The 288,358-nt window shown below is 45.5% G+C and overlaps 2 protein-coding genes and 2 non-coding genes across 19 annotated transcripts in view; 2 read left to right on the forward strand and 2 right to left on the reverse strand.

Annotated features, from left to right (window-relative positions):
• Positions 1–5,052: 5,052 nt before the first annotated feature.
• Positions 5,053–135,804, forward strand: DCTD (dCMP deaminase). 4 transcript variants are annotated; one of them, XM_058669954.1, is made up of 8 exons: positions 5,053–5,119; positions 6,576–6,629; positions 102,379–102,493; positions 102,845–102,980; positions 124,048–124,164; positions 125,467–125,563; positions 127,137–127,211; positions 135,687–135,804. In XM_058669954.1, exons 3-8 carry the CDS (start codon positions 102,386–102,388, stop codon positions 135,766–135,768), a joined length of 615 nt encoding a protein of 204 aa, XP_058525937.1. In that variant the 5' UTR covers positions 5,053–5,119; positions 6,576–6,629; positions 102,379–102,385; the 3' UTR covers positions 135,769–135,804. The 4 variants fall into 4 exon arrangements, with proteins under 4 accessions (XP_058525937.1, XP_058525940.1, XP_058525939.1 ...); XM_058669957.1 differs by lacking the exon at positions 135,687–135,804 and having other exon boundaries at positions 127,137–127,947; XM_058669956.1 differs by lacking the exons at positions 5,053–5,119; positions 6,576–6,629 and adding an exon at positions 100,759–100,853.
• Positions 135,805–149,931: 14,127 nt separating this feature from the next.
• Positions 149,932–150,041, reverse strand: LOC118760049 (U6 spliceosomal RNA). Its single transcript, XR_004996545.1, has one exon. It is a non-coding gene; the product is annotated as a U6 spliceosomal RNA (small nuclear RNA).
• Positions 150,042–159,535: 9,494 nt separating this feature from the next.
• LOC131481501 (U5 spliceosomal RNA) lies at positions 159,536–159,648 on the forward strand. The gene has a single exon (XR_009246360.1). It is a non-coding gene; the product is annotated as a U5 spliceosomal RNA (small nuclear RNA).
• Positions 159,649–212,390: 52,742 nt separating this feature from the next.
• TENM3 (teneurin transmembrane protein 3) overlaps positions 212,391–288,358 on the reverse strand; it is a 614,727-nt gene continuing 538,759 nt past the window's right edge. For all 13 annotated transcript variants that reach the window (XM_058669959.1, XM_058669958.1, XM_058669964.1 and 10 more), the window contains 16 exons: positions 286,249–286,395; positions 273,780–273,996; positions 272,617–272,736; positions 271,821–272,082; positions 268,256–268,523; positions 266,366–266,509; positions 262,118–262,367; positions 253,298–253,530; positions 252,060–252,214; positions 250,473–251,347; positions 231,793–231,968; positions 230,402–230,637; positions 222,523–222,819; positions 218,090–219,701; positions 215,382–215,512; positions 212,391–213,469 (listed from right to left, as the gene is read on the reverse strand). In XM_058669959.1, the coding sequence (XP_058525942.1) occupies positions 212,714–213,469; positions 215,382–215,512; positions 218,090–219,701; positions 222,523–222,819; positions 230,402–230,637; positions 231,793–231,968; positions 250,473–251,347; positions 252,060–252,214; positions 253,298–253,530; positions 262,118–262,367; positions 266,366–266,509; positions 268,256–268,523; positions 271,821–272,082; positions 272,617–272,736; positions 273,780–273,996; positions 286,249–286,395 (5,879 nt within the window). In that variant the 3' untranslated portion in view covers positions 212,391–212,713. The remainder of the gene's footprint in view (positions 213,470–215,381; positions 215,513–218,089; positions 219,702–222,522; positions 222,820–230,401; positions 230,638–231,792; positions 231,969–250,472; positions 251,348–252,059; positions 252,215–253,297; positions 253,531–262,117; positions 262,368–266,365; positions 266,510–268,255; positions 268,524–271,820; positions 272,083–272,616; positions 272,737–273,779; positions 273,997–286,248; positions 286,396–288,358) is intronic.

Raw genomic sequence — 288,358 nt, forward strand, 5'->3', positions numbered from 1 at the left:
GAGCATTTTTTGTGTGTGTCTGTTGGTTGTTTAAATCTCATCTTTTAGAAAATGCTTGTTCATGTTCAATGCCTTCTCTTAACTGGATTGTTTGTTTTGTTGGGAGGAACATTTTTAAATCATGTTTCTCTCAAGGGACTAATACCTATAGTTCATGAACAACTCCTAACATACAACAACAGAAACAAGCAATATGACTAAACATGGCCAAAAAAATAGACATTCCTCTAAAGAAGACACACAAATTGACGGTAAATACGTTGAAAGATGCTAGGCATCAATTATCTTTAGGGAAAACTCATTGAGATGCATCTCACACTCTTAAGATGGATGTTATTAAAATCTCAGGTAATAACAATGTTAGCAACGACACAGAGAAATTGGAATGCTTGCTGTTGTTAATGAATGTAAAATGTGCAACTACTATGGAGCACATGAAAGTTCCTAACAAATAAAAAATAGAACTGCAGTATGATCCATCAATTCTACTATTGGGTATATGCTCAAAAGAAGTGAAAGCAGAGACTGGAAGAGGTATTTCTATAACCATGTTCATAGCTGCACTGTTCATAGCAGCCAGAAGGCAGAAGCAACCTGGGTAACCATCAAGAAATAAATGAATGAGACAATGTGACACACGCAGATGCACAATTAAATATTATTCAACTTCCAAAAGGAAGGAGATTTTGACACATGCTACAAAATGGAAGAACTCAAAGGATATTATGCTAAGTGAAATAAGCCAGTCACAAAAGCACAAATACAGTAAGAGGCCAAGTTCAGAGACAGGAGGTAGAATGATGGCTGCCTGCCTGGGGCTGGAGGGAGGCAGGATGCGGAATCATTGCTTCATTGGGTGTAGAATTTCGGTTTTGCCAAAGGAAGAGTTCTATAGATGGATGGTGGTGATGACAGCTTAATAATGTGGTTATACTTAATGTTACTGCACCTTACATTTCGAAGCAATTAAGATACTCATTTTTTATATGTATTTTACCACAGTTTTAAAAAGGAAGCAGGTCACAGAATAATACATATAATAAAATTGTGCTTATATAGAACTTAAAACCAGGCAAACCAGGCAATGATAGATAATAAAGCTGCAAGGAAGTAATTCTTCACAAAGCCAAGATAAGTGGTTGTGATCTCTGGTGGAGAGTGGGAAGAGCACAGGGGCCCCGTTGGGGGGACCTGCCTAGGTTCCACCTCTTAAAGCAGTTTCTAAAGTGAATGTTTGCTTTCTGATCCTTTTTACCTGTGCATGCATTTTAGGAATTGTTCTCTATGTTTTATATATTTCACAGTTAAACACAATTAAAAAGTTCAAAGCATGTTACTGCCAGCTGATGATTAAATCAGATAATAAATACCATTCCCACCTAGTGGTTGGATGGGAATCCCACAGGTCCCCACCTCAACACTCCAGGAGGTCCCCACCTCTACCCCATGGGTTTGGAGTTGGCTGCCCACAAGCATCACACAGGAGTGGCCTGGACCTGTGGTGGAAGTAGAGGCACAGATGGGTGGACCACCAAAAGACATGTATCAAATTTCATCTGAGGCTTGCACTTTGTACCATGTGGCTGATGATACATCATCCATAGTTCTTTTTATTGAGAGAGAGAGAGAGAGAGAGAGAGAGAGAGAGAGAGAGAGAGAGAGAGAGGGCTTTCTTCTGCTGGCTCATTCCTCAGATACTCACAACAGCTGGGCTGGGCCAGGCTGAAGGCAGGAGCTGGGAATGCATTTGTGTCTCTCCTGAGTGGCAGGGATCCAACTACTTGAGCCATCACCTGCTGTCTTCCACAATGTGAATCAACAGGAAACTGGAATCAGGAGCCAAGTTCAAACTCAAATGCAGGGATTCCAGTTTGGGATACAGGTGTACCAGGTAACATCTTAACCTGCAGGTCAGATGCTCACCTCCATAACCCATTAGTGTTTAAAAAGCATTGGATGGAGATGTACACCAGGCACTAGTGGCAAATATTGTATGATTCCACATACACGAGGTATCTAGAATTGTAAACTACAGACACTGAAAGTAGAGCAGTGGCTGCCAAGAGCTGTGGGGAGGGAGAGTGGGAAGTCTAAAGAGGACAATTTCTATCTGAGAACATGAAAAATTTCTAGAAATGGATAACGGGAATGGTAGGAGGGAGAACTGGATGCGCTAAGGACCACTGGATTGTATGCTTAAGATTGTTTAAATGACAACTGTTCTGCAATGCATGTTTTGCCACACTAAAAAATCAAGTGAATTTTTCTCACCCCCATTATTCAATTCAGTGTGGGAAAGAAAGATGTGCTTGATGTGTCTCTAACTTAGAAGTCTGCTGTGAAGTATTTCTGGTGAGCAATTGGTCGTCTTCCGCATTAACGCCCACAAGAATTTGCTGAGTACTTACCAGATGCCTTATCTGAGATTAGTGCTGTGATTGCAGGTGGAAAAATGACCTTTTAAATATTTTTTGGTAGTCACTAAGCAACTCTGCATTCCAAGAATTTCAAATGAAGTGTAAACAACTTCAAATTCTCTTGAATGTCAAAAAAATTACATACATGTACAAGGTATTTTTTTTAAGGATTTATTTATTTATTTGAAAGCCAGAGTTGCAAAGAGAGATTGAGAGGCTGAGAGACAGATAATTTTCTATCTGCTGGTTAATTTCTTTGGGGATCCCTCCTGAACTGACGAACTCAGAACTCCAACCATGGGGAGAATTCCAGGTTCCATGGTCTGACTGTGGAGTGTATGTTCAGAGCTAGGCTTCCTCAGTGGCTTTAGATGGAGCAGTGGACAGCATACCCATATGCACATGGAGAATATGGCAGTCCATTGGAACTTGCAGAGGACATCTGGAACCATAACAGATGATGGAGGGCAGAACAAATTGGACAACTACTCCAGCCAAGCGTTGGCAGCAAGTATCTGGACAAATGGAGACTCTAAGGTGGATTATGTCAGCCAATGGACCTTGAAAGAATTTCCTCATCCTTGGATTGGCAAGATTGACAGCATTTCAGAACTATTGAAACTACTTGAGCAGAACTCTCGTAGCATACTTCACATTGGGGATTCTGGGATGATACCAGGTGGCCGTCCCCACTCCCCAAATACTAAGGTTGTTAGGTGGCTGGGTGCAGCTTCACCCCTTATCTCCTCCCTTCCCCAAGACACAGGAAGAAGAAAAAAGAACATGTGCAAACAATGCTTCCAACCACTTCTCCTAACCCTCCACCTTTCCCAATCAACTATATAAACACCATAAAAAATAGTGAGTTTAAAATAAAAGGAAAAGGCAGTAAACATGCTTCATCTATTAGATATGTGAAAAGAGAAATGAGAAGCAAAGACAAACATGAACTACAGCACAAAGAGAAGATGGTAGAGGGGTGTGCATTATTCAATGCAACAGGTTAGGGATCCCATGTGAGCTTTGATTTGAGTCTTGGCTGCTCCACTTCTCAGTTCTGCATTAATGCACCCAGGAAAGCAGCAGAAGATAACCCAAGTGTTTGGGCCTTGGCACCTTGGCTCCAGGCTCCTGGATTCAATCTGGTTCATCTCTAGCTGTTGTGGCCTTTGGGAGAATTAACTGGAAGATGGAAGATTGAGTCGTTCTACTGTCCAAAGCAATAATAATAATAAGGTACTAAAAACAAATCCAATGTGAGTTCTAAAAATAGAAAGAACTTTCTGTCAGTTAAAACTTGCAAGAAATTCTTGCTATATGCTGCTAAGAGACATATTTACTGAAAGCAGATATGTATAAAGGGTCGGTAAAATGTTCAAGGGAAATGTATATTATGAAAATTATGAGACAGTTTTTTGAACTATTTGAAATTTTAAGGTAAAAATTCTTATGTGTCAGTATTTTTATGATTTGATGTATACATCAAATCATAGCAAGACAACAGACATAAACAAGAATGCAGACCCTCTGTTGTCAGGGACAGTGCAATGAATTACAGTAAACCAAGTTATGTTCCACCATCAAGGGCAGTTCGCTTTGTGATGGATCATTGAGAACACCTTCAAATCCAATCGTCTCATCATTACCTCTCAAAATATCCAACGAGAGTTTGAGCTTATAAGAAACGGAAGACACCGAACTTGCTGCACTGCTTTGAATTCCATTTGTAGCTTTAAAAGAGCAAGTAGACCTTGGATGTGTCTCAGTGTAGAAACGTTTATTTTAGCTTGGTTGAGCTGGACATGTTTTTCTGATAGTTCAAGAGGGTGACTGGGCAAAAGTTCATCTATCATTACAAGAAAAATCTTTCCGTTGAAGATCACGACTTTGAAGAGGCCCACTGGCTGAAAGCGCAGCCACTGCACTGCTTTGCCTCAGCTCAGGACTGAGCCCCGCGCAGCATTCATTCTCCAGGCTTGTAGCGGCTCTGCTCACTTCCGTTGCCCGGCCCGCCCCCCGCCCCGCCCTGCCCGCCGGAAGTGAGTCTTCCCCGCAGAGGAAGGAAGCCGGAAGCGGAGCAGCCGAGAGGGAGAAGGCGCGGGGGCAGGGACTGACTCCCACCGCGCCTCTCCTGTGGCAGCGAAGGGTGAGGGTGCGTCAGAGTGTCCTAAGTGTTTTCATATTATCTTAAGCCAGAACAAATCATGTTGGTTGTACCATTCCCAGGCAACTATAATTTGAAAGCAAAGATGTTATTGGATTATGAAAATAGTTTCTTAAAGAAAAGCAATTTGGGGCCCAGCGGCGTGGCCTAGCGGCTAAAGCCCTCGCCTTGAAAGCCCCGGGATCCCATATGGGCGCCGTTTCTAATCCCAGCAGCTCCACTTCCCATCCAGCTCCCTGCTTGTGGCCTGGGAAAGCAGTCGAGGGCGGCCCAAAGCTTTGGGACCGTGCACCCGCGTGGGAGACCCGGAAGAGGTTCCTGGTTCCCGGCTTCGGATCTGTGCGCACCGGCCGGTTGCGGCTCACTTGGGGAGTGAAACATCGGATGGAAGATCTTCCTCTCTGTCTCTCCTCCTCTCTGTATATCCGGCTTTCCAATAACAATAAAATCTTAAAAAAAAAAAAGAAAAGAAAAGAAAAGCAATTTGCCTAAAACCGCAATTGTAAAATCATATACGCCTAGTAACATAGCATTTAATGTAAGTGCAAACATTGACCTGTGTGAGAAATAAAGTAACCACCACAAAAATGATTTTTTAAAAGATTTATTTATTTTTACTGAAAAGTCAGATATACAGAGAGGAAGATCTGTCTGTGTTCCAGAAAAGCCCAGTGGGTTCTTTCCTCAGCTTAGTATAGAAATAAAAAGCCGGGAATCTGTTGCAGACAGAAAAAATTATTTGCGAAGAGAGCAGGTGAGCAGGGAAGGGAGAGGGAAGGGGAAAGCACCTCTGGAGAGAAAGCGAGGAGGTGGGGTGCCTCCCAAAAGGGGAGGAAGGGAGAGTCACCAAAGGTTTGAGGGAGGGTCTTGGGATTTTAAGCATTCCTTGACCCCTCCTTGTTGGGTGGGAACCTACAGGTAAGATGTTCCCCATTGGTGGCCTCTTAATCAGTTAGGAAATGGGTGGGCAATGCTGGTACCACCCATCTGAAGGGGTGGCCAAGACCTCAGCTGATTCACTCCCTAAGCGGCTGCAAAGGCTGGAACTGCGCCAACCTGAAGCCAGGAGGCAGGAGCTTCTTCCAGGTCTCTCATGCAGGTGCAGGGTGCCAAGGCATTGGGCCGTCCTCGACTACTTTCCCAGGCCACAAGCAGGGAGCTGGATGGGAATTGGAACAGCCGAGACATGAACCAGGACCCATACAGGATCCTGGTGCATCCAAAGCTAGGACTTTCGCCATTAGGCTACCATGCCAGGTCCAATGCTGTTGTAGTTTAAAAATAATAAGATAAGGCCTGGCAGGATGGATCAGAGGATAAATCCTTGTGTTGCTTGATCTGGGGTCCCGTAAGAGCACAGGTTTGTGTCCCAGTAGCTCCACTTCCCATCCAGCTCCCTGCTTGTGGCCTGGGAAACCAGTCGAGGATGGCCCAAAGCATTGGAACTCTGCACGTGCTGGGAGGCCCGGAAGAAGCTCCTGGCTTTGGATCAACTCAGCCTCTGGCTTGGAGAGTGAAGCAACGGATGGAAGATCTTTCTCACTGCCTGTCCTCTCTGCATATCTGCCTTTCCAATTTAAAAAATGTAAAAGACTAAACAAGCATAATAATATTCAGTAATTATGGTTTTTTTTTTTTAATTTTATTGTTTTTGGAAAGCCAGATATACAGAGAGGAGGAGAGACAGAGAGGAAGATCTTCCATCCATGTTTCACTCCCCAAGTGAGCCGCAACGGGCCGGTGTGCGCCGATCAGTAATTATGTTTTAATGAATGTATATAATGTGGACTTCTTGAATTAATATGATCAACACCCATCACTTTGCATTTTGGGGACAGGGATGCATTTGATATTTACTCTTTTATTTTGAAATCTGTAATGTATTATTATCAACTGCTGTCACCCAGCTGTGCAATGACCTTAGAATTTGCTGCTCCTGTCTGCCTGAAACATTGTGGACTCTAACATGTCTCTGTTCCCTCTGCCCCTCCCAGCTTCCCTGGCCTCTGGTGACCACCACTTACTCCAACTTAAGAAAGCTGCTACCTGTAAGTACTGTTGTAACCTTTGTGTCAGTTTGTGCCTGGCTTGCTTCACTTATCCTAAAGTCTTCTAGATCCATTCATTTTGTACCGTGTTTCAGAATTCCGTTGTTTCAAAGGCTGGATAACATTCCACTTGGCATATACTCCATATTTTCTTTATCTCTGCATCCATTGATGAACGCTTAGTGTGATTTCATTTCTTCTTTACTGTCAAAAATGTTACAAAGAACGTGGGAGTGATACCCCTTCTGCTAGTGGATCAGAGCGTGTTATGTTTAGGTTTAGAGAAACCTACATGTTATTTTCCATAATAACATGTCCATAATAGCTGTACTAATTCACGTTCTCGTCAATAGCATACATTTCTCCATATGCCAGCCAACTCTGGCTTTCATCTTTGTGAAGTCATCGTATCAAGTATAACGTGATTTTCCGTTGTGATTTTAATTTGCATTTACATAACGATTCGTGATGCTGAACGTTTTTCATGTTGGCTATTTATGTGAGAATTGTCTTTTTGGGTTCTTTAGTCTGACTTTTAAGTTGGGTTATTCCTTTTGCTGTTTTGTTCCTTATTTATTTTGGATGATAACCTTGTATCAGCTATATTATTTGCAAATAGTTTTATCTCACTCTATGAATTGGTTCTTTGCTTTTTAGATTGGTTCTTTTACTGTATGAGATTTTTAATTTGTTGCGCGTCCATTTGTCTGTTTTGCTTTTGTTGCTTGAGTTTAAGGAGTTATATCCAAAAACTTTCTCCAGACTGACCAACATCATAGAACTTTTCTACTGTGTTGTCTTTTAGCATTTTTAATTTATTATTATTATTTAAGGGTCAGAGAGATAGAGACATAGAAGTGTAGAAACAGCTTCCATCCGTTGGTTCACTCCCCAGATGCCCACAATCGTTGAGACCAAAATCTGGAGTTGGGAACTGAAGTCATGTCTCCCACAAGGGTGGCAAAGTGCTAACTACTTTAGCCCTCATAGCTGTCTTCTAGAGTTATTAACTTTTTAAATGAAAATCAAGCATCTTTTTTGTTTTGTTTTGGTTAAGATTTATTTGTTTGAAAGGCATAGTTATAGAGAAAGGGAGAAATCTCCCAACAACTGAGTTACTCCACAGGTGGCCACAGTGGCCACAATGGCCAGGCTGGGACAAGCCCAGGCAGGACCAGGACTTAGGTGTTCCTACTGTGCCTCCCACATGGGTGCCAGGGGTCCAAGCACTTGAACCACCTTTTGCTGCTTTTTCTAAGCTAACAGCAGGGAGCTGGGTCAGAAGTGAAGCAGCCCAGCCAAATATGGAAAATGGCTTAACCTGATACTCTACCAATGCTGATCCCTAAAGCAAATTCTAAAATCTAAAGGATATAACCTATGAATAATGCAACAATAATTGCTGACAGTAATTGGACATTTACTATCTGTCAGGTAGTCTCCTGTGCAGTTTACATGATTAGCTAATTCAGTCCTCACAAGGATCCCAGCCAGTAAGGGCTATCATTATCTCTACTTTACAAGAAATAAATCTGAGGCGTGTAATGATTCCATAATTTGTCTTCAAGGCAGAATACATCATTTGTTGTCCAACCCAGAACTACTCATTCACTTAGAAAACAAGTGAATGATTGTGAAAATAATACACATAAAAGTATACAGAATACATCAAGAATAGAGTAAATAGAAATGTGTACTCTTAAATGCTTCTATCTTAGCAAACAAAAATAGAGATTGAAAACTAATGGTATAAACGCTCAACAGAATAAACCTCCAAAACATAGAGGCCAGGAATTAATATGAAACAGAAAACAAAGAAGCAGTAGGGAAGATGACTTACCATAAATACTAGTAAATTGAAAAGCACTGCAAGCAAAATTGAACCCGAAAAAAAAGTGATAAATTACATACATAAATATTCCAAGACTAAAATGAGATTTGATGCCAAAGAGAGAATACAGGTTTTAAAATCCACAGGAAAATACTGTTCACAATTTAATGACAATACACGGCAAAAAAAAAAAAAAAAAAAAAAGGATGCAAAGATGAGACAGGCACTTTCCTAAAATGATGAAACCTACCAAAAGGAGCTTGAAAAGGCACAGAAAGCCCACTCTTATAGATAATCAGAGACTTTTATCACTAGCAAAATATCAGCCCTCTGAAAATTCAATCCTACTACTGAACTGTATAACAAATGGTTTTCAGAGTGGTATGAAATTCTTTCTAAATAGAAGAAAAGTTCATTTTTCTCAACTCATTTACTGAATTAATGCAGTCTCGCACAGGATTGGAAATTTTCAAGAACAGCAAAAGAAAGGAAGATTACAAACCAATCTCACTTGTGAATACAATAAAAAAAATTCTTAGATAAGTTTTGGCAATTGGAGTTTCAGCACTATGTAAATAAAAGACTACATCATGAGCAAGTTGGATTTACTCCAGAGAGTGAAAGAGTTTAAAATTAGAACACTCTGCTTGTTATTTGTCATTATCAGATTTTAAAAAATGAGAGCATCTCAGAAATAGCTTTTCATGAAACTCAGCATCAATTTACATCTTGTATGAAAATAAAAATCTGAAGTGCATTTGCCAAGATGTCAAGTAAAGCTGAATAGTGTGCCTCCAAATATTTACAGTGCAATTGCCTGAACTTTCTGTTTGAATAGCTGGACATTGAGTGAAAAAATAATAGAAATAATAGAGGAATAATAAAATATGACATTCAGTAAATGAGTCTGAAAAAAATAAAAGTTGATCTCCAGAAAAGTTTTAAGTTGGAATAAGACAATTTATTTTTGAGATCACATTTGAGATGTTATACAGTACATATGTTACAGTAATATTCAGAGTATTGAGAAATTGAAAATAATGGGTGAAACTTATAAGAAAAAGGAGAATAATGACAACAAAAGAAGGTAAATGAAAAGCAAAATGAAACAAAATGATGATTTGAATCTAATAGATTTACAAAAACATGGAAATTAAGTACACTTGAAACCAAATTATGCTCTAGTTTTCAATATTCATGCTATGAAAGTACATTAAATGCTAACACAATGCTTTTGATTACATGATTATTAAAAGTAAAAAAATAGCATGAAGAGGCTTTAGCTTGTTATTTCTTGTTTTCCTCATACAAGGTCTTATTCACTAGGTAGCTGTGTGTTTGTGAAAAAATATGAATTCTATTCTTGAGATTCAATGACAATTAATGAACTCTGCTAATTTCAAAATTTTAATATTCATAGATATCTGTCACTTAACATTTGAGGTAGTCTTAGCATATGTGCTTGCTATTAATTCTGGTGATTAAATTTAGGAACATATACTGTGAAAAACCCAGGCATAAGATCATCAGATTTTTTTTTTTTTAAGATTTATATATTCTTATTACAATCTCAGATATACAGAGAGGAGGAGAGACAGAGAGGAAGATCTTCCATCTGATGATTCACTCCCCAAGTGAGCTGCAACGGGCGGTGCGCGCCAATCCGATGCCGGGAACCAGGAACCTCTTCCAGGTCCCCCACACGGGTGCAGGGTCCCAAAGCTTTGGGCCGTCCTCGACTGCTTTCCCAGGCCACAAGCAGGGAGCTGGATGGGAAGTGGAGCTGCTGGGATTAGAACCGGCGCCCATATGGGATCCCGGGGCTTTCAAGGCGAGGACCTTAGCCGCTAGGCCACGCCGCCGGGCCCTAGATCATCAGATTTTTTATCAGAAGTTTTCTTGCTGATAAGTTTTTCATTTTTTGAAGACTTAACTATTTGAAAGGCTGGGAGAGAGAAAATCAGAGATCTTGCATCTGCTGGCTCACCACCCAAATGCCCACAATAGTAGGAACTGGAGCAAGCCAAAGCCCGGAACCAGAAACTATCCTGGTCTCCCACATATCTGCAGGAATCCAGTGCCAGAATCTGCTGCCTCGCAGGTGCATAAGCAGAAAGCTGGGCCAGAATTGGAGCCAGGACTCAAACTGACTTTCATGTTGATGCAGGCATCCCTAACATGCCCACCCCACCTTTTTATTTTTTGAAAGGGAATCATTATAAAGATGAAACTTACTCTAGCATCTCATCCACTTTTGTTAAAAACTTTTTTTTTAAAGATTTATTCATTTTATTACAGCCAGATATACAGAGAGGAGGAGAGACAGAGAGGAAGATCTTCCATCGATGATTCACTCCCCAAGTGAGCTGCAACGGGCCGGTGTGCGCCGATCCGAAGCAGGGAACCTGGAACCTCTTCCGGGTCTCCCACATGGGTGCAGGGTCCCAAAGCTTTGGGCCGTCCTCGACTGCTTTCCCAGGCCACAAGCAGGGAGCTGGATGGGAAGTGGAGCTGCTGGGATTAGAACCGGCACCCATATGGGATCCCGGGGCATTCAAGGTGAGGACTTTAGCCTCTAGGCCACGCCGCCGGGCCCTAAAAACTTTAAAAAAAAAACAACTTCTGCTGTGTATTTTTCAACTTTCTTAACTTCAGTCTAAAAATATCCCCTTCTCCCATTTCTCAGCAGTCCTAGACAGATGGCTATACTTAGTTAACATTTATACTTGATATCGTTCTTTAATATGTGAAGCTTATCTGTAATTTGCTAGAACTTCTGGCTAATGGAGGAGACTTTCTGTTCATTACCTTCCCTAGCTTTTGAGTTTCATCTAAAACAACTTCATAGCCTCACCACACAGGCTAAGAAATGCCTTTCTAGTTTCTTTTCACACTAGGTGCAGAGTCCACACCAGTTACTGTGGAGCTGATCTGGACAGAGTTGTCTTTCTCTGTTTGAGCCTGTCTTAAACATCATGCGAGATGGGCTTTCTATCAGCCCTGAAAGCAGTGTGAATACTGGACCCTTAACAAGATTTAGCAACAACGATAATTATTTCCCAACTATTGTTACAAAGTCTCTTACTTGGTATAAGTTGGAGAAAGGAGACTGCCCAGTCCACAGAATGAATATACAAACAGGTAACAGTCAGATCAGGTGCAGGAAAGAACTGCACCCCCTGCTGCAGCACCCAACATCCAGCACAATAAGCCAGCTTGCTCCAAGCTGACTCAGCAAGTCAGACTTTCTGTGCAGTAACAATGCAACAAGCCCGAAAGTCATCTCTGAACCAGTGGCACAATGTGACCAGGAACTTAATTAATAATGAACGACTTCCCTGAATTTCTATCTGCGTCCCTCTAATGACAAACCAGGGAAAGTCAAATATGTATCCCTAAGCAGTCTTACAGGATGTCCTGTTTTTAGTTAGCCTGCCTGCACTTTCCCCAGACCCACAGTCTCCAAACAAGGCACACCTGATGCTTTCCCTTTTTTCCATTACAGAATGTTGACTTCCCCTTTGCCTCCCTCCAAGATCCCTGCCACAACCTGGGTCATGGTGGTTGACTTCTTTGTTACAGAAAGTTCTGAATAAAGAGCCTTTGTTTGTTCTTGTTTGATCTTTAGTGAATGTCCACACAATTAATATATAAGCACACATTAGATGTCTTTTTAAAAAATTATTATTGGAGGGCCCAGCGGTGTGGCCTAGAGGCTAAAGACCTCGCCTTGAACATGCTAGGATCCCATGTGGGCGCCAGTTCTAATCCCGGCAGCTCCACTTCCTATCCAGCTCCCTGCTTGTGGCCTGGGAAAGCAGTCAAGGACAGCCCAGAACCTTGGGACCCTGCACCCACGTGGGAGATCTGCAAGAAGTTCCTGGTCCCTGGCTTTGGATCGGCGCAGCACTGGCTGTTGCAGTCACTTGGGGAGTGAATCATTGGACGGAAGATCTTTCTCTCTGTCTCTCCTCCTCACTGTATATCTGACTTTGTAATAAAAATAAATACGTCTTTTAAAAAAATTATTATTGGAAAGGCAGATCAGATTTACAGAGAGAAGGGAAGACAGATCTTCCAGCCACTGGTTCTTTCCCTAAAGGCTGCAATGGCTGAAGCTGAGTCAATCTTAAGTCAGGAGCTGGAGCTTCTTCTGGGTCTCCCATGTGGGGGCAGGGTCCCAAGGCTTTGGGCCATCCTCTACTGCTTTCCCAGGCCCCAAGCAGGGAGCTGGATGGGACGAGGAGCAGCTGGGATGAACTGGTGCCCATATGGGATCCTGGCACATGCAAGGTGAGGATTTAGTTATTGAGCCATTGCTCTGAACCCTAGGTGTCCTTTGTAAGTGTCTATTCTTGAGGAGGAGATGTAAGTCTAGGCCCAATAGGGCAGGTATTCCAGCTGAAAGTTAATAATAAAGTGGAACAATAATATGTACAATTAAGCAGTTTTTGAGATAATCATATGAAACAGTGAGGCTGGGCCTAGCATGAAGTTATTTTTTTAAAGATTTATTTATTTATTTATTTATTTATTTATATTGGAAAGTTAGATATACAGAAGAGGAGGAGAGACAGAGAGGAAGAACTTCTGTCTGTTAGTTTACTCCCCAGGTGTCTGCAATGGCTAGAACTGAGCCGATCTTCAGCCAGGAGCAGGAACTTCTTCCAGGTCTTCCTTGTGGGTTCAGGGTTCTAAGGCTTTGGTCTGTCCTTGACTGCTTTTCCAGGCTACAAGCAGGGAGCGGGTTAGGAAGTAGGGCTGCTGGAATTAGAACTGGTGCCCATATGTGATCTGGGTGCCTGCAAGGCAAGAACCTTAGCCACTAGGCTACTGTGTCAGGCCCTAGACAGAAGATCTTTGTCTCTCATCTGTGTAAATCTGCTTTTGCAGTAAAAGCAAACAAATCTCTTTTTTTTTTTAAAGATTTTTTTATTATTATTGGAAAGCCGGATATACAGAGAGGAGGAGAGACAGAGAGGAAGATCTTCCATCCGATGTTTCACTCCCCAAATGAGCTGCAATGGGCCGATACGCGCCAATCCGATGCCGGGACCTGGAACCTCTTCTGGGTCTCCCACGCGGGTGCAGGGTCCCAAAGCTTTGGGCCCTCCTCGACTGCCTTCCCAGGCCACAAGCAGGGAGCTGGATGGGAAGTGGAGTCACCGGGATTAGAACCGGCGCCCATATGGGATCCCGGGGCTTTCAAGGTGAGGACTTTTAGCTGCTAGGCCACGCCGCCGGGCCCCAAATCTCTTTTTTAAAAAGATTTATTTATTTTTATTACAAAGTCAGATATACAGTGAGGAGGAGAGTCAGAGAGAAAGATCTTCCGTCCAATGATTCACTCCCCAAGTGACTGCAACAGCCAGTGCTGCGCCGATCCAAAGCCAGGGACCAGGAACTTCTTCCAGATCTCCCACGTGGATGCAGGGTCCCAAGGTTCTGGGCTGTCCTTGACTGCTTTCCCAGGCCACAAGCAGGGAGCTGGATAGGAAGTGGAGCTGCCGGGATTAGAACTGGCGCCCACATGGGATCCTAGCATGTTCAAGGCGGGGACTTTAGCCTCTAGGCCACAGTGCTGGGCCCAAAGCAAACAAATCTTTAAAAACAACAGCAACAACAATAAAGCTGCTTGTCACGAACCGTGACTCATGTTTTTATGTAATGAACTTCTTTATAATGGACATGATGACAAAACTCTCAGACCAATGTAAACAGTGAGTACTGTGGCGTCCATGTGGGTGCTGAGCGCTGGAATGAAGGAAGCACTAGGATCTTACATCCAGGTCTTTCAGATGCAGTGTCATCCAGGAAGTGAAATGGCATAGTGACTTTCCTGTCCTAAGCAGGGAAAAGTATCAGAAAATAAATGAAATCCTGAATAAAGTCTGACTCACACTGGGTTCATGAATATTGCCAACCCCTGAACTAGCATTCTCCTAGGATCCTGCCCATCCCTCAACCCCAGACACCATTTCCTGGATTCCAGAATACATAATTGGGGTGACCACACTTGGCAGCTGGCAGAATCTTCATGTTCATTCCTTGACTGTAGAGTAAAAGTTACCACAATGGGGAGAAGGCCACAAGGAAGCTCCCAAAATGATCCACTTGGATCACAATAGAAAATATGTCATTTGGAGAATAGCAGAGCTTGTTGCTCCCTCAGAGACTTAAATAATGAAAGAGAGTGGTCCTCCTTATAATACTATGTAATTTACCAATGTGATCCCTGCAAAACAAAAACAAAAACAAAAATAATTCCCCCCCCCCAAAAAAAACCCCCACACAATAAAACCTGGATACATCAAGTCAGATGGCAGGGGATGATCACAGTAGTCCTGTTTCTGCTGTGGTTCTGGTTGTGGCAACCCTACCAGATCAGACTTACCCTAATCAGGAAGGGGAATCAGTTCCCATTCATGTGGTAAAAAGTAGAGTTTGCTCTCAGCCTGGCATCTTGTAGCTTTCCCATTCTAGGTACTTCTGTTGAGTTTCAGGTTTCCCAGAGTGACAGCAAGTGTTTGATGACTTGTCAGTCTATTCTGTGAAATAAGTTACAGCACAAACTTTGAAATTGTGATGAGCATTTTAACTGAAATACACACTTGCTGTTCTATTGGATACTAAGCCAATAAGCCTGTCCCTGTCAAGTTGGAAGGCTGAGTTTCAGTCTGGGAGATGGTAGCAAATATGTTCCCATTAAGTTACTGGCAGCAAGTTGTTGGAAATCCTAGAACTCTTATTATAGGTGCTAATGATGCATGAAAATTGTATAAAAACTTTGAAAAACTCATGTGATCCTCTTTATTTAAATAACCCACAAACCTCAGTGCACTAAAGCCTATTACAGTCCTTGGCCCTTTTTTTATATATCAAGTCTGTGGTGGTAACAATCTGATCCATTTACATACTCCACTATTTCCTGCAACATTTAATTGACACCAAAAGGCATCTTTTTCATCTCTACCTGTTCTCTACAACCAAGCAGCAGACGAGTTGGCATCTAGGCATAACTTCTTCATTCATGTTCTCTCCCTTCCCTGGTTCATGCACAGCTAATATTCTGCCAGTTCTGACCTGAGCCCAAAGCTCTGGAGGTGACAGGGTCCTACAGCGCACAGAATAATCATAATGAAACCAGCAAATAACCTGTTTATCTCATGTGGATGTTCACAGACAAGCAGGATCAAAAGCCATAGGCCACCTCCCGCAAGGATGGAGCATGCATATGCTAGGCATACATTAGTGCCCAGATCTTCTGTTCAGTAGGGAAGAGAGATTGTCAACAGCAGGAGGATGTGGTAGCAGTTACTCTTTCACTTTGTCTGCCATTGGTCTGATATGGCATCCACCATTGGCATATCTAGGCATTTTGCCATGAACTCTTTTGCCTGCTCTAATTATGAACAATAGTGACCATGAACTTCAGGGTTGGTTTTCTGGTTCTTAATGATTATGTCACCAATCCCTGTTACCGCTGTTATCTTCTCTTTAGTGACACAGTTAATATGTATCATACTTGGAAAGCAGCAGTATGTATTTATTCCTTGTAGGGATGCTAAAAAACTCACTGATGTTTGAAAATGTTGCAAAAGTTTGGATGGCTATGTGCCAGTGTGTGGTCAAATGTCAATACAGACCATGCATGAGGACAAAAAGTGAGCAGTTCATTTGTGAAGCAAAATCCAATTTTCAGACATTCATCAGCCTACCTACAGTTCACACTTTTTTTCCAGGGTTTGTGTGAAATCATCACCGTTACAGATGCATTTGCCCCAGCATGTACAAACTCACATATTCTGCATTTGCGCTGGAGTCTCAATCATTGTGTGAGTATATATATAAGGCTGTGCTGAGCTGTAGCACGTATGCTGATGTTTCATGATTGTTTTTATGCCTCAGTAAACCATTTTGAGCCATGAATCTACTTTTGTGAAATGGAGCTAAAATGCAGCATGAGAGTAAAAATAAAAAGGCACATTTAATAAAGAAAGCAGTATCATGCAAATGATTTGGAAACACATAAACCAGAAGGTAGCATATCCTATTTACTGGGTGGTAGCTCTCCCCAAAATGATCAATATGGCTTGTAGCTTGTCTGCAACCTCGAAATCCATAATTGCTTTTAGTGCTTTACTGGCATTTCTGTGAAAATTGTTATGTATCTTGCATTTCAAATTTATGACATGTGTAGGAACAACATAGACTTATAGCTTTCTTCTGATGCTTTGTAGCTTGATAGACTTCTGGGGACAGCTTGTGGTCCGTGAACCACAATGCTGTGTGATTTTGGCCTTTTCTATCTCAGAGACTGCAGAAATATCTACTTATATTTTTAAAAAATGTTTTCATAGTTTCATTTTTGCACTTATTTCTTTTCCTGAACTTTCTTTTGGCATATCATGTGAAATTCTTTCTCACTCTTGTAAGTTAACAGATTATCATTCATTGCTTGAATTAAAAAGGGATGATCTGGGAGAAGAAACAGAGAGTGCTTCTGTACTGGATTATGTTCCACATGCATGCAGTAACTGAGGCAGGGCTGGCCTGGGCTCAAGTTTGGAGTCAGGTCTCCCATGTGGGTAGCTAGAACTCGGTTATTCAGGCCATCCTCACTACCTCTCAGGGTTAGCATTAGGAGGAAACAAGGAGTCAGGAATCAAACCCAGGCACGTTGAAAGAGAACTCAGACACCTTATTCAGGGTCTTAACTGCTAGGTCAAATGCCTACCCTGATATTTCCTAGTATTATTTATTGAATAACTTAGGTTTTTTTTACACTTGTTTCACCTGCCATGCTTATCATATATACTGTCTTAAATGCTTTGAGCACGATCTTAGGAGCTCCAACTTTACTAGCTCTGAAGATGGGTCTTTACTGCTTTTCTGTTCATTGAGCCCTTCTATTCCTGTATCTGTACTGTGCTATTGTACTTGATAGGTTTTAATATTTTGTAGTGCAAGATTCACCTGAATTCTCTTTTCTTTTCAGAATTTGATGAGTCATTCTTTTTCAAAGGATGTGTATATTACTGAGTGGTTTTTGGTTTTATTTTTATGTGCAAGGCTTTGGGATGAGTGTAAGTATGGATATTTTTCTTCTTGTAGCCTTATTATTAACTGCCAGCAGGAAGCTTTTTATTTGTTTTTAAAAAAATATGTACTTGTTGATCTGAATGAGTGACAGAGACGGGGAGAGACGGAGAGAGCTATCCCATCTGCTGATTGACTTCCCAAATAGCTCTTACAGCCAGAGCTGGGCTAGGCAGAAACCAGAATCTAGAATCAAAATCTCCATCTGGAGCTCCAAAATGGGTGACAGGAGATCAGATACATGGCCATCTTCCACTGCTTTTCTAGGCACATTAGCAGGAAACTGGACAAAAAGCAGAGCAGCCTGAACTCAAGTAGTGCTCTCATGTGGGAACAATTGCTCCATAAACACCATCTAAGTGGGCAGTTTTTACATAATAGAAAAACTCTTTAAGTTTTGTATCCAGGTTTTGATAGTGCTTCCTGTATGAAATGTTGTAAGAACCCGTTCCATGCTGTGACTCAGTTTTTCAGTGTGGGAGGCTGAGGAGAAATGAACTAAAATGGGTTAACAATGGATGAAACCAGAGGCTTGTGGAGCCATTGTCACCATATGTGGATGGAACCGAGAAGGAACCAGACCACACTTCTAGGATACTAAAATTGCTAATTGAAAAATAAGAAATGCAGTCAGCCGTTCTGTTTCTATAGTTTTTAAGCAAACCATTTCTCACATTCCACCCCTGAACTGAATTCACTAAATCAAAGTTCTGTGTGAGTGTCAGAGAGGTAGAACTTCAAAGTGCATCTTATTAAAACACACAGCACACACCCTATGGGTCATGTGAAGAGTTGGCATACTTGGTGCATAGCTTGTCAGAGTGCCTATCTCATCCATCCAGATGGTTTATGAAGCATCCTGTGATTAAGTGATCTGAAGCGAAGGACCCATCAGTGGCCTTGCATTGTTGGTAGTTAAATATGATGTGGCTTCTGTAATCAGAACTCACTAAATGAAAACAGAGCTGCTACTACTCTTGTACTTCTGGTGCCACGTTAGGCTTCTCTGCAGACCTGGAGAATTGTTTTGACTGTTGTTTTATTATATTTGTAATTAGCCCTTGTGACGAAAGAAAGGCTCTTTTTAGTTTCTGCAATGATGCATTGCAGCCTTCATTATAACAAATACCCTGACCCCTGGTGCCTAACTGTAAACAATGATAGTTACTAGCCTCATTAGGAGAATAGCAGATGGCTTATAAAGTCCTCATTGGTGTTTCAACCCATTGGTGGCTTGCAGTGCACAAATGTTTATCTTTTAACAGTATCAGATATGTCAGAAGGGGTCTACATTCTGCCTTCGTTAGTATTAATGCATTCTGATCCTAACAAGGACAATTTCTTTGATTACATTTTTTTTGTTTGTTTATGTACTCCACGTGAACTGATTTTCAGAATTATGTCTGGATTTTTACTGTTAAAAAGGACAGAAAGTTTTGCAACCTTTATCTTGTGTCTTTTGCTCATTTTACCAAGATTTATTTGATCTTTCAGGTAAGGTACTGTTTTCTCATTTTGATAGGGACTCTGGGGACTCCCTGCAAAGGAAGAAAAATATCTGGATACCCTTCCAGGAGCTCTGAGAGAAGGGAGGAAGGGAGAAACAAATACAATGTAATCTTTAGATGTTCCATCTGCAAAACATCTTGTTCATCTCTGACCTGGCTGAGCACTCTGGGAACTTCTATGCAAAACAGATTGCTCTGATGTCAAGCCCCTGATGGAATCACATAAAATCCCTTATTAGCCTAAACCTTGACCAATCAGGTGAACATCCTCCTTTAGAAACCCATACAAATCTCAAGCGAGGCAGCCCTTGTTGCTGGGAGCTTTTCTGCTTCTTTCAATAAGTTTCATTTGCTCTGCTTGCTCTTCTGTATTCTGTGTGCCCATTCTTTGTGACAACGAGACAGTGAACCTGGCGGAGAAGAGGAGCTACAACACTCTGAAAGAACCCCGTGGAGATGAGAGAGGAGACGCTGTGATCCAATGGTTAAGGAGAGGAGTTGTTTCTAAGGAGAGGTGATGTTTCTAAAGAATCTGGGAAGATTAGAATTTGCTACATTTCTTGGGGATGAGGCACAGACTCTAGCAATTAGCACTGCAGAGTTCTGCTGCCACCATCTTACAGGTAAGACCAAAGCTTAACGTTTTTAATCAGGTTGGTCAAGTTCTCCCATGGGAAATGCACAGATCCCTGATTCAAATGGTGATCCCATATTACTTTTGACTATGAGGGATTCATTCCAATAAATTTCACATCTATTTTTAAACAGTTTTTATTTTATTTATTTATTTATATTTTATTATTATTATTATCATCTTATGATACAATTCCATAGGCTCCTGGCATTTCCCTTATCCCCTCCCCAATTCCCTCCCCCCTACCTAGTTCCTCTATATCATTACCAAAGTATAGTTCTTCATACACAGTCATATGTCCTTCTTTGCGGGCATGGACAATGCCAGAGAGTCCAGCATCCTATTGTCAAGATAGAGTAAGCAGTTTCATTGTAAGTCCATCTTTGTCTGGAAGTAGAAATGCATACTACATTGTGTCCTCACATCTGAATGTTAGTCTCCATCTCACAGCTACTGTACATCTAAATTTCACATCTAAATACTTTCATCCCTAAGGCAGTTTGTTCCTACCCAGGTTCATTTGTGAGACTGGCTACCTTTGTGAGTACTTTACTATATGGATTGCTTGGCACAAATCTAGACTGCCAGTTAAAGCCATGCTTGACTTTGGGCAAGTCACTTGATCTCACGGTGCCCTGCTTTCCTCATGTATAGAGATGAAACATAATCACTGTACCCATGTTGTAGGAGTGATGTGCAGGTACAATGATGAAATACATGCTGAGGGCCCAGCACAGTCCCCATATGGGATCCCATATAGGTGCCTTTTCTTGTCCTGGCGATTCTACTTCCCTTCCAGCTCCCTGCTTGTGGCCTGGGAAAGCAGTCCAGGACAGCCCAAAGCCTTAGGACCCTGCACCCTGTGGGATACCAGGAAGAAGCTCCTGGCTCCTGGCTTCAAATCAGCTCAGCTCCAGCTGTTGCAGCCACTGGGGATTGAATCAGTGGACAGATCTTTCTCTTTGTCTCTCCTTTCTGTAAACTTGACTTTCCAATAAAGATAAATAAATCTTTAAAAAAAAAAGAAAGAAAACAAATATATGCAAAGCATTTAAGAGTACATGAAGGACACAGCATGTACTATTTTATGCAAGTAGCCGTGACTGCTACAATCATTATGTTTATTAGAGAGTCAGTTTTACTCCTCTTTGAGCTCATTATATATCTGTGTTATTACCTCTTCTGAGTTTTAGGGAGAAAGGAAGAATCAAGAATTGCTGAAATGTAAGGTCTTCCAATATAAAAACGTCAGCACCTACTGGAAAATTTCAAAATTGCTGAGTGAGCCAGAGAAGGTATGTCTGGGTGCCAAGTACATCCCACTGCGGGCAGCCTGGTGGAGAAACTGTGGTGAAGAGTTACAGAATAGGAAACAAGGCATGCATTCACCCATGGCATGGGTCTGTGCCACTTGCAATAGCCCAGTGACTCACAAGCCTCTATAGATGTAGCCACTCAGCTCATCATTTCACAATACTGGCACCACTGTGCTGCTAACTGGTAAGAATTCTATTGGGTACTACAGCCCTCACGTAGTCTTCTCTAAAAGATGAGTCATCGAGTTGATGATTTTTTAAAATACTTATTTATTTTCATTGGAAAGGCAGATCTCACAGAAACGGAGACACAGAGAAGAACCTCCCATGCACTGTTCACTCTCCAAACGGCCAGAGCTGAGGTGATCAGGAGCCAGGAGCCTCCTCTGTGTCTCCCACACAGGTCAGGGTCCCAAGAACTTGGACCATCCTCCAGGCCATAAGTAGGGAGCTGGATAGGAAACAGAGCAGTGCTTGGAGGTGGAGGATCAGCCAGTTGAGCCATTGTACCTGCCCCCATTAATTGAAGACTTACAATAGACAGAAGACCTTGGATGATAAGGGAAAGTTGCAAAATTTCCATTTCCAGAAACCCAAATCCTCAAATTATCCACAGTGTTGTCGCTCAAAATGTGTAAACCAGTGTAGAAGTTTCCTTAGAAATGTAAATGATCTGAGGCTGATGTTGTGTCACAGAGGATCATCCATACAAGGGCTGGTTCAAGTCCTAGCTGCTCCACTTCTGATCCAGCTCCCTGCTCACATGCCTGGGAAAGATGTGGAAGTTGGTGCTAAAGTACTTGGGTCCCTGCCACCCACATGGGAGATCTAGATGAAACTCTTGGCTTCTGACCTGACCCAGTCTTGAGCTTTGCAGTCTTTGGGGGAGTAACTGTGAGAATGGAAGATCTCTCTCTCTGTATGTTTTTCCCTTTCCCTGTCACTCTGCCTTTCCAGTAAAAATAATTTTTTTTTAAGATTTAGATTTTTAGATTTACAGAAATAAGGAGAGACAGAGAGAAATATCTGTCCGCTGGTTTAATCCCGAAGTGGTTGCGATGGTCAGAGTGAGCTGATCCCAAGCCAAGAGCCAGGAGCCTCTTCCAGGTTTCCCACAGGGGTGCAGAATCCCAAGGCTTTGGGCCTTCCTTGTCTGCTTTTCCAGGCCATAACCAGGGAGCTGGATGGAAATTACAGCAGGTGGGATATGAACTGGTGCCCATATGGCATCCCAGCACTTGCAAAGCAAGGATTTAACCACTGAACTATCACACCAAGCCCTAAATAACTAAATCTTAAGAAAAAGAGAAGTGTGAGTGATCCAGTTCCATGATAGTTCTGACAGTGATATCGTGTAGCCTATGACACAATACTGAAGTTGAAGGTACTGTCAAAAGTAGAAGTTCATTAACCTGCCAGGTATACCATGTCACCTGAATCCTTTAGGACCTGGCTGCTGGCCCTCACAATATGTTCACTTTGGCCTGAGCACCTGCTCCCAGCCCTGAGCACACCTTCCCTCCATACTTCATTCCAGATGCTCTGACAGCTGGTCAGGGGTGCTCTGTAGCTAGGAAAAAATGTGCTTACCCCTACACACAGTTTGAAAAACTCAGGAATGGTTAATGAGGATGTTTGGTATCCTAAAATATTTAATACATGAATTAACTTTAAAACTGGATTCATGTGAGAAATCAAGAATGCTGAGTGGTCAGAGATGCTGTGGAAGTGGAGGAGTGGCCTGAGTGTGTGTTGACTGTGCTTTTTCCTATGGTGTCCAGGAAGGCTTAGTGCTTAATTGAAGAAACTACAGCCAATGGGCTCCAGTGTCTCTCTTCCCGACTTTAGAATGCTACGTGGCACTGCATCTTAATAAGCAATAGCTTGCTCCCCTCATTTGTTTATTATTTGTCAGACGTGGATTCGTTGCCTATCATGCCTGACACGTCTTATTGGGGGCACAGAGGAGACACCAGTGAACTCCATACAACTCTTGCCTCTAGGCAGCTGGGCTGGGGAGGTGGTAGTGGGGGACACCAGCCATTAAGGCTACAGTGCCTGGAAATGAATGCTGGGCAGGGTGATCAGAGGAGATGACATCACTGTACCTGCATCTTCACATGTTACCAGGCCTGTCACTGTGGGGAGAAGGGAGCTTGCATCGGTCAGAAGGCTTTCCCAGGCAGGAACAGAGCAAAGAAGCTTGTGGTGGGATTCCATATTTGCTTGGGACAATTCTGTCACCGCTGCTTCACGGCCCACAAGCCATTGTGCTTGACAATCCCCACTCCCTCTTCTCTGCCATCTGCTATCTCTGGCCCCTGAATCTCCTCTCTCCATTCTTTGGATGGGCAGGGAGAGAAGCTGTTGGGACTTAACCATCTTCAGGGGAGGGCCAGCTTTGCAAGCAGCCTTAGTCAAGTATCTGGCCTGCAAGGTGAGGATATCAAGTGCAGGAGAGCAGTGAAAGCTGCCCCTGGCCGCCATCCTGGCCATGGTGGTGGCACTGCAGAGAGAACCTGAACTGCGTCCAGGCAACCAACATGCCAGGCCATCACACTGCATCCCAGGGGGTAAGGTTCATTGTGTCTGTCACGCTCAAAACAGCCCTGAGAGAAACAAGTGGCTATTGTAGATCAAGCCCACCATGGCCTGGAACCGGACACGGCCTGTGGCCTCACTGCCAGGTACCACGTGGAGGCCTTGGCAGCGAATTTCTGGGAACCAGCAGGAGGGAGGAGGTGGGGGATGGCTGGCAGCAGGGCAGGAGGAGAACACTTTATATTCAATCTTCATTCCCTTGAAGTACACCACCCTGTGGGCACCTTGCATAATTGATGACATTACCGGGCGGCTGCCGGACAGCAGGGGTACACTAATGTTGATGAATACTTGTGCTTCTTCATTGCACTTTTCAAGGATGCCAACAAACATTAAAAGTTCATAAAAAGAGGTAACTGGGCCCAGGCCCGACTGATCTCCCATCCGAAACTGTGTGTGTGGACCCCACAGGCTGATGAGCCATCTGCACTTACAGGCCCAGTTCCGTTTTGCACTGTCTGTTGTCCAGATGTCTGGACATTCCTGATAAACCCATTGGGCTTTGCTGTTGGCTTTTACCAGAAGCAGCACATTTCCCAGGAGACTAAATCCCATTTGATTCCAGAAATACTTTGCAGGAGGAAGTAGACAGTTGGTAAATAAGATACTGATGAGTGTGTATTAAGCAATATTGATTGGCTTCTTAGACTTAACAGTTAGTCCTCAAATTGCCAACATCAAGTGGACTACACAATATCCAAGCCTTTTCCAAGCTTGTAGCTCCTGCTATAGCCAGCTTTTGCTGATTTTTTTTTTTCTGTTTGAAAGCAAACAGGCACAAACCTTTGTGTGCTTGCACATTTGGGAAGGAAATAGGTTTCTAGCCCTCTAATACGTTCCTCTCTTTCTCCAAAATTCACAGGAGGCAAGTAAAGAGGGCCCTTTCTTTTGGCAATGTTGGAAGGCAGGTTGGCTATAGTCTGCTGTGGTGGGGTTCTGCAGGCACCACCACAAATGCTTGGTTCCTGCAGGTGGGCAGTGACCAGGGTTACAGAAAAGTGCGGTGGGTGAATGTTGGTTCTGGGTAGAACAGTGGCTCAGCCTTGTAGAGACCATAGCACTGGAGACTCACCAGCCCACAGTGAAGCTAACAAGGAGGGCTGGGGAGAAGCATCCATGGCATAAAACCACTACGACTTCAGAACTCTTCTTACCCTAGCATATTATCGTACATATATTCTTGGACACTGTGTATCTTTTTCTACAGCAATCAGTAAACCACAGATCCGTAGGTGATTCTTCTGTCCCCTAACACATGCCAGGGGGCACAGGATTGGCCTCCTTTCCAGGGGAACACTTTTTTTCTGTGGGAGATTCTGAATCAGCAGTCCCTGGGACCTGATACACCCTACTCACAGAAGCTCGTGACAATGTAGGTCAAGCTGTCACCCACCACCTGTACTTGTGGAGGAAGCCTGGACTCCTGTGCCAGACACTCAGATTAACTTTTGATATTCAACATCCTCTGATTGACTTTGTTAGTTTTTTTTAAAGATTTATTATTATTGGAAAGCCGAATATACAGAGAGGAGGAGAGACAGAGAGGAAGATCTTCCATCCGATGTTTCACTCCCCAAGTGAGCCGCAACGGCCGGTGCTGCGCTGATCCGATGCCGGGAACCAGGAACCTCTTCCGGGTCTCCCACGCGTGTGCAGGGTCCCAAAGCTTTGGGCCGTCCTCGACTGCTTTCTCAGGCCCCAAGCAGGGAGCTGGATGGAAGTGGAGCTGCCGGGATTAGAACCGGCGCCCATATGGGATCCCGGGGCGTTCAAGGCGAGGACTTTAGCCGCTAGGCCACACCGCTGGGCCCGACTTTGTTAGTTTTAAGGACATGTGAAAGTACCTTTTGTACCTCCTGAAAGATTATCTCTTGAAACATCATATGAGATAATTTTAAATTTATTCTCTTCCCAAATGAGGCCACCATCCAGCCCTGCTGCTTCCGTCGCCACACTACCCAAGCATCTCTCCTACTCCATCCTTCATCCCGAAGAAGCCAAGCCTGCATGGTGGCTGATTCTCCACCGCTGGGCACTGTGGGTGCCAGTTCATGTTGTGGCTACTCCACTTCCAATCCAGCTCCCTGCTTGTGGTCTGGGAAAGCTGTCGAGGATGGCCCAAACCCTTGGGATTCTGCAGCTGTGTAGGAGACCCGGAAGAAACTCCTAACTCCTGGCTTCAGATTGGCTCAGCTCCAGTGCTTATCGCCATTTAGTAAGTGAACCAGCAGATGGAACGTCTTTCCTTCTCTCTGTGGATCCTGCCTTTCCAATGAAGATAGATGAATCCTTTAAAAAACAAAAACAAACCCAACTAGCCTTGACTTTTGGCTGTTGCAGAACAGAGAATGCTGATCACTGTAGGAGTGTTCCTGAGAAGCTTAATGTTGTCTGATGCATTTGGGCAGTTTGTCTGGGATAGCCCCCTTTAGAAAGAAAGAACAGCTTTTCTTCTTTTTAAAAAAATAATATTTATTTATTTTTATTGGAAAGGAACCTCCTATTTATGGAAAGAAGGAGAGACAGAGAGACAGATCTGCAGGTGAACAACCCAAATGGCTGTAGCTGAGCTGATCTGAAGCCTGGAGCCAGGAGCTTCTTTTGGGTCTCTCACATGTGTGCAGAGTCTCAAGGCTTTGGGCCATTGTCTGCTGCTTTCACAGTCCATAAATAGGGAGCTGGATGGGAAATGGAGCAGCTGGGGCATGAACTGGAGCCCATATGGTACCTCAGCGCTTGCAAGGTGAGGATTTAACCATAGAGCCATTGCACTGGGCCCATAGCTTTCTGTCATTGGTATCTACCCATGTTACCTTAGATAAAGAACAGTGAAGTTTGGCTGGTGAAGGGAGTAGAGAAGAGAGTGATTGATATGTTCAGCTTCTCAAGAGCAAAGACATTTTAGTGAGCTATAAAGTTTGAGTGTGTGTGTAACTTTTTATTTTCCCTTGATGTACGATTAGGTTTCCTGGCTCTTCATATTGAACGTTTGCACAGCAGCGGTTGGAGCACATTTTACATTCATTTACAAATTAGCTTTCAATCTAGCTGATCTCTACAAGAGGGAACAACATCCTGTGAAGGAATACAAACTAGCTCCTAGAAACCAGAACCTTTTCTTTTTTTCCTAAAGATTTATTTATTGGTTTTCAGAAGGGGTAAATACCTGAGTGTTGTTTAAAAACATCAGTGAAGTATAGAAACAGAGGTATCCAGTATACCCAAGCTACTGAAAAGTCAACACAGTGGATGAAGGGTGGGGGAGGGCAGGAAATAAACAAACCTGAAAGGGCCTCTTTATAGAGCATGATGATGAGAAAAGCTTGCAAAACACTGGGCCAGGGAAAGCAGAGGGGCCCCAGGTGGCTTTTGGGTAATGGCTGAACTTGTAGGTCTGGGACCATTGTGGGAGGATGTCTGGGAGCCTCCTGCTCTTTGGTTTGGTTGGTAAGAGAAGGCAGAGACCACAGTCAGGAGGCCAGTCTGTGGCTAAACTTACACTAGGACCTTCTGCTCTTAAGCAAGCGGCACCTTGGGGCCTTTGGCGGTGGTTTTGCATTACAAGGAGCAAAGACAAAAAGGCTTCATGGACGTGCTCAGTAGCACCTTCCCAAAACTGTTGGATGACAGCTGAAGTGTGACCTAAGGCAGACATTTAGAGCCCCTCCAAGTCTCCAGTCAAGAGCTGGCAGCCCACGGGGGCAGGCTGTGTGCGCTGGTTGCCAGCTGCTCTGCTGCCCCTGACACCAAGGATGGGTTGTTTGAAGACTTTCCAGAAAACAAAACTAATCTTTTTTTTTTTAAAGATTTATTTCTTTTTATTGGAAAGTCAGATATACACGGAGGAGGAGAGACAGAGGAAGATCTTCCATGAGATGATTCACTCCCCAAGTGAGCTGCAACGGCTGGTAGGCAGCAATCCGAAGCCGGGAACCAGGAACCTCTTTCCGGGTTTCCCACGCGGGTGCAGGATCCCAATGCATTGGGCCGTGCTCGACTGCTTTCCCAGGCCCCAAGCAGGGAGCTGGATGGGAAGTGGAGCTGCTGGGATTAGAACCGGCGCCCATATGGGATCCTGGCACGTTCAAGGCGAGGACTTTAGCTGCTAGGCCACAGTGCCGGGCCCAACAAAACTAATCTTTAGATTGAGCTAAAGAGTCCCCCACCAGAGGGGGATTTGAAGCTCTACCTGTCGTTCATCCTGGCGATTGTACAAGTGGCTGTACCCAGTGAATCCTTGGCATTGTTTTTCTATCCTTGACAGAGCAGAGCTTAAAGCAGGTGTCCTCTGGAATATGGATGTGATTACTTATTATTTAAAAAGATCATGTTAGTTGAGGAAGGTTTTTGGCTTCGTGGTTAAGATGCCTCTGTCTCTTGTGGGAGCTCAGGGCCCAACTCTGGCTGCCGATTCCAGTTCCCTGCTGCTAATGCAGACCCTCGAAGGCAACAGATGTTGGGCAGCTGCTGCCCAAAATGGGAGACTGGACTGAATTCCTGGCTTGGGCAGCCTAGTCATTATGGGTAAGCAGAAAATAAACCAGCAAATGGAAGGTCTCTCCCTCTATTTTTCTACTTTTCAAAAAAGTACATAAGCTATGGTCCTAAGAGTAAAAGAAAATGATTTTTTTTTTTTTGGGCAAAGACCAGGAAATGAAAGAAAGAGCCTCAGTATTCTGTGTGTTACACTTAGCGCAACTGTGTGTTTACTAACTTTTGTCTTTGCCTTGAAGGCGGGGAAGAACTGTTTAAGATTTTAAGGTTAAAGGAAGAGCCATGATTGTGGTAGAAGGAAAACTGTACATTTAGGTCTTTCACTAGCACACTTAACAACACAGGATGTCTCCAGTGACCGTCAATAATTGGATTTCTTACGGGGGCACACAATGCTTCAGATAACTCTTTTCTCCTTCATCTGGGTTTTTGATACCTGGGAGGAGGGACCAAGGAAGAGGCACTTTGCAGGGGACGGCTGGAGATAAAAGGGAGAGATCTGACAGTTGCCTTGATGGTTGCATCGTATCATTTACCTCAGCCAGGAGTCCCAAACACGCCAGGTCACCCAGGGGTCAAGGGCTAGAGAAGTTTACACAGGATGGCTTTCTGGCTTGGGACATACATCAAAGTGTGACCACAAACATGAGAGGGGGATTTGTTCAGGGACACAGAGAGATCAAGGCCACAAGGCCTTCCTTGCCACATCCATCACATTGTGGACGGGGTGCTTTGGATTTCCACGCCAGTTCTTACTGGTCTTTGAGAATCACTAGTAGGTACAATTAGGAGTTTGCTGAAATGCCCTCGTTCTTTAAAAGAGAGCTCCTCCTAATGACGTCCTCTGCAGTGACTCTGCCTTGGAAAGGAACCCTGTTTTGCAGTGTGCTAAGATGTGCATTATCTGAAACGTGTCATTTCAGTGGTGCTCCCATGGACTGCTCAGTGGTAGCAAGGTCACTCACAGCGTTGGATACCCCTCACTAGCACCCTTTTTAAGAATTTCTTTACTCTCCCCAGCTGAATCCCTGCACCCATGAGGTGCCAGCTCGCTTGCAGTTTCCATTTCTGTAAATTTGATTGCTTCTAAGTAGTAGCTCACAGTGTTTGCATTTTTGTGATGGACTCACTTCACTTAGCATAATGTTGTCAAGGTTCACCCATGCTATAGCGTATGTCAGAATTTCCTTCCTTTAAAGGGCCGCATAATATTCCCATTGTATGTCTAAACCATATTTTTCTTATCTGTTTATCTATTCACAGACACAAGCTGCTTCCAGATTTTTACCTACTAGGACTAATATTGCATAAAATGAGTGTGCACACATCTCTCTAAGGCTCGCTTTCAATCTTTGCATGCATAGAAGAGGAATTTCTGGATTCTACAGTAGCGACCCATATAATTTTTTAAGGAATTAATAATGACTGCACCATTTTTTTCAGTCAATCAACAGTGTTCATCCTTGTCAAGCTTGCTGGTTTCTGGTTTGCTTGTTTTTTGATAGCATCCATGCTGGTATAGGTGTATAATATTATAGTTTTGATTTGCATTTCTCTAATGTTTATTGATGTTGAGCATATTTTCATGTACTTAATGGTCACTTGTAAAGCCTGTTTTCTGCCTGGCACAATAGCCTAGTGGCTAAATCCTTGCCTTGCATGTCCAGGATTCCATATGGTTGCTGATTTGTGTCCTACCTGTTCCACTTCCCATCCAGCTCCCTGTTTGTAGCCTAAGAAAGCAGTTGAGGATGGCCCAAAGCCTTGGGATCCTGCACCTGTGTGGGAGACCAGGAAGAAGCTCCTGGCTTCTGGCTTCAGATTGGCTCAGTTCTGGCCATTGCAGCCGATTGGGGAGTCAATCAGTGGACAGAAGATCTTCCTTTCTGTCTCTCTTCCTCTCTGTTTATCTGACTTTCCAATTAAAAAACAATGTAAATCTTTTTTTTAAAGTAAAGCCAGTTTACTTTGGAGAAATGCCTACTTATGTTGGTCCATTTTTTAATTGAGTTGTTTCGTTGTTGGGTTTAAAGAATTCTTATATATCTATGTATTAATGCGTTATCAGTTTTGATTTACAAAACTCCCATTCTGTGGGTCTTTACAGACTGCTAATATTTTTTTATTTTTATTTTACTTAAAAGGCAAAAAACCAGATAGAGCTTTCCATGCACTGATTCATTCCCAAATTCATGCAACAGCTAGGGTGAGGCCAGGCTGCTACCAGGAGCCAGAAAATCGAGGTCTCCCAAGTGGGTGGCAGGAAACTAAGTTGTAGAGGTTTCCCAGGGTGTTCCTTCCCCCTGCTGCCTTCTCATGGTGTACATTAGTAAATAACCAAGTCAGAAACAGATCCAGGACTTCCACTAGCACTCCAAAATGGGATTTATCTGAGGTAGCATCTCAGTTGTGCCCACAACTCCCTATGCTGCTATAGTTTTTAGCTGTACATTTTTGGGGGAGGGGAGTGGGAGATTTTCATGAAGTCTAATTTCCTGGTTTTTTTGGGGGGTTGTTTGTTTGCTCATGGTTTTGGCATCATATTGAAGGTATCATTGCCCAACCCAGTGTCATGAAGCTTTTGTTCTATGTATTCACCGAGTGTTTTAAGTTTTAAGCCTTACAGTTAGGGCTTTGACCCATTTGGGGTTAATTTTTGCATATGGCATTAGGCGAGAGATCCGGTTTTTATTCTTTTGAATATAGACACTCTGTTTTTCTGACAGTGTACTAAAAAGACTATCCTCTCCCCATTGAGTGGTCTTGACATTCTTGTCAAAAAATCATCTGATCTTAAATGTAAGAGTTTATCTTTGGATTTTCTATTATCTTCCTTGCTTTCAGTGCTATATAGTTTTGTAATAAGTTTTGAAATCAATCAATGTGAATCCTTCAGCTTTTTTCTTCTTTACCAATTTTTATTTTTTGGTGATTTGGAATCCTTTGAGATTCCATATTGGATTTTGGATTTTGATGAGGATTTCATTTAACCTATAGATCATTTTTACTTTGGGTGAGATTGACATCCCAATATTATTAAATCTTCTAATCCCTAAACATTAGGGGCTTTTCCATTTTTCCTTGTCTTTTAAATTTCATTCAGTAACATTTGCAGTTCTCATTGTAAAAGTCTTGCCACCTTGTTTAGTTCCCAAGTAGTTTCTTCTTCTTGATACTACTGTAAACAGAATGATTTTCATAATTTCCTTTTCGGCTTGTTTGATATTAGGGTGCAGAAATGCAACTGGTTTTTGCCTGTTAACTTTGTGTCCTGATACTTTGATGAATTTGTTTGCTAGTATTATTTTCCTGTGTGAAATATTTAGGACTTTCTACATATAAGATCATATTATCGGGCTCGGTAGCGTGGCCTAGTGGCTAAGGTCCTCGCCTTGATCCCATATGGCCGCTGGTTCTAATCCCGGCAGCTCCACTTCCTCTCTATCTCTCCTCCTCTCAATATATCTGCGTTGTAATAAAAAATAAAATAAATCTTTAAAAAAAAAAAAGATCATATTATCTGTAAACAGCTGTAAACAGGTATAATTTGATGTTGTTCCTCTCCAGTTGCTTTTTATTCATTTTCCTTGAAGAGTTGCTCTAACTAGAAATTCCACTATTGTATTAAATGCAAGTGGCCAGAGGGGGCATCTTCACCTTACCCCGTATGTAGAGGGAAAGCTTGCGGTCTTTCATCCTTGAGTATGAAGTTTTCTCACATGACTTTTTTAGTGCTGAGGTACTGCTGTGTTTTGAATATAGTCTGTCCCTCCCGTTACAACTCATGTTGAAATCTGATTGCCGTATGGTAGCATTGGGAAGTTGGACATCTGGGGGAATTCATGCCCTTCTCTGGACTCAGTTAATTCCCTCCATAGTGAGTTCTTTTTCTTGCAGGACTGAGTTAATTTCCATGAGGGACGATTGTCATGAAGTGAGGCATTAAGGCCTCCTCCATATGTACCTACTTGCTTTTTTCATTTCCCACCATGAGTTGAGGCAACACCAGGCCCTCACCAGGTGTGGTTGCCTGATTTTAGACTTCACTTATTAGGAGCTGAATAAAGCTTTTCTTTATAAATTTCCCAGCGTCAAGTATTCTGACATAGCAAAAGAAAATAGATAAAGACAAATATTTTCCTTTCATTTCTAGCTTGTTGAGTACTTTCTTTTTTTATCATGAAAATATAGTGAATCATTTTCAAGGACATTTTTTTCTACACCAATTGAGATGATGGTCTTTCTTTTAAAAAAATTCAGAAACAGAGATCATAGTGAGAGATAGGCTAAGAGATGAAACTCCATCAGTTGCTCATTCTTCAAATTCTTTTAATTCTAGGACCAGGATGGGATGAAAGCAGGAGCCAGTAGCTCAATCAGGAGCTCAATCAGTTCAGCCAGTGTGGCAGGAACCCAGTACTCAGGTATCACCTGTTACCTCCTTGGGTCAGCACTGTTAAGAAAATGAAATCAGGAACCAGAGCTGAGGATTGAACCTGCAATACTCCAGTGTTGGGTGTGGCATGTTAACCAGTGTCTGAACTGTTGTGTTGTAAAGGTAGGCAGCTAGTTAAGTCTAGATAAGTTGGAAGCCTTGAAGCTCTTGTAGTATAGTGTTACATGTGTCAGTCAGAGATGTGGACCTTCCCAAGATGCCCCTGGATCTCATCCAGGACCAAGAAGGGGGAGATGCCATTCTGGGTGAAAGTGCCATAAAATTTCCAGATGGCTCCACTCATGATAAAATACCACTCCCTACCTCATAAAAGAGGCTGAAAATGGAAAACTCTCTCAGAGACCATGGTTAGAAGTGTTATCTAGGCTTTCACTTCTCTTATTATTTGGGAGATCCTGTGCCTTCCCTCCCCCGCATGATGGGTGTTTCCCCACGTTGTATGCCCCCAGTCAACATGAAACTGTGATTTTATTCTATCACATAAATCCTGTTCTTACTTAGAATTCCTACCTCTGGGCCCAGCACAATGGTTCAATGGCTAAATCTTCACCTTGCATGCGTCAGAAGCCCATATGAGTTGGGTGCCTACTTGTGTCCCAGCTGTTCCGTTTCCCATCCAGCTTCTTGTTTGTGGCCCGAGAATACAGTAGGGGATGGTCTAAAGCCTTGGGACCCTGCATGGGAGATCCAGAAGAAGCTCCTGCTTCCTTGCTTCTAATTGGCTCAACTCTGATTGTTGTAGCCATTTGGGGAATGAACCAGTGGATGGAAGATCTTTCTGTCTCTTGTTTTTCCTTCTCTCCATAAAGCTGATCTACCTTTTCAAGAAAAATAATTAAATAAATAATTATTAAATTATATTAAATAATTAAAAAAATTATCTCTGTGTGAGACAAGAACCTATATTGGAAATTATATACCCACACACCCATATCATTATTCAGTACACCTAAACTTACTTGTATGTAATTAAAAAAAAAAAACTTTAATCTGTCAGTGTGATAGGTTACATTTGATCAGTTTTCATTTGTTGAGTCGTCCTGGTATTCTATAGTTAATACAACTTGGTCAGAAGATAATCCTTTTAAAACTCTACTAAGTTCAGTTTGCTGAGTTTTGTTGAGGACTTTTACAACAGTGTGTATGAGGGATATAGGTCTGTAGAGATTGAGTTTTTTCTTTGACCTTGATGTTAAGTTAGTGTGCAGGAATTGTTTCTTCCTTCTTCTGTTTTAGGAAAAGTTTGGGGAGCGCTGGTGTTAGTTCTTGAAATGTGAAATTCATTGGGAGACCATTAGGTTCAGCACTTTCTTTTGTTGGGATATTTTTAATTACTAAGTCAATAAATTTAGGTCAGGTATGCACCATTTTCTGAGTCTCTGGAATAGTGGTACGCCCAGGAGACTTGGGAAACCGAGGTCCTAATCCTGATGCCATCATAAACTTTCTGCATGGCATGTGAGACTCCTGTCACTTCTCTGAGCCTTGGCTTTCCAAAGGACATTGAAGTTAAATTTTTCTCTGAATTGCCTTAGAAATGGAAAAACTCAGTGATTTGACAGTTACTTTAGCAGTGTGCTATTGTTCAACATGATTGGCTTCTAAATCTGATTCCTTTAAAGAATCTAATAATTTTCAAGAGGCTTGTAATAATTCTTCATTTTTTCCCCTCTCCTGGTTCCTATACACTTCCCACTCAATTATGAGAGGGCTGTAATGGTGACAGCGTTTGGAGAGCTGTGCCAGGTGCTTGGAGCTCTGTCTTCTGCCACAGGAGTTGTGATTTCGCCGTTGGTGTGACTATTCTCAAACTTGGGAGGTCTGAAAAACACCTTTGACACTGTAGACCTCATAAAGGTGGGGCTAATTCAATGTGCACCTATTATAAACTGTGAAGATGCCAGTATCCCTGCAGTTAAAAACAAAATTGCGTACAGAAAATAACATTTCTCTGTATATTTGCATAAAATCAAAGGCTGCTTTCCCTTCATAGCTTTCCGTGGTATAAATATGATTCCCTGAGCTGCCATGAAAAATGTAATTTGAATATTGGGCCTGCAGTTCCAAGTTCAAATGAGTTGTTAACTGTGGCTCTTGTTGTAATAGTACTTGAAAGTGGGCCAAAGTTTCTAAGGACCAGTGGGAAACCCTTGTTAGTAAGTGTTTGATTTTTAAGGGAAAAAAAAAAAGGCAACCTTAAGGTCACAGAGAACTTTTTAATTAGATGGAATCTTGGCCAGGCTCATGGTGGAACAAATTGGTTTTGTGAAAACTCAACTCTGCCCTTCAGTTCTGTAATGGATTGATTGACTTGTTCAGAACTGGGGACAGATTTGTCTTCTGTTTCTGATGTTGCTTTACTTTATTTATTTATTTTTTTTTTTTTATATATATTTATTATTTAACTTCAGTAATTACATTGTATTATGTGACACAATTACATAGATACTTGGGTTCTCCCCACCCCTCCCCAAACCCTCCCACCATGGTGGATTCCTCCACCTTGTTGCATAACCACAGCTCAAGTTCAGTTGAGATTCCCCCATTGCAAGCGTATACCAAACATAGAGTCCAGCATCTTATTGTCCAGTCAAGTCCAACGGCTTCTTAGGTATACCCTCTCTGGTCTGAAGACAGAGCCAGCAGAGCATCATCCCAGTCAATTGAAAGCTCCATCAGCACAAATTTACATCATTATGGAATTAATTGACATAGTAATGAGTAACCAATATGGTAAAAGTAAATGCGAGTTCTTAACCACCTTCTGTGACCACCTCATTGACATTTCAATTTTAGTTTATACACAACATATAACATACATAACATAACATGTTATACATAACATCATATCATCTTAAATTAAGGCAAACATGTGGTATTTAACCTTTTGGGATTGGCTCATTTCCCTTAGCATTATGGTTTCCAGTTTGGCCCATTTGGCCACAAAGAACTGCATTTTGTTTTTTTTAACAGCTGAGTAGTATTCCATGGAGTAGATGAACCATAGCTTTCTTATCCAATCCTCTGTTGATGTGCATTTTGGCTGTTTCCATGTTTTTGCAATTACTGATTGTGCTGCTATGAGCATAGGAGTGCATGTTGGTTTCTCATAAAACAAGTGTTCTGGATATATTCCTAGGAGTGCTATTGCTGGATCATACGGTATGTTGAATTTGAGTTGTTTGAATATTCTCCATACTGATTTCCATAGAGGCTGTACCAGCCTGCAGCCCCACCAGCAGTGGAGTAGGGTTCCCTTTTCCCCGCAACCTCGCCAACAAGTGTTGTTGGTGCTTTTATTCATGTGGGCCAGTCTTACTGGTGTTAGGTGGTACCTCATTGATGTTTTAATTTGGATTTCCCTTATTGTCAGGGAACTTGAGCATTTTTTCATATGTTTATTTGCCATTTGGGTTTGTTCCTTTGTGAAGTGTTTGCCCATTTCCCGTGCCCATTTCTTGAGTGGCTTGTTTGTTTTGACATTTTGGTTGTTTTGTAGCTCTTTGTATATTCTGGAGATCAGCCCTCTATCACCTATGTCGTGTGCGAAGATCTTCTCCCATTCTGTGGGTTGCCTTTTTACTTTGTTGATTGTTTCTCTAGCTGTACAGAAGCTTCTTAGTTTGATGAGGTCCCAATTGTTTATTTTGGTCTCGATTTCTACTGCATTTGGAGTCTTTTTTAGGAAGTGAGGGCCTACCCCTAAGTGTTCCAGTGTGTTTCCAACATTTTCTTCCAAAAGTTTGAAGGTTTCTGGATGTAGGTTTAGATCTGTTATCCATTTAGATCTGATCTTAGTGTATGGTGAGAGATGTGGATCTATTTTTTTGTTTCTGCAGGCTATCAACCAGTTGTCCCAACAGCATTTATTGAACAGACCTTCCCATTTGCCTGGATTGTCGTTTGTCTTTTTGTCAAAGATTATTTGGCTGTATCTGTGTGGGTTTCCTTCTGGTGTTTCTATTCTGCTCCATTGATCTTCCTCTCTATCTTTGTGCCAGTACCACGCTGTTTTGATAACCACTGCCCTATAGTATGTCCAGAGGTCCGGAACTGTGATTCCCCCTGCTAACTTTCTGTTCTTCAGGATGGTTCTAGCTATCCGTGGTTTTTTGTGCTTCCAGATGAACCTTTGGATCATTGTTTCCAGTTCCATGAAGAATGTTTTGGGCAATTTGATTGGGATTGCGTTGAATGTATATATTGCTTTTGGCAGTATAGACATTTTAATGATATTGATTTTACCTATCCAGGAGCATGGGATGTTACTCCATCTTTTGAGGTCTTGTTCAATTTCTTTTTTAAGTAGTTTGTAGTTTTCTTCAAATAAGTCTCCTACAGTTTTGGTTAGATTTATTCCCAGATATTTCATACTTTTCTCTGTTATTTTGAATGGTATCTTGCTGGTTAAGTCTTTTTCCATCTTGGGGCTGTTCGCATACACTATGGCTGTTGATTTTTGTTCATTAATTTTGTACCCTGCCACTCTACCAAACTCTCGTACAAGTTCTAGCAGTCTCTGTATTGAGTCTCTTGGCTCTTCTACATAAAGAATCATATCATCTGCATATAGTGAGAGTTTAACTTCTTCGTTTCCCATTTGGATTCCTCTGATTTCTTTTTCTTGTCTTATGGCCTCAGCGAGTACCTCTAGGACTATGTTGAATAGTAGTGGAGAAAGTGGACATCCCTGTCTTGTTCCAGATCTCAGTGGGAAGGGTTCCAGTTTTTCTCCATTCAGTATGATGCTGGCGTTGGGTTTTTCATATATGGCTTTAATTATGTTGTGGATTTTTCCATCTATGCCTACCTTGGTTAGGGTTTTTAGTAGGAAGTGGTGTTGGATTTTGTCGAAAGCTTTTTCTGCATCTATTGATACTATCATGTGATTCTTGTTTTTCAGTTTTTGGATGTGGTGTATCACATTTATGGATTTGCGAATGTTGAACCATCCCTGCATTCCAGGGATGAATCCTACTTGATCTGGATGAACGATCTGTCTGATGTGTTTTTGAATTCTGTTGGCTAGGATTTTGTTGAGAATCTTAGCATCAATGTTCATCAAAGAGATAGGTCTGTAGTTTTCCTTCTCTGTTAGTTCTCTGTCTGGTTTTGGGATTAAGGTAATGTTGGCTTCATAGAATGAGTTTGGAAGGGTTGCCTCTTCTTCTATTGTTTTGAAGAGTTTGTAGAGGATTGGGGTCAATTCTGTTCGGAATGTTTTGTAGAATTCTGGAGTGAAGCCGTCTGGGCCTGGGCTTTTCTTTGTTGGGAGGTCTTTAATCACTGATTCAATCTCTACTTCAGTTATGGGTTTGTTCAGGTCGTTTGTTGCCTCTGGGCTAAGTTTTGGCAGGTGGTAGAAGTCTAAGAACTTTTCCATTTTTTGGTGATCTTCTGATTTGTTGGAGTACAGTGCTTTGTAGTAATTTCTAATTATGGCCTTAATGGATGCGGTGTCTGTTGTTATGTTGCCTTTTTCATCTTTGATGCTGTTAATTCTTGCCTTCTCTTGTTTTTTCCTTGTCAGTCGGGCCAGTGGGGTGTCTATCTTGTTTATCTTCTCAAAAAACCAGCTTTTTGATTCATTGATTTTGTGTATGGTTTTTTTTATTTCTATCTGGTTGATTTCCTCCCTTGTTTTGATGATTTCTTGTTTCCTATTGTGTGTGGGGCTCTTCTGCTGTTGTTTTTCCAATTCCTGGAGGTGTGTGTTTAGTTCCTGTATTTGGCGCCTCTCTTGGGCCTTGACATGAGCTCCAATTGCGATGAGTTTACCCCGTAGCACTGCTTTGGCAGTGTCCCACAAATTTTGGAATGTTGTGTCAGAGTTTTCATTGGTTTCCATAAATTTTTTGATCTCATCTTTAATTTCTTCTCTGATCCATTGTTCGTTTAATAGCATATTGTTCAGCCTCCAAGAGTTTCTGTATTTCCTGGGACATTTTGAATTGCTGATTTCCAGCTTCATTCCGTGGTGGTCTGAGAGGGTACATGGTATGATTCCTATCTTTTGGAAGTTATTTAGGTTTGCTTTGTGTCCTATCATGTGGTCGATCCTGGAGAAGGTGCCATGCACTGCTGAAAAAAATGTATAATCTGTGGCCTTAGGGTAAAAAATTCTATAGATGTCAACCAAGTCCAGTTGTTCTATTGTTTGTATGAGCTCTGTTGTTTCTTTGTTGAGTTTTTGTTTTGTTGATCTGTCTATAGTTGTTAGTGGGGTGTTAAGATCACCCACTATTATTGTGTGCATATCTATGTCTCCCCTTAAGTCCGTGAGTAATTGCTTCACGTAGCTAGGTGCGTTTGAATTTGGTGCATATATGTTCACAATGGTAATTACTTCCTGATGGATCAGTCCCTTCACCAATATATAATGTCCTTCCCTGTCCTTTTTGATGTGTGTCAGATTGAAGTCCACATCATCTGAAATTAAGACAGCTACCCCAGCCTTTTTTTCTCGTCCATTGGCATGAAATATTTGTTTCCAACCTTTCACTTTCAGCTTCTTCGAATCTCTTCTGGTTAGATGTGTCTCTTGTAGGCAACAGATAGTTGGGTGCTGTTTGATAATCCATTCTGTTAATCTATGCCTTTTGATTGGTGAGTTCAGGCCATTTGTGTTAAGAGTTAAAATTGAGAGGTTGTGATTTTGCCCTGCCATACTTGTTTTTGTGGGTGTTGATTTCTGTGTAATTGCCCTTCCTTGTGTGGACTTTAGTGGGAAGATCTTCCTGTTTGCCATCTTTGCTTATGATTCACCTCCTTTTTTTCTGGATTTAGTGCATTTCTAAGGAGATTTTGTAGAGCTGGTTTTGTGCTGGCATATTCTTCTAATTTCTCTTTGCTGTGGAAGTATTTGATTTCGTTCTCAAATACGAATGAGATCTTTGCTGGGTACAATATTCTTGGTTGACAGTTGTTCTGATTCAGGATTTGGAAGATCTTTGTCCATTCTCTTCTTGCTTGTAAAGTCTCTTCAGAGAAGTCAGCAGTGATCCTGATTGGTTTTCCCCGGTATGTGATCTTTTCTCTGCTTCGTACTTGTCTTAGGATTCTTTCTTTGTCTTCGTTGGAGTGGAACTTGAGCACCATATGTCTGGGTGAAGATCGCTTTGGGTCATATCTGCTGGGAGTCCTCTGACCGTCCTGGATTTGGGCTGGGTTCATGTTCCAAGTGTTTTGAAAGTTTTCCTGTATAATTTCGTCGAGCACCATTTGCATTCCTGACTCTTTTTCCGCTCCTTCAGGAAGGCCAATAATCCTAATATTTGATTTTCTGAGGTTGTCTTTCATTTCTTGTATGGTCTTATTGGCTTTGTTCAGACTTGTCTCCAGCTGTTTCATGAACTGGGTATGTTCGTTTTGTGTGTCTTCTGTTTCAGAGATCCTCTCTTCTGCTGTATTTGTTCTGTTGGTTAGGCTCTCAATTTTGTGCTCTAAGTCAAGGATTTTACTTTTCATTTGTTGTATTTCTGAGGCTATGTGGTTCTTGAATTCCTTGAAGTCCTCCCAATTCTTCTCATTGTCTCTGACATATTTTAACATTATTTTTTTGAATTCCTTGTCTGGTAGATCTTCTATGTCTTCATCTCGCATCTCCGAAATAGACATTGGCTTTCGATCCTGTATTGGTAGGGTGTTGGCACTCTCATCTGGATCATTACCTTTTCTGGTATTTCTTCCCATTGTGTTAGTGTTTCTTTTTTGAGAGACGTAGGCACCAGTGTGCTGAGGGGTCTCCAAGCACTATCCTCTAGAGATCGGAGTCTGCAGGCGTGGAGTAGCAGGGTGTGGGGATTTTCAAGGCACTTTTGGTGCGTCTCCAGAACACTGGACCTCAGGGCGCCACTTCCAGGGCCCAGTGGATTCAAAGCGCACTCTCAGCTCGTCCCCTACAGGTATGCTACCACAGGGCGTGGGGGAGTGAAGGCACTCTCTGTGCGCACCCCCTGTGCGCGGGATCACAGGGCTCGGAGCACTGGACTATAGGGCGTGGGGTGTTCCAGGTGTTCTCTGGAAGCGCCTCCTGTGCAGGCCCGCCCACCCCAGCGCTTGCAGGGGACCGACTGCCCCAGCGCTAGCACAGGACTGCCCAGCCCAGATGGCGTGCTTGGGTTCCTGTGGTATAGCACCGCCCAGCTGAGTGCCAGACCGCAAAGGCACGGGGGAATATCCAATGTGCCTTTTGCCTTTCTCCCAGACACAGTTTTGGCAATTTCAAGGCACTCGCCCTGTGTCTCTAGACGCAGGAGTCTGGGGGTGGGGGAGGGGCGGGGAGAGGAGCACCAATTGTGTTCAGGCTTTGTGCATGCCCCTGGGGGGCCAACTCCCGAAGCCTCCAACCCACCACTGTCCCCACCCAACTCTCTCAAACCTCAGGTTCTTGCAGTCTGCCTCTTCCTCTGGTCGGAATTCTCGCCGCAGGTGTGTCTCCCAGCGACTGCTGTGTCTGTTGCTGGTCTCGGCGGGTGCAGGCGGCTGGAACCTGAAGGCTGCGGCTGGGGCAGGTCCCGGCGGGGCTTGGCGACCAGGGTGGGCGGATGCCGGCGGGTCCCGGTGATTCAGGGTCCTGGTGACCAGGGTGAGCAGATGCCAGCGGGTCCCAATCACCGCTGGTCCTCACGGCCACTGCGTCTGTGGGTCGGTCTCCGGATCGGTGGGCGGCTTTCAGTGTCTGCACTCAGAGGTGACTCAGCAGGTCAGGAGCGGAAAGTCGTCTTCCCTGCTCTTTCTTTTGTTTTTTCCCTGGTTGCTCTTCCGAGTTGTGTGGATTTTTTTGGTTCCACACTGTCCAGGGAACTTCACGTTCTTGTCCCTGTAGTTCTATGCTGCTCCACTTACTCTTTTGTCGCGTTCTAGCCCTCTCTGTCTGTGAGCTCTCTCACAGTCTTCCTCCTATGTCGGCCATCTTGCGAGTCTCCGTTGCTTTACTTTATATGATGAGTAGTTTGAACAGTCTCAAATTTGGGGGATGTTGAAGAAAACCAGTAAATTTAGTGGATCCCCAGCTTTAGGGAGGTAAATAACAAAAATGCACTGTCCCTGCTGGGGGACATATAATTGTGTCACAGCATGATAAAGTATACCTAGCATATGTATGTGTTAAAGACTGATGTAATATCTATTGCCCAAATGAAGGAATAGAACGCTACTACATACCTTGAAAGTCTTGTGATCTCCTTCAAATACATCCTATTTTCACCCCTTCAGAAGTGGTTTATAAATCCAGCTGCTCATTACATTACGTGGGTGAAGGATTATGAACCATAGTAATGCCAGTACTGGTGACACATTGCACTGAGGGAGAGTCCACAAGTATGTATGTGTGTATTCATATGTGTACATATGCACACACACACATATATATATATATGTACACACACACGTATATAGTACAGTCTCTTTTTTTTTTTTTTTTTTTTTTTTATAATCCATTTTATTGTATTGTTGTTGACAATCTTTACATAGTTAACTATAGTTGAAGGAAAATCAAGAAAGAGAAGAAAAAAAAAAAAAAAGGTTCAGGGGGATAGGGAGGTGGGCAATGCTATTATGTCCATATTGTTTCCATCATGTGTCTGAGGTAAAAGGGGATATTGAGGGAGAAGCCCCACCCGGTTTCCCGCCCACCCCAAGTCCCGGATGTGGGGCATGCTCTGAGATATGTGCTCAAGTGGAGTTAATAGTTCTCCAGTTATGAGTCACTGCCAGTTTCGCTCGATGAGGTGGTCCACTGATTGATATGGTCCATCATGAAGTCTCCATTTGTCCCATATTTCGCTGCCAACATGTAGCTGAAATGAATGATTGTCCTATTCTGTCTTCTGTCTTTTCTTGGTTAGAATTCTGAGTCCAGCAGTTCAAGTGGGGAGATCTCCAAAGATACTTTGAGGTATTCCCAGACCAGATTCTTGTATGTTCTAGCAAGCACAGGGCCCGGCACAGTCCATCACCCTGATCAGCTGGTGGTTGCAATTGCTGTGTTGGTTCTGTTTTCAGTCCCGAGTTGCACTGGAACCAATGGGTGTTGCAGTCCAGTCTGGTTCGGCCCTTACATCATCCAGTGGGAGCTGCAGCCTAGTCGGGGCGACCCACAATAACCCCCACCAAGCCTGCCCCCTACCCTGGTTTGCCAATTTGTGTAGCAGAAGACCAGTCTGTCCCCCATCCCATTTGGCTCTGGTACTTGTCAATGGGTATTAAAGCTTAGTTCTATCTAATCGACTCAACCATCCAGCCCTCACGGATGTTGTTGAGTGCCTCTGTCTAGCCATCCCAGCCCCCGTCCTAGTTTTCATGCCCTCCCACGGGAATAGTGACCCAAGAAGGGGGAACCCACTTTTTCCCTCCCAGGTCTCTCTGTCCCGGTTTATGCAGTCTTTAGGTGGTCCTGTGATTTGACTCGACAGAATTAGTCCCCAGTGCCAGCTTCTGCCAGCTGATGCTGTGGCCCTGATCTTGTCCACATGCAGCGCACAGGTGTTGTAGCCTTGCTTAGTCGTGTCTGTCTCTATCCCAGCCAACACTCTCCAGTGGGAGTGGTTGTCCAGCGAGGGGACCAGCCCCTTAACCCCCCCGCCAGCTCTGCCCTTCCCTTCCTGGATCTCACGTGTGCTGGATGGGTGCTGCATTCATATCCAGTACAGGCAACCACGCCCTGGCGTTCCATAATGTGTACTGGTTTTGTCGCAACCAAACCCGGCCCATTCCACACTCTGTTCTGGTGATCGGATTTGCCAGAGGATGACATGAACTGATTCAGCCTGGTCTGCTCCTGACCCATGCCGAATGCATGCCAGTGGGAAACTTTCCATGGCCTATTCTGGGCTGTTTCCAATCATGCTTCTCGCGCTTACCTGCAGGGACTGTGTCCTGCCAGAGGAGGTGCCCAGGCTCCTCCATCAGAACCCCTCCCAATGCCAGATTTTGCGCTTGCCAGGGGGTTCTTGAGCCAACCCTACTCAGTTCACCTCCTGTCCTAGCAGGAACAGTGGCTTTTCCTGGCTGGCTTTCACCCCATTCTGACTCTTGTTGTTGGATGTTTCAGCCTAGCCATGGCTCGTCCATACCCACATACAGCTCACACATGGCTCAGAAGGGGATTGAGACCCAGCCTAGTCAGTCCCACATCTACCCTGTTTCTCCATAACACCAGATGGTGCTGGGATCTGAACCGGCCTGGTGCATCCAATCCCAGCCCACACTAGTGCCTCGGGTGACTGCAACTGTTTCCTAGATAGAACGCAGCCCCCATTCCAGCACATACACCCCTTGGTGGGAACCTCATCCCAGCTGTGGCATCCCAGATTGGGACCGTTCCTAGCTGTAAATCACGCACCTGCACGTGGTTGCTCCGAGGACCATTAGGTGCCAGCCTGCTACACAAGCCGGAGCTTATCTTTTACTTGATAGGTGTTCAAAGCTCAGCATTATTAAGGGATTGGAAGTTCTTCAAAGGAAGAGTTACTGGCATTGGGAATCTTTAGGATTGACTCAGATCCCAGAAACAGTGGGGTCACTCTAGAGCTATCTCAGCAGCGATTCAGATGTCCAATACCCCAGAGCTCCCCGGCCGGGCGGCCAGCAGGCTCAGCCTGGCGCCAAATGGGGCACTGGCCGCCCGGGCCCAGCCCGCTATGAGCCATGGGCACATGGCGGACTGGGTTCGGGATCCGAGCTAGACGTCCTCTCCCGCAGCCCTCGGCTCGCCTCTGGCAGCCAGAGGTTAAATCCTGCAGGACCGAGGTTGCGCCCCTCCCCAATCCCGTTCACCCACCACCCAATGAGGGTGTTGGGTGGGTCCCGGACATGCCCAGTCACGGAGGCCTCCCCCCTCGGCGTACTCACCCCAGAAGGAAGCAGGCCGCACTCAGGCATGTCCGGGCCCAGCCCGCCATGAGCCATGGGCACATGGCGGACTGGGTTCGGGATCCGAGCTAGACGTCCTCTCCCGCAGCCCTCGGCTCGCCTCTGGCAGCCAGAGGTTAAATCCTGCAGGCCCGAGGTTGCGCCCCTCCCCAATCCCGTTCACCCACCACCCAATGAGGGTGTTGGGTGGGTCCCGGACATGCCCAGTCACGGAGGCCTCCCCCCTCGGCGTACTCACCCCAGAAGGAAGCAGGCCGCACTCAGGCATGTCCGGGCCCAGCCCGCCATGAGCCATGGGCACATGGCGGACTGGGTTCGGGATCCGAGCTAGACGTCCTCTCCCGCAGCCCCGTACAGTCTCTTTTTGAAAGGTAGACAGACAGGGATAGCGAGAGAAGCAGATCAGACTTCCCATTGACTGGACCACCTCTCAAATACTTGTAATGGCTGTTGGGACCAAAGCTAGAAGCCAGGAATGCAATTCAGGTCTCCTACAAGAGTGGCAGGAACCAACCACTGGCTCCATCTCTGCTGTCTGCCTGTGGGAAGCAAGGATTTGGATCTGTAACAGGGTACTGAGCCCAGGCACGTCCACACATGATGCAGGCATCCCAACCAGTGTCCCTACTGCCAGGCCAAATGTCTGCCCCTAGTATCAGTTTTGACTCCAATATGCAGCTAAGGATAAAAACATACCACAGCATTCATTGCAAACTTTAAAGTGCGTGCAAGCCACCTAAAATCTTGTTAAAACGTCACACATGAAATCAACTCTTAGCAAAATTCCAGGATGCAAGATAGCACCACTAGCTATAGTCCTTGTGTTGTGTATGTTAGATCTCTGGACTGAAACCTACCTAATTGTGACTTTGAAACCTTTGACCTACATCTTCCCATCCCTCCCCTTCCTGGTAAACACAATTCTGTCCTACATTTCTATGTTTTAAATTTAAAATTTGCAATGAAATAAGATAATACAGTGTATATTTTTTATGGATGGGTTGTTTCAGTCAGCATCATGTCCTCCAGGTTCTTCCATGCTGTCAAACATGGCAGGATTAGGGGCCAACACTGTAACTGGGTGGGTTAAGCTATCAGTTGTGGTGCCAGCCTCTTATATGGGCACATGTTCCAGTCCCGGCTGTTCCACTTCCAGTCCCATTTCCTGATAATGCTCCTGGGAAACAGCAGAATATGATCCAAGTGCTTGGGCCCCTGTGTCCGTGTGGGAACCCCAAAGAAGCTCTTCGCTCCTGGCTTGCATTGTGGTCAAGTGGGGGGAATGAACCAGCAGATGGGACACCTCTCTCTGTCTCCCTACAATTCTGCCTTTAAATCTTTAAAAAGGTAAAATTCTGATTTTGTTACTTTGAATATGGATTTTTGCAATATGATATGCAATTTTCCCAGCATCCCTTCTCAAATGTATATTCTTACACATTTGTCAAAGATCAATTGCCTGTAGACACATGCATTTATTTTTAGGCTGTCTATTTGGTCAGTTTTGTGCATTATGATATTTTTCTTTTTGCTTTTTAACAAGCTTTTCCTCTATCTTGAACTCCCTTGGGCATAACTTGAAGGACAGATCTGGTTGTGACAAATTCCTTCAGTTGTTGTTTGGGATGTCTGTTTCTCCTTCACATGTAAAGGGCACATTTTTGATTAACAGTTTTTATCCTTCAGTGCTGCAATAACTTAATCTCTATAGGTCTCTAAGATTTCTGCTGAAAAGTCTGCAGAGGCGAATTGGGACATCCTTATTTGTTAATCATTTCTTTTCTCTTGTGAATTTGAGAATGCTCTTATATTTAAACTTGGAGAGCTTGATTGTATCTTGGAGTAGACTTGGTTGACTTGAATCTGGTGTCCTCTGAGCTTTATTGTATACCTGAGTAGCTGTATCTTCCTTTAGATTTGAGAATTTTTCTGTTATTATATCTTCTACTATGCTTTCTATTCTTTTGGACATCTCAAGACCCTCCTGAATTGCTCATAACTCAGATATTTGTTTTTTTTTCACTGCTGTCTCAAATTCCCATTTGTTTTCTTTATTCCTATTCCTCTTCAGTTTTCTTTCTTTTGTCTGGATGTGTTTACAAATAATTTGTCTTTGATCTCACAAATTCTTCTGTTTGATCTGGTGTGCTACTGATACCTTCAATAGTGTTTTTTTTTCTCTTTTTTTTAAGATTTATTTATTTTTATTGGAAAGGTGGATATACATAGAGGAGGAGAGACAGAGAGGAAGATCTTCCATCCGATGATTCACTCCCCAAGTGAGCCGCAACGGCCGGTGCTGCGCCGATCCAAAGCCAGGAAGCTGGAACCTCTTTCAGATCTCCCACACGGGTGCAGGAACCCAAGGCATTGGGCCGTCCTCAACTGCTTTCCCAGGCCCCAAACAGGGAGCTGGATGGGAAGTGGAGCTGCTGGGATTAGAACCGGCGCCCATATGGGATCCCAGCGCGTTCAGGGCGAGGACTTTATCCGCTAGGCCACGCTGCCGGGCCCCATACCTTCAATAGTGTTTTAAATTTTGCTTAATAAACTTGTTAGTTCAATACCTTGATTCTTAAAAGTTTCTCTGTTAAAATAGTGATTTCGCTGTGCTTTTATGAATCTTGCTGAGTTTTCTTAAGACAGCTATTTAAAATTCTACATATGAAAATTTGCATGTATCACTTGTCTGCTCAGTTTCTTGCACCTAATTTTGTCCATTAGGCGAGTTGACGCTTCCCTGAAAATGCTTTATGCCTGCTGGCATACAGTATCATCCAAGCCTTGAAAGGTTAGGGATGTTTTCCCATGTGTGTAATCTGATTTTGCACCTGCCTTCCAAAAATTCTAAGCAGGCTGCTTGTTTTCTCTGAGCCTTTATTTGCAAACACCTATTTCAGCACTCCCAACTTGAGGTCAGTTGGCTGCATCTGCTGTTGATGTGTTACTTCTATTTTAGCACTAGAGGGAGCCACTGTTCAAGATTTTTGTAAATCTGGGGTTGGTGTGTTCAGAAGGAACTGATGGAGGTTCCAACCGGATGTAGAGGTATTGCTGCTTGAATCTCACCAGAGCAGGATCAGATCTACCTGAGATCCAAGGTCAAGTCTTTGGCTTTGTCACCCTACACCCCAGTGACTGGAATCTGGCCCCACTATCACCAGGGATTGGGGAAAGGTGGCTGCATGGCCAAAGGTTCAGGCTGCAAGTACTGGGCTTGTGTGTAGGGGCCAGAGTGACCTATGTGGCACTGGGTTTTGCTTGGGTGGGCCTGGTGCTGGTTTCAGGTCTGAGGTCTGTGCTCAATCCCCTTCCCTTCCTGCAAGTGGCAGGCATGGAGAAACCCATGGGTTTGGCGCTGGAGAGGATTACAACCCAGCTACTCTGTTCTTCCTGCCTTCTCCAAGGCAGGTAATATGATCCTTTTTAAAAAATTTATTGTTTAAAGATTTATTTATTTTTATTGCAAAGTCAGATGTACAGAGAGGAGGGGAGAACAGAGAGAAGGATCTTCTGTCCGATGATTCACTCCCCAGTGACCACAACGGCTGGTGCTGCTCTTATCCAAAGCCAGAAAACAGAGACTTCTTCCAGGTCTCCCATGTGAGTGCAGGCTCCCAAAGCTTTGGGCCGTTCTCAACTGATTTCCCAGGCCTTAAGCAGGGAGCTGGATGGGAAGTGGAGCTGCTGGGATTAGAACCGGCACCCATATGGGATCCCAGGGCGTTCAAGGGGAGGACTTTAGCCGTTAGGCCGGGCACCAGGTCCAGCTAATATGGTCCTAAAGACCAGGCACTGTGGGCCTGTCACCTCATTTCCTTAATTCTGGCAAAGGTGGCTTGGTGGATGGATAGCTGTTCAAATTGGTGTTTTTGTGAGGAGAAAAGCCGTATTGCTCATATCCTAAAATGATAGGATGCAACCTATAATGGACTGTAACTCTGTGTTAGATTTCTTCCTAAGTATTTTATTACTGTTGTGAACAATGTCTTTTTTAAAAAACTTTCTTTAAAGATTTATTGATTTATTATCTGAAAGGCAGAGTTACACGAACAGAAGGGGCGAAAAAAGATATTTTCCATGTATCGGTTCATTCCCCAAATGGCTACAACAGCCAGAGCCTGCTGGATTGAAACTGGGAGCCTGAAGTTTCTTCCATGTCTCCCACGAGGGTGCAAGGGCCCAAGCACTTGGCCCATCTTCTGCTGCTTTCCCAGACCATTAGCAAAGAGCTGCATCAGAAGTGGAACACCTGCAGCTTGAATCAGCACGTGTATGATATGCTGGTGCTGCAAGCAGAGGCTTAGCCTGATACACCCAGCACCAGCTCCAAATGATATCTTAACCAGTGTTGCCAGTGCCTTAAAATACTGCCTTTTGTAGACTGATATTACCTAGCAAATGTGCTAAACACTCTTGTTATGAAGTTACAGATTATGGAATGTTCTTTGTAAACAGGTTTATTGTCTTGCAGTAAACAATTTTGATTTCTTCTATCCAATTCTTCTACATTTTCCTTTTCTTTTTCTTGAGTTACTGCATGGCTACGTCCTCTAAACAACCTTTTTTTGCTCTCTTTTTTCTTACCTCCCCAAAATTATTTATTTATTGGAAAAGCAGTTGGAGAGGGGCAGAGAGAGAGAAACAGAGATCTTCTACTCACTGGTTAACTCTCCAATTGGCTGCACCAGCCAGGGCTGGGTCAGGCTGATGTCAGGAGCCTGGAACTCTATCTGGGCCGCCCACGTGGGTGCAGTGGCTCCAGCGCTTGGACCATCTCCCTCTGTCTTCCTGAGTGTATAAGCAGGAAGCTGGATGAGCAGTGGGACAGCTGGACTAAAACCAGCACTCCTCCATGGGATGCTGGCCTCACAAGCAATGTTTTGACACACCTGCCCTCCCCCTATGTTAGCCTCCAAATAATCTCAAAAATTAAGGTTGATGGCAAGTTTCATGACTTTTTCTTGATCTTTATTTTTTTTAAAGATTTTTTTTTATTGTTATTGGAAAGCCGGATATACATAGAGGAGGAGAGACAGAGAGGAAGATCTTCCATCCGTTGTTTCACTCCCCAAGTGAGCCGCAACGGGCCGGTACGCGCCGATCCAATGCCGGGAACCAGGAACCTCTTCCGGGTCTCCCACACGGGTGCAGTGTCCCAAAGCCTTGGGCTGTCCTCAACTGCTTTCCCAGGCCACAGCAGGGAGCTGGATGAGAAGTGGAGCTGCCGGGATTAGAACCGGCGCCCATATGGGATCCCAGGGTGTTCAAGGCGAGGACTTTAGCCGCTAGACCACGCCACCAGGCCCACTTTTTCTTGATCTTAAAGAGAGTGTTTTCAATGTCTCACAATTATTTGCCATGTTTTTCTGTGTTGTAGTTTTTTCTAGGATCCTTTGTAGAAATTAAAGAAGTTGCTATTCTCTGCTTGCTGAATTCTTAGGATGAAAGGCACATTGCCATCAAGCTATTTTCCTGTGTTGTTTGCATTTTCTCCTTTAGAGATATATTAGGGTGAATTGTATTTATTGTTCGTGAATTCCTAGGATGAATCCAATAAGGTAATCAGGCATTATCTTAGTAATGCATTGCTGCCTTTGGCTTGCCATTTATCCTGTTTGAGGTTGCTATATTCTCTGTTGAACTGGCTCATAGTCTCTTTCCATTCTCTAGGGAAAAAAGAAAAACAAAACCCTGAAGTACGTATTCTTTGACATATTTGGTAGAACTAGAATTAGCTAGTTGAGCCTGCTGTTTTCTTGGTGATAAGACTTTTAAACTACATATTTAGTTTTGTTAATGGTTGAGATGGTTTACAGGCTTCTGTGTTCATAAACTAGGGTTGCTATTAAAAAGTAGCACAGATGAAGTGGTTTAAAAACCAGCAGTTTTTTTTTTTTCTCGATGTTTTAGAGGCCAGAAATGTGAGGTCAAGGTGCCAGCAAGTTAGGCTTCTTTGAAGGTCACTCTCCTTGGCTTGTGGGTGGCCGTCCTCTGGCTGTATCCTTACCTGGTGCTCCCTCTGCGTGAGTCTGTGTCCCAGTTTCTTCCTTTGAAAACAGTCCTTTTAAATGATGGCCCACTCTTATTTAAATTGAATTACTCCTCTAAAGGCATTGTCTCCCAATACAGCCACATGCTGAGGTATTGTGGGTTAAGACTTCAACAGGAGGGCCTGGTGCCTTGGCACAGTAAGCTAAGCTTTTACCTGTGGTGCCAGCATCCCATCTGAGCTCTACTTTTTAAAAAAAAAATTATTTTTTATGATAATTACATGGTTGATCAGGATGGAAAGGATTGCGGTTTAGGGATAAATGGGTAAAAATATTATATCCAAATTTGCTATTTCTTCTTGTTTCTGGGGGAAGGGGAAAAGATAAAGGAGGAAGCCAAATCCAGCTTCCCAAATGTTCCAGTGCCCAGAGATGGGGAACTGTCACCAGATATCCACCCGGAGTCCCGGTGTGTGCATGCTCCAAGGGTTCTGCCCAAGTGGTTTGGATAGTTCTGAAATGCTGTCTATTTAACTGATCCGAGGATGATTCAGCCCTCCCAAAGTCTGTTGGCTGACATGGTCAACCTGAAGTCTTCCTTCATCCAGATCCTTGCTGTCATAGTTTGGCTGGGGTACTCATCCAGTTTACAATCTCTCTGGTAGGCCCCAGCCTTAACTTTAGTGTGTGCCAATGAGTGGTGCTTGGTGATAGTCGATGCGAACTACCCTAGTTCAGGTCTCCCATGTGTGCTTGCATTTGGGCCTGACAATTAAAGGCCCTCCTGTTCCCTCTTCCAAACAGTTTGGTCTCAGCCCCTCTCTTACATGCAGGGATAGTAGCCTTATGCATGGAAGTCCCTCAGCAGTAATTCTTCACCTGGGTATGAACCCACAGGTCATCAATAACCACTACCTCTGCGATCACCCTTTCCCACTACAAATCTTTTTTTTTTTAAAGATTTATTTATTTTATTACAAAGTCAGATATACCAGAGAGAAGAGACAGAGAGGAAGATCTTCCGTCCGATGATTCACTCCCCAAGTGAGCCGCAACCAGGCCGGTGCGCATCGATCCGAAGCCGGGAACCAGGAACCTCTTCCGGGTCTCCCACACGGGTGCAGTGTCCCAAAGCCTTGGGCCGTCCTCAACTGCTTTCCCAGGCCACAGCAGGGAGCTGGATGGGAAGTGGAGCTGCCGGGATTAGAACTGGCGCCCATATGGGATCCCAGGGCTTTCAAGGCGAGGACTTTAGCCACTAGGCCACGCCACCGGGACCCCCACTACAAATCTGTACTTGTAAGTTTCAAGAATGTGCTGCCAGGTGGTTTTGGTGCCTGGGCCGGCACCAGGGAGCTGCATGGCCCAGCTGTACACACCTGTGGCAGTCAAAACACCTCCAGGCTGGGGTAAACCCAAAGGCTCACTGAGTCTCTCTTTTCCCAGGGAGGCATCCCACTTGGCTATCTGCACCTGTGCCAGTTAGAAAGCTTCCAGGTCAGGGGAACCTGGAAGCCTTGAGCTCCACTTCTGACCCAGCTGCCTGGCAAGGCAGCGGAGGATGGTCCAAGACCGTGGGCCCCTATACTCATGTGAGAGACCCGGAAGAAGCTCCTGGCTCCCAGCTTTGGATCAGTTCAGCCCCAGCGGCTGTGGCCATTTTGGGAGTGAACTAGAGAATGAAAGATCTCTAGCCTTCTCTCTGTTGACTCTGCTTTTATCATAATAATAATAATAATACTGATAATAATAATGTCAACATGAATTTTTGGGGAAATGGAGTTCAATCCATGATGGAATGTATCCATTTCCAAAAGATTTTCAAATTATTCGGCCCAGATTTGTTCAAATCTTAGATTCTTGGCAATACTGCACTTTTGTCAGAGGTTAGTTGGCCATATCCACTTGTGGGCCTTTGGTTTTGAACTCCATTTCTGTAATACCGATATGCATATCTGTGATGGTGCTAAAACTACACTGTCTTACTGTTGCTTTATAGTAAACATTGAGCAGCTAGGGTGAATCTTTTAACTTTGTTCAACTTTCCCCAGGCAGTTTTGGTTCCATACACATTTTGGAACCAGTTTATCAATTTCTACAAAAGAAGAGTCTTCTGGGACTTTGGTTGTGATTGTACTTCTTGTATAGATCCATTTGGGGAGAATAAATAACTAAGCCTTATCCAGTACATGAGCCAGCCTTACATCTCCATTTATTGCTACCTACCGTTTTTCTTATTGTAGCTTTTATATGTATGTGTATATGTATATGTATATGACAGTTTTATTTTTCCCATTCCAGTTCATGTGTTTCTTTCTTGTCCTTGCTTTATTTTTTATCTTCCAATACACCTGGGGAAATGTTGAATAACTGGTAAGAGAGATTGTTTGTGGTGTGATTGACTACGGTAAGGAAAAATAGACCTGTCCTTCACACATATGTCAGACCAGATGCAAATTAAAAAAAATATTTAGTAATGTTTATTTGAAAGGCAGATTTATGGAGAGAGAAGGAGAGACAGAGAGAAAGATCTTTCATACTGTGGTTCACTCCCTAAATGGCTAGAACAGTCAGAGCTGGGTCAGTCCCAAGCCACAAGTTTCTTCTGTGTATCCCACATGGGTGCAGGATCCGAAGGACTAGGCCATCTTTTGCTGCTTTCCCAGGAACATTAGCAGGAAGCTGGATTAGAAGTGGAACATTTGGGATTAGAACTGGCACCTATATGGGATGCAGGCACAACAGGCAGAGGCTTGATTACTATAACACAGTGCCAGCCTCAAGATGCAAATTTTCACAGAAAGGTTAAACCTTGATAGATCTTATCAAAATTATCTTTGATACAAATTTTCTTTTGGTTTTTATAATAAAAATCAGATACTGGTGCTGGCAGATTAAGTCTCCACATGCAGCTCTGGTATCTCATATGGGCACTGATTCTAGTCTCAGCTGCTCCACTTCTGATCCAGTTCCCTGCTAATAGCCTGGGAAAGCAGCAAAGGATGACCCGGGGTCCTTGGGCCCCAGCACCCACATGGGAAACCCAGATGAAGTTCCTAGCTCTTGGCTTTGGGATGGCCCAACTCCAGCCATTGTGGCCTTTTGGGAAGAGAATCAGCAGATGGAAGATCTCTCTGTCTTTCTCCTCTCATGCTCTTCTTTCTCTCATGTCTTTCATTTTTTCTCTAACTCTGACTTTCAAATTTAAAAAATTAAAGTGAAAATCAATGAAATATTAAGATACATGATACAGCTGATTGTATTTTAACTTGTTGAAATTCAACTGCATTGGTTTTGGCCAGAGTATATGAGAAATATATGCAGTTGATATAGTATCATTTACATTTATTTTACTCATAGGTCTTGGTGAGGGAAAAAAACTGGATTTATTTATTTATTGAGCTTTACACAGAAGACAAAATTATTAAATTATTACTTGCCAGGTCTCTTATTTCATACCTGTTCTGCAGGAAAATTGTCTATTCTGAATTTCTGTTTTAGGTTTCAGGAATTAGCATCTTATTGAATCCAGAAAATGTATTGTTCTAACTTAAATGCAGGTGAAAAAAAATCTCTTAAAAAAACCTCTGGTGTGATATAATGTACATCTTGTGCAGTGTCTACGGGTACATATAACTATGTGTAGAGACACAGATGTGTTCTTAAGCTTTCCCAAATGTTTTCAGGAATTATCCTGCATAAGGCCTATGCCCAGGACTTCTTGTTTAAACTAAAGCAAAGACGACTACTTGGCTTTCACTGGTACTCTTTATTATTCATGCGTTTTAGTCTCAAAATCTAGTCTAAAAAAGCAAAATGTGCCTTTTTCTCACCTGAGCATCAGAAAAAAAGCCCCCAGGCAGTGAATATTTATAAGGTTTAGAGATGGAGACACTGAATTTGTGGATTATTGCTTGAAAGAGATAGATTGAGGATTTGGCTTTACCTTCACTAGGTTGACAGAGTTGGTGCTACAGACATTTGATAGAATTCTGCTGTCTGTGATAATGAAATCATGACTCAAAGTTACTGTTTGTTTAGGGCATTCAGGAAGGCGAGAGGAATCTGTGCTGTGGTTTGATTTGCAACCACCAGGCTCTGCTGTGAATCTACAGGATCAAGATTCATTTGTGTAAAAATGTGTATCTAGCAGAAACTAATCTCTCTCTAATGTCACCTTATTTCACAGAATATTAATATTAAGAAATGAAGTTGCATGTGGCTTTATATTGGATTCTAGCTATCTAAACCTTCTTTTTTCTTTGTCCATAAACAAATAAAAAGGATTTTAAGGTTGTAATGTGATTACAGCAATACTGGAAACTTTCTAGAAACAAGAATACACAGTTAAAAACATTCACCCTTTCTCTCTGCACTGAGATATATTTTTTAAAAATAATCCTCTATGGGAATACTAGGTTGTTTCAAAAAGCGCCTCTGGGCATTTGCGAGATGCTAGTGGGAATACATTTTCCTCCACGTTTTTTGTGATACTAAAAGGAACATGGGGATGTTTTACCAGTGAAAGTTGCGAAGTGTCACCGTGCAGTGGGCATGTGCTCAGTCAGCCCTGTACACCTGGGCCAGATCTGTCCGTGCACACAGACTTGAATACAAGAGGGAGAGGTATGTTTAGTAACATGTTATTTAATTTCATGGCATTGTAAATTCTTATTTTTCTTCCTGTTGTTGATTTTGTATTGTGGTTTTTCACTTAAGGGGATGTATAGTAACTGTGTAATGGAGACTATCATATCCAGATGTGAGGAAACAATGCAGTATGCATCTCTACTTCCAGACCAAAAATGGACTCCCAATGAAACTGTTTACTATGTCTTGACAATAGGATGCTGGACTCTACCATTGTCCATGCCTGCAACGAAGTACATATGACTGTTTAGGAAGAACTATACTGTAGTAATAATATAGGGGAACTCAGTGATGGGGGAGGGAATTGGGGAGAGGATAAGGGAAATCCCAGGGGCCTATGGAACTGTATTATAAGATGATAATAATAATAGCAAAAATAAGTAAAATTTAAAAATTAAAAAAAAATGAGAGGGAAAGGTGAGCATCAGGCTTGGTACAGGTGGGTTAGCCTCTCTCCAGGTGACTTGGGACCACAAGTGTCTTGATTTTCAGGTTTAGGAATATCTGCATACATATAATGAGATATCTTGGGGACGGCCCAAGTCTAACCATAAGATTTATTGACATTTCATGCACACCTTATAGCATAATCTGGAGGTAATTTCATATAATCTTAATAAGATTATAATTACTAATAGTAATTTCATGCATGAAACAAAGTTTGTGCACATTGAATCATCAGAAAACAAGATGTCACCAGCTCAGTCACCCATCTGACATCCCTATTATGTTATGCGGAATGTACAGTGAGTAATACATGGAGGTGTGGCCTTGTGTGTGACACCGTCTAGCCTACGCCCATGCCAGGGTGTGCTTATGTGAGGAATCTGGGCATGCATGGAAATGATGTTTCACAACAGAAAAGACTGGGAGGGTCTTTTTTGCCTTGCAGATGCCGAATTAACTGTGCTGTGCACCTATGCTTTCCCCTGTTGCATGCGTTCAGTAGTGGACGTTTTCAGTTATAGCATCATGATGATGCCCAGAAAGTGTTGCATTTCGGAGCCTTTTGAGTTTCACATTTTCAGATTAGATATGCATAACCTGTGCTCACCTACTGTAGATTTGCTTAGAAAAATGAACTCTGGCCTCCATTGAGAGAATGCTTTCTCGCTCTTTTCCTATGAGATTACAGATCATTGTGTTGCACTGTTCCTTGATGGGAACATATGATGCTGGAAGAGAACGTCTGAGGCGTACAGCTGGGTGATGTGCTCATAGGCTCTCTGCCGTGTCACATAACTGGTTTCTGAGGGGCATTTCCCTGCTAACTGACCAACATTGGAAGCCATGCCTTTGAAAGAGGGATTTTATCTGCTTGAGCTATACATTAGGATGAGACAATGTAAGAACTAGTACTCCTTCATGATTATACAGATTACTGTTTTAGTTACTGTAGTATCTATTTAGTTATTTAGCTTCATTATTTAGTATTTAATTATTACAGTATTTGATTCTATAGCAAAAGACGCAAAAATGTGGTAATTGCAACAAGATACAGCAGGTTTAGGGGCCAGCATTGTGGCATGGTGAATTAAGCCCCCGCCTGCAACATAGGCATCCCATACATGCACCAGTGTGAGTCGTTTCTGCTCTGCTTCTAATCCAGCTCCCTGTGAATGGACGTGATAAAACAGCGGAGGATGGCCTAAGTCCTTGTGCCCCTGCCACCTGTGTGGGAGATGCAAATAGAGTGCCAAGCTCCTGGCTTTTGCCTGTCCCAGTGCCAGTTATGGCACCTAACAGGTGGAAGATTTCTCTTACTCTGTCTCTCCCTACTGTGTCTCTGTAACTATGCCTTTTAAACAAACAAGTACATTTTTAAAAATAGCTTTTTTTTTCAAGTTTAATTTATTTTAATTGGAAAGGCAGATTTACACAGCAGAAGAGTGACAGAAGATGTTCAAGCCACCGGCTCACTCCCCAAACAGCCACAATGGCCAAAGCTGAGCTGATCTGAAGCCAGGAGCTAGGAGCCTCCTCTGGATCTCCAATGTGGGTGCAGGGTCTCAAGGTTTTGGGATATCCTCTGCTACTTTCTCAGACCATAAACAGAGAGCTGGATAGGAAGTGGAGCATCTGGAGCATGAACTGGCATTCATATGGGATACCGGCTCTTGCAGGCAGAGGATTAGCCTGTGACACCATCACACTGGCCCTAAACAAGTCAATCTTTTATAAAAACCCAGCAGTTAATTTTCCACTCAAGTATGTTCAGAGCCTGTGTTCTTGGAGGGCCTGGCGATAGTCCTTCTACATGTCATTCATGAACTTGGACTGACAGTGGAAACATCGTTCATTTCCAATTCATGCCTTCTAAGGTCAGTATAGATCATGCCACTTCAGCTGACAAGAATGGTGGAAAGACAAGTTCGGGGTCCTAGATTTTCCCTCAGGTGAGTGAGGAGAGCATTTTACTCACACGTTTTACCTCATTCTTTTCTCCAAAGCCTTGGCACTGAGGCATGCCAAGTTATCGAGGGAGGCTGGAAAAGGCAGTTGTCTTTGGAGACAGTATCTATACTCTGTGTTGGGTTTAAGTATAGGCAGGGGACTCTGCTATGAAGGGCCTGAGATGTTAATACCAAGAAAAATAGAATGTTTATTAATAGAGCTTCCTAGCACCAGATCTTAGGAAATGCATCCCACAGGAATTAGTTGCAAACAGGGGGAGGGGTACATGTAATACAGGATGTGGGCATTTTAAGCAGCAGCTTAACAGCTTGGCCAAATGCCTGCCCCACTGTAAGATATTTTGATGAACAGGAATTCTTTTTATGAATGCCCTGTATAATCAAATATTTGTATTTTTTATTTTGTTTTAAACTTTTATTTATTTGAGAGGCAGAGCACTCTCATTCCCTGGTTCAGTCATCAGATGTCCACACTGGCTGGATCTGGAGTTAGACTAAAGCCAGGAATTCAATGAAGGTCTCCTTCTTGGTCGCAAAGACTGAATTACTTGAGCCATCACTGTTGCTTCACAGGGTCTGTATTAGCAGGAGGCCGGAGTTAGAAATCAGAGCCAGTTATCAAATTGAGGTACTCGAATATGGGAGGCAGGCATCCCATTTGGTGGCTTAAGCTACTACACCAAACACCTGCCCCAATATTTTGACATTTTTATTGCCTATTCAATAAATATTTGCTTTGCCACAAGTTATGAGGAAATGATCACTCTGCCTTTCAAACGAATTAATCTTTTAAAAATATTTATTTTCTATCATTGTTTTGAATTTGAAAGACAAATTTACAGAAAGGAGAGACAGAAAGAGGTCTTCCATCCACTGATTCACTTCTCACATAGCAGCAACAACTGGAGCTGAGCTAGTCTGAAGCCAGGAGCCAGGAGCTTCCTCCACATCTTCTGAATGCAAGCACCCCAGGACCTGAGCCATCCTCTGCTGCTTTCCTAGGCCACAAGCCTGGGAAGTGGAGCAGCCAGGAAATGGCCTGGCACCCATATGGGTTATCAGTGCTCCATGCAGAGGATCAGCTTGCTAAGTCACCGTGCCAGCTCTCACATAAATAAATCTCTAAAGAAAGAAAGAAAAATGCATATCTGCATGTATTAAGATGTATTAACTGTTTTTTTAAAGATTTATTTATTTTTATTGGAAAGTCAGATGTACAGAGAGGAGGAGAGGCAGAGAGGAAGATCTTCCGTCTGATGATTCACTCCCCAAGTGACCGCAATGGCTGGAGCTGTGCCCATCTGAAGCCGGGAGCCAGGAACCTTCTCCAGGTCTCCCACACAGGTGCACGGTCCCAATGCCTTGGGCTGTTCTCGACTGCTTTCCCAGACCAGATGGATAAAATCCCATTGCAGGGAGCTGGATGGGAAGTGGAGCTGCCAGGATTAGAACTGGCACCCATATGGGATCCTGGCACATTCACGGGGAGGACTTTAGCCGCTAGACCACCACGTAACTGTTAACACATTTTTGCCATTAACCCTAGACGCCAGACACCATGAGCTACACAGGAGGTCTTTATTCCAGCAGAAGAGCTGGCCACAGGAATGGGAAGATGAATGAGAGAGAAAGCAAAGCAGAGGAAGATGGCCACAGGAAGGGGAAGAAGGCAGAGAGAGAGGAAGAGCGAGGTCTCCTGAGATAGTGACAGGAGGAGGCTCCAGGGGAGGAAGAGAGAGAGAAAAGGGGGCAGCACACACACAAGGGGGCAGGTATCACTGGGCCGTACCACTGGGCAGTGGTAGGGAGGTACTTGGGGGAGGGGCTCCTTGGGATCGGTGTATAAGGTCATCAGGTATGGTGCCATGAGGGTACAGCGGATTGGAGGGAATAATTACAAAGTTACAGAAGATTGGTGGAAAATAGAGTTGTGAGGTTACAGCAGATTTGCAGACAACAAAATTTGAACCTGAAGGGCGCCAAACTCAAGACCTAGGGGAAGCATATATTTAAAATAACAGAGTCCAAAATAGCGGGGGTCATATCAATCGTTTGGGCCAATGTTTAAGTCACTCCTCGTATGCCTTTTTTTTTTAATGTAAGCATGTTAAATTATTTATTTGAAAGGCACAGAGAGAAAGAGAAAGTCAGAAAAATATCTTTCATGTGCTGGTTTATACACAGTTGCCTACAACAGCATGGGAAGAAACTGGAACCCAATCAGGGTCTTCCCTGTGGGTCGTAGGCTGCCACCCAGCTGCGTCCTCACTGCTGCCTCCGTTAGGAAGCTGGAATCAGGAGCAGAGCTGGGTCTCCATCCTGACAGGCACTTTGGTGTGGAATATGGATGTGCCGATTAGGGGCAAGCTAAGCACTACGTCAAATCCCACCAGTAATGTTCTTGCATTAGTTAGCAAGAATGAGAAGCAACCAAAAAGCCCATCAGTAGTGGAATGGTTGGGCAAGTTGTGGATATGTTCATTTGGCTGTAATTTATGAGGGTGACCTTCACTTTTCTGAACAGTGCATATTCTTTTTTTTTTAGAGTTTTTATTTTTATTGAAAACATCAGATATACTGAGAGGAGGAGACAGAGAGGAAAATCTTCCGTCCAGTGATTCACTCCCCAAGTAGCCGCAATGGCCAGAGGTGCGCCAATCCAAAGCCAGGAGCCTCTTCCGTGTCTCCCATGCGGGTGCAGGGTCCCAAGGCTTTGACCTGTCCTTGACTGCTTTCCTAGGCCAAAAGCAGGAAGCTGGATGGGAAGTGGAGTTGCTGCCCATATGAGATCCCAGTGCATGCAAGGCAAGGACTTTTTACTGCTAGGCTACCATGTCATACCCCCTCTTTTTTTAAAGTTGAAACTAAAAGTGAGCAGCGTCTCTGCTGAAAGGCACAAATTGCTAATACCTTATTAAGTGATCGAATATCTATGGATTTTACTTTACAAACTAACACTTTGAAAGGTGAATCTACATACCTTGAACAGTGAAACACGGACGAGCATCCTGTCTGTGACTTTCCTCTGACGTTCAGACACAGGGATGATTGAGAACATCTCAGAGGAAGTTTCCTAGCTTTCTAACTCGGTGTTTGAACTCTGGGTTACTTTTCCAATTTGCACATTACTGCTGAGCACATAACAGCATTAAGTACATTAGCATTCCTCAGAACAAATGTCAGAGTGAATACAAAACCTGTCCTCTTACCTAGAACATATGGTTTTAACAACAACAGTGATAATTTTTCATGTACCAGAGATGAACAGTTTGGCTTGTGTCTTTTTTATGAATTCAATCTGTTCCCGGTCCTAAGCTTCTAGTACGCCTCTTTCTCTCCGAATGGCTCTCACAAACGCAATGACAAGCTGTAACTGTTTCCCTTTATCACTAAGGGTACTAATTTTTTGGAAGACATGGGAGCAGATGAAAGTATTTGGTTCTGGAATTGGAAAATACAGATGGATGGAATCCCATTGCAGAGAGCACACTGATATTTTCTGTTGAGCAGTTGGCCTTTGGCTGAATGAAAAAGCTTCTCTCCCCATCCTGAAGGGAACCAGGCAAGGTGGGGCCCGATTGCTTATTTCCCAAAGACAAATGGTTTGTGTTCTAGCCTCTTCACATTTCAGGTAGGGACATTCTTCTGCCAGAAGGGATGATTTTCTTCATCTGAGACTGAAGCTCTGTGTGTGTTTGCATGTCTGTCTGTGTCTGTGTCCACACAATATTTAGCCTTAATCCTGGGACTGTGGTACAAATGTGAAATATATATATACACACATATAAATAGTACTTGGGATGTTTATTTCATTAATCTGTTTTTACCAGATATTACGAGTCCAGCTAATTTAATTTAATTTTAATATGACAGAAGCTGCATGACAGAATGCTATAGCTGAGGTAACCCATTTGCAGCATTACTGTGTAAATATGTCATGCACATGTACTTTGCGAATCACCAGGTGTCTCTTATTTGGGTAGACACTGTCATTTGTCAAAAGTAAGCAGACACGCAAGTAAAATAAAAAATAGTAAAAATTTTTAAAAAGGCTTCTTTGCTTTATGAAGGGAAGCAAAATATTGACAACACAGATCCTTTTTTTGGATGCTCTCAGACCTTTCAGAATCGAGCATATTGAACTGCCACCAACTTTTCCGTGTCCCTCTATTGGCAAAGATTCCTGGCTTGGCTAAACCTTGCAAAGATTCCAGAATCTTCCTGTAGGGCCACCTGCACACTCTTATAGGATCTGGTTTCTACCATTGGACCCTGGTGTATCAGGTGAACCGCAGCCCCACACTTTGGATACCTGCTTATTGTTGTTATCTGTGCAGGCTCCTCATTCCTACCATCTTCTAGAAGATTGCTTGCCAACCTCTTCAGCAAGCATCCCCCCCGACCACTCATGTGTCCTCTTAGTAATTTCCCACTCACCACTCCCCAGGCTGCTTCTTGGCTGGGAATTCCCACTTACCCAGCTGTGTAATTGCTGTTCATCTCTTGCTCAGCTAATTCACAGATTAAACTTTATCATGGATATGTGTGTTTCAGGTGAAAACTAGGATATATGTAGGTCACTATTGCCTGTTTCCTCAGTCACCCATGGGAGTCCTGGCATTTGTACCCTCATATAAGACTTCCAGTGGCATCTTTAAAAAATATATTTATTTATTTTCAATGGAAATTCAGATTTACAGAGAAAAGGAGAGATAGAAAGTTCTTCCAACCGCTGATTCACTCCCCAAGTGCCTGCAACACCTAGAACTGAGCCAATCCAAAAGCCAGAAGCAAGGAGTCTCTTCCAGGTCTCCTACAAGGGTGCAAAGTCCCAAGGCTTTAGGCCATCCTTGACTGCCCCTAAAGCATCTCTATCTACCACAGATAGTTCCAGAACCAAGGGAACTTGCAGGATACATGGCCCAAGCAATAACCCTGTTTATACCACGAACTGCATCGGCTACAGAGCCCTCTCTTATTCTCTTAAAAAAGATTTAATTTTCTTTGGAGAGGCAGATTTCACAGAGAGAAGAGGAAACAGGGAGAAATCTTCCATCGTCTGGTTCACTTCCCAAGAGGTCACAATGGCTAGGATTGAGCCAATCCAAAGCCAGCAGCCAGGAGCCTCCTCCCAGTCTTCACATAGGTGCAGGAGCCTAAGACTTTGGGCATTCCTCCTCTACTTTCTCAGGTCACAGGCAGAGAGCTGCTTGGGAAGTTGAGCAGATATACACAAACCAGCAGCTGTGTGAGATGCTGACCCCGAAAGGGGAGTGTCTGGCTACACCATCATGAACAGAAACTGGCAACACTCAAAGTCAGCCTGTGAATCTGTCGCAGTGGTAATCCCTAGCATGGAGCATGCTGTCTCTGAGTCTGAAAGACACTTAGGACAGTGTGGTTTCAAATTTTTAAAAGATTTTTTTTTATTGGAAAGGCAGATTTACAAGGAGGAGATACAGAGAGAAAGGTCTTCTGTCCACTGATTCACTCCCCAAGTGGCCACAACAGCTGGAGCTGAGCCAATCCAAAGCCATGAGTCTAGAGCTTCTTCTAGGTCTGCTACACAGGGGCAGGGTCCCAAGGCTTGGGTCATCCTTGATTGCTTTCCCAGACCGCAGGCAGGGAGCTGGATGGGAAGTAGACCAGCTGGGATTAGAACCGGCACCCATATGGGATTCCAGCACTTGCAAAGTGAGGACTTTAGCTGCTAGGCTATAGCACCAGGCCTAGAAAACTAACTTTTTAAGAAAGATAGCTTTTGAAAGAGAGAGAGAGAGAGAGAGAGAGAGAGAGAGAGAGAGTCAACAGCCAGAGCTGAGCCGATCTAAAACCAGAAGCATAGAAATTCTGGATGTCCCATGTGGACCAAGGACTTGAGCCACCCTCTGCTGGTTTCTCAGGCTACAAGCAGGGAGCTGGATCAGAAGTGGAGCAAGCAGGATATGAGCTGATACCACATATAGGAAACCATTGTTGCAGGCAGAGGCCCCAGTCAACATACTCATTACTTCCATTTTCCCACAAACTATTGAAAGTACCATGTATATGTCATGGGAGCAGGCAGAATATTTATACCTGTTGGGTCTGATTGACATGAGACCATCAATACAGTGAGCCCATGGGGGGGTAGTCTTTGTGCTATCTAGACAGATTGTACCATGATGGCAGGAGCACTAACGTAGCTGTCAATGGTCATGAGCCAGCTGAGACTTCTTTTTTTTTTTTAAGATTTATTTGTTTTTACTAGAAGGGCAGATTTACCAAGAGAAGGAGAGACAAAAATCTCCCATCTGGAAAGTGTGGCAGCCAGAACACAAACTGGCACCCATATGGGGCACCGGTGCTTGCAAGGTGAGGATTTAGCCGCTGAGCCATCACGCCGGGCCCTCTGGTGTTTCATAGGTGCTAGGCTGGTAATAAAATAAGGATATGATGGAGACCATCTTTTTTTGTTTCTTATAAGTCTCTGAAAATTGAGTCCTGATCTTGGCCATTCTATCTGTTGTTCAGTGTGACATTTTAATTTAGCTTGTCTTGCTACAGGATTTCTTCACAATCCACAGAACCTTTGTAGATGCTATTCACTGATAAATATGACCCTCTTAACTGGAGCTGCTGTGATGATGGATTCTGCCATCAGGACAATGACTGTACCAGGTGAGTCTGGATGAACCTGGCTGTAAGACGGACTTAAGCCAGAACTCCCTTTTTCCCTCTTACCCATATATGGCCCCACCTTTAATAAGGGAGTCTGATAACGCTTGCATCCTTCCTCAGCTGACCTCTTTCTGCTGCTCATCCATCCTTGATGCCTTTTGATTGCGTATGTCAAGCAGCACCTTCTTGACACAAGTGTTTCTGACTTTTGGGAGCACCAGCATCCGTCAGTTATCTCCTTCGACCCCGCTGGGTCCCACCTTCCTCCTCATTATAGTAATTACATCCGCTTTGCTGCTTGCCATTAAATGCTATTACCTGACCACTACTCATCATAAGTGTACTTTTTTTTTTTTTTTTTACCACCAGCCTGGGAACTGTAATTAACGGCAACCATAGTCAAGCTTCTTACCAGAGCATTCCTTATCACTTTAGGGGACTATGTGGCTTCCATAGTTTCCCTAAGAGCAGCATCAGCTGGTAACTTTGATGTTCTAGTAGGGCTGTTGCTTCTGGACTTGTTGATGCCTTCCTGGACACTCTGCTGATGCTGTTGAGGCACCTCAGACCACATAGTGAGGGCTGTACCTTTCTTTTTAGCTTCAACATGTGAGAAAAGGTCCTACAAGCTCTTACGAAGACATGAAATCCTGAGCCACCAGAAAGTGCTCCCTTCTCAAGAAATTCTTCTTTAAATAGCCTTATATTCTGCTTTATCCTTGGTTCTGGAAAAATCGAGACATGATGGTACATCCAAATGTTTGTGGAAAATGGAGTTAACAGACACATTTGTTGCAAGAAATTTTCTGAAATTCATATATAGTTTTTCTTTTCTTTTTTGTTATTATTGAAAAGTCAGATATACAGAGAGAAGGATAGACAGAGAGGAAGATCTTCCATCCATTGATTCACTCCCCAAATTGCTGCAAAGGACAGATCAGAGTCAATTCAAAGCCAGGAGCCAGGAGCTCCTTCTGGGTCTATCGTGTGGGTGTAGGGTCCAAGGCTTTGGGCTGTCCTCGATTGCTTTCCCAGGCCACAGGCAGGGAGCTAGATGGGAAGCGGAACTGCCGGGATTAGAACCAGTGCCTGTATGGGATACCAGCATGTGCAAGGTGAGGACTTTAGCCACTAGGCCATTGTGCTGGGCCCAATATAGTTTTTCATAATATTCATTTTCCATGAAATCAAATGTGGAAAATTGGTATTCAAGGAGAGAGATCATTATTATATATCTCAAGATGTGGAGAATCTCTGGAGTTGGCTCCCCAGAAAAGGCTGGAAGAATTTGGAGGTGCAGGATAGAAGAAGCCTAGAATGCTGTATGTTGGACATTAAGTGCAATTCAAGGGAGGGCTTAGAAGACCAGGGTGCTGATAACAATGTGGATAATCAATGCCATGCTGAAAGATTTTAGATGGAAACAAGGATTCCGCTGGGCATCAGACTGAGGCCACTCTTGTTACCCTTTGTTATACCAATGTCCTGATACTCTGTGGGAGGCTGAGCTTCAAAATGTTAGGTGTGTTTGTTAGAAGAGGCTTCAGGGCATCCCTACTCAGACTGTATTATGAGGTCTTTGACAATCATTAGCATATTTTGCAAAAAGAATCAGGAGTGAAAACAAGTAAGTCTAACAAAGATCTGGGAAACTCAATCTGGCAAGAGAAGAAAGAAAAATTGTGTTTGGACAGCACGTGGTAGAAAACTACTTGCTGAAGAAGTGAGCACAGCTAAAAGCAAGTCTGATGTTAAAAGGCAAATCAATGGAGGAAAATCCTGCAGGGATTATGGAGGGTCTCCAGGCTTTGTTTCCCATGGCAGGCTCAAAGGCCTGGAAAAGCAAAATTGTATTCTGTATCTCTAGGACACATTGCAAGAGCTCACTCACAACCACCTTGGGATTTGCTTCTCTGTCTTCAGCCAGAGAAGGATTCCTGAGTTAGAGCTTGTAGTTTGGGTGAGCCTGGGTGTGGCTTGTGCTGTGGCAGACCTTAATGCTTGGCATTCACATGATGCTGGTTTGCAGGTGCACAAAATGCATGAGTCATGGGATCCTGGAGCTTCCACAGAAATTCCAGGCAGAGTTGTGCCACTGAGTTAGTGCCGGGATGATGACTTATGAAGCCATCAAAGAGACCCAGAAACTTGAAACATCCACTGAGGAAAGCTGCAACCCTGTTGGAGCCTTGGACATTAGCGTGCAGTCTTAGATGGATAGCAGGCAGCTATGTGAGCAGACACAAGCTTGAAAACCTCCACTATGATTTCAAACAATGCCTTGGAAAACCTTGGAGTTGAAACAGACACTTGTAGCAGAGGCAGAGCCTCTTCAGAGAGCATCTACTCAGGCAATGCCAAGCTGAAATGTGGGATTGGCGTTGCTTCAAAGTCTCTATCAGGGAAATAGCTAGAGTTGCTGTTGAGACTCCATCTCAAGGGAACTGAAGCAGGGGTCATGGCCAGCAGACATAGGAGTAAGGCCACCCAAGGTCATGGTGATTCATCCTTCACTACAGTGTGACTTGCATGCTTTATTTTGTATTTTGTATTTAGGTTTATAATCAACTTTGAGTTGATTATTGTGAAGTCTGTAAAGTCTACTCTGAATTTGCTTTTGGCATGCATATGTCCAGCTGTTTGGCACATTTTTTGAAAGTACTGTCTTTTGTACATTATACTGCCTTTGCTCCTTTGTCTAGGATTAGGTAGCTATATTTATATGGATCTATTTCTGGACTCTTTAGTCTGTTCCATTAATCTACTTGACTGTTCTTTTGCCAATACCACACTGCATTGATTTGTGTAGCTTCATAGTTAGACATGGATTTGGGTAGCATCAGTCTTCCAACTTTGTTTTTTACCTTCAATAATGTGTGGAATTTGGGGGGTTCTTTACCTCTACATATAAACCTTAGAATTCATTCACTGATCAACACCAAATAATTTGCTGAACTTTGAACTTGGATTGTATCAATCTATAGATCAAGTTGGGAAGAACCAACATCTTGACAATACTGATTTTTCTATCTGTGGTGGGTTTTGTCAGATACCTTTTCTGAATTTATTTATATGATCCTAAGGTTTTTCTTCCTACAGCTGAAACAGGTGTTGACATCTTCAATTATAACGAAGGTTTCAACATTTTTTTCCTGGCAGTTTTATCCATTAGTGGGCCACTGAGTTGTTCTCATGGAATCTTTAGCAGTTTGTTAGTCACAGTTCAGGTTTTCCTATTAGGAACTGTTTTCTGTGGAGTTTCCTCCTCTAAATTATGATTCTGGTATCCACTTATCTGTCTGAAATTTGCGAGCATTGTTTTTTGTTTATATTATAGTGCTAAGTACAGTTATTGAAATATGAGTTTGCTCTTACATGCTTCTTATGTGCCTGAATAGACACTGTTTGTCTGACTGCTTGTCTTACCTAATGCTAGTTCCTTTTTTTGTGAATATAAAGCTACTTATAACTGTTTTAGCATTTTTTGTTTTAACATAACATACATAAGATTTATAAGTAAGAAACATAAGAGTGAGAAGAATATTCACAAACTTGGGTGCAGCTTTTGTTCTATAACCTTGTTTTGTGCTATAAAGTTTTAAAGTATTTAACTATGTATGTCCTTCTATGGATGTTGTCAGGATCCTGTTTAAGAAAACATTGTATATTCCACGACATTTGAAAGAGTCTTTATGCCAGTAGCAATGACTATGATTTTGATTGCAATAATCGACATTTTATTTCACTCAAGCCAACTGAACCCCAAATTTCCATACGTGCTTTGATTTTTTTTCCCTTCTGACATTTAAGATTCTTCTTTTACATCATATCTTACCGCCATAGCTTTCTATTTCTCTGTCACTAGCCTGCTTGACATTTAGGCTCTGGCAGGAACCTACTAACTGGTCTTCCTAACTTCAACACCTACTCTTCCTGATTAACCTCTCTATTCCTCTTACATGGTTTTCTGTAAAATTCCCTTTTCCAGATGTCATTATCTTGGGGCCAATATGGTGGTTTATCAGGCTAATCCTCCACTTGCAACAACAGCATCCCATATAGGCACTGATTTGTGTCCCAGCTGCCCCACTTCCCACCCAGCTCCCTGCTTATGCCCAGGAGAGCTGTGGAAGATGGTCTAAGTCTTTGGGCCCCTATATACATGTGGAAGACCCAGAAGAAATTCCTGGATCCCAGCTTTAGACCAACCTAATTCTTGCTGTTGCCACCACCATTTGGGGAGTGATCAAGTAGATGGAAGATCTCTGTTTCTTTCTCTATCTCTGTAACTCTGACTTTCAAGTAAAATAAATAATTATTTTAAAAAGATATTATCATCTTGGCTAAATTTGTGGTGCCTTCTTATCTCTAAAAGAAATCACAAAATTTATTTGTGTATATACCAATAGGAGTCTTCAAAGCAGCCATCTCTGATTCTGTTTATTTATAAATTATATGCATGTACTTGTAAGTTCATACATTTAATATTGGCCGGGCATAACTTTCATTTTCTTTACAAGTAATTATACATGTAATTATGTAAGTACAAGTAATTATAAATGAAAGTTCTGATAATATGGGGTTTACTGTCCATGGTGCTGAACCATTACTGCCCACTATCTCATATCTGTGTCTCTTGGCTTCAAATACTGGACAATCTTGCCTAACTTCTCCCCATATTTGAGAGATAAGGGGGAATGTTACAACCTGTCATCTCTTTAAGACAATGGTTTCTGAAAGGGAATTCCTGAGAAGTGAAATGAAGATTTTCTGTGTACCATGATGAAGATGCAAGTATATTTCCCTTGGAAAGAAGGAGATTGATAATGAAAAGAAATGAAGAATTTAAGAAAGTCATAATGTTATACATACAATTTTGTTTTCCTGTTGATAAAACATAAACAAGAAAATTTTAAGAGATAAAAAAACTGCTCATGTTTTCGTAATGTTATAGCTTCATAACCAAAAATGATTGAAAACAGGAGAAGCAATTGCTGTCAGACTGTACAGTACAATGAAGGTATATAGTGAAGTTCAGAAATATAAATGTTAGCAGGTACATGAATACTTCTACGACTGTTGGCTATTGGATACAAGTCTGTAAATTTCTGCCTTGAGGAAGATTATGATGAACTATAAAATATCAGCTGATGTTGTCAGAAAGCAGTGGTTCATATGAATCTCATAAAGATTACAGAACCTGCAGCACTTGTTATGTATGTGATGAAAATGTATTTCCTCCTTAAATCTCCAGCTAGCTACATTTCAACTGAATGCAAATTAGGAAACATAAGTGGAACCCTATAGTGTCGAAAAGTAGATTTCACTTCTCCATGAAAATATACTGAGAACTTAGAGAAACCAAGTATTTGTTACTGGTGGTCTATGATAGAGATACTAGAGCATTTACAATCAATAGAGCAGCATTCTGTGATCATTTTATCTTTTTAATTTCTAAAAATTATTTTAAGTGAGAATTAAAACTAAATTTATGGTGTGTAATAGGATGTTTTCATGTGTATATGCATCATGGAATTGCTAAATGAAACCATTGAACATATTAATTTCCTTGCAAACTTACCATTTTTGTGTTGTGAGAGCATCTAAAACATACTCTTGCAGTTTTCAAGTGTGCCATATTTAACTTTAATCACCATGATGTGCATTCAATCTTTTGAACTTATCCCTCATAATTGAGATTTTATGTCCTTTTTGAGTAACAGCTGTACAATCCCTCATCCCAGCTTCTGGTAACCACCATTGTTGACAATTTTGATATTTCACTTTCCTTTTCTTTTTAAAAAAGACTTATTTGATTGATTGGTTGGTTGATTGAAAGCCAGTTGCACAAGAGAGAGGTAGAGGGAGAGACGAAGAGATCTTCCATCCACTGGTTCACTCCAAAGATGGTCACAACAGCTGTGACTATACCAGGCTGAAATCAGGAACCAAGAACTTCTTCTGAGTCTCCAACATGGATTACAGGGATCCAAAGACTTGAGTTATCTTCTGCTGCTTTTCCCAGGCTGTTAAAATGGAACTGGATTGAAAGTGGGGCAACTGATATATGAACCGGCTCCATATGGGAAACTGGCATTATAGGCTACTGCTTTACCATTGTGCCACAATGCTGGTACCTTATTTTGCTTTATTTGGGAACTAATATCTCAACCATTGGTTCTGAGAAAGATCAGTACTTAGTTATATCACTACTAATGTTAAAATTTGATACTCATAATTATATTTGAATGTCCCAATAGACTGAAAATTGTCTTCAATATAAATTTTCATATAGAATTATATTTAATAATAAATGTATATGTCAGAGCACATGGATATAAAATACTGAATACTGACACAAAGAAGTTTCACAATCCAGTGGTAGACAGATAAAAAAGCAAGTTGCTATCATTATATTCCGTTAACTCATAGATCCTTAAACAAAGTAGTTCTGTGCATTGAGAGACAACCTAACCAGACCAGTATTCCCAGATAAGATGATTGGTGAACTGCCTGTTTCAAGTACAGTAGGCATCAGCTAGGTAAGCATATGGAAGGAAGGCAATTCAGAGAATGAAAGCAATATGTAAAAAGGCAAAGAAATTTGGGGATTAAATGTGGTCCATCATGGTGCACAATGGATGTGAATGGGCAAAGGACAAGATGCGTAAAGGATTTGTAGATCATTGTGAGAAATCTGGATTTTTCCTTGATAGTAAAAGGAGCATTACCAAAGGAATCTGAACCATGAGTGGACATAATATTAATTGCATATTAAGAAAATCATTTTGACAGTAATATAAAGAGTAGAATTGCAAATGGCATTCAAAGGAAGGAGACAATTTTGGAATATTACTGGAAATATTGAGTCATTATCCAAGTCATTGACTGTAAAGATGGAGAAAGATGAAGGATTTACAATACATTTAGGATGGGCATTTGGCAGTATGGTTAAAGCATGACTTGGGAAGCTCACATGCCACACCCACGTGCCTGGGTTAGAGTCCTGGAATGCACTCTGGAACATAGCAGGTGGCAGTGGATTAGGTGGTTGGGTTTCTGCTACCCTTCTGAGAGACCTGGATAAAGTTCCTGAGTCCCATCTTTGGCCTGACCCTGCCCTGACCATGATAAGAGCTCTGTCTGTCTCTCTCTATTTTTCAAATGAATACAAGTAAGATGTAAATATTGATGTTAGATAGAATCAATAAGACATTTAGACATATATTTTGTGTAATATACATTGACATATTTAATAGACATTGTTGCTAACAATTATTGCCACGGAGCACACAGAGCAAACATCTTTCCTTTTTTTTTTTAGAAATTTATTTTATTTTTGATGATGTTTACATAGTTGAGAAGGGTGCCTGCCCACATGGACTGTGGATCAGGGAGGGGAAGGGTCAAGGAATGGGGAAAAGGGAATAAGACAATTGCTTCTAATTTTTTCCTCTTGTATTTTGGGGGAAGTGTGGATAGAAGGGGAAAGGGCTGCTCCCAGCAGCCCAACTGCATCAGTAACCAAGGATGGGGGACAGCCACTCATTGTCATCTCAGGTCCCTGATGTAGAGCATTTCTGAAGTTACTGCTTAAGTGGTTTCAATAGTTCTGAGATGCTGTTGATTTTGTTGCTCCAAGATCAAGGAAATTCTTCCAAGGTCCATCAGCTGACATAGTCCACTTTATAGTCTGCATTTGCCCAGCTACTTGCTGTCAAAGCTTGGCTGGGAGAATTGTCCAATTCTACGTTCAATCCTCTGTCATGATACTAGACATCCTCTACAGCCTCAATGATCTGTGAAGTCCTGCATGTGCATCTGGGCATGCCATCCACTGTATCTGCATTCTGACACATGCACTCCATGGTTAGACACAGATACTGTGGTTTTTTTTCCCATGGTTGGAGTTTTCAGTCCTTCTATTCAGTTCATGGGGTCTCCAAAGAAACCTCACCAGAGGTGACTCCAGAACTGACTCATGAATGCCAGCCAGTCTGGGGTCTGGCTCAGTCCATCACCCACGTCAACCTACACATTACACTGGTGGTTGTAGTCACCTGGTCAGTTCTGTACCCAACCCCATCTCATATGGTAACCAACAGATGCTGTGGCCCAGCATAACCCTGCCCACCACACACAGGGCTCTTATGCACACTAGCAGGAACTACAGCCTAGTTGAGGCAACCCCCGAAAACCCCACCAGGCCCACCTCCAACCCTGGTTCCTGCACATGCCAGTATGTACAACAGACTGGTCCTTACTGTTCCAGCCGCATCCCATTTGGCTTACATACACAGTGAGTGCTACATCGTAGCTCAGCCAACCAACCCCACTATCTAACACACACTTATGCTGGTGGGTGCCACTGCTTGTCAAGCCAATCTCGCCCCAAACCCTGGTTCTCATATTCACCAGTGAGGGTTGCAGCCCATAAGAGGAGAGACCACAGTTTCCCTTCTAGGTCCACTCCCAGCCCTGGATCTTGCACTTGCCAGGTAGTACTGCAGTCTAGCCTGACAGGAATTGCCCCCAGGCCTGGCACTTGCCAGCTGATGCTGTGGCAGGGCCCAACCAGCCAGTGCTTACTCTGGCTCATGCTTGCATTAGTGAATATGGTTTCTTAGCCCAGCCTGGCTCTCCTCCTAACCAAATTCACATGCAGGCCAATGGATTTTTTAGCTCTGCCCAGCCTAGTACACTCCAAGTCCCAGTTTTCATACTCACCACCAAGAGAGGTGGCCCCACAGGGGAGCCCCTGCAGCTCCTGTACTGGGCTGTTCCCTGCCCCAGGGTCTTATGTGTGCTGGTGGGTGCTGCAGCCCAGTCTGGCATGGCCTGTCGCATCTCAGCATTCACTGGCAGGTGTTGCAGCCTTCTCAGCCCAACCTGACCCCAGTTCCAGCTCATGCTGGTGGGTGCTGCAACCCAGTACAATCTGGTCAGCAGTGGGACATCTTTGCTCCTGTGGTCTTCCTTTGTTCTTAGAGACATTCTTTCCAGTTGTTCTCTAAGCAAAGTCTAGAACCAATAGAAAAACACTATTTTGTTTAGTTCCCCAATTATAAAAATTAAATTTTATGTTGTAGATGTGCACTCTAATATATAGCTAAATATATGATGGAATCCTTTTAAGAGCTACGTTATATTGCTATAATATTACCACTTTGTACTCACAAGTCCCACTTTTAGGTTTTCATATTTATTCTAGAGGTCAAAATTATCCTGAGGTATCCAGAGAGTAACAATACTTTGATGGAAATATATTCATGCTTCTCAGCACCATCACCTGAGCATTGAAACTAAATAAATAGGGCCCGGCGGTGTGGCCTAGCGGCTAAAGTCCTTGCCTTGAATGCACCGGGATCCCATATGGGTGCCGGTTCTAATCCCGGCAGCTCCACTTCCCATCCAGCTCCCTGCCTGTGGCCTGGGAAAGCAGTTGAGGACGGCCCAATGCATTGGGACCCTGCACCCGCGTGGGAGACCCAGAAGAGGTTCCTGGTTCCCTGCTTCGGATCAGCGCGCATCGCCCCGTTGCGGCTCACTTGGGGAGTGAATCATCGGACGAAAGATCTTCTTCTCTGTCTCTCCTCCTCTGTGTATATCTGGCTGTAATAAAATGAATAAATCTTTAAAAAAAACAAACTAAAAAAAAAAAGAAATAAAAAAAAAGAAACTAAATAAATAAATGAGAAAAGTGCATTTCAAAAGGCTTATCCCATGAGTTAAAACTTCACAATGGGGATGCTCCAATATAGGATGAGGGTGTTCCAAAAGTTGATTCTATGGAAACATAGTCCTGTTATTAATTCTAACTCTAGATCTTGCCCAGAATATGTTACCATGTTTAGGGATGGAAGGTCCTGTGTAATTAAGACCACAGAAGTAAGTTAAGGGAAGATTGATATTGTATCTGTAAGAAGGGAAAATCAAGCAACAAATTTCTTGAGAAGGGATGGGACCAAGAAAACACACAGAGATTGGTCTTCATTAGAAAAGGAAGTTAGATTTTTCCATTGGGAAAAAAAAATTGATGATGGACTAGGTGTAGGGCGATTTGTAAATCTGCTGGCAAAAAAGTGAGGGAGTAATTGCCTAATGGAGTAATTATGGATGGAGGATGCTGGGGACTTTGAGAAGGGGTGGGAGGAAAAGAAATGTTTTTATTAGAGGTGAGAACAGTCACCTTGACAACAGCAACAACAGCCAACAAAAGCCCTGGATTGCTGCATTACGATAAAAACATGGGATCATGAATTTGAAAGTGAAAACATTTTATGTAATTCAAGTTCTGGGTTGGTGTGGACATGAAACTGATGGTCTCCTAGATTGAGAGAGAGAAATGTCATGGAATTCAATCTAGAGAAGAATGAAGAACACGAAGGGCCAGTGGAGTTGGAGAAACCAAGGTGATGCTGGGTGGAAGGACTTCTTGCGTGACACAGTAGATCAGAGCGTCTAGTTATTGTAGGTCATGTTTTAGAGGTGATGGTTTAATGGGGTGCTGCCATTGATGGCACACACCGTTTGTCAGGTTATTTGACAGAGGACAGGGCACGGAAATGGAGTTTCCATACCCCTCCCTTCCTGCCTCCTCTTGCACCATTCAAGTTAATTGAAGGTGAAAGTGCACCCTGCCCCTCCTACCTTCCGCATCATTCACAACTGACAGCACGGAAACTACTCCAGAGACTCCCTGCACCTGGCCCCTCCTGCCTCCTGTTGTATTCGTTAGGTTAGTTAACTATAAGAAAACCTTGGGCTCTGGTAACTCCCTGCCTGCCTGAAGCTTTGTTTGTACTGCATGGCTCTCAATCTGATTGGAGGATGAGAGCTTAAAACCCCTGACTTTCACTGCTCTGTGCAGTGGCTCCTGGAATGTAGCAGGAGCTGCTGTCACCAAGCTTGGGAAATAAAGACTTTTAACATCCTACAGTTGGATCCGCCGTGATCTCTCTTGCAATCTGCAACAATGCACGTTTTGTTGATGTGTGCGCAATCATGGAAGAAGATGGCAATAATAGAATGGATAAAGAATTCATGGTTGGCCATAGGAAGTCATAGAACTGACAGCCAGGGTTTTAGGAAAGTCAGCCATGTAGATTTTGAAGGTGTCAGGAAAGATATGATGGGAATGAGGTACATGCAAGAGACAGAAAAGATTGGGAGCAAGAAATAGTAGGAGAAAGTGGTATCCACAGGTATTGTGAGCCTTGAGGGGTGGGATGGGAAGGAGTGGCAATTGTTGCTTCTACAGATAAACTCCACATCAGCTGGGCCAATTCAAAGCCAGAATCCAGGAGCCCTCCGGGTGTCCCACATGAATGCAGGATTCCAAGCACTTGAGCTGTCTTCTGCTGCTTTCCCAAGCCATAAGCAGAGAGCTGGATTGGGAGAGTAGCAGCCAGGACACAAACTAGTTGTTATATGGGATGCTGGTGGCACAGGGTGAAGGACTAGCATGTTGCCATGTGATGGGCTCTCAATTGTATATATGATTTATTTGTTTTTATTGAAAAGGCAGATATACAGAGAGAAGGCAAGGCAGCGAGAATGATTTTTCCATCCACTGGTTCACTCCTCAAGTGGCCACAATGGCTGAAACTGAGCCAATTTGAAACCAGGAGCCAGGAGCTTCTTTTGAATCTCCCACAGAGGTACAGGGTCCCAAGACTTTCAGCCATCCTCTGCTGCTTTCTCAGGCCACAGGTAGGGAGCTGGATGGGAAGTGGAGCAGCCAGGGAATGAACTGGTGCCCATATGGGATCCCAGGCTCTTGGGAGGCAAGGCTTCAGCCACTGAGCATAGTAGGCCTTCCCAGAGTGGAACTGCAGAATGTTCAAGACTGAGTTATTTATTTGAAGAGCAGGGAGAGTGAGAGAGATCTACCATCCACTGGTTCACTTCCCACAGAAGCCAGGAGCATGGAACTTTGTGGCTTTCACTGGTGGCAGGAACCCAGGCTGGAAGAAAAGGACATTTCCTGACAGAGTCTCTGGGCTGAGGTTACGGTAGCCTGCACAAGGCATGCAGGGAACACCCCAGGTAGTGGAGCACACATGGAGAATGGAGGAAATCCCCAGAGAAAGCAGTCTAGGTGTGGTGGGCCCAGCACAGGTGCTGAGACCCCAGCAAACTGAGAAGGGCAGCCACGTAGTAGGGGAACCTGTTGCGGGGTATGGAATCCACGGAAGGGTGAGCAAGGTTCATGTGTAGGGGGGCACGGGGAGGAGGAGGTATGGTCCAATGCAAGATGAGAAAGCCTGGCAAGGAATGTCAGCCACAAGGGTGAGGGGGACAGTGGGGCGGGGCTGGGGATAAGTCACAGCACAGCCCACTTGCTGAAACCCAAGCAGGCTAAGGAACACTCCCGTCGGGAGGGCGTTACTGTGCTTTGGATGTGGTTTGTCCCCAGAGGTGCATGTGCTGGAAGCTTTGAGTACAGGGTAACAATAATGAGAAGGTGGAGCCTGGTGGATGGTGATTGTGTCAGGAGAGTCCTCTTTTGCCAGGGTTTACTCCTGTCTCCCAGGGGTGAGTCTGATGCTTGTTGGGACTCGGTTGGTTCCTGCAGGAATGGCTTACTTCAAAGCAAGTTCATTTCCTTTGCTTCTGTTCCTTCTGCACACACCTGCTTGGCCACCATGTTGTGACACAGCCTGGGGGCCCACACCTCACACTAAATCCCTAGTATTTAGGCTTTCCAGCCAGCGGAATTGTGAGTTAAACAAATCTCTTTTCTTTCTGTCCTGCAGTTCAGCCTCTGGTGTTTTGTTATAGCAATACAAAACAGAGTAAGACAGGGGCTGGCAGTGACAATGGGAGATTTATTATTTACTGGATAATTAATCTTCTCTAACCTAATATAATTAATTAATTGCTTAAGAATAATGAGAGCCAGTTTTCTCACTGTCAGAGAAGTGAGTTATAAATGTGTAGACAGGAAACTGGAATGAACCCTGTGGTATTGAATTGCAATTAAAGATATCAGTGTGAACTCATTATTTTCAATATACATAATTACCTGCCATAGCAATTAGGAAAGCTAGAGTCTAGAATTTGGTGCTTACTTGCTGCTGAGATGTCCCTGTTTCCAAAGTCTTCCGGATGACAGAGCTTGAGAATACCTGTACACAAAGTCACACAACATGTGTAATTGCTTATATATAAACATACACACTCATGTATATAATATACACATATGTATTCAGTCAAATCTGGTGCAGTTTGAGCATCAGAAGAAATTATTAGAACAAACCACAGCACACTACCTATGTGGGAGAGCTGGATAATTTTTGTCTCTCCTTGCCTTCCTTTTAAATAAATAAAAAAATTAGTAAAAGACACTTTAAGAGCATATTGTGCTTACTGGCCCAAGTGTAGAGAACTGAACTAAAGGAACTGAACAGGGAAGCTATAAACAGACCCACCTGTAAATGGAGACATCACAAATCACTAAGTCAGACTGATTGGGAAAAGATTTTAAAGTACTGGATTAGTTGAAGGTCCATATGGAACAAATCACCACTGATCACTACCAAACACATGCACACAAATCAACTTGAGGTGGATTGCAGATCTAAATGTGAGAAGAAATCAATGGAACTTCTAGATTAGGGATGTCCAACGGAACTTTCTGTGATGGTGTAACTGTTCTACAATTCTATATTGTCTAAGCCATAGGGTACTAACCACATAAGGCTACAGAGCACTCACAATATAGCTCATACAGTTGAGAAACCAAATTTTATATTATACTTAAATAGTTCTGTATGGTCAATGTGTGCTGTATTGAATGGGGCAGATCAAGAAGACAATTTAAGAAAACAATGATCTGCCTTTGGAAAAGATTTCTGTACAACACAAAGAATATTCACTTAAGATAGTAGTTAAGGAGAAAATGATGAGGAGTGTGTCATTGAAATTAAGAGCAAAGTACATTAAATAACTAATAGGACATAGTCATTGTATAAATAGAATCGGTAAGAAATCAATAAGAAGGCTAATAGAAAAGTGTGTGAAAGTCAAGCAAACACTTAAGAAGCAATGGTATGAGAAGAACCACTAATGCTGTGAACCTGAGAGTCTAATGTATTACACAACAAATTCCTTTTAAAAAGTTAACAACACAAAATAAAGAGAAGCCAGGATTTCTTACTACAGATGAAAAAGAAAAATAATATACATAGACAATAAAATGTATTCAACATCATTAGCAATTGTACTCAACCAATCACCAGGAATTGATTGGCTAAAATCTGGGAGATTGATAGCATCAAGAATTGACTAGAATGAGCAGGAACTGGGAACTGTCACATGCTGCTTGAAGGGAGCATATATTGTCGGAATCACTTTGGACACTGAACCGAATGGACGCCCCCACCCCTGTAACCAAGCAGTTCTGTTTCTAGGTATGTGCGCCAAGAGTCATGTTTCAGAACACTCATTCTTTTCATTATTTGTAATAGTCCAGAAAGACAAATCACTCAAATGCCTATCAACAATAAACTGGTACTAATCTTGCAGACATCATATTGGGCTAAGGAAACTGCCAGTTATTTAGTTAGCTTTCAGCTTTCGTTTCTTTTCTTCTCTGCTATGCAATGAATGCATGCTCTCAGAGGGATTCAAACATGCTCTGCTTAGCTACCTGCTGCTTGCTAGGCACTGTCAATGGCGGCAGTAGAGGAAGACGGCAAGGCTGGAACAGCAGGAAGGGACCTGACTTTGCTGTGGCATCAGTTTCCAGGTTTCCCTCCAGCCCAGGAAAAGCCTCCTGCGATTCCCTTGAAGGCCTGAGCTGCAGCTTTGCAGCAGCTGTCTCCACCATCTCCTCCACTTGAAACAAACCAACGTCCTCCCCCAGTTTCCCCAGTCTTGGATGTGGTGATAGCATCCTGAGGTTTTGACCTCAGTGATATCTTTTTGTTGTTGTTGCTGTTCTACTTTCTTTTTTTTGTTTTAATTTTGATGATCTTTACATACTTGATTAGGGCGCAAAGGGTCAAGGGCTACAGGAAAGTAGGTAAGACCATTGTGTCCACATTCTCTTTTTCCTTCCTGTATCTGGGGGAAGAGGAAAGACAAAGGGAGAAGCCACACCCACCCTCCCAACCATCCCAGGTCCCCAATGTGGGGTATGCTCTGAGAACACTGCTCAAGTGGTTTCAGTAGTTCAACTGTTCTGAATTGCTGTCAGTGTCGCCGTTCCAAGCACAATGAAATCTCTTCAGAATCAACTGGCTGAAATATCCACCCTAGAGACTCCGTTTGCCCAGGTATTCACTGCCAACTCTTGGCTGGGCCAGTTGATCAACTTGTTCTGTCCTCTGTTGTGGTATCAGGAGTCCTCAGAGGTTCCAATGTACTACCATATCCTCCATGTGCACCTGGATATGCTGTCCACTGCTCTGTCTGGGCCACTGAGGAGGCTCAGTTTGACACATGCACTCCACAGTCAGACCATGGAATCTGCACTTCTCTTCATGGTTGGGGTTCTGACTCCGGCAGTTCAATTGGGGGGATCCCCAAAGAAACTTTGTCTAAAATAATCCCAGACCAGATTCTCTGGTGTGCTCGCCAGTACAATGTCCAGCACAGTCCGTCGCCCCTATCAGCTTATGCATATGCTGGTGGTTGCAATTGCTGGGTCAGTTCTGCCTCCAGCCCCATCTTCTACACAAACCAATGGGTGTTTGTGCCTATACCAATCCTGCCCACACAAACTTGGCCATGTAAACCAGGCCTGCCCCTGCCCTGTTTTCCATGCTTTCCAGTCTGTCCCACATCCCATTCAGTTCATAATTGTCGATGGGCACTGAAGCCTAGTTCAATCCAACCAGTCCCACTATCCATCCCATACACCTGCCGACGGGTACCACTATGTCTAGCCATGCCTGCCCAAGTCCTGGTTCTCATGCTCCCCAGACAGAATGGCATCCCAGGAGGGAGGTGTCCATTGTTCCCTCCTGGGCCCACTCTCATTTCTGGATGATGCACTCTCCAGATAGTTCTGCAGTTTGGCTTGACAGAATTAGCCCCCTGTGCCAGCATCTGCTAGCTGATGCTGCAGCAGAGCCCACCAAGCCATACCCACTCTGGCCTATACTTGCACCAGTATGAACAGTCAGCCCAGCCTGGCTCTTTTCCCTGGTCCAGTCCAATGATATCTTTATAACTCTCCTTCTCAGTTATCTAATACCCAGTTAGCAATTCATTATCTTACATGATATTCTGTTAAAATAACTGCTGTGGCTTAAATAACTCGATGTTACCCAACATGAAATGATTCCATGAGGAATGCACAAACAGATTGGAGTTCTGTTTGCCTCATAAATAAACAAAAGTTTAAAAATTTAAATGTAAAATCTTAATATATATAAAAATAAAGGGGCTGACACTGTGGCTCAAAGGCTAGTGTTCTGCCTGAAGTACCTGTGTCTCTATGAGCACCAGTTCTAGTCCTGACTACTCTACCTCTAATCCAATTCCTAGCTTATGGTCTGGGAAAGCAGCAGAGAATGACTCAAGCCCTTGGGGCCCCTGAACCTACCTGGGAGACCTGGAGGAAGCTCCTGGCTCCTGGAGTTGCAAAAGTTTGGGGGTGGGGTGAACCAGCAGATGGACGATCTATCTCTGTTCTCTTCTTTCTACAAATCTGCCTTTCAAATGATTTTTTTTGGGCCCGGCAGCGTGGCCTAGTGGCTAAAGTCCTTGCCCTGAACACGCCCCGGGATCCCATATGGGCGCCGGTTCTAATCCCAGCAGCTGCACTTCCCATCCAGCTCCCTGTTTGGAGCCTGGGAAAACAATCAAGAACGGCCCAAAGCCTTAGGTTCCTGCACCCGCGTGGGAGACCTGAAAGAGGTTCCAGGTTCCTGGCTTTGGATCGGCGCAGCACCGGCCGTTGCGGCTTGGGGAGTGAAACATCGGATGGAAGATCTTCCTCTCTGTCTCTCCTCCTCTATGTATATCCACCTTTCCAATAAAAATAAATAAATCTTTTAAAAAATGATTTTTTTCTTTTTAGATATGTTTATTTTTATTGGGAAGGTAGATCTATAGAGAGAAGGAGAGGCAAAGAGCAAAATCTTCCACCTACTAGTTCACTCCCCATTACAAATAGCCCATGTTTCTTACTAGAGTGAAAAGTAGATATCCAAACCCCCCCTCCCACCAAAAAGTTGAGATGTAGGGTTGACCTAGGTGAGAGTGCTGTCCCAGCAATATAATTTTGGCTGGATCCGTGCACGGTCTTTAATGTTTTGAGGGTCAGATTCGTTAGAGAAGAAACGTCCACGAGCCGTTCCAGTACATATAAACTTAAATGTATATTAAACATCAAGCACAAAAGAATGGCGAAAAGTAAATGTAGAGAAGCGAGAGCAAGATTCTCAAGCATACCATACATCACCGGAGTGAAGGGGAGAACTCTGCACAGCATCCCCCTTAACTCACGGGAAAGTTATAGAGAAGCAAGAGCAAAGATTCCCAGGCATTCTGTACATCACCCGAGTGAAGGGGAGAACTCAGCACATCATCCCCTTCGACATCACGGGGTCGTTTCAGTCATTCTCTGCAACCGCAGCACCCTCCCGGGAGAGAGGAGAGGGCTCTCTCACTGAGGGGTTTTTAGGCCAATTCGGACAAAGGTGGCTTAATGCCCAAAGTTTACATACCTCAGCTGGTGGCGTGACCTCGCCTGGGTCCGGGCCAACGAGCCGGGCAGTGATGTGCGCCAGTGTGTTATCTTTTCTCAAAACATACAGACTTTGTTCTCCTCCCGGCACTGGCCAGGTGCCTGAAGAAGAGGCCTGCCAGCGCATACAGGGTGAATTTGGGGTCATGGCCGAAGCCTACCCCAAGCCTTATAAGAAAAATTCTCCCTTTTACTTTTTTTTTTAAAGATTTATTTGTTTTTCATTACAAAGTCAGATATACAGAGAGGAGGAGAGACAGAGAGGAAGATCTTCCATCCGATGATTCACTCCCCAAGTGAGTGCAATGGCTGGTGCTACACGGATCCGTAGCCAGGAACCTGGAACCTCTTCCAGGTCTCCCACGTGGGTGCAGGGTCCCAAAGCTTTGGGCTATCCTCGACTGCTTTCCCAGGCCCCAAGCAGGGAGCATGATGGGAAGTGGAGCTGCCTGGATTAGAACTGGCACCCATATGGGATCCCGGTGCGTTCAAGGTGAGGACTTTAGCCACTACGCCACGCCATCAGGCCCAAACTCTCCCTTTTACAAGTGCCTGGGGGACCCCTGGAGAATCTGCTGGTGGCTCTGAAGATTCCCTGGAGCTAGGCAAGAATGCATGGTGTGCATGGCAACTTCTCGGTCGCGGTCGCTGTCCACCACCCTCCTCAAGGCTCACAGGCTTGTGCTTAGGAGCCTGCACTGTGGAGTCTCACAGCCCAGGCTGGGTATGCACTTCATTTCAGATGCAGTGAAGGTCTTAAAGGTTCCTGGGAGAAGGTGATGTACCCCCAGAGCCTTACTGATTTGTTCTTGAGCCTAAATGAGGAGCAGTTGATCAGATTCTGCTGGAGCAGATTCTAGTTCTGCTCCTGACAACCTCAGGAACATGGCCCAGCTTGGCATTTTTGTACCCTGTTTTCTCATAAAACCTGGAAAGAACACTTGCCCTGCCATCCTCACAGTACCATTGTAGGGCCCAGATACAGTGAGAAGGTACTGGTGTCAGACTAGCTCAAGGGCCCACTGCCTGGTGCTCTTCACAAACCAAATTACATACCCTGATGTTTGCAAGAGGAGAGAGTTTGCATGACCAAGCAGAAAAGGAGGTGGTGTTTCTTCTCTAAACTACCTCTCCTTTTAGGTCAATGAAGGGTTTTATATAGGCATAATAGCAGACACTGGGGAAATTCTGGAGAGGACGTGGGCTCTAGTCCTCCTGCCCTGGCTTCTGCCTGTGGACATGTGGACCTTGAAGTATATTGTGCTCATGAGGTATAAGATGGTATCACACACATTTCCAACAGGAACTTTACTCAGGGGGAAGAAACACCAACTTACAAGTGGCCAGTGATCGAAAGAGGGCTGAGAAACTAGTTTTCCTGTGGCGTTTCTAACCTGGTAGGATCCTCTTATAGTTCTATGTGTTAAAAAGCCTAACAATGCTATAAAAGGTGGTTGGACATTCACAGTATAACCAGTTTTAGACTTCACATGAGCTACAGGTGCAAACATTTGTCAAATATTTATATAAACGGAGGGCATTGTCCATAGTCCCTGTACAGGGATTTGTCATAAATCCTACCTCACGTTGGCGATTGAAAAAAAGTGATATGCAAATATGCAAATATGGAACAAATGAGATTTTTTAAAAAGAAAGCAAAGGAATGAAATTCACAGATAGAAAACAGACTGGAGAGTCAACAGCACGTTTTTATGTGGTTGATCACTGTTGTAAAGTCTTGTAGATTCTCCAGAGGGCTCTGTAGAGAAGAGTTCTGCATGCACGCAGCCAGGATGTGGCCCTGGGGCTCAGGGCTTGGGCTCCAGGCTCTGCAGGTCTAGTTCCTCTGGCTAACAGCTGTTCATCCATAACCACGCTTGTCTCTCTGCTTTCTCTTCCCTGCGAACATACTCTCATTTGGGCTGATGTAACTGATCTTGCTGTAGCTGCTATAGAATCATGTTGTAATCTATCATTGAAAATGGTGTCTTTTACTTGTCTGAAATTAGTATACACCACAGTCTACAGAGTGTGAATAATATAACCAAATTCCTTCCCTCACCTAGACACAGCCTTCATCATTAGACATCATTAGACACAAATCCTTTCCACCGATATTTCTGTCAAACGACCTATCAAAAAGAAGGGTGAGAAAGGGCTGTAATCTATTCCCCTAACCTTCTAATTTAGCACCAACTCTAGACAGGCAGGAAGAATTTTAACTATCTTTGTTGCAGTGCTCTTGGCCAGGTTTTACCTCTTAATCATTTTTGTACTCCCAGGTGTATGATTTTAATATATAATCAATTTTGTTTGAAAAAAACTTGGAATACTTTCAGCACAGGGAAAGTATTATATTAACATAACCAATGCTAATGATTTCATACATAGGGCAGGAGATGAAGCCAATAGATCTCACACAGCTTCAAAAGAACTTGGATTGCCTATTTGAATTCAGAGCTGAATTATCAACAGAGATAATAACTAAAACTGCACCAGAGTTTTTCTCTGTCAATGAAAGATATTGTGTTGAATTCATTAGAACTTGAGTTATCAAACAGCAGCTTGTATCTGGGGAAAAGAATGAGTTTACTGATCACATGAAAACCGGTGTGACACAAGCTAGGTCACATTTTCAGCATCACAGCCTGAAGCCATCAAGAGTATTAATAAATGTATGTGTACTTGGTAAAATCATAAGCTTACATCTAGTGACATAATCATTAGGCTCATCAAAGCTTCCTCTTTTCAGCAGAGTAAATGTTCTCGGTGTGACAACTGGGCCCAGCTCCCTGCTTGTGGCCTGGGAAAGCAATAGAGGATGGCCCAAAGCTTTGGGACCCTGTACCTGCATATGAGACCTGAAGGAGTCTCCTGGCTCCTGGCATTGGATCAGCTTAGCTCTGGCCATTGCAACCATTTGGGGAGTGAACCAGTGGACAAAGGATCTTTCTGTCTCTCCTCTCTGTAAATCTGCCTTTCCAATAAAAAGAAATGCAATCTTTATTTAAGAAAAACTGAAGGGGGGAAGGTTAAGAGGAAAGAGAAAAAAGAGCAATCAGTCTGTCCATGTTCATGGCAATACTGTTAGGATTTTGATGGGGATTGAGTTGGCTCTAAATTTCAACTGGGAGTGAACTGACATTTTTATGTTATTGAATCTTCCAGCCCATAAACATGCTGTAAATTCTTCCGTTTATTTAGGTCACCTTTAATATCTCTCAGGGAGGTTTTTTTCAGTTCTATGTCCATGGGTCTCTTATGCCTTGTACTAGATTTACTCTTAAAGCATCTCGTGGATTTCTTGTCCAGTTTGTATAATATCTTTATGGACTGGTTTTGCTGTTTATTGTAGCACTACAGAAACTCAAATGGTATTTTGTTGTCTCCAGTAACATCTAGTGCAATTTTTACTTATAGAAAAACATATTTGTTTTATTGTAATGATTTCATTTTGGAAAGTTTTTAACACTAGAATTTCCTAATGAAATTTTAAATATGGGATAATAGTCTTACAGAACATCAGACCTAGAAGAGTCTTTGGAGGAGAAATTGGATTACAAAAAAATAAAGATATATGCACAAATACACAGAATCATTTTTGCCAATGATTTAGAGGGAGGTAAACCTGGTTTCCTGAAGTTTATCCAGCAGCCATTGACTCGTCTAGAAGGATCCATGACATGACATCTTTGCACGATGGCGCTGTGGTGTAGCGCGTTAATCAGGCTGCCTGCAACTCCAGCAACCCATATGAGTGCCAGTTTGTGTCTTGGTTGTTCTGCTTCTCATCTAGCTCCATAATAGCACACTTAAGAAAGCAGCAGAAGATGACACAAGTGTTTAGGTCCCAGACACCCATCTGGGAGACCTGGACTGAGTTCCCAGCTCTTGTCTTTGCTGGGACCTACTTCAGTTATTTTGGGCATCGGAGGAGTGAACTAGCAAATGGGTACATGCTATCTCTCTAACTTCCTCTGCTTTTCAAATAAATTTTTCTTTTAAATAGTAAATAAATTGACAGCTGAGCATACTGTCTCATGTTTAATTTTCTCTGTGCATCCCTATCACATTTAGCATAAACCAGGCTCATTGCAGTGGTCCGACTGTTGCCCCTGCATTTCTCTCCTTTCTCATTCATGCTTACACCATGCAGGGTACCATGGGTTTTATTCCTCATCCAAACCAGGTTCTCTCTAGCCTCTAGCCTCATGTGACATATTCTTTCAGGTGGAACTCTTCCCTCTCCTTCAGAGCTCTTCTCAAAAATTGTAATAGCATAAGAGTTTGTTTTCTTGTCAACAGTATCCCTTGACTACTCCCCCTGTGACTAGTCTTGAGAGAAGGCACTCTCTGTTTTCCATACCAATGTGTACCGAGTACTGGGCATGTGATAGGGGCTGAATAAGGTTCTTTGAAAAGCTGGTGGAACGTGGAATTAGATTACGGCACAAGCAGTTTTGAAATGCATGCATAATTTTTTAACAACATTTGTTTTCCATAAGCTTTGTCAAGACCCTCCCCCCACATTCATGGAATTCGAAGTTTTTCCACCAAGACAAACTTAGCATTGAATTCCATTTTCACAGACTTTCTGAAATACTCATGTATTTTCAGAATGTATGATACAATGCATACTATCATATGCAACACTAATTTTTTTTCTTGCCAATCAGCTTCCCTCACTCACACACAAACAACCACATACCTTTGAAAAAAATTCACAGTACCTTCTTCCAGCTCAACTTAGATGTGCACACTCCAATCATGAGAAAAAGGCTGCTGAGGATGCGCACAAAGGGAAAATAGCTCTTTTGCTCTAAGAATTCGGAAGATGGCCGCAATTGTGGGTAGGGAAGAATGCTCAGGAGTGATGTGGGACCACCATCTCCTCAGTGGAGGTTAGGGAGAGTTTACAGCCAGGACTTTAGGCAGCTGGGGAAGTGAGCAACTCAAGCGCCATCAGTGAGTGTCCTGCACCTTCCACCTTCCTGTGTTTATTCTCCAGAGAGGCCAGTGGCTCTGTGTGTGTGTGTGTGTGTGTGTGTGTGTGTGTAGGGTGTGGAAATAGATGGAGTCTGTACCTGCTTCCTGATGAGGAGCGGAAAGGAGGCAAGGCCAGAGTGGCCAGCGCTGGGGCTAAATGGTGGGACCAGGCAGCTGCAGTGCACCTGGGGCCCTGGCAGGGACAGTGAGGAGGCCTGAGCCAGCGGCCAGCAGGATGTAGAGGGGCTGCTCCAGGAGCTAGTGAGGACCACACAGAGTTCCTGGCGGCAAGGAGAGTGTTTCATCTCTGCAGAAGCCGCTGAGGATTGATGCCCTCTACTAAAGCTGAGAGGAGCCCATGCGCAGAAGCCCTGCTCTGAGGCAGCGTGGTTGTTTGTCCTTATTTTTAATTTATTTATAAATAAAAAGCAAACAGGGAGACAGAGAGAGAGGGAAAGAGACTCTTCCCTCCTCTCATTCACTTCACACATTCCCACAGGAGCCAGGGACTCCCACCTGGGTGTCAGGGACCCTGCTACTTGAACCATCACTGTTGCATGTAAGGGTGCACATGAGCAGAAGCTGGAATCTGATCTAGGGTACAGGTACCCCAATCTCTGTACCAAGGTATAATGGTGTGAACCAACATAGAGGTATAATGATTCTTTTTCTGAAAACCTTAAAATTTAGAGGGGGATTTCCTTTCCTAGAAGAAGGAGGGAGGAGATAAGTACTGGACTGACTAATCAGATCTGAAATGAATAAGTTGTCCTTTCTTTGGCTAGAGAGCATAAGAACTCAAAGAAGCTCATCAAAATCCTATGAAAATGAGAACATTTCTATTTTCATTTGGCTTGCTTGTGCTCATGGCTTGAAATGGTCATTCAGACTATAGCTAAATGAATGCCTAATGCCTTAGGAAGCAGGTCCTGGGATTCCTGGAAGCCCACCTCCCACAAACAACTCTTGTGACATGGATTTCCTGACCGCTAAGGTGATTGGAGAGACACCTGTGAGTTGTTTTTATTTGTTTTGTTGAATTTCTAATACGTTCGCTGTATTGTATCAAGCATTTTGAATTTGAGAAGTGTGCCATGCATCCGAGTCAAACGTCTCCAAAAAGCCTTATGTAGTGGTCTTGTGGGAACCTCACATATTTCTTCATACCTGATAGCCTTCTTCCAGGGTTTTTATCTTCCTTGATCAGTTCGGGCTCTTCCTGGAGAGCCCTTTGAATTTTCTCTTTAAAATTTTCATTTTTTTAAAAAAAATGATGTTGGTGTTGGGAGAAATGTTGATGTCTTAGAAGTGGGGACAGTGCCGAAGACACGCCGTTCAGCCTGGCTCCTAGCCTGGCTGGTCTGACCACAGAGGCACCATGTATCCATACACAAGGGGTGGGGGAGGAAGGGGGGTACATGGGACTCAGCCCTCAACAGTCCCTGGTCCAGGTGGGCCACTGTCTTCACATGGCCTCTCTACCTGTTTCTCTATGGCCCTTAAGGTAAGAGTGATTTTTGCATCTGTAAATGACTAAAGTGAAACAAAAAGAATACCATGTTGAGGTATGTGAAAATTCTACGAACTTCACATTTCAGAATCCATAAGCAAAATTTTCATGGGGAGAACCACTTCCATTCATGTCCCTGCTGCCTTGAACTATTTGGGCACAGTGGCAGCAGATTTGAGCTGGTAACAAATATTACAATGGACTACATGGCTTTTTTTTTAAAAGATATATTTATTGGAAAGACAAATTTACAAAGAGAAGAATAAATAGAGAGAAAAATCTTCCATCTACTAGTTCACACTCAAGTGGCTGCAACAGCCAGAACTGATCTGAAGACATGAGTCAGGAACTTCTGTGACTCCCATCGGGTGCAGGGAGCCTTAGGCCATCCTCAACTGCCTTATCAGGCCATAAGCAGGGAGCTGGGTGGGAAGTAGAACAGCCAGGACATGAACTGGCACCCATATGGGATCCTGGCACTTGCTAGGTGAGGATTTAGCCCTGGAGCCATCATGCTGTGTGCCCAATGCACAGCTTTCAAAGCCTTAAATAGGAGAGTATTTCAAACAATTCATGGAAGATGCTTATTATGAAAATACCATGCATGGATTTCAAACATTGAGCCAGAATAACATTATCCTTTTTCTTGGTTAATCTTGTTAGACTATGCTGATTTTAGTATTTTTATTTTACTTATTTAAGAGGGATTATATACAGAAAGCTTCTATGTGCTGGTTCACTCCTCAAGTGTACTCAACTGCCAGGCCTGTACTAGATGGATGCTGGGAGATGGGAACTCCACCTGGATCCCCCATGCAATGTCAGAAACACATGCTGACTCCCAGGGTATGCATTAGCGAGACACTAGATCCAGGAGCGAAGCTAGGATTCAAATCCAGGCAATACCTTATGAATGCTGTCATATCAATTGGTGTCTTAGGTCAAAATCCCTCCCCTAAATTTACCTTTCATTTTGTTTTCCACACTTTTTAAAGTATCCTTCTATGTATTCTTTGGTCCTTTTCAAGTAAAATTTATTAGCCCTATTTTACCTGGGGAAGGAAAGAAAAGAGTGGCTCCTACATTATTCCTACATTAGAAGATTTTGGTGAAGATTATAGTTGGTCTTAGCCAAAAGGCTGAGAAGTAATTTTGGTGATGATTAAGTGAGCAATAAAGACTGTACCCAAAATCTACAGGTGCTTAAAAGGTGATTTTTTTTTTAGGGGGGTGCCCAGCATGGTAGTCTAGCAGATAAAGTTCTCTCTTTGAACATGCCGGGATCCCATATGGGCACCAGTTCTAATCCTGGCAGCCTTGCTTCCCATCCAGCTCCCTGCTTGTGGCCTGGGAAAGCAGTCGAGGACGGCCCAAAGCCTTGGGACCCTGCACCTGCATGGGAGATCTGGAAGAGGCTCCGGGCTGCTGACTTAGGATCAGCTCAGCTCCAGCTATTGTATCTACTTGGGGAGTTAATCAACAGACAGAAAATCTTCCTCTCTGTATATTTGACTTTCCAATAAAAAAATGTTTAAAAAGTGATTTTCTTCACCCAATTTTGATAGTTGAACTTTTTCACTTTCCCTTCAATGGTTATTTTCTCTCCTAGTATCACCTGAGAGCGTAGTACAGACAATTTGCATAGTTAGATGCAGCAGCTTAAATGTACTCCATGTTCTTAGAAATCTTTTGTCAGGGGGCTGGTGTGGTGGTGTCGTAGACTAATCCTGTTCATGTGACTCCAGTATTTCATATGGGTGCCAGCTTGAGTCCCTGCTGCTCTACTCCTATCTGGCTCTCTGCTTATGGCTAGGAAAGCAGCAGAGGAGTGTCAAGTCCTTGGACCCCTGCATCCATGTGAGAGACCCAGAAGAATTTCCTGGCTTCTTGCGCCATGTTAGCTCAGCTCTGACCGTTGTGGCTACCTGGAAAGTGAACCAGCAGATGGGAGATCTGTCACTTTCTCGTCTCTATAAAATCTGCCATTCAAATAAAAAAGAAACAGAAAAAAAAAAGGAAGGAAGAGAAAAATCTTTCACCCAAGAACGTCCTAAGAATGCACAAAGACTCGTTTCCACCTGCATGCCTGCCAGTTCATTTGACAAACCTCTAATATACAGCCTAGAAATGGCACAGCTGGGTCTAACAGTTCACATGTTTGTTGAGCAGAGCACAGCAGGGCTGGGTGGGGAGTGGGGAAGTTGAGAATGCCCACAGACTACCACAGACCCAGGGGATGGGGCTTACAGAGAATCCCACCTTTCTTTTCCCAGAGACCCAAAATTCTGAGTCCTCGTGGCTGTGACTGCCCTGTGTCAGCTACATCTGTGTTCATTTGGCCACTAGAGAGCACTTTGAGACTAACAGAGCCGGGTCTGTGCTCCTATACCCTCCTGCAGCTCTGTGTGTGTGCGTGTGTGTGTGTGTGTGTGTGCGTGTGCGTGTGTGTGAGAGAGAGAGAGAATGTGTGTGTGTGTGTGTGTGTGTGTGTGTGTGTGTAGTCACTATGCCATATAGCTACTAGCGGCCGCTTGCAAAGGGCCAGCTGGGCTGATGGATGTGTTTTGCGAAGCTTAGTGACCTGTGCTCGTGATAATGAAGTATTCTGAAACCCAGATCACATGTTATTCTGTCACTGTGGTTTTCTGCCTCTGGTGACATCACCTAATTTGTACTGCTTTGCTGCGTATTTCCAAGGCGAGCATTTTAGCCAGGGTCCAGGTTTTCCTTATTGCTCCTACTCTTTGCTGTCAGATTGAATTTCTCTCAAAGAGAAAATATTGCTGGATATTGATTCCAGTACACGAGATAATTTCAGGTTCTCACTCTGCCGTTCATCCAGAGCCCTGTTTAAAATCTTGAAGAGGTTTTTTCCAAGGCTAAGAGGCTCAGTTCAAAAGAATAGTTCTTAAATGTGTTTAAAAGACCCTTGGCTACATTTTCTGAGGTTTCATCAGCAGTTTGCACTGATACACTTTCCATTGTTATTACAACTGAACCATATCATGGGGAGTTGTACCAGCAAGACCATCAAGCTTTCTAAAAAGCTGTAAAGCTTTGATGTTTTCTGGCCTGTTTCTTATTGTGCTCTTAAAAATGTTCAGCGTCAGCTGAGCCAAAATGTGTACCTCTGAAGGCATATGCAGTGAAAAACCTCTTTAAGCAACTCGGTTACCGCTGCAATATTGGTACTTGCAGCAGGAAGACACGCAGAGGGTGGTGTGCATTGGGAATGAGCAATACTGACCTTCAGCTGGGCTCTGGCCCATCAGCACCGGGGTCAGCCTGTGGACATAGAAGACAGATCTGCTTCCCTGACCACCACTGATGAGCGCTTCCCCACGCCATTCCATCCTCTTGTTATTGTTTGTATCAAAGAGAAATCGAAGACATCCTTTCTAGTCCTGATTCCTAAACTGATGGAGGCATTTACAAGGAAAGGTTTTCAGATTTCTTTGATGTTTTTTTTTAAACCCTAAATAATTTCTCCTTCTTTTGAATGACACTTGACTTTCAAGTAAAGAATATTTTTGCATGTGAAATGTCAGTCTGCCTAATAACAACCTGCTTCACGTGCCACCAAGAGCACTAACAGAGTTTGCCACCATTTTGTATAAAATGAAGTTGTTTCCTCAGTATGGGCGCCTGAACCTTCGAAGCCAGCTAGACCAGTGGCAGACTGTACAAACAAAATGGATTGCTTCCTAATGAACCTGCACTCCACATTGTAAACTTGCTACACCTTCCGCCAACACTTGCCATTTGTGCTGTGACATGAGAATCGCAAGAGAGCAAATAGGCTATTAACAAAGACTTGCAAGAAAAGTACTTGTCTGGGCTTCACAGGGAGCCGTGAATATGAAAACATAAAGGAGTGGAAGGCAAGATAAGGAGTTTACATGGGGTGGGGTGAGTGCATTGCGGTGGAGGTACTGTGAGTTTCCAGCAGCCAGACTTCGCTATCAGTCTCAAAGCCAGATTCAGCCTCCTTCTCCGTTCCTGGAGGGCACCCTGCATGCTCTTGTTGCTTTATTTCATGTGATGCTTTGTGCGTGAGTGACATGATAGTAGGATTTTATATCAAAGGTAGTGTTAGCCCTGGAATTTCAACAAGGATTGCATTAAATAATACAATGCAGAAAGATAACACACATGTTTATGTATATGTATTTATTTGACTGAAACACTCTGATTCTTGGGGGCTATGATTGTGCTAAGGAGGGGAAAAGGGTCTTTTCAAAATTTGTGTTAGGACCTGGTACAGTAGTGTAGTGGCTAAAGTCCTCACCTTGTATCCACGTGGATCCCATATGGGCACTGGTTTGTGTCCCAGCTGCTCCACTTCCCATCCAGCTCCCTGCTTGTGGCCTGGGAAGGCAGTCGAGGATGGCCCAGAGCCTTGGGACCCTGTAAGAAGCTCCTGGCTTCTGGCTTCAGCTCAACTCAGATGTGGCCATTGCAGGTACTTGGGGAATGAACCAGCAGATAGAAAATCCTTCTCTCTGTCTCTCCTCTCTGTAATCCTGATTTTTAAAATAATAATAAAAAAAAGAAATAAAAAATTTGCGTTAAAAGTGTCTTGGGGAAAAAAAACAGTGCACTTTGTACCTGAGTAAACTTATCATTTAATTTTGTTTTCCACGAACTTTTTGAAATTCCCCTACTTTAACATTTAATACTTACCAAATGCAAAGAAATAGCACTCTTCCTTTCTGGGCTTTATTTCAGAAAATCATGCAGATTTGTTCAGTTGGAATTGTTTCCATGAGTTATGCAGGGCCACCAGGAAAGCGGCTTCTTCCGTTCCAGGTGGAGATGCAAAGGATGCAATCTGTCCACGTCTTTGGATCCATACTTACTGGAGCTCGTCTATCTTGAGATACAATCTCACCTATTGCATTATTCTCTAAAAAGAAACAGGGTAGAGATACACTGCATCTAAGACCAACACCTTTGGAAGGGCAGAAATGACTTCTGAGGTAGAAGGTAGATACACCAAAAAAGGGCCCTGACACAGGGGGCGACGATGGGCCCCCTGTCCTGCTCCCTGGTAGTGGTGGCTGACTGTGATCAGCCACCGCTTGGGTCATGGACACCGAGAGAGGGCATGAGTGGCGCGGCATGCAGGAAATCTAAGTAGCCTGGCTATGTGAACTGGAACAAGCTGCGTAATCTTTCTGAACTGCTATTTCCTCATCTATAAAGAGAGGGGGCTGGACTCAGTGATTGCCAAGGTCACTTACAGCTCTGTAAATCCTGTGTTTTTAACCACTGCTCAGTTGCTAAAAGAAGAGCTTCTTTCTGGTTTCTGGACTAAAGTGCGCAGGGTGTATTTGTCACATTCTGACTTTCTACTCTAATGAATCTGGGTTTATTCCTTCCCAAAACGGCTGGGCTCTGGGAGCCCTTGGTGTGATTCTAACACTGTGTAGATATTGATTTTTTTTCTTACAAGATAGCTTTTTTATAGTAGCCACCAAACTATTACATTTCTCTCTGGTTCTCTTAGGGGCGATTTCACCAGTGTTCATGCACTCCCTTTGTTTGATATCTGACTCAGTCCAGGGCTAACTTGAAGAGGCATTCCTAAAACCAAAGCATCATTAAATCCTTGCATCATCCTTGGAGTGTCTGCCAAACTCGACAGCAGACAGAAGTTGGCCAAACATGTGGCCTTTGGAAGTCTCTGGCCTTGTTGAGTCATGTTGCACTCCAGGAGTTGGCACGGTGGTATAGTGCGCTAATATTCCACCTGAAGCTCCAACATCCCTGTAGGTACCAGTTCATGTCTCAGTTGCTCCAGTTCCTGATCCTGTTTCCTGCTTGTGACCTGGGAAGGCAACGGAGGATGATCCAAGACCTTGAGTCCCTGCAGCCACATGGAAGACCTGGAAGAAGCTCCTGCTTCCCAGCTTTAGATCAGCCCAGTTCTGGCCATTGCAGCCATCTGGGGAGTGAAACAGAGGATAGAAAATCTCTCTCTCTCTCACCTACTCTCTGGAATACTGACTTTCAAGTTAAGCGAATAGATCTTAAAAAAAAAAAAAAGCCAAAAACCAACAGATTTCTCATTATGAACAGGTATTCAGATGGGATAAGCTTCCTTCCTTACTGTGTTTATTCGTATCTCTACTGCTTGGCATTAAGGACAAATGGGCACTGTGAGTACAGGAACACAGGAATTAGTTTCAACACATGCACACACACACACAGTGAGCCGTAAGATGAAAATATTAATTTGATGCTTGCCTTCTTATGGAGAAATATACACCCAGTGAGCTTGCCAGTTAGCTCCGGAAGGGTACAACATGTCAAGCAGGTTGTGATAGCCATCAACTTCCAAACACAGGTGAACAGTGGCTTTGGTGGACACTGACTGCCAAGCATTCCCCCTCTGCCCCACCAGTTAAAATACCCAGACAACCCAAGTGGGTATTCTGAAGTCAATAAAGAATTCCTGAGTCTGGCTGTAATCCCTTGCTGATTACCCCACTGTGGTGACCCTTGAGCAGAGGATATAATTAATGATGTTGTTACTATTTCTATAAACCTAGCAATCGGATCAGTCCTATTCAGGCAGGCTCTTTCACAGAACCAGACTAAGTGACTGTTCCACACGAGGCATTATCTTTCCTTGTACAACGTTGAAAGCTTACATGCTGCTTCACAAATCTGAATTTTTAAAAGTCAGAATGATTGGCACATGGTAACTTACACAGAAATATAAAGTGCTACAAGAAAATTGCTCATTTCTCTCAGATTTACATTTTATGTATTTTTTTTCTCTTTTAAGAAGTGATAAGGCATGTAATTTCCATCAACTTCAACAAGCTACATATGAAAGAGGCTGCAAGTTCAGCTCTGTGGAGGGAGAAGTGAGTTGTGCAGAGAGCCTGCCCTGCTGCCTTTGTCCAAGTCCCTGTCGGGGCTCATTTTGGAAGCCAAGACTGAGATTCTAAGCATGGGATCCTCACAGTTAAAAACAAGTCTGTCTGCCCTTGTTTTCCAGACCTGCTAGCGTCAACGTCCCAGTAAAGTTCTCTTCTCTGGGTTTCAGAAGCCTCAGGGAGAAAGGAGGCGATGAGACAGCTGTGGCCAGAGTTCATGCGCACAGACTTCTCTTTCCAGGACTGGAGGATCCAAGCAATTTCCATAAAGTAATTATTTTCTATTAATCCATTCATTTAGTCAATACATGCTTACCATTGTTTAATAGCAAAGTACTCTTACATATGCTGACGTGACATTTCCTTACTAGCTTTCATTATAATTTTCTAACATGTCTAATGATAAGGATAATTGGCAGCCTCAACTTGACAGAAAACAAAAAACAAAACAAAAAAAACTATTTAGGAATCCTGATTTTGTTTGTTAAGAGTATTCATTGTATATAGAAAAATATTTGAGAAGTAGAGATGCACACACAGCTAGAGATGGGGAGACATGAGTAACAGAGACAAAGCTCTCGTCCATTGGTCTACCTTCAGAGGGTCCTGGGGCAGAGGCCAGGGTCAGAGCCAGAAACGGGACACAATTCAGGTCTCCAAGAAAGGCGGCAGGAACACACTTACTAGAGCCATGCCATCTGCTTCCTAAAGTTTGTGTTAGTGGAAACATGGAGTCAGGAGCCAGGACTCAGGAAGCTAACTGTGATGTGGGATACAGGCCCTGCGGTGGAGGATGCGGGCAGCTTGTATGAGCACTCCTGTACTTGTCTGCAGCTTGCATGCCTTTCGCTGAACACAAAAATACTAACCTCATGCTCTAATATACCTGTAAAAACACATGTATATGCGTACTTGACATTATTTTTTTCCTGGAATTTTATTGACTTGTCTGTGGTTTAATAGACACCCCCGTTATCCACTTACTTAAGGTTTAAATAGGGGGTTCGTGTTAGAGTGGGTTAAGCTGCAACACCAGCTTCCCATATTGGCGTGCCAGTTCAAGTCCCTACTAACGCTGCTAGGAAAGCAGCAGAAGATAATCCAAGTGCTTGGGCCCTTGGTAACCAACTAGGATACCCAGATGAAGTTCCTGGCTCCTGGCTCTGGCATTGCTGTTAATGGTCTTTGGGGAATAAACTGGGACTTGGCTGTGGCTCTGAAGGTTGAGCTACTGCCTGCAGTGCCTGCATTCCATATAGGCACCTGTTTGAATCCTGGTTGCTCCATTTCTGCTCTAGCTCTCTGCTAACATGATTGGGAAACTGTTGGACTCCTGCACCCAAGTAAGCTCTTGGCTCCTTACTTCAGCGTGGCCTAACTCCAGACATTTGCAAGCATCTGAGAAGTGAATCAGCAGATGGAAGATCTTTGTCTCTCGCCTCACCCTCACATTTCACTTTTCAAATTAGTAAAAATAAATCTTAAAGAAAAATTCAGTCACCCTTCTAGTTTGAACTAAAGGATGGAAACATAAAAACTATTCCTTTGAAAAACATTAAAGATACTTTCCCTCTAAATTGCATCTGTTATGCTATGAAAATAAATTTTTGTCCTTGATAACTAAAACAAAGAGCAGAGAAGAAAGATGTTCCAATAGGCAACTTAGAATAACATTTATTGGGCCCGGCGGCGTGGCCTAGCGGCTAAAGTCCTCGCCTTGAATGCACCGGGATCCCATATGGGCGCCGGTTCTAATCCTGGCAGCCCTGCTTCCCATCAAACTCCCTGTTTATGGCCTGAGAAAGCATTTGAGGAGAGCCAAAGCCTTAGAACTCTGCACCTGTGTGGGGTCCTGTAAGAAATTCCTGGATCCTGGCTTCGGATCGGCATAGCATCAGCTTTACACTTGGGGAGTAAATCATCAGACGGAAGATCTCCCTCTCTATCTCTCCTCCTCTCTGTATATCTGACTTTCCAATAAAAATAAATAAATCTTTTAAAAAAATACTAACATTTATTATTTTAACTGGGCAGGTAACCAAGCTCCTTTATTCTGCATGTCTTCTGTTGGGGCAAGAACTGGTTTATCTTGTTCATTGTGACATTTTGTAGCCTTGCACACACTGGGGAATTTTGAAGTGGTTCAGTGAATGAAAGTTGTTGATTTCATTGAGACCTCAAGAATGTAAAGTGCCTTCTGCCGGTCAGTTTAGTTGCAAGTAGACTTAGGATTGGTTCCAAGTCAGGTCTGACTCCAAGGCTTGTGTGTGTGTGTGTGCATGTCCCCGAGTTGGCCTTGATGTACCCAGTGGCCACTCTTGATTCCCAGTATTGGTTCCTCCAGTCAGTACTCCCATCCTCTCTCCACTCTGAGAAGGTGGGGAAAAATTGTAGGTGGTACGCTGATAGGGCAGAAAACCACAAATGTCCCAGAAGGATCTTACCAGACCCCTGTCTTTTAAATTTGGATCTCCGCTGTCTTAACACTCTGAATATTTTCCATGTTATGCTAGAACAGCGAGAAGAAACACACAGGCTAGGAGACATAGGTGCCAAGGCCAAGCCTGTGAAAATAATCCTTGCAAACACATTTACAGGGCATCCCACCCACATCCCCATGAAGGAAACATGATACAGTAATGGCTGAAGCCACAGTAAGCCACTGTAGCTGTGGCAGGTAAAGATCCTCAATTATAAATAAAAAATACAAGGTATTAATGAGACATTTAATACCCGCAGTCACACTTACAGAGCTACAAAGTGTTAATGAGCAAGATACACCCCAATTTTTCTTTTCTTTTTTTTTTTTTTTTTGTCCGTTAGCCAGCTGGTTTTGCTGTTAGTATAGAATATTCGAAACCTGGGCCCGGCGGCGTGGCCTAGCGGCTAAAGTCCTCGCCTTGAAAGCCCCGGGATCCCATATGGGCGCCGGTTCTAATCCCGGCAGCTCCACTTCCCATCCAGCTCCCTGCTTGTGGCCTGGGAAAGCAGTTGAGGACGGCCCAATGCATTGGGACACTGCACCCGCATGGGAGACCCGGAAGAGGTTCCAGGTTCCTGGCTTCGGATCGGCGCGCATTGTCCCGTTGTGGCTCACTTGGGGAGTGAATCATCGGACGGAACATCTTCCTCTCTGTCTCTCCTCCTCTGTGTATATCTGGCTGTAATAAAATGAATAAATCTTTAAAAAAAAAAAAAAGAATATTCGAAACCTTAAGTTGTGAAACCACGAACCCGAAGGATTCCTGGGTTGTGAATGATGCCGTCTTTAAGATGAAGGACTTCCAGTGAAATGCAAGCACGTTCAGGTAATGTGTTGCAGCAAACAGGCTCTTGAATTTATTGTAGAGGAGAGTGTGTGCACTGACCAAAATGGAGAACGATGAGAAGTAACTAAATTATGTATGACAGTCTTCACAGAGTGGAGGAAGGAAGCAAGCTTAATGAGGTTGTGGTTGGAGGACCAGCAGCAATAGGTGATGTATTGGTGGGAGGCTGGCCATAAGAGAAATGGATCTAAGAAGACTCAAAGACTACAGATGAGTGTGACAAGGACAAGCAGTGGATTTGGGAGGGGAAGAGAAACCAGGGGCTTAGGATTTAATGCATTTTAGTGGCAACAAGACAGCCATGTCAAGTCAACTTGACATTAAAAACCATCATCATAATCTATGTAGCTCTTTCAAGTTTGACTCTGATCAAGGCAAAAAAAATTATGGTTAACGATGAAATATTTTCTCCCTTTGCTTTCCCGGCATCTACCAAGGCAGTACATAATTTAATTATTGAATCTACAGGCTGGACCACGGAGATGAAGAACGATATGTCTGCTGCAGTGAGAAATTAGATAGAACTGCCTGCTTATTCTCATCATTCTTCCCCCGTTAGGCTAAATTAATACAGTTAGCAAGCTTTTGTTTGGATTAGCAGTTCAGACCTGGGATGTGCAGAATTCATGGTTATTACAGTAGCTGTTATTTATGGAGCGCTGACAGCATGCTCAAGTTCCACACGCAGAACAGAAGCAGCATTCCAGCAGGACCTAGACGTCTAGACTAAGATCTACAAAGTCAGATTCCGTGCCTCAGGGCACCTGACCTCATCCAGCAGGCTTTCCTATCGAATTGTTTTTCTATTCTTTTCAGTAATGGGACCAACAAGTGCAGTTTCAGTGGGCAGACATCACCAGGGGACTTGAATATGAAGAGGGCTGTGTGAGTAGTCCAGGGAGGGGGCTGAGCAGCAGGGGCAGCTTTCAGCAAACACCTGGGACTCTTTCACGTAGTTGGAGTAGAAACTGTAAGCTGGTCAAGCAGAACACAAATGCAAATACAGCTTTTCAGGCACGTGTGCCGGCAGGAATGCCCTTATCCCCTTCCCCTCATCTCACCCTGTCTTCAGTAGCAAACTATGAAGCTATTCCTGGTCAAGGGTCCCCACAGGACTCATTCCAGAGAACAAAACCAGCTTAGTTGGGAGTACTGGGGGAAGCACCATATTAAGACTACTTGGGGATACAGGCATCTCCCATCAGAACATCTGGGGTCTAGGTGTCAGTCTTCTGGCTTAGGAACCAGCTTCCTTCTAACACACACACTGAGAGGCAGCAGATGAGAAGTCAAGTACTGGGGCTCCACTACCCACATAAGGAGACACTGATGCAGTTCCCGTCCCCTGGTCTCGGCCTGGCCCAGCCCTCGCTGGGCTGGGCATCTGCCTGATGGACCAACACATGGAAAATCTACTGTTTTTCTGCTCTTCCACCCTACCTTTCAGAGAAATAAAAAATAGTAAGGGCTCAGTGCGGTAGCCTAGCGGTTGAAGTCCTGGCCTTGCACATGCCAGGATCCCACTTGGGCACCATTTCTAATCCCGGCAGCCCCACTTCCCATCCAGCTCCCTGCTTGTGGCCTGCGAAAACAGTCGAGGACGGCCCAAAGCTTTGGGACCCTGCACCCGTGTGGGAGACCCCGAGAGGGTCTGGAATCCTGGCTTTGGATTGTCACAGCTCTGGCTGTTGCGGCGGCTTGCGGAGTGGATCAACGACAGAAGATCTTTCTATCTGACTTTCTAATAAAAATAAAATAAATGCTTAAAAAAGTTAGTAAATTCAAAAACAGACTCCATTAAGTTCCTCGGCACCAGATTTGTTTGTTTTGAAATCACATAAGACAGTAGCCTTCCATAGTTGAGGTTAGCTCTGGACTGAGATCAGCAACACCGGACCTCCCCAGAAGGGGTCAAAAAGTGGCAATTTCCCCAAACCCAACTCTTCCCCCCACCCCCCGCTTCCTATGTGGCGCTGCACACTTTCCTCCCCCACCTGCTCCCAAGAAAAGGAGATGGCCACCCGTCAGAGAGAGGAAAGTCGTTTGTACCAAGCGGGACAGTGGCCTGCGCGCGCCAAGGTCCCAGCGAATCCCGGGCCACCGGAGGCGCCAACCTAGCCCGGCAGAGTGGCCGGCCGACCCGCCTCCTTCCGGCCGGCCGGCGGCCCCGCCTCCTGCCCCGACTTCCTTTCTCCGGTCGCGGGCGCTGGGCTGCGGGCAGACGAGCAGCGGCCTGGAGGCTGGCGGACGAGGAGCAGAGTGCGGGCCGGGGGCCGGCTGTGTGGGTACGCGGCCCCACGCGCCACATGGCGCCACCGGGGTGCGGTGCGGCTGTGGAGCTGGCGGCCGCGGAGTCCCGAGGATCCCCCCGCCCGGGGTGCACGCTTCCCAATGCTTAAACGAGGGCGGGCAGGGAGCGCACGTGTCCCCCGCGTTCGCTCAAGGTTCTTTACCCCGAGTGCGCGTGGCATCGGCGGGACTCGCTCTGTTCTTGTGGTCCAGGGGACGGGGTCGTGGGGGAGGGAGGAGGAATTCGTTTCGCTTCTTGGCACCCACGTGTGTGGAGGGGAATGCAGGTTGATCCCTGAGTCGGAGTTGGTGGGGCGGCGAGCAGCGTGGGTGACTTAAGATGGAGCTTTCCTGAACTGAGCTCCGAGTTCCCTGCTTCCCGGGCTACCACGTCTAGTTTACAACCTGTGTTGGCTTACAGCCTCACCTGGAGAAGGCTCCTAGGGGAGGAGCTCACTCTCCTGCATACGACAGGCGCTTACCTAGCATTCTGCAGCAGTTAGCATTCTGCAGTTAGGCATGCGGGGTAGGAGAGCCGTGAATCTGACTGCAACTCCCGCGTTTTGAAGGGCGTTCCGCCTCCCAGGATTTGCACCTACTGCTGACCTGTTGGCTTTCTGTTCAGGATTTGGGCCCAGTACTGATCCTCATGCTAGGCACTTTCTCATGACACAGCCTAAGTTAAAAGTCTGGACCCTGTAGCTTAACTTGGAAACTCCTCCCCTTCCTTTGGAGTGGAGGTCTGGCACTTGTGTTGCCTTCTCCCTTGCTTTTTTTTTTTTTTTTTTTTTTCGAAATGGGCATCCTAACCTGAAGGTCAGGGCCATCCTTGGTAGGCTTGTGGGGTTGGAGAGGCAGCCTGCACCTGCCGGTAGTAACACCCGTGTTAGCAGAAGGGGGCTTAACTAGTAGTAGCACTTATGGCACCTGGCGTTTACAATGGCTTTTCCTTGTCCTCAGAGCTGGTAACTTTTGTCTGGGGCAACCGAGAAGAAAGGGAAGGGGCAAATTATTTGATCGTTACCTGATTTGGGAATATAACCCAGCAAACACAGGTAGTAATCCTGGGTGATTTAGGGCAGGGTCCTTAGGTTCTTCTCGTCTCCTCAAGGTGGAATTCTGCTGTCTGCTCTAGCTCTGAGTGGGTCTTGACCTGTGGGTGTCTGTCAACGCTAGCAGTCTGTTAGATGGTCTGGAATTTCGCTAACTTCATTTGCTAAAAGAGGGAAGACAGAATAACTTGTTAGACAGGCATGAGTAAGTAATCAGTGTGCTATGAGAAACCTGCACGTAGATGAAGGGGTTAGAAAGGAGAAGTGAAATAGTACCAAATCTGAACTTCTGAAATAGTGAATTCTTACTTTTCTAAAAGCTAAGGCTGTTTATAGCCTGTGTTTTGTGATTTCTGATTGATACATGTAGCTGATGTCTGCATGTGAGATCCCCAGTTGGGTTGAATTAGGTTTATCAAAATACTTTTCTTAATGATGATTTTACCATTTTTTTTTTCCTTCTAGAGCCAACATGAGTGAGGTTTCCTGCAGAAAACGGGATGACTACTTGGAGTGGCCCGAGTATTTCATGGCAGTTGCCTTCTTGTCAGCACAGAGAAGCAAAGATCCGAATTCCCAGGTACGTGAGTTTCACAGGAGAGTGAACAAAGATGGGCCCGGAGAAACAAGTTTCGAAGGAAGGATGCAGGGTGAATCCGCCACCTTTTGTGCAGCGTAACTATAGGTGCAGGTCTTAGTGTGAGAATCGCTTGTCACATGCCCTTGTTACCTGCCACTTGCGCCCTCTGTGGCCCTGCTGGTGGAAACGGGCCAGGACACAGCTCTCAGCACCTCAGGCTGCTGCCTGTCCATTTTGAGCTTGCATTCCCTGTGATGTGGTTGTGTTCAATGCCTCCTGCTTGGGGCAGGGGGCGTTGAGAGAGCTGAGAAGAGCCCTTTGGAGTCAGCGTGTTCCTGTGCCTCCCTCTAGGTCGGAGCCTGCATCGTGAACGCAGAGAACAAGATCGTTGGGATTGGGTACAATGGCATGCCTAATGGGTGCAGCGACGACCTGTTGCCTTGGAGGAGGACCGCAGAGAACAGGCTGGACACCAAGTACCCTTACGGTAGGCTGGGCGTGCTACCCCTGTGCTTAGCTGTGTGGCCTGGTGCTGGTGCCCCAGAGGTGTCAATTCCAGGGTTCTGCAGCATGGCCAGGAGGTTGTATTTACTGATCATTTACTTTGTGATTTAGAAGACCCAGAAGAGAGGATTCTTAGTGTAGGCAGCACAGATCAATGGGATATTCTGATCTGATTGTCATATGTGTATCAAAATACTACTATGTACGCCACAAATATGTGTAGTTATTACCCACCTGGGTTTTTTTTAAAAGATTTATTTATTTTTATTGGAAAGTCAGATATACAAAGAAGAGGAGAGACAGAGAGGAAGATCTTCCGTCCGATGATTCACTCCCCAAGTGAGCCACAACGGGCCGATGCGCGCCGATCCGATGCCGGGAACCAGGAACCTCTTCCAGGTCTCCCACACGGGTGCAGGGTCCCAATGCATTGGGCTGTCCTCGACTGCTTTCCCAGGCCACAAGCAGGGAGCTGGATGGGAAGTGGAGCTGCCGGGATTAGAACCAGTGCCCATATGGGATCCTGGGGCGTTCAAGGGGAGGACTTCAGCCGCTAGGCCACGCCGCCGGGCCCTACCCACCTGTTTTTTAAAAGGGAAAGCTGATCAGAGATGTTGTATCCTTGTTCCATTCATCAAAAGGTTGAAAGAAAGAACTCTTACTGAGCTACCCCAGTTTCCTGTGTTCATGCTTGCAGTCCCATGGAGACCTACAAGAAAAAGCTTGCAGTCATCCTGTAGGCTGACTCTGCTGTCCCAGACCCCACTTCCTGTGGTGGGCCTAGCATGCTTCACTGGTAGCCTCTCTGCCTTGAAGGTGGGTGTCTGTCGCCCCTTGCAGAAGAGCAGGTGCAGTGCTGTGTGGACTGTTGTCTTACCCCTTGGAACCAGGGTCTGCAAGCCCAGGGCTTGGGTCGACACTGCTGCCTGACCAGCACATCTGCTGCAGCTCATCTCTGGGAAGCAGGAATCACACGGAGTTGACCAGCAGGGCATGGGTGATTATGCAGTTACTCTCTCTGGGCCAGGGGACATTGCAACTCACAGTGGGCTGTGTGGTCAGACCCAAGGCCAGAAACCTCTGGCTTGGGTGTGTTCAGATTTTTGCCTTGAAATTAGGGAAAGGTGCTTATTAAAAAAGGAGTTGCCTAAGGGTGGCCCAGGTAGAGTTCCTGTAGTCACAGACCAGCAGGTCTGGGGTACAGTATCACTTTCCCTTTCATTCTCTGGCAGCTGCTCAACTAAATACAGTAAGAGGCCTGTAGGGTTGCATATGATGACTGCTACTAATTTCTCCTAATGTTCCGCCCTGTACTTACATCTGAACAAATAGACTGGGCTTTTGGCAGTAGGGTAGATTAAGGCCGTCCAAATGGAAGTGATTGTGCCTTCAGGAGAACCGAGTTCAAGACCTGATTTAAGGCCTTTCTTCTTTGTTGACTCTTCCCTGGTGTGGCTCCTCAGGGTTTTTCTTGCAGAGAATCTTAGTCTGTGCTTAGTCTAATTTATACATACTTTTACTAATGTTCCTGGCCTTAATCATGTTAAACTGCTTAAGGGAAACCAACTCCTCCGGAAAAAAAAAAACAGAAAAAGGGTTTCCGGAGGAAGAAAAGAAATGGAGGAAAAGAAATGCAGGGTGCCCTGGGTTTCCAGGGTGCGAGAAGCGTTTTTGTGATTGAGGGGATCTAATAGGTCGTCAGATTCACGCATCCCTTGCGGGAGTAGCATCAGGGTTAGGAGAGGTTAAAGCTATCTTCCCAGCAAGTGGAGTGGATGGTAGTTAAGTGGTAAGAAGAACGTGCTGACATATTTTACAAGTTTTTTTCTCATCTTGACTTCAATTCTGTGAGATGTGCTTGTTAGGAATGGAAATGATCAGTTGTCTTTACGCAGTTTTAAAATCTTCCCAGTACAGTTCAGTATCCCATATGAAAATGGAGGGTGTGAGAGAGTTGATCCGGGAAAGCTCTGCATTGAACTGAATGACAGCCACCGTCAGGGTTTCCCTGGTTGACACAGTGACATATTCAGACGAGTTCTTGGGAAATGTCAGAGATGTCAGACCCAGGCTGGTGGCAATAAGGCCCTGTGCGGTGGGTGTGCGACACAGCTGTGAAGTCGCTGCTTGGGAGGACGCTGGCATCGCATCATGGAGGGCTTGTTGGAGTCCCCCTTGTCATGTGTTCTTTCTAATATATCCTGGGAAACAACCGATGACAACTCAAGGACTGGGACTGTGGCATCCCTTTGGGAGACACGGAAGGAATTCCAGGCTTCTGGGTTCACAGCCTGGCATACCTGTGGCTATTGCAGGCACTGGGGGAGTGAAGCAAACAGAAAATGTCTCCTTACCTCTCTCACTCCATCTTTCAAATTAAAAAGAAGGTGCCTGGCAGTAGAAGGGTCCTTAGTGGTCACTGGAGCAGCCCTGCTAGAGGGACCTGAACCCTTTTTTTTTTTTTTAAGATTTATTTTACTTGAATGGCAGAGAGAGTGAGAAAGACCTGTTTTTTGGATCACTCCCTAAGTGGTCAGGGCAACCAGGAATCAGGAACTTCATCCAGGTCCTCCATGTGGGTGATAGGGGTCCAAGTATTTGGGCCATCACCTGCTGCCTTTCAGGGTGCATTAGCAGGGAGCTAGATTGGAAGTGGAACAACAAGAACTGGACTAGTGTTCGTAGGGTTCCTGGCATCACATGAGGCTGCTTAACCTGCCACGCCACAACACAGCCTGGATCTGGTACCTTTATAGTCCAGGTGAATCCCAGAGAAATTTGTGGTGATGACTTAGAAAGCAAAGGGTTTGTTGTACATTTGCAGTGTCCACCCCTCTCACTCCCATGTACTCGGAATCTTCACAAGGAACTTGTTTTGAGACATTGTCCTCATCCAAGCTGGGGCAGGTCCCTCCTGGGTCCTGTTCTGAAGGAGTTACACCCACCCACCCACACACACATACACACACACACACACGTGTTCTACCAAGTTCTGTGGCACTGATGGTCTGTCTTGCATAGTGTTTTTTTAATTGGAAAGTCAGATATACAGAGGAGGAGAAACAGAGAGAAAGATCTTCTGTCCGATCATTCATTCCCCAAGTGGCCGCAAAGGCTGGAGCTGAGCTGCTGCAAAGCCAACATCCTCATGCAGGTCTCCCACCTGGGTGCATGGTCCCAAGGCTCTGGGCTGTCCTCGACTGCTTTCCCAAGCCACAGGCAGGGGAGCTGAATGGGAAGTGGGGCTGCCGGGATTAGAACCGGTGCCCATATGGGATCCTGGCTCATGCTGCATTGTTTTTTTCATCCCTGTGTGTCTGGGTTTCCAAGACTTTGCCATTGGTTATCAGTTATTCATTTTCTTTGTCGCTCTGAAAGAATACAAGCCATTTTCCTTCATCAGAGTAAGCTTGTAATTTGACCTACTCTAAAAGTTGTAGAAAGTATTAAATGGTTTATAAAAGGCATTTTGACTGACTGACTGCAGATATTCAACGAATAAAGTTTGGCTTTAAGTATAAGTTTGACCATTGATTGATAAGGTATGCCCTCCTTCTTGCCTTTTCAAGGCTTTCAGGCTCTAGAAATACAAGGGTACTTCAAAAGGTTCATAGAAGAATGAAATTAAAGAGTATAGATTTATTTTGGTACCAAAAATTTTCAAAAATCCATGTGTAGCTCTTTTCATAATACCCCATTTTCCATGAATCTTATAATGACCCCACGTATGCATGGATTTCAGAGAAGTTGCACCAAGGTGAACATAATTCTAGTTTCTCCAACTTTTTGATGGGCTCTTACAAACATTTGGATTGCCTGTGGTGCAATAGAAATGTTGGGTGATAATTATCTAAAATGTAAATTCTTCTCTGTTTTATAACAGTTAGCTTAAGCAATAAGGTGATGATGTCTGGAGTGGCGTATCTGCACTGCTTCTCGCCTCTGCCCCACCCGTGGCAGCTGCACTGTCAGGAGGACTGCACCTAGTCCCAGGACAGGAGCTTGGAGGTGATACAGAGTTACCGAGCAGTGAGTCTCAGCTCTTGGTTTGCTTGCTTGAAGATTTTTGGCTTTTTTATTTGGAAGGCAGAGTGACAGGTTGAGAGAGCTCTCCCACATCCACTAGGTCACTCCTCCAAGTAAATACTAATCCTGTTTACAAAGGTTGCTCCCTCAAGGCTTGCACCTTCTACTTACCTCCCAAATGCATCACACTGAAGGGGTCAACATATGGACATGGTGGAGAGGGGAGGGCATTCATTTAAACCAGCATGCTCTCCTTTGAAGAAAGGTTGCATTCAGTCAAGTGCAGGTAGCTTCTGACCTCGTGCAGGCCACCATCCCCGCTGGAGTCTGACAGGTGACTTCATTTGGGCCTCGGCCCTCAGTTGTACCATAAGAAGATGGTCAGCATCTCGGAGAAGTTCGAGTCCCTGGCCCCACAGGAGATACAGAGTAGGGTAGCAGAACAGTACTGAAATTGGAATTAAATTTCACCCTGTGTGCCACAGAAAGAAGTCCCCTTTTTTTTTTTTTTAAAGATTTATTCATTTTATTACAGCCAGATATACACAGAGGAGGAGAGACAGGGAGGAAGATCTTCCGTCCGATGATTCACTCCCCAAGTGAGCCACAACGGACGGTGCTGTGCCTATCCGAAGCCGGGAACCAGGAACCTCTTCCAGGTCTCCCACGCGGGTGCAGGGTCCCAAGGCATTGGGCCGTCCTCGACTGCTTTCCCAGGCCACAAGCAGGGAGCTGGATGGGAAGTGGAGCTGCCGGGATTAGAACCAGCGCCCATATGGGATCCTGGGGCTTTCAAGGCAAGGACTTTAGCCTCTAGGCCACACCGCCGGGCCCAGTAAGAAGTCCCTTAAATAAAAGGGTAGATGGGCAGGTGTTTCCTGGCATCCTTTGTTTTAGTAACAGATCAGTTTCTGACCCCAGCTTTCTACTAATGCAAACCCTGGGAGGCAGTGGTGACTGGTAGGGCCAAACAGGGAGTAGGGCCTTTACTTGCCACCCATTGTGGAGATCCAGATTGAGTTCCCAGCTCCCAGCTTTGGCCTGGCCTAGCACCAGCCTCTGTAAGCATTTAGAAGTCTTCCTGTCCCTCTGATTTGTTTTTTTAATTCCTGTTTATTTTTGGCTCCTGGGGCAATGTCATCTTTTCAATTAAAAAACAAAACAAACACAAGTTCAACATAAAATAGAAATCTGAAGTGTGGGACAAAACCAAAGGGCTAGGGCAAAGAACAGAAGAGATGAGACGCTGCAGAGAGGGCACCCTGTCTCCTCTGGGTGGCAGGCAAACCTTCCCAAACCATGTCAGGGGGATGGATATGGGTGGGGGGAGCTAATGGGGGCTTAGGGACCAACGCTGTTCCTTCTCCTTCAGTCTGGAGGAAATGAAACACAGAACCAAGTTGAGCTCAGGACAAACCTAGAGGGTGACCAGGGATGGAGGTAATACTGTTAACACTCCCTGAAGCTGAGCTGCATCGCAAGACACCTGCACGTGATGGGCTTCTTCCCACCTCTCTTGGCTGCTACTTGGACTTATCTGGATTCCCTGCCCATGGCTTGTTCTGAATGGCAGATGACCCAGATTCTTGAAAGAATTATTTTGGAAAACAGGAAGAAAATATGAACTGGACAGATATGGGAGGAGTGGGTACCAGAGGAAATACATGGCAGAATTTAGGTTTCCCAGAGTGGAAAGAGAGGAGACATAGAACAAACAAAAATTTGTAAGTCTTCCTGTCCCTCTGATTTTTAAAAAAAACTTAAATAAAAGACGGTAAGTGTAAACTTGGATTCTGTGGGCATGGCACCCTGTTGCAGTGCTAAGATGCTGCAAGTAGCCTAAGGATGATCTACAACCGGATAGATGCCGTGTTGAGCATATGTATATTTTCTAAATACACATAAAAGCGACATGATTAAGAACAGTTCAGGTTCATGTAAAGTGTTACTGATATGAAGTGGTTTGGGTAGCATATTTTTTTTTTTAGACTTTTTTATTATTATTATCACTTTATGGTACAGTTCCATATTCCATTATCCCCTCCCCAATTACCTCCCCCAACCTAGTTCCTCTATATCATTACTAACATCTAGTTCTTCATACACAGTAATATGTCCATCATTGTGGGCATGGACAATGGCAGAAAGTCCAGAATCCTATTGTCAAGATATAGTAAGCAGTTTCATTATAAGTCCATTTTTGTCTGGAAGCAGAAATGCATACTACACTGCATCCTCACATCTGGACGTTAGTCTCCATGTCACAGCTACTGTACATCCCCTTAAATGAAAAGTCATGATACAAAATCAACAATAGAAAGAAAAATCGAAATTTATTATGCCATGAAGTTAAATAACATGTTACTAGATATAACAGTCTCCATTACACAGCTACTGTACATCCCCTTAAATGAAGAGCCACAAAACAAAATCAACATCGGGGAGAACAGCTCTCTTGCCTTTGCACATGTGGGTCCTCGGAGCCTGGCTGTACTGGCCGCTCATCCCCAGCCTGCAGGAGCACGGGGAGTAAATTTCTGTTGCGCTCAAAGCCGGTGCCTGTGGTACTGTAGTGCAGTCCAGCTGACATGGCAGGGAGCTTGCAAACCGGGTCAGCTCGAGCTGACCAGTACGACACAGCCTCACTTTCCTGGATGAATGAATGGCCGTCGTCTGTCTTGATGGATTGTGTGGAGGAGAAGGATGTGAAGACAGGCTCCTCGGAGATCCGGAGCTGTTATAAGAAAGGGTGTTTTTGTTCTTTCAGCCTTAGGATCAAAACTTCATGAGACTGTTTGATTAGGGCTGTGATATTAATGTAGAGGATGCTCAGGAAGCTGCTTTCTGTTTCCTCCTTTTCCTGAAGGATCCAAGACCGTGTGATATCAGTGATGGTAAACGGCAGGAGGAAGGCAGCGTCAGTGCGAGAAGCTTTGTGGCTGAAGGACAGTTAAAACACTGTAGGCACCGAAGGCAGCAGACTTGCTCTCAACTGATGGGATAAAAAGACCTGGGAAGGCCTGTATTTTTACAAAGCGGTGGATTACTAAAAACCCTAAATGGAATGTAGAGTTGACATTTTAGTTTCTGAAGCACATTGAATCAAAGTACCCATTTTGTCAACTGGAGGGAAAAATACTTGTGGAGGTGTCACTCTTGGCTTGGGGTTTGGTAGCTAGTCTTGGTGGCACAGCTCCCTCTTACCGAGAGGGTTCAGGTTCAGGGATTCCGATGAGACTTGCCACCCCTGCTCCTCCCATGGCCGCCGCCTCTGGTCCTCGCGCAGCCGGAAGCCAGGCTTGCTGTGCCTGCTGCACCGCTCTTCAGTCCGGGAAGTGGCTGTGGTCTTGTAGTCCTCAGGAGTGGCTGTCACTTTAATGTGAGCATTTGCAGGCTGACATGGAGGCGAGTGGCCCTTAGCGGAGGCAGTGCTTGCATCTCTAGAAATTCTGGAAGAAGCATCCGCCGTTGGGAAGGTGAGTGCTGGAGCCCTGGCATTAACGAGGGTGAGAGGTCAGCCCTGCAGCTCCAGCTGGCAGTGCCTCTTCCCATCCTGTATTTAAATGTAATCTTTATTTTTCAGACTTAGCATATTGTTAGCCCACCTCGGTGTCATTCTAGTGATTACTGAGCCATTTACCACCTCCCCCCCTCGAAGGCTGACATTTTCCTCACTGCCATGCATGTGATATATTTCTGTGGCATCCAAAAGGTTAGTCTTGAGAAACTAATTTATCAAGAAGTTGGGAGGCTGATCCTTCTTAAGCTGTGACTCGCTCACAGCTTGAAAGAGGCTCAGTGATGAAGATCAAGTTTGTTTTTTTGGCTAGGGACTCAGAATACCCCACCCCTGGGTTTGTTAGGCAGATATGTGGATTTCAGATTTAGGGACTTAACTCCTGCAGGATTTAGTTTCACTCAGGGCTTCCTGCCATTCCTCACCTGCCTGGCCATCTACTAGTTGTAACCTGATAGAGTCTGATTAGGAGCTTTTCTTTCTTTTTTTTTTTTAAAGATTAATTTATTTTTATTGCAAAGTTAGATATACAGAGGAGGAGGAGAGACAGAGCGAAAAATCTTCCGTCTGATGATTTACTCCCCAAGTGACTGCCACGGCCAGTGCGGTACCGATCCAAAGCCAGCAGCCAGGAACCTCCTCCAGGACTCTCATGAGGGTTCTGGGTCCCAAAGCTTTGGGCCGTCCTCGCCTGCCTTCCCAGGCCACAAGCAGGGAGCTGGATGGGAAGTGGAGCAGCAAGACAGGAACTGGCATCCACATGGGATGATGGCACCCCAGAGTGGAGAATTAGCTTGCTCAGCAACATATACCTCCTGCATATATATTTTTAAGTATGTGTGCATATTTGGAAGGTGGAGTTTCTGCGGGAGACAGGGAGACATAATGAGGGAGAGAAAGCTCTTGCATCTGCTGTTTCACCCTCCAAATTGCTCATCGGCCAGCGCTGGTCCAAGTTAAAGCTGGGAGCCAGGAATGCCACCCTTTGCTCTACATGGGTGACAGGGGCTTAAGCACTTGAGCCATATCCCAGTGCCTTCCTAGGCACGTCAGCAGGGAGCTGGACCAGAAGCAGAGCAGCCAGGACTTGAAACAGCACCCTAATATGGAATACTGACATTAGCAGCTACTGGCTTAACCCACTGTGCCAGCCCCTTTCGTGTGTGTGTGTGTGTGTATGTATGTATGTATATATATACATACACACATACATATATATACACACACAAATAATAATAGTTGGTGGCTTTGCTTGCCTTGGATCAACATCACTTGTGATGCTCAGGGAGTTGTGAAAGCAGCTCCTGTGGCAGAGCTGCAGGGCTGGGGGGAGCCGTCAGAGCAGTGGCACAGAGGTGGTGTGCATGTGCGTACCTATGGGTAAAGTAACAGAGACAGGCTTCGTTCCTTCCTGCTCAGGGTTTAAACCTACTGCAGTTCTACGATGAGTGTGAACCAGAAAGGGACAGCTTGCACCAATGGGAGTGGGTTGTGGAAGAGTACAGGTTACTCCACAAGCGTGGAGCTGAGAAGATACTGAATGTGGTGGGCAACAGCCATAAAGAAGGGACCCTGTGAGCAAGTGAAATATCATAAATGTGTCAGGTGCACTCACAACTCTTCAAAGACACAAGGCTAAATAGAAAAGATTTTTGTGTATTCCTCACACTGGAGTCGCAGAAGCCAGGGCGTCGGAATTCGAGGGGAGGCCGCTGTGCTGCTCAGGCTCACTAAGGAGCTGGTGCGAGTCGCTTAGTGCAGGAGTGCATTTTATCTCTGCGCTTCTCATATGATAGATGCCAGGGTAAATTTAAAATATTGAGTATGATAACTGAACATGAATTTTTTAATTCTGCAATTAACAGACTTTGTTCAAAATGCCATTAATTTTGAGTTTAGGTGAATAAAGGGAAGCAGAATTCCTCTTTGTCATTTTTCCTTCAGCAAGTGAGTTAACACTTTTGGGAATTAAAATACATACCTTGGAGTCATCTGTTCTTCCACCACCTTCAGTTTTCCCCCGGTGATGAAGACATTCTCTTGAGTCATCTTGTTTTGTTTTTTAAATTTGCAACTATATTTTAGTTGCATTCGATTTAGAAAAATATTTATTTTAAAGGCAGAGTAATGGGGAGAAATGGAGAGATCTTCCATTCACTGGGTTGCTCCCCAAATGGACACAACAGCCAAAGCTGAGCCAAAGCTGAGCCAGGTCAAGGCCAAGAGACAGAAAGACTGTTCTTGGGCCTGTTGTGGTGGCCTAGAGGCTAAAGTCTTCGCCTTGAATGTGCCAGGATCCCATATAGGCGCCGGTTCTAATCCCGGCGGCCCACTTTCCATCCAGTTCCCTGCTTGGGCCTGGGAAAGCAGTCGAGGACGGCCCAAAGCCTTGGGATCTTGCATCTGTGTGGGAGACCTGAAAGAAGTTCCTGGCTCCTGGCTTCGGATCAGCGCAGTACCGGCTGTTGTGGCTCACTTGGGGAGTGAATCATTGGACAGAAGATCTTTCTCTCTGTCTCTCCTCCTCTCTGTATATTTGACTTTACAATAAAAATAAAATAGAAATATTTCTTTCTTTTCTTTTTTATTACATTTTTGACAGTCTTTACATAGTTAATTAGGGTAAAAAGGTTCAAGGGCTATAGGAAAGTGGGTAGGACTATTATTTCCATATTGTTTCCTTCATGTTTAAAGGGAGATATTAAGGGAGAAGGCCCACCCAGTTTCCCACCCTCCCTTGGTCCCAGATGTAGGGCATGCTCCGAGGTTCTTGCTCAAGTGGTTTTGATAGTTCACCAGTTATGAATCGCTGCCAGTGTTGCCACTCCAAGCACAATGAGGTCTTTGAAGAATCTACTGATTGACATAGTCCATCCTGGAGTCTGTTTGCCCAGTATTTCGCTGCCAAAATATAACTGAGATGGTTGATTGACCATGTTCTGTCTTCTTTTTTTGGTTAGGGTTCTGAGTCCAGCATTTCAATTGGGGAGATCTCCAAAGAAACTTTGTCTGAGGTGTTCTCAGACCAGATTCTTGTATGTACTAGCAAGTGCAGGGCCCGGCACAGTCCAGCGCCCCGATCAGAAAGTCTGTTCTTGGCTGTTTCCTAGGTGCAGAAGCAGACAGTTAGATCAGAAGCGGAACAGCTGGGACTGGAACTGGCCCTCCAATACAGGATGCTGTGTCATTGTACACAGCAACTTAATGTGCTGGGCCACGATGTCCATGACCCCTGTGCACCAGATGCTTTTCAGAGGACTTTCACTCAGGAGATACTTAAGGGGCATCTACTAGACACATTTCTGTACTGGAAGTTTTCTTCATTTGAAAGGCAGAGAAGAGAGGGAAAGACAGAGATCTTCTGTCCTCTGGGTCACTCTCCATACTTGTTCAACACCCAGGGCTGGTCCAGGCCCAAGCCAGGGGCCAGGAACTCCATCCCAGTCTCACATGTGGGTAGTGGAAGCTTCAGTACTGGGGCCATCTTCTGCCTCTTCCCAGGCACGTTTGCAGGAAGCTGGGTGAGAATTGGAGGCAGGATTCCAGTATAGGGTGCAGGTGTAAGATGGGGGAATTGTTTCGATTTTTGCGTATCTTGCCAAATGATGCATTATCTCTCTACATTGTGCTGCGTTATCCTGCTTCTTTGTAGCAGTGTGTGGTCTCTTATGCCTTTGTGTATGACTGGCAATTCTAAGAGTTAGAGAACAAACTGTTGATTTTTGGAAGTAATTTAGTTTTCCTGCTGGGGGTTCAGTGAAGTCTCATGTCTTCCATAGAGAACATGTTGGGCATGTATTATAAATCTGGCTTTAGGGCTCAACCATGTAAGATCCTTTACAGGCATTCGTAACTAAAACTGAAAATAGTAAGTTTATTTCTGAGAAATGTCTCGAGTCTCTAAATATTCTACAAAGTCACACTCGTTAAGAAGACCATTAATTTTAATTGGGAAAAAATAGTCCATGATACTTATGCAGAAAATATAAATACTATACAAAGCAACTAACTGAAAACATGGATGTGTTAGAAATTTGTATTTCCATTTTTGGTATCATAGATGCAACAGGATGATTATATTACAAAAAGTAAAGACTAAATCGCAGAAAAACAATGTTATCAAAGATTCTAGGTATGTGACAAAGGATAGCATCCTAAGATATTTTGAATGTTAGGGCAGTTGGTTTCAATAGATAGGAAGATACTTATGTTTTGACACGATATGATGTGGGAGGGGGATTTTAATACCAGTGTTTGTGAGTGAAATGCATCATATGTTTACATTTCAGGTAATTGCTTTGTCTGCAGGTTAAAATTTTGAAGTATCTCACTAATTGGACTTTTGCATTTAAGAGGTCTTACAGTGGAAGCTAAGACCCGTGTTTTAACCCTCCTGTTACATTACATTCCCCTTTTTGGTCCGTAATTCAGTTTTAACTTTGACAGATTTATTCTAGTTAAGCCATAAGTGTCAATGTGTAAACTTGTTTTGATTAAAGAATTTTTCTATAAAAATAAAAAAACAAAACAAAATAAAAAACAAATGATGCTTTATCTTGTTAAATGATGGAATAATTAGAGAGAGAACAAGCAGTCAAGGAAGAGAAAAGAGAGGCAAAGTATTCGAGGATGGGGAGGGGAGGGACCTTGTCAAACTGACTGCTAATCAGAGGGTACAGAGTACAGCAGAGACTGGAGATGGGGTAGGGTAAGATGCTGCGTTTTTCTCTGCAGAATAGCCGCGGATTCTGGGGAGAGGTGACTATTGTACTCAGCTAATGTCCTTGGAATGTAGGGCATTGCCAAGAACATGCATTTTATCCGAGTTTCTCCCGTTAATCCCCATTTTCTCCACACCCAAACAGGATGAGTAGGTTGCCTGAGGCAGGCCCCCTGTGGAGCTGGAATTAATTCGAATATGCATATCCTGACTCTTACTCCAATGCTCCATGCTTCATCTTGGGCCACCCTTTAAAAGTGATTAACTTTGGAGGCAGGTGCCCAAGCTTTGTGTTGTGTGCTTGTGTTATGGAGGTGTCAAGGCCTAGTGTGTGTTCTTTTTCCCTAGATGCCCTTTGAGTGCCTATAGTCATGGTCTGTGGTTCTCCCACGTCTGGGAAGGGACTTGGCCATGACTGAGAGGCAGCTGTCTGCACAGGCTCCTCCTCCTGCTCTTCGCATATTCGGGAAGCTGCAAAATTGGAGTTAGGGGATTTATGAGTGATAGTGGGAACACCACAGTTAGAAATCTTGTTGGCCCCAAGTACTAGCTTTTGGGGCCAAATGGCTCCCCTGGGTGCAGTGAGATGCTGCCAATAGCTTTAACAAAAGGTGGTAAGGTAAGGGATAGGACGGGGGCCAGAGGTAGGGCCGGGGCTGGGGGCAGGTGAGAAGCCATTGAGTGTGTAGGCTGTGTGGGCTGGGAGGTGGGTGAGGAGTAGGGAGCAGGTGACTGAGCCTGGATACAGCGACTTGCCCTAGACAGGTGATGGAACTGTTGGAGTCCGAGTTGGTTCTTCTTTCCCTAAGCCCACCTTTACTTCAGGTCATTTGAAAAGCCCTGATAATTCACCAACCTGTGATGTAATAGTCACAGAAATTTCCTGAAAGGGGATGCAAGTTGTGACAGCATTTGGGACCACTGCTTTGGAGTGGGAGGCAGCCCTAAGGGTGGACTGTTTATGCCCCTGGGGTGAGGGTGGGGCACCTGGTGAGGTCACAGAGGAGCTTCACTTCACCGCTGTTCTATGGTTGAATTATTGACTTGGAGGGTAGGCTCTCCAGGAGTTGGCAGTGACAGATGAGGGCCTGACAGGGTATCTTTCAATAATTAAGGAAGAAATAGTTGAAATTCCATTTCAGTTCTAGAAGTATTGAAGCAGTTCCTCAAATGACTCTGTTAGGGAAGTGAGCACGCCCTGGCCTAGGTAGAAGTTTCCATTAGGCTTGTACTGGGCAGCAAGGACAGGGTGAAGGTGCCCATGCCCCAAGAGATATGCCCATTATCCTGGAGCCATTATCCAGGAAATCATGAAATCATTATTTCATGATTCTGATACCAGTGGGACCCCCAAAATCTTTAAGACCCTTATCTCAAGTCAAGACAAACAGCTTTGTCATCAGAGAAGTGGAGTATCTTGTAAATTCTCATTGGTTATTTAAAAAAAAAAATGCAGGTCAGCCAGCTCATGTCAATTGTTAACTGTGAGAGTCCAGCGGAAAGAGTGCAGGTGACACTTCCTTACCTTTTTATTCCAGAAGCCAGTCAGCATGCACTGCTTGAGCCTTGATCCTTGCCCTGTCAGCGACCCCAGCTGTCTACACCTCTCACAGCTCAGCCTGTAGTGCTGGCCGGAGGCAGCAGGAGCAGCAACAGGTGCTGTGTGTCTGGCTTCTGAGCCTGACCCTAACCAGAGCGGGCCCCCGCACCCACCCGGCTGCCCACCTTTTCAAGGTGGCTTTGGCTGACTGCCCGTCAGGCCTGAGGAAGGGGTTCGCAGGTAAGATTGTGTACCACTGCCCGTGAGGAATTGCCACCACTTTGGAGGGGGCTTGGTTTTCCTGGCTACAGATTTGATCAGGCCCCTGGGTTTGCTGTTGTGTCTGAGGAGCAGGTAAAGATGAATTGAAAGCAGGCGAATGCTTGTACTGCTAACCTGTGTGGAAATTAGAACCTGTTTAGCATTCTTCAGGTTTTGGGTTTGTTTTTGTTTTTGTTTTTGCCTATGTGGGTAATCTTAATACACTGTCTAAAATAGATACTATATTAGTCTTATATCAAATGAGATGAAAAAGCAAATCTATAATATGTTGGGTCTGTTAAATCTACCCAACGATGGAACGTATCCTGTTAATTTGTCAAACTTCTAGAGAACCGCCTACACGAGACAGTAGGGATTAATCAAGCCCTAGTATGGGAGAATTTGAAAAATACAGTTTTCTAATTATACAGTCTCTTCTCAGTGGTCCAAGGTTAATGCAGTTCTGAATTCTGACAGTCAGTAATGGAAAAGAGGGGGAGGAAAGACCAAAGCATATGAATTGTCTTGTAATTACCCGAAACAGGTTCTCCTCTGACAATCAAGACCTTGGTAAGTATTTGTCTGATAGTTTCTGCATTGGGTTCTTTTCCTCTTGAACGCTGTTGGGACATAATTGGAGGGTTTTGTGTCACTCATTGTGCTTGTCGTTTAGAGGCCTCTGTTGCTTATTGTTTTGCCACTGATGTGTAATGGTAGGAAAACAGGAAATTTGTCTCTCTTTTTAGACACTTTAAACTACGTCATGAAAACTTCCTAGGTACAAGCATTAACCCTGGGAAAGGCAAGAGAAAGAGGAGAAGGCAATGGAGTTCTGAGAAGTCCTGCATAGGAGAGCAGCCCACTGACCTCGGGCCAACGGGGTGGAAGCTGGGCTTGGGTAATGATAAAGCCGTCCATGACATGAGGGAGGCGGTCCTGCAGGCTCTCCGCTACGAGCTGGCCATGCTCTGGTATTGAATCAGTGTAGATGGCCAGGGCCGGTAAAGGAAACTGTAGACACCCCTCTTACCTACATTCAGTAAACTGGCGATCATCCAGTTGCCCAGGATCAAGATGGACAGGACCAGTGGAGGCACGGAAGTGAGAGTGACTGGGTTAGCTGGTGTTCCTCAGTGCTTGTGCAGCAGGGGTAGCTGGGGGGAGAAAGTGGGTGTTTGCCATGTCAGAGTGGAGGGGTGTGGGGATAAGACGTGGGGAAGGGTTGATCCTTAGCCTCTGCGCTGAGCTGATCCACTTTGGCCATTGCTGGGTTTGGCATGGACATGGTCGTGGCCTGTGCAGTGATTCTAGTAGCCAGCGTCAAGTGTAGCTCACCATGCTGCCGTCCAGATCGCCCAGCACACTGTGTGGGTTGTAATTTTTTTTAACATTTATTTTATTTTTATTAGAAAGTCAGATTTACAAAGAGAAGGGAGAGACAGAGAGATGTTCCATCCACTGGTTTGCTCCCCAAGTAGCCGCAACAGCCAGATCTGAGTCAGTTTGAAGCCAGGAGCTTCTTCTGGGTCTCCCATGCGAGTGCAGGGTCCCAAGGTTTTGGGCTGTCCTCAACTTCTTTCCCAGGCCACAGGCAGGGAGCTGGAAGGAAAGTGCAGCAGCCAAGACAGGAACTGGCACCCATATGGGATCCTGGCAGATGCAAGATGAGAACTTCAGCCACTAGGCTACTGTACCAGGCCCTTATTTTTATATTTTGTAGCAAGGAGCTTTCTATCTTTACCATGTGAATTGATTTATTTTACCTTTTTTTTATGTTAAGAGTTAACAAGTCTTTGTAATTTTTTTTTTCTTTCTGTGAACCACTATCTATACTGGATGTTGGATGCTGCCGAAGACAGCCTTTTTCATGTTAGTTCACACTGATGAATCCAGACCTGTAGTATTAAATACTGCCCCACACTGCCTGGAATGAGCTAGAAAAGATAGACATCAGTAACGCGACAGTTTTTCAAGATTCCAAGACGGACACCATGAGAAGTTTCATAACAGACTCACAGACTCTAGTTTGGCATATCAACACCAAGATAATAAAAAATGTATCTACTAGACATCTATTAGATGAGGAAGCATATAATTGAAATCTGCATTTCCTCCTTTATTTACTTGGTAACTATTTAACACTCATGTTCATAGCCTTGTAGCAGCCTGTGGAGATGTTACAAAGAACCTGAAAGGCTTGGCTTTGCCCCCAAGGGGAAGTAAAAGAAACAATTAGGGCTAATTGTTGTTAACACAGAGCAGTGTTAGTGTTGGCTTCCAAACATCTTGGTCACCCAGGGCAGCCTCCCCAGGGCCAGGGCCCCTGGGCACCATCACCTTTTCCTGATCCCGGAGCTTCAGTATCCTTTTCTCTGTGGGTGGTGGCCAGTAAGGATTATTCTGCGAGAGACTGAAATTTGTTTTCCTTCGCCCAAGATGCCTTAATGTGGTGTTCATGGTCTATGATGAGGATACACGCATTGCTGTTGCCCTTGAGTGACTGCTGCAGGGCACACAGGCATGGGAATTGTCACGAGACCACCCCAAAACAGGGTGCTGGCCAAGGCGGCTGGGCCAGGTCTTCTGCTTGACCTGAAGCAGCAATTCAGTAAAAGTGCATTGAATAGGGCCTGGTGTGATATCGCAGTGGTTAAGGTCCTCGCCTTGAACGCACCAGGATCCCATATGGGCGCCGGTTCTAATCCTGGCAGCTCCAATTCCCATCTAGCTCCCTGCCTGTGGCCTGGGAAAGCAGTTGAGGGTGGCCCAATACCTTGGGACCCTGCACCCGTGTGGGAGACATGGAGGAAGTTCCTGGCTCCTGGCTTTGGGTCAGTTCACCTCTGGCAGTGGCAGCTGTTTGGACAATGAATTATCGGACAGAAGATCTTTCTGTCTCTTTCTGTGTATTTGCCATTCTGATAAAATAAATCTTTCTTTAAAAAATGCATTGAATAAGGGCCCGGCACCATGGCCTAACGGCTGAAGTCCTCACTGGGATCCCGTATGGGCACCAGTTCTAATCCAGGCAGCTCTACTTCCCATTCAGCTCCCTGCTTGGGGCCTGGGAAAGCAGTAAAGGAAGGCCCAAAGCCTTGGGACCCCGCACCCATGTGGGAGACCCGGAAGAAGTTCCTGGCTCCTGGCTTCGGATCGGCATAGCACCGGCCGTTGCGCTCACTTGGGGAGTGAACCATCAGATAGAAGATCTTCCTCTCTGTCTCTCCTCCTCTCTGTATATCTGACTTTGCAATAAAAATAAATAAATCTTTTTTAAAAATGCATTGAATGAGTGAGGAGTGAGCTGAGCTTAAGCTGCTATTCATTAAAGGCTGTAAAATACCAGGGAGAAGTATTTCCATACAGAATATTGGTAGTTGGGGAGGGTCAGGGAGACCCTTGAAGGTCCTCACCTTTTATGCCGGAAGTTTTGTTGCTGTGGGTCACAGCCAGTCATTAATTCATTCAGTAAATGTCTCAGCATATGTGTGCATAGACTGTGTAGGGAGGGCAGTGCTGGCCCAGCCCAGGCCACACCTTAGACCACTGTCCCTGCCTGATCCAGGACGGATGTTAGTGTTGTGGAAGCTCTCTGGGGCCTTCCAAGGTATAGTTAGCTTTATAGTCAGCAGTCATAAGGAGTTTGTTTTGTGGGTTTTGTGTAAAAATTCAGTGCCAGTAGCAGTTAGCCTTACAGAAACTTCACTTAGCAGGCTGAGGGATTAAGAACCAAGTCTATGTGGCAAGTCCCATGAGGAGCGGTGCTGGCCCACACAGGGCCCAGGAAATAGGTCTACTCGCACAGGCACAAGAGAGATGGGATAGTGGTTTGTTTTTGTTTTGTTTTTAAGATTTATTTATATTTACTGAAAAGTCAGGTTTACAAGAGGAAGATCTTCCATCCGTTGATTCACTCCCCAACTGACTACAACAGCTAGAGCTGAGCCCATCTGAAGCCAGGGGCCAGGAGCCTCCTCCGGGTCTCCCAGGTGGATCAGGGTCCCAAGGCCTTGGGGTATCCTCCACTACTTTCCCAGGCCACAGGCAGGGAGCTGTATGGAGCAGCCGGGACATGAGCCAGGGCCCAGTACCCTCTTGAACCTTGAAACCTGGCCAACAGGGAAGACCTGCTGTCATCATTTGAGGATTGTTGGTGAGACAGTGCAGTGTTTCAAGACATTGCCTTTTATTACTATCACATTGTGAGAGGTTTCCTTGTAACTGGTGGTGATGGCTCCTTGTGTATGCCGGGGCTGAGAGCTGTGAGGTGCAGCAGATCCGTCAGGATAGAAACACTCAGCTTCACCTCTTTGCTCTTAAAATTGCTCCCTACCCTCTTAATGGCTGCAGTGTGTGCATATCAACACACTAATGAGCCATTTTATGTGGACAGTTCAGTACCCCTGGGTCTTGTGGCATGCTAAGCTATCGCTGTGCTCAGCAGGGGTAAAGGTACTTGACCTCCACCCCTGTTGGCTGTTCCAGGTGCTAACAGACTGAGGTTGATTGTGGTGAGTGGTTTCTCTCCTGTTCACGATGCAGTCAGACCACATGGCCCTCCTTAGGAATGTTTAGAACTTGTCATTTCTAGTCAGTTTGGTTTTTTTTTTTTTTAAAGATTTATTTTTATTACAAAGTCAGATATACTGAGAGGAGGAGAGATAGAGAGGAAGTGGAGCTGCCGGGATTAGAACCAGCGGCCATATGGGATCAAGGCGAGGACCTTAGCCACTAGGCCACGCTGCCGAGCCCTCTAGTCAGTTTTTTAATGGAGTCTGTTGGGGCCTAGCACAATAGCCTAGTGGCCAAATCCTTGCCTTGCATGTGCTGGAATCCCATGTGGGGCGGGTTTGTGTCCCAGCTGCTCCACTTCCCATTCAGATCTCTCTGCCTGTGGCCTGGGAGAGCAGTAGATGATGGCCCAAAGCCTTGGGACGCTGTTCTCTCTTGGGAGACCCAGAATAAGCTCCTGGCTTCGGATTGGCTCAGCTCTGGCCATTGTGGCCACTTGGGGAAGTGAACCAGTGGAATGGAGGATTTATTGCCCTGTCTCTGCTCTCTGTAAATCTTTAAAAAACAAAAAAGAAAAACGAGTCTGCTGTACAAAGATAGTTCAAAGAGGTTCATGGAAAATAGAATTAAAGGATATGTTGAGGGTGGGTGGTTGGCTTTGTAGTTAAGAGACCCGTACGGAGCCCAGCACAATGGCTCAGTAGCTAAATCTTTGTAGTAGGTTCCCAAATAGGCGCTGGTTTGTGTCCCGGCTGCTGCACTTTCCAGCTAGCTCCCTGCTTGTGGCCTGAGAAAGCAGTCAAGGATGGGCCAAGGCCTTGGGATCCTGCAACCACGTGGGAGCTCCGGAAGAGGCTTCTGGCTTCAGATTGGTTCAGCTCTGACTGTTATGGTGATTTGGAGAGTGAACCAGTAGACGGACAATCTTTCTCACTGTTTCTCCTTCTCTGTAAAATCTGTCTGTCTACAGGGCTATCATATCTATTGGCCGGATGTGAGCTAGTTAGGGGGAGAAACAGGTTGGGCTAACTGACTATATCCACTGGTGCAAGTGTTAGCCAGAGTAAGGGCAGGCTGATTGGCTTTGCTGCAGCAGCAGCTGGCAACTGCTAGGACTGGGGGCAAGTCCTATTGAGCTAGGATGCAGAACCACCTGGAAAGTGCAAGATCTGGGGTAGGGAATGGTCCAATAGGGAAACTGTGGGTACCTCTCTGATGGGCTGCAACTGCCGGTGGTGATCATGAGAGGTCTGGGGGCAGGTTAGGGCCTGGCTAGGCTGTGGCACCCACTGGCATGAATGAGGGCTTGAGGGTAGAGTTGGTTGGGTTGAGTTAGGCTTCAGCACCCAGTGATATGTACAAGAGCTGAATGGGATGTGGGATAGACTGGAACAGTCTGCTGCACATGCTGGCAGACACAGGATCCAGGGCTAGGGGCCCACCCAGTGGGAGTAATTAGGGGTCCCTCTGACTGGGCTGCAGCTCCCAATGGTGTACGTGGGGGCCGAATGTGTCTTGGACATAGTTGGACTGGGCCACAGCATCCACTGATTTGTGTAAGAGATGGGGCTTGAAACAGAACTGACCCAGCAGTTGCAGCTATTTGTGTGTGCAGACTGATGTGGGTGACAGAATGAGCTGGACCCTGTACTGGTGGACACACACAGGAGTCAGATCTGGAATCACCTTAGATGGGAGTGCATGTATCTGAATAGGGCCTCTTTGGTTACTGAAGATGGCGCAGTGGACAGCATACCCAGATGCTCATGGAGGATTTGGTAGTCCATTAGAGCCTGCAGAGGACATTTGGTACCACAGCAGAGGTAGGAGGGCAGAATAAGTTTGTCAACTACCCCAGTGAAGCTTGACAGCAAATTTCTAGGCAAATGGAGACTCTAGGGTGGACTATGCCAGCCACTGGACCTTGCAAGGATTTCCTCATCCTTGGATCTGCAAGGATCGAAACTCTTGGAGCAGAACCTTTGGAGTATGCTCCACATTGGAGACCCGGGGACGATATTGGGTGGCCATCCCCCATCCTGGGGTACTGATGCAGTTGGGAGGCTGGGTACAACTTCTCCCTTCTTCTCCAATCCCTCCAGATACAGGAAGAAGAAAACAAATTTGGAAACAATGGTCTTCCCCACTTTCCCCTAACCCTCGATCCTTCTTACCCTAATCAACTGTGTGAATGAACATCAAAAATAAAATTTGAAAAAAAAGCCTTTCCATTAAGAATAAAAAATAAATCTTAAAAAAAAAAAAAGACACCTGTAAGGAAATACTTAGGTACGGAAGTTTTTTGAAACCCATGTGTAGTTTTGTTTATAATATGCATTTTCCGTGAACTTTTTAAATCCTCTACCTCCCTGCACCCTAGGTGGTTGTTAGGGGCAGAAAATGGAATACTTTATTCGTATAAACTCTTTATGAGCTGCTGTTTGAGTTTTCCCTCTTCTCTTTCAAACCTGCAGTGTGCCACGCTGAGCTGAACGCGATCATGAACAAGAACTCGGCTGATGTGAAAGGCTGCAGCATGTACGTCGCCTTGTTCCCGTGTAACGAATGTGCTAAGCTCATCATCCAGGCAGGTAGGAGCCAGGCCCCGCCATTTGTACCATTTGTACCATTTGTATTGCTGCCTGCTCACCAGTAGCTCGTTGCAGATGCATTTGATCTTATATCACTATTGTTTAGATCTAAATTAATTGTGCTATCAGCTTTGCAAGATACTCTGTGTTTTGTTTTTGAGTGGTGCCAGGTATGCTAAGACTAATTGCATCCTCTGTGATTCTTAGCATGTTTTTAATTTAGTTTGCAACTTCTTAAACTGCAGACTGCCAAAAAGCAACACAGGCATTGCATATAATTACTGTCAATTTACTATTCTCTGACATATTGTGCGTAGATTGGAGGGGAGGGAGAGAAATGAACTTCTGTCAGAATCAAGGTCAGCTGGGAGTCTGTATATGAAATTTTAATTTGTATCTAATACATGGAAGATATTGGAGGATCTAAACATATTTTTGCATCTAAATGCATAAGACTCAAATGGTTACTACTTTGAGTTTTTCTTGTTAACAGTTGCTGTAAATCTGCACCATTGTATTCTGAATGTCTTACCTTTTTCAAACTGTCACATCTAAGACTCAGCTGTGCTTTATCTCCATAACATTCTGGGTTTGAGATTTTGAGTCAAGCCAGATGTGTGTTTTTTAGGGGCTGTTAATCACTGCCCTGTGCTCTTAGAGCCACATAGCGCTCCTGCCATCAAGGGACAGCCTGGCCTTCACGTTGCCGCTATTGTGCCATCCCTGGCTACCCTTGCATGCAACGGCAGCAGCAGGTGCCTGTTTCGTGGGCCAGCCCCTCGTCCCTTCCAAGGCTGTGAGGAGCAGTGCCTGGGCCTTAGAGTTCCCAACCCTTAATGTGGTGCTGGCCTAGTGCGGTCCAGAAAAGACCAATGCACTCTCCATGGAGCTGGTTGAAGTTGGTCTGCAAAGCCACCTGCAGTGACGCTTAGCTCCTGTCCCCACTTGCCCACTCTCCTGGAGTGGGTTTAGAGTCTTTGCTTTGTGAATAAAGAACAATTGATTGATTACCTGAAGGGGAAAGAAAAGTTGTTACTCAGATCAAAGCTTGGCTATTTGACATGCTTTCACTTTGTAATTGTTTTTAAAAATTCCACAAAGACTGGAAGGCCAATTATATATAATCCACCCTCAACTGAATCAGAAAGCAGCAGATATCTACATGTGTATGTCAGGAACTGGACAGTGTCTGTGCATGCACTGGTCCCAGCCATGATGACCAGGGCTCCCTCTACTGCTGTGTATCCTCGGTGGGACCTAAGTAGGCGTGGACTAATGAGACTCCCTTCGTTTTCTTTGAAGGTATAAAAGAAGTGATTTTCATGTCTGACAAATACCATGACAGTGAGGAGACCACAGCGGCAAGGCTCATGTTTGATATGGCTGGGGTCACGTTCCGGTAAGCTGGGTGGCCTGGGGGTGCCAAGGCATGTGAAGCAGCTGTGGGAGAACCCCTTAGACCCTCTGTGCTGATGGGCTTCTCCTTGTGACTCCTGATGTCCCCTCCTTGGAAGTGTCTTCAGAAATGTGATGGCAGAAGGATCTAAGATGTTATTTTGAGGCTAGATTCTAAAGAGCAGTGACAGAAGCCATCTGACGACGGTCTATATGATGTATCAGTAACTTTCCAGGGCTTGCACCAACTATTGGAGGAAAGAGAAATGTAGAAACTCACTCAAGTCTTGCAATAGTTAACAGCAAACCGTTGTAAATTTTGCAGATGTAACAACTGTGCCATAGAAAATTTAGGATGAAAATAACCTGCCAAGTTGAAACACCAGGAATTCTCTTTACAGCAACATTTTAAATTGAGATCCGAAGTCTTGGCTTTTTATGATTACCTTTGCTGAACAGAAATTGTGATGGTGTGTTGTGTTTGCGAGTAAATTCAGCCACCTTGGATTCATGGCAGAGAAAACTTTGAGGCTGTAACGCTTTTCAGAGCTCTACTGTGGTCAGCAGGTGTGGGAACATAACGATAGGTCACCACCCAACCCTGTGTGTTCATCCACAGGGACCAGGGTTGTAGCTGGAGCTCCCGAGGTGAAGCCGGCCTGTGAGACTTTAAAATCCAAATTTGAAATTCTGTGCATACTCTTCTTTTTTTTTTTATTCATTGATTACATTGTATTATGTGATACAGTTTCATAGGTACTTGGATTCTCCCCACCCCTCCCCACACCCTCCCCCCATGGTGGATTACTCCTCCTTGTTGCATAACCGCAGTTAAAGTTCAGTTGAGATTCCCTCTTTGCAAGCATAAACTAAACAGAGTCCAACATCTTACAGTCCAGTCACGTTCCTCGGCTTCTTGGGGAGACCCCGTCTGGTCCGAGGGCAGAACCAGCAGAGTGTGCATACTCTTCTTATTCAGAGATTTTGTTTTTCAAAATGGTTAATCCCCAGATGCTGTATTTGTGGTAGAAATAATGAATAAAATTTAGCAAATAAAAATAGAATACGTTTATATTATGCTTGCATTCTTCTTGATTTATAAGAATTCTCCCTTAATATTAAAGCTTAGAGTTGTTTTTTTTGTTTTTGATTTTGTTTTGGTATGGTTAAGAAACAAGAGAAAATGTATCATTTTTGGCTTTCAAGCAATTCCAGGTAGATTTAAAATTTCCTAAAGAAGGTAAATCTGAAGAGGACACTAATAGTCATGTATCATGTAGTGAGATTAACTTATCGGAGATCCCTGGACTGCCACATCCTTGGTGGAGAACAGCCCAGACAAGCGGCCCCTGGCTTCTGTTTGGGTTTTGTCCTTGCTGGTCTGTGTGTCTCTCTTGGTGCAAGATAATTGGCTCCCACAGAGAGAAAATCTCAACCGAATCTCCACACAGAAAATACAGGTTAAACCAAAGTAAACAAATTGTTTTAACTACTCACTGGATACTATTTTTGTATTGTTCATTGTTTTTGTGTGCATATCAAATATATATATATATATTTTTTTTCTTTATGTTTAGGAAATTTACACCCAAGTGCAGCAAGATTGTCATTGACTTTGATTCAATTAACAGTCGGCCAAGTCAGAAGCTCCAGTGAGTTACATCTCATTGAAACATCAGAAGATTGGGATTATTGCCTTCCCAGGGGGCTGCTGACACTGTTCACCAGGAGGTAGTGTCTCAGCGCTTCATAGCCAGTGGGGTGAAAGCAGACATCTGAAGGGGGAACAGCTTCCAGTCGGCCTTCCCATCTCTCCCGGCACACGAAAGCTGCACCTGCTGAAACTTTAAGGGAACCCAGGTTGCTGAGCAGCTGCAGCCCTGGGTCCCAGCTCGTTGGGCGGGGTGACTGGAGGCCCCATGGAAAGGGCGTCAGCCATCTGTCACTCCCTCACCAAGCGGACGCACGCAGCTGCAGCTCACTGCCTGCCCGTGCTGTGCTGGAAGGACGTATGAGTCATTGTTGCTATGTCGGCCGTGGGTGTGAGCAGATGGGAACATCTGGCCCAAGCGAAGCATAACACTCAATGCCCTTGGAAGGAATCTGGACCCAAAAGACAGCAGCTGCAAATGGGAGTCGTAGAGGGATCAGGGAGCCTGGCCATGTCACACGGCCAGCCTGGATTAGAGGTCTGTTCTCTGTCCCCACTGTCCGGCCACCCCTCTGAGGGTGGGGACCGCTGTGGGGGTTTTGCGTCTGGTTCTTGGTTTCTTGCTCACGTAGAGCCATGACAGTGAGTTGATCTGAGAAGTGAGATGTTCCTAGAGGGGACCATTCCTCTCCCCTTGCTGCTCCCTGAGGCCCTGCCCTGCCCTGCCGTGGAGGCTTGGAGGGACGTGCCCACCCACACTTGCCAGGGCAGTGCCTTTCCATGGACTCACTACAGCCACAGAATAAAGGGAAGCCTGAGCTCTTGGTGGGTTGCCGGCGACATTGCTCTCCTGGAGGCAGTTGGTGACAGAGCAGGTGCTGTGGCTGGAGCAGCTCCCCGCTCCTGGTGCCACACCTTCATCTATATGAGTATCAGCTTCCTAATTACCAGGGGCAGGGGAACGCAAGATTGTGCACCTCATCTTTAATCTCATTTAATTTTTATTAAGCACACATGGTGCCTCTGTGGCAAAAATGGTTTCTTTATCATAAAGATTATTACACCTTGTTAAAGTGCTCTTAATATTTTCATGAGTTTTTACTTTTGTCTCTGAGGTTTTGTACTCCATATTCTAGGGCATTTTGTAATTTGGCTTCTTAATAATCATTATCAGTGTCTTATTAAAATGTACCACGGAAGTGTGTTCATTCTTACATTATTATAATTATGTACTTCAGTCTCCATTTCTCTCATTTCCGTTTTGTCTGGGAAGCACATCACATACGTATTTATGTTCCAAGAACAGTTTGAGACCCCAAGCTCTGCGCTTTGCCCAGGGGTTGACAGGTGATGCGTCTTCATGGAGGGAGCAGTTTCCAACTCTATGGCCCCTGCTCCCCGTCCGATGGGGCCACCTGCTCCGTGCCAGACTGTTGGAGTCACCAGGAACTCTGCTGCTTGCTAGTCCTGTATTCTAGGTTTCTCCTTCCTTTATAGCTCTTTGAGAGAGAATGGTTTCCAGTTGTTGGTTCATTTCTGAAACAACCTTAATGGCTGAATCTGGACTAAAGCTGAAGTCAGGAGGCAGGAACTGAACCCGGCTCTCCTGCATGGGGAGCAGCGACACCATTAGCTGAACCAGCACCCGCTGCCTCCCAGGGTCTGTGTTAGCAAGAAACTGGCATCAATAGCTACAGCTATAGTGTGGGACCCAAGTGCTCTGTGATGGTGTGCAGATGGCTTAACTCTTAGGTGGAAGCCCCACCCCTAAGTTTCTGTTCTTTGTTCTCAGTTTTCTCTTTCCTTCTGCAGGTTCTTTGTCCTTTATTTGCTCCAAAGTGCATGAAACAAGAGGTACATGCAGAAGAAAGCAGTGGGTTGGCAGTGGTTAAGTAGTGGCTTGGGCTGCCTGTATGCCCTGTCAAGAGTGCCTGGGTGACGTCCCAGCTGTTTCATTTTAGTTCCAGCTTTCTTTTCACGCACGTGCTGGGAGATACGTGCTATCTTGCATCCAGCAACATGGGATGCAGTTGTAAGGAGTGAACCAGTGGGTGAAGGACCTGTCCCCATCTGTGTTCTGGCTCTCTGCCTTCAAATGAAATGAAAATAATTTAAGCCAGACATACTTAGTGACCCACATTATGGCACATTAAGCCACTGTCTGCAATGCCAACATACTGGATAAGCACTCATTCGAGTCTCGGCTGCTTCACTTCCCATCCAGCTTCCTGCTTCCCCACCTAGGGAAGCACCAGAGGATGGCCCTAGTGCTTGGGTCTTGCCACCCATGTAGGAAACGTGGATGGAGTTCCAGGTTCCTGGCTTCAGCCTGGCTCAGCCCTAACCATGACATTCATGTAGGGAGAGAACTAGTGAATGGAAGATCCTCTCTTTTTCCCCCATCTCTTCCTATCTCCATTACTACCTACCGAATATATGTTTTAGAGAAGCATCCAGTGGTAGGAAATAGGCTGTTTTGAATTGTGGATCCTATTAGCAAGGAGTGTATGATTTTTATGTTACTTGTATAAATGTCTCGTGGCTGTAGATTACCAATGCATCTGATTTTTGTACCCTGCAATACTTTGTCTCGATTTGTTGAGTTTGAGTGAAAAACCCCCGCTGTGGGGAGGTTAGCAGGGCAGGGCCAGTGCTGTAAGGAAGCACAGGTTACAGCTAGTGCTGGCAGTGTGGCTGTGTGGGTCTTCCACCTGCCAGCTTGTGCAGAGCCTGCTTTCCCAGTGACTGGAGTGTCAGTCATGATGTCTTGGTTTCTGCTGTCACTGTGGGAGTCGGGGCATGGGCCTGTCCGGAGAATTCTGCTGATGTCAGGTTCCCGTTAATAGAGCTTTACTTTGAACTTGGCCTTTGGGAGAAACAGTCCAGAGGGAAGGAGTTTGGAGCAGTCTTTTTGCCTTGCAGGCATGACTAGGTAATTGTGGTGCTAGGGAGACTGGATCTGAGGGAAGCATTGCTGCCTGTCATGGGTAATAAATGACAATAAGGAGAGCAGCTCTCGCTGAACCGCTGGCAGAGGAACTACATTTAAAAGGCAAAATTTGAGAGTGAAATGATGGGAGCTGCGGGTCCCTGACGTGATTTATGCTCTTCTGCTTTTCCTTCCTGGTTTTTTTTTTTTCTTCTTCTAGGAAACTGTCCTTTAAAACTGCTGCAGCCCAACAAGACCCAGCAGTGAGCATGATCTTTCCCCAAACTAAAAACAAGAGAAGACAGCGGGCACAAAGACCCAGAGGAGCTCCTGAATACCAGTGCTGCCTTCTGGGGCCAGGGAAGGTAGTCCCTGGGGCCAGGGACACCTCATCTTCTCCGGCCCTCTCCCACTTGAGCGTTATATGTACCTAGGGTACGAAATAGACTGTGTGAAAGAGCTGATGCAAAGCTAGGAAGTAAATTTTTTTTTCATTAATATTTATTTACTTCTTTATAGTGAAAAGGGAGAAAGACAGCTATCTCTCCCATTTACTAGTTTACTCCCCACATATACACAGCAGCCAGGGCTGGACCAGTCTGAAGCCAGATGCCAGGAACTTGGGGTCTCCTAAGCGGCTGGTAGTTACCCAAGCAAGCATTTGAATCACCACTTGGCTGCCTCCAGGGTCTGCAATAGCAGGAAGGTTGGAGTTAAGTGGAGCAGAGACCTCAATCCAGGCTCACTGACTGGAAACAGACATTTCGAATGAACATTTAACCACTGCACCAAATGCCAACCTGAAAATTTGTGTGTGTGTGTGTGTGTGTGTATGTTTCCCTCCACTTTGTTTCACCCGAAATTCCTTCAAGGAATTTTTTTTAAAGATCTGGTAAATAGGGCTTGGCATGATAACCTAATGGCGAAAGTCCTCATTTTGAACATGCTGGGATCCCATATGGGTGCTGGTTTGTGTCCCAGCTGCTCCATTTCCCATCCGGCTTCCTGCTTGTGGCCTGGGAAAGCAACTGAGGACGGCCCAAAGCCTTAGGACCCTGCACCTGTGTGGGAGACCCGGAAGAGGCTCGAGGCTCCAGGCTTGCGATCCGTTGTGGCCACTTGGGATGTGAACCAGCAGATGGAAGATCTTTGGCTCTGCAAATCTGCCTTTCCAATAAAAAAATAAATCTTAAAATATATATATAAAAGATAAAATCTGGTCAATAGAATATGTTCAGGTGTTGGTTGTTTGGAGTTGATATTTTCAAATGAGTACGTTTTTAAATGACTGATTTAGTTTAAGATTTAAATGAAAACATTACAGTGGTCGGGGAGGGGGAACAGAGGTCTTGTATCTGCAGATTCACTCCCCGATTGGGCACGAAGACTAAGGCTGGACCAGGCCGAAGCCGGGAGCCTGGGACTCCATCCCGGTCTCCTTGGGTGGCAGGTACCCAAACACTTGGGACATGATCCTTGGCTACCTTCCAGACACATTAGCCGGGAACTGGATTCTTTACCAGTGGAGCTCCGGTAGAAAATTTAAAATCTGTAGTTCACCTTTTTGTTTTGTTAAGTAGGGCTACTCTACATCTAAGTTTGTGCAAATTAGTGTCTGCCTGAAGCTGCAGGGAAGGATTAGAACTCAGTGGGCACTTAGCGCTGCCCTGGGAACCGTGGTGACCAAGAGTACAGCTGTCAGCTGAGCGGGTGCAGGTACAATAACGCAGGGCCCAGGACTTTCTGGGAGTTGGGATCACATTTAAAAGAGGCTTAACACATTTTGGTTAAGTGAAGACTGCCCCGGAATTCTAGAATGATATGCGGCTCACCTTATAACTGTTAAAGGAACCTAAAGTGATTTTATTACTAGACTCTGTGAGTACTTGCTGTTATATTGGGTTCACCAGTGATCCTCTTCTAGGTTTAGGATGGATGTGGATGGCTGGATGCCATCTTTGCCAGCCTGCTCTGAAAGCTGCCACTTCCCACGTGCCTGAGCCCGGCAGGTGTGGCCTGCACTGCACTTTCTGATTGGGCTGCCTGCTTTTTGTGTCCACATCCACTGGAGTAAGGCCAAGGCCAGTGTGGAGAAGGTAGGAACCCAGAAGCATTCTGCAGGAATCTGGTTCTTTGTTCTATTCATTTGAAAGAGAAAAGACATCTGTTGTCTAGTTTACTCCCCAGACATCCACAGCAGCGCTGCGGTGGGCTTCATCTGCTTTTCCCACTTGAGTGTCCAGGACCAAGCTACCTGCTGGCTCCCAGGCTGCACATTAACAGGAAGCTGGACTTGAACTCAGGCACTCTATAAAGATGGGATATGGGTACCCCAAAGCAATGTCCATCCCTCCTGCTCACCCCCTCGCTCCAACCACTACACCAAATGTCCAGGATCCTGCCTGGTTCTCTCAAAGGCTAACCATGAAAATATTCTAGAAGTTGTTTATTTTGAAAGTCAGTTTAGTATTTCTATACAAAATTGGAGAAGGGAGTGTTTGTTGATGAAAGAAAAGGGTGCTATCTTCTCGTTGCTCGGGAGTGGCCTGACAGTGGAGCCCACCTAGGGACTGCAGAGGACAAGAGCCTGAAAAGGTTGCTGTTCTTATCTGTAGTGGCAACTTCAAACCTCTCACCCCCCAGCTCCTTCCTGAGCCTGGTCACACCTTCACCTGCTGCCAGTCCTTCTATCTGCTATTATTTATAAAAGTCTACCAAAATATATGTACAGCACCCCCGTTTGAAGTTTGGTGATGGTCGTCAAGTCTTCGTAGTGCCACTTGTGCCGCCATTCAGCTCCAGAACTCGCCTCTTGCAAAACTGAAACTAAGCTGAAAAATAACTGTGCCCCACCATGCCTTTAATTTTTTTTTAAGATTTTCTGATTTTTATTTGCAAGGTAAATTTTGCAGAGGAGAGCTGCGTCTGCTGGCTCACTGCTCAGGTGGCTATAATGGCTAGAGCTGGGCTGGTCCAAAGCCGGTATGGAGCCTCTTCCTGGTCTCCCTGATGGGTACATGGACCTCAGGGCTTGTGTTCTCTTTTGCTGCTTTCACAGATACAATAGGAGCGAGTTGGATTGGAACTAGAGCAGCCGGGACTTGAACCATGTGGGATGCCAGCTCCACAGGTGGAGGTTTAGCCCACTACACTATGGCTTCAGCCCCTGCCCTCCATTTTACTTTATGAATTTGACCACTCATACAAATAGAATTATCTCTTTGTGAGAGTGGTTATTTTACTTCCCATAATGGCCTCCATTTGTGCCATGTGTCAGAGTTCTTTCTTTTTGAAGGCTGAAGAAGGTTCTTTCATGTTTTGTTTTAAACCAGAACTGTTTGGAGGCTGCCCTGCACTTCCCATTGTCTGCCCACTGGCTCCAGTCAAGCCTGAGCTGGGATCCGGCTTTCCCAGACCTCCCTGGCTGGAAGGAACTCCATCTTCTTTGAACTCCTGCAGCACTTATTGTCAGCAACGTTCTTTTTGGCAATGGATCGAGGGCTGGTTTATGACATCTCTTCAGCTGCCTGGAATCACTATTGAAACAGTTTATTTCACTTTACATGCAGCACATGTGACTCCTCCTGGTCTAACTACACTGTACACCCTATCCCCTCCCCCTCCATCCCCAGCCCACCCCAAGACCAGTGGGTCCCCTGGAGCAAATGTGGCACTTGTGTGCCTGCCCTCCTCCCCATCGTGTGTCTGTAAGTGCCTTAGGCAGGGGGATAGAAATCTGTGTTTTAAGACCGTTTCCACATGAAAGTGATGGACCTGATTGCTCTTTAATTCAGTGAAGTGGCTGATCAGGAGCCAACTTCCTCAATTATTTTTTTTTTCCATGCCGATTTCCTCGTGAATGGCTTGAAAAAAAAATTTGTCGTCTAGAATGTAAAAGAAAGAAATTTTCCTGCTTAGCATCCAGGGTTAATGGACGCATTTATCTTTGAGAGAGAAGGGCAATTACTATTTAAATGTCTTATATTTAACTTCTGGGTTTCCGTGAAAGCATTCTTATGTGTGGTTTTGAATTAGGGATTTGGCAACAATATACACTCCTTGGCAGGATACCCAGAGAGATGTTACCATTGAAGCCCATCTGATTAGAGGATGTCTTGACTTCGCCCGGTCTTAAGTCATTCCAGAATGCTGGCTGCTGTAGTGATTCTTTATTTTAACATTTGTTAATGAAAATTGTTCGGTCTTGGTATTGTTAAAAACTTGACCATGCCATTTGGTCCAGGTTTTAAAAGGGCTTTTTGTTGGAGAGTAGCTTCCTCTGTACAGTGCTGCTTGACCTGGTCAGCACTCCTGTTTTGTGTTAATTCTGCTACTTTCCCATTTTCCAGGTAAGCAGGCATCGATGATGTGTTTGTATGTAACAGACTTTGGATGTACAAATAGTAGTTGGGTTTTTTTCCCCCTTGTGGAATCTGAAGTTAAACAGTGAACATTTGCTGGAGTTGGTTTGGCTGCTGAGTGATAGTAGCAAAGATTCAGATATATGTTTTGAGTTCACGTTGTCATGCTCCACACACCTTGTTCATATTAAAGGCAAGAAGGAGACAGGAATAGGGATGGGAGTAAGATTTCTCCCTCCTGGGGCATCTCTTGCATCCAGAAAACAGGAAGCCCCAGCAGAGATTCTGTTCTGTCTTAGGTTCAGGTGGATCACATGGCTACCCCCTAGCTGCAAGGGAAGCCCGCAGCGTACATGGCATCTCAACATGGGTGGCAAGGCAAAAGGGATGTAGGCCTTCATGTGGTCCTTGCTTGGAAAACTGAGAAACCCTGGCTCTCATTTCTTCTCAGCTGCCCTTCCCACCCTCAGCAGCTGTGGAGTTGATGATACTTGACTCCTAGCAACGTTATGACTTTGGCATGGACCTTTAAACTCCTATGTGGGAAACTTGTTAGTTTCTTAGTTAGCCAGAGTTATGAAAGAATTGTATTGATATTATTTGACTGTTAAGTTATATCATGGCCTTTGGCCCCTAAATACTTAGTATTTCCTAAAAATAGAAATACTGTTATATATGACCACAGTTTATTGAGTTTAGTAATTTTACATTGTTATAACACGTCCATGTGCTCACATTCCAGTTTTATCAGTAGTTTTCCATATGGCTTTTTCCAGCACAGGACCCAGCACAGGGTTTGGTGTCACTTTTCGCTGTTATGTTTCTGTGGCTTCTTTAAAGCACAGCGGCACTGCTGCTTTTTGATAAGTTTCCTTAGAATCAGCAGTTTCCTGATTTTTAGTATCAGGGTCCCTTTACAATCTTAAAAATAACTGGGAACTCCAAAGAACTTTTGTTGACAACAGTTATTACACCGAATTGTTTCCATATTTAAAATTCAAACTGATAAATTTTTTTTAAATGTTGTAATTCATTAAAATAACAAACTTCATGTGTTAATACAAATAACATGCTTTTATAAAAATCTTTTGCAAAAAACACAGAGAAAAGGGTAGCAGTGACTTACATTTTTAATGTGTGGCTTAACAGAAAATGCTGATTTTTATTTCTGTATGGCTTTCTACAGGGATATGTTGTTGTGGCTGGAATATCTGAGGGAAATTTGGCAATGTAAAGATACGCAGTGGGACGAGGAAGGCATATTTTGATAGCATTTTCAGAAGTGGAATATCCTTTTATTATTATTATTATTAAAGATTGATTTGTTTGAAATCTAGAGTTACAGAGAAAGAGATCTTCCGTTGCTGGTTCATTTCCCAAATGGCCACAGTGGCCAGCACTGGGCCATGCCAAAGCCTGGAGGCAGCAGCTTCATCCAGGGCGCTCATGTGAGTATCAGGAGGCAAGTAGTTAGAAGTATTTTCCCACTGCTTTTTCAGGTGTATTTGCAGAGAGCTGCATCACAAATGGAGCAGCCAGGACACGACTTGGCACCCGTATGGGATGGTGGACTCGCACACAGTGACTTCATCCACAGTGCCACAACACTGGCCCTGTGATGTGCTTTGATTCCATACCAGAGCATGATGAGTTGGAAGTTTGAGGAAGGTCAGCTACAATGGGAAATGTGGACGTTTCATATTGTCTTACATTAAAATCCATTGTTCTAATCGATGTTTTACATATACATTATATGATAACATACATTGGTCATGTGGAAAATAACTTGGTTCCCTAAGTTATGCCGATTGTCCAAATGTTCATGATACAATATCCAAAAACCAATCTTGTAAATATCACCACTGATCTTATCAAAGAGATCTTTTCAAGCATGGAGAAGCACTCAGCTCACAGTGACATATAGCAATCTGTCCTTAATTCTAATTTTATCTTTTTTTTTAAGGATTTATTTTTATTACAAAGTCAGATATACAGAGAGGAGGAGAGACAGAGAGGAAGATCTTCCGTCTGATGATTCACTCCCCAAGTGAGCCACAATGGGCTGGTGCGCGCCAATCCGATGCCGGGAACCAGGAACCTCTTCCAGGTCTCCCAAGCGGGTGCAGGGTCCCAAAGCTTTGGGCCGTCCTCGACTGCTTTCCCAGGCCACAAGCAGGGAGCTGGATGGGAAGTGGAGCTGCCGGGATTAGAACCGTCGCCCATATGGGATCCCGGGGCGTTCAAGGCAAGGACTTTAGCCGCTAGGCCACGCCGCCGGGCCCTCTAACTTTATCTTAAAAGTTGGAGTTTTATCACTTTGTGTTTCTTGAAGCAATGGGCTTTGTTCATTTTCAAGAAAATGTCTCATGTCTCCAAATCTGAGCACCCACAGTGTGTCAGTCTTTGAAATGAAACTGGAGTTCCTTAAACACAGTGGGTAGTTTAGCTTGCAATTCAGATGGTTGCACAACCATTCCCTTTGGTTTGCTGCAAAAGTGCTTCATGTGGATTTCCAGTCTTGTCCTAGGAAATTTTAAAACATGTAAACTCGATGGTGCAGGTAGTACTTTCTTGGCCATCGTTAAGGATATTCTTACAGGAAGTTGGCCTTCTACCTTTCTGTATACTTTTCTGTTTCCTTCTTTCTTGCCAGAGTGTGTGGCAGGGGAGTATCAGCACTTGTTAGTCTACTGCCTTTGCTGTATGTCTTGATTCATTCAGCAACATTTTTATTCACCATTGATACTGGGTTTTTGTTTCTGTGTTTTTTTTTTAGAACAGATATGAGCAGTGAAAACTTGGAAACTGGACCCAGCACCAGGGCTTAGTGGCTAAATCCTTGCCTTGGCATGTGCTGGGACTCCGAAGGGGTGCCAGTTCGTATCCTGGCTCGTGTCCCAGCTGCTCCACTTCCCTTCCAGCTCCCTGTTTGTGGCCTGGGAAAGCAGTAGAGGACAGCCCAAAGCCTTGGGATCCTGCACCCACATGGGAGACCTGGAGGAAACTTCTGCCTCCTGGTTTCAGATAAGCTCAACTCTGGCTGTTGCAGCCACTTGGGGAGTGAGTCAATGAAAAGATCTTTATGTATCTCATCTCTGTAAATCTGCTTCACAGGGCAGCATGACGACAGCCACTTTGGAAACCTGTGTTTGCCCCTTTCTCTATACACATTTCTTGGCCTTGGCGGCATTATCTGAGGAGGGAAAAATAAAATATATATTTTTTTCCCCTTATTTATTCATTTGAAAGGCAGAGAGAAAGACTTTCCATCTGCTGATTCGCACCCCTAAATGCCTGCAGCAGCCAGGGCTGGGCCAGACTGAGCTGGGAGCCAGGAGATCCATCTGGTCTTCTCCATGTAGCGCTGCTTCCTCGGAGGGTGTCGTTGTTACCAGGAGGCTGGCACAGCCAAATCCACTTACTCCAGTGTGAAGCTGTGGATAGCTCGGCAGTGTCAGCCCCCAGCCCTGAGGGTTTTTGTTTGTTTTTAAAGAACTGTTCATTTTTTTCTCTCATCTGCGTACTTTTTGAAGAGGTTTATTTGCAGAGAGAGATTTCAAGAGAGATCCATTGGTCTTTCACATGCTAGTTCATTCCACAAATGGCTACTACAGCAAAAGCCAAGATCCTGGAACTCCATCCGGGCCTCTTATGTGGGTGACAGGGACCCACACACTGAGGCCATCTTCTGCCTTCCCAGGCTGGTTTGTGGGCAGCTGGAGCAGCTGACCCTAAACTGGCACCCATTTGGGATCCTAGCATCACAGGTGGTGGCTTAACTGTGCAGCAGCCCCGGCCTCCTCCATCTGTGATTTATCACCTATAATACATTGAATATGAAAGGTCTACTGAAATCTTTTTCTGTTTGAAGATTTATTTATTTTTATAGGAAAGTCAGATATTCAGAGAGGAGGAGAGATAGAAAGATCTTCCATCCGATGATTCACTCCCAAGCGTCTGCAACAGCCAGAACTGAGCCAGAAGCCAGGAGCTTCTTCCAGGTCTCCCACATGGGCGCAGGGTCCCAAGGATTTAGGCTATCTTTGACTGCTTTCCCAGGCCACAAGCAGGAAGCTGGATGGGAAGCAGGGCTGCCGGGATTAGAACCAGCACCCATATGGGATCCCGGCATGTTCAAAGTGAGGGCTTTAGCTGCTAGGCTGCTGTGCTGGGTCCAGATGAATTCTTTAAGACACAAATCAACCAGCTCTTGGTAAACACTGACCATCTTGGATTACAGCAACTGCACAAATGAAACCGTTTGTGTAGCTTTTGTAACATGATGTAATAGGCACTCACTCAATGCCTCTGTTGAAATGGCAACATGAGGGTTCTGCGCTATAACGTGATGTGCTAAGCCACCACCTGCAGCACTAGCAACTGTTGAGTGCCGGCTTCAGTCCCTGCTGCTTCATTTCTGGCCCAGCTTCCTGCTAACGTGCCTGAGAAAGCAGTGAAGGATGGCCCAAGTGTGGGCCCCTGCCGCTCCTGTGGGAGACCTGGAGGAAGCTACTGGCTTCTGGCTTCAGCCTTGCCCAACCTTGGATGTTGTGGCCATCTGTGGAGTGAATCAGCCAATGGAAATTAATCTCTCCCTAGCTCTGTAACTTCAAAAAAATTACTTATTTTTTATTGAAATCAGATCCACACAGAAAAGGAAATACAGAGAGAGAAATCTTCCATCCACTGGTTTGCTCACCAAGTGGCCGTAACCGCCAGAGCTGAGCTGTTCAAAAGCCAGGAGCCAGGAGCTTCTTTCCAGGTCTCTCACATGGGTGCAGGGTCTCAAGACTTTGGGCCATCCTGCACTACCTTCCCAAGCCCCAAAGCAGGGAGCTAGAAGGAAAGTGGAACAGCTGGGATATGAACCAGTGCTCATATGGGATCCTGGAGCATGCAAGGTAAGGACTTTGGCCAGTAGGCTACTGTGCTGTGTCCAGCTCTGTAACACTTAATGAATTAAGAAGAGAAAAGATACAGTGTCTTGATGGTCACAGGATGCTCTTCCGAGGATGATGTGGCCGTAAAGCCCATCAGCACCCCGTGGGAAAGAAGATGGCCTCTGCATGCTAATAAAATCCCCCTCTGCATCCAAGGGCATGCCTGGTGCTTCTCCCCCACCTTTCTGCTGAGGGCAGGGGCGACAGCTTTTCCGTCAGATGAGGTTGATCAGCCTTCATCGTGGCGGGGCTTTTAATTATCTGCCAACTCTATCAGGGTCCACGAGTGGCCCGGCAACTGAGGAGCCTGGTTTGTGAGAGCCAGGATTAATGAGGCCAAGGTCACGAACGCAGCCCAGGGAGCCTGACCAGCATCCTCACAGATGTCGGCTGCCTTCTGCAAAGGGCCAGTGAAAGCCTGGGCAGCCAGCATGGACCTTTTATGTTTAAACCCAAAATAAAAACAGGTCCTCTGCCCGCCTGCCCCATCCCCAGCCTCATGGCAAGACCTCTCTAGGCAGGTCAGGCTTATGATGTCAATGTGATTTTAGCATTTGGTGGTTAATTTAAGGAAAAACTGAGTGATTTGTTAGCATTTTTATGATAAGCAACACTTGGGATCTGTGAATGAGCGTGGATACGGACCCACTATTTAGTATCTTCGTAAAATGGATGAGGAAAAGGAAAACTCGAAATACACCCTGCGCTGTGACACGGTCTTTTTGTGTTTGGTTACCTGGATTTTTGTGTTAGAGCAGTGGGGACGGGAGCTGATTTCAGCTTGGTAGCACCAGCACTACTCAGAGGGGTCTTTCTTGTACTTCTGCCCGGTATCACTGTGCCAGCTTCCCTGCCTGCCTGCTCCTAGTCACTCCATCTGCCACCCCCAGGGCTACTGAGAAAGCCGGAGGGTGTGGGGGCATTCCACACCCAGGACACACAGCAGCACATGTAAACGAGCTTAAGCCAAGTGTGCAGCAAAAAGACACATTTAAACAGCTCAGTCCTTGGCTGCCTGCTACGAGCACAGGTTTTGCTTGGCGTGCCTTGATTAAACCGCCACTGAGAAGTTGTACAACACGTGGGTTGCCGCACGTTCTGTAGGTTCCAGCTGACAAAACCAAGAGGCTGTGGAGGTAGGGAGCAGCATTGCACCCTGGACACCTCCTTCCCACCCCTAGCAGACTAACCTGTTGGGGTGCTGAGCCCCCCAGCAGCGGCACCTGGGTTTAAAAGCAACACAGGAGTTTCTCGGGAGTGTTCCTCTCCTTCAGGGTTGTACACGGGGCAGCGGGGGGCAGGGTGTGGAGTTGGAGGCGAAGCGAGCAGACTGCAGCCTGCACCCGAGGGCCCAGTCCAGACAGCACCTGCGGGAGGCCCAGCCAGGGGCTCCCAGCTGCCCAGGTTGCTGGCCCTGCATTTGGGATCTCCAAAACAGCCCTCAAAGACCCATTCCAGCATGCCTGGTGGGGGGAGGTGGTACAAAAACGCCAGGGTGGAGACACAGCTGAACTGATTGAAAAGATCACTGGTTTCAGCTGTGCTGGTGGTGGTGGGATTCGGCAGCCTGGAGGTGCTCTGGCTCCGTGCGGGAGGTCAGCCAGAGACTGCAGGCGCGAGTGGCCATGCTACCTGCTGTCTGATGTTTTGCCAACTTGCTGTAGTGCAATCACTCCTCTGCACGCGGATGATGTTTCAATTTAAGCTGCTGCTCAGTCAGGACTCCGAAGAGGCTCATTGTCTGGGAGCGGGCTTCCTGCCTGCTACCACTCTCCCCGCCACCGCCTCGCTTCTCTTGGACACGACCGTGACACTGCTCGCTGGCCAAGTAAGTTGTTAGTGTCCTTGTGCCATGGGCTGGCAGGCTTTCCCTCCTGCAGGAAGGCAGGCCAAGATCTGGGGGGCGCTTTAAACACGGCCCCGGGGGCCTTGGCAGCCGGCGTCCGGGAGTTCTGGCAGGTCTGTATTCATGGGTGACCGGCCTGGCACCATTGTTGGCCAGAAATCTTGGAGTTTAAAATCATTTTGTGTCAAACTGTGGCTTTATAGAAGAGAGCGTGTGGCCAAAGGGACATACCGAGGCCTGTGCCGCTTTTCATGTGGAACCAGATAAGAACTTGGGCTTCCCGACCCCGAGGCCGGTGCCCAGGCTGGGACATTTGTGCGGAGGAAGCTTGGCTCTTGGAGCTAGAGAGAGTAGGTGGGCTCTTGGAGCTAGAGAGAGTAGGTGGGCTGTGGCCTCCCCAGCCTTCCTGTTCTCTGTGCCTTGGCCCTGCTGGCCTGTTCTGCTTCTAAAACATTCCTTGTGAGATCAAAGTATTTCTGCGGACTGTTGCTTCCTTCCAGGTGAAACTTGCCTCTCCCTGCCCTTTTCCCAGCTCACTCTTCATGCTTGCAGGACTTCAGCTCACCTGGCCCACCTCGACTCTGCCCCCGTCACCCATCTAGGGCCCTGTCTCCTAGTGGCTAGGAATTCCACTAGCAAGATGCTGGTTTTGGAAAGGGCCTTCTTTTGCCAGCAGCAGCAGAAGGATAAGACAGTGTGTGTGAGAGAATGAGAGATCAGGAGCCAGGAACAACTTCTGGGTCTCCCATGTGGGTGTAGGGGCCCAAGCACTTGGGCCGTCTGCTGCTGCTTTCCCAGGCCGATTATCAGGGACCTGGATTGGAAGTGCAGCAGCCAGGACTTCAGCTGGGAACCATATGGGAGGTGGACTGCAGCTTTACTTGGCATGCAACAGCACAGGCCCAGTCTAATCACCTGTGAGGGCTCCCACCACCAGCACTGGGAATTACAGGTGTGGACTTTGAGGCACTCATTAAAACCATGGCAGCCTCGGCAACAGTACGGACCAAGCTTATCTTACTCCCTACTGACTGCCATGGGCCTGAAACAGGGCCTGGCCCAGGAGTGTATTTTCAGCCAGCGGTGTTACAGGGCTGAGTGAAGACATGAACGAGCTCTATGGAAGCTCTGGGCAGGAAAGCTCTTGGTGAAACCATCACACACCGCCGGTGGGCACTAGCAAAGGGTAGCAACACTGCAGACAGAAGGGTGACATACAGAGACCCTGCCGGCTCCACCCACCCTACTCCTAGGCCAGGCTTCTGTGGTCCACCCTCAGCAGATTGGATGTTGGTGTGGCAGGGGTGACTGAGCAGTGGGGGCAGTGCCCTGTGGCATATACTGTGCATGACGAATCTCAGCTCTGACACAGGGTGGGGCAGGCCCTGCGCCGGGCTTGTGGGCTTATTCCAGACAAGGGCTGCTGCCTGAGCTGGAGAGCGGGCAGTTTCAGGACAGACTTTGCCCAGGTGACAAAGTAGGAAGTTCTTAGAGTTCAGGGGGGAAGGGCATCACACAGATGTCTGTATTCACCAACAGGAACACCAGGATCGCCTGCAAAGTCTACTGTCATTTGGTCTGTGTGCATCTGTCTCTCTTTTCTGCAAGGGAAATAAAATCAAGTCTGGCAAAGCAAAGCCACCTTGCCAGTGAGAGTCGAAGTGGATCTTAGAGTAGAACGAGGCTCCCTGCCCGCACTCTGTTCTGGAATGCAGGCATCCCAGCACATCCTAAGTGCCACATCCAGTGCCCACCTCCTGCTTTCTCCTTTCAAGGAAATGGATCAAAACCAGTTCATAAGAACAGATTGAGATCTTCTCATGCTTGGGAACATGATTTAAATAATGAATTTTTTCCCCAACTGTAAATTTAGATTATTCAACAATCTAAAACTGATACTTAAATGGGTTGAAAATAGGTGATAGAGAATATACATGCTATAAAAGAGCCAGTAAATCCAACTCCTCATGCAATTAGAGATGATCTATATGTGATATATCTCTTGATAGCAACAAAAACAGTGATAGGTGAAAATAGAGCATCATAAACAACCTTTGCAACAAATTGCCCTGGTTAGAGGCCAACTTCTTCATATGAAGAAAAGAAGTGGTTCTTGCAGCCAGGAGAATTTGGAGAGAAACTGACGAGAGTTGGCAGAAGAGCTGGATGGTGAAAATTCGCCACTGAGGGTAGGGGATGGTCTTAAGGTTGAGAGAGAAATGGGCAAAAGATAGACCCCACCCAGAGCCTGCAGCAGGGCCCAGGTGGGGAGCATTTCAAGGGACAGGAGCTTCGGGGAGAAGCAAGCCAAGGGCAGTCCTGATCAGGTGCAGGGAAGCCAGGTGTGGGGGTGGGGAAAACGCCCTTCTGAAGTGTGCTTCTAAAGTCTGTCTCCTTTATGAACAGTTTCACTACTGCGACACTCCCAGCAGCCCCAGGAGAGTGAGGTTCCCCAGTGCCCGTCCAGCAGTGGGTAAGCGGAAAAGCAAAGTGTGCTGCGTACAGATGGTGGGATATGACTCAGTCTTCAAAAGGAAGGGCATTCTGATGCCTGCTGCAGTGTGGACAAACTGTGGGCACATTGGGCTGAGGGAAAGGAGCCTGATACCGAAGCACAAATATCGTGACTCCACTGACAGCAGGTTCCTGGAGGAGTTCGGTTCGCAGAGATGCAGTGAATGGTGGTTGCTGCAGAGGGTCTGGGGAAACGGGGATGTGGAGCCTCTGTTCTGTGCCTGTGTGGTTTAGTGTGTGGGTTTAGTATGGACAAGCCATGTGGTTAGAATGGGTAAAGGCAACATACCTCCATCACGCATGTGCAAAATACAAGAATGAAAGGCAAAACGGTGCCGCTGCCCCTGATTGCCAGGGGCCACTTAGAGAGGGCTGACGTTTCTCACTGGGCTGGGTAAGCTCTGAGATGCCCTTCCTGACATTATTCTCTGTGTTCTGTCTCCGTAACCGCTCAGTGCTCCATCACCTTGTCTAAGCTCAGGCTGTCACATCAAAATACTGTGGACTGTGTGACTTAAACTGTTACATTTGCTTCTCCTAGTTCTGGGGGCTGGGAATAGCAATATGGGGCAGCCTGCAAGATGGGGTTGGGATGAGGGGGGCTGCCCTTTTCCCCATGCGCTCCCTTAGGAGGCAAACAGGGCTGAGCGAACTCTCTGGGATCTCTCTCCCTCTCCCTCCACCCTCTCTTGCTTTGTTTGAGAGGCAAAGAAAAAGGGACAAGACATGAGAGAACCGCTGCTCACTGCTCCAGCACTGCCCAAAATGCTCACAGGGGCCTGGACTGGGTTGGAATAAGGTCCAGCTCTTGCATGTGAGTGTCTCCTGGGGACTCCATGGGCAGGAAGCTGGAGTCAGGAGCTGGAACTGAATACAGAGGTGCTTCAACATGCACCCAAACCTCCTGCTCGGCTCACTTCTAACAAGGGCACTCATCACAAGGACCCCATCCTATGACCCCTTTTCCTCGCAAAGCTGCACCTCCAAATTGAAAGTGACATATGGAATCTAAGGGGGCTCACTTCTGTCCACAGTACGCCCTTGGCCCCAGCTGTAACAGGCAGTCCATGATGCAGGTTTCAGCATCATACCCCACTTCCTGCTGCCCCCACACTAAGTCTTCCAGTGTGTGAGTGCCTTGGGCTGTTGTGGGAAGACCTGTGTGGTTTCAGCTGGGGCAGGTACACACACAGCCTTCTGGGATCTTTTATCTAGCATCTGGCCAGATGTCTGGCTCTCATGACGCATGCAGGGTTGTTAGTGGCTACGTGCTGAAGCCAGTCCTGCTCTGGCCCGTGCTCTGGAGAATTGGAGACAAAGTGGCATCGCTGTTACTGCTTAGTACTTGGAGTTTTGTAGGCCCGAGATTATTGCTAATGGAAAAGCAAATGGGCTAAGAATCAAGAAAGAAGCATTTAAATAGCTGGGACCTCTTAGGAAAGCCAAGAGGCTGTTAGGCCACTTAACGTGGAGAGGGATCGTGGGTTGCAGAAAGATTTGTAAAGTAAAATCTCTGCAGACTATAGAAGCAGTGTCCTCCACCAGGCCTGCCAGGGGTCGCTGCCTGGCACAGCTAAAGTGGCTGGCTTAGACAGAAATCTCACCCATAGCACCCATTGTTGTCTAAGCCAACGTATGCTCTCTGGGCAAAAAAGCTGATCTCACGTTTGCCATCATCCTCGCACGGATGTGCCATGCCCAGGGATGCTCTCTGCACCCAGAACTCTCCTGTGTGCTCCCTGCTCAGCATGGCCCAGCCCGCTTGCCCGCCAGAGCCCAGACAACAGGCAGTGACAGGCCTGCATGCCAGGGCTGCTGTTCTGAGTGAGCAGCCCGGAACACTGGCTCTCAACTCAAGGAGAGAAGTGGCTGCCCAGAGTGGCGTTTCCCGGGGTTTGCTGACTCTCGGGCAGGGGCTGATCTTGCCCTTTCTCCTCGGTGGGGCATATCTGCTGCTGTCATGCATTTACATGAGAGGCTTGTCCTCCCCGGAGCGCAACACCCCCTTCCCAGCAGCTAAAAGGCCTCTTAATATGCGGAAGCTCCACTAGAACCTCAGTAGGTTATGACATGAGGAAGTGGGAAAAAAAAATCTGAAGCCCCAACACTGCCCTTCAGTTGTCCTCCTGAGAGAGCTGTTGTAGCCAAGGACAGAGCGGGCAGTGCCGTGGCTCCTGGGCTCCGCTACCAGGACGGAAACGGACGCAGCTCTAACAGTTTGCAAAAACACCAGACTAACTTGCATGCCTTTTCATGGTCCAGCTGAGCTGTGCTCCCATTCTGTGGCAAGTGCTGAGGAGTTTCCAGATAGCCTGTCTCAGAGTTGGGGCTGGGAGAACAGGGGAGGGGCCGAGCCTCTGTAAGTGAGCCCCTCGGGAAGGCACCTCCCTCCTCTCATCAGACTGCCTCACTTAGTCATTAAATGTCACTCAGAGGAGCTGCATCTAGCAGGAAAAAAAAAAGGGAGGGGTTTGGGAGGGCGAGAGGGATGCAGTGAGAGAAGTTGTGAAGTGACTTTTTTTTTCCAGCAGGTTTGTCCTATCTCCTGCATGGATGAAAATTGCTTTCTGTAAATTCTGGTCCCACGGAACTCGCTGCCTATTTCTTTCCAGTTGGGGTGACAGCCGTTGTCGTCAGCATAATGAAGGGATTGTAGGCTGTGACTTTTACAAAGTCTGAGGGAAAGCAATCTGCAATCTTGACAGATAGGATCTTTCCGGGACGCGGAGTTTGTCTACGGCGGTGGCGAGAGACCTCAATTAATTTATGAGCGAGGACAGCAGGATGTGACCCCTTGCACGCAGTCTAGGTGGAGCTGTCCCCTGCCTGAATTTATGTTCTGGTAATTTAAAAAGATTTATATTAAGCTTTTCTTTCATTTTGAGAGTAGATTAAAATTCTAATGGAAACCATTTGTATGCATTTGTTGAATTGAATAGTATTTATGGCTGGATAGGAAAAAAATGCTGCAAAATTCTGCCGATAATAAAGTCAGTGAAGCAAGAATAAGTGTAAAAACAGGAAGGAAACACTCAACAGAAACCATACTGTATTATACAAGTATAATGAGCGAGGGAAGCCAAGCAGAACCAGGCAGGGATTAGGCCCCCAGATGGGATAGTTTTCCTTATTTAGTGCAAGGTTTTTATGGCCCCTTTATGACTTTGAAACCAAATGTAAATTTTGCAGGGAGGCTTCCAGGCCCTGTGGCAACATTGTCCCTTTCCATCATGCCCCCCACCTATTGGTACCCAGGACAAAGGAGAGGGAAAGAAAGTTCCAGTTGAGTCTCAGAAGACATGCTGAAGGGAGGAGGCCGAAGGTTAGGGGACAGACTATAGCATCCTGTAGATGCAGAGGAGGCAGCAGGAATTGGGGTACCACAGTGCCATTGGCCCCCACACTCACCGCCACGGCCACTACCAGACAGGGCCTGCATGGATGCTGCTCCTGTCACCTCCATGGCTGAGGGCAAGATGCCTGGGCCACAGCCAGCCCCATCCAATGGCCTTTTGCTGGGCTGGGGTTAGAAGTGACCACTGTGGGAAGATTGACAAGCCAGAGCATCAGGAATGACGACATCCAAGCGGCACAATGGAGGAGGCTCCTCCCTGTGCCCCGCCCCCAGTGTAGTCAGGGCAGAAGGAGAGGAGGTGTGGTTGGGTGAGACTTGCTGTTATATCTGCGTCCTTCATGGTCCTGAGTGTCCCTGGACTAGCCACTACTCGCAGTGGCTGGTAAAGAGCAGCCAATGGCACCCAGGACACCCCTAGTGTGCAGGGTCAGGGGTCCCGAGAACGCAGAAATGTGTGTGAGCCAGCAGCTGTGTTGCTGGTCCTGCTTATAGGTGTGGGGTTGAGCCAGTGCTGGGGTGGAGCCTGACTCCGGCATGCATCGTAAGTGCGAAATACTGCTGCTCTCCAGGGAAGCCTGCATGCTGTGGAAAGAACGGCTTCAGAAAGAGCTGCCCTCTATCAAAACGGCCTAGAACCCTGAGATGTGGCTCTGGCCTGGGCCCTTTCTGAGGCCAGTAACATCCCCCATGCTGCCTGAAGGGTAGTCCTTCCTAAACACTGACACCCTGAGTGTGCTCCCTTCAGATGCCATGTCTGCAAAAGCATGGAATGGATTTGTCTGGCATTTAGCTCAGTTCCTAGCATTCAGTAGGTACTCAATATGTTCAGTTGAGCTAATCAGTACCTTCTAGGGCCCACAGAGGGCATACTAAGAGGAAAAGCCCCTGTGGAGCCGTGGCTGAGGGGGCAAGGTGGTGGACGCTCATGGGGCCATGGGCAGTGCCACATCCAGCAAGCACTTAGCATAATGCTCAGCTTAATTTTTCTTTTTTTTTTTAAGTTTTATTTATTTGCATTGCAAAGTCAGATATACAGAGAGGAGGAGAGACAGAGGGGAAGATCTTCTGTCTGATGATTCATTCCCCAAGTGACTGCAATGGCCGGAGCTGTCTGTGCCCATCTGAAGCGAGAAGCCAGGAACTCTTCCAGGTCTCCCATGCAGGTGCAGGGTCCCAAGGCTTTGGGCTGTTCTCAACTGCTTTCCCAGGCCCCAAGCAGGGAAGCTGGATGGGAAGTGGGGCTGCCAGGATTAGAACCGGTGCTCATATGGGTACCTGGTGCATTCAAGGTGAGGACTTTAGCCTCTAGGCCACCGTGCTGGGCCCTTAATTTCTTAATTATTAGTTGTTTTTTTTTTTTTTAAAGATTTGTGTGTTTATTTTTGAAAGAGTTACACACACACACACACACACACACACACACACCCCTTCTAAGCACTGGTATATTTCCCAAAGAGCCACAATAGCCATGGATGAGCCGATCCAAAGCCAGGAGCAAGGAGCTTCTTCCAGGTATCCCAGGCGGGTGCAGGAGCCCAAGGACTTGGGCCATTCTCCACTGTTTCCCAGGCCACAAGCAGAGAGCTGGATCGGAAGTGGAGCTGCCTGAACTCCCATCCTCTATTGGATTCTGGTGCTATAGGCAGAGGCTTAATGTGCTATGCCATGATAGCAGCCTCCTTAACTACTAATTTCTAAGGACAATTTTCAAAACTGCTCTTGATGATCACCCCCCCCCATACTGCAATGCAACTGTGTGTAATTTAACAAAATTTCTAATACAAGCTAAACATTTATTGAAAGATGTACCTAGTTTTTTTTAATCCTTATTGAAGAATCCTCAAGTTAATCTTAGAACACAAGTGATGTTACTAGTTCCATTTCATTCACAGATGAAAAAACAGCCAGAGAGATTTAATCAATGGCTTCGTGTTGCTAAGCAGGAGAGGTAGCCTTTGAATTACTTTTTGATCGTGAGTTCAGTTCTTAGTGTTACACTCATGTGCTTAGCAGCTGTTCAGCGCACATCTGCTCAGCCGTGCCCTGTGCAGGGACAGGTGGAGGGCACTGCGCACTGTCTATCCTTAAAAAAACACTCTGATTCCTAGGAAATACACGGAAACCGAAGGTTACCGCCAAGGGAGAGCCTATCGGAAATGCCCCACAGATACATATTCACCACACAAAGACCAACAGTGGTGGCCCTGAGAGATGAGCTGCCAATCACAGGCTGGGGGCAGGACTGGGAGGGCTAAGTGCAGGCGGATGCAGCTGCCCCGCGAGCTGGAGTGGCGGAGCTGTCGTGCTGTCAGGGAGTTGATGCCACTGTCTTCCACACCTTATCTGCCAGTGAGGAAGAACCGCTGTGTGTGGTGGCATACAGGTGCAGTCCTGTTGGCTGGGTGTTTTTTAAGTATTTTTTTTTAAAGATTCACTTATTTTTATTGGAAAGGCAGATCTGTAGAGGGAAGGAGAAACAGAGAGAGATCTTCCATCCACTGGCTCACTCCCCAAGTAGCTGCAGTGGCCGGAGCTGAGCCGATCTCCCACAGGAGTGCAGGGTCTCAAAGCTTTGGACTATCCACTATCACCTTCCCAGGCCACATGCAGGAGCTGGATAGGAAGCAGAGCAGCCAGGACACAAACCAACGCCTACGTGGGATTCCAGCACATGCAAGGCGAGGACCTCAGCCACTAGGCTACTGCACCGGCCTTTTATTTAAAAATAATTTTCTCTGTTCATTATTAAAACTTAGCAGTAGAGGAGCTGGTCATGTACAATAAGCTAAGCCACTCCCTGCAAACTTGGCATCTCCATGCACAGGGGCCATGCTAATCTTCTCTGTATCGCTCCAATTTTAGTATAGGTGCTGCCGAAGCAAGCACAACTTGGCATCTCACACCTGTATCCCTGCTGCTTGACTTCCTGGGCAGCCACCTGCTGATGTACCTGGGAAGGCAACAGAGGGTGGCTGAGGTGCTTGAACCTGTGCCAGTGATTTGGGGGGTCCAGTGCTGCTCAAGGCTTCTGGCTTTGGCCTGGACTTCAGCCATGATGGCCGTGTGGGGAGTGAACCAGTGAATAAAAGAAATCTGTCATTCTCCCCTTCCAATCTTTTCTGAAAGCTAGCAATATATAGAAAAACAGGCAAAAAATTAAAAAGTCACTCAATCTCATTCCCTAGGTTTAGCCACTGTTGATATGTAGTGCCAATTATACTTCATATGAACTGTTTTTGCTCCCTAATATGAATTTTCCCCACCATCATTAAATATTCTCCCAGAAACATGGTATTGAATGTTGACACACAGTGGTCTGTCATAGAGCCATCACTGTTTTTTAAACCAATGTTCTCTAATTGGATAGTTCTTTCATTCTGTCAATGTTGTATTATTATAAGTAATAATGATTCAGTATTTGTTGAGTGAATGAATGACTATTTCACAGGACATTGTCACTCATAAATCTTTATATGGGTGTCTAATTGTTTCCTGATTGAAAAAAAAAAAAACTTTTTGCAATTGAAACTGTTGAGCCAAAGGTTGTATGTTTGAAAGACTTTTTCATCCGCATGACCAAATTGCCTTTCAAAAAGTAGTGAAAATTATAACCCCACCAGCAAAGTATGAGGGCATAATTTCACTGCACCATTGGTGGTAGTGTAACTTTGAAGATCTGTATTTGCATTCTTACAGAAGATCCCATGGGGACAGAAAGGCTGCAGCTCAGGGGTCTAGTGAGTTCAGCGTGGACAATGATAAGACCCTGAACTCCAACAGCAGTGGAGGTAGTGCAGAGAGCTGACCGACCTGAGAGCAGGACAAGATGCAGAATGGTAGGTCAAGAGAGTGGCTAGAGGGAGCCTGCGGTGTCTGCCCCAGGTGTGGCGCTGATTAGGATTCTTAGTTGTAAGTGACAAGAAAGTTGTCATGATGCAGTTAAGTGAGTCTCAGTGTAAAGATCTGGGGCCACTCCCAGAGTTCAAGTGAAAGCACCTGGAGCCAGAATCCCCATTTGGGAATCCAACAGGTAGACAGAAATGGACGATGTTTCCTCTGGATCCTACTCTCCAAGTGTGTGTGTGTGTGTGAAGATTCCTACCCTCAGGGGAAGGGTCAGTCTAGTCCACTTTGGGTCAAATGTCCTTCTGGTGACTGTTAGGATCTATTAGGCCGCTGAGGCCTCAACCCCCTGCCCAGGTGAGCCACCTGCAGCCAGGTGGACTATTCCCTGCTGCATACCCCCTCCCCACACCTCACCAGGGCCCGTGGGACACACCACACCTCCCCAAACAAGCCCCATTGAGAAGAGGCTGTTAGCGTGAGCAGTGCAGCGTGAATAGGATTGGAAAGGGGTGGCTTGCAACTGAGAAAATGACAGACCCAGGATAAGGACTGTGAAAGCAGGAAGCTAGGAGGAAGCCCCCTCTTCTGAGGAAGCAGGTCGAGCTAGAAGGCTCGCAGCCTCAATCTCCGGTGGAACTGCTGGGGAAGTCAAATGACAGGAGTTGATGTGGCACAGATGTTGATGGCTACATCCCATATTGGAGCTAACCAGCCAGTGCTTGATGATCAGAGAGCACCAGTGTGGCGCAGGTAGAGAAGTCAGTACGTGACTGTCTCAAGGATATCTTCAAGCATACAGTCCTGTGGCCTTGGACCATTGCCCAGCTGCGGACACTCGCCCATAGGCCATGACCTTGGTCTTGGACTTTTGCCTGCTCACTGACTGTTGCCTGCAGTTTGACCTCAGTCTCCCACACCAGCAATCTGTGAGCACAACATTCCAGACACAGTCTGCTCTGCTATTCCTTAGTAAGTCACACTGTTATTTTTCACAAACAGCTTATAGCAACCCTGCCTGCCCTACAGGGAAATGAGGTCTGGCTTCAAACCCCCTGCACTTTGTCTAGGCAGGCTGAACTCCAACTCTCTTCAGCCCGTTCTCTCCCAGCTGGGAAAAATAAAAGCCCTTTCTTATACTTTAACTGAACACCTCCTCACCATCTTAAGATTTATGTGTCTTTATTTGAAAGGAAGATTTAGAGAGAGAAGACCCAGAACTTCCATCTGCTGGTTCACTTCCCAAATGACCGCAACAGTCAGAGATGGGCCCATCTAAGCCAGGAGCTTCTTTCAAGTCTTCCACATGGGCGCAGGGGCCCAAGGACTTAGACTATCTTCTGATGCTTTCGCAGGCATAAGAGCACGGAGCTGGATCTGTAATGGAAAATCTTAGACTCTAACTGGCAGCCATAAGGGATACTGGCATGGCAGGCTTAACCTACTACTCCATGGCACCAGCCCTCTCAGAATCCTAAAAATCCTGAAACCTAATAGTGGCCATTGGTAGGGGATGCAGTGACTGGCAATCCTACCAGAAAAAAAGGATTCTATGCTGTTTGTAGCAGGAGACCACAAAAACAAATGTGAGACAACCAAAATGCTATGGCTGACCTTGGCAAAGCTGTCATGCTCACAGCAGCAGGGAGTACAAAGGTGGAATACTTGGACCCAGCACCCAGTAGGGTGACCCCGAGCTCATGTGTGAACAGTTCCTACTCACAGTTCAGTCTTTCATAGAACACAGGGTAACTCTAAGAAGAGGAGGAAATGAGGAGGAGAGGGGCAGTACCCCCTTCTTGACCCTGCTGGGATGTGTCAAATTCCTGTTAGCCCTAAGCCCTCTTGTGTCCCCCACTCAGTGTCAACCAAACTCAGTGTGGTGCCCAGCCGATGGATCAGTAGTATGTTCTGCTTCCATGAAACTGCTCTTGCAAGCAACTGCCCAGCCAGACAATGCTTCTTAACCCCACTCATGCTGAGCTGAACGCTCATGGCTGATTCTCACCCAAGGAGAAGTTCGGGCCACAGTGTCTTAGAAGCAGATGTGCTGGGATGCCAAATTACCACTAGGGGAAGGCTGTATGCCAACCAGGAACCCCCACATTGAACTGATACATGAGAAATAAACTTGGAGTATTACACCGTTGAAATGCTAAGGCTCATTTGTCACTACAGCTAATGAATAACCTCCCACAACCCTCCAGGTCCTGGTTTAATAAATGCTCAAAAAGACTTAAGTGAGTAATGAATGAAGAAGACCCCATGGGGTTCCATAGTTACATGGTTCCAGAAATAATAGGAAATACTTCTGGAATTCCTCTTCAAAGTGTGTAAGGAAAATGAGAAGATTTTGCTTCAGGTAAACTTACATGTGAATGCTTATGGCAGCATTAGACACAGACGCCAAGTGGGTACCCAGATGTCCTTCAAATGGTGAATGGCTAAGTAAAATGTGGTATAGCCATACAACATTATTTGGCAATAAAAAAGAAAAAATAGGGGCCTGGGGTGGTAGCCTAGCAGCTGAGGTCGTAACCTTGCACGCACCAGGATCCCATATGGGTGCCAGTTCTAATCGCGGCAGCCCTTCTTCCCATTAAGTTCCCTGCTTGTGGCCTGGGAAAGCAGTCAAGCATGGCCCAAAGCCTTGGGACCCTGCACCTGCATGTGAGGCCTCCGGTAAAGCTCCTGGTTCCTGGCTTCAGACTGGCTTAGCTCCGGCTGTTGCAACCACTTGAGGAGTCAATCAGTAGACAGAAGATCTTTCTTGCTGTCTTTTCTCTCTGTATATCTGACTTTGCAATAAAAATAAATAGATCTTTAAAATTTTTAAAAATCTACCATTCCAATAAAAATCTTTACAAAAGAACAAAGTGCTGATACATGGTATAATATAGACAAATATTGAAAATATGATGCCAAGTGGAAGAACACAGTCACAAATACAACATTCTGTGTGAGTCCATTTATTTGAAATATCCAGACTAGGCAAATAGTTAGAGACAGATTGGTAATTTTCTGAGGAGGGAGTTGGAGTGGAAGAAAATGGGGAGTGACTGCTGAGGAGTGGGGAGTTTGCACTTAGGATGACTAACATTGTTTGCAGCTCAGGATGCTGATGGTTGCACAATATTGGCTGTGTCTAACAGCACTAAACTGTACCCCTAAAATAGGCTAATTGTGTGGTATGTTGACCCAGAGATAAAAGTATCGGGAATAGGGTTGGGGCTGTGGCATAGGAGTTAATCTTCTGTGGTGACAGCATCCGATGTGAATGCTGGTTCGTGTCCCAGCTTCTTTTTCTATTCAGCTGCCTGTTCATGTCCATGGAAAACAGCAGAGGATGACCCAAGTCCTTGGGTCCCTGCATGCCGGAAGACGCTCCTGGCTTCAAATGGGCCCGTCTTGCGCTGTTTCGGCTGTTTGCAGAGTGAGCCAGAGGATGGAAGATCTCTGTGTGTCTCCTTTCTGTAACTCTGCCTTTCAAGACACAATAGTCTAGTGACTAAATTCTCGTCTTGCATCTGCTGGGATCCCCTGTGGGCACTGGTTTACATCTTGGGTGCACCACTTTTAATCCAGCACCCTGCTTGTGGCCTGGGAAAGCAGTCAAGGAGGGCCCAAAGCTTTGGGACCCTGCACCCACGTGGGAGATCCAGAAGAAGCTCCTGGCTTTGGATCAGCTCAGCTCTGGCCAGTGTGGCAATTTGGGGAATGAATCAGCAGATGGATCTTTCTCTATTGCCTTCTCTCTATATATCTGCTTTTCCAAATAAATAGCTATTTTTAAATGCATTGGGAATAACAACAAGGTGGGATAATGGGAGAAAACACGCCAGCCTATTAGCAACCCAGGGTCCCCCAGGGCTAAGAAAAAACAAAATGACAGCGTCCCCCACCAAAACAGAGCTGCATTCCAGCCTGAATAAGCCTAGGACAAGCCTCACAGCTGGCATGGAGACTTGATGGGCTCCAAAGCTTTAGTTCTAAAGAAAGCATAGGGGTGACCAAGGTGCCTCCGACACAGGTGCTTCTCAGGGCCGGGTGAGTGACACAGGAAGGAGTTCCTATGTGCTTGGAGAAGTTCACGTGTCAGGAACACTTGAGCCAAGCAGAACACAGGCGCCCTTCAGAGACTGCACACCAAAAGCCCTTCTGAAAAGCATGAAGCTCTCCCCGGTAGAGATAGAATTCAGATTTCTGAAAAATATTTTCATTTTAATGGAAAAGAGAAAACAAATGAACAAAAAGAAGCCAAAGGGATTTTGAATATTTATTTGCAGACAGCAAGAAAACTGAACTCATACAAGAATTGATTAAAACTGTATCGTTGGACTCGCATTGTGGCACAGTAGGTTAGGCCACCACTTGTAACACTGACATCCCATATTGGAGGGGCCACTTCCCTGCTGACATGCCTGGAAAAGCAGCAGCAGATGGCTCAGGTACTTGGACCTGCACTCCCCATGTAGGAGTTCCTGGCTACATCCTGATCCAGGCTTGGCTGTTGCAGCCATCTAGGGAGTCAGGCAGCAGATGGAAGATCCTCCTCTCTCTCCCTTCCTCTATTGTCCTGCTTTTCAAAGAAGTAAATAAACCTCACAAGTATTGAATAGAAACTCACCATTGATATTAGTGCTGATGAAGACAAGTATTGGTGACTTAATTCTGGGCAGCTCTGACCTGCCCCAGTCAGCATTGCAGGGTCCTCTTACCTACCCTGCCCCCCATACACACACTGTCAGAACCTTGGTGCCCAGTCCCCTCACTCCCAGTTGGTGCTGGTGGATTCCGGCTTCTCACCTTTGGGCCAGAACCCCGGCTTGAGACAGGCTTATTCAGTGCCATCTTCTGCCTTGTGGGGTGGGCTGTTCACCAAGCTCTGGCTGATCCCAAAATGCAGTCCTGTATGTTTTCTGACCAAAGGGACAGGCAGGCGATACTGATAGTGAGTGTGAAGTTTGATGAGGGAAAGAAAAGAAGAAGGAGCAGCTTTGCCCTTGAGTGACACACTTCTCCACAGAAAGCACTTCCCTGCCTGTCTGAGGGAAGCATCTCCATTGGCCTGGGCAGAGAAGGAGGTGTCATGCAGGTGACACTCTAGCCTGTCAGGTGTTCTTTTATAAAGGAGGACACTGGGACTTAGACATGGTTTTTAACTCTCCTTGGGGCCCCATCATGAGTGAGTGCCAGGATCTGACTTCCAAGTTCATTGTCTTTCAGTCGCTTCCCATGGTCACCTGAGAAAGATGGCTTCCCCTGGAAACCTGTGAATGTCCCTAAATGCGTTTCCCTTATGTTCTCTAGGGAGAACAGTGAGAATAGAATTTCTATGGAATGAGTATGTCTGAAGAGCTCATGCATGTTACTGCTGGTCACGCTGAATTACTGGGATGTGTCCTGATTTCTGACTTTCACTTTTACTGCTGGCTCAGTTTTCTGGGGTGGAGTTGAAGATGGGTTTCAGACTCGGGTTTGCTGCCTGTGATTCTTGTGGCGGGCCTTGAGCCCATGGGAGAAGCCTGGGGTGCCGAGAATGCTTTTCTGGGACTTGAGTCTGTGTGAGAAGGGGATCAGGTGCGGATCACACTGTGGACAAGGCTGCTTCCTTCACTGTGCTAGTGTGGCCAGCTCTGTGGCACTCAGCCCCTCTTGTGCCATTGATATGTAGCTGATGGTTATTTCTTTTTCCTCTTATTCACTGTGGAGTACTTTGGTTACACATAACAAAAGGGTTTTTTTTTTTTAGATTTATTTATTTTTATTGAAAAGGCAGCTATCCAGAGAGGAGGAGAGACAGAGAGGAAGATCTTCCATTCATTGCTTCACTCCCCAAGTGGCCACAACGGCCAGAGCTGTGCCAATCAGAAGTCAGGAACCAGAAACTTCTTTTGGGTCTCCCATGTGGGTGCAGGTCCCAAGGCGTTGGGCCATCCTTGACTGCTTTTCTAGGTCACAAGCAGGGAGCTGGGTGGGAAGTGGGGCTGCTGGGACATGAGCTGGTGCCCATCTGGAATCCCAGAGTGTACAAGGCTAGGATTTTAGCCACTAGGCTACCGTGCCAGGTCCAGTTTTGTTGGGTTTTAAAGCAAGGCCTCTCAGGGATGGAACATTTGGGGCAGCAGTAGACACTGCTTGGCACCGGTGTCCCCTGTCAGAGGGCCTAATTCAAGTCCTGGCTTCAGATTCAGCTTCCTGCTAGTGTGCACTGGAGGTGGCAGGTGATGGCTCAGGCCCTTGGGTCCCTGCCACCTATGTAGGAGCCCAGATTGAATTTGTATCACCTGGCTCAGACCTGCAGCAGCCCTGGCTCTTGTGGGCTTTTGGAGAGAGAACCAATAGATACAGGATCTCTGTGTGTCTCTGCCTTTCAAATAAAATGGGGAAAAATACATATAAAGCAGGGGAACTCCTGCGGCTGCCTGTGGTCCCTTTTTCAAAATGCTGCCAAATGCATGAAATAGAGAGTGTTGCCGTGGGAATTAAAACACCTCCTTTGCAATCAGATTTATTATTAATGTGCGAAGCTGCATGACTTGGCACAGTTTTAATAATCACCATGATACTGCAATAGTGATAAGAAAAGTAATATTTCAAGATATTTGTAGCAACTGATCTTGAGATAGGGAGATACCTGATTCCTGCTGGAAAAGAGACCATGGGACCTGCTAATACTGCTGAGGTTCGGTGCCCATAGCCAGAGGGCAGTGAAAATAAAGGTTGAGTTGTTTCTCTGCCCAAATTTAGTACCCCCACAAACTCACAGGTCTCCTAAACTCCAGGATACATACAGTTGAACTCTCTTCTGGCTAGATATATTTTTTTCTTTTTTTAAGAAACAACTAGTTTATTGTGGGTGTTCTTGTTGCTTAGCATTTTTAGTTTGTTGAATTTTTCAATGACTTTAATTTCTTTATTTCGTTCTCTTTGCAGTCTCAGATTCTTTCCCCCAGTCTTTCTAACACCTTTTCTTTCCATTTCAAAAAAGCTGCCCACTTCTCTCAGGTCTGTGAGTTTCACACGGCGTTCAAGGAAACTCCTTGAAAATATCACCTCGGTTTGGCAGGGTCTGGGTCGCCTGGCCCAGGTCCTTGGGTCTGCCTCTGCGGTGGGTCCTAGGTCCATGAGCCCTGGAGGTGGAGTGCCCAGTGGGGTCTGGGTTGCCTGGCCTGGGTGCTTGGGCCTGCCTCTGTGGTGGGTACTGGGTCCGTTAACCCCGAGGGTCTGAGTCACCTAGGTCCTTGGGCTTGCACGCACAGTGGGTGCTGGATCTGTGAGTCCCTGGTGTTGGGGGTCCTGCAGGGTGTGGGTCAGCTGGCTTGGACCCGTGAGCCTACCTGTGAGAACTGGTCTTCCTCAATAGAAAAGACAGAGGAGTGGACAACTGGTCCAGATCCACATAGGTGACATTGCAGTCCATGGAGGCCTGCAGGGGACATCTGTTACCGTAATAGTAGAAGAAGAACAAAATAAGTTGGACTTCTATCCCAGTCCAACAATGACAGCAAATATCTGGGCGAATGGAGACTCTAAGGTAGACTATGTCAGCCAATGGACATTGCAAGTGTTCCCTCTTCCCTGGATTGGTGAGATGACAGCAATTCAGAACTATCAAAACCACCTGGGCAGAATCCTTGGGGCATATGTCACATCAGGATCCTGGGTCAATATTGGCTGGCCATTCCCCATCCCCTGGTGTTGGGGTGGGTGGGAACCTGGATGTGGCTTTGCCCCTTGTTTTCCCCAACCCACAGATACAGGAAAAAGAAATAGAAAACTTGGAAACAGTGATCACACCCACTTTTCCCTAATCCTTGATCCTTCCCACCATGATCAGCTATGTGAGCATCATTTAAAAATAAATTTTTTAAAATCCTAATATATATATTATATATCCCCTTATATATATATTGCTCATATATATTCCTAGGCATGAAGCAGCATTTGGGTGGGAAGTTTGCGTGACCTGTTCAGTGATGTCCGGAACAGGTGTTTTCTTGGCCCTCCTCACCTGCTCACCCTCCTGGGCCCTGCAGCACTGCCTTGGCCCCATGTAAGAGGCAGGGGCTGGGTCCTTCTACCCTTTAGCATTTGTTGCTTCTGGTCTCAAGCATTGTCCTATCTTTTTGCCTGGTATAGTCGCTGAAAGAATTTTGAGAAACCAGGTTTTTCTTCATGCATTTTTAAGTAGGCTGTCCTAATTTTTCTATGATATGGTTGTCATTTTAAAAAGGTGGTCTTCCTGTACATTGCACATTATCTTTATTTTTTTATTTTATTTTTTTAATTATTTATTATTTAACTTCAGTAATTACATTGTATTATGTGACACAGTTACATAGATACTTGGGTTCTCCCCACCCCTCCCCAAACCCTCCCACCATGGTGGATTCCTCCACCTTGCTGCATAACCACAGCTCAAGTTCGGTTGAGATTTCCCCATTGCAAGCGTATACCAAACATAGAGTCCAGCATCTTATTGTCCAGTCAAGTTCAACGGCTTCTTAGGTATACCCTCTCTGGTCTGATGATGTATACTCTGGTTTCTCTTCAGATCGTATAAATCTTTCGCCTTTTACTAAAGATTTCCGTGGAGAGGAACAATTCTGAGTCTTTACCCAATTTTTTGCACATTATCTTTAAATGGGTGTTTTGCTGAAATCTCAGAGCTGGAGCAAGCACTTGTTGTAGATATCAAGATACCACTTAGCACCCTTAGCTTCCACATGGGTGTGCCTCGGTTTGAGTTCCAGCTGCGTTTCCAGTTGTGGTTTCCTGCTGATGCACATGCTGGGACACAGCGGGTGAAGGCTGAAATGCTTGGGTGCCTGCCATATGTGGGAACCCAGGATGGGTTCCTGGCTCCTGGCTTTGAGTGGATCCAGCTGTGACTGTGGCAGGCATTTGGAGAGTGATCCAGAAGATGGAGAAATCTCTTTGCTTCTCCTTTTTAAAAAGTATATTTGTGAGTGCCTATGTATGTATATAAATGTACATGTGTGCGCATGCATGTGTATGTGTATACATATGTGTATATTTGTACATAATCTTCAAGCGGTGGGTTTATTTTCAAAGATGTGTGTATTTAAAGAGAGTTACAGAGAAAGAAGGACAGAGAGCTCTTCCATCTGTTACTTTACTCCCCAAATGGCTGCAACATCTGAAACCAGGAGTCAGGAATTCCATCCAGGTCTTCAACGTGTGTGGCAGGAGCCCAAACACTTGGGCCATCGTTTGCTGCTTTCCCAGGTGTATTAGCAGGGAGCTACGTTGGAAGTGGAGCAACCACCACTCCAACTGGTGCTCATGTGGGATGCCAGTGCTGCAGGTGGTGGCTTTACGTGCTGTGCCACAGCACCAGCCCCTAGAGCTGCAAGGTTAGCTCATCTGATCTATAGCCATGCCTTCTAAGGAAGTAGCTGGGTGGTGAAGATGGTGCTCACTGCTCCTCCCGACTGCCAGGTCAGGCAGATGAATTGTGGGAAGACGTCTGAGTGTGCTCATGTGAGCATCTGACGCCTGACTGGAGTGTGGGCAGGGCTGGGACATGGCCTCAGATGGAGACAGGTTGCAAATGGGTGGAGAGAGCTAGGACGGGGCAAGAGGGAGGCTATGTGGGCTCCTCACACGGCCTGCTCCTCCTTCAGGATCTGACTCATTCTCTGCCTTGACGTGGGGGCATGCCCCAGACAGGTGCATTCTGGAGTTGCCCCTCTTCAGGTGTCCTAGGCCCCTTACACTGTGAGACAGCTTAGCCTGGCTCTGTGGAAGGCCTCGTTTGTGTTCAGTGAGCTTGTGCAGGAAAGTGGAGTTGCTGTTCCTGAGCAGGTTGGTCTCAGGAAACTCGCAACCTGGAAACCAATGATTGATTCCTTTCCAGCAGTCTGTGCCCATGACCAAGTGCCTGGGGGCTTTGGTTACCTATATAAAGAGGCTGATCCCCTTTTGGGTTTACCTCTTTCTGTCAGACAAGACCTCAGCACTTGGCATGGAACCTACTGTGTGCCAAGTAGCGAGCCGGCTGCTGTTTCTATTTCATCTGCAGTTGGGGACACTGGGGAGAGCCCGGCTGGGGGCTGGCTGGCAGCAGGTGTGGCCAGGGACATGAGGAGGGCTCCTGGGGCAGGGGGTCCAGACTGATGTTTTAAGCATAGGTGTGGGCAATCCAGAGGAAGAGAGAGGGGCAGAGGAGAGGGGGACCCTAAACCAAGCAGTGTGGCCCCATTGGTCGTTCTGGGCACAGAGCGGGCAGAGTAAGCCAATTGTTCATATTGCAGAGATGCCGAACTCTCGAGGCTGTACAGTGAAATGAGTGACTCATGTTGAATTACGGTCCAGACCTCTTAACTGGAAGGCCAGTGCGACGGCTCCCCTTCCTAAGAGACGCTATTTATCCCAGCATTTTTTCAATTTCCAGGCCTTTAATCACTGTCAATTAATTAGGCTTCCAAAGATGCCTGACTACAAAGGTAGAATTATCTCTGGCTCGGAGAGAGGGAGGTTAGCCTCCGGTCGGCCGCTACATAGCCTGACTCCCATTAGCTCCGGTTCTGGGCTCAGCTGGCCTTTGGGTGGGTGACAACAGCTGCACCTCTCCGCTCCCCTGTCAGGTCCTGCCTCACTGGGAGCTGCCAGGTGCTGGGGCAGTCGCTTTACATGCAGAAAGAGAACAGCTCTAGCGAGGTGTAGCCACTGTCCCCAGAGCTGCAGATAACCCATCTGCCTGTCACCTGGGGCAGCTGCAGCCAGGCGCCTTTGTTCTTGAATTGCTTTTCTCCCCTGAACTCGGGCACAGGCAAGCCCTGCCATAGGAATAGAACTCTTTTCCCCCAAGAGGAGGTTAAGCTTCTTGGCTTTAAGTTCAAATAAAACTTGCTCTGCTTTGTTTTTAAATCTCACTGCACAGAGCTAAGTGGAAGACCTACAGGTAGGATCGACTCTTACCAAAAGGACAAAGGGCTTCAGCCTGGCACAGAGTATGGGGAGAGAATTGGAGGAGTGGCCAGTCACCGTCAGGGAGGCAGGCTGCTGGAGCCAGGGACCGGGGTCCAGCCAACCCGGAAAGCATCAGAGGGTGCTGGGGAGGCCTTGTGCCTATGCCGAGGGGACACCAGCAGCACTAGCACAGCTCTTGCCATTTTGTCTGAGAAAGGGCATCACCTGGCATGCAGCACGTGTCTGCTAATTTCTGGGTTGCTGGAGCAGCTGCCTTTTGGAAGAGGCGAGAACTGAGAACAACTCAACTCCTGATGGCTCTGCTTGCCCGAGTGTACTGTCAGAGCCATGCTCTGCCAGGGCTCAGCGGCTGGCACAGGCACCAGATGAGAAACACTCCTAGAGAGATGCATGGTTTTTTCTCCATTTGGCATTCAAGCTGGATGGGAGCAGCCTGGCTGTGGACAGGCTGTGGCGGGTGCGGGCACTGGGGGTAGCAAGCAGATGGGTGGCTGTGTCTCCTGCTTCTTGGCTGTTCTTGGAGAATTGCTGCTGCATGTTTGCAAGTGGTCCTTCGCAGGACTCCAGCCTCCTTATATGCTCTGCTAATGCTCACAGCTTTGACAAGATGTCCCACAACACATCACATAGAGTAGGTGCTTGATAGTTCTCACTGAACCAGTTAGCAAGGTAAAATGAATGGCCTGGTAGTATGCACACGTTGGCCTTGGATTTAATGTCCCCCAAAACAAGGGCCACCTCTTTTCCATCTGCTCCATGAGCCCCTGGCAGACAGCAATGGTAATCGTCTGGGATTTTTGATGATGCTGATGCAGATGCTGAATTCTGGGCCTGTGTTCTCTCAAGAATAACGCAGTGGTGGCCTGGACAGCTGAGGGGTGTGTGTGTGTTGTTCAGGAGCAGTAGGACAGAGGCTATGTAATCAAGGGATCCTGGAAAACTCCCCACTGTGCTTCAGGGTGAGGCTGTGATGGTCTCCCCAGCAAAGCAGCCAACAAACAACCCTGCAGCCTGGAAGTGCCCAGATGACACACGGGGTGTTTCTTGATGCCAGTTGATTGAAGCTGGGGGTGAGGCATGCATTTCCTAGGCTGCCCAAACAGAGTGCCCGATGCCAGGCACTTAAACCTCAGGAGTTCACTGTGTCTCGGTTTGGGAGACCACAAGTGTGATATTCATGGTCACCAGGCTTTGTTCCTCCCAAGAGAATAAGGGAGAAAGGATGTGGTGCCTCTTCCCTCATTTCTCTGATATACTAGTAACATTTTTTAAACTATTTATTTGAAAGGCAGAGTGACAGATTTTCCATCTGCTGGGTCACACCCCAAATAACTACAGCAGCTGGGGCTGGGCCAGCTGACAGAGAGCTCCTATGTGGATGGAAGGTGCCCAAGCAATTGAGCCGCCTTCCATTGCCGCTCCAGGGGCATTAACAATAAGAGTGGAAGTGGACTAGCCAGGAGTCTAACCAGGGCTTAGATATTGGCTGCTAGCATTACAGGTGGTGTCTTAACCTACTGAACTGCAACATGGGACCCTGCTGGTAACTTCTGGCATGCCTGAGCTTGATCTTCCGTCCTCACCCTCATATAATGTAACCCGTTTCCAAGTGCCCTTTTCTGCAGGGACACTGGTCATGTTGGGCTAGGGACCCACCATCTTCTATGATGAGCTTCACTTAGGCTGACCTGACTTTAAAATTTCAGTGTAAAATGGAACACAACCCACCCTCTAACAGGGCATGTGCATGTGTGGGGCCATGAGGGAGGGAGAGACGAAATTAAAGCAAAGGAGGTAGCAGGGGCAGGCCTTACAGGCAGAGAGAAGTATGAAAGACATGATCCCAAACACACAGGACGCTGGCAATGGCACCCCCTGCCTCTGGGCATCCATTCGTTCATGCTGGCATTCATTCCTGCTTGTCAGCCCTAGGCACTTTGTAAATAAGGCAACACAGAGTATGCAGGCATGGGGCCAGTCCCTAGCGAGCTTGTAATTTAGCTCAGGAACATCCACTCTGCGCACTGCACATGTCCCATACTGGACAACACCTACTCTTCATGGTGGGCTGTGGGACATCTTGCTGAAAGCTATAAACATTAGCCAAAAAAATAGCCTCCAAAGGGACCTGGGTTCCTATGTTATCCTAGGCCCAAGGTCAAGTGCTGACCTGAATGGGTGTTCCCAGAGGTCAACGGCTGGGTTTCCCTCCTATTTTTATTCTCAGAGTCAGTGTGTTGACTGACTCATTAAGATGATGATAGCTTGCTCGGGGACTTAATAATGTAGTGCATGTTCCTGCACAGGAACCTACTTGTCAGTGTGTCTGCCACCGGCACTCAGGGCTTCCAGATGACGTTGAGCACCAGCACCTTTGGCTGGCAGAGGAGTGGGGAAGCTGGTACTGTGCTGTGCAGCATGCCAGTCACATATGGCCATTTAAACTCAGATTGGGATGAGCATCTGACATATTGGTTCAGACGCTACTTGGGATGCCTTGGTTGAAGTCCTGGCCCTGCTCCTGATTGTTTTCTGGCTTTTTACCCTGGGAAGCAGCAGTGGTGGACTGAGTAATTGGGTTTCTGCTGTACAGATGGGAGACTTGGACTGAGTTTCCAGATCCCAGCTTGAACCTGACCCAGACCCAGCTAATGTGGGTATATAGGGAATGAACGAGTACACAGGGAGTCTCTCTCCAACTTCCCCTCTGACTCTCTGCTTTTAAAATCAATCAGTAGATAAAGGTTACAATCCAGCTTTTCAGTTTACTTGAAAGATATATTGATTTATTTGAAAAGTGAAGTTATAGAGAGGGAGAGCTTCTATCCTCTGGTTCACTCCCCAAATGACTACAATGGCTAGAGCCAAGCTAGTCTGAATGATAGATTTAGAGATGATTGAGAGAGAGTGCATGTGAGAGATAAAGTGAAGGGGAGAGAGAGCTTGACTTTTAGTTCAGGAAAAGGGTTTTATTAGTCCAGGGAGAGAATGGGTCCAGAACCGCTTCTGCATGCTGGGGTGCCTGTGAGGAAAATGAGCACCAGTGTGTGCAGCACGGGGCTTTTGCACATCTTGGGTGTGGGGGGTGAGAGATGACAGCATCTCCTCTGTTTGCAAGTGCATGAGAGGGTACTCACAGTGGGTGCTGACCTTTTGTGCAGAGACGAGTTGAGTGTGATTAGGCTTTCCGAACATTCCTGGACGGGAGTGTCGGCTTCACTTCAGCAGGGTGCTAGAGTCACTTGTGCTCTGCCCAAGCTAACACTGAAGTGAGAAGGCAGGAGCTTCTTCTGGGTCTCCCACCTGCGTACAGGGGCCAAAGCACTTGGACCATTGTTGTGAGTTGACTGATTCTATTCCCAAAATGAGTTGGAGGCAGACTCTCAGAAACTCGGGAATCTTTATTCACTGGCTGGGGCTGACTGGCAGACTGTCCCATACCACTGCAAGTGGAAGAAGGGAACAGCCCTGGCCAGCCGGGGTTAGGGATTTTAAAGCAAAGATCATCCAGTCAACTGAAAGAATACTGGGACACGATACAAATCATTCAATCAACCAAGCTTACATCAGTGCACAATACAAATTATCCAATCAACTATAGCACGAGACACACACACCCAATCAGTTTAAGCACCTTGTACCTTAACCTGTCCAATCAGTAAGAGCTACAGTAGCAAACAACTGAAGCAGGCAAAGAGGCCTTTCCAATTCCATGTACAAAAACCAAATTGGAGCCATCAACTTACTGTCTAAACTGTAAAGGAGAAGTAAGAGCTCATCCTGGAGTGAGGTATTTTCTTGTGATAAGTACTCTCACTCTCCTTTCAGGACTTTCTAACAACCAGAGGTTACGGACACATCCTGGGAATGTTTCAGGATATCTAGCATTACTGTCACCATTTTTTTATTGCCTGGGCTGCCATACCATCATCCGCTGCTTTCTCAGGCACATTAGTTAGGAGCTGAATTGGAAGTAGAGCAGCAGTCAGAACTCGAACTGGCGCATGGGATGCCGTTGCCAAAGGTGGCAGGTTTATCCCCTGAGCCACAGTTCAGCTGCCCCCAGCTTCTCCATCTGACTCGGCTCATTTAAGACGTGGCTTGTATTCACTGTATTGGACAGGACAGATACAGACTCTACCAACATCACAGAAGAGTCTGCCAGCAGGAGGGTGCAGAGGACTGTCTGTGGTTGATTTGGGAATGAAGGGGGCAGACCTGGAAGAAGCACATGTTGCTCCCACAGTTGCAATGCTCAGGAGGTGGTTAGGAGTAGAAACACAAGGGAGGGAAGAATGCAACTAGAAGGAAGATGTCAGTGGGTTGAAAGGAGGTGGGAGAATGGGACAGGGTCGTGGCTGGCTCAGGACTCCATAGGCACAGTGAGCTTGCAGCGTTTGAAGGAAAGCAGCATAGCCTGAGAGTTTTTATGGTGGGGAGTGACACGCTGACAGGCAGGTGACCTCGGAGTTGGCCTTTGGCTTATAGCCCATGGCTGAGAAGTTGTGCTCCAACTCCATTAACAGTGATGCTCCCAAAAGGCCCCCAGATGCTGCAGTCTGGGAAACACTGGCCCCAAAGCAGAACTGAGTAGGAGTGAGTGCTGCTGGGTACTGGCTGGCCACTCCTAGAGGCAGAGGAGGTCTGCCATTTGGGACTAACCATGGAGACGGAGGAGGCAGGGACACCCCTTTCTCATATACCTGCAAATGCCTGCAAGTTGTTTGGATTCATAAGAACAGAGCAGAAGTCAGGCTCAGCTGGGCACATTCAACAAAGCCTTGAGGACAACAAGGTGTGTTTCCATAATAACGCGGACAGCATGCCCACGAGGACAGGACACTGGCCATTCTACACAACCCCAGGTGAGAGCTAGCGCAGCAGAGCAAACCTGTGGCAGTCCTGAGCCTCTGCTGCCTAAGGACTGATGGAGCCAGTGGAGTGGCCAGAAGTGACCCTGGGAGGACATGGAATCCCCTGTGTGCTTTCATGGTGGCCAGGCTCAGTGACAGACGTTTCGCCTGGCTTTTCTCTCTGAATTCCTAAGAGCAGCAGAGTAAAACAGCAGCAGATCAAAAGCAGAATGAGCCAAGGTTACCGAGGTGCTATAAGCTGTACAGCTTCTTTTTTTTTTTTTTTTTTTTTTTTTTTTTTTTTAATTATTTATTATTTAACTTCAGTAATTACATTGTATTATGTGACACAGTTACATAGATACTTGGGTTCTCCCCACCCCTCCCCAAACCCTCCCACCATGGTGGATTCCTCCACCTTATTGCATAACCACAGCTCAAGTTCAGTTGAGATTTCCCCATTGCAAGCGTATACCAAACATAGAGTCCAGCATCTTATTGTCCCGTCAAGTTCAACGGTTTCTTAGGTATACCCTCTCTGGTCTGATGACATAGCCAGCAGAGTATCATCCCAGTCAATTGAAAGCTCCAACATACCACCAGCAAAAATTTACATCATTATGGAATTAATTGACATAGTAATGAGTAACCAATATGTTAAAAGTAAATGCGGGTTCCCAGCCACCTTCTGTGACCACCTCACCTATACTTCAATTTTAGTTTATACACAACATATAACATTCAAAACATAACATGTTATACATAACATCATATCATCTTAAATTAAGGCAAACATGTGGTATTTAACCTTTTGGGATTGGCTCATTTCCCTTAGCATTATGGTTTCCAGTTTGGCCCATTTGGCCACAAAGAACTGCATTTTGTTTTTTTTAATAGCTGAGTAGTATTCCATGGAGTAGATGAACCATAGCTTTCTTATCCAATCCTCTGTTGATGGGCATTTTGGTTGTTTCCATGTTTTTGCAATTACTGATTGTGCTGCTATGAACATAGGAGTACATGTTGGTTTCTCATAGAACAAGTGTTCTGGATATATTCCTAGGAGTGCTATTGCTGGATCATACGGTATGTTGAATTTGAGTTGTTTGAATATTCTCCATACTGATTTCCATAGAGGCTGTACCAGCCTGCAGCCCCACCAGCAGTGGAGTAGGGTTCCCTTTTCCCCGCAACCTCGCCAACAAGTGTCGTTGGTGCTTTTATTCATGTGGGCCAGTCTTACTGGCGTTAGGTGGTACCTCATTGATGTTTTAATTTGGATTTCCCTTATTGCCAGGGAACTTGAGCATTTTTTCATATGTTTATTTGCCATTTGGGTTTGTTCCTTTGTGAAGTGTCTGCCCATTTCCCGTGCCCATTTCTTGAGTGGCTTGTTTGTTTTGACATTTTGGTTGTTTTGTAGCTCTTTGTATATTCTGGATATTAGCCCTCTATCACCTATGTCGTGTGCGAAGATCTTCTCCCATTCTGTGGGTTGCCTTTTTACTTTGTTGATTGTTTCTCTAGCTGTACAGAAGCTTCTTAGTTTGATGAGGTCCCAATTGTTTATTTTGGTCTTGATTTCTACTGCATCTGGAGTCTTTTTTAGGAAGTGAGGGCCTACCCCTAAGTGTTCCAGTGTGTTTCCAACATTTTCTTCCAAAAGTTTGAAGGTTTCTGGATGTAGGTTTAGATCTGTTATCCATTTAGATCTGATCTTAGTGTATGGTGAGAGATGTGGATCTATTTTTTTGTTTCTGCAGGCTATCAACCAGTTGTCCCAGCAGCATTTATTGAACAGACCTTCCCATTTGCCTGGGTTGTCGTTTGTCTTTTTGTCAAAGATTATTTGGCTGTATCTGTGTGGGTTTCCTTCTGGCGTTTCTATTCTGCTCCATTGATCTTCCTCTCTATCTTTGTGCCAGTACCACGCTGTTTTGATAACCACTGCCCTATAGTATGTCCAGAGGTCCGGAACTGTGATTCCCCCTGCTAACTTCCTGTTCTTCAGGATAGTTCTAGCTATCCGTGGTTTTTTGTGCTTCCAGATGAACCTTTGGATCATTGTTTCCAGATCTGTGAAGAATGTTTTGGGCAATTTGATTGGGATTGCGTTGAATGTATATATTGCTTTTGGCAGTATAGACATTTTAATGATATTGATTTTACCTATCCAGGAGCATGGGATATTACTCCATCTTTTGAGGTCTTGTTCAATTTCTTTTTTAAGCAGATTGTAGTTTTCTTCAAATAAGTCTTCTACATTTTTGGTTAGATTTATTCCCAGATATTTCATACTTTTCTCTGTTATTTTGAATGGTATCTTGCTGGTTAAGTCTTTTTCCATCTTGGGGCTGTTCGCATACACTATGGCTGTTGATTTTTGTTCATTAATTTTGTACCCTGCCACTCTACCAAACTCTCGTACAAGTTCTAGCAGTCTCTGTATTGAGTCTCTTGGCTCTTCTACATAAAGAATCATATCATCTGCGTATAGTGAGAGCTTGACTTCTTCGTTTCCCATTTGGATTCCTCTGATTTCTTTTTCTTGTCTTATGGCCTCAGCGAGTACCTCTAGGACTATGTTGAATAGTAGTGGAGAAAGTGGACATCCCTGTCTTGTTCCAGATCTCAGTGGGAAGGGTTCCAGCTTTTCTCCATTCAGTATGATGCTGGCGTTGGGTTTTTCATATATTGCTTTAATTATGTTGTGGATTTTTCCATCTATGCCTACCTTGGTTAGGGTTTTTAGTAGGAAGTGATGTTGGATTTTGTCGAAAGCTTTTTCCGCATCTATTGATACTATCATGTGATTCTTGTTTTTCAGTTTTTGGATGTGGTGTATCACATTTATAGATTTTCGAATGTTGAACCATCCCTGCATTCCAGGGATGAATCCTACTTGATCTGGATGAATGATCTGTCTGATGTGTTTTTGAATTCTGTTGGCTAGGATTTTGTTGAGAATCTTAGCATCAATGTTCATCAAAGAGATAGGTCTGTAGTTTTCCTTCTCTGTTAGTTCTCTGTCTGGTTTTGGGATTAAGGTAATGTTGGCTTCATAGAATGAGTTTGGAAGGGTTGCCTCTTTTTCTATTGTTTTGAAGAGTTTGTAGAGGATTGGGGTCAGCTCTGTTCGGAATGTTTTGTAGAATTCTGGAGTGAAGCCGTCTGGGCCTGGGCTTTTCCTTGTTGGGAGGTCTTTAATCACTGATTCAATCTCTACTTCAGTTATGGGTTTGTTCAGGTCGTTTGTTGCCTCTGGGCTAAGTTTTGGCAAGTGGTAGAAGTCTAAGAACTTTTCCATTTCTTGGTGATCTTCTGATTTGTTGGAGTACAGTGCTTTGTAGTAATTTCTGATTATGGCCTTAATGGATGCGGTGTCTGTTGTTATGTTGCCTTTTTCATCTTTGATGCTGTTAATTCTTGCCTTCTCTTGTTTTTTCTTTGTCAGTCGGGCCAGTGGAGTGTCTATCTTGTTTATCTTCTCAAAAAACCAGCTTTTTGATTCATTGATTTTGTGTATGGTTTTTTTTATTTCTATCTGGTTGATTTCCTCCCTTGTTTTGATGATTTCTTGTTTCCTATTGTGTGTGGGGCTCTTCTGCTGTTGTTTTTCCAGTTCCTGGAGGTGTGTGTTTAGTTCCTGTATTTGGCGCCTCTCTTGGGCCTTGACATGAGCTCCAATTGCGATGAGTTTACCCCGTAGCACTGCTTTGGCAGTGTCCCACAAATTTTGGAATGTTGTGTCAGAGTTTTCATTGGTTTCCATAAATTTTTTGATCTCATCTTTAATTTCTTCTCTGATCCATTGTTCGTTTAGTAGCATATTGTTCAGCCTCCAAGAGTTTCTGTATTTCCTGGGGCATTTTGAATTGCTGATTTCCAGCTTCATTCCGTGGTGGTCTGAGAGGGTACATGGTATGATTCCTATCTTTTTGAAGTTATTTAGGTTTGCTTTGTGTCCTATCATGTGGTCGATCCTGGAGAAGGTGCCATGTACTGCTGAAAAAAATGTATAATCTGTGGCCTTAGGGTAAAAAATTCTATAAATGTCAACCAAGTCCAGTTGTTCTATTGTTTGTATGAGTTCTGTTGTTTCTTTGTTGAGTTTTTGTTTTGTTGATCTGTCTATAGTTGTTAGTGGGGTGTTAAGATCACCCACTATTATTGTGTGCATATCTATGTCTCCCCTTAAGTCCGTGAGTAATTGCTTCACGTAGCTAGGTGCGTTTGAATTTGGTGCATATATGTTCACAATGGTAATTACTTCCTGATGGATCAGTCCCTTCACCAATATATAATGTCCTTCCCTGTCCTTTTTGATGTGTGTCAGATTGAAGTCCACATCATCTGAAATTAAGACAGCTACCCCAGCCTTTTTTTCTCGTCCATTGGCATGAAATATCTGTTTCCAACCTTTCACTTTCAGCTTCTTTGAATCTCTTCTGGTTAGATGTGTCTCTTGTAGGCAACAGATAGTTGGGTGCTGTTTGATAATCCATTCTGTTAATCTATGCCTTTTGATTGGTGAGTTCAGGCCATTTGTGTTGAGAGTTAAAATTGAGAGGTTGTGATTTTGCCCTGCCATACTTGTTTTTGTGGGTGTTGATATCTGTGTTATTGCCCTTCCTTGTGTGGACTTTAGTGGGGAGACCTTCCTGTTTGCCATCTTTGCTTATGATTCACCTCCTTTTTTTCTGGAATTAGTGCATTTCTAAGGAGATTTTGTAGAGCTGGTTTTGTGCTGGCATATTCTTCTAATTTCTCTTTGCTGTGGAAGTATTTGATTTCGTTCTCAAATACGAATGAGATCTTTGCTGGGTACAATATTCTTGGTTGACAGTTGTTCTGATTCAGGATTTGGAAGATCTTTGTCCATTCTCTTCTTGCTTGTAAGGTCTCTTCAGAAAAGTCAGCCGTGATCCTGATTGGTTTTCCCCGGTATGTGATCTTTTCTCTGCTTCGTACTTGTCTCAGGATTCTTTCTTTGTCTTCGTTGGAGTGGAACTTGAGCACCATATGTCTGGGTGAAGATCGCTTTGGGTCATATCTGCTGGGAGTCCTCTGACCGTCCTGGATTTGAGCTGGATTCATGTTCCAAGTGTTTTGAAAGTTTTCCTGTATAATTTCGTCGAGCACCATTTGCATTCCTGATTCTTTTTCCGCTCCTTCAGGAAGGCCAATAATCCTAATATTTGATTTTCTGAGGTTGTCTTTCATTTCTTGTATGGTCTTATTGGCTTTGTTCAGACTTGTCTCCAGCTGTTTCATGAACTGGGTGTGTTCGTTTTGTGTGTCTTCCGTTTCAGAGATCCTCTCTTCTGCTGTATTTGTTCTGTTGGTTAGGCTCTCAATTTTGTGCTCTAAGTCAAGGATTTTACTTTTCATTTGTTGTATTTCTGAGGCTATGTGGTTCTTGAATTCCTTGAAGTCCTCCCAATTCTTCTCATTGTCTCTGACATATTTTAACATTATTTTTTTGAATTCCTTGTCTGGTAGATCTTCTATGTCTTCATCTCGCATCTCCGAAATAGACATTGGCTTTCGATCCTTTATTGGTAGGGTGTTGGCACTCTCATCTGGATCATTACCTTTTCTGGTATTTCTTCCCATTGTGTTAGTGTTTCTTTTTTGAGAGACCTAGGCACCAGTGTGCTGAGGGGTCTCCAAGCACTATCCTGTAGAGATCGGAGTCTGCAGGCGTGGAGTAGCAGGGTGTGGGAATTTTCAAGGCACTTTTGGTGCGTCTCCAGAACACTGGACCTCAGGGCGCCTCTTCCAGGGCCCAGCGGATTCAAAGCACACTCTCAGCTCGTCCCCTACAGGTATGCTACCACAGGGCGTGGGGGAGTGAAGGCACTCTCTGTGCGCGCACCCTGTTTACTGGATCACAGGGCTCGGAGCAAGGGACTATAGGGCGTGTTCCAGGTGCTCTCTGGAAACGCCTCCTGCGCAGGTCCGCCCACCCCAGCACTTGCAGGGGACCGACCGCCCCTGCGCTAGCAGGGAACTGCCCAGCCCAGAGGCGTGCTTGGGTTCCTGTGGGATAGCACCGCCCAGCTGAGTGCCACACCGCAAAGGCACAGGGGAGTATCCAGTGTGCCTTTTGCCTTTCTCCCAGACACAGTTTTGGCAGTCTCAAGGCACTCGCCCTGTGTCTCTAGAGGCTGGAGCCTGGGGGGGGGGAGGGGCGGGGAGGCCAATTGTGTTCAGGCTCTGTCCGTGCCCCTGGGGGGCCAACTCCCGAAGCCTCCAACCCACCACTGTCCCCACCCAACTCACTCAAACCTCAGGTTCTTGCAGTCTGCCTCTTCCTCTGGTGGGAATCCTGGCCGCCAGTGCGTCTCCCGACTGCTGCGTCCGTTGCTGGTCTCCGCGCGGGTCGCGATGGAGCCTGGAGGCTGCGGCTGGTGCAGGTCCCGGGGGTTGGCGACCAGGGTGGGCAGATGCCGGCGGGTCCCGGTGATTCAGGGTCCTGGTGTCCGCAGCGGGGCAGGTCCTGGCGAGTCCTGGTGACCAGGGTGAGCAGATGCCAGCGGGTCCCAATCACCTCCGGTCCTCACGGCCACAGCGTCTTCAGGTCGGTCTTTGGGTGGGTTCGGCGGCTTTCAGCGTCTGCCCTCAGAGGTGACTCAGCAGGTCAGGAGCGGAAAGTCGTCTTCCCTGTCCTTTGCTTTGTTTTTCCCTGGTTGCTCTTCCGAGTTGTGTGGATTTTTTTGGCTCCACACTGTCCAGGGAACTTCACGTTCTTCTCCCTGTAGTTCTATGCTGCTCCACTTACGCTTTTGTCGCGTTCTAGCCCTCTCTGTCTGTGAGCTCTCTCACAGTCTTCCTCCTATGTCGGCCATCTTGCGAGTTCCCAGCTGTACAGCTTCTAAAGGAGCAATGTCAGACGTGCAGCTGACAGTCTTGGGCTCAGGAGTGGGAGAGGCTCCAGTCAGGGGAGCAGGAGCCGCTTTAATTCCATAGAGGATGGCAGAGGTTAGGTGGAGCTACTGGTCCTCATTGAAAGCGTGGTTGAGCACTGTCTTCCCAAAGACTGTTCCCATTCTCAATAATCACCCTCTGCTAGGGAGAGATAAAGCATGGATGAACCAGGGGCAGCTAGTCCTGGGCTGACCTGCACGAAGCCTGGTCATGAGAACTTCTGAGTCCCCACACTGACTAGCATTCTCCTCTCTGATCATCAACCTCTCCCACCGCCCACTCTGCTGCCACCTTTGCCGTGCCCAGGCCAGGATAGCTGCCCCTGCACTCCGTGCTGGTGTCTTCCTTGCCAAGGATGCTCAGCTTACCTAAGTTCTGGCCTCACTCTGCCCCTTTGCTCTTCCAACCCTATGGGTGAATTTAAGGAGCATCCATTGCCTGTGGTTGGCTTAGCTGTAGCTTCGTTATGATTGTTGAATGAAGTGGAAACAGCAAATCTTCCTGTGGGAGCAGCGACCTGGTACAGCCTTCACACCTGTGGGTGCTCAGTGCCCACCATTGGGTTGGCACTCCATCAATGTCCATGAGGGGGGTGAGGGAGCAGCATATTGAGGAGAAACAGCAGGGTCCTATACCAGGACCCAGGCGGTATCAGTGTTGTGAGGAATTTAATGCAAAAGATGACAACGACTTCGGTTCTTGTCTCACACGAAAGAATTTTCATGTAAACAGTTTCAGTGTGCAAAGTGATACTTATTTGGGAGAGACAGAGAGAGAAAGAGGCTTCCTGCCATAGTGACAGGAGGGAGCTCCAAGGGAGGAAAGACCCGAGAAAATGGTGGAAGTGGTATCTTTGAAACACAATATGCAGAGAGAAAACATTTAGGATAGCAGTTAACAACCACAGGCTGGAATTCCAATCTAGTCTGCCTGCTCAGAACAAAAAGGCTGGCAGGAATGTGTGCTGGGCAGCCCCTTCCCATCCTCATGATCAGCTGGCATCTCAGGCCCCAGCTCTGCTTTCTTATGCTAAAAATTCAGAGATGGAAGTTAACACTTTGATTTGGTCAAAGAGGGACTTCCTGACTAATGTTCGGTGTCATGGTAAAACTGATAGAGAGGTAGAATTCACATCCCAACAGCTGCAGCCCAGTTGCTGTTCCTGTATAAGCAGAAGCCTGGAGGAAGTCTTCTTTCCAAAGGAGGCGAAAATAAGGGGAAGATTATATATTTTCATCAAAGACCAGAGATCAATTAGCCCATCTAATTCCTTATATCAGGGGCTGGGGCTTACTCCCACCGATGAATGGTATGGCCTGTGCTTGCCAGTTCCCCCACATGTCCCAGGGCCTGCATTGCCTGCAGCTGGAGGCTCTGTGCCCTCCTAGTGGACCCTGTGTGGGGAGGCTGTTGGGGAAGGTTGGAGTCCCTGTCCCCACTCAGAAGCATGGGCCTCTTGTGCAATGCTCGTCTGCCAGCCCAGCACTCTCCTGCCTACTTCTCTCCTGTCCTTAGTGCTGCAGCTGAATTATTGCACCGTGGAAGTGTTTGGCAACTGAGTTTGAAGGGCAAGTAAGATAACAAATGAAGCAGCACTGTTTGTATCATTCTTTTTGCTGCTGGGGATTCTTGAGCTTTTATTTTTCTTGGGTTTCTTGACTCTTCCAACATAAAGAGGAAAACAAATCGCATTTACAAATCAAACCCCCAGCTCTGCCGGAGCTGAGCAGGAGCGGATTTTAAATGAGCAAATGATAGCAGTAGCTAATGGAGCAGGAGCCCAGAAAGGCTCGTCCGGGGCCAGCAGTGCCAAATGCCCCTGATTGCCCAGAACGAATGTATTATTTTATTGTTAAACACAATCAATTGCAAAGTAGCAAAGTCACATCCACACGTCCCTCCCTGATGGTTGTGTGTGGCTGGCACCCACATTAATAAGGTTCCTCCTTATAGTGGTGGGGGATTGTGTGTGTGTGTGTCTCTGTCTCCTTTTGCTCCCTTTCCTCAGACCACGCACTCAAGTCTCCTTTTCTCAAGTACAATCCCTTTGCCCCAGCCTTGTTCTTCTGGGGCTTTTATGACTCACAACTGACAAAGGCCTCACTAATGGAAATGCAAATTTCCTACCTGTCAAAGACAGGATGCTTCAGAAAACACTGGCAGGGCAGAAAGCACATTAGCATCTGCATAGGAGGGAAAGAAGCTGTTTCCCAGACCTTTGTGGAATAAAAATGTTTATTTGATAGTGGGGTAGATAAGGTCTATGAGGATGGGAGAGCACATTGGGAATTTTGTATTTTATTATTGTCTTTTTAGTCTCTCTGATTTCAGCACATGTATTACCTGTATTTTAATCACTCATGGGCCGTGGCACTATTAGCTAACCCTCCCCCTTCAAGCACTAGGATCCCATCTGGACACTGGTTTGTCTCGCAGCTGCTCCATTTCCCACCCAGCTCCCTGCTTGTGGCCTGGGAAAGCAGTCGAGGTCGGTCCAAACCCTTGGGATCCTGCACCTGTATGGGAGACCTGGAAGAAGTTTCTGGCTCTTGGTTTTGGATTGGCACAGCTCCAGCCATTTGTAGCCACTTGGGGAGTGAACCAGTGGATAGAAAATTGTTCTCTCTCCTTCACTCTGTAGTTCTTGCCTTTGCAATCAAATAAAATAAATCTTTAAAAAATCAGCTGATATTGACTTTAAATATATATTAAAGATTCATTTATTTTTATTGGAAAGTCAGATGTAAAGAGAGGAGGAGAGACAGAGAGGAAGATCTTCCAAGTTTATTCATTTGATTTGGGGCAGGAAGTTGGATGCCCTGGGGCTGGCTTCCTCCTCCTTTACTCTTTGCTGTGTAAAACCCAGCGAGAACCCAAACAACTTCCAACTGCAGCGGCGGCTGTCCTACTCATCGCTGCCCTTGGCATCCTTCTGTTCTTCCGTGTGTGTGTGCGCGCGCTGAATTGGGAGGCAACCATAGCTTCTCCCTGGGGGTCCGGAGTGAGCAGGTCCTGGATGAGACAGGAGCAGCAGGGCTAGTTGCTTGTGTTCTGCCAGGGCTGCTGCCACTGAGTACTGCACATCAGGATGGCTCCAAGGACAGCCCTTCGCTGTCTCTGTCCTGGAGCCTATGAGTCAACGCGTGAGGTTTCAGCCTCGCTGGTTCCTTCCCAGGTCACTTTCTCCCTGTGTCTTCATACCACCTTCCCACCATACCCACCCGTGTCCGAGTCCTCCCCCATTTAGTAAGGACAGCAGTCTTGTTGAGTGAAGGCTTGCCCTCATGATCCCATTTTCAGTTGGTTGCTTCTGTGACAACCCTACAGGCAAAGAAGGGCACATTTGGAGGGACTGGTCCATCTGAGTTCTTACAGAGTGGGGAGGAGACAGAGTTCAACCCTAGAGGCTGCTCATCAGGATATGTGTCCACAGCTCTGACAGCTGAGGTCTCCTTCAAGGAGAATGGACAGAGATGTCCCCTCCCCTTGGCCTCCTGTTCCTTGTCACTGCAGCCTTACTCTTGGGGTGACTGAAGCTTTCCGGGGACCCAATTACGGGCTTCTCTTTAGTGGCTTGGCAGAAGTCCTAATTTTGGACGCAACAATTTAATTACTTTCTAAATGTACCCTAATCACCAGGACACAGTGTTAACTATTTCTTCACAAAGACAAGACACCAGACACAGTAAGCGAGCCATGTGAGAGACCTTTATTCTATGTGAAGGGTAGCACCAGGGCAGAGGGGAAGTGGGAGCAGAGAGAGTTAAGGAGAAGAGAGAGGGAGGGAAAAGAGAGGAGAGAGAAAAAGGAAATGGGAGAGCAGAGAGTGCAGAGAGACGAGCAGAGTAGAGAGAGAACACAGGGAAGAGGCACTTTTACAGCCTCGAGGTGGCCATTTGGAATGCGGGGTCAGAGATGGGCAGATGCGGCTGTAGGTGGACACTAGGGATAAATTGTGGGATTGGTGGAGCAGGACCCTCAGGTGTGGGGGGGGGATAAAGTGCAGGGATTGGCAGAGAGCACAGTTTAAACCTGAAGGGTCCTGAGCTTACTTAGGCAAGTGGGCCTTAAGAGAACCGAGACCTAGAGGACTCACCATAGTGCTGGGTAAGCAGGTATTCAAGGTGGGACTGGGTCTTGGATGGCAGGGCGTTGTTCGAGTCGCTTCTTACACACAGGGTCTGACAGAGTGTTACATACAGAGCCTTCCTCTGTAAGACAAGGCTGTTTTTGGCAAGCGGGGAGTGGCTGGGCATTTCAAGGAAGGCAAGAACAGGTGGCCCACATACCCTTGGGGGACAGCTGCATCATCTGGGATTGCTTCTTCCCAATTTAAACATTGTAAAAGTGGGAGATATAGTTCAGGGTATGCCGGGCTATAAACAGATGGCTTGGCTGTGGACTGTTCTCTCAGTGGTGCACCGGGCATGTCAGGGTGACCAACCCAAGCTCCTGCTAGCACCCATGAGATACTGGTTTGTCATCAACTTAGAGTGATGGAAAAGATGAACTGCATCTCACTTACTTGTCCTTGGCCCCATCTGCAGGAGAGCCAAGAGAGATTGTCCTTCTTTCAATTCTGGCATAACACAACAGAAAGACAGTGTCTCATGTCTGTGCTGCTGGTAGGACCACGTAGTCTCTGGGCTAGGAAGGGCTCTCCTTCCATACCTCTTCCCAGCTTCTGGTGATTGGTTGGTCAAATTTGATACTCCTTGGATGAGGCTCTCAGTTTCCATCCTCACACAGCCTTCTCCATGCCCCTAGCTTTGCGTATGTCTCAGCATATTATTTGAAAATGTCAGGAGAATCAAGATGGCGGAATACGGTAAAGACATGTTTAAACGGATGGAGAGACATTAGCCAGGGTGAAGCAGAGGGCACATTCTAGGAACTAGGAGAACACAGACTGATGGCAGAGGGGCACTTAGAGACTGATGAAGACAGGACAGCAACAGAAATAACAGGGTGATGTTGCAGTGACCAAACATCCCAGCAGCATTCAGCCAGGGGGCGGCAATCTGAACTGCACCAGTGGTTGGAATTCCACAGCAACCAGATGGGAAGGGGAGTACACCAGGAACACAAGTGGTAAACTCAGACAAAGAACTGTCTGTCCTGCTGGTCTGTTTGATTTGACTCGGAGCAGAGACAGAGCAGCAGATCCCAAACAAGCAGTGCAGGAACAGGGTAGATTTCACAGCCCAAACCCCCAGTGGAACCGAATTGGGCACCATCTTGTGTAGAGGCAAAGGTTATGGGACAGGACTGAGCATGCACTAAGTTGCGAGCAAACTCATTTCTGGCTCAGTGAATTGCAATGATGTAGCATCCTACAGGTTCCACCCAAGATAGGTCTGGGTAGTCCTCAGACCTGATGGCCAGCAGATCAAGAATACTAGTAATGGCACATCAGGCACCATTTTCTACAGTGTGGAAAAGGCTTTGAGATTGCAGGGACAATAGTGAGCTGCACATGTGCGGAGCTAGAAGTGAACTTACTGAGCTGAGTGCATTGCACTGGTCCCACAGGGAAAATAATACCGACTGGCATTGTTCAGGACGTAATAGGTCCATGTGGCCCCTAGACCTAAAGGCCAACAGATTCTGGCAACAACCTAGTTATTTAGGACACCTGGTGTCTCCCTAATCCTGGAAACTGCTTGAACCAACAGTGGGAGAAATATTGTAAAGACGATGGTGCAACAGCACAGGCATTGTTTTTAAATAATTAAAATGGGTCACTTTTCAAAAAAAAAAAAAAAGTGCTGAGCCAGGAGCTGGGGCTTTGGAGACCATGGTGGAAGTCTAACATAAGAGCACAGATCTGAAACTCACTGGAGGAAGAGACACAAATTGTACAAAGGGTTGTGTACCAATCACAATAAGTAAATCGAATTATAGACCTATGGGTGACACAGCTTAGAATCCTGCCCAAGGAGAAGAATCTGGTAACCAGAAGTACAATGACCAAGAGCAAAAGAAGAGGCAAAGGCACAATGAATATTACTGAAGACTCCCCTGCAAAGGAGCAAAACCCTTTGCCAACCTCAGAATTAACTGAGGAATACATCAAGAACACAGAATTCAAAACACTTGTTATAAAGCTTCTTATCAACAATAAGAAGCATATTCAAGAATTTAAAGAACATGTCACACAGGAAACAGCAGCACTGAAAAAAAAATCAAGCTGAATTATTGGAAATGAAGAATGCAATAAAGCAAATTGAAATTTCACTAGAAAGTCTCAATGAAGAATGGAGGCAGAAGAAAGAATATTAGAAGTGGAAGATATTTCTTGTCATAATGGAGAAGCAATCAAAAGGCTGGAAGCAGCTGGGTCAAGCTAAAAAAAAGTATTCAAGAATTAAGAGACACTATTAAAAGATCAAATATAAGAGTTATAGGAGTTCCAAAAGGTGCAGAAAGAGAAGCTGTGTTTAGAAATACATTTAATGAAATAATAAAAGAAAATTTTCCCAATCTGGAGAAAGAATTGGGAAACAAGATCCAGGAGGGGCACAGAACTCCCAGCAGGGTTGACCAAAAGTCACCACAGCACATGATAAGCTCTCTTCAATCTAACATAAGGAAAAGATCCTTAAATGTGCACATGAAAAAAATCAATTGACATATAGAGGAGTGCCAATTAAATTCACAGGAGATCTTTCACAGGAAATTCTACAGGTCAGAACAGAATGGAGCGACATATTCCAGATTCTAAAAACAAAAATTTGTCAGCCCTGGACTCTGTACCCAGCAAAGCTTTCCTTTGTCTTTTGAAAATGAAATAAAATTTTTCCACAGTAAAGAAAAGTTAAAAGAATATGCCTCTTCCAAACCAGCCCTATCAAATGATACTTAAATATGTTCTCTTGACAGAGAAGAGGAATAGCACCCACCAAAACCAAAGGCAAAAGCGAAGAACATCCTGGCAAAATAATAACAGAAGACTAAATCAATGAACAACCTGTTGCTAAAATGACAGGACCAAATTACCAGCCATTTACATTAACCCTGAATGTAAATGGATTAAACTCATCAATCAAATGTCGTAGATCAGTAGACTGGATTAAAAACAAACACAAAACCGATGTATTTGTTGCCTACAGGAGACATTTCACCAAGAAGATCAGCAGAAACTATATCTCATGGATTTTGATGTTTTTGTTTTTAGTTTCATTTCTTCAAAACATTTTTTTCTCATTAAATTCTTCGCTGACTCCTAGACCATACAATAGCATCATTTTCTTCAAGAAGGTTCTTGATTTTTCCTTTTCATTTCTTCAGCGACACATTAGTTATTCAGTAACATGTTATTTAACTTCATGGTGCTGTAAATTTATTTTTTTTCTTCCTATTGTTGATTATGTTTTGTGGTTTTTCATTTAAGGGGATGTACAGTAACTGTGTAATGGAGACTGTCATATCCAGTGGCATGTTGTTTAACGTCATGGCATTGTAAATTTCTGTTTGTCTTCCTATTGTTGATTTTGTTGTGGCTTTTCACTTGGGGAGATTTATAGTGACTGTGTAATGGAGACTCACATGTCCAGATGGGAGGATACGATGCAGGGTGCATCCCTACTTCCGAATTGAGGATGGATTCCCATTGAAACTGTTGGATGTGTCTTGAGAATGAGATGCTGTACTCTCTGCCATTGTCCATGCCCGCAATGATGAGTTATGACTGTTTATGAGAAACTATGCGATTGTAAAGGATATGGGAGAACTCAGTGGGGGAGAGTAACCGGGGAGGCGGGGTAGGAGAAATCCAAGAGCCTATGGAACTATATTTTAAAATAATAATAATAATAAATTAGAAAAAAGGTCCTGGGATATGAAAAAATTATGTATGGCTTTCAAGAAATTTTACAGCAAAGTAAGTTTGTTTTCTAATTTCGAAAAGTATATGTATATGTCTGAGCTGTGAGACTGAATGCTGGTGGCCTATGGGCCTGATTTAGATACTATATTATGAAGTCAATGCATAATGCATTGTGTGTGGGGAGAGTGTCTCTTCCAGCTTACTGCACTACTCCCTATTGTCACAGCTTTTGTTACTATCTGGTCCTGGTTCTTGAAATTCTAAGCTCTCAAGTTTTGGGGGGTGGCAACTGTTGCTTTGGATTGGTGAAGACCCAGGGCTTGTTTGTCCTGGGAGGACAGCAGCAGGGGGAAGTGGTGTTGGCTTGGATCTGTGTTCTGCCTCCTCCCAGGGCACCAGGTGTCAGGTACCAAGTGCCTTGAGAGGGTTTGGCAGCTGCTGGGCAGGACTGGTGGGGATCGGGATCTTGTAGAGAGGATGCAGGAACAGAGGAGCCATAGGCCTGGGGCTTGTCTGTGCGTCTTTACAAACCCAAAGGGGTTCGAGATGAGAGGTTCTTCAAGGTCCCTCCATTGCAGGAACTCTGGGCCTATAAAGATAGGCCCAGGTCTCCAAAACATGACCAAGAGGTGAGGGATGAGTGAACCCAGCCAGGTCTATTTAGATGCATTTTCTTGATTCTTTTTACAGATAATGTATTTATAACACAGAATGTTTATCATAGTATGATATTATGTGTTCATTTTTGGAACTGAATAAATTCACTAATAGATTTATTTTAGAGCACTGTTGTTCATGGGATGTTTGCCATGAGGAATTTTTTGAACACACAGGCAAGTGGACAGAAGCAACGATGCGTTCTCAGCATAGGACAATGATGGCAGTTCCTTCCTGCTTGCTAGCACCTGACCCAACCCCACTGGATGAGGCAGGGCATGGCCACGGCCTGCTGAGAATGCTCACATTCAAGCCTGCCCTATAGGAATAGCTGATGGGGTGTTCTCTTCCGTCTTAGAAGGGCTGGGTAAGATCCTCCCCTGAGTCCTAAACCAGTAGCCTAAGGCCTCCATGGGCCTCCTGGGGGTAGAGGGAAGGGAAGATATGGCCACTGGGCTCCCGGGCCACCCTCCATCCAGGCAGCCTCTGAGGCACCCAGGTGGAGCTTTGGAGGGCAGGAATGCTGAATGGCCATACAGTGGCTGGCTTGGGCAGCCCTTGCAAAATTATTTATTGCAAAATTTGGCAAAATGTAAGGGTCTTACTTGAGCCCATATTTCTAGCAGTCCTTTGCCTGTAAGGTGTGAGGACAGGGACACTTTCTTTCTCGCTTAGCTTTTGGAATTGCAGCTTCCTGCAACCTCCCTCCCAAGTGCTGTGCCCCCAGAAGGAAGTCTGTGGCTGACAGCTGGCAAGCATGAGGCTGTTCACAGGCCAAGTACAAATACACACCTTGGGCCTGTAGGCCTGGTGCTGTCCCTGCCCCATGCCCTTCAGGGTGTCTCTGAGGCATGAGTGAGTGTACAGGATCAGCTAGCAGCAGCCCCTCTGCTGAATGTTGGGGCTTGGGGGAGGTGTATACCCAGGAGCAGTCAGATTTCTGGCTCCCTCCCCTCTAACCCCACCCTGAGATCTGAGGGTTCGCAGCATATGAGGGCCATTCCTGAAAGTGCACGGGACCTGTCACTAGGCAACCACACCTCTCTACCATCACTCAGTCACAAAGGGAACAGAAATTTTTGAGTTGCATTTGTAAGGCAGAGTTACAGAAAGAGAGAAGAGAGGAAGAATGAGATCCTTTTTTTCTGCTGGTTCACTTCCTAAATAGCCATAGCTGCTAGGAACCCAGAAGTGCACCCAGGTCTCCCATGTGCATGCAGGGACCCAAGCACTTGAGCCAGCATCTGCTGCTTTCCCTGGTGCATTTGTAGGGAGCTCAATTGGAAGTGGAGCAGCCAGGTCTTGAATCAGTGTCTATATATGGAATGCCAGAAAGAAAAATGTCTCATATACCACAATAAATGAAGCTTGTAGTGTAGATTTAAAAAGGATCAAACCTGGATGTTAGACGAAGGTGGGCCCTTCATCGTAGTCTTGCAAATGTTCAGCAGGTACTCCTACAAAGTGGATGAGAGTTCTTTCTCTTTCTACTATTCAGCATGAATTACAAGCACTTGAACCCAGTGCTGTGCCTAGTAAAGATTTGTTGAATAAAGAAATCAATGGACTGTCCATTTCTTATAATCAGACCACCTGTCAGATTGATCAGCAATGGTGCAGAGAAGGAAGAGCAGCAATGCAGATGGCTGGGCTGTGGCACAGGTGAGCACAGGAGACAGGGGTGCCCTCGGGACAGGACAGACTAGCATGGTTGCCAGGCCTCCCTCTGCTGGAAAGGAGGCCAATCCCAAAGAGAACAGCTTTCCCTCTCCTTGAGCACCCTTCACAGAAGGAAAACTCTGGAACTTGCCCCTCACCTGTCCACACCTGTCACAGGGGGTCCTTTCGTATACTCCCCCTGCTGTGTGTACAGAGAGGAGTAGAAGCTGACAGGCTCCAGCAGGTGGAGCTTGCAGCATGCGCGTGCCTGTCACAGTGTGAGAGGCACAGACCGGAGGCAGTGAGGGGCAGGTTGCACAGGCCTGTGTTGGGGATCTCAAAGCTCCCTGTTACAGAATGAATTGTGTCTCCCCCTGAAAAAAAAAGTTGATGTTCTTACTCCTGGTACCTCAGAATGGGATCTTGTTAGAAAGTAGGGGATTTACAGTTATGATCAAGTGAACATGGGGCCATTAGAGCAGGTGTTACTCCAAGGTGGAGGGGGGAGCTTACATGATCTTCCACAGCCACGCCCCTACTCCTCATGTCAGGACTTCTCGTACTCATGAAACACGCTCTAGACAATGAACTCGTTCCTTAATCCTGTAGGACTGCTGTCCTTTCAGACAGGGGACAGCTGAAAGCTGTGAAGACACTCCTGTGCCACATACGAGTCCCTGGGGCTGCTTCTCAGCTCTTCCCTGAGCTTCTTGCTCCTGCAGACCCCAGGAGGCAGCTGGGTGGCTCAAGTAACTGAGTTCCCAGCACTCCTATGGGAGACTGGAGTTGAGTTCAGCCCTTCCAGTTTGGGCTGTTGGGGTATAGCTGGGGAGAGAATCAGTGGAGGGAGCTCTCTGTCTCTCAGATGAACACTTCAAATGCAAGTAGTAGAACTTGGTCAGAGACTAGGGTGTACAGAGAGGGAGGGCTGTGCAGGAGAGACGCAGTTACGTGTAGTTAGGGGTGGCACTGCCCCAGGTGAGGGAGGGCAAGGACTGGTCCTCGTGCTACACTATTCTGATTTCAGACTTCTGCTCCCAGAACTGCTAACGGAGCATTTCTCTGGCTGTCCCGTTCCTGGGTCTTTGTTCCTGTAGTCTTGGGATGGGGGTGGGGGGAGGCGGAGGACGAATTGAGGCTGCAACAGTTTCGGAGGAGTGTGGCTTGGTCTTACATCTTGAAGCTGTTCTGGTTGCCAGGTGCTGTGATGGTCAGGGAATACCCAACTGCTTTTCTTTTCTTTTCTCGTTGTGAGAGTGTGGGCAAGAGGAGATGAAGAGAAGTGCTGGCTCCCCCGGCATTCCACTGACCAGCAAGGGGTCTGGGGACCAGCAAAGAGTGGGTGTGGGGTATTGCATGGCAGTTCCAGCTTCTGGCATTTAGGGACTGGTGCCACAGGGAGCCAGCAGCTCTCTGATGCCACAGCTTGGGAGGAACACACTCAAGCCCTCCCTCTTGGCTCTGCTTGGCCGTCCTGCTGTCTAGCTCAGGCCACATAGTGACGTGGGGTGGTACTGACTGCCTGACTTGTTCTCATCCTGCTGCTCCTCAATGACCTGTCCCTGCCCCCTTCCTCTGATTTTTCCAGCCTGGGAAAGGGCATTCCTCAACTTCTCCCCTCCCACACCTCATCTTTTCCCTCTCTCTGCTCCCTCTTCCCACGACCCCATCCATTGCCTGCCCTGTTACCCCAGGGGTTACTTGATACAAGCACTGAAGGACTGGGTGGGGTTGGTCCTGGGGACATGGGACAAGGCTTGGCAGGAGCTATAATCTGGCTGTCGCCACATGGCCAGAGCAGGGTGACCTAATTGGCCCTTGGTATCTCCGATGTCTCTGCTTGTCTGACTATCGATTTCAGTTTGCGACTGTCACTTATGACTAATGTGGCCCCAGTGATGAACATGTTTTGAAGGGGAAAACAAACAGGGGACAATTGACTTGTTACTGAAAATTAATTAAAACCAGATTCCAGCAGAGGGGAGAGGAACAAGATGTCAGAATAATTGAGAGCCACGGTCAAGGCTAATCACAGAATACTCCATTTCCTGATACTTTCGATCACCATCCTAGAGGGGAGAGAGAGACAGGGAGCCTGGTCTGTGATGCTCCCTCAGGGTGGACCTGGACCTCCATGTTCCGAAGTTTCCTGCTGCAGCACAGGCCACAGTCAGATCCATGCACTTCACAGGGTTTCAAGCCCCTCTCCCCCCCCCCCCCGCTCTTACCAAGGAGAAAGCAGGCTTGTGGTGGGGCGGTGGGGGGAACCTCAGGCTCTTCCTGGAATGTCAGCACAGGTAAGTCCCACTTAACATCTCCCGACACTCTAAATTTGGACCTGTCTTCTTAGGGGCTCCTCCAGACAGCTTTGGGACCTTTGATGAATGAGTTCCTGGGGGTTCAACCTCCAGGAGCGCTTGTGCGGGAGGCAGAGAGGGGTGCTGGGAGGGAGGGGAGTCTGCTCAACCCTAGTCACGGGGGTGTGTCCTTGACTTTGCTGGAGCCATGGGTTAGCTCTGGGTTTCTCCCCTCAGATGGCCCTGGGGTTCTGTTCCCAATTTTATCACTCCTACTGACTTCACCTCTGAACCATAGTCATTCCATCATAGAGTATAGACAGGCATAGCCTGGACTTCACATGCTTATCAAAAGAGGTTGAATTGTAACAGCCCAGTGAAGAATTTTGTCTAATGAGCCCCTTGCAACAGGTGAGAAATGGAAAAATTTCTGTGTGTCATAGAAACGGAGCCTCTAAGGCTCTTTCCTCCTTTCTTCCTCCCTCTCTCCAAATGTGAATGGATCAACCAATCTAAGGATCAGGGAGAAGTATAATCCTGCTTCTGAGGCCCTAGAGTGAAACTCTAGAGCAGGCGTCTGGGACGGCAGTTCAGCCGCTGTTGAGAACACCCACATCCCGAGTGTCACCGTGCTTGGGATCCAGCTTCCGGCTGGTGCATGTCCTGGCAGGTGGTACATGATGGGTCCTGCTGCCCACGTGGAACATGGGAATTCTCATTCTTGGCTCCTGGCTGAGCGTGACCCAGCCCTGACTGATGCAGGCATTTCAGTAGAGATCCTGATGATGGAAGATTCTCTGTCTCAATCTTTCTACCTTTCAAATAAATACTAGATAATTAAACTGTCTCAAAATCCAGAAATTTCTTCACTCACTGCTCTGGAGTCTAAAAGTCTGAAGGTCAAGGTGTTGGCAGGGTCAGGCAGGCTCTGTTTGAAGGCTCCAGAAGAGGTTTTTTTTTTCATTGGCTCTTCCAGTATCTAGTGGTTGTCAGCTCTCCTGGGCCTGGGGAGCGCATCCTTCCCTGGGAATCTGTGTCCGCATTCTCCTCTTCTGCAAAGGATTAGGGTCATTTTAGGGCTACGTCCTAATAATCCAATATGGTCTCAAGCTTATTTGGACCTTCCTAGTTCCAAGTAAGGTTGCATTGGTGAGTTCACAGTGGACATGGGGTATGTATGTGTGTATGTGTAGGGTCCTATCAATCCAGGGCAGTGAAATAGGCTATGGGGACAAGAAATCTAAGCAAGAGGCCAGTGAGGTGGGGTGAGCTGTTGTAGCCAGGGGAAAGACTGGGATGGAGTAGGGTGGTGACCTTGGAGCTCACAGAGAGTGACAATAGATGACAATAGATGACAGCTGTCAGAGCAGCCTTCTCTTCTGGGATAAATGTCTGTTCAGACAATTAACTTATTCCAAGCTAGGTCAGCTCCACACAGAGAATGTCCTGGAATCAACTGGGAGACTGGAGAAAAGAAATACTTAGGCCAACTGTCAGAGCTACACCTCAGACTACCTGATTAGCATCTCTGGGGGTTGGCCCCAACCTGAGCTTCTTCTAGGGCTTCTCAGAGAATACTAAGGAGGTGCCAGGTCTGAGGGCTCCAGGCAAGATGGCTTGGTCACAGAATCACATCTCCTGAATGCAGACATTCACATCTGGTCCATGCATCTGGCCCAATGTTCCTGATACTGGGAGGGGGACTGGGTATCTGGGGTGGGGTGCAGCCCCAACATCAGGATGTTTGGAACATCCCTTGGCGATCCCAACAAGCCATATTTAGCTCTGACTGCTTCCTGATGGGGTTTGGAGGGCTGAGTGAGGCATGGGGTGAAGGTAAATTTTGGCTTAGAAAAGGACTTCCATGCCTTCAGGAATGGGTCAGCCGGGAAGCCCGTGGGGACTGTCGGGATCTCAGGTCCCCTCAGTGTTGAGCTATGTAGATAGGGGTTCAAAGGAGGTAGGATGCTGTAGAGTGTAAGAGGTTGGAACAGGGGCCCTGGTGTTGCAGGGTCTGAGTTCAAAGCCCAGTGCTTGGGAATTGACGCAATGGTTCAATTGACTAATCTACCTCCAAGTGATGGCAATCCCATATGGGTGCTGGTTCATGTCCCGACTGCTCTGGTTTCAATCCTGCACCCTGTTTGTGGCCTGGGAAAGCAGTGGAGAATGGTCCAAAAAGCCTTGGGACCCTGCACCTCTGTGGGAGATCCAGAAGAAGCTCCTGACTCCTGGTTCAGCTCAGCTCAGCTCAGCTCTGGCCATTGTGGCTATTTGGGTAGTGAACCAGTGGATGGAAGCTTTTTCTCTGTCCTTTTCTCTCTTTGTAAAAATCTGCCTTTCCAAATAAAAAGAAAATTAAAAACAAATAACAGCAACAAAAAGACAAAGCCCGGTGCTTTCAGATGGCAGTGTCTGTGAGCAGGAACAAGGCCCTTAGCCTCTTTAGCTTCAGTTTGCTCACCTGTGAAATGAAAATGACAGCAGTACCTGGTCTGGAGGGTGAGGGTACAAGAAATGCAGGAATGCATGGAAAGCACTGGCACGGGGGCCCAGGATGGTAAGTGGTTAGCAACCAGCAGCAGGACAATGGACAGGAAGCACGCATCAACAGCTTATGCTCTCAGGGAGTAATCTGGAAGCCATAGCATCTTAGCAGGTCATGGGTATCCAGCAGCTGGCCCACTCCGCCTGTCGCCATACCCCAACTAGGCCCTGGCTGCTTGATGCTAGGCAGTGAGCCGAGCAGAGGGAAGTCGGTGCAGCGGATGTGGTCTTCCCTTATGTGCAAGCTAGTAGGCAAGGGAAGACGGTGGACCCCGAAATCCTTAGGCAGTGTGAGGAAGTAGAAGATGTCTCAGTCACAGTTAGAAGCCCAGGGTGCAGTTTCTCTTGGTTTGAGGATGGCATTTCTGACCTTGCCGATATTGTTGAAGATTCCAGAACCAGAGATTGCTATGTGTTGTGGGACTCTAGAACTTTTCACAGAGAGGGAGCTGTTTCCTTGAACTAGGGGTGGCTTGAACTAGGGGTGGTATGGGCCCGGGGCTATTCATTTTCTACCCCAGGCTCTTGTTTCACACAAAGACAAGCACTTGAAGTGCAGATGTGTCTAAAGTAAGCCAAGTGATGGCACCATTTTTCCAAATGGTGAGAAAGTGAACACATATACGCGTGAACAGGGGTTTCCCCAGGCAGAGAAATGCCTGGTATGAGTGGGCAGTGGGCCAGAGGATAGCCTGAGGGGCAGGGGCAGAGAGACAGAGAGGATAGCTGTGCAGTGCTAACAGCCAGGGGTGTGGAGAAAGACCACCCCCTCCATGTCAACCTCTCGGTGTGATGCCTCCACAAGCGTGAAGCCACCTGAGACACCGAAGGCTTCATGTGGAGCTTAATATCCACCTGTCCATGGGGGCTTTCCCTTAGGTCCTGCAGGAAGCAGGTGCAAGCCTGGAAAAGAGGGTGTTTTGATTGACAGGTAGGAGGATGGAATGACACATGGGGGAGTGCAGCTGACTTCCGGGTCACACAGACCCATGTAGCTGACTGCTCATTTATCGCCCATCAGGAGCACCTGTCAACATTAGGCATAGCCGGCAGGGCTCCTCCCTGGGCACACAGGTTAGCCTAGTGAGGAGTACAGGTGGCAAGTGGGGTGTGGAGACTCCCTTTCCTGAGGCCCACGATGGGGTTCTGCTGTGACGCCTGGACCCTTGGGGCCTGACTGGCTTGTGGGTACCAAGCAGCCCCTCAGCATCAGTTCCGAGTAATGTTAATAAAGCTGAGCTGTCTTTTCCCCCAGCATGCCGCATCTGTCTTCATTGAAGCATGCTCTCAGTAATTTCATTGTGGGGTTTTCCATTAAAAAGTTTGATTAATTCCATAAATATTAAAATACGACAGATAATTAGAATCCAGGTATTCACGGTTACACAAAAGCAGTAAAGTCGGCACTAAATTATTATTATTAATAATAAGCACTCATCTAGAGCTGATAATAAGTGCAGAGGAAAAGAGATTCACAGTCAGGGCTATTAATATTGATCACCCCCCATCCTAAGACAGTCGGGGTAGCTGGAGCTGGCTCTGTGTCTTGCATGCGAGGCGAGGCTGGGGAGCCCAGGTGGCCTGCTAAGACCAGTGGGTCCCTGGCTGGCAGGCCTGGAGCTGGAGTGAGCAGCCTCCTCATGGGCTTCTCATGCCCTGATTGCCGTTTGCAACCTGCTGTGCTGGCCGGGCTCCTGGGATGTCGCCAGCAGCTGTAGTTGAGGCAAGCGACTGGGTCCCGTGGGCGTTTGCTGGAGAGCTGGAGCTGAGTAATAGGTGACTCCCGGCCTCTCGATAAATCATGTGGACAAGTTTAAACCACGAATCATGAAGGTGGAGGGGCGGATGTGTGAATCAATAGGCAGTAGAAGAAGGGGAAGGGCTGGCTGCAGGGGGCTGGCTGCCAAGGGCCCTGCTGGTCTGATCAGTGCAGGGAGAATCCCCACGGTGGTGGCCGCCTCAGAGCTGGAGCAGGAGGAACAAGTCAGCTGGGTGTACACAGTACTTTTTCTTTTTAAAAAAATGTTATGAAAGAGCTTTCTCAGCAGCTGATGAATGAACCTGTGTACCCCATCTCCCCTAATGTTAGTCATAGATGGGGCAGTGTTGAGGCCATGGCCAGCCCTGGCCCTGAGGATGGGAGGGCGTTGCATTAGGAAGCAACCACTGTGCATTTCTCATCGTGAAAGCGGGGGTCTGGCTAAGTCTTGGAAAGTTCTGGAACAGACAAGGGGAGCTGCTGCTCTGAGCCTGTTCCTGAGCAGTAAAGAGCACAGAAAGCTTGGAAGACACTTATCTAATCCAAGAGTCTTGGTGGTTGGCCAGAAGGGCGGCTTGGCCCATGGACGCATCGCAAAAGTAGCAAGGCTCCCTTTGGGGAGCTCTGAGAAGGCAGACAGACATAGGCAGTGCCAGGATGGTGATGCTTAGAGCAAAAGGAGTGCACCTGCTGCCCCTGAGATGTTCACTTGAGAATGGCTCAAATAGTCCATTTATATTCCACATGTTCTACCACCATTGAAAAAAAAAGCCAATCTGGGATATATTGGAGCCTGAGACCAGAAGAAAAATCAGTAGCAGCAATCTATCTGTATTTAAAACATGTTTTTTTTTTTGAAGTTCTATTTTGTTTATGGGTGTGAAAGGCAGAGTGAATGAGAAGGATGGAGAGAGAGTACAAGCACAGGCTTCCATCTGCTCATCCACTGCCTACATGGACACAGCAGCCAGGGCTGGGCCAGGGTGTAGCCAGGAGCCTGGAACTTCACCCAGCTGTCCCACATGGGAAATAGAGACATGAGCATTTGTGTCATCTTCTGCTGCTTTCCCAGGCACATTAGCAGGGAGCTGGATCAGAAGCCCAGCACAGGGGGTTTGGACCAGCACTTGGATACAGGACGCTGACATCATAAGCAGTTGCTTAATCCGCTCCACTGCAATGCTGGCCCCTGTAATTTAAAATATTGACGTCTTGTTCATTAGTTCTTTGCCTATGAGGGTTTTTTGTTTGTTTGTTTTTTCAGTAGTCTCTCTTAATCCACAGCCATGCTTCCCTAGTTTTGGTCATCCATAGTCAACTGCAGTGTGAAAACATTAAATGGAAAATTCCAGAAATAAACAGTTTGTAAGTTTTAAATAACTCTTATTGGAGCTCATTTTTACCATTAGTTATTAATGTTCATCTATTTTCTGCCTAATCTATAAAGGAAACCTTGCTAGAGGGATGTATATAGAAGAAAAAATAAGAGGGTTCAGTTCTACTCACACGTAAAGCATTCATGGGGGGTGGGTTGTGGATTGTACCGCCTGAAGATAAAGGAAGACTGTTGTGTTGCATTAAAACTTGGTTTATTGTGATTCTGAGATTTTCTTGGGCAGCCCCTTACATGTTGCACTTGGAGCCAGGTCCTGTGCAAGAGGGATGGGTGGCTTGTGAAAGCTGACTCCTGCTGGTTTGGGGGAGGGGGAGAGGAGGCGTTCCCAGAAGCTGGGAGAAGCGCACAGGGCCTCTCAGGGCAGCTCAGGTCTACACAGACGTTTTCTGGGACAGGGAGATGGGCCTCTTCTTGAAGGTCCTTGCCAGCTGGAAGCTGGACCTGCATGAGGGCCTGCAGAGGTGGATGGACCAAGACAGTCCACAGAGATTAAAGACCATGCCAAGGGGCCCCTGAAGTCCTGCACCATGGGCAGTGTGCTGGACGCGGACTCCACGACTTTGAAGGATGCTTCTGGAGTGTAGGGCCTTGTCTGTATCTGCTTCTTGTCTAGGAGAGGGATCTGCAGGCAGAAGATGCAGGAAGGTGCTTGGACGAGAGAATGAGCCCCAAGACAGCAGACTGGGGAAAGCGGGTAGCTGATCTGGTGTGCTTCTGTCTCCTGGGGCTGGCCCTTTGTCACGTTGAGGGTGTCCCGACACAGGTCAGCAGGCCAAGTGAAACACAAATCGATGGTTCTAAATGGGTAGGTGTGTTAGAGAGGGTGACCAGGTGAGGAATGGGCTAAGGGCAGAATTGATGATGGTGGCTGGTGTGAGTGGTGGCAGAAAGATAACACACACCTACCTGTAGGACAAGCTGGTGCCATGTGGCCCCAGGGAGCCAAATGAGAACCACAGGTTGGCATGCTTTGGACAAAGCCAGGTAAGATGCCCCCTGATATAGTCTTAGGCACTGGCCAGTATTGAAGTAGGAGATTTAATGGGACTTGAGACAGTGGCTGGTTCAGAATGAGTGCAGAATCAGAACCAACGGCTGTGAGGTATGATGGGAGGAGTTTCATTGACTGCCACTAGAGGGAGCGCTGGCTCAGTGTCTGCCTTGGGGTGTCCTGTGTTTCAGAAAGCAGTGAGTGGTGGTGAAGGGGTGTTTAGACAGAGAAGATGGGCCCGGCACGATGGCTCAGTGGCCAAATTCTTGCCGGATCCCATATGGGCATCAGTTTGTGTCCTGGCTGCTCTACTTCCCATCCAGCTCCCTGTTTGTGGCCTGGGAAAGCGGTAGAGGATGGCCCAAAGCCTGGGACCCTGAGCCTGTGTTGGAAGACCCAGTAGAAGCTCCTGGCTCCTGGCTTCAGATCAGCTCAGCTGCAGCCATTGCAGACTATTGGGGGCATGAACCAACAGATGGAAGATCTTTGTCTCTTATTCTCTCTCTGTATATCTGTCTTTCCAATAAAAATAGATAAATCTTACAAAAAAAAAAGAGGGAAGAGGGTGGTGGTGTGGGCAGGTGGTATAGTCAGTAAAATGTACATGGGATGCCACAGGGATTCAGGCATCCGCCGAACCACTGGCAGTGCCAGAGGGGTCAGGGAAGAGAAAGACATTTCCAGAAAGAGCAGCTGCAGACAGGAGCCTGTCCTGGGAGACTGATTTCCCTGCATTGTCCGGCCTCTCCCTATGTTCCGTGCACCTCTGTGAGGAGGGATGGTCTTGGGAGACGTCTAAAGGAAAGAGAATGTTATTATTAGTTGGCAATACATGCTTGCCAGGAAGTCTCTTTGTGTGTGATTGTGTTTTGCGAACCCGGGCTAGACGGAAGCACATCTCTTTAGGATGATGCCCACATCCTGAAATTGGGAGTCACGGTCAGAGCAGTGAGTGCTCTGAGCATTTTCCTATTTTTCCCCACCGACCCCGCTCTCACAGGCCTGCACCTGGGCCAGCTGGTTCCAGCCCGGCAGGCAGGCAGGCAGTGAGAGACAGGGGAGGCTTCTGCCATTCTTGCTCCAATGTGGCGACTGTGTTCCTCTCACGACAGCGGCAGTTCATCCCAGCTGCCAATCCCTATTTAAGCTCCCAGAGCTGCGCCCCACTCCCAATCATGCCTCGTTGGGGTCCCTGTCAGCAGCAGGGGGGCAGTTGGCGCAGCTTGCAGTCACAGTCCCCACCGTGGGAAGCCCAGTTCTTGCCCATTGCTCTCCTAGCTTGCGGAGCAGTGCAGTCTCCCTGGCTTTGATATCTCTGCATTTCAGTGTCTCTGCAGCCCACTCCCACGATCCTCCCCCACTCTCCAAACGTTCAGCCCTCTATTGGTTTGGGGACCAATTGCTTTCATTAAATTCCCTTTGAGGACATAACTGTTTTCCTGACTGGACTCTGTTGGAGTTTTTAGACTCCAAATGGCAGTGGTTGACACCAGGATTGCCCATCTGAGGTCACCGAGAAGTACTGTGCTTGTAGGGGATTAGAACGTGGGCACAGGGAGAGCCAGCAGAGTTGGCTAAGTTTTGCAGTTTTGTCTCAGAATAGGGTGGGCACATGGCATCAATGTCTTAGGGAGACAGAACTGGTTTGAAAAATTATGAAATTTACTTCCCCAAAGGTTTGTCCCATGATAGTAAAGATGAGAATAGGGAGAAGAACGAGGAGGGGGAAAACAGAAAGATGTGTTCTTGCAGACTCTTTTTTTCTTTTAGGCTTTAATTTTGAGAGAGTTTTAAGTTTGCAATAAAGCTGAAAGGAAGGTTTAGAGATTCCCCAAACGCCACTGCTTTCCACACATGCAAAGCCTCTCTAATGTTCAGCATGCCCCGTTAGAATGGCACACTTGTAAGAGTTAGTGAATGTGGGCTGATGTGTTCTCTATGTTATGCTCCCCATGTGAGTTTGGACAGATGTGAAATCCATGGATCCCACAGTCCTGTAGCACGTGGAGTAGTTGCGCTGGCCTAGACTCCTCTGTGCGCTGCCTGTTGATTCTGCCAGCCCTGCGGATCTCTGGGAGTCACGGATTTCTTCTGTGTCTCCTTAGTTTTGACTTTTCCAGAAGGTCATGTGGTGACAGCCACATGGGAAGCAGCCCATCAGACTGGCTTCTCTCAGGAACATGTGTTGAAGGTCCTTGCATGTGCCCTTCTGGCCCAAAGGGCCATTTGCTTTTCCCACTGCCTGAATGAACCATCTTGGATTTATCCTTTTGCCTTTTAAAGGACCTCTTGGTTGCTTCCAAGTTTTGACAATTATGAATAAAGCTTCTGGGACTATCTGTGGGCAGGTTTTTGTGTGGTGGTATGTTTCCAGTTCCTTTGCAGGGTAATCTCTGGGTTGGAAGGTAAGAGTATCTTTAGCTGGCAAGAAGCTGTCAAGCCATGTCCCAAAGTGGCTGCCACTCTGCATCCCTGGGAGCAACGAGTGAGGATTCCCGTTGCTCCACAACCTCACCTGCATTTGATGACATCAGTGCTGGGCGTGGGTATTCTAGGAAGGGTGCAGGGCATCTGATTCTTGCATTAACGTCAAGCCCCCTGAAGACAGGCAAGGGGAATGCCTTTTCTCATGCTTATTTGCCATCTATATGTCTTCACTGGTGTGCTATCTTTTAAGGTCTTTAGCCCATTTTTAAAAATTGAGTTGTATGTTTTGTTATTTTTGCGTTTTAAACATTCTTCATATATATACATACATATATATAAAGATTTATTTTTGTTGGAAAGGCAGATCATATTTACAGAGAGGAGGAGAAACAGAATTAAGATCTTCTGTCCGCTGGTTCATTCCCTAAGTGGCTGCAATGGATGGAGCTGAGCTGATCTGAAGCCAGGAGCCAGGAGCTCTTCTGGGTCTCCCAAGAGAGTACAGGGTCCCAAGGCTTTGGGTCATCCTCTACTGCTTTCCCAGGCCACAAGCAGGGAGCTGGATGGGAAGTGGAGCAGCCGGGACATGAGCCAGTGCTCATATGGAATGTTGGTGTTTACAAGTAGCCCCACAGCTGGAATGTGTTTTCATTCCCTTCATGCATTTGGTTTACTCCACTGTACCACTTTTGTCTTACTATTATAAAAAAGCAAAATGTTCTAAGAATTCCTTTCTTAGGATCACCTTTAGGAAAAAGGAGACTTTTTCTTAAAGAATTATTATTATTATTTTTTACTAAAATGGCAGAGAATGAAAAAGAGATTTTTTTTATACACTGGTTCACTCCTCACATGGCTGCTACAGTTGGAACTGAGCCAATCCAAAGCCAGGTGCTTCCTCTGGGCCTCCCATGGGGTGCAGGATCCCCTTGGGCCATCCTCCACTGCCTTCCCAGGCCATTAGCAAGGAGCTACATGGGAAGTGGAGCAGCCAGGAGTCCTAACTGTCACCCATATGGGATGCTAACACCTATATGCGCTCAGACACAGCACTGGCCCCATGAAGAAAGGAGACTGAGAAAGGGAGAGAACAGGTTGTTTGGGATCATCTTGGAGATTTGTGTGTGATGCAAAGACCAGGAGGGAGGGAAGGAGAGGTGGGTGGCAGGAGGGCTGAGTTAGAGCCAGCAGAGTGAGGCGAGAGGAGGGGAGGGGCTCTGGGTGATGGGGGGAGAAGTGGCCTAAGATCAACCTGGCTTTGAAATTCTGCTCTGACACTGTGTTCTCTCCTTTTGGATATAAGAAACTTAAGATAATGAGAAATTAAAAAGACATACAAAATGTAAAATAACTTTTACCATGTAGTTTCTGTGATACCCAGTCTGGAATTCTCCATTTGTGCTAATGAAAATCAATGACATGGGGGCGGGGGTGGGAGTTGGGGGCAGGGTCAGTGGGGGAGTTGATGGTCCTCTGGCCATTCTTGAGCCCATGCTACATGCTAGGAGAGCAATGGGCTGAGATGGACGTAGTGGGGACAGCACAGGCCTTCCCTTCAGTCACGTGTCCTGGCTCACTCTCCCGGGGCCATCCTGAAAGAGCAGCTTGGCTTGGGGGGTTTGTAAGGGAGAAGCTTTGCGGAATAATGCCTTTGCAGTTCTGGGTCCCTGGATCGGGTTGCCTTCCACAGGGACCCACCCTCCCCGCCATGCCCCAGTGTCCCTATGAAAGGCTGGCTAATTGCAGTCATTTAGGTGAATTGATTACCATTTAGGCATAAGTGCCAGCAGCTTTCTAACGATTCTGCCTATCATTATATATATATGTCAGATGAAGTTGATGGTAAGCTTTATTTGACTGCAACAATAAATCCCCTCTGGTTTGGTCTCTGTAAATGCAGGCGTTGGCTAAGTGCCTTTTATGACCAGGACTCGTCACATGTCCAGGGTGGCCCTGTGCGGGAGATGTTGCTCTCTGGCTAGTGACAAAGCTGCTTTGGGGCTTCTGTCACTTGGGGTTCCCTTGCCGTCAGGAGGTGCTGGCCAGCAGCTCCCTGAAGTCACTGCCCTGCCGGCAGGGGCCTCCTGGGCTTGCCCTCCATTGGAGGCTAAGCTGTCACTCAGTCGTCAAGCTGTCTGCCAACTGAGCATCCTCACTGGAGCGGTGCCCTGTGGAGGTGTGTGGGCAGATGACTCAGAATCATGTTGCTTCTTTTTATATTAAAATATGCCATTATTAGGTCAAGGGCCATCATGTTCCCATCATGGTGCTTTATAAAAGATACACAAATCACGGCCCATAGACTCCTGGGGCCAGGATACAGGCAAGGCCCGGGATCTCACTGGAATCTGGAAAGAGCAGAGGCATCTTCCTTCAATTTTTTTTAAAAAAATGGTGGAGTTTAGAGAGAGGCAGTGAGAGAAGCCTTCCTTCTGCTGATTTGGTTGCCAAAAGGCTGCATTGGCAAAGTCAGGAGCCAGGAGCTGCTTCTGGATCTCCCACATGGGTGCCGGAACCCAAGGACTTGGTCCATCTTCTGGTGTTTCCCAGGCGCATTAGCAGGGAGCCTAATCAGAAGTGGATCAGCTGGAACTAGAATGGTTGTCTGTATGGGGTGCCAGCACTGCATGCAGTGGCTCTACTCACTAAGCAACAGGATCAGCTCCCAGGGCATCTTCAGAGGGTGAGAGGGGGTCATTTATAGCTGACAAAGTTGTTGCCCTGAAGGCTGTGGAGGAAGCAGGATCGGTGGGTCTGTCCCTGAACAGAAGGAAGCTGCTATGGGCCCAGAGAACCAGGGTCCACTGAAGGACCCGGCTAGTGGGTGTGGTACTGGTCTGTCCATGGTCACCCTTATCCCTGAGGGACACCAATGTCCCCAGGGCAGGGTAGCAGGTTCTAGAAGTCCTGTATGGGGTTCTCTTGGAGGCCACGAGACATTCACCAGGAGAGAGAGCAAAGCTGGACCTGAAGGAATGCTGCGTAGTGTGGGTAGGTGCATGGCCAGGTGGCATGCCTGCGGTCTCCCCTCTACTCCACTGTAGTCTGATGCAGCTGCTCAAAGAGGGGGCTTATTTGCTGATGCCTGCTCAGTGGGCAGAGAGGCCTTCCACACAAGCAAGTGTCCCAGCCTGAGTGTCCACTCTGCAAGCTTTGTGGATTTGCCCATCTCAGTGCGGGCCCAGAGGCCCAGACCTGGCTCCTGCAGGGGCTAGGGTAGCTATCAGGGGGTAGAGGTTGTTACATGAGGTGGCAGATGGGTGACACACTGGGGCCCTGGGAGCTCAGAAAGACTCTGGGGTATAAGGTGGGGATGGGTCCAGTGGCACAGCAGCTCATAAGCAACCCACTTTTCCACCTGCTAGGGACAGCACAGGAGGCACTAACCCCATGCTAACCTGGCCACTATTCATGAGCCTCCAATTCCAGGTGCCAGACCTCAGGCATTTGGTCTGATAGACACTGTGGAGGATTGAAGGAGGTGTCACAGGACCCCTATGACCTCCCACAGGCCCATGCACAGCCTCCTTCCCTCTGGGCAACTCTGTCTGCAGACTTGCCTGATAGTTCCAGATATACACACATGCACACACTCCACCTCATTCACCCTCCCACCCCACAGTTTTTCCTGGAGGGCAGTGTCAAGGGCAGTAGGCTCGTTCCTGGGGTCTGAACAGCATGCGGATCCTTGCGGGAGGAAAGTGGGAGAGGTAGCTCGGCCTCCTCCCTGGGACATAGAGCATCACTGACACCACTTTCTGCTCTGTAGCCCAGCACATCCTCGGCCTCTCCCTTTTGGCCAGAGGCAGGATGGAGTGGATGGGTGGCTGTGAGTGAGTGGGGAGCGATGGAAGACTTAGGCCTCTGTGCTGGCTTGAGGGCTGTCGCTACTGCCTCCTTTCCACCTGAAACCTGACCCATGAGGTCTTTGCAGATGTATTTAAGATAAGCCGAGGTCTTACTGGGGTGGATGGGCCCTCCACCACTGACTGCTGTTGTCACAAGCACAGAGCATAGAGGTCCAGAGACACCCGGGGGTAAGGGGAGGTGCAGTGACGCTACAAGCCAAGGGCAGCAGGGCCGGAGCCAGGCTGCAGGAAGCAAGCAGGATCCTCTGAAGCCTTTAGAAAGAACGAGGCATAGGTACCTGACTTCAGGCTTGTCTCTGGGGAACTGCTACCTCCGCTCGCTCCTGCCTTTCTTCCCCTCCACCTGCTGGAGGGGCAGGTGTGCTGGACAGGCTTTCCCATGGACTTAAGGCTGTCTAATTTGGCACGCACAAACGAAACAAAACAGGATGCTTGTTTACATTAGAATTTCAAACCAACATCAGATCAACTCTTTTTAGGGTGAGCATGTCTCAGATATTGCCTGGAACACTCACTAGTAGCACTTGCTGTTGATCTGCAGTTCAACTGTCTTTGGGCATCCTGCCTTTAATTCTGGTGACCTCTCCCCCGAGGGACTCTCCCCCACTCAGGACTCCTGGCTGGCAGAAGGGCTCCTGGCGCTTGCTCTGACCTGTCCCTGGGGTGGCTTGGTGGTGGCCAGTGACCCAGAACAGGACCTCTGCTAAACCCTTGCAGCTCCCTGCGCGCTGCCAGCAGCCGGCAATCTGAACATCATTTCCAACAGCTGCGTGCAAAGTCTGGCGGGGTCTGAACAGACGGAGGAGCTGTTGAGGGCCAGGCAGAGCCTGCGGGGGGGAGGCCTTCCAGAGGGAGGAACTGGAGCCTCGTGGAGGTTCCTGCCGAGTGGCACTTGGCATCAGCTGCTGCACTTTGATTTGTTCTATTTTAAACTGACTTCAGTTTCTCTCCTGGGGGAAGGGAGAAGCAAGGGGGACCCAAGGAGGTGGGAATGTGGAAGACACTCAGAAGTGGCAGGGAAACTAGGGTTGTATAGGATTCCAAGGAATAGAAATTCCAGGGCAAAAGACAGCAAGGAGTGAGGCCTTGCAAAGGAAGCCAGGGCTGGTGGTCAGACTGAGGGTCCCTGGGCACAGGGCACGAGGAGAGCCAAACCCTGGGCTGGGGGGAAGCGGAAAAAGCTGGGGCTCGAGTGCTGAACCAGACACTGCGTGGATCTGCATGACCTGGGACTGATCTGGATGTCTGAGGCCTGCCACTCCTTTTCCTATCCACCGTTGTGGGAGGAGAAGCAAGAGCGGCTGGAGGCTGCGCTGGAAGGCAGTGGAGAGCTGGTTCTTGAGGGTCAGTCCTGTGTGAAGGGCATCCATCTGTCCTCTGGGGCTGGCGATGTGGCACCCGCAGCTGCTGGAGCTCCAGGGCTGGGGACAACAGAGCTGGGTGCCCTCTGCCAGAGCAGACCAGAGCGAGGGCATTGGGAATCCAGGCTGCCTAGTTCCGGAGGAAGAGCAACCGGGCAGCTATCTGCAGTGGCAAGTACCCTCTACTGTAGCACAGCAGGGACAAAGTTTCCCGGGAGGGGCTTTGCGGTGTCGTATGGGAGGTTGGACACTTCCTTCATGCATCGGTTGTTTACTTGATCTCCCCACATACATGGGGTTATGGCACCTGCCAATGACTGTTGGGTATAGAGGATGGGAGGGGATACTGAACCAGACCCCTGGGCAGCAGCCAGTAGGGGAGGGAGGTCACCTGGGGAAGGAGGGGAGGGAGCTCAAAAGGGGGGCCAGCCCTCGGGAGTGAGGGCTGGGAAAGGCTGTATTGTGGGCCCAAGCACCTGGACAGCAGCAGCAGCAGGAGGAGTTCAGCTTGGGCAGGGGTGGGAAGGGAGGTGGGAGGGGAGCAGAGGTGACTTGTAAAGCCTTTAAGAGGGATCCTCTGGGAGTGAAATCACCCCTGTGGGAGAGGACGCTGGGTGAGGTGGGGATGTGGAGGCCCAGGGCTTCCTGTACCTGGCCTGAGAACCAGCCCCACAGGCCGTATGCACCACAGCCAAAAGCCAAGCCAAGCAAGTACCTGGGTCCTCTGCACAGTCCCCTCAGGGGCTAGGTGGCTCTCTGAGGTGGACATGGGGTGACAGCCCGTGCAGCTCTGGGATCCTTCTTGGCTGTTCCATTGGGGACAGGCGGCCCCAGGTCCCGGTTCCCTGCTGGCAGTAGTGAACCAAGACAGGCAGGAGTAAAGGGAGGTCCTGAGGGAGCTTACGGAAGGGAGGCCAGTCTGGGGTCAGTTGTGTTGTCTGTCCCCTGGAAGGGTTCCAGCAGGCAGCAATGGGCACGTGGGGACCCAGCTTGAGAGACATGTTCATCCACTGCCACCAAATGCTGACATGCCGAAGGGCACAATAGCCTGCTTTTGTCCCTTGGGGCCAGCCAGGGAGAGACACATGGTGGGGGGTGGGGGACACGCAGGGAGGCCCCTCCCCACTGAGATCAAGCCATCAGGCCCCAGCCGAAGCCCCTGCACTCAGATGGGGGTGGATGGGGAGCTGGGGTTGGGTGCAGCAAAGGCTTCTCACACCCCATTTATGACAGCCTGTGGGTACCACAGGAACCCTGTCACCTGCTACAGCTTTGCTTTGAACTTTAATTAGCTCTTCAATAATTTAGGCCATTTCTTCCTGCATTGTAAATGGCTGACGTTTTAAAATCTAAAGTTTATTCTTGAAATCAGGGTCGATTTTTCTGGAGGCATGTGGGCTGTTTGGCAGAGTGGAAGCTGTTAGGCATTTCCTCATGTGTATGGATCACAGACCTGGGTGACACTTTGCAAACCACAGAGCATCACTGTCCCAGCGGTGTGTGGGTGCCAAGGAGTTGCACCCGTTGGCTGCTTGGGCAGCCTCAAGTCCTCTACACTCGCTGCGGTGGCAGGAAGCAGGAGTTAGGGATGTGGGTGTGATGGGACCGGAGGCTGGATGTGGGGGAGGGCAGCCAGGCACTGGGAGCAGCAGGTGTGAAGGCTGTGGGATGGGAGGCAGGTGTTTCTGGGAACAACATTTCAGGGTGTGTGCATCACAGCTGACATTGGAGTGGCCAGAGAGACACCAGGATACGGGCTTCAGCGCTTAGATGGGTGGAGGACCAGCAGGGGCGGCGTTAACACAGGCTTGCCCTGTAGGAGCTGGGCTCCAGGCAGCATGGAACAAACTATGGCCATGACTGTAGCACCACGAGCCACATGGGGCCAACACTGGCTGAGCATGGCAGGGCGCTGCTCCAAGCAGTGGACATGCACTAATGGCCTTAATCTACCACAACCCTGTAGGGAACATAATCCCTCACTTACAAAAAAGGCAAGTGAGCTCCAGGGAGTCGGATCACTCACCCAGGCTTGTGCAGCTGAAAAGTGGTGGAACTGGGCCAAGACCCAGGCAGTCGGTCCCTGGAGACACACCTGCACACCCCACCAACCCCGCAGAGCCTCCCGCCTCTCTGCTATTCTTGGCTTCTGCTACCTGCCCATTAAGACCCAGCTCAGCCTCCCCTCCTCCAGGAAGCCTGCCTGCCTGCCTCCCCGAGGCAGGACTGCTCCGGCTGTTTAACACAGGTATCACTGTGTTTAAGAAGTCACATAATGCAATGAAATTAATAATAATAAAAAAAAAAAAAAAAAAAAAAAAAAAGAAGAAGCCCTGTCTGCTTCCTGTGGGGGCGTGGGATCGTGGAGGCCATCAATCTTTCTTTACTGGCACCTTCTACCAATGGTTCTCTCCTGGATGGAAGCCCCCATGCCCACTCTTACTTTACTCTGATCAGTCAGGCCTTTTGGTGTTAGGTGTTATTTAATTGGCGAAAGTGACCCGCAACTAAAAGCCAGTTGCAAACCATGCACTGAAGAGTGTGGTCCATGCAGACCGGGAGCCTGAGGCCCCGCCTTGCACAGGCGTCCTGGCCCCTGGCGTGAGGTGCCTGGGAACGGGGAAGGGCCGTGGCTTGGGGCAGTTGGCTCCAGGTTGCCTCCTCCTCAGGGCCTCTGGGGAGTTGTGTCCCCTTGCTCCCACTCCCTCCTGACAATGGCAGGTGAGGGTCCTAGACCCTGAACAACAGGAGACCCATAGCCAGGGATGGCCTGGGCACCCGTGTGCCTGACAGCTCTGCCCTCCTGCCCAGAGCCTTTGCCCCGGAGATGGCCTGAGAGGCAGCTGCAGGCAGCGGTTGCCAGAGTCAGCCTCTCAGGGGTCCTGGGTACCATCTGAGCTGATTCTAGGAGCTTTTATGCTGCTAAGCCTTCAGCTCAGTATCTTGGTCTGAACCCGGAAGCTGGGCAAGCTGGTGCTGGCTGCATGCCAAGGGCACATGTGGCTGAGCTGGCATCTTCTGGGGCCTTCACAGCACCCATCTTCCATGCCTCCCAGCACTGCAGCACCACCCGGGGGGGGGGCCTCTGTGAGGATGCTCTTGTCCCACCTGTATCCAGCATGGCCCTGGGGAGAGGTGTGTGAGGACGTAGACGGACTCCCGCTAGGTCAGGGCCAAGGCTGCCACTAGCTAGCGTTGTGTTCCCAGTAAACAGCAGCTGGGCGGACATGTCTTCCTGTGGTTGAGGGAGGGGAACAGAGAGGGGTATTGCGAGAAGATAAGGCCACAATCCAAGTGTCTACTGCTGCTTTTCTCTCTTACATTTTATTTCTCGGTAAGGCAGTAGGAACAGAGGTAGACACAGAGAGGTCTCCAACCTATAGCAACCGGGGCTGGTCCAGGTTAAAATCAGGAGCGCAGAGCTTAATGCAAGTCTCCTACATGAATGGCAGGAGCTGGAGTCCTTGGGCTGTCATTACTTGCTGCCTCCTTCCTTGCAGGAAGCTGGGATTGGGAGCTGAGCCAGTACTCATAGCCAGGCACCCTGACACAGAATGTGGGTATTCCAAGAGGTGCCTTCACTGGAACATCACCAGCCCCCCACCCCGATCCCCGCTGCCCAGTGCTGTGGTTCTTATTGCTAATGTGAAGCCCTGAATTCAGGTACCACGATCATGGGCATTTGAATTGCCAGGAACCTTGAGTAGGATGAACTTGTGAGAACCTCAAGAGTGGCTCAGGGCAGGGCGAGTCCTTCATTTTGCTGCAGTTCTGCCCTGCAAGCTTGCCAGGGAAAGGGGACCAATTTCTGCAGCCTCAGGTAGCAGGCCTGTCCCCAAGGATACTGTAATGTCCTCAGCCTTTTTCCTCTTTCACTATTTGCTTGTCCTGGACCCAGATCAGTCAGGGAGTTCTGGCCTTGGGCAGCAGTTGGAAGGTGTGCATGGTTCCATAGTCTACATGGGATTACAAATTCTCATACCCATCTTCAAGCAATGATGGGTGGGGTAAGGAGAAGGTGTCGGTTCGAGCTCTTCCCTCCACCAGGGGGCACTGTGTATCAATGCCCCTCCCTGTTGCCATGGGAGCCCAGCATTGAGCTGTGAGGGTGCACTTCCCATAAGTTGAAGAACTTTCTGAGTATGTATTAAAAGAAGTATAAACAGCAACCTTCAAGAAACCAGGAAGGGTGGTCACCACTCTTTCGGGCTCCTGCGTCTCATCTTACACCCACACAGGGCTTAGCTTGGAGGCTCTGTTTCCAGCTCTAGCTTGCTTCTAGTGCACCCTGGGAGGCAGCAGCAGGTGATGGCTGGGGTCCCTGTCATCCTCACAGGAGACCCTGGACATCCCTGGCTCCAAGCGTTGGCCTGGCCCAGCCTAGGGCAGGCAGGCAGAATGGGATGCGAGCTCCGTCTTTCAAAAAAAAAGTCGTGACTATAAACTCTTTTTCCAGCTTCCTCTCTCCAACATAGGGAGGTACTTGTAAGAGCTTTTGGGAAAAATTTGGAATTAAAAAGATACATTTATCTGGCACAAAAAGGGTTTGAAACCCCAAACATGGTGTTTTCATCATCTCCATTCTGCAGGAACTTTTTTGAAGGCAGCCTGTACACAGCACACACCTGCTTACATGGGTACGAAGAGAGGTAAAGAAGTTGGAGCCCCCTGTAAAGATGGAGAAAAGTGAGGTGAAGTGCCTGTGAGCTGCTTGCTCTCTGGCCCGGAGAGGTCAGTTGGGACTAACAAGTAAGTTGTCTCTGCTGTGCTGGGGTTTCTCCCAGCTGCACGCCTCCCCTGGGAGCAGCTAAGTCTGATTAACTAGTGTGCTAATTGGCCAGAGGCTGTGGCAAGGGCTCTGCCTTGCAGCCAGGCCCGGCCTGTTTCCTTTTGATTTACTGGAGCCAGTCTGCAGCCCCGTGCCCTCACGAGCCCAGGGTAATTGGGACGTGATTACCTTCCCCCACTGCGGCCGCTCTCTCCCCTCCTCACTTCCTCTTGGCCTGCGGAGAAGCCTGGGCCCTTCCCTTAGCTCCCACGCGGGTGTGGTGGCTTCTGGGCCTGGAAGTGCAGTGGGACATCCGCCAGGAGCAGCGGGAGGACATGGGGCCCACCACCCTGAAGCCACCGGGCTGTGCACTAGAGGTAGAAACTTGTTTTTTGGGGGATTGGGTTGGAGGCAACCCGGCTTGTCAGAGTTGGAAGGTGTTTGAGGTCACCCCAAGAGACCCCCCCCCCCGTTTAATTTTGGCAGAGATGCAGAGGGAGGCAGTGTGGCCTGCTAGCAGTGTCGGGAAACCCTGGTACCCTGAGGTCCGAGTGATGGGGGCTCTCCTGGCTCCTACCAGCCTCCAGGACAGTGTCACTGTTGGGGGACAGAAGGACTGCTGGTGAGGGTGGGGGTGGGAAGGATGAACTGGGTCTTGGGGGGCAGGCCTTCTCTTTGTGGCAGGGGGCCTGTCCCCCACAAACATGCGGGTTGGCGGGACCGCAAGCCAGGTGCAGGCGGTGGAAGTGACAAGGTAGTAGGCCATCTTGGTTTTCCACTCTTCCAGTCTGGCCTCTGACTCGGGTGACAGTTTCTGGTCTATGACACTGAGAACTTGGGAAGGGGAGCCGAAAAAGCGTGTGGATGGAGTCGCCGTGGGCCTCAAACCCTGCTTCAGGCCGGTTTCTACAAGCAGGAGCGCACCGCCCCCCACTTTTTTTTTGTAACTTTTATGCTTCTGATGGGAGAGCAGGGGCTAAGGGGATGAAGCCGGTGGAGTGTGGCGGACCGTGGAGGTCGGGAAGGGGTTCACTTGTCAAGGCTGTCGTTCTAGAAATTTCTCTGTGTTCCCGACTCCCTCGAAGTGACAATGTCACTCAGAATTTCAGCCCTGGTGTTCTTGTGGGACATCGTCGTCGTCCACGACAGGGCTGTTAACATGAGGCGTACAAGGGAAACGGTGTGATCGCTCCGAAGGTCCTGCTTTTGGGGAGCCGCGCAGCTCTCGGAGCCGGCGGTCAGTCCCCGGGAGGGCGGGCCTCGGTTTGATCTGCCTGGCAAAGCTGCTGAGGCGCGGGAGGGAGCTCGCATGCAGGCGAGGCTTCCTTTTTTATTTATGTATGTATGTGTGTGATGCGAGCCCGGGGCCTCGGTGAGGTGGTGCGTGAGGCCCAAGTCACGGCTTGCCGGGGGAGAGGTGTGCGGCCCGGGGCGCGGCGCAGCGCTAGGGGGCGCTGGCGTCCTTCCGGACAGGGACTCGGTGCCGCCCTCACCTGCAGGGGTGGCCCAGGAGCAGCCCGGGCAGCGGAGAAAGGCCTGAATCAACCCCAGGATGGAGGGCCACGCCTTGGGGCCACCTCGCCTCTGTATTCTGAGGCCACTGTCAGTGCCCCGAGACCGCGGCATCTGTTTCAAGCCCATCCTCTTCCTTCCTCGCCCTGTTTTTGAACCTGGACATTATCGTGCTAGGGAAAGGGGAGAGAATTATAAATCTGCTTCTGTGGCTAAGGGGAAACAAAAGGGCCATTCCTGTGATTCCTGCAGTCGTTTGTTTAAGCCTTCTGGTGTCCCCAGGAAGCCCAAGGGTTTCCTTTGGTTAGACTTGGTTAGATATAGGCTCCGCTGGCGCTGACAACATGGGTAAGCCATTGAGAGGACATCATGGATGTGGAGACGGGCGCCTTGGAGACAATTCTTCTGGCACATTCTTTACAACAGGTAGACTAGACTCTGGTTTTAATTAAGAGGGGATCATGGGGATTGGGACGTTTCTACCCTTCCACTGCCATTAGTCCCTCGGGTGCCAGGAGCCCCAGTTGGGAGCCATTGGGACTGGAGTGCTTCCTCAGCCTTGCGTGGAACTGGTTCATTTTCAGCCTCTCAGTCTTGTTCAGCGAACTTGTTCTCTTAACGCCTTGGACATTTAGGCTCCCCTCACACACAGCTGTTAACGATAGCTCATGAAAATTTTGAAGGATTTGATTTGACCCAGTGGGCCACTTGCCAATCCTGTTGCGTTCTGTGCAGCGAGTCTGGCTAGGGGGCTGTGGTCATTGTGGGTGTAATTCAGGAAATCTGTGCACATGTAAGACAATGTGATTGGCTGAGGCTGTGCTGAAGTCCAGCTCACTACTCACGGGGTAAGCAGGAAGACTGTAGCCAAGCCACTTTCCTGCCCAAGAAGTCACAATTTATGCTTCTAATTTGAAGTTTCCTCAGCTTGGATCCCAGAAGGATTTATTAAATTTGCTTTGTGGAGCCCATTAACTCCAAACTGAATAATGATGTTACCGTAGGCTTAGCATTAGTTTATCATAAATTCTCCATACACAAGACTCTAGGAATTCTATATTCCTCCATGACAGAATTTTAAGTCAGTTCATAAATGAAAAGGTTTACTCAATTTACCTAAAAGTTATTAGTAATTAACTGATATCAAGAGACTGTCGTGTGCAGAGGTGGTGAATAGCAAATGAGGACTCAGGCAAGACAGGATATTCATTCTGTGGCTTCAGCTAGAAGGTGGAGGATTCAAATGGCTTAACAGTATCACCCTGGTGTTGTGGCTTAACTTGGCTTGAGACGGGTAATAATGCACTCACAGATGACTTTTTGTTCTTGGGCTCGGTAGGATGGTCCAAGCCAAACGGATGGCTATGGGAAGCCTAGGGAGATGGCCCAGCAGTGTTTTCTGTAGAAGCTGTGGACAGTTGCGATCACTGCATGGTTGACTGGCTCATGGATGATGGACAGGGAATGGGATCTGAGTGGTTGGACACTGAAAGAGAGGGGAGCTTCACATATGTGTCTCGTTTGTGGGTGAGTGACATCCTTAAATAAGGGAAAATGCACATTGTGACTAAGTTCTGGCAGCTGTGGGAAGACCAAGGCTCTGGTGAAACAGATGGTCAGGAGTGTCTGCTTCCTTTCTGGGCAGTGTTACCTGGACATGACGTGATGTGGTAGAAAGCACAGCTGATAGCCAAGCTCTGCTCACTCTGGCTGGAGCAAATTCTGCAAACCTGGACACCCTCAATTGCTCCACCCTTTCCACATCCAAGCTTCTAAAATGTAGTGATTGTCTGGACTGGGGGCTGTCATCAGGTGTCTGTGGAAGGGGCACAATCTTGTAAATGGTGCCCCTCAAGATTTCCTAGTGGGCTTTGCCCACTTGGCTGGAGCATTGATGATGGTGAGCCTTTCACAGTGATTGAGGCAGATCTGGGGCTGGGCGAATCTTGCTGTGTGCACTAAACCAGTGAGGTGCTGGGGCCCCTGCCCAGGTGGCTTTGCAGTGGGCAGAATGTGTCTTGTGGCTTCCTCTGCTCCCCAGAGCTTCACGGATGGCCAATGAGCTGTTCAGGAGGGGAGAGAAACAGCTGTATTTAGGAGCAGGCCAGGAGAAAGGAGAGATGGTGAACAGAGATGAGAGGAGGCTGTGAGGGTTTTGTCTTGCACCTTATAAAGTGCTTGGGGACTGGTCTTGATTTGAGGTAGTTCTATTCAGGTGTTGTGCTGTGGTCCTGTCCAGTGTTGAAGCTCCAGCCAGGCATTAGGTCATGGTGTGGTGAATATAAACAGATGAATGCAGATTTCACAGGAAGTGGCAGTAACCTACCCCACACGGAGGAAATCATTTCCAAGATACAATCTTGACCCATAGTCTCTTTCCTTTTAATGTGTTGATTCATGCTTTTTAAGGAGAGCAGTATAAGGAGCATGAAAGTAGTCATCCACCCGTTTTTCTGAATTTCCTGTTTTGTGCATGTTAAACTAATTCGAGGAGAAGAAAATGGATCTGTTTGCCAAGTAGAGTGACCCAATTCTTGTTGGATCAACATGTTATCAAGGTGAGGCTGTCACTACACAGCAAGTGTGATGCAGCCTGCCTGTTCACACTAAAATCAAAGCCCTGGCCTGACAGCCGGGAATTGCTGAGCTCAGCGTTCCCTAATCAGCCGGTCTATATGTAGATTCAGACATCTCCAGGAGGCTGCCAGCCTACCAGGCCCAAACTGATTATTCTAATCAAGTGTTTTAATTAAGCCCCTTCCTGTTCCCTCCTGGTGAGCGGTGGTGGTCCTCTTCCAGGGTTAGGCTTTGTCTGGTGTGGTTCATGTTTTTTTCTGAAGTAGGCCATGGGGGAACGGCAGGAAGTGTACCCTCCCAGGCTGGCATTCTGGTCAGGGGACTAAAAAATCACAAGGAAAGAAAAGATACAACCCAGTGGGTTGTTCACAAACTGATAGGACACCCCCACCTCAAAACACACAGCTACGTCTTTGCACCCCCCATGTGGTGCCCAAAAGCCATACCAGCTGGCCCAAGTTTGGAAAAAATGTATAAACACGCACACATTGGGTTGGCTTTTATTGGAATGCCTAGATGCAATCTATAGTCATCAAGTTATGGAAAATTCAGGTCACATATAAAGTTAAGAAGGCAAATGAAAGGAACAATACAAATCAGACAAAATTTACATCTCAAAATATCATGAAAGCAGTTTGACTGGCTTTGCCTAAAATACTTTGAATATCAATTTCTTTTTTTGTTTTTTTGTAAGCTAATCCTTTTCATTTATACAGCCCCATCCCACCCCCAACTCTTAGAAAAAAAGATCTTTTGTTTACAGATTCCCCAAGGTCACTATGTCTTGTAAAAGCATGTCCGGATCACAAGTGTTTTTAGAAAGAAATAGGCTTCTTATACCTACTCACAAGACACTAATTGGGTTGATTTGACTTCGTCTAAAATGAGCACCAGGAGATACTCCAGATCTGTGACTGATGGTGCCTGTGTAATGACCAGTCCATGTTAAGAGGTGAGGGCTATCGCTTCCCTTCTGTCGTGTGGCACATACCTTTCAGAGATGCTTCTGAGAATTTAGGCTTGGAGCCCATTTCACCCAAAAGTACTTACAGCATGCTAAAGGCAGTCCTTGGACCAGAACTGCCAATACCTACATTTACAGTTAGAAAATAAAATGTAAACCAGAGCCAGGTTCATGTGGTTTTGAAATCTCATGATTTTCTAAATTTGGGCTTTGTAATACTTGCCAAAGGATTTCCAGGATAAAAAATATTAATGCTAATCTGTGCTTTCATTCTAATAAAATATCAGCATTCATTAGAAGGTTAATTACCTTGGTATGCTCTACCAAATACACAAAGACAGTCATAGCACTGAGACTGTAAATTCAGTAGCTATTTTGAAACTTTCCCAGCCAGTCTGTTTAATAAACACGCCTACTGTGCGATTTAGAGTATGTGATACATACAAAGCAGTTAGAAAAGTATTTTCAAGACATCACTTGAACCTTTCTATTTACGACATGTTCACTTGCTATGTTTTTTTTATCACCATTATACATAGAGGAAAACAGTGTGTACTATAGCTCAATGAACTGAGAAATATTTTCTAAAAATATTTTTGTGGCTGAATTGAGTGCTCGTATAGAGAGCTTCGTCAGAGCGGCAGAGCTGGCACAGAAGTGCAGATGGTCGCCTTGCTGGCCTGGCACTCACGCACACGTGCAGGAGGGCCGCAGGGCTGTCAAGTTCACTTCCAGCTGGAGCTGCCACCCCCAGACAGAGCAGGGGCTGCGTTCCAACCAGCTCCCATCGTGGCTGGGGCAGGTGGGCTGGGAGCTTCTTTTCTCCCCACCCACCAAACTTTTTTTTTTTAATCTTTTTTTCCTTTGTTATCCCTTTGGTGCCCAGAGGGCTCAAGGCCGTACCAGCAGGGTGCCCCGACAGGCTCCCTGTGGGCCATGCTCCACTGCCCCGTCCCGTCCCGTTGTCTGTTCTAGCTATTGAAGACCCCTGTGTATGGTCACAATGCCATCAGAACATGTTCTGCCCACAAATGGTCCCTGGCCTTCTGATGGGGTCTCGCTTCCATCGTGAGATGGAGCTTTGAGGAACAGTGGCAGTAAAGCCGCTGACTGGCTCTATCAACTCCCTGTTGACTTTGGGGGGCCAAGAGGGGGCAGAAACTCCTCCTCCCGGGAGGCTTTTGACTTTCTGTTTCCACTCCACCAGCCTTAGTGTTCCCACCGTGCCTCTGAGTTGGTCATGTTTGAGGACACTGGCTCATTGAAAAAGAAGGCAGAGAAAGGAACAGGTCTCAGATTTGCCACCCACTTAGGATTGCACTGTCCTACCCAGCTAGTGATAGAAAGTTGCACACTTTTTCTTTTCAACCTAATACAAAAATATTAACACTTCTGGACATTATAGGCATAAGTTGTTATATCTCTACAATATAACGATTTATACTGTACAGCTATAACAGATAACAAAAGGTGCAATCCTTTTAAAAAAATCACACAGTTCACATGTTTTTATCATTTTATTTTTTAAGTATAAACTTTTTAAACACTTTACATAAATTAACTCCTCTGAGACTAATATTTGATGTACAGTAAATTGTAATTCATATAAAAATCCATAAACAACTTGTCTCACGTAATTTACAAAAAAATCAGGGTCTCCTTTGCTTTATCAGCGACAAGGATTCTATTTACCACTTTTCTCCCCAAGGCAAACCGCATCAGCATTGTCAAATCCCTTATGAATTGCCCCGCCGGAGCAGAAGTCGCTTTTGTGCCAACGTCCTTTGACAAAGCAGCACATGGACCACAGAACTGGGTTGTCTCTAAACAGTAACTTTGCCCCCACAATGTTACAATGAACAGAGAAAAGAGATCACATCCTAGCAGAGACTACTTCTTGTAAGCCAAGGTCGACAGTGCTGTACTGTTTGGAAACACTGTATGCATTTTGTACGTGGTTAAATACAGTGCCTCAAAGGAAGGGGATGGCCCACAGCCCACAGCGAAATGGTTAGGCCTTTTTCCCTTTATGGATTCGTTTGTTTTTCCTCTTAATACTTTCAGTCCATCTGAGTGCAGCGAAATGCATATGTAAACATATTCTTTAAAGCCGATCACCTTGAAGGTCATTCAGAAAAAAAGTTGCTTTTGTGTGTAGTTTTCTTTTTTTAATTTTTTATCTTTTTTTTTTTTTAATAGTACCATTCTCCTGGAAGGCTCTTCTATGTTGGAGAGTCCGATTGGGATTTGTGCTACAGAAAACTCTGCACAAAAATGTGTGGTTTAGGCTCAAGAGAAATGCAGCAAACCAGTTTGGAGGGAGGGAGGGGGGTCTCGGCAGCAGCAAGGGCGGCCCGGGGGTTACCTCTTGCCGATCTCGCTTTGTCGGAGGAACTGGATGTTGTTGGCGCTGTCGGCCAGCTCCGGGTACTGCTCCACCGAGAGTACGTAGTACCCGTCGTAGCCCTGCACCTTGCCGGCGCTCAGCAGCTGCCGCTTCTCGCCCTCCGTCCAGAGGCGCGCGCCCTCCTCGCCCTCGCGCACACGCTGCTGCTCACGCGCCCAGGCCCGGGCGAGTGCGCGCTGGCGCGCCTGTTCCAGGATGCGCGCCTTCTCCTCGTCCAGGGTCATGCCGTAGCGCACGTGCAGCGCCAGCGCGCCGAACTGCATCTCCACGTCGGCGAACCTGCGAGTCCTGCCGTTGACCACGGTCGTGGACTGCGACACGGTCACGTTGATGCCGTTCTCCAGCGCCTTGCGGCCGCTCGTCAAACGCAGCGTGCCCAGGTCGCTCTCGGGCGTGGTGGTCTTGATGAAGTAGTGCGTGTCCTTGCCCTCGATGGTGAAGTGCAGGTTTTCCAGGTAGAAGGCGTTGTTGAGCACGGCTGCCACCTTGATGCAGTCCTCGTTGGCGATGTTGAGCACGTTGGTCTGCACGCGGCCCTGGCTGACGGCCAGCATGACACCCTTGCCGATCAGTGACTTGACGGTGGCGAACCACAGCCACGACTGCTCCCCACTGGCCTTGCGCCTGCTCACCTGCACCTCCGCCATCTTCCCCAGGGACAAGAAGGCCTTCGCTTGCCTGGCTACTTGCTGTTGGACTCCGAAAATGGGCTGAAAAGCGAAACACAACAGAGGGGCAGTTAAAAGCACATGTGTGGTAGCCTGAGAGGGCCAGAGAGCCAGGCTTGCTGGTTGACCTTCCGGCTCCTGACCTGACCCTGGACAGGCTGGGGCCTTAGGGGGCAAGGCGTTGATACCTCTGGTTCTGCCAAGGGTACGCTTCAAGGACCCCTCCCCAGAATTTGAGCAAAACGCTTTTGAAATGTGAACTGAAGAAGTTTTTTTTTTTTTTTTTATTCCATCACATTAAAAATTTTTCGTTTTCACAGGTCTAGAGTGTTCTTATCCCCTATTCCCACCCTACAGGGGAGAAGCCAGTTTATTTGGCCCTGGGGACCAAGCACAGAGAAGTCAGAAAGGCTGGTCTGTGTGTGTGTTTAATAACTGGATCCAACTCAAAAGGCTCAGAAATTTAAGTTGCCCTATCGAGGGCAACAGTTTGCGGTTGAAAATCGCATGTATTCACAGAACCAAAATGTGTAGCGGTGAGGCGGTGGGGAGGCAACTGGGGCTGGATATTTATGACTTGAGGCAAGCCGTTGTTTTCTGCAGACTGAGACAATGGCCCATCGAGGTTGGCACATGTTTTAAATGCAGGGCATCTTTGCTCAGCCATTTCTGGCACTACCAGATGTCTGGCCAGCCTTTCCCAAATGGAAACATCTGTTTCGTTTGAAGCAGCAGAAAGAAGCATTCGTGTTCTGCACGCGGGGCAGCCTCAGTGTCTTGGCCTCCGATTCCCCAAGCCTTCCTTACGATGCACTTCTCTGACAGAGAATTTGGACCATATTTAAAAGGCTGCCTAGGAAACAAAAAAGTTGGCAAGTCCATTTGTGCCGTTAGACTTAAGTGTTTTCAGACTTGTAGGACAGTCTTACGCAATTAGGACGGGCATGGTCAAGTGCGTTAGGAAACTTTGGTATGTCTTCATGGCGCTGTATCAGGGTAGATGTATTCATGATGAGAGCTGTTAAAATGGCTCCCAGATGCAAGAAATTTGATGGGTTTTCATTTTTAAATGTGAAAGTGACAAGCGAAGAAAAATGCTTTTATAGTAAGTATGAAACACATTCCAGAAGACGGAGATACTGACATTGTGGAGTGCGTGTGTGAATGTGAACCGGGCTTGCCTTTTTTCTTTGTATTCACTGAAATTATAGGAAATTGCTCGGGGGGGTATTAATCTAAGAAACCCTGCACTCTCTTCTCCTTATCATTATGGGGTAACCCAATTTCTTGATCTCTAATTATTCTTGCTTTAAGCTAGAAATCCTGGGGTTTTGTTGTGCATTTCTTTCTGATCTCTGAATGGTGGAAATTAAAAGTGCCACCTTCCGAAATGACAGCTTCAACTCTGCAATTTTTCATTCGATTCCTTTTATTTCTCTAAACGGTTACAGGGCTCTTGTTATCTTCAGAAAAATTCCGTGAACACCTGGCTGTAGGTGGTGCCTCCCCAGAACACAGTTTTATTTTTAATCTTTCCTGGAGAGCACTGCTAATGTTTTACAGAAGCTGGGACTGGTGGCATTGTTTGTGGGCTGCTAGTTGTAATAGGAATCCCTGGCCTTGTTGGTGATTGTGTTTTTGCCTGTATGTTCCACACGCGGTAAATGGGCTTGCATGGGGCTCTCTGCAGAAACTCAGCACTCAAAAATAAGCTTGTGAATATAGTTACCATTTGAGAATATTTTTCTATGTTCCTCCTGCCATCAGTAAAAACCAATTTAAGCCTGTTTAACAGGCCCCTGGTTTGCTGAATAGAAAAGCAGAGCAAAGCGTTGTTTTTCTTCCCTAAAAGGGTCTAAACGATTAAAAGCAGTTTTCACAGGGCCGTGTGATCATGAATGGGTAAATAAGACACATGAGCGAGCCACTGGTCACTTTGCTGCTTCTGTCTTACCGGCACATCATCCCACTGCTGACTCTTCACAAGTTCATACGAAGGTTGTGTTAAATCAAATTTGGGAACGGGGAATCCGGGAATGGCATTGTGCAGATGGAAGCCAAATGTCACGAGCCAGCTGTTAACATCTAGGAGGAGAATGTTCCACATGAAAGGTGTTAGTCTACCTTGTGCTGTCATAGATTTAAATCCTTACCTTAAAAAATTCAGAATTTCAACCAGTAATGACCTGAGAAAGAGCACACGTTTGCTGTATCATACAATTCAGAACCCACTCTATTTTTGTATATGAAGACAATAACCTCAATTGCAGCACTATGGTAAATGACACAGAAAAATGTACAGTAATAGACACTTAGACTGGATAAACTGTCATATGTGCTAAGTTGTATCTTGTGCAATGAATACTGAGAAAAAGTGCAACAATGCATAGCAGTATGACAAAGACACAGTTGTAGGAAACAAGTGAAATTTGCTTTAGTTACACTAGTCTCAAAAAAAGAAGCTGTATCTTGTTAGCTTTTCAAAGGAACTACCCAAGGATATGTGGACTTCCACAACCCATTTTCTATGAACAAAACTGCTAAATTGAGAGTATTAACATCAACAGCTGACTCTTAAAGACGAATGCCCAAAGCTGACAGAACTGGTTCTGAGTATGGAAGCTTGGATTACCATCGGTTAGGACTTCAAGGGCTCACTGTGCACAGGTGGAGACAAACTTTTTGGGCAAAGAACCTGGAAACCTTTAAAATGGTATTTTAAAATATTGTCATGTGACTCCAAAAGCCATTAAGCCCAGAATAAGGCTTTTATTCTTTTCTGGAGGTTATAATGTTACAGAACTACTCAGCAGGCTTGCAGCTTTATGAGTACAGTTGGGTGTAGATTATTTTATATATTAAGCACATTGCTGGAAAATTTGAAATTGCATTTCACCTAATATATTTTATGCTGTTCCATCTCTTTTGATGTTTTTCAGAAAATGCTGCTATGGCATTCCCTTCAGTCCATGTTGCTAGGAGAGGATGAATTCAGGAGCTGTGGGCTTTCCAGCCCTTTCAGCCAGGCCCTGTCAACACCCCTTAAATAACCAGTGGTAAACTGCCTGTCAGAATGATGGAGAGCCACTTGTTTCCTGTTTCCTTCTCTGGGGCACAAACTCTCACCTCATCGCCTGGCTGGCAGCTCCTTTGTCCAGGCATCACATGGCTATAAAACCAGTGATATTCCCCCTCGTATAGATGGAGGAATGCTAGTGGAGGTGGGGAGAAAGAAATCCCAAGTGGGAAGTGATAGGTTTTGTTCTGGTTTCTTTCTTTTTTTTTTTTTTGTGATGGTGGTGGTTTTGTTTTTGCTGAGGGATTACTTAAGATCATCAGTGGCTCTTATGCTTCAGGGAGAATACATTCTCCCAAATGCTGGAGTATCGGGGCAAATATTCTTTTACACAAAACAAGTCTATGCAACAGTGAAAATGAGCCCATCTTAAATTCTGAAATGCACCATTAAAATAGTGGAGTGTGCATGCAGATGTGTAGTGAATCCTGAGTGAGACTCCCCTGAGGGTGTCACCGAGCCGGGATGCTGCACAGGGCAGCGCGTTGGGGAACATCCTGAGAGGTGCATGCCGGGCGGCCTTTGCAAAGAGCTGTACCGACAACTGTGAAGACGGAGTCTCTGACACAAAACAGAGAAGCCACAACCAAACCAAACAGGAAAACCCTTCTTGCAGAAAACTCCATGTGGGAGGTTGGTTGTGCAAGCTTAATTGAGGACTGGAAGGATTCAGAGTTCTCTCCGTGGAGGATGAGGAAAGAGCTCAGGTCATGGAGGGAATCAGGGGTAAGGCTAGCAAAGATCTTGTGTCTGTTTTATATCCTCGTTCTGTGGTGGCAGAAGTAGGATCCGGTGTTTTAAATCTTGCAAAACTAAAAGAACAGGTGCAGTAGATTTGGAAAGATCTTAAATATACAGTGCCAAAAAATGCACTCCATATTGGCAGAAACACTAACAGTAAATTAGTTGTGTCACTGTGCAAGAATTGCACTAGATGGCAGTGAAAACTGTGACAGAAGTGGAGACAGAAAGAGGTTCTACCGGCTAAGCAACTCATAGGGGAAAAGGCTTCGTTATCGTCCTAAGGTGATGGTGGTGAAGAGAGTTAAGCAGCTCTGTGGATGAGCCGCTGTGCCACAGTGTGCTGTGTGTCACACTGATGATCCTTACGAGAGCTTTGTACCTATACTCTAAAATGCCAGCAGGTCACACTTGTCAGTTATTTAATAGAGAATTGTATCTTGTGTTTTAGGTTACAAAGTGGGCAGGCACAATTACTCCCATTTTATAATTGACATAGAAAGTCATATAACTTGTAGGACAGAAATTGGGATTAAAACTCTAATTTTGGGATTCTGAGTCCGCTATGGTCCCCCCCGCCCTGTGTCACTTCTGTTCCATGAACATATTCCATGTCATTTCTACAGCTTGTGGTCTCGGGCACTGTCAGCATGGGAGGGAACTGTTTCACTTCCTTTCACTTGCTATTTTCTCTCTGGTTCCATAGGCAAACGAATACTCCTAAAAATGGCATCTGATTTTTCCTGAGGGAAGTATAATGTTAAGGAATTCTTGTTATTTTTGTGAATCAACCCGATGATTACAGGGATTCAGCACTTGGAAAGGAAATAAAAAAGTCTGCTAACCTGTGATGTAGTCTTTCACATCATGGATTTTGCTTGCGGGGTTGTTATTCCTAAACATATACAGATTAAAAGGAGCTGGGTCCTTGCCGATCCTTTTCCAGATTTCTATGTCAGGTGTCGTCCATCGTCCTGCCAGAATGTCATAATCTCTTTCTCCAAAGTGGATTAATTTGGTGAGTGGGTCATACAGGCCACCATGAAATCCAATTACCAGCTGAAAGTCAATATTAGAGTCAAAATAGATTTCGCCATATGCAGTGTACTGAATCTGTTTGAGCATAAGCCCATTGCTACTGAAAACTGCCAGGGGTGTTCCGGTGTTATCAGAGGCAATGTAGAATTCATCCCCACTGCTGATTTCCATGGCAAAAAGATGTCCTTGGAGGTCATAATAAAGAGAGGTAATTTCTGAACTGGAATGATTGTAGACGTGAGTAATCCTCGTGGGATAAGTTAGGTCAGCGTAAAAAAACTGCAGGTGCTGTCCTAGACTGGTTTTGCTAGACACCCGCCTTCCCAGGCCATCGTAACGATAGATCACCGTCCAGCCACTGCCTTTACTGTAAACTCGGGTTAGGAGCCCCTTGGAACTGTATTCAAAGATCTCTGTGCCTCGCTGGCGCAGGAAGCCATCTTCATCGAGCCGGTACTGAACATCACCCAGGCGAGTGATCCTGTCTCGCAGGTCGTAGCGCAGAGGGGTCAGCCGTGCACTGTTGCTCGGGTTCAGCAGATGAAGGTTTCCATTCAGATCATAGTTGTAACGCCACATGATCTTTTCATTTAGGTAAACTGTTTGGAGCTGTCCATCCACATCATATTCATAAGCATACTTGGTCGTGTTGGCAAAGGGCCCTATCTTGATCTCCCTCTTGGTCACCCGACCCATGTTATCGTATTGAATTGTAATCCAGTACATGAGTGACCTGAATATCTCATACTGAATCTCCTTGATGCGGCCGTGGGCGTCGAAGTGCTTTGTGTATGTCATTACAGCTGTGGAGATGATCTGGTTAATATCATAGTATATGACTCCGAACTTTCCAAACTGCTCAACTTTGCCAGAAATGTCATCAAACTGATAGAGATCAATGGGGAGTGGAGTTTCATTGATGACACCTTGCATGCTGGTCACTCGAAAGCTGTTGTCATAGCTGTAGTCAAATCTTGCATTTACCATCCCGTCTTCACTGAAGCGGAAAATCTGCCTGTCAATCAGGGGCCCGATTTGCCTGTACCTAATGGTGCAAATAAAACCATCACTCTGGAGGTTTACTGTTTTGAGGACTCCAGCTGTTTCATCATACGTAAAGCTGACCCTGGTGCTATCATATAGAATTTCTGAAAGCCTGGTCTGCCTTCTGTATTTGAACAAGACCCTCCGGCTGGTACCCAGGAAAGCCGTCTGCAGAAGCAGCCCCTCCTCATTGTAGTCAGTGATGATGGAGGCGTTGCTTTCCGGGGGGTTGTATATGTTGCGGTAGTAGCCGATGGAGCGGATGGTCTGCATGGTGTGGCGGGCCACGCTGGGCATGGTGATGGCCGACAGGCGGTCCCACATGTCATATTCAAAGATGTACTGGCGCTGGCTGTGCAGGAGGAGAACCATGGACTGTAAGGAGGGAACACACGTTGTTACCCGGTGCTGGGGCACAAGGCAAGAAACACAAACAGGCTTAGTGACCACAAACACACCAAGATTCTGCATGAATGCCTGCATTATCCTTGACCTCACACATCCTCAGGACTTCCTGCTTGCCCAGTCTGCTTGGATGCTTGTGCAGTTAGGGCTCAAGCTCTGTGTCACGAGCCACTTGTCATGACGGCACCATTTTCCTTCCAAGGCACTAGCAGCCAACCAGCAGATTGTCGATGGATCTGGGTAAGTTATAATACAGGCACAAGCAAAGCTGCTGCTTTCAAGACAATATTTCAGGGAGGAAACGGCATCTGGGAAAGGCAGTCCTACTCATAATTAGCGATTATTTAGTAAGGTGGCTTTTCCCCCTCATTTGGTTGAAGAGCCACTTAAATCACATTTTAATTTCCAATGTGTCTGGGGGAGGAGAAAATCATCCAACTTATTTTATGAAGAACAGACATAAAATTAGCCCAAAATGTGTAACATGAACATAAAGCGCCAATGTCAACAATCAGTGCTAAATTAATCGCATGGCAAATGACGGCTGGAAAGGCCCTTAACAGAAATAGGAGTTTAGATTTTTTTTTTTTTGGTGAAGTTTCCAGAAGGCATCTGCCCTGACAATAAAATCTACATTTTGGACGATATACTCTTTTGGAGCGAAACTGTGAATATATCTGTAACTAGGAACAAGCTTGGACTATTTTCAAGTCATTGCAGGAGGATGAGAGGGTACTGACCTATTAGCCCAACATGGAATGGAAAGCCCTCCTTGGGGGTCACCCAGGGCTTGGGTGGGTCCCCTCTCGGAGGAGGCTGCCTTGATCCCTGTGAGGGCAATTAGAGCCCTGGCTGAGTAGTGTGTGAGCTCAGGGCAGGAGTCTGTTCTTTCTTGTTCAGGGCTCCTGTTCCCCTCCACCCCACTCCCACACCATTAGTACAAAAAGCTGGCACGACTCAGGCTCCTGCAGAAGCTTCTCTGTTGGTACATCCACTAGTGGCAACTTCTGTGGCCAGGCTGTGTAAGAAACATTCTAATTGTCTGTGTTCTCCCAAGGTGGGCTTGGACTCCCAGGAGTCAGGCCCTTGATTCATAGTTCTTTATAAGCCTGTCTGATGGCAGTAAAGTGTGACTTCCTGAGTCTGTTCTTACCAAACCAGATGGATTTTAGGGACCTGGGTGAGACAGTGCGAAAGCCTTCCCTGGAGCACTGATGTGTGAAGATGATTTTGGATGCCGCCTGTGCTGGCCCGTGACAGTGGCTTGTCTATGAGGATACATTGTTTAAAGGATTCCAGTCGTGTGTGATCATCACCATCATGTTTCTGACCCTTCCATGTAACACACATTAAGAAAACTGATCCAGGAATGGCACAGGGATCCTAGGCCACTTGAAGAAGTGGCCCAGGGTCATTAAAGGTTGGAGGGGAAGTATTTCCCATGTGACAGAAATATGGGTATGTGTGTAGGAAGCCTGGGGACTCTGGACAAGTAACCAGTTGAGTAATTTGCTAGAGAGGTAGATGGTTAGTAGAGGGGCTTGTGATCCAACAGCAGGAGCCCACTGCCCTAAGGGTGATGCTCTAGCAAAGAGGGCTGATGGGTGAATTTGCAAGAGGAGGGACTGGTTCCACTGGTCTGTAAAGAGACAGAGAAACAGAGAGAGAGAGCTCTGTGTGTGTGTGTGTGTGTGTGTGTGTGTGTGTGTTGGGGGACTTTTCCTGGAAGTGCTTGGAAGCTGGAGGACACCTTAAGGCAGTAGGGTGGTGTAGTGAGTGCTGAGTCCAAGCTGCTTTTTCCAAATAGCATTCTGTGTGCGGGCCGCCCAGGCTGATCGGGTGGGGTAACTCCAGTGTAGAGGGTTGGGGACACACAGGAGTTGCGCAGGGCACCTCTTGGTGAGGAATGAGATTGTGTGATGTGAGCACAGTAAGGGGCTGTGACTTTTTTGGGGGGTTTCTGATGTTAGGGTGGAGACAAAGTGTTGCTATGGTGTAATTGGAGGTGGAGTGCTTTGAGGTTTGAGCGATAGTACACCTTAAAATGAAAGCATTTTTTAGTGCTAACGTTTGCTTTAAAGGCAAATCAAAAAATTTCACGAATATGCTCTTTGTTGCATTCTATTTGTTAAGTGAGGAATTACAGGGAGAACACTCTCTCCTTTTGCTTTTATTCCCTCCTGACCTAGTCAGTAACCCAAGCCACCTATCACAGAGCTTCCTGAGGATTCTGCACACAGTTGTTAAGGTTGGGGCATGTGTACCTTTTAAAGGTGGAAAGAGAGACGCCACGGACTACCTGAATTCAGCTGTGGCTTTCTAGGAAAACAACTTCTTTTGGTTAACAATGTGCAGATAGGAGCTCCATGTTTTTATAAAGGCTCTGTTGAAGTTCTGCTAGGAATAACACAAAACTGACAGCTTTAACTGTGCTAATGTATGGCTATTTCTTAAATGAAGGAGCTAGCATGGAAATTATTTACAAATGACTTACAAGCTCAAGGTCTAATTTGTGGATGTTGTCATCCTAGAAGCTTGGCAGGTGGACAGTGTGAATGCTTGCTTGTTTATAGCATAAATCACTTAAAAGGGTTTCCGATAGTAGAACTTAACTAAGGAGAAACTACTTTGCTAATGCAGAAATTCATCACTGCTGTGCCAATGTGACGTCCACAGTGATGCTTAGAATAATACATGGACCTTGAGTCATGCGCCTCTGGTCTTTACCACCTTCCCCTCCGCCAACTGCTTTGGGTGGTTTCCCAGTTTTACCCTGAGTGTACAAGCGTACCTTTTCTAAGTATGTGTAACTCCAAGTTTTACCGTCAGCAAAGACCCGGGACACAATCCTTCCCTGGCTGTCGTAATCTACTTTTTCGCTAGTCGTTCCTCTCTGGATGCTGGCAATTTGACCGGTGGAGGAGTAGGTGACGTTGACGGCCATCAGCTTGCTGCTGGGTAGCCAGAGCGTTGGGTGTCCTGATGTGTCATAGGCGATCCTCAGCAGAAATTTCCGGTGGTCATCATAGATCTTTTCCGTCTTGGTTGTTCGATCAAAGTCGACTGAAAGGAGGTTTCTGCCGTTAACCTGTTACAACACAAGTGAGAGGATAAAACAAATCATGCTATTCCCAACACTGGTTACTTATTACTCTTCAGAGTAATCTTCAGTATTGTTTAAACACCATTTATGATGATTGATTCTCTCTGTCAGTAAATTAATTTAGCAACTTCTTGGGTACAAGTGCAAGGCTGTAGATTAACTGCTCTTTTAAAAGGTTTTATTAAGCAGAAAGACAGCCTGGCATTTGTTCAAAAGCTTTCCAATTAAATTTTGTAAACCCAAAGCAACTGATAAGACGAATACCAAATGTACTTGCTTGAAAGTTTGTTCAGAAAGACCTGAAGGTGACAAAATGACATGTAGGTAAATTACCCAAGGCTCCTCCCTCAATGGGAAGGTTGAAAATTAACTGCTTAGGAAATTAATCATGGTTACGTTAAGTAAAACATAGTGGTAAACGTGATTGCATCCCTTTGAAGAGCAGTTAAGTAGAAGTTGGAACCCGTACAACTGTAAATTATTAATGAGTTTCAATAGCAGGAGGTTACAAACGCGATCATTGTTTTTGGCCCTGTGTTGAAATGTCACAGTGTTTTTAGAATGCCTTTTCCTTTTTGATAACATCTGGGTAGCTGGCAGGGACTTCAGAGTCCTTCACCACCAGACACTCGGTCTGACACTGGGCTTCGTTTCCACAGCCAGCACCATGTTTTTGCAACAGGGTTGTGTGCATGCATGGCCACGGGCCATGTCCAGAAGCTCTAATGAAATCTGGCTATCCCTGTCTATGGGCCAGGGGACACACAGACCGGCAGCGGTGAATGCAGTGGAACTGTGGCCTTGAGTTGTTTCTCCTTCACAAGCAGCAGGTGTGTGTGCAGACTGAGGGCTGCTAAAGGCACAGACCTTGGCCTGTTCCTTCTCTCATTTTGTACACATCTTTATAGGGGTGGTACATCCTAAAATGCTCATTTGCTGTTTGCAATGTTAAGAAGGAAACTTTTTAATTCTATATGCCCATGTCCTAGCTAGAAAATTCCAAACTGATCTAAGTGATTAGTCATATAGAATGCATACACACATATAAATACATTATATATACTATTTAAAATGCAATTACATAGACACATGTAAATAAAAATATATAAATGAAATACATGTATGTGGAATACACATAAATACTTCATTATATACACAGATGTCCCATAACCATGGGGTTGCTTCTCAATGTATATCAAGAATATTGTTAAGTTGAAAAATGATATTAGTGTGGAAACAATGGTCTTACCCACTTTCCTGTAGCCCTTGACGCTTTGTACCCTAACCAACTGTGTAAGATTATGCAAAAATTTTTAAAAATAAAAAATATTAAGTTAAATATACTTAATACCACAACAAACACATGTCATAAAGTTGAAAACTCATGAATTAAACCATTTCAAGTTGGGATCTGATATGTACAGCCGCAAAGTCCACTAACATCTGCATGACAACACTTCAAAAAGTTGATAGAAAAATGGAATGAAAAGTCTATTTTGGTGCCCCAAAGAATTGAAATCCACGCATCGTTTTTCTCCTATAATATGAATTTCCCATGACATTTTTGAAGACCCCTCATATGCATGTATTTTAAATTTTTACACGCAAAACATACCTCTTTGAATTCAATTTTCCATAAAATTTTTAATGGATATATGCAAGATTTTACGTGTATGTACATATATAACACATCTGTGTATACAAAATCTACAAAATTTGAGATAAGACTAAGTTCTGTGTTTTATCATTGAATTCAGCATCTGTCACGCAAAAATACTCCTGAAGTCAAAGTTTTCTAAGTAGCTGTTCAAGGGGAGTTACATGAAGTTCATGGAAAGCAAAAGGAGAGAGATCAAAAGGAAGGACTGTGGGTGGAATTGTAAAGGGTGAGGACAAAGCCAATAATGGGGACCCCATCCAGGCCTTCCCCCATGGGAGGCAGGAGTCAGTTTAGTGGTGCCATTGCCTGCTGCCTCCCAGAATGCTTCTTAATACAGGACACTGGGATCAGCCAGGAATGGGAGGAGGAATCGAACCCACGTCCTATCTGGGAGTCCAACCACTAGCTCAAACACTCACCCTGACTGAGAGGTTTTAATTTTTCAGATTTATCCTTTTAGACTGAACTGATGCAGGCAAAATCCCAGTGCTATCCTATAGTACAAATTCATGTGTACTCATGTGTGTGTGTGTGCGTGTGTGTGTACCCCAGGCGGCATGAAGCATGATCTCCATTCCTGATGGGATGCAGGAGCAGCAGGGCTTTAGGCTTTCAGCCTTCCTAAATCTGCTTGTCCATCTGTAAATAAAGAGGTTGGACCAGTTCCCTGTAGTGATTTCTATCTGCTTCCGAGCGGCCAGCTGGAGGCCTTCCGAGCTTACCACTTCCTGTGTGCAAATGTCTCCGTATGTAGTTGTTCTCTGTCTTTTATGACTTTTGTGAAACTTAATAAGTTCAAGCTTGCAGTATGCTTTGTGTACCTTGGAAAGAAGCTGCCATCTCATGTTTCAAATATGTTTTTAAGTGTGTAGAACAGTAAGATTTATTATTCCGTGAACTTGGTAACTGGCAGAATTGAGCTCTTTGGCTTGGTTTTGGCCTACAGTTGTGATGCTTTGTGAAGACACCTTGCACAATGTAAATGGCTTCTGTAAGGCTGTTGGGTTTCTCAGACTGTGTTTTTAAAGAAAACCTCCCTGTAGGTTCAGGCTTGCCCTCTGTTTTCTTCCTGTAGGTTATCTCAGCCTTCAAATAGCCACGAAAGACTATGTGGCTTCCATGGAGGAAGTTGTACTCCGTACTGCTCCATGTATTTCTGTGTCACTTTGCACTGAAGTGAATGTGTATTTAATTTCTTTACTGCTTTCTATAACTCCGCTTTATCTTTGCAACATTTCCTCAAGTTGCTTTTTCTCTGCCATTGGCCATTTGGATATTTACAACATCATTCATGGGCCCTGCAAAATGATCAACTTTAAAGTAGCCTACTACAGATTCACTGAATTTTGAGTCCCTCCTGCAGTTGCCTGGAGGGGAGAGACCAGATGATTTTGCATCCATTTTATGGGCTGCTGGCTGGCTGTTTCCCACCCCTATTAGAGCATCAGGGTCTTGGCTACAGGTCTGCAGTGATGGGTTGTTGTATGAGAGGGTGAGAAATACAGGAAGCACTTCTTCTCGTTGCCTGTCCCTTGTCACGGCTTCTCTGGTTTGTGCCTCTGCGTGACACCAAAGGACAGAAGTGAAAATTGGATGATGCACTGTTGCTATCGTGAGACTTGCTTCACCAAACATGTCACTGTATGGAAGCATCTGGAAGTGTTGGTGTGTCCACACAGTGGTATGAAAGGTTAAAGCTTTATTTTTGTTGTTTTTTTAAATCTAGACAAACATCTTTGGTAGTGTCTTTCGCATCCTCAACATGAAGTGATGAGTACAGACAGAACATAGCCATGTTTGTTCCCATATTCTCAACACAAACCATGGCTTTCATCATTACCGGACACCAACAGCAGTTGTTTCCCAAGATGCAAAATGTCCAAAGATACTAATGGAGCGCTTGTTTCCCATGCCTCCACACCTGCCCAAGCGTTCTCCTCTGGCTGTTGCAGACAAGGTGCGACACTCGGGTCCATCTCACTCTAGGACATGCTCCTGTCTCACTGTACCTCGTTAAGATCACAGCAGCTTTTCATCCTTTCTTTTTTAAAATACAAAACACTAGAATTACCATGTCTCAGTGGTCTTTTAATAAATATTTTTAATTATTATAAGGAATAGCAAGGTAAATCAAATAATCTAAAGATGAAAAGCCTTCTATCAATCCTTCCAGCCATATGAAAATGAATAAAATGTATATGGATAAGAGATCACCATAAATTCCTTTGTGAAGTGCAATATTTCAAGTAAGCATGGAAAATTTCCATTTTCAAAGATCATGTCCACAATGATTGTAATTAATTCCATTGTCCCTTTGATACTGGCAGGGTAGCAGCTGTAATTTTCCCTCTGGAATGCTCGAAAAACCAAGTCATAATGACATTACACAGTTTCCCAAAGAGAGGCACCAGCATAATCAGATTATGCTCACTTATTCAAAATGTTAAGGACAGATGTGAGAAGGGGCTGGCTCGTTACCCTGCACACGTAGTGACCACCTAAGATGTCCTCGTGTCCTCTCAGAGCATCAGTTGCTATAGACACTTCTGTGTCCCTGCCCCTGAGAGCTGCTGCTGATTACACAAGCAGGCCCACACAGGCAGTGCTGCCTGGGTGAAAGTGAGAGGCAGGAGATCACAGAGAAGTGACCAGCATAATAATGATCGGAATGTGTTGTCATACTTATGTGTGCCTTGAAGCATGCGTCTGTCTTTCAAAGCAACTACGATGCATGTGTCCAATCTCAAGGAGTCACAGCAAACAAGCAGCGATGCTGTCTTCATTCTGCTATGCCTTTCCCCACTGCTGTCAGATGCACCTGTGCCCCTGTGTGTTGTTTCACAGACAATGTGCCTCACACTGCCCCTTTCTTAGGTAACCTTCCATTTCCCAATCTTGGCCCCTCTCACCACTTGCTCTATTGTATCCAACTGTGTAACAGACATAGACACACTTTGGGATGGTATCCTATTGTCTGTCTTTAACCCATGATGTCTGTATTATCTCACAGTCAGACATTTCCAAGCATGCGCTGTTCACAGAGCTCCTCTCTCAGGTAGCTCTCGATGTGGAAGGGGTTGGTTGATCCATGTTGGGAGGCTGGTTTCCTTCAATCTTTCATTCACTGGATAAATACCCAGGTGCTCACCGTGTGTCAAGCACAGAGCAAAATGTAGGTCACAGTCTTCAACATGACTTTCTAGTCACAGTAACGAAAGGGAAGAGGAAATACTGTTTCAGCAAGCTGTGGCATGGCCACGGTTTCTGGGGGTGATGTGGACGGTCCTGGGGCACCCTGGTCTCCTTTCTTTCTCTTCCTTTCCCTTCACTGTGTTGGCTGACTCTAGGGGTGGTCCTTAAACCAGAGTTTCATGTCGTCACACCCTCCCTGGATGTTCTTTTCAAATCCCCAGTAGAATGGTCTGGTTCTGCAAGGGAAGTGCAGGTAGGACTCAAAATCTATAGCAGGCAAATTAAGTTGTTTATTTTGCATGGTGTGCAACTGATATTATAAAAATTGAGATAGCTTTTGGCAAAAAAAATTTCCTCACCCTGAGAGGAGGTAGAGAATCAGAAGTTTCTGATTGTGTCTCCTCCCTCATGGTTCTGAAAGAGCAGTGTCACTGAGAAAATAAGACGCTCTGAACTAGCGGCAGTCTCAAAGAACAGCAGGGAATTTGCTCTGTGGTCAGTTTCCGGAAGAAGTGTCTCTCGCTTTGCCTCCTTGTACCACTGGTTTCCTATCACCAAGCTCATCACTCTTCCACTCAACTGCTGTGTGCACAGGAATGCCCAGGGTTTGCATCTGTGGTTGAAAGTCTAGGTTGAAGTTGGGGTATGTCTAGCCCTACGTTTTACCTTCAAGTATTGTTATAAGCTTTTGTTTGATTCTGGTAACAATTGTGTGGCAGGGAAGCAGTGTAAGGTACGTTTTATTTGGTCTGTACCATAGGTATGTCTATGAGTGTATCACGTCTAGATCACAATACTATGTTGCTCTTGAGAAAATAGTGTGTGAGCTACATCATGATGGGGATATCATAGCATAGACAAGGATGTTGAAATTCAGGAACGTTAGAATTTTCCTTGAGGCTTGCTACTGGTCACAAGTGGAGCCGGATGGAGAACTCCTATGTCTTGGGTGCTAGTTAAGTACCATGTCATCGTTGAGGGATGAAAGTGGTGTCTTTGTATATTGTGATAAAGTGTGTGTGCAAACACAATACCCCTGCTTCAGCAATCATTGAATAGGACCAAGCTTGGGAATCAGCCTGAAGTTGGCAGTGGCCACGGAAGCAGGGGCCATGGAAGAAGCAGGTAGGGATAGCAGCAGAGGGGACGTGATTCCAATGACTGATTCCTAGGTTCAGTAGCATAAGGTAGGAGCCAGAATTTACTTTGGTGCAGATCAAGTGATCCCACAGGTGCTTGAAGCTTGTTTTCCTGCCCATCAATGTATCTTCAACCCTAACCTTGTTCTTCCCTCCAAGTGTGGAACTGCCCTTTCTTCCCTTTCTTCCCACTGGCCTGACGGTCCAGGGAAGACCAGAGGAAAGCCTTCCTGGCTCCTGCAACCTGTCTTTTGCAATTGAAGTAGAGTCAGAGTTGGACCCCATCTGTGTTTCATCCAGTGGTCGGATTTTTTTTTCTTTCTACTTCTTGGAAATAGCCGCAGGCAAAATTTAGCCATGGTTTCTTAGTGTGAAGGGCTGTCACAGTAAATGATGTTGGCCTGTTATGATAATAATGTAACCACTTTGGGTGCAGAAGAAAGGACATTTGTGGTGAAAATTCTTATTTTGTTCTAAGGTTTTTTTTTTTGGTAGCAGGAATCATCTGTTTATCTGAGAAGATGAAATCTGTATTCTCAAAGAAAGGACTCTATCAGGTTCCGAGTGCGGTGGCTGAAGGTGGATCCATGCAGCCTGTGCTTTGGTACTTCATCGACACTATCCTTACTAACTGCTATCATTAATCACAGCTTGCTGTCTAGGTATATTTGGCCTGTAATATAAGAAACTAAGCCATAAGGAGATGCAGAAAACCTTTAGCAAAGCTGAATTACACTAGCTTCATCAGCAATACTATACTGAGTCTGGTGTGGTAGCCTAGTGGCTAAAGTCCTAGCCTTGCACGCACCAGGATCCCATGTGGGCACTGGTTCGTGTACCGGCTGCTGCACTTCTCTGCCAGCTCACTGTTTGTGGTCTGGGAAAGCAGTAGAGGATGGCCCAGAGCCTTAGGACCTGGAGGGGGCTCCTGGCCTCAGACTGGCTCAGCACAGGACATTGTGGCCACTTGGGGAGTGGGTTCGTGGATGGAGGACCTTTCTCTTAGTGTCTCCTTCTCTTTATAGATCTGACTTTTCAGTAAAAACAAATTTAAAAAAAGGAATTATCACACTGCTAGCAATACTGTGAATTCAAAGCAACAATAACAACCGTGGATTCAAAGAAAAGACTTCGTCATTCAGTGGCTAGCCAATCTCCCTGAGCACAAATTTGTGACTTGGAAAATACTCAGTATTTAATCCAATTCTTACTCATCCTCTTCACCACGTTAATTGAGGAGGTCAAGGAGAAGCACAAGACCATTAAGATAATATTAGCAGAGTAGGAATCGATTGACATGCAGCTTCTGGACTGTGCTATATGCAATTTTCCAATATCCCAGGGAAGAATTTATTTTTAATCATAGATATAATGAGACAAACATTTTCTCAGATAAGTGGCTTTTAGTATGGGCAATCTGAATGGCTTGGTGGCTGGACATGATTCATGCTCTGAGGTACACTTGGCAGTGATGGGTGAGGGTGAAGGTGAGGTAAATCCTGCCCCCTTCGGGTGGGTAATGCACACAGCAGCAGGGGGCCTGATGGGCACTTCCTACTGTGCCGTCATCACTTACCCGAAGTTTTCGACCGAAGACGTTAACTTTTCCTTGGGCTTGCTCTTTCCGGAATCTCCATTCCACCAGGTTCTGGCCATTCTCTCCAGGCAGAGTCATGTTTCTCTTGGCCACTGTGGGGTTCGCTGTGCCAGCCAGAACGTGCGGTTCCGTCTGGTAGTGGGAGTCCAGGCCACTGGCGTAGAGAATTCTGAGTGAGCCATCGTAACCAATCTGGTAGCTGTTTCTTAATTGGTCTGAGAAGCAAGCAGAGCAGAGCAAGTGTTAGATATGAATTAAGTACTTGGCTAACTGTGCAATGAGCGGCATTGCACATGTCTAAGCTATTGGCTGAAGCTTTTTATAAAAGAAGAGTGTTTGTGTCCTTTTCGTAATCACAAAACTATTTTGATTTCTGGCCTCTTTTTGCTGTCAGAAGTTTGGCTGAATAGTAGAGATAAACTTTAGAGGAATTTACATTCCTTCTGTATTTCAGGTGATTCATCTTTCTCACTTGATGCCGTGAGGGGTCAGCCCCCAGTGATTGTGCGGCTGTGGTCTTGGGTGCGCCACCCAAGCTCTGAGAGGTCTCCTTGCCACTGCATCCATCCCTGTGTCTTTTCTCAAAAATTCTTGGAGAGGATTAGCATCTACACTCTGTATATGCCAACAAGTATCCTAAAATTGGCTTCAAAAAGGGAACCCTCTTTAAATTTTCCACAAAACACCTTCTCAGAGGCCTGGATTTAAAATAGCACAACATAGGACCCATTTGTGGAAGAAATAAATACAAATGCCAGTTTTAGATAATCATAGTGGTTACAAAATGGAACAAGAGAACCAGTTTTACACAGATTTAGTATTTATTCTTAGAGCTATGACCTCACAGTCATTAAATACCATTGTAAATAGGCTTTTCCAGGATTAGTCTAACAAAGATTAGGGCAAGAGGTTCTGTTATGGAGGTACTGGGTAGACAGATCTGCCTGCAGAATGGCTAAAACAATGCAGGGGTTACATAAAATAGCCACCCTAAGCACACTCCCATCCCATACCACATCACACGCAACATGCTGTGTTGCGAATTACTGCACTTGGAGGGCAGTGTGGCAATGTGCGCTCCGGAAAACTGTGAGACTGACTCCGAAATGACCCGAGGATGCGTGTGAGAGTTGGGATCAACTTGTTTTATGAAATGGGAATGGGAAAAGACTGATTCTAGGTCAACACTATCATATGTGATTCTACTAAACAGACGCAGCTAGATGTTGAGCAGTAGATGCTAGGTTATTCTGTGTCCCGGTCTCCTAATTTCACCTCCAGTTTCCTGGTACATCTTGGAATGTGAGGGTTCCCACATTCTGTTTGGGAACCTGTACTATTCCAAAATTACCAATGCAGAATTGTGTTACCTTGAACCATGGTGTAGAAGGAATCGATTGAGGACAGATTTGATGTGATGCTGACATCTTCTTCCCGGCTGGATGACTCAATGTCCACGGTGATGGCCTTATCCATGTCCCCATGAAGGTTTGTGACCACTCCCGTTGGAAATGTGACATTTGTCAGACGACCTTCACTGTCATAGCTGCAGAACAGAGGCGTGAAGTCTGCATTCAGCAGGAAACGACAGGGGCTCCTTACTTGTAAATATCGCAGGCAGCAGTATTACCTGCACGTTAATTTGGAAGGGTGTTTGTCTTTGTGCATGAGCTATGCAGAGTGAGGACTTCAAACATGCTTTGAAGTAATCAAAAGCCTGTTTAACATAGAAAAACCTCACCGGTGAGAGCAAAAGTAAACAGGGTAGCTCTCCATCTCAGCATATTATTCTTTGAAGTGTGACCAAAATCCTCCTGCACATCTAATTTGCTGTTTCAAAGGGAACATGTTTGCTGATATTAAAGTCCTTAGTAGGCCTCCACATTTTCTATGAAGTAGATTTAATTCACTGTTGTATCAGTTTTTAAAGTTTTGCTAAATGATGTCCTCTTCAGCAATGCAAAATGCATATAACACATATACATTATAATTTTGGAAAGCAGTAAAAATGCATACATGCATGGGGGATTTCAGAAAGTTCACTGGCAGAATGTATTTTGAAAACACGCTTGTATTTCAATTTTTTTCCCACCACAATAAACATTTTTAAATTCTATCTTGCATGAATTTCTTGAACATGTATATTTGCATATGTAAAATGTTTTAGAACTTTAAGACATTAGCAAGTTAATAAAAGCTCTTTAGAGACTTTCATGGTCAGTGATTGGCTTACTTTGTGAAGGGAAACTGGGATTTAAATGTTAGTGTGTGTGCTGATGGCTCTCCTATCTACAGTAAAAACTGAGTGATTTATTTTGTTTACTGAAGTAAGATACACTATTTCTTGACACTAAATGATTAGCATAAAGTTACTCTTTTAATCACATAAGAGGAACTGTCCTTTATAAACATTAAAATATTAAATATCAAAATGTTAAATATTGAAATATATATGAGCGCTCCTGTGCTCATCCCCATGTGTTAAAGACACCAAGTTTGACTAAAGAATTTGTTATGGTAGCAGCAAGAGAAAATCCAAAAATGACAGTCTCAGCTGAAGAGAAAAAAGCAATGCAAAATTATGGGGTGAAAAGCTGGTAATTTCCTGGACGCAGACCTACTTCAGGTTGGATTACGGATCGATGCTAAGGCTGCTCCACCGACACAAGGTTCCCAGTGAAATGGAGACTTGGACCATGGCCGAGTTACTTAAGCCCAGAAGCAGAACTCGTGCAGAAGGCATGCAGTTAGAAAAGGACACGAATTATCAGAGAGGAAAGAAAAGGAAGAAAACATAATAGGAGCAGACTTGGAGCAACCTGTCAGCAAGGGATCCAAGAAAGAATTTAAGTGGTACTCTGGCATAAGAAGAATTTTCAGACCGGAATAATTTGTTTTGAAAAATGTGGGTTAGCAATTAGAAGATCGCAGGTAACAAAGGAGAGATTCAGCGAGGGCAGTGACAGCCACAGAGAGGAAAGAGAAACGCAGAGAGGGAAGTGTCTCAGGCCTGGGCAGCACAGGGTGGCACTGAGCCGGTCCCTGCCTGCCATGGGGCTCAGCCAGCAGCAGGGACCTATACTCGATACTCGGCAGGCACAGGCAGGCACTGGAGGGGAGACACTAAAGCGCCATTATAGGCACTGCAAAAACAGAGCAGGGACCACCGACCAAAGGCCACAGTAAAGGAATCCAGCGTAGTCTGTTTCTGTCATTGCTTTTCTGAAGAAATCATCACTCTTGAAGAGGCAACATGCATGAGTTTATTTATGCAGCAAAGCAGAGGTACAGAATTGTCAAGGAAGCCAGCCTCAAGTTCAACAGTAAACTCGGTGTAATTCTCGCCTCCCATTACACTCATAGTAAAATGTGAGGAACATATTATTAGGTCTTTAACAAATTCTAACATCCCTTTGAATGCTTCTATGTAACATGGAAAAATAGACACAAGATGTGGATAGGTGACCTGATCAGGCTCTCACTGGAGCTCATGACTGGGTCGTTGCCGGAATGTTTGTGCACCCGGCCCCCGGTCCACCTGCCCACCTGCAAATCCCAGCGGCTGCCTGAAAGCTGAGAAGTGATACCACCTGCCAGCAGCTTGCTGATGCTATTCTCACTTGCTGATGCTATGCTGCCACTGACCTGCCCTTTGATGACCCCTTGGCTGGTTTATGTTTTCTAGTGCCATTCAATCTAAAGCAGAGACTTCACCTTTCTCCCGTAGAGAGCATTTTCCCAACCTTTGACTTTGCCCTTTCATTGGCTTGTCATGCGTCCCATTTCCTGCTGGGCAGGTGTTTTGTATCATAGGATGCTGAGCACATCATGATGCAGCCCAGGAGGCTGAGCATTCAGACACTAACCTATTCGCCTTGTGTTGTTTGGGAAATAAAAGTATGAGTAACCTTTGCAGGTGGCACAGTTAGAATGACACAAGGATAAGCTGGGACCTCAGTGACCCCAGCTTACCCATGTGGCCTTGGACATTAGGAATTGTTGCCTTTTGAGAAGTAGCTGGGTGTGAGCAAAGGCGCTCATGAGGCCAGCAATACCATGAGCATGTCAAAGCCCTTAGAGCTTCACCTAACTGGTCACCTGACAGTTTGCACACAGCCTTTATGTGCAGGTTAAGGTGTGAGGGGATTGTGAGTACAAAGTTTATGAAGCCTGATGGGGAGGGAGGGAGAGACAGAGAAAGTCATACATGTGAAAATCTAACTGCGAAAGTGTGCCCTGGAGGGTTAATGAGTCTGGAGACAGGTTTTCATGCTGCAGGAGCTGGGGAGGAATCCCAGCCAGCATGGACCTAAGCCAGTTCTGGGAACAGATGGGGGATTTTGGACATGGATTTAGATGGGGAGCCAGGCTTGGGGTGGGGGTGGTGGTGCTGAAGGAGAGGCTGGGGCGGGAGGGGAGGCTCTGAGGGAGGATGAGGCCCGTGGAGGGCAGAATGATGGCAGAGGGAAGCCTTGGGCTCGTTTTGGTCACTGGGGATTATGCAGCACGGAGGGAGGCTTTGAAGCACAGTAAGGCTTTTTAATAAGGCTGATGTGATGGCAGCAGTGAAGGAGCCCGAGGCAGGGGCGACAGGTCAGAGAGTGGCTCCCAGCCTTGTCAACTTAATAAACCAGGGGGAAAAAAGTATCAGGGATGCTTATTTAAAAATGTGGTTTTAAAATAACACACCAGCATCTGCTATGCCCCATCCTTTCATAAAGTCCATGTGAACTCACCAAAGGTAGGAATGGCTTAATTTCAGAGTGTGAGATGGTTCTTCAAAAAAGAAGAAAGTATACGGGTGAAAAGGTTAGAAGTGCCTGACAATACAATACAAAAGCTAGGTTAGTAACGGGGGAGTCAGAATAAAATTCAGTCAAAGGTTTAGGTGACGTGAGAACCTTCAGAAATGAAGACTCAGGGGCAGGTGTCTGGGTCCCAGGTCTGGCCCTGCTCTCAGTGTCAGCTTCCTGCTAATGCACACACATGCTTACAGACAGCCGCTGATGGCTCAAGTATTTGGGTCCCTGCCTCGGATGGAGCTCCGGGCTCCTGACGTCAGCCTGTCCAGCCCTGGCAGTCGTAGGCATGTAGGCAGTGAACCAGCAGATGGACAATCTCTGGTTCCCTCTCCATCTTTCAAATAAATATAAAATAAATCAACAAAAGAGGCCTAGAGACCCAGGGACAATGGCATGTTTTGATGTTGAGGTTTGATGATGGATGGACAACCATGTGGAAACAGGATTGGACAGCAGGATGCACTGAAGGGCGCTGGGGGACAGCAGGGCCCATCTGCTTTTCTTCTTGGTGTTTCTATGTGGCATCCCACATCTGCCCCACAGTGCTCTCTGGGTTTGTGCTGGGCCCTCAGATATGAGGCTATCAGCGTTATCTGTCGGAGAGAAAGATCAGAGGACAGCCTCTCTCAGGACTCATTCATGCTTTGTTGGAGAGGAGCTGTTGTTTTTGTAAGCTTCCTTAGGGAAGAGAAATTCTTGTTCTTATGAACTGTTTCGGGGGAGATAGGGAGGAGGAAGATGGGAGGGTGAGAGAAGCTTATGGAACACTTGTGGCTTCTGAGGCCTGTCCATTCTCCTCCAGTTTCAAGCACTCAGCATGCAACAGTATTCTGCTATGGAGTTCTGTGTTGGAATCGACAATGAAAGTTTTATGAAGAAATTTTCTGCATCACCCTTAGCTGATTTTTGGCTTTTGTGAAAAAAAAAATTAGAGAATAGAACCTTAGTCAATCACAATGAAAAACCAGATGAGAAACATTCCAAAGAGCAGGGGACTCTGGGTAGCAGTGAGATCCTACGTCATCAAATGTGACTTCCTGGTTCTTCCTCATATGACAGGCTAATCCCTCCTCTTCTTGATCTCAGTGAGAGGCAACAAGCAATGCCTGTGGATGACCACTGTCCTCAGTGATGCTTTTTTGGTTCCAGATTCCAAGAGAGACCTCGCATCTACCTCTAGACTCTGCTTATGTGCAACTTTGTAGCTCAGCTTAATGGTGCTTGGCCTTGGTGCTGAACTAGCCCTGCCCAGCCTGTATATTTGAGATGCAGTTTTCTTTTATAGCTTTTTCAAATCACAATGCAATTGGCTCCGGGGAATTTGACGAGAACATCAAGTTGATGCTCTCCATTCCACTCATCTGGTCTTGGCCTCCTAGCTTCTGATTCATCACATTGCACATTCTTGGCGCGCACTGCTGACCCCTCTTCACAAAGGACTCTGACTGCAAAAGACAAACCCCCTCAAGCTCTGGGTGACCTCTGCTCTTTCCCTGATGGGATGCTCTTACTTGATGTGGATGGATCTATTTGTCCGTCTTTAATTTTGATTGTATTTTTGCCCAGACTTGCTGTTTTAGCCTTTGTGGTATATTTTTAAATCTCGTTTTAAGTTCCCCAGGCAGTGGGATTACGGACAAATGCTCCGGAGACCCGCAGCCTGTCATTCTCAGTTGAAAATGCTGGATTCATCCTGAAATCACTCTTTCCCTCTTACAGACTTGAAAATCCCAACTCCTCATTTTTTTCCCTTCATCCCGTTTCTCAGATATATATCTTTGCACAGTTGCCCTAGATGGTTAATCGGTCTACCTGCCTCTCCCCATTACTCTCTGATAACCAAATTAATCTTCTGAAACACAATTAGAATACTTCTCTCCTTAAGCATCCTCAGTAGTTCCTCAACTGAGGGAAAAATCGATTGGCCGAGGCTGTTACCAACCCCATGTCAATACACCAGGGATAGTGCAGATTTACTCAAGTGGAAGCAATTTGCAGTTCTCAAAAACTTTAAGACTTGACAACAGGATTATTCACTGTCTTCACTGCTCCCCCCCCACCCCCACAGTGGTTTCTTTATCCAAGTTATCTTCTAGTTTTGAGAATGGTATGTGTCACTCAGAGCAGGCCCTAGAGAGGCACCTGGCCCAGGACAGGTTCTGATGGGAGATGTGGGGCCACTTGGAGGAGGGACAGGGCCCGTGTCCCTTCTGCGGACTATCGGTGTCTGACAGAGATTCAGTTGGTATCACACTGGCCTGAAAGACAAGCTCCATTTATATGTTTGCTCAAACAGTGGTGACAATGCCCTCCTTCAAACCCCTCTCCTCCTCACTGGAGAGCATGTAGGAGCCAGCTGAACATGTGTCTGTCAGGTGGACTGGCTGCTCAGGGCAGATGTTGATGTGGGTACATCCTGGAGGCCTCTGGATGGGAGCAGTACTCAAACTTCCTCATGGTTGGCTCACCTTCCTGTCTTCTCCAGTGCCATTCCAACCTTAGGCTCCTGGACAGCTACTTAGTGTAGTCTCAGTTCACTTGCAGACTTGAATCACCGTGAAAGTGCCGATGGAAGATGTACTTGACCTGGTTTTGACTACTACCCAGACACTAAGGGGGAATCCTGCCATCCATCTAACAAGTCCTGAGGTTCAGATTTGTTTTCACACTCTAACAATGAACAACAGCAACCAGATCCTCCCGGGTTTGCCATGATTTTTGCACAATGCTAATCGGTAACAACCCCTCACCTATCCCTGCAGCCTGGAAGAACAAAGTGCTAACCCTATCGTAATGAAGCATGCGTGCATACATTACTGAGTGACCCCCCTTTCCTGATAAAAGACATGGGCGCTAACAGCAGAAACAGAGCTGAGCCTGACCTGAGCTTCTAATGGTTGGCTGATTGGGAATCCTAACTGCCACACTGTGATTTGGAACAGGAACACATTTAAGTATTCTGTGTTGAAGTTGATGCATTGTAACAACTGTCTTAAGAGAAAAATCATCTTAATTTCTCCAAACTCAGTAGTGATGTTTTCAGTAAGACAGCCTCCAGTATCAGGTTGTGGGTAAAAAATGCAAAGTGTTTCCATCACCAAGGTAAGCAGAGCAATCAACTTCTCCCCAATCATGGGGCCATCTGGTTCTCCATTGACTGCTACCCGCATATGATCGAAGATGGCAGCTTGGAAAGTGTAGAATAAGAAAGACAAAGGAAAGTACTATTATACGTGACTTCTGTCTCAAGCGCAAAGGGGATTTGGATGAGAAAGGGGATGAGGACTGTATGGTGACTGTGGTGGGGTAATGCCAATTTAAATTTCTTTGCTGCTGCTGCCTTTCAGTAAGAGGTCTTGCTGATGGAGCAAATTCTACCCTGTGCTTTGTTCCTTAAAACCAGACAGGTAGTGGCATGTAAAGCAAGCTGCTATTTTTTGCCGCCACGAAAAACACCCCTGATAACATGGGTGCGGAGGATCACGGCCAAGGGCAGATCTTCCCTCCCTCGTCTCTGCGCCAGCCCTTTTGAACACTGAACACAGTGAGAGCCGGTCACAGAAATGATACTTTTATTCCAGGATCAGATTCAAGAAAAATGACCCAATGCCTCTTTCTTTCCATAGTCATTACCACATCAGGGAGAACTGACATGGCAATAATCTTTCAGAAATTCACAGGCCTGGGGATAAAGGAGAAAGTTGGGAGTGTGGGGGTAGGGGATATGTCCTTTTGGGGGACGGGAGGATTCTGGGTTGTCCATCGTTAAGGATTCCATTAATGCGGTCTTTTTAAAATTGGTGATTGGCTGAGGAAAGCCGACATGAGCAGGAGACAGGTCTGGGTTCTGCAGTGTAGAACTGCTATCCACATGACGGCAAGGGAAAGCTGCGCTCTGGAAAATCTATGGAACAGAGCTGTACATGGCCTCCCCTCCCTGGAAGACTTCCAGGCGGCTGGAAATGCTTGGAGAACCGACCCCTCTCTCTCCATTCCCCTTTCTGCATATTCTTGTGTGTGTCAGCCTCACAGACTCACACCCAGGAAATGACTGGGAGTTGAGAGGGGACAAGGAGGGATTTAGGGCGCTCAGAGTACATTAGAGAAAGTTAGTAAAAAGCAGATGGTTCCATTTGGAAAGAACAATTGTATAAACTGCTATTGCTACCATGCCTTTGGTCAGTTTGACCACAGCTACTATGTTGGATAGGAGAGCCACAGGGCAGATTTTTTTGAGCCAAGGAAATGGGCTGGTTTCTGTTGCACCTTGTTTGCTTTTGGAATAGTCCCTGTCAGAGGCGTTGAGAAGGCGGGAGGCAGCAGCAGAGGTGGAGATGTCTTTAGACCTGGAAGTGATTGTCATGAGTGTCCGTGCTCAGGAAGCCTTTTGCTTCACAGGTGGGGGCACAGAAGTCCAGAGAGAACTTCTCTGGGATTTACCCAGGATCACATGGTCAGGCTAAGTGAGCAAATCCAGGGTGGTCATCAGGGTTTTAATTTAGAGCAGTGGCTTTCCCCCTTCAGCCCAGGCTGCCTTTCAGAGAACTGGAAAGCAAGGGACAAATGAGATGTCAGTGACTTGGCATGTTGAGGGGAATGAGAAAGAACAGAAGGAAAATTAACAGAAGCAGGTAAGAGTCAGAGTCCAAGATGGGCGACACAAATATGATCCATCCACAAGCTTTGAAAGTGAAAATGAATATTGTATGAGAAGTGAGGGAAGGCAGAGAAAAGATTCAAGTTTGGGCAGCTGAGGAGCCAAAAAGGGGTAAAGTAAGGACAGATGCAGAAAGTGTAGCCATGGACAAGCTGAGACACGGATCAGGAGGTTTCAAAACCAGGGGACGGGGAGCCTATCATAGGAAGTGGCGCCTGAACTGTTAACACAGCTATCATTTTTATTGTTAAACCACAGGAAAGTCCAGGCTGCAATTCAAATATTCGTACACATCCCTACTCGTAACCAGATAGTCTTCCTTGCTTTTCAACATGATTCCACTCACACGCTTAGCTTCAGTTCTCGCCAGGGTCTCATGTCCACATCTTTCAAATTGCTTTCTCCTAAAGTCTAATGAGACACTTTGAACCACATGCTAGATTGTTTGCCGGTAACTGCCGAATCGATCTCACCTTCTGTCTACCAACCCACTTTGCCTTGCCCCTGTATTTCCTCAGTGCCTTAGTTCCCTAAATTGGAAAAAGACTTGTCCGAGTTCCTGCCTCCTCCCTCGCAAAGTTCTACCGCATTTCTGAATGATTCATCAACACCTTCTCTGTAATTTCACTTCCCAGCTTAGATTCACTTTTCTATTTTCCTGATCCTTTTTTTACATCGAGAGTTGCTCAGCATTGATCTTTTCTTTTTTCTACCTTAAACGCCTCCTACCACTAGACTGCCATGATGCCTCTCTGTCGTGCTCCCTGGACTGAGCCCTATCTCCACAGAATGCACTAGGCAGGCAGTCCAACTCTTTGCCTGCCATTCTGAGCCAGATCTGAGCAGAACTGTGACTTCTTCCCTCCACCTCCCGGCCAGTGTCATTGTCCTCCCCCAACCCTATCCCCACAATCACCTGCCTGCTCTCATTAGCTGACCTGCATATTCTTGCAAAGCCAGCTGGACACTTCCCTGCGGTCTAGAACATTCTACCTCTTCTAGCTAACTTTCATCTACATCTTCCAAGACTGAATTTGAAGATGATCTCTTGGGAAGATTGCTAGCCTCTTTTCTGTACCCCAGCTGTCAAGCCGACAGGGCGCTCCTTTGCAGGTGCACCTTGGTGTGAACAAAGCTTACCATTTGCCATCTTCTTGCAGGAATGGGGGACTTTTTTGCCCAGGGCCATTTGAGCTTTTGTAACATCATTTGTGGGCCATACAAAATGATCAACTCAAAACTTAGCTTGCCCTAGGTTTACTGAATTTCAAGTCCTGCCTGTGGTTGGTTGGTTGCCTTGGCATGGTTGATTCAAAAGATTTTACAGGGCTAGATGGCCCCTACTCCTTAGTTACTTTCTGGCTTCCCCAGGGGACTTTGACTTCCTGGAAAGGAAGGAAGGTGTCTTTTAGCTAAGGTCAGATAGTGCCTGGTGAATAATAAATTCTTATTGATGAATGAAGGCAGGAGTGAGGAAGTGAATGCCAAGAATGCAGTGGATAAATAGGAAATGTCTGATGATGAAAGGCACAGATGCAACTATTGCCTTATCTAAGCCTAACAGGTTTGAAATAGTTTAATAAATTGCTAATCTTTTTTTCCTTTGCAGTGTAGCATGTAGCATTTGGGTTTTAAGTTGCATACATACTTCTGGAGACAGAAAGTGAGAGGGGGGTGGCACTGACTGGACCAGTCTTACGTGGGACTACCCGTGACTACAGGAGGGCATGCCACAGGATCAGAGATGAGATCTACTTTAATAAGTTAAACCAGGAATGCTTTATTAAGTTGATGAAGGATAAGCGAATTATCAGCTGAATATGTACATGCAGGTACATGGATGAAAACGCACTGCCTATTTTGCCTGCTGTAAATTACAAATAACCACTGCCCAATGCATTAGGATCTTCCTGGGTTCTAAACGGTGCGTTATCCTGAATATCTCTGCTTCTCTGGCAATGGCCTGATGCATTTAGGCTCCACCATTTGCTCCTGTAGATTTTAACATGATACAGTTTCAAATGTTTCATTTATTTAAGAAAATGTACAGATTTATTTTTATTGGAAAACCAGATTTACAGAGAGAAGGGAGACAAAGAATTTCCATCCGCTAATTCACTCCCCATTTGGCCGCTATGGCCGGAGCTGAGATGATCTGAAGTCAGGGGTCAGGAACTTTTTCTTGGTCTCCCAAATGGGTGCAGGGTCCCCAAGGCTTTGGGCCAACCCTACTGCTTTCCCAGGCCTCAAACAGGGAGCTGGATGGGCAGTGCAGCAGTCAGTACACAAAGCGGCAGCCATAGGGGAATCCCGGAGTGTGCAAGGTAAGGATTTAGCCAGAGTCACTGCGCCAGGTCCCAAATCTTTCATTTATTATTGTACCATTACTCCATCTAGCTTAAAAATACATACTTTTCTTGAATTCTAATTTCATGTCATGTTTATGCTTGTCTTTAACAGAACCTGTTCCCTCTGTTCTAAGGTTGAAATAAAAAGTCTGTCCTGTACCCGATGCTTAACTAATGTTCAACAATGGTTTACATCTGTCAATGAACTGTTTCCTTTAAATGAACTACATGTTTGCCAGACTTGCTTTTCACGCATTGTTTTGGAAAAGGCACAGAGGTCTTAATTCCTATCAGATGTATGCTCTTTGAATAGATTTTAAAGGGAACAGATGGGGCCCGGTGGCGTGGCCTAGCGGCTAAAGTCCTCGCCTTGAACACCCCGGGATCCCATATGGGTGCCGGTTCTAATCCCGGCAGCTCCACTTCCCGTCCAGCTCCCTGCTTGTGGCCTGGGAAAGCAGTCGAGGACGGCCCAATGCATTGGGACTCTGCACCCACGTGGGAGACCCGGAAGAGGTTCCAGGTTCCCGGCATCGGATCGGCGCAGCACCAGCCCGTTGCGGCTCACTTGGGGAATGAAACATTGGACGGAAGATCTTCCTCACTGTCTCTCCTCCTCTCTGTATATCTGACTTTGTAATAAAAATAAAAATAAATCTTCAAAGGGAACAGATGCTCACATTTGCAGACACAGCAATGAAGTGATGTTGTTACACCACCTTTTCTCTCAGGAGTTTGAAAGGTCTCTCGGTTATAGAACTACAGATCCACCAAAGGCTGGAATAATCTGAAAGCAGAGGCAAAGTGTTTGAAAGTGTGGGTTTGTGAGGTGTGACAGAGGTGACAGATGTGGGGGATGCCTGGGAAGGGCTGAGAGATGGCAGTTGGCCAGGAAGTGCCTTCAGCCCTAGGTGAGAAACTAGGAAACAGTCCTAGCTCTACAGGTGCAAGCTGAAGCTGTTTGGGAATGTCGCAGTATAGGCACCGGTCCTTCTCTGTGTTGAACGCCTTCCCAGGAGGCTAAGCAATAGGGTGGCCAGGAGTCAGCCTGCTGGAGTGCTTTTTATTTTGATATCTGAGGAATGACTCAGAGATACCAATATCTAGAAAATGTCCTTTCATCACTCTTAAGTTTGGTCTTTGTAAAAACGGAAACAAAGGAAAAGGTCTCACTCATGTGATGGTTGTCATTGTGGCAGTGTTGTGCTTCACTCAGTCTTAGGGGTGAGCTGCATGACGATCACTGTGTAAGGGAAGCTGATGACACATACGCGTACGAGGTGATCAGATCATCTAAATCAGGTAGTGATGTAGTTACACAGGGAACCGGACAATTGTGGAAGTTGCAGTTCCTCCTTTTCTAACAGCCAGGATGAAGAGATGTAATGCATTTAGAGCACTAGTGTGCTGAAGAGGCAACGCTGAAAGAATTGGGGTGGCCTTACAGTTGTTGATATACTTCAGGGGTGCAGCTGATTGAGCAAATGATCCATTTTTGTATTTTTCTGGAATTTTTCCAAGTAATCTGTATTAACATAAGCTCTCTCCATTTCCCTTTCTCTGTCGAAACTTGGACAGACCTACTTATTTTTTTAAAAAAAATGTGACTGTGGAAGGGAATTGGAATACATCAAGTATTAATAAAAGTACTTCCTTCCTAGTGCCCGGGTTCATGTGTGAGATGTACAGCAGCTGCTTCATGTACTTGCCTACACATTTGTTATGGATGTCCCTAGAAATACTCATTCTGGTTAAAAATTTAGAGCAAAATTATTGAAAAAGTAAGCAAAAATGGAAGTCAGGCTTGGAATTTCCCCATGACTTTCAGTGATCTGCTGATCATAATCTGTGACAAATCCTTCCAGAGTCCCCAGTGTTTTCTTTCCTAAAGGAAAAGGGAAGTAAAGGGCTGGAGCTGAGTGCCTTTTTATAACAGGTCTTCACGGAATGGCTTATTTATTGGAAGGCAGAGTCGCCCAGAGAGGAAAGGAGAGGGAGGGAGGGGAGGAAAGGGGCATGGGGACCATGGAGACACGTCGGCAACAATGGACAGGGCTGGACTGAGCTGCGTCTAGGAGTCTGGAACTCTAGCTGAGTCTCCTATGTGCATGGTAAGGTCCCAAGTAGCTGGGCCATCATTTGTTGTTGTTTTTGTTTTTCCAGGCACATGAGCAGAGAGCTGGCTCAGAAACAGAGCAGCTGTGACCCAGACTGGTACTCTTATGGGATGCTGGTGTTACAGTGGTGGCTTAGCTCACTGTGTCACAATAGCAACCCTGATTGTGTTGTTGCCAGTGCAGTACAGGGTGGAAATCACAATGATGTGGTTTTAGTGCTGGAGTTTTTAAGGGTGGGTGTCAGCTGCCTGTTAAAGGACAGGCAGCCCCTCATTTTGGTTGTAAGGAAGATTCTTCTATAAATCTTGTCACATCTGAAGTTATTACAGTCACACCCAGGCAGTTGAGAACCCAGCACGATACGGCTGTCAGACCTTTCACGCGTGATTCAGTGTCGGCAAAAGCGGACACGTTGTTATTAATGTGGAATGATTTTCATTATAGTTTCTGTGCTTTCTGTTCTTGGAATTCAACATTTGTCTTAGGGGCAGCACTGGTAACGTTTACTCTGCCTGGATCCCTCCTTGGAGACCCCTTCTGGGGGCCTCTCCTAGCCATCTCAGAATGGATGTCCGTGGATGGCATGGGTTTGCCATGGGCGCAGAGTGCAGTTCATTATAAAGAAACGGTTCAGAAGCTCATTCTGAAATTGCAAAGCTTGAATGAGGGACAATAAAGCACCCAAATGAGAAGCTGGAGACCCATCTATACCTAAACAAATGTGGAAAAGCTGAAACTCATGTATTTGTTCTGTGATTCTGAATATAGCTCACAAAAGATCACAGAGCTCCAAATAGTCAAAGTCCCAGGATAGAAAAATTGCCACTAACCTGCTGCTGTGCATGTTCACATGAGCTGGAATTCAGAGCTTTTTAGTCATGATGTTGTCTTTAACCAGACAGAAGTGCTTCTAGATATGCCCAGACGGTTAGTGTCAAACATGGCTAAGCAAGCAGAGCGGCGAGATGCCATTTACTAGTGAATAATTTATTCCATGGCCCATTCAATACATTGGAGTTGCTTTTGTGTGTATCCAAGGGTAACAACTGTGGTTTCATTTTGGGTATGAACATTTGAAATAATAAATCTTTAGCAGGTGAGATCTTTCTAGTCTCCCAGGAATTCCTTCAGCCGAGGAATTCTAATAATGTGTGGCAGTTGTTTTCAAGGGGTGGGAAGAAGCGTGTCACAGAATATTCCCCATATTTAGTGAAGAGAGAAACTCGCTTTTCACACTGTCCTCATATAAGGAGCCCCATTAGGTAGCCGAACGGCCTAGCAAGTCAGAGGAAGGGGAGGTCACAGATAGGATGGCTTGCTCAATCACTAACACATAATTAGTCATGGAACATTCAGTAGTCTAACTCGGTGGCTTCAAAGCCAAGTAAAAACCCTCTGAAGCGTACTGGAGTCTTCCTGCTTTCCTATCCAAGAACTTGTGTCCTGCTAGTCACTTGTCACATAATAAAGGACTGCCAAGAAGGTAGTATCTTTAGTTTTTGAAATGAAAGCTGTCCTGTGCAGGAAAAATCACTTGTGTATCCTAAAGATACTTTAGTTCTTTAAATATTTATTTATTGCGAGAGAAGGAGAGAGAGTTCAGCAGATAATCCATCTACTGGTTGGTTTACTTCACAAATGGCCTCCATAGCTGGGATTGGGTCAGTCTGAAACTAAGAGCCAAGAAACTCACTTGGGTCTTCCACATGGGTGCAAGAGGCCCATGAACTTGGACTGTTATCCACTGCTTTTGCATGCATGTTAGCAGGGAGTTGGATGGGAAGTGGAATAGCTGGAACTGAACTGGCTCAGCAATGGAGTTAGCTGCTAACTCCCTCTCCGTCATCCACGTTGTTCTTTGTTAAGAATTTCAAGTGGATGGGGAGGGGTGGGGGGATTCCCAGAGCCTATGAAACTGTCACATAATGCGAAATAATTAATAAAAAAAAAAGAATTTCAAGTGGAAAATCAGGTTTTCCTCCCTCCCCTCTGTAAAACACTGATCTAATTATCTGAAAGGCAGAATTACACAAAGATGCAGAGAGTGAACGTACATCTGGTTTACTTGCCAAATGACCGGGGCAGAGACAGGCGGAAGCCAGGAGCTTCAACCTGGCTTCCTATGTGGGTGGCTGAGGCTCAAGCACTTGGGGCATCTTCTGCTTTCCCAGGCATATTAGCAGGGAGCTGGATTGGAAGTGGAGTGGGCAGGAACCTAACTGGCATCCCTGGGGGATGGCAATGGTGCAGGCTTAATCCTCTGTGTTACAAAGCTAGCCCCATCGAATGCTCTTTGATATGAGATAAAACAATACGCATTAACTGTATTTGAGACATATTTTTCTGCGTTTGCTCCTGAATATCAACATTTCAGAAGACCGTATTATCAACATGAAGTCAATTTTCTTGGATTCAATATTTGAATGAGATCAACGGAGAAAATTTTATAAAGCTAAAGAAAGTGAGCAAACATTTAATCTTTGGTAAAAATAGTACAAATCAACACTAAAATAGGAGGTGTTAATATTTTCAGCATGAACTATTGGCATAGAGGTCTGAATATGCCAGGAAGCTAACAGCATTTCTGTGGCATTCTTTCAGTAGAGTTCTGGCAAGAATAGGCTATAGGTATTATAAGACTTAGAGATATTCTTATCTATATTTTTGGATGATTCTACTACCCCTGCATTCAATAAGTGGGAGCCTTAATTTCCAAAAATGTCAAGGAAAATTAAAGCAGAAGCTTATCTTGGTTCAAAAGGTGTGAAATCCATGTATCTATGCCAAGGATGCTTTAAAAAGTTCATGGGAATTGTACATTATGAACAAACAATGCTGGATTTGAAAAAAATTTTTTTGTACTTTGCTAAATCTACCATTTTTCCATATGTTTAAAAACATGATCTTGTATATGCACTGCAACATCAATGGGTTAAGCTAAGTTAGCATTTTATAAAACATGCTCATATTTCATCTGGTACTCAGACCAATACGGCAACATGTGACTGGTACACCAGTTTTTTTTTTCTTAAACTAAGAAATAAAAAGAGGGACTGTGTAATTTGAGCTAATTCTCCTTTAAAATAGCATTGGAAGGGATTCTGGTAGCTGCATTTTTATCAGTAGGCAAGTTTTTTTTTTTTTAAATTCTAAATCTTTTCCCATCTGTTTCTATCCTATAAAAGCTTTAATCTCAAGGTTTATTTCATGAGGCTACCTAGAAAGCTAGCCACGAACAAATGGGAATTGAGCTGAAAAGTTTAATTTATCTGTGTGAGGCATTTATGCAGGAAGATGAAAATAGAGCAAGCATCAACTCAGGGGACTGGTATCCTGAAAGACACAGAGAGCAGGTGGCTTTCAGTTGAGAGTTCTGACTCTCCCCTTTTCCCCAAGCTCTCTTGAGGGTTTTGGAAAGCTGTGGCCACTGTGAAAGTTATGACATTCCTTCACTATGGACTTACCAAATACCTTTATAAAGTGTGCATTAACCACAAAAATATGAAGGGAGAATATTATAGGTGCATGCTAATAATCCTGGAGTATGCCAGTTCAGCAAGAACTACAGCAAACCAAGGGAGTCTGTGAGAGGTTGGGAGGCCCTGCAGTGTCTACTGGGATGTTCACGTCCAGCCCCACCCAGATCAGGAGACAATACACAGAACATATGATGTCAGAACACCACTGAATGGGGAGCAGGACTAGCTTTGCCCATGTTAAACCCTGGGACTCACGCATGGCCTGCTGCTCTGATGCAACACAGATGGAGCTCGGGAGGCACTACCCGAGGATGGAAGCCCCCACCCCTTTCTTTTCATGTGCTGCTTTTCCAATGGGTTTTAAAGCTTCTGACCCTTGGAAGAGGTGAACCCTTGATCTTTCACATCCAAAATCTGAAAGAATGTGTGCAAGGAAAAAAAAATGACCATTTGTCATTCTGACATGATGGTTCTGATTGCTTGGCTTATGTCCTTTACTTTAAAGAACTGTTTGCAAGATACGGGAATTTTTCTTAGGTTTTTTTTTTTTTTTTTTTTTTTTTTTTTTTTTTTGCAATAGATGGGGGGAAGTGTTTCATGCAAGTATCTGGAGGAAAATGAACTGAAATGCAGCTTTTAATAAGCCATATTTTGGCTTATTTCATTAGAAAAATTTTTCCAAACACTGGTTTGTGAATCTAGCACGTTCATTATTGTAATGTATCTAGCTATGATTCGCTAGAAACAATTCAAAAATAATCAGTTTGTACTAATGAATGTATGGTGCACTTCAGTTACTTTAACTCTTTCTTTCTTTAAAACAGTGTTTCTCCATTCTATTCACAAGGCTGGCTTGCCAACTGAAGTACTTTAGCCATCCTGTGTAATTCCTGTGTGATTGTGAAAATCTTGGAACCTGTCTATTAATTGAGAGATAGGTCTTCCTTGTATGTGTGTGTTTTTTCTCTGTGTGTGTGTGAAAGTAAAAACCCAAAGTAGTTTACACTCTCTCACATCAACTGTCAGTGGAGGATCCTTTCTATTCTAGTTTTGAAAACTCGATTCAAAAGCTGTCTGTAGGTCACGAGGAAAGCATTGTAACCGTTGCAGGAAGTTCATGGGTCAGCAGCAGCCTGCACCATGAACTTGTGTGCAGTGTCAGTTCCTAAGAACAAATAAGGACACATTCAAAAATGACCCACAGAGCTGGCCCTCAGCTCTAGACTCTACTGAAAACTTAATTCTCTATTCTTTTCCCCTGCTTTCAACTAAACTGAAACCCTACCATCGCCACCATCATTTCCTGAAGGTCTTATAATCAGAGCAGCTCTCCTGCCCAGTCTCATCTGCTGGTGGCACTTTCTCTGTGGTCTTTTTTTTTTGCCTCTTTGGCAACATAGCCAGCTATCACTTTGAAAATGGTGCAAAGGAAGTGCTTTCCATTAACTTCCAATTTATTCCTTTCCTATTGTGATCCTAAAATGAGCAAAAGGAATGTTAAGAACAGAATTTTAATGTCATACAATTGAAAAAGGTTTGTTCTTCTGACAAAATCATGCTGCTGGGTAGCATTCATTTTATTAAAAGGGAGTCTGTCACAGAAGAAAAGCAATTCAAGCTACAGGAGAAAGATGCTTTATGTATAAGATCTGTGCCAGAAAAGTTGTGCAGAAAATATTTGTATATTGAATCACTTTTGCTTCTGACTTGCATTATAATTTTAGAGGTGTGCTCCTACAGAAAATACTTGTGTCTCAGCTTCTCATTGTAGAAAAAATCACACCAAGGAGCTCAATATTCATTTCAAGGACTGTTTTGCATTTGTCAACAAGCCATCTCTGTTCCTCTAATTTCCCCTCATGGCTTGTGCCGTGCTAGTGAAGTGAGCAAGCAATTGAAAATGATTTTACACATGCATTCATTGCCAAGCACACACAAAGGCTAAAATACACAAAGGCTAATTTTCCTTGCATTTCTCCTGACCTCACCAAATGTGACCGAACAGAGTGCTCCTGGCCTGAGCCTCCAATCACTTCTGGATGAGAAAACCCCTGCTCAGTGAGCCTCAGGCACTTTGCTATGCTTGTAAATGGCGACCAGCAATTCTGGATTTGCATTTAGTTGTAAGGTGAGGGCATTGCTGCTTCTCCAATCACTGACTAGGAAACAGAAAGCCTGTCTATTTGATAGGAACAGAGTAGGGTCTGCAGAGTTCATTCTAAATGTTTTCAAAATAGTTCTTCAACAGAAGCTTCCATCACAGCTTTATCAAGTGGGCAAATCCAAGCTCAAAGGGTTTAAGGTTTAAAAGCAAAGTTGCAGTATGTTCCCTGGAAGGGTTGCTACTGATAGACAAAGTCTGTGTGAAGTAAAAATATTAGTTCTAGAGCAGAGGTGGATTTACCATGAAGCTAACCGAAATTGCACTGTCAGGGCTTCTTGACTGTAGGGGTGTCTTCTAAGACTCTGTATCTAATTTTGAATTTCATCATCTTGTCATATGTTTTAGAGAGGGGCCCAAGCAAAAGGTATAGGAGTTCTAGGCTCTCAAAGACCATGGATTCTTCTAGTCACGAAGAGGATACTTCTCTTGTATATTCTTATGCCACAGTAGTTTAGGATCAAAGTGGAATTTTCATATACTTACTCAAAAAATGTTGTCCATCCAGTTTCATCGCTCTTCGTAGCTAATAGGCCACTGTTGCCATGGTAAGTAAACAAAACTAACTCTAGTCCTTGGGCAGTCATGCTTTTCAAGCATCCATTTGTTCCTATTGTCAACCATATCACTTGGTTATCGGGAGACACCACCCGAACTGGCATCCGATTTGGGTCCCGCCGGATTCTAAGCGTATTGCCGTTGCTGTCTGTTACAGCTGTGATATCGTTGTCGTTGCTGTAGCTGAAGTTGTACAGGTAGTCGCCGGTGACTAGGCTTACAGTATACTGGTGGGTACCATTGATGTCAAAGATATAGAGCTCCTGATCCGTGGGAGAGGCGACCTCATAAAAGCTCATGGAGTTCAGCAGAGGCTTATTCTTTGACACGGCTCGGATCCTGATATTGCCCAGATCGGCGATATACAGTGTGCCGTCTGGGGAAGCCGCTAGTGAGGATGGGGCATTGAGTTTGGCATCTTTGGCGTAGCCATCTCCGCTCTGGTAACAGTCACAGTTGGCATCGTTTTTGCAGTCACACTCTGAAGGAATTCCAGCCACCAGGGAGATTTCGCCATCCGTTGTGACCTGCCTTATGCGGTTGATTTTCTTTTCATCCGTTTCGGTTATGTATAGGACCCCGCTGTAGGACACGGCGATGGCGGTGGCTGATTCCAGGGTTGTCTGAACTGCTTGCTTCCCCACAGGGTATTCCACCCCGGGAACCTGGCAGTGCATGGGCCGTCCAGCAGCGATGCGAACTTGACGGTTTTCAGTGATCTGTAACACGACGTTATTATCCAGGACGTAAATGGAGTTATCCATGGGGTTAATGGCTAGGTCAGTGGGCCATTCCAGACGCACCTTAATACAAGGAGAAATGATCTTGTTAGTTACTGTACTGCAGTTAATTTGCCAGAAGAGGCAAATGAAACCATTCAAGGAAATTAGCTGTACTCTGATAAACTATTTTAAACCTAAATATTTCGAGTGAAGACAAATGGAGGTCATAAGCTGTTATTTAAAAAAAAATATAGCTTGCTGAAAGATTTCCTAGTGAAAACCAAATGGCAAATGAACCTCTAAGTAGTGAGTTGATAGGTATCAATGAGATATGAAAACATAAGAGAATGTTCCTAATAGCGGAATATAATAAGCACCAAATGTCGGGGTGTTCCAGGATGTGAACACATTGGTATTGCACTGTGCTTTTTTGTCAGAGTTCCTGAGTCTACACGTAAGTCTCTTGTGACAAATCACAGTGTAGTCTCTCTACAGCTCAGGGAGCTCATGCACTCTAAAGGTTAGAGTGAAGGGTTTGTTTGTTTTGTTTTCTGGAGGATATGCACGTGGCTACTTCACTGGTGTTTTATTGCAAATGGTTAGTGATTGTTAAGCGTTAGTTGTGCTGTATCTCAGTGAGTTTACTAAGTGCAGAATTACAGAGGTAGTCGACTGTCTTCTGGCAGCTTGTAAGCGCTGGCACACATTGCACATGGAGTCTGCTATGGAGCCCTCTCAGTGTGGCGACACAAGAGATACAGTTGGGGAAGCAGCAGCTTCGCAGTGTCACTACCTGGCTGATGTGCATGCTCGTGTCACAAGTCAGGGGTCTGGCTGAGGTCAGGTCATTGGAGCCCAGAAGAGTTGATATGATTCCATTCTGGTCCACTTTTCTAATCATGGTTCCATCCACAAAGTAGATCAATCCATTCTTATCAATTGCCATTCCTTTATGCAAGAAAAGTGAGTGTTAGTCATTTTCCCAAACATTCTGCTTGCACAATTGAGCCCTTGATTAAACTCAATACTTAGCCCTAGTGTTTGGAGGGGTCACAGTGAGTAGGTAAGGCTGTCAACAACAAACACTTGAGAAAAGCCCAAGTGGGCATCTATAAATACAGGTATGTGTAAAATGCAATAAAGAATTCAAATTGGAAAGAACTTCCTCCAAAGACTAAAAATCACATAGGTATGTTGCAAACATAAAACTATGTTTATATAAATGTTGTGATCTCTAGATTATAGAAACAAGGTCAAAATCTGTTACCGTGAACTCTAGTAATGATATACTTCTAACAAAAGTAGATCGAAGGCAAGGTTAGTGTTTTCTTGACCTTGTTAGAAATGAGATTTGTTATTATGAATAATGCAGTGCAACAAATACTTGTTTCTAGTCCTTGTTCATGTAACAGTCACTGGAATAATGGGGAAAAAAAGAGCCCCAAAGCAAAAAGTGCTGTGATAAACAGCATAATACAAGAACAAGGAGTCAGTCTTGGCTGGTCTAAAAGCCTTTGTCAAACAGAATGTTAGCCCTAGTTACCTCCACAAATTCCTCCCAGCAAGGATTTTTCTCATGGCATAGAAACAAAAGTGGAACAGCTACAAAGTGGGTGAGGACTAACTAATAGGGTTGCTTAGTGATGGTTTTTAAAGAGGCCCGGGAATCATTGATGACAAAGAAATTCCAGGACAGTCTAAGAATTTGAGCCTTCCTTGAAGTAACAGGATGCGACCTGAATAATAGAGTAGTTCCTTCAGTCTTTGCAAAATTTGAAAAATACTATGATGATAAGAAAGCTGCCAACGACCCAATATTTACTGTAAAGTCAACTTCGGATTCTAGCAGCTTCACGCTAAATGGCTTTTAAAAACACTAGATGTCAAACAGCTTTCCAGGACAGAGTTGAAGGGGAAAACGTTAGACTCAGCAGTTAAGCACAATCAAGCAGTACTAACCAGCTTTCCCACTTTTGCTGTTCTTTTTTTCTTTTGATAAAAACAAATCCTCACATTGACAACCCCCAGTACCTTTGGGACTCATAAGCGTCGCTTCCACGGCTTTCCCTCCATCCCCACATCTGGCTTCATCAAATGGGAGGCACTGCTCTCCCGTTCCTGCAACTACTTCAGCATTTTTCGTCAAGTCTTTGGCTCCCGTCAGTGACTTTGGGCGATAAATTCTTCGGGTGTTAGTGTCAGAAACGTACAAGTCTCCTGTGACTGGGTCAGTTGCCAGGTAGTATCTATGGGCTGGGTTACTGCTGCAAGAGGATCATACATAAACATCACATGAGGTGACTCCCAATACACACGGAGACACTGCCAGCAAAATAACACAGATGACACGACTCGGCTTAGAAACTGCAACTCATGACGAAAGGCTGGGAAAAGAATGGTCTTTTTAATAATGATTTGAAAGGATACAATCTCATGTAGCAAGTCTCTGATATTCCTGTTTTCCTTTCTCGCCTGATGCTGACGATTCAGCCATTTATGAACAGACATCTTAAAAAGAATCACCATTGGAAGGCAACGTGCCGTTAGCCTAAAACTGAGAAACAAGTGTCCTCTATCTTTGTGGCTCAACGCAAGGCTGTAAGTAAAAGCTGTAAGTAAGCTGCCCTTGAGTAACGGGCATAACGTTGACATTGGGGCCAGGATGTCTCTAGCTGATTCTCTAGTGAAATCGAACCCTACTTGTTGCATTCACACCTCATCTAGGGAATTCTTGTTGCTAGGACAACCCATCACACTGAATAACTAACTCTGAGAAGCAAAGCATCATGTCCATCTTGGATGCTCCAGTACAATCCAGAAAAGTAATGCATGCAGTCACCCTGTGTGGCCTGAGCTAAGGTTTAGCTACCAGAAGGTCATTCAAGTGAAGAAGGCTGGGTGTTCATCCATTTTACGTTTAAGGTTTGTGAACTGTGCTGCTCCCATCCTTGTCTGAGGATTTGCTGAGCTACAGAGCTATGTGCAGAAAACGGTATTGCTCAATTTTGTAACCGTAAAGCGATGTAAATGCAGAATAGCTATGTCTCATTACCTGTAAAGCAGGAAGGCTATATGGTCAAAGAATGAGTGAACTCTGAGAAATTTTTGAAGCTAAAAAATGTCCCTATTAGCACACAGCACCACATGCTTAAGACTATAGATTATACCATGTACAAATACTGTTTTCTGAAAGAAAAAGAAAAACCAAAGAATTGAAATGACTTAGTGGCCCAAGGAAGGTGTCAATAGATAGAAACCTGTAAGAGTGTATGAATCTTTTGATGACAGACTTGGTTGTGGTCAATCATTCTCATTCCTTTGTGCATACAAATGAATGTATGCTTCCTTTGACTTTATATTTGGGTGTCTGAAATATGTAGCAGAGATGTAACTATATGAATAGTTTAATCCCAGCAGTGGTGGTGTAGTTGTATTAGCACAAAGGTTTGGTTTGCAAGAAACCTTTCTCACTACCTTCTCTTCCTTTTAGGTGTTGCACTTACGTACTTTACTGCTCTTGTATGTGTGTCTATTCCTACATCAGAGCTCAGGGCTCCCATGCATGTTTCCTGCGTGGATAGCGGGAGACAGTAGTTCATACACACAGTCCATAGAGACTTTTCAAAGTTCCACAAGCTCTATGGCAATGGTGTTGGTCAAGTGAGAACCACATTGCTGTACTAAGGCTCAAGCACCTTCACTGTTTGACTGTCTTAAGTTTGTATTTTTGAAGAACCAAGAGGCCTTGCGTGTGTAAATATTGTGTGAAGGGGAAAATGGAGAACTCATCAAGTCATGTATAAAGTCACATAAAGTTATTGCAGAACAGAAATATTTTAGAACTAAGGGTGTAGATGATGGATTTGCCAATCCAGGTTTTCCTAAATGGATGCCTAAAAATTTAAATGAGCAGGACACATTGTAGACGTATGATATTCCTTAATGTGGTAGTGTATTAATTTGTAATCAAGGGCGGAGTTACATCTTGATATAACAGTCGCAGCAATGTGGAGCTTTTTTTTTTCTCTTGTGAACAGCTTGAAACTGACAAAGGTGGTGTTGCAGGTACCAAGTACAGTTGGTACAGAGCTATACCTAATTCGAGCTATGTTTGTTTCGAACGAAATAATAGTCAAGAGATTTCTCTGGTCTGTTCTAGCTCCCTGATTCTGTAGTGACTGTGGTCAGTTGTACAGTTGGTTATGTGTATACACCTGTACAGGTTTGTTGCTCCTTGTCAGTTGTACCCACTGAGGAGCTGTGAACTGGGTCAGGAGGGTTTATAACCCAGCGTTGTCATGTATTAATGTGTGTCTTGGGCAAGTTTCTGAGTTGTGTATCTGGAAAGAGGATACTGACTACACGTATTTCGTAGGATGCTGAGAGAATGACCTCTGTCAATGCACATGAAACCCTTAGACTGGCACATACAACATCTTTGGTAGGAATCTGATGCTTTTAGTATTTGTTTTTGTCCTGTGTCCTCTTAGTTTGAGTCTGCCTTTTGTCTTACACCTGTACAAGTTTGAGGTCATATTGCAATATATGTTTTGTTAACTGAAATAGGACTTAGTTTCTGACCATGTTAAAATGATTTAAACTTGGATATGCCCAACTTTCACATTTTTGCTGTTTTAAGAAACATAATATCCAGTTTATAAAGTAAAATATTCAGTAAACATGTTTAAAGCCACTGATGTATGTTGCTGGCTGTAGAATTTTGTGTCTTACAAAAGAGATGTTTTAGTCTACCCAGCATCACAGCTATACTGAGGCTTAGGCTAAATCAGGTTTTGGGCCTCCTAAAGTGCTGTTTGTTTTTTTTTTTTTTTTAACAACTAGAGGCCTTGAATGTGCAACCATGTGTCTGCATTATCCAGACAACACAACCTTATCATTAGATATCCACCTTACATTGTTTGAAAACTATGGCTGGTGCTGGTCAGGGACTGGCTCCTGTTTCTGCATGATGTCCCTCAGTCTGAGGAGACCACGGTGGTTTTTGAAGCAGCTGCTGGGGAGGTAATGGGCCAGCCTTCAGCCGCAGGGTCTGAGTTTTGCTGTGGGCACTGAAGTCGTAGGTTTCGGCTTTACTGACACTGAATCAATTCTAGCGTGGTAGGAAAAAGGAGAAGGTTTACAGTGATGCTTAAATGTGCTTGTTTACTACCCCAGCACATTTCCTGCCTTGAAGACACAAAATTTTAAAGCAAGCAACATGTATCAGTGGCGTTAAATATGTCCACCCAATGATAGCTCTAATGGTACATGCAACTGTGCTGTTCGGAACCAATGCAGAGGAGCACATGGGACTGAGAGGAGAATTAGCCGCTGGAAATACTCCCCCACGGAAGAGCAGGAAATGAGAACTGGAGAAAAATTCCTCACAGGGCAAAAATAGGGCTGGTTCCTAATCCTGGTTGAGAAGACTGGTCAGGATGGAAAGGGGTTTGGGAATGTTGTATTGACCGCCTGAGAAGCTGTGAATCATTCACATGCCAGGAGTGGGATTCAAGGCTGTGTTTCTTGAGCTCAGAGTTTGCTGACAGGGTGAGCTAGTGCTTGCTTTCGGACTTTCCCAAGAGCGAAAGCACTACAGAGGCTGCTGTGGTGTCACAGACGAGGGGTGAGCCTTTCCGTCAGTGATACAGTCAGAGTGAACACGGGACCCTGCACAGGTAAAAACAGCGCTGACAGGGCACAGAGATTCACAAAAAATGTACAGTTGGTGGAAATGTTGGTGCAGTAGTATCAGCACAACAGCCTGCCTTATGGGATGGCTTGTGTAAGATTTGGTCATGTCAGGGGGGTTTAAAATAACAGTATGATTCCCATTGCAGCAAACAACAAAGTAACAGAGATCAAGAACCCCTCGTAGACATGGCATCCTGATGTGAAAGTCATCCTGGAGTGCGGAGATCATGACAGTTATGAAGCTATCTTCTCTTCAGTCTTATTCAATTAGACACAGACCCACTGGTAAGCAGAGGCTGGACTGGCTAATGTGTTTTGGCATAATTGACGTGCAGATGACAGAAATATTGAGAAAGAACAACTGACAGAATAGACAGTATTAGGACTTTTATCTTTTCAGCGGAAAACTGTGCCATAGCCCTTAGCACACAAAGCATTTGAGGAAGCGTAACAAATTATATGTATGTGGAAAAGTAAAATTCCCTATGTTATGGGCAACAAGAGACTGTTTAGAGTATTGCGAACAGGGAGTCGGGCTGTGATATTTCTGTGCCTAGTTGATGTTTAAGTAGAAAGTCAATAAGGAGTGCTGAATTGAGATTCTGCCATTTTGTATCCAAACTGTAGTGGAGTCAAGTTCACAGACCTGTGATTGACACTGCCTTTGATCTTTTAATTGGTAATATAAAATGCACAAAGTTAATTGTTAGTGCTACATGTTTGAATGCCCCTCGGCTGGTATTAAGTATGTTTCTATTCTGGAATTTGAAAAAGTTAGAATAAGGATGAGCTAAAATGTATTAGCTAAGACATCACAAGGGTAAATGTTTACCACATGTCAAAAATACATCGGTAAAGCATGTAAGAAAAATGTCTTTATGCAAAAAAGGAAATGATTTGGTAAGTAGATACCTACTTATGAAAACACTACAGACTTTTACATGAAATTAATAAGTCCTGCTAGGATATTATCTAACAGAATAGTGTCTCGATTTGAACATAAGGCTATCATCATCTTTAATAAATTTCAATTTTGCCCATTGATGGTGACTATTGATGGTGTACGAAATACAGTGCAAGTTTATATTTTGCATTATTTATGAGTGATAGTATGGCTCATTGTGATAGAGTTTGACACATTTCAGATGTTTCTTTCTTATTTTTATTTGAAAAGCAGATTTTATAGAGAGGACATCTTCTATCTGCCGGTTCACTCTGCGAATGGCTGGGGCTGAGCTGGTACAAAGCCAGAGCTTTCTCTGGGTCTCCCCTGTGGGTGCAGGGTCCCAAGGCCTTAGACCATCGTCCGCTGCCTTTACAGGCCATAAGCAGGGAGCTGGCTGGGGAATGGAGCAGCCGGGACATGAACCAGCACCCACGTGGGATGCCGGTGCATCAGGCCAAAGAGCAGCTTGCTAAGCTACAGTGCTGGCTGCTGTTACCATCTTTTTCTAAATCTCTCATGACTTTTATGAATGAGGAAAGCACAAAAGCAAGCAAGATCGGATTGACTAGGAAAAGGAAGATGAATCCATGCATAGGACTCAGCAGAAATAGGAAGACATATCTGAAATGGGAAAGCAACAGTGAGGAGAAATGCTTTAGCTCTGTTAGGTTGATTTGAATTCCTTGGTGGTGAAGTCAATGGAATCCTTTGGGTTGGAAAAAATCTTACACTCTTTTCTTCACTTTTCCTTTTTCTAATAGAGCCTCTGCATTCTTAGCCTTCTAGTATGTTTATGGGTACACTTCCTTCATTGCTAGATATGCTATTGTTAGGCGCCTGGCATCTCAGGGTTTGGTGTTAATGGTTTCCTAACAGATGTTCGACGCATCCTGAGCACACTCACACCAGACTGGTCTTCCCAATCTGCTCAGATGCCACTGTCTTCAAATGCTGAAATAGTTGCGCACAATCTCTGTCATCCTTTAGGACAGAAAGTAATGTCTTAGAGCCTCAAGAGCCCCAAGCAGTTGGATCCTACAGTGGCTTTCTGCCTGTATGTCTCATAAGTTCTAGCAGAAGTCCCCAGCTTCCCTCTTCTGCACACCCCAGGAACTATGTGCACAGGCGCTCTCTTTTGTTCCATGGCTGTTTTTCTTACTTTGGGCTGTGTTGGTGAAGCAAACATCATTTTACACCTAGCTCAAATAGCAGTGCTTCCAGGAAACTTTTCCTTCCACCATTCCCATCTTCCAGTAATGTCTCTTCCTCTCCAAGGTCACCTCCCCAGTAGGAGCAATGTATTGGATTCAGCATCAAAGCATGACCCTAATATTAGCCTGGACAGTGAGTGCTTTGTGTTATAGGAGTATTTGCAAAGTGCCTTGTACATAATAAAGATGTGCCAGTGTAATGTAATGCTAAAATTCATCCATATGAAATCATGGAGTGAGTTTTTTATGTGGCACAGGAAGGAAATGCAGAAGTCGAAAATGAGGATACCCCGAGAGAAGCAAGGTTAGGTAAGGTCATTGGAAAGGTATGACAAGTATTCTGTCAAATACCATCCGTTGGGATGTATCTATGATGGAATACTTTGGATAGCAATGCATCTTGAGCCCCATAAATACTTGTTTCTGTCAGAGAAAGAGATGATAGCTTTAAGTAGTTTGCAAAGTAATTGGGAAATAAGTCTCTTTTTTTCTGTTTCCAGACCTAGGGACTCACCTCATGGTGTGGACACAAAAACTGGCTGAAGAAGTGGAAACGGACAGATCTACTCCCCACTTGTTGGTGATGGATTTCAGGGGGAAGGTGCATCACTGCTCGGAGCCCCCGAGACCTCTTCTGTACCCCTGGAGGGTTGCTGCATGGATCTGTAATGCCATATGTGCAATGTTGGGCACAGTGCCTGGAATGGAAGTGGCCAGCCTATGAGGAGGTGCCTGCTTGGATAGTTGTTCCTGTATTGCCTACAGCAGTTTCACATTCAGCTTGTGTGCACACCTGTGTATCTTTCCTCTGTACAGCTACCAGGAAAGCAAGGCCAGGACAACCTTGGTACGTGTGCCACAGCAGAGGAGCTTTGCACTCTCAGTACTCTGCCAAAGAGGCGATGTTCATCTTAGTATGTGACTGAGCTGCTAGCTGAAAGTATCAGATCCATAAGGGGATCTGAGGAAAAAAGGCCTGGGACTAGGCCTGCCCAGTCTGAGAAGTAAAAAGTATACGTCTTGCCGTAGGACTTTGGTTTGTATTTGCTAACCCTCCATGTCGACACAAGAGTTTAAATGGGCTTTGTGGGTGTATACATGGGAAGGATTACACAGAAAATATTGTTAAAATTTCAATGTCATGTGATGAGATGTTTGCATGGCCGGAGTAGACCTAGCATGTCCCATCTGCTGTGTTCTTTTGCTAGATGTATTGTAAAACAGTAGCTGTTGCATGTTGCGGAGCTATAGTAAAGGCTTTGTGAAGACCTTGTTGGCTGAGAAACTTTTTTTGCAGTTAAAGCAGTACACACTGCAAGTAGAATTTGGAAAACGTGTGAGTAATGTAAATGTTGAAACAAGCTCTTTGTTGCACCATTCTGGCAGTGAAAATAATACTTCTCCAATCTAGTAAGTTTTCCAAGTGAAGAAAACTATAAACTGAAAGGAACAGGTGAATGTTCTAGGAAGCTTTGCCTCACCTAGTAGTATGTTATGGTTGGAAATAACTAAGTCATGGTGAAGGCTGAAGTGTTCAAAATGCAGTAAGTGTTGTACCTCTTAAACGAAGATCTGTCTCTATCTTGGCTAAGCCATGTGCACAAGGTGAAGCTGGCCTATTGTGCCTGAGATGTTGTTGTCTGCAACATGATAGAAGTCCACAAGCGAAGTGTAGAAGATCACCTTGTAATCTATGTAAGCAATTGTGTCAGCCAACTGAATATATGTCTCAAGTTAGATTCAATCATAGAAGTGAAGAGATAACAGTATTCCATAATGGTCAAAGAAGCAGGTTTAGTGGATAAGATGCTTACCTATGTCTGAAATCCTTATTTCTTGGTGGAAGCAGAGAAAAAAGAGGGGAAAAAAAAGCATAGTTAGAAAGGCCCTCTAGAATGGAATGAGTGGAGTGCTGAGATGTTAAGTGTTTGGAAAATTGTGAACGTATGCGGAAATGGCACTAGAAATGAGTTCTGTAGGCTAAAGCTGAAGAAATCACAGAACAGGATCATTGTGATCATGACATGTAAGTAAGCAGAGCAAAGATGCAAATAGGTGACTTTGACTACTACATTAGGGCTAGTGGTGTAGTCCAGTTTAAGACTGAATATTGTACTGAAATACGGTAGGCTTAAATCTTTTAGTGGCATGCTCTGATACAGGTGGCGAATACCATGTACCTTAATTTCAAACAGTATGGAACAGGAGTGATAAGTATAACAGTGCTATTGTGCAAGGAAAGATGGAGAAGTCACACTTGTATCCTTTGTCAGTGGAAGAGGAGATGGTATAGACTAGGTGACATGAAGAGTGATGTCTTGGAGAGACAGAGGAAGAGATACATGCACAAGTTCCCATGTGCTAGGTCGCTCCCCAAGTGCGTACCGTGGCAGGAAGGAATTCAGAGCAGGTGTCCTACATAGGTGGCAGGAGCCAGAAATGGACCCCAGCTGCTCTGTGGAGCAAGTACCCACCTTCACTGCTAAGCCTAGTGAATCAGGTCAGAGGTGTTGGTGCTAAAAGGTGTCCATGGTGTGGCACTGTAAGGACAAAGCGACTTCTTTGCAAAGAGATGGAAACACTGGGGAGGCATAAGTCAGGGAAGAAATGAGTACATCGTAGGACACGCTGTTTGTAAAAAGGCACATTTGTGTTTTCAGGGGTAGACCTGAAATGGGATGTCTCTCACTCTGAGTTTGCAGTAAAGTATGTTTAAAAATAATGGAAAAGTGTAAGTGGGCAATGACGCTGCCAGAGAACCTTTGCCTGTGTCGCTGGCCAAGTCCTAGTGGCACTGTGGAAGAAGTCAAGTATGCATGGCCCTGGGATCAGCACGGTGCGGGACACTGGGCCGATGGCACTAAGGAGCTGTGGAGAAAGGGAAAACCTGGCACAACATGTCTCTGTGATGGACTTGTTTCTACCCTGGAGAATGGGACTCTATGGTGATGGTGCAGGGAGGGTGAAGAAAGCAACCATGCGTTGTGAGACAGGACCTACCTTAGTTCCAAAACACTGGTTACATTTCCAGATGGGAATATGCGCCGGACATAGTTGAAATCCCCTACATAGAGACTGCCATCGATCCCACAAGCTAAGGCAACCGGGGCCAAGAGTTTGTTACCATCCGCTTGCCCATTGCAACTGGGACAGGAGATGCTGCGCCTTCGTCCGTTGCCCATGATACTGCTGACCACTGGAGGCTGTTGGGAAATGAACTGATTTTCTCCATTTCCTTTGTAGAGGATACCTGTCAGAAAGGAAAGAGGAGTTTGTGATGGGAAGAGGTGTCAAGAGAAGGGGGAAGAAGTGTACCGTAGTAGTCACTGCACGTCAGTAGCTTTGAGATGGAGAGTAGAAAATGTCTGTGTGAAACTGCACGGCAAAGAATTGTACTCCATTGCCTAGTGTGAAGCAGTCTGTGAGCAAGTACTGAGATTATAGGCAAAGACCATGGTCTGTCGTGAGTGCAAACAATAGGTTGTGGCAGGAACAAAGAACGAGAGGACAATGGTGCAGGCCCAAATCGGAACCTCCGTGATGCTCAATGTCGTCCACAGACTGAAACTGCCTGGAGAGCTAGAAAGATGCGGATGCCTGGTTCTCACATCCCAAGAGATTCTGCTGGCATGATGGGTGAGGGTGTAGCCTCCGCATGGAAAATGGGAAACAGTCTCTCGAGGATCTGAAAGTGCAACCAAGGGAGCGAACCATGCTCTGCATAGTGTTCTGTAGGGAAGCACAAGTCTGATCCCGGCAGCTGCCGTTGCCGTTGCCGTGCGGCAAGCTGCCCGGGGCCTGGGAAAGCAGCCGGGGCTGAGCTGAGCTGAGCTGAGCTGAGGAGGGCCGACAGGCTTGGGAGCCTGGGCCGCTGTGGGAGAGGCAGGTAGGAGAGGGGCCAGGTCCCCCGCTGCCGCGGGGGGCAGCCCCGGCCGTGGCAGGCAGTGACTCAGGGACTCACTCAGGCACTTGGCGAGGGAGTGCCTCCGTGGTCGTGGTCGGCAGCTCGTGCCCTCGGGCTCGCCGCCTCTGTAGTATCTGTATCTGTATTGTATTACACAGTAGACAGAGACAGAGGCCCTCCTCAGCTCAGCTCAGCTCAGCTCAGCTCCGCCCCGGCTGCTTTCCCAGGCCCCGGGCAGCTTGCCGCACGGCAACGGCAGCTGCCGGGATCAGACCCGGCGCCAATACGGGATCCCGGCGCGTTCGAGGCTAGCACTTGAGCCACGAAGCCACGCCGCTGGGACGCAGAATAAATGACTCTGTCCCACATTTTCAAGACCAACTTATGCATCCACTGTGCTTTCACGCAGGAAAGTGGTGACACTTTCATACACACGACAGTGCTCATCTGTTTCTGGACTGTACAGATCAGAAACAATTCCAATGACTATTCCACATTCTCCTAGTTGGAAGCTACCTGTACCACGAGAGTCATTGGTTTCCTTTGGCCTGACATCCACGGACTGCTCCGCTGCTAGTATCCCATGCATATTTGCGGAGACTTCTCCATGGATTCTTCTCTCTGTCAACCAGCTGCTGCTTTTGAGCTGCACAAATGATGCTGCTTAGGTATTCCACGAGGAGACTACTTCACAGATACACTGCTACAAGGATAATCCCAACGAGGACACTTGTGAATGACTCCTGCCCCAACTTTGGCATCCACTTACAGTGAAGACATCATACTAGCTGTGTTTCCCTACAGCTCAACACATTTTAGGTGCATTCTGCACTTCCTTTTTTAGGCTCTGATTTGCTATATGGCTGATGCCGTTGTCACGGACAATGTACCTCAAGACATCACAACACATAAGATAGTTTTAGGTACATCTAAGGACACATACTTTACACATGGCTGGATCATACGCAGACATGACATTCAACTTCCTTGCATAGTCCAACAACACATGGATGATACCTAAGCTTCTCTCTGTGCTTATGTTACTTCACAATCAAGAGGCCATCATTTCCTGTTAAGACTCACTTCTGCAATCTTCTTCAGGCGCATCCTACCAGTCAGCCACCTGCTCTACTGCATCTGATGTATGCAGTCATTACTTTGAGCGATTGGCCGTTTATGATTCTCTGCTATTATTATGACAGAACAAAAAGATGTTCATTAGAATATTTATTTCCACATTTCTGCACAAACACCTGCCACTGTCTATATTTTTGACTTCTCTGCTTCCACAATACATTTCTGCAGCTTATCCACTCTGTCTCGCTTACAAATCATTTGCTTCATTCCATCACACATATGTCACGTTCGAAAGTCACGACTTATCAAACTGTTCTGGGACAAAACTTGACACGGACACACTTTGTCCTGTGACGTAGATTACCTCACATTTGTTTAAAGAAAATTTTATTGTTATTGGAAAGCCGGATATACACAGAGGAGGAGAGACAGAGAGGAAGATCTTCCCTCCGATGATTCACTCCCCAAGTGAGCCGCAACGGGCCGATGCGCACAGATCCTAACTTGAGAGCCAGAAACCTCTTCCGGGTCTCCCACGCGGGTGCAGGGTCCCAAAGCTTTGGGCCGTCCTCGACTGCTTTCCCAGGCCACAAACAGGGAGCTGGATGGGAAGTGGAGCTGCCGGGATTAGAACCGGCGCCCATATGGGATCCTGGGGCGTTCAAGGCGAGGACTTTAGCCGCTAGGCCACGCCGCCGGGCCCGCATTTTCAAATGATACTTTTTTGGGGGTTCGTTTCTCAATCGGACTTGGTATTTTCACAGCGGCTGCAGCTTAGATGAGGCTGCTGTCTGAGCATGTATTCACATGACACATACAATGTCCAGCCATTTTCTAATCTCCTAGAATAGGATACTGCATCTTAGGAACTCTGAAGGAATACAGACATAGGTTCCCACTTGGTGAAACTCCATTTTAACTAGTTTAATCCAGAGTAGCTTCTAGCACGCTGGGCAGTTAGCTTTGTGAAAGGCCAGGATCAAGCCTGGAGTCACTACCACAGCCGACTGAAACCACTGCGGCCCGCGCCCCCACAGATGCGTCCAGAGAAGCTCCGAGACAGCCTGGGACGCATGCTGCTTGGCTGGATGTCTCCCTTTCCTTGGGGATGTGCCCCACACAGCAGATGGTATCCAACTCTAGGGCTGCAAGCTAAGCTGCTTCCGGATGTCCATCACAGAACAGAAAAAGGAATACGGCCTATTGCGGCTACGCAGCAGTGCTGCTATAAAGGGCTTCTCTCTCTCGGTCTATAGGCCTTATCTTCCTTACGACTGCTTAGCTCCATCGAATTATCTCTTGGGGGTAAGACACGAGCACTTTTTCAGTACTGCCTTGGAAACTACCTTAGCCTGAGTCTATTTGGAAAATTACAAGATGGTCTGATACAAACATCTTCAAAGCAGCACATAGTACCGAAGCATGAGACACTATATCATATGCTCAACTCAACATGTCATCTCTTCCAAACACCTCAGATAAGTCACAACCTAGTTTATTACACCAAGTTTTGACATTTTCCTCTGTGGCTCATTTGGCCATGCGGAGTAGAATTACTATCATGGATTGAGTTCGCAAAGAACCCTGACATACACTAGTCTAAGGTTGGCTTTCTTCACAAAGTATCTTCCAGACATCTAAGACAATGTGGTAACCTGTTGGAACTACAGTGTCGACTGCCATACTCCCTGAGATGAAGCTACCTACAATTTGCCGCTACACCATCCAGGGTCCTTTGTCACACCTGAGACCCATTTCTCCCGGGCATCTTCAGTTCCCATAAGACCTAGTTTGCCATGCAAAACAACTTTTGCCCCTTTCTCCCAGATTTTTCATTTCTTCCTACATATTCATACAATCAAGATCACCAGAACAGACTACTGCAGCAATACATATCTCTTAGAGCTATTTTGGGAAAAAAACGCAAGGCTTTTTACTTCTTCCAAATCCCACTCCGCATATTTCTGATACACCTTCCCAGAGCACTGTGGGTCTCATGACTCACTGTGACTCACTGCCTGATGAGTGACGGTGCAGTCTCCCACGTCACAATGATTCACTGCACCATGGCAGAGCTGAATGGGAAGACCATTCCAGTGCTAACCTACAGAACCTTCTGGACATGTATTGCTTGGGTGTTGTGCAGCTGCCATTTGACGTTTCCACAGTCTTTCCACAATACACCTTGACGTTCCCACCCATTCTCATCCTACACAGGATACAATGTTGCCACCATGTCATCAGACGCACCTTGGCGCACGACTTACCATTCTGAACATCCAGGACATGATGTTTATCCAACGTCCAGCCGCCCATGTTAGAAGCGTCTAACTCATACCCTTGGAGAATGGCTGTCCTCTTCTCCCACAGAGTCAGGTCCAAACACGACTCATACTCATATCCAACGGACACTGGAACCAAAACAAATCGCAGTTCATCTCCTCAACCACAGGCAGAACCACACCTTACATCAACATACTTATTGGAAAAGGAGAGCCGCAGAGACAGGGAAGGAGCGATTCCTTACCTGCTGCTTCATTCCTCACATGGCTACAAGTGCCAGAGCTCGACCAGGAGCCTATAACTCCACCTGCGTCTCTACGTGACAAAGACTAAAGCACTGTGGCCAGTCTCTCACTGCTTGCTTGCCTGTACTGGTAAGCAACTGGATTCGAAGTGGACACATGGGAGTAGACCACCATTCTTACAGAATGCCACTGTCACAGGCGGTGCCACAGCACTATGCCACCGTGCTGCCTGCCCCCGGCCCTGTCCACTTGTGCTCTGATACATTTCTACTGTTGCATAAGTCATGCATTTCATCAGCAGTTTCTTTGCACATTCTAATTTTCTGGAGAGGCAGCTAAAGAGAGCGAAAGAAACTGCCCACCTGCAGATTCAACTCCCAGTTGCAAGCTGGGAGCCAGGAACTCAATCCAGGCCTCCCAATGACTTGACCATCATCATTGCTTCCCAGGGTGTGTATCAGCAGGACACTGCAATAAGAAGCCTGTGCCAGGGGTGAAACCCAGGGACTTTGCTATGGGACATGAGCACCCTAACCAGAATATTTTTCACCGCAAGACTTTACAAAAAGGGATTTTTCCTTATTTTCCACTGCTTTAGTAGAACATCCATGATTTGTCTTTTATGACTGCCTGGCAAGGCATTCATAGCACTGACGAAGTTCACATTGGGTTACCAGTTCTATACGTTACCGACGTCAGCCTAAACTAGGGATTAGACAACAACCACAGACCATGCTGGCTTGCTGTATCATCAGAGCAGTGTAGCTCACAAGAACACAGATTTATGGAAACTATAGTAAGTAACACTATAACAACAGCAAGATTAGGACATTGTGTTTCTATCTTACAAACAATAAGCTGGACGAGAAGAAAACTACTACGCATACATCACAACATTTGTACACTTTACAATACAACAGATATTTAGGAAAAGGTGAAAGGAAGAAGTGGCAACTATGTGATTGGACCGATTCCATTTCCAATTACATGTACCCTTCAGAACACACTAGTCTATGCATCGGATACAATCACCGGAGCTAACTCGGTGCTATCCTTTGGTTTCTGACGCTTTGAGTGGAACTCGCAGCTCTATCTCCACCTGTCACACTGTGATTGCACTGTCCATTTGGTGACATCAGTGATGTGCTGTTTTCACATTCTCTTTCCACTGCAATGACTTCTAGTCAAAAGAGCCGAAATACTTCTTGCACACAAATGTTGTCTGAGATTCCGTTACATGTCACTGTGAGTTGCAACTACACTAGTGTCCTACAGAAAACATCACAAGGATAAAAACAGAGGAAGATGAAAAACGGAAGGGACACAAGGCGGGACACAAATACATCCACACATTAACACGATACGACACCCTGAATCCCATCTGGAGCATTTCCCCAAGGTATCCTTTCAGCCAGGAAAAAAACCTGCTATTTGTTTCCTTCTTGGTGTGTAGCATTCATTCCTTTCTCCACAGTGGTGCTCAGCCAGCCAGCTTCCATCTACCACAGGCCGACCCTTCTGGACTCACTCACATGTGCCACTGATGTCCTACAGGTGACAGTTCATTCCATGCCAGTTCTACATTCCTGACAGTGTTGCTACATGCAGGTGGGATCGATATGGACTTACCAACAGCTTCAGAGAGACCGTAGACCTTCTGGTTATAGGCATCTGTTTTATCCCAGATAAATGTATATGCCAAGTTGGGTGACGCAGGAAACCATTTCTGGAAGAGCCGTCCTACCACAGCGACCATAAGATGCACTTTCATTAAGTTGAAGGGTATGACGGACTGCGTCATGGTGATCTTGAGAACTGACTTATAGCCTGCAGCTCTGGAACTCAAGTATGACAGTTTCAAATCTGTTCCCGGAATGGTGGTTTCCTCATGCAGCACCTAGGTTAGACACAAGTACAAGATTCACAGTCTCATCCTATATGACCATAGGGGGGATATCTAGGAGAGTCACCAAGAACGAATCAAGAGTCACTCTTCACAGATACACACTTCAGCTGCTACCTTCTTGGATCATTATGCTGCAAGTGTCCTTTTCTCTTCCTCAAAGCCCCTTGTCATTCATTCTGAGTTTATCCTACCCTGGGTGCGACTCCTCCTCCAGGAAATTCTGTGACTGCTCCAGCGGGCTGACATGCACTCACTTGTTCGTGGAACAGTCACAGCGGATTCTCACTAACCCATCTCTCACCCCAAGCACTCTGGAGAATTAGAGCAGCCATGTGAAAGATGGTTCGCTCAGAACAGGCATGCAGTCAAGGCCAAAGAGCCGCCCTGAGCCAGCTGGCTCATTTAGGGATTCAACCTCTGCCTACAGCCTCGTCAGCCTATTGGCAGGTCACAGCCTACAAAGACAGGAATGATAACAGAACAGAGCAGGAAATGCCAATTCCATGTGCACAGGGAACGTGGCCAGAGACCAGTCTCACGCTTCCACATTGAGCTACCACTATCCATCCATTTTTTGACCTGACCTTTTCAAGCTTCATGCACTCTTCGTCCAGAGAACAACTAATACGTTATTGAAACCACACAGAAGACAATCCATGTATGCTTTTGCTTTGAAACTGCATTACACAAACTAGATCTATCTGTTCATACACACATCTCCTCGACAAAGTAAAACACAACACCCTGGTATGCCTCACGGATGGATGCCAACAGATGTATACTGACATCTGCTAAAATACATTCTTGTTTTGAAAAATGCTTTGTGCAGCTTCACAAGCTTTTCTACATTACAAATATTCTTTGACAATTCTCCGGTTCGCTCTTCACAGGCCCGCTGCATGTCCTGCAAAGGGCTATATTTGTTTCACTGCTAGGGTTCCCATACTTTCTCTCCCAAGAACTACACATTCTCAAAGGTTCTTTCCTCTTTCCTTATCTAGATTCATGATTCCGACATCAAGAACTGTCTTTTCAGGTGAGAAACATCCTACACTACTGGCTCACTGTTTTACGCTTCCATTCTTGCCCCACACCTAGACCAGTTAGAACAACATTGACATCTCTCACGTTTCACATTTTGACTAGAATTCTTGGCATGAAGAGCACAGCCATCTTTTCCATACCAACAACCAACAGCTGAAGGGACTACACACACTTCTATTTTGCCCCTTGGGTATTTCCATGAAGATGGATATGATGCAATACATGTAGAGGGCATTAAGATAACAGATGACTCCAATGTATCATTCTTAGCATTTTTCTTATCACATACACTGATCTTGCGCACAGAATGTCTTAGGGCAACATTCTAAACTTATAGGAACTCCTTAGATTTCCATTGCAACAGGGAAGCCATAGTTTCCGATGGACAGGACTCTTAACAGTGTAGGCTATTAGGATACATCAGGAGAATTCATCTGATCAAGGCGAAATATCAGTGGATTCGTTTGCAAACGACATGGTGAATCCCAAATAGCTCTGGAAATCTGGGCCCTATCTCATATCATTTCTTTTCTCTCCTTTCCAAATAGCTTCACAGGATTTCTACAGGCAGGTGAATCTTTCAGCAAGATGCATTTCCTATGACCTGGTAGAAATTGCTTCTTTATTTCTAAATACTACGTGACTCATACTTTTCATAACTGCTTATTGTCTCTGTCATCATTAACCTACTTCACGGAACAAATATCTGTAATTTAGTTCATTACAGCACTGCACTTCTCGCATGTGATTTCACGTGCCCAAGTTATTGTGTATTATTATGAAAAGTAAATCCTGCCAACATGGGAAAATAAACCATGAAGCCTACTCTTGCCAGCGGCATGATCTTGTAAGCTCTATTCCTGACCCTCTTACACATTCAGTTAGTCATAACATTCTGCCAATTCCATCTTCCACCTCTCCGAGTGCTCCTCTGTTTCCACGACTATTGTGATTCTCACCAACCCTCCGCCTGAGCTGGGCTCATGTCTTGAAAAGCAGTTCACACGAATCTGCTCATGGCTCTGTGTCCTTTCACTCATTGCGCATCTTCTCTCGTCAGTCCCTTCTTGCCACTTGCTGCCCATGCGCCTTTGTCCAAAACACCATCACTTCTCCTGTAGATCCTCGTAGTTGCTTCCTACCCACTATCTCTTCTCCAACCCTTGCCTAACACATTCTCTGCACAGAAGGAAATCAGTAACTGCTCTTCTACTTCAGAACCTTCAATGACTTTGTTACTGACAGCAAACAGTTCCTGTCTCTATCGCAGTCTGTGATGATTTGTGACATATGCCCTGCCAACTTGCCTGCAGCCACACCGCCTGGCCCCTCCATCACTCCTGAAGAAGCCAATCTTATTCTTCACTGTGGCTTTGGAGCTTGTCTTTTGCTCTGCCAGGAAGACCTCTACTTTCAGGACTTGCCCTTCACTCTTCTTACAGTTTGTGCTCCACTGGTACCACATCAGAGAGATCTGCCTGTATTGCCTTCCATCCAATGGCACCTCTGTCCACATAACTGTGTTTTGTCATTTTGAAATCCGTCTAGCACAATTTGACAATCTCTTTCTCTTACACTTGGTAAGAGAACAGATACCTCATCCACCTGCTTCAATGCAAGGTCCCTACATAACATCCGCCCCAGAAGGGCTTTTTTCCATTTCATTATTTCAACATGATGTGGCACAGCTGCTATGTACTGTTGCATTTTACAAATGCATATCTTACATAGTTGTTCTTCAAATAAACATAGAGCATTAGGGGTACTTTAAGATGTAACACTTATTTCTAATTGGAACCACATGAAAAGGAAAAGTGTCCACCCCCACCATACCAGTGTTTCAGAAGAAAAAAGTGAGACACCTATCTTCCTGCAGAGGAAGAAGGCTTTCTATACTGCCTACTTTAGAGCTCACAAATGCTTCCAGCTCTTTCACCTCTTGAGAAACCGATTCTGTTTTCTGTCAAAAATGATCTCTTCCACAAAATCTTTCATTCACAATCATAATTACACCATGACTTGCTCCGCAAAACGATCATGCACAATCGCACGTGGAACAGCATCAGGTTATCAGACACAGGTAGGCTCAACAGATGTTTCTGGTGAATGATCCAATATGTCTGTTGTGCAGTTAACTCCATTCTGTGTTTAGTGCTGCAGAATTATTGATGATTGCACTGAAGTTCAGTACATGCTTTAAGAGACTCTTTGGTAACCACATGAGTTACAACTCCTTTCTCCTACCTGTGTTTCAGGAATAATAGGGCTGTCTTCAGGAGAAGATCTGAAGAAGGTGGATAAAGGTGACGACACAATGATGGGACTGGGCCTCACGAATCCACTCAGATCACAGCTGGGAATGTCATTCTCTTCTTTCTTCATGACCAGGGTATCCATCACATAAAAGACATTCCAGGGAATCCACACCGTGTGATACTGAGTGAGGAAAGGGGATCTTTCAAATACCAACGTGAGAGACGCTCCACCATTTGCCACCAAGTCAAACCTAAGGAAAAACAAGATACACTCAGTGATTTGTCTGGATGCCATACAATGGCAAACAACTACCCCCTGAAATTAATCTGCTTTATAATGCAAATCAAGTTTTTTCCTTCCATAGGAAACATGTTCTAACCCACATAGCACAAGAGATTTATACTATGAACTTTCATATACTCTATGTGGTTACTGATTAGGTACCATCTTCCCAAATTTGCTTTCTGCTATTCTTTCCTTGGAACATCTGATTTTGACTTGGAGATAGGATGAAACATGAATCCCTCATTATTTCAACATGTCTCTTTGGAGACAAATAACATTTTCCTACAACACTACCATACTGTATCATGCCTCAGAAACTAAAATCCACTTTCAAAGAAGTACATCAACGTGTGGCTTTACATTTCTGCCACGTGTGCTGCCACAGGTTTTTAGATTCTGTGACTGTTTTTCCTAATACAAACAAGAGAAAATGCAAGATTTTCTCATTTTCATACTTCACCATATTGTCACTAAAGACACTGTGATGAGAGGAACTCACATGCCGTCCTGGCGGGTTATAGTATATCCATATTCTGGGTAATGGAAAAATGAGACATTCACTCCAATGAGTGGCGTTCCATCAGCAGTTAGTACTTGGCCTCGAATGACAGATGCAAGGCTGTGGGAAGAGTAACAGAGTGAAGATTGGTCTTCTCAGGCCAACATGAGAATGATTGATACATAATTTAACCCACCGATGAAATCACATTGCCATATGCAATTGGCTGTTGATTCATAAACACCACACTGGAAATACTTCCAAGACAGAAAATGCCCTCTTTTAATTCAAGGTAATTCACATTCTCTAAATGTTTTGTGTTTACCCTGGAATTTAATTTGTTGCAATATGGTTTTTGGAGCACTATCAACACCAATACTTTAGAGAGGAATGATTACAAAGACAAACTGTGCTCTTTTTCATAAGTCATGCACTTGATCCTTATAGGAAGACAAGTATATTTTCCCATTCATTCTGCACCAATCCATACATGTGTGAGGATAAGAAATACAACATTGAAGAGGACAATAAGGAATATTTGTGCAACAACTTTTCATCAACTGCTGGGTTTAGCTGCATTAAAGCTGCTACATTACTCAGACCCAGGAGTTCTAGGGTAAATCATCTTCTTTGGCTCAGTGTGACACAAGACACCTGCTTTCACTTACTGGTTTCTTTTCAGGACATTACTGCTCTGGAAAGCACCAAACAGCTTTTGCAATCTTAGTGCCATGCCGTTAGCAGTTCCATTACATTAATTCATAATTTATACTGTGTAGTGAGCTCAGCTAAAAACCAAAAAGGAGTGCACTTCCGTTTTGCCTTTTGGGGTCTTCCCATGGCTTCTTTGCAAACATCTCCAACTGTGCCAACAAAAATCAAAACTAGTCACAGTGAAGATTTATTGGCTCCTTAATGCAATGTCCTGTTATGTCTCAGGTCCTGAAAATGACAAAGTATGTGAACAGTGTCAAAAAAAAAAAAAAAAAAACCCCACAAACAAAACCGCTTGAAATGGGAAACTTGGTGAAGATTTCTCCAGATGCATATAAAAGCTATTGACAAGGGGATACTTCTCACATTTGCAGCCATCAGCATTTCACATACATGAGTGATGGTTGGTAACAGCAAGACAAGCCTATGTCACACAAAGACGCATTTACCTCTTGTTGAAGGGGCTTTCTCCAGGTATAACATGGGTGCTATCAGATCCTATCAGAAAACTGATTCGATCATAGAAGGACTTGGCAGCTTGTTGAGATGGTGATTGCAAACTTTGGCTAATGATATCCTGAGGATCAGGCAAGCCACGGCAGTAGGGTTGGTTTTGGCAAGAACTCTGTAAGCAGCAATCAGGATCCATACAGTCAATGAGTCCATCTGTAGGGGAAAATGCATGTAAACCAGTAAGAGGATCCTCCCTTTAAAACCACGATGCAGTCAAGATTGTGGCTTGGTTTTATTCACAGCAAGCAGTTTGCTACTTCCTGATACTAATTTCTACGAGGCATACTTTTTGAAACCAAAAGAAATACAATCTAAAGCGTGTGACTACTTCCATCAAGGGTAAGTATTTGCAGTGGCGATGGCCAAAAAGAATCCTATAGTGTTTACTACAAGTAAGATACCAAAACTGACTGACTGCTAAGAACAATCACTTAGTAAGCATACAGCAACATGGGTTAGTCATAATTACTCATGCTTTCTACATTTTAGACACAAAGGTAGTAGGAGTTCACATTGTTTCTTTGGCAGATGAGAAGGGAGCTACTGCAGGTACACTTGAACATTGGGAAAGAGTCATAACATGAGAGCTTGGAAAGAGCAGCAGAAATGACTAACAAGTAAGAAAGACTGGCCAACCATCCTTCTATAAAAATAACTCTCCTAAGGTAAAGTGTGTTCCAGATAAGAGCACGACATTTGCCAATTTTTCAGCTGGAGGCTGAGCTCCTGGCACACCTCTGCAACATGAACCTATTAAGAAAAACTGTACTTAAAGTAAGTCAGCCATCATATTGAAAATCCTAAGAAACTCATCATGAAAAACTAACCTACGGTTCCGGCGGCACAAGCAAGTCATGCCTACACAGCATTTACTAGCACTTTCCCCTGGAACGCCAAAAGGAAACAGGGACAGTCATGCCCACATACAGCACAGCACTTACAATCAATGATGTACCATAATCATACCTGGTAACACATGATAATCAATGTCCTGTTGCTGCTTTATGCATTCACTGTTCTATCATTTTTATCATTGTTTTTCACTGTACTCTTGCTTACATGACAAAATTTTTCCACCATAACGTACTGTATCATGTCACAATGGCAGTAGTCTCATGGAATGCATGTTTATATAGTCTACTGATTGTATCGAGAGCCACACCAAATGATCTAGTCACACTACCCATTTGTGTAAGTTCGCACTGTGATGCTCACAGCATGACCAATGGGCTAACAAAGCGTTTCTTAGAATGTGGCCCTATGTGAAGTGCTGTACAGCCATATGACCTTTGACATTGACACATTAATGGTTCATGTGTCAAGTTAGGAGGCTTGATGACATTATTTTCTGAACTCATTCTTTATTGAACAGTTGAATATATGATTTTTACACTGCTCACAATCATATTTTTTAGTATGATGCAAAAAGATTTATTTCTAAAAATTTTCATCACTCTGAGGAAAGAAACTTTACTAAACCTTCACACTTAACTATCAGATCCCGATGTGACCCTGTTTATGGTAAGCTCAGCTGAAAACAGCCACATGCTCTTTGTTTTACTCGCACAAGTATTCTTTACTGATTTTACTTTTCAAAGGTCAGAATAGCCATGTATTTGCTTTACAACACTTACTAACAGAATATTACTTTGCCCCTTCATTGTCTGACAGCGAACGGAGATGAAAGAAAAGAGACTAAGTTGAATTAAATCATCCAGTCTAGAAAGTAGGTCAACCACTCCGATGAGGTAAGAAGGAAGGGCTGGGGAGGGGTGCGGATGGGTGTCCTGAAGCATTTTGCCCATTGCAAGAACAACACAGCCAACACCTGGGTTTTCTCCTAACACCCACCCTTTTTCTCTGGGAAGCAGCTCTACATTTGCATCTTGGTGTCCAGCCCTTCCCGATTCTCAGTCTGTGTGCATATTACTCCTCATGAACTAACACGTGCAAACAGTACATTTTGGAAAATAGCTAAAAAAGTCTCTGTCCTCTCCCATCAGGGCGCCCCCCCCCCCAAGCCTTAGGCCTGCGCTGGAAGCTGGGAAGCTGAGGTTGCCGCAGCCACCCTCCTGCCACCAAGAACCTGCCCGGGGAATGGAGTCATCCCAGAAAAAAAAAAAAAAACACAAAAACAAACAGAGCTAGAGTTAGAGCTAGAGAAAAAAAAAAACACACACAACACACCAGGTCATGCACAAAAACATTCTTGGAGTTTCTGCAATAAGCTGCACTTGACCTCATCTTTTCAGCTATAGAAGCTAGGGCTGTTTCTTTCTTCCTTTAAGCCTGTTGGGGTTGGATTTTCTGTCACTTGAAACGGACATGGACTTAGCTTACCTAAACACAGCAACTGAATATCTTTTCCCTGTTTGCCTTACAGATGGAAGACACAGCTTATTAAGTGAAAAATTAGACTAAATGACAAATCTACTAATATCAGATGCTAATAGGGGAGCTGGGGTGTGCAGTACATGGCAACACTTTGCATTATTCAAGATTTTTGTTACATTTAAAACTATTCTGAAGGAATTGGAGCAATAGCCTAGCAGCTAAATCCTTGCTTTGTATGTGCCAGGATCCTGAATGGACGCCAGTTGATGTCCCAGCTGCTCCACTTCCCATCCAGCTGGTTGCTGTGGCCTGGGAAAACAGTCAAGCATGGCCCAAAGCCCTGGGGCCCTGAACCTGCATGGGAGACCACCATGGACTCCTGCCTTCGGATAGGCTCAGCTCCAGCTGTTGCAGCCACTTGGGGAGTGACCAAGAGGATGCAAGACCTTTCTCTCTGTTTCTCCTTCTCTCTGTAAATCTGACTTTTCAATAAAAAATACGGACTGTGCCGGGCCCTTTGCTTTCTGGAGCATACAAGAATCTGGTCTGGGAATACCTCAAAGTTTCTTTGGAGATCTTCCCAATCGAACTGCTGGACTCAGAGCCCTACCCAGGAAAAGACTGAGGACAGAGCAAGTCAATCAACCACCTCAGCTATATGTTGGCAGAGAAATACTGGGCAAATGAGGACTCCATGATGGACTGTGTCAAACAGTGGACAACCTCTTCGAGTGAAACTGGCAGCGATTCATAACTGGAGAACTATTAAGACAATTTGAGCAAGGATCTCGGAGCATGCCCCACATCCGGGACTTGGGGTGGGTGGAAAACTGGGTGGGGCTTATCCCTCAATATCCCCCTTTACCTCAGATACATGATGGAAACAATATGGACATACTACTGTTACCCACTTCCCTGTACCCCCGAACCTTTTTTTTTTTTTTTTACCGTAATTAACTATGTAAAGATTGTCAACAAAAATACCATAAAAAATATATATTAAAAAAAAATACATCTTACAAAAAAAACCTATTTAGAAGTGTTAGAAACATCTGTTTACTTGCCTGAGAATACAGAGTGTGCAAACTCCCAGCTGCTAGCTCACTGTAAATACCTGTAGCTGCTGGGCTTAGGCCTGGCCCTGGCTGATGTCAGAGGTTGCTACCTCAATCCAGGTCTCGCACAGGGGTGCTGGGGACCCAACCACTTGTGCTGTTAGTACAGTTTCCCACTAGGAAGCTAGTTAGGAGGTGGATATTAAACATAGGAACTCAGATATGCAAATGCAGGTACCCCAAACAGCAATTTCTTCACTAGGCCAAATGCCCACCCACCCATGCTGAACTCTCTCTATTACAATTTTATGTGTTTTTTTGGGCAGCTGGCATTATGGTTCACTTGGGTAATACTCAGCCTGTAAGTGCTGGATCCCATATTGGTGCTAGTTTGTGTCCCAGCTGCTCCACTTCCCATGCAGCTCCCTGCTTATGGCCTGGGAAAGGAGAGGAAGGTGGCTCAAGTCCTGGGGACTCTGTACCCATATGGGAAACCCAGAAGAAGCTCCTGGCTCCTGGTTTTAGATTGGTTCAGCTTTGGCTGTTGCAGCCATTTGGGGAGTGAACTAGTGGATGAAAGATCTTTCTGTCTCCCTTCTCTACACATTTGCCTTTCTAATAAAAGTGATAAATCTTTAAAAATTGTTTTTTTTTAATAACCTTAATTTCCCTTCCAGTAAAAATGTATGGAGAATTTTTTGATGAGCAGATTTTATAACATGTTGTTTGCTTATTACAGTTTACATTTGCATGTAGATATCTATAACCTAAAACCATGTTTTATGAAAATCAAAAGTGGATTTGGAATTTTAAATAAGTTTACAAAAATATTTCCTTCTCAGCTACAAGTTCATGTAAATGAAAACAACTTTTTACAATTTCTACTGGAAGAAAGGAAATTATCTCGTAAACTTTTATAAAGTGCACAATAATGTACTACGTTTACTTTTTCCTCCACCACTCTCAAATAGCATAGTTATTAGAACTCAGTCTCTAAACGCGGTTGACTATTGATTTCATATGATTTTTTCCTGACCAAAAAAAAAAAAAAAAAAAAAAAACAGGCCTAGTACGGTAGCCTAATGGCTTGCACGCGCCGGGATCCCATGTAGCCACCAGTTCTAATCCCAGCAGGTCCACTTCCCTTCCAGCTCCCTGCTTGTGGCCTGGGAAAGATGAAGAGAACGGCCCTAAGCCTTGGGACTCTGCACCTGCGTGGGAGATCCGGAAGAGGCTCTGGTCCCCTGGCTTCAGATCAATGCAGTTGCAGCTGTTGTAGCCGACTGGGGAGTGAATCAGCAGACAGAAGATCTTCTCTGTCTCTCCTCAACTATATATATTTGACTTTAACGTTTTAATATTTACTATTTATTTACTATTTGCAAACATTTTTAAAATTCCAAATATTCCCTCCAAATCTTATCAGTGGCAATTACTGCAAATTTACTAACAGTATTGAATATTTGTTATGACATTTCATTCAGGATATCTCCCTTGCTGGGTTAAGAATGGACATATAAATGCTTAGGAGAATAATTTCACACAAATATTTGATATTCTTAGTTTTTCCCTTGTATTCATCCTTTATTATAAGAAACTACTCAATAGGGAGATTCTTCTCAAATATTACATCTCATCGCCATTACTCTGGCAAATTAAAGGGTTAAATGCTCCTCCCTCCTCCAACACTCCCCCAGTGCCTACCCTTAGGCAATATATGGTACGGTTGCCAAAGAGGAATGCTCAAGTTAGTCATTCATCTTTGTTACTTTATAAAAAGCAAATGTACATCTGGCATGGAGGCTGTAGGTCATAAAACTGCATGAGATTGACACCTTCTGAACTAATCAGTTGGAAATGCATTTTCACAAGCCTTTCTGCTAACATCCATCACGGAAAGAATCTCATTTTCAGCAGCCAAAATGCAGGGACACACTGTTTGTTATTTTTCTTGCAGAGTTTATCAGTAACTTGCCCAAGCAAGTGACGGATAGTTATGCATCTGGCTCCCCATCACTTGAGAAAACATTTTTCATTCTTTGTCCTCACAGAGCAGCGAGGTCTATCTAGTACAACTAAGTTGATTACCCACTTGCCCAAATGTATGGTGTAGTAAAATTGTCTCTGTGGAATAGCTTTTTAAAATCACCAAGATTCTATTTTACTCTCTGGAATACTTGGCTGGCTTAAATTTATTTTGGCACGGAAGTCGGATCTAATAGCACTAATCATAAAAATCTAAACCGAGTCAGACATGTTCAAAAGCCATTACATAACAACTATAATTATCAGGCTTACTTTCTTGAGACGTTACAATAAAGTAGTTCTGTGATACAGATCATGTAGTTTATGCTTCCCTCCACTCAATCCTTCCTATCATTGATCCAGTTATCTTTTCCGCTCATATTTTACAATGTTCTTAGGCATTTAATGGTCTTTAATTATAGCTGGCAACCTTTAGTAAGGGTCACAGAGCAAATAACGCTTTGCGGGCCACAGTGTCTCAGTTGCACCTATTCAACTCTGCCTTTGTTGTAGTAATAGAGCTACAGCCAACATATCAATGAATGCATGTGACGCTGTCCCAATAAAACTTCATTTACAAACATCAGGCTCTGACTCAGCGCCATAAGTAGCCAACCTGTGGTTTGGCCACAAGGTTTCCGCTTTGCTTCACTTTTATTTTTACTTTTTAAATTCTCATACTCTGTTTTGGTGGCCAACGTAAACAACATGCATTTTGTGGGCGTAAAACTTTGACAGCATGTCCTTTCCCAGGTTACGCTTTATGCTGTTCTGCTTCTGCAAAAACCTCTTAGTTTTTCCTTTCAAGGACTATGAAGTTTCCCCCAAATATGTGATTTTCTGATTGGATACAAAGTGATGACCTCTGCTGGTATACTCATAGATGTTGAGTGTTGATCATTCATCCTCAGAGTACTTGGAGGTCCCAACCTTAAAGCTCCCAGTAAATTTTGATGCAGTATCTTGTCTGTGGACTTGAGAGTTTTCATTTAGTCACTATTCTGTGCTATGCATAAAATGCACTTTTTTATAATTCATGTACTAGAATCACTTGATCTTTCTGAACATTCCTGGTTAGATTACATCCATACTCTCTTGGTGGATTCAGTCCCTGTATTCACATCATTTCAAGGCTAACAACTTCCAGGATGAACTGTAAGTCCAAGGATAGCCTTCTAGATATTTCCATTTGGATAGTACATCCATATTTAACACTTAGCATGTCTAAGCCACAACAGATACGATCTTCACACACAGTGCCTCTCCTCGCTCTTGTAATTTTCTGTTTCAAACAACATTACCCATCCAGGTTCTCCAGTACCCCAAACATCACGTGTGACTCCTACAACTTTCTCTGTACCTAATTAGTTATTGCTTTGTTCTTTCTTCACTATGAGCATCTCTTGCAATATCAATTTCTTTCCTTGTCTTCAAAACTGCCATGCAGGTCACCACCGCCCTCTCTCCTACCAAGATCTCAACACCAGGGTTTCCCAGCCTGCAGTGGACTCCATACTATCCATTGTATCTGTGTTAGCTAGAGTCCTTGTTACAGAAACAGAATTTCATTGTTTCACTTTCTAGTGAAAACATTTCCTGATATTCTCTGTCTTCTGTATGAAGGCAGAGCCTCTTAGCTTGGCTTGCAAGACCTTTCATGATGATGATCTCCTTTGCCTGGAGATCTCAGACCTTCTCTGTTCCTCCCGCCATCACCTTCTCTCAAACCCTTCAATGAGCAGCTGTGACTACTGCCTCATTCAGTGTCTGGAGGGCTGACCTAGTTTTTACATTTGGTGCACAAAGAAAAAGAATGAGCAAATTCCTGGAGACTGAGAGATCTAAATAGGTCAAAATGTTATCTTAGAAGCATCATTAGAGGAGAGGGGTAGGCATTTTGGCACAGCACATTAACTATTTGCTTAGGACATCTACATCACACATAGCAGTGCCTACACTCCTATCCTACCTCTGATTCTTACACAGCTTCCCACAAATGCAGTTGGAGATAGATAGTAGATGATGTCCCAAGTGCTTGGGTTGTTGCCATCCACATGGGAGACATCTATAGAGTTCCTGGCTCCTGGCTTCAGCCTGGTTCAATCCTAGCAGTTAGAGGTACTTGGGACGTGAATCAGTGCATGGGCAGTCTCTATTTCCTTCTCTCTCCCTGTCTCTTTGCCTTTCACATAAATAGTTAGAACTGCTAAACAGTTAAAGGCTATAAAACGTAACATAACTTTTGACCAAGCGGATTCATCATTTTTATCCTACAGTTTAAGTCTTTCACAGCCTAGGAGAGAGCTTGAGTCCCAATTCCTCAGGTTTCCAAGGGGGAAGCTACTCATTGGAGGACCAGGGAAAACTGCCAAAGAGACTTTGACTAGATCTCCCTGATAAGACAAAAGATGGGAACCTGGTGGCAAGTGCCAGAGTTGATGCATTTTGAAGACACTTTGTAAATAACTATGTCAAGCTTCTTAAGAGACAGAATTATCTGTGGTAAATCACTGCATTCTGATGTGGGAATACTGGGAATACCAGATGTGGAACTATTTCAAGTCATTCCCCCACTGAATGAGATTCATAGTGGGTGGGCTAGGTAAGAAGCAATGAAGCATTCAGAAGCATGTCAGCAGAACAAGACCGCCGCCCTGCCTATCTCGGGCAGGCACAGCATGTCAGAGGCTCAGCTTTGATTTGTTCGTTACATGAAAATCCTGTAATATAGGGGAGTGAAGGAGAAAGAGAATTGAAGGCACCTAAAATATAAAGCTATATTAAATAGTTATTAGAACACATTGCCTGGCTATTTTAAGACCAAATGCTATGGAGAACTATTAGTATTCCTTTAATAGAATAGAATCCGTTTTTCTTGTCTGCTCAACAACCATATCCCCCTTTCCTGGAGACAGCACTTGATTTTTCCTTTTGGCAGGTGACCTACTTCAGACCACTGAGGGTATGAGCTGGATCCAGGCCCCAGGCACCCATGCAAGAACGTATTCTCTTTGTATAGGGGTAGTTATGCTGGTGGAAGGTAAACCGAGAGCTACAAATGGTCATTTTGGGGCTGAGAAGGTCTAAGAGCAGTTGCATCATAGAAGAGGGCAGAGTGAACAGAGGAAGTCACCACACTTTGGTGTATTGTTGCTTGCATACGTGGGGACTGCTATGCCTGCACTTTTAAATCATGTATTGTGGTAATTTTTTCAAAGCACAAGATTCTTTGAGTTGAATTGATCTTATGTGCAACTAAGTTTTGCCTGGTAGGAATGACTGAATACAATCTTTTAGAGAAGAAAGATTTTCTTCTTCATTGGGAAGAGAATCTGTGAGGCATACTAAACATCACTCCAGGCTGCTCACCAAAAGTAGTACTCAAGGGACTTGGTAGTAAAGGGTCACTATCTTAAATCTCATTTAAATGTCACACATCATTTCACACTGACCAGTTCTCATCTCTCCATCTTTCTCTCATCTTAATAACTTTATGTTCAGAATCAAGGGGATATGAACAAGAAATGTCTCAGGCAAGACAAGTACTGGACCTAGCAGCTTCAGCTGCAGTTGGTGAAGTAGTATTTCTAAACCAAGCCCAGCCATCTACCACTGATGGTTTGTTCTGAAAGCTTGTTCAAGCAGGACAGGATGGTAATTCGTTGCTCCCAAAGTGTCTGTGAGCCCTGTCTGGAGAGGTGATCCACATTTACTGCTCCAGTGACCTTTCGTTTCTGATTTCCACGGAGTGATCCAATATCTATTGTTCCATTTTCTGCCTTTGTTCAAATGATCTACCCCAACAACCTCTACCTGATGCCTGGAACTGGACTTGACAATCAGATGGGAGGCTCAGCTTGTCAATTCCATATAGCATGAACATCTTTGGGGACTTTTTCCAGGTATGCAAAAGTTATTTGTTTGAATCACAAGAAATAAGGTTCAACCAGATAGCAAATTTACTTTTTATGGATATGGAGGTGTTAAAAGAGGAGCTGAAGATGTGATGCTCCCATTTATTTTATCAGCTGTCCATTAGAATTCCCTTGGAAAGCTGCTTTGGCTTAAGCATTGAGGAGATGAAGCAGGAGCAACGGTCTACCACGGCAAAGAGGGATGTCTATTTCATAAGATCTAGATACTGAGACTCTTTCAAGTCAGACAGTGGTGATGAGTCAAATGTCAAAGGACATCCTAAAATGCTATACCAAATTACTTTAGCCATTGTCTGACAAATTCAACATTTTGACATCAGACCTCGTAGAGGTAAGGGATCTATAATGCTAATCACCATATGTCTTTGAATTTCAGACAGAGCTTTTATTTGAAACATTGTGTTCTATCGCCTTCCTACACTGATCACCCTGGCAGATTATGTGTCTTCATGGGAGATTTGGTATGGAAACTACCAGCTCTATACATGTAGTCCATGCTTAAGATTAAAGAAATTTCTGCTCTAGGTTACCCAGCACCCAGGTTACAATCTCAGGGCACAATAAGGCTGGTGCAGAGCCTCCTTCTTAGAAGATCAACAAAATTAGGTTAGGGAGAGGAATACACATTACGTGAGATAAGTAGAGAATCCACGAGAGGTCTTCTATCAGCTTAAATTTCCCCTTAGAGACGGAAGCCTAGACATAGCATGGTTTCATGCTAATAAGAATAAACAAAGGGGAATGAGGCCAATCCACAGTTGATAAATTTGGAGGAAAAGAAAAAAACCTCCTTCACTGATAACCATACTAAAGAGTTGATTAGCCCCTCAATTACTGTGCAGTGTCTCTGCAGACTTGGCCCTCCACTCTGCTTCCCTCCGAGAGTCTGTAGCCTCCTCAATGTAATCTCCTCTTAGAAGACAAAATCTGAAATACCGCATCAAGGAGAAAGAGCAGCTCTGCTGCCTCCCCAGGCAACAGAAACAATGGGTTAGGGGACTCTTTGGGGGGAAGGAATGAGGGAGGTTGCCATCTGGGCTGTGGTTTAGAGAGGATTAAAGCTGCCATTCTTCTGAGGCACATGCTGAAGACGAGAGCCGGGGGCAATGAGGTATTATTAGACAGGAGAAGCTGGGCGGGCCAAGGACAGCTGAAATCTATCAGGAGCAGAAGGCAAAGGAGGCTTGAGCTCCGCATTTACAGCTCAAGTTTCTTGACAGTCCTACTTGGAAGGAAATAGGGAAAGCGGGGAACAGTAAGCCACAAACTAAAGGGAAGATGCAGCTCCTTGTCAAGAAGATACAAATGAGTATTTGGGAAGGAGGGAGGGAGGGAGTGAGTGAGTGAGTGAGTTGTGTGTGTGTATTCTGGAGTGGATGAAGAGATGAAGGGATGGGTTTTAGCCATGCTGTTGCCTGGAAAACAGCAGTTAGGTCTGCTCTAGATGCAGAGGGCAGGCCTGTTGAGTCTTCTCTGACTACCTTCTTTCAAAAGCAATCAGCGGAGATGAGCACTTTAGAAAGGCACACGGAGGAAAACTGGACGACAGCAGTGTTCATTTACAGCAAGCTATGTCTCCAGCAATTTGCTACTAACTTTGTGTACATTTCATCATTGAACCCCTTCAATGATTCTTTCATTCCTGCTTTCTAGATGAAACAACCGAGGTTTAAAGAGATTGCAGATCTTATCTCATATCACATCATCACTACCTAGTAGAGCAAAGAGCTGTTTGACTTCCAAACCCACATTCCCAATTTTCCACTGCGTGGTCCATGGCCAGTGTTGTCCAGGGGTGGGTGGCATGGAGGAGGTCAAAAAACAACATAGATCTCAGGGCAGATGACCACACAGGCCCAGTGAGCAACTACATCCTTTCGGATAACTCAGTCTTAAAGTTATGTCACAACTGCACATCAGGGCTGGTGTTCTGGTGTAGCACATTAAGCTGCTGCCTGTGATGCCACCATCCCAATTTGGAGCATGGGGTCAAGTCTTGGCTTTTCCACTTCTCCCCTAGCTCCCTGCTCAGGCACCTGGGACAATAGCAGAGGTAGGCCCAAGAATCTGGCTTCCTGTCACCCATGTGGAATTACAGGCTTCTGGCTTTAACCTGGCCCAACCCTAGCTGTTGTGTCCATCTGGAGAGTGAACCAGCAGATGGAAGATCTCACGCTCTCTCTCTCTCTCTCTCTTTCTCTCTCGATCCTTTCTTCTTTGCAGCCCTGCTTTTCAAATACATATGAACCACTGTTCCATCACTGGAGAAGTCATACCAACTGTCACTTTCCAGTCCCTACAATTAAAGCCTATGTCCAATATAGAAGAGGGGTAAGTACTCGGCTATGAAGAGTCCCACACCCTGCACCAGTGTGTCTAGGCTTCATTTCCAGCTTGCCACCAACACAGACCCTGAGCAGCAGCAGTGATGGTCCAAGTGACTGGTGCCTGCCACCCTCGTGGGTGTCCTGGTTTGAATCCCTGGTTCTCAGCCTTGGTTTCACCCAGCTTCACTCCTTGCAGGCATTTAGGAGGGATGAACAGTACACGCAGTGTGCTTTTTCTCTGTCTCCTATGGCTTTTCCAAAACACAAACAAAACCACAAAATGAAAACAAAAGAGCACAGCTGCAAGGGGACAGTTCTGCTACTGGCTTGTTTCTCTCCATCCACACCTTTCAGCGGAAGAGCTTACAAAATGCCCTGCATCGTTTGCAATACTTGGTGATTACAATGCTGCCTCAGAGCTCCCAATTCACAGCGCCCTAAATACTGCAGCAAAGGAGGATATTCACCTGGGGATTGGAAAACGGAATGCGGAACAATGGACATTACGCAATAGCTTGGTTCCTATGCTTTTTCCTTCAACGATAATAATCTTGCAGTCGTTTTTACAAAGAACAGGGAGCAAAATCATTCTATCAGCACTCATGTATTTTCCAATCCACCTAATCTGTGGGGATCATATTTGTTCTTGGCATACAAGACCACATGCTCACTGTCACTCACAGACCTGGACTCGGGCACACGCTTGTTTCCATGCTCAGCACTGCTCACCTCCTTCATTGTCCTTGCTATCTGTGCAGAGGGTCTCCATGGCTACATCACAGCCCGCTCCTCTCCATCCTGGCTGGCAAACACAGTGCCAGCCATTCTGGTCCAGTGTGCACCTTCCATTGCTGTTGCACAGACCGGGACAGCCCTCTGTCGAGACAAAGAAGGTAAACACCAGTGATTTGAGTGTTGACAACTTGTGCACCTAAAATAGACAGATAAAGGACACTTAGTGGGAACAGGCCTTTATAAACAGCACAAAAACTGTAATTGCACATGGATAGGAACAGCAACGTTACTAAGGAATCTAATTCTTATCCAAGTGGCATCTTTGATTGGCCTGACCCTTGAGACACCACTTACCTGTGCAGGACAGAAATGTATGCAACGATTCCACTAAGAAGCTGCAGGCCAGACAAAATTAAATATTTTTTTTTTTTTGCCTTTTGCAAAGCAACAAGGTATACAAGGTATAGGGTGTGAAAAAGCATCTCAACAAAATAATTTCAGAATTCCTAGATTTTTAACCTGCCATAAACATTACAGGTCACAGATTAGGACATGCGCGTAAAGCACCTTGTTGCTTTAAAAAAATTCCCTCCAAATTTGAAAGCATGAAGAGTGCATATGAGGACATGAATCATGTTAAAAAAAAAGAGAACATTAATTTTATCTGGCCTCAGAGTTGCCGTATATTCATGTGAAATTACAGTGCATTAAATAATTGCACAAAGTATAGGCCAGTATTGATGACTATACTTTATGCCAAGAGTACATTCCTTTTCACAGAATAAGCAAAGCCCAGGAAATAGTGAAGCAGCTTAGCATCTATTCTAACAAACATTAGGATTCAGGCTGCATACGGATGGGACAGGACCGACAGGCTTTCCAACTAAATGTAATAGCTGTGCATATTTGATTACTTAGGACGGACAAAATGAAATACCATAAGGACCACAATAAAACATTGATAGACTGAACAAAAACACGGTAGTGACGTGCTTCAAGACAGATAGCGAAGAGTGATATTTTGTGACAATCTCCCTAAGGCTTTTATGCTGTTACCTTTATATCCTATCTTGTCTGCTTTTATGGGCAAGGAGGGAAAATTTGGGAAACAATTAAAATAATTTAATATATCCAAAATCTATACTTGTTTCAGTCTAACATGACATCTTTTAAAAAAAAACAGTTTTTTTTTCTATTTCCTGCTGATGATATCTGGCATGCAGCCAACATGATTTGTTCATGAGGATGACACTTAGGTAGAATCTGGAGTTCTGGTTAATGAGTGTGATGTGAGACTGACAGAAGCAAGGCTAGCAATGCTCTAAAGTTCTCAGCATAACTGGCCATTAGGCTGATCAATGGACAGAGTCATTTGTAATTTGATATAAAGTACATCTTAATCAACACTTGCTAGAGCACTTGGGGTTTGTTCTATAGCTTCTTAGAATGCTATTCTTGTCTCAGTGGACAAGATTTAAGGGAACATTCTGTTTCAAGATGCTTAAGTCTGTATGAAAAGATTTATTCAGCTATTGGCTCCCCCTCTTCCACTGCGGAACGTGCGGACAAAATACCGCAAAGAGAGGTGGTGCCTCTTACGATCAGTGTTAACACAGCCAGGAGTATTGTGACAGTCTCCTCTGGCACAGTGTAAACTGTACTTAGGGATACCATCAGGTGAGGATGACATTAACTTTGCTGTTTCTTTTCTTCAGACAATTACCATCTTTATTTATGGCTTATTCAATACATAAACAGATAAATCTGTCTTATGGATGACTTTTCTCTTTTGTTTCTAATGAAAAAGAAAGACTTCATTGCCCCAGTGTTAGAGAGGTGCAGCAGATGATTGCATGCACACCAGAATTATTGTATGAAAGCCTGGATATTGCCATGAATATTTTCATATTCTAATGAAAAGCACAAACAGGGAAAATAGGTAATTTGAGGAGGAAGGGAAGGGGGTTTTCTCTTCTGGAAAAATAAAATCTTCTACTCATTTCTACAACTGAAGACAGGAGATCTGCTGTTTTCTGTTGAACAGGATCATTGGCTCTGCTTTTGTAGGATGCACACGAGCTTTTAATTATAAAAAGTAGAGAAA

This window comes from Ochotona princeps, chromosome 11 (assembly GCF_030435755.1).
Source record: "Ochotona princeps isolate mOchPri1 chromosome 11, mOchPri1.hap1, whole genome shotgun sequence".
NCBI classification, from domain to species: domain Eukaryota; kingdom Metazoa; phylum Chordata; class Mammalia; order Lagomorpha; family Ochotonidae; genus Ochotona; species Ochotona princeps.

Bases quoted from the DNA above. Each gene is read 5' to 3' on its own strand.
- DCTD (XM_058669954.1), top strand. From the start codon at position 102,386: ATGAGTGAGGTTTCCTGCAGAAAACGGGATGACTACTTGGAGTGGCCC. The intron at 102,981-124,047 runs GTAGGCTGGGCG...TCAAACCTGCAG, and splicing joins GGACACCAAGTACCCTTACG to TGTGCCACGCTGAGCTGAAC. The intron at 127,212-135,686 runs GTGAGTTACATC...GGCTTTCTACAG, and splicing joins CGGCCAAGTCAGAAGCTCCA to GGATATGTTGTTGTGGCTGG.